This window comes from Bos grunniens, chromosome 11 (genome assembly GCF_055505025.1).
Source record: "Bos grunniens cultivar Pamir isolate PY7600 chromosome 11, Bosgru_T2T1.0, whole genome shotgun sequence".
Taxonomy (NCBI): Eukaryota; Metazoa; Chordata; class Mammalia; order Artiodactyla; family Bovidae; genus Bos; species Bos grunniens.
In genome coordinates this window covers 35,109,479-35,360,406 of record NC_141175.1, presented here as the reverse complement: position 1 = coordinate 35,360,406, position 250,928 = coordinate 35,109,479, and the positions used below count along the sequence as shown (strand labels likewise).

Here is a 250,928-nt window from a genome sequence, read left to right as displayed (position 1 = left end):
CTTAATCAAAATATAATCCAAATGTGAACATGAAATAAAGATACTTTTGGATATACAAGGAAACATAAAGTCGACAGGTGTCAACTGTTAGAACAATGACCTAATTAACCAATAACATTTATTGTTATGTCTGAATAAGCAGGGATTACTTTTCAAACAATCAATATAATCTGGAACTAAACTCCAAGAGCTAAGATTTTCTTTTCTCTTTTTTAGAGAACTGGATGTAGACTCACATTGGATAATTGAAAAATTACAGTATGAGGTAAACATTTAAAGATAGCTGCAAAGAGATCCAACCAGTTCATCCTATAGGAGATCAGTCCTGGGTGTTCATTGGTAGGACTGATGTTGAAGCTGAAACTCCAATATTTTGGCCACCTGATGCGAAGAGCTGACTCATTTGAAAAGACCCTGATGCTGGGAAAGATTGAGGGCAGGAGGAGAAGGGGACAACAGAGGATGAGATGATTGGATGGCATCACCGACTCAATGGACATGGGTTTGAGTGGACTCTGGGAGTTGGTGATGGACAGGGAGGCCTGGCGTGCTGCAGCTCATGGGGTCACAAAGAGTTGGACATGACTGAGCAACTGAACTGAATAGAATAATAGAAATATGATATATCACTCCCATACCATTAAAGAAAAAAATCAAATGGAGCAATGATGAAGGAAAAAAAACCCTGAATAATCAAGTGGAGTAAGAGTGTGTGTGTTGTGGGGGGGGGGGGGGGGGAGGGGGGAGGGTGTATTTTCTAAATAAAAATGCTGAATATTATGGTAAAAATAAGTTCAAGCATGTCACTCAATATTTATGAATATATAAAAGTAAAACGTAAAAGTCACAGACTTCTAGATTTGGCAATAATAAAAGAAAACCAGCTATTTGCTATTATAAAATATATACTTAAAAGGAAACAGCATGCTCTTTCGCTCAGGCCCGTGGCGCCGGCAGGATGGGCAAGTGTCGCGGTCTTCGTACTGCCAGGAAGCTCTGTAGCCACCGACGAGACCAGAAGTGGCATGATAAGCAGTACAAGAAAGCACATCTGGGCACAGCCCTGAAGGCCAACCCTTTTGGCGGCGCTTCTCACGCTAAGGGAATTGTGCTGGAAAAAGTAGGAGTTGAAGCCAAACAGCCAAATTCTGCCATCAGGAAGTGTGTCAGGGTTCAGCTAATCAAGAATGGCAAAAAGATCACTGCTTTTGTACCCAATGATGGTTGCTTGAATTTTATTGAGGAAAATGATGAAGTTCTGGTTGCTGGATTTGGTCGCAAAGGTCATGCTGTTGGTGACATTCCTGGAGTCCGCTTTAAGGTTGTCAAAGTAGCCAATGTCTCTCTTTTGGCTTTATATAAAGGCAAGAAGGAAAGACCAAGATCATAAATTTTGATGATGAAAGCACGATAGTAATAAATTTTCCTATACCAATAATACGTTCTGTGTCCTATTTTCTTACCCAAGAAAAACTGTTATTTCTAGAGTAAATGGGATTCATAAAATTTTTTTCTCTGTGGAATAAACCATATTAGTTAAAGCTGAAATAAATGTACAGTATGTTGAGAAAACTCAAAAAAAAAAAAAAAAAAGGAAACAGCATGAAATAATTGAAAGTAAAGATGTGGGAAAAAATTGGCCGTGCAAATGATAAAAGCAGAAGCAGTAGCAGTAATATCAGACATCAATAGAATTTAATAAAACATCGATAGCATGTCAATAGAATCAATGCAGAAAGCATTCAAACTGACCCAAAATGATATTTCACATTGTTTAAAAATAAGAGCATTACTGAATTTATGCAAATTTATGATGGTAAGTCTGGTTAAATATCTGGACCAATGTTCCTTTGAAAGTGATGATAATACTGAATAAAAATGTTTTTTAAAAATTCTTAAAATCATCATACAGCTATTAATAGTAAGGGTAAGACTTTATTGGGCTGGAGTCAAGTGAGGGCAGGAATCTGGAGAGCTGGGCAGAACCCTGAGATTGCTTTTGTCCCCAGTGGTATTTGCAGATTTGCGTGAATTTGAGCATTAGTTTTGACATCTTCAGCTTTGACAGACATCTAGCTCAGGGGATATCCAGCATGTGGGGGCTATAAGGATACATTCCCTCTCTAAAGCTGGGGTGCAAAACAGTGATACCCCCAAGGCCCAGGAATGCAAGAAAAACTGCTTTAGAGCCAAGCAGAGTGGTGAAAAAAATCTCTATAAAATCATATATCAATGCTTGTGGATTTGCAGTTCAGTTTCACACTGCTCAACAAGTCAAAATTTGGGACTTTGAAAAGAATGATAAAACTCACTAACTCTGGCAAATATGATCAAGACAGTTGAGAAGGTACAAATAATTTCAGAAATATAAAAAGGTACTACATATTACAGACATTGTAGCATTATTAATAAAATAATAGAAGCTATCATGAACAACTTTAGGCCAACAAATGTGAAACTTTAAATAAAATGGACAAATAACCAGAAAAATATCACTTACCACAGACTCATCTCACACGCTAGTAAAGTAATGCTCAAAATTCTCCAAGCCAGGCTTCAGCAATATGTGAACCATGAACTTCCAGATGTTCAAGCTGGTTTTAGAAAAGGCAGAGGAACCAGAGATCAAATTGCCAACATCTGCTGGATCATGGAAAAAGCAAGAGAGTTCCAGAAAAACATCTATTTCTGCTTTATTGACTATGCCAAAGCCTTTGACTATGGATCACAATAAACTGTGGAAAATTCTGAAAGAGATGGGAATACCAGACCACCTGATCCACCTCTTGAGAAATTTGTATGCAGGTCAGGAAGCAACAGTTAGAACTGGACATGGAACAACAGACTGGTTCCAAATAGGAAAAGGAGTACGTCAAGGCTGTATATTGTCACCCTGCTTATGTAACTTCTATGCAGAGTACATCATGAGAAACGCTGGGCTGGAAGAAACACAAGCTGGAATCAAGATTGCTGGGAGAAGTATCAATAACCTCAGAGATGCAGATGACACCACCCTTATGGCAGAAAGTGAAGAGGAACTAAAAAGCCTCTTGATGAAAGTGGAAGAGGAGAGTGAAAAAGTTGGCTTAAAGCTCAACATTCAGAAAACTAAGATGATGGCATCCAATTCCATCACTTCATGGCAAATAGATGGGGAAACAATGGAAACAGTGACAGACTTTATTTTGGGGGCTCCAAAATCACTGCAGATGGTGACTGCAGCCATGAAATTAAAAGACGCTTGTTCCTTGGAAGAAATGTTATGACCAACCTAGATAGCATATTAAAAAGCAGAGTCATTACTTTGCCAACAATGGTCTGTCTAGTCAAAGCTACGGTCTTTCCAATAGTCATGTGTGAATGTGAGAGTTGGGCTATAAAGAAAGCTGAGCTCTGAAGAGTTGATGCTTTTGAACTGTGGTGTTGGATAAGACTCTTGAGAGTCCCTTGGACTCCAAGAAGATCCAACCAGTCCATCCTAAAGGAAATCAGTCCTGAATATTCATTGGAAAGACTGATGCTGAAGCTGAAACTCCAGTACTTTAGCCACCTGATGTGAAGAACTGGCTCTTGAAAAGACACAGTGCTGGGAAAGATTGAAGGTGGGAGGAGAAGGGGACGACAGAGGATGAGATGGTTGGATGGCATCACTGACTCAATAGACATGAGCTTGAAAAAACTCTGGGAGTACCAACTCCCAGGTTGGACAGGGAGGCCTGGTGTGCTGCAGTCCATGCGGTTGCAAAGAGTTGGACACAAATGAAGGCGGCTACAGTTTTACTTATTAGTGCTTTTGTATCATAAATGTGAATGTCCACAGAGTGGAAAGGGCACATTATCTCTTTTCTTTTTTTTCAATTTTTAAAAAAATCTTAACAAAAATTTTAATTGCAGGATAATTGCTTTACAATGTTGTGTTGGTTTCTGCTATATAACAATGTGAATCAGCTATAGGTATATCTCCTCTATCTTGAGCTTCCCTCCTACCCCTCCCATCCTACCTTTCTAGGTCACCATGGAGCATCAGGCTGAGCTCCCTCTGCTATAAGCTGCTTCCTGCTGCTGCTGCTGCTGCTGCTGCTGCTTCTGCTACTAAGTTGCTTCAGTCGTGTCTGACTCTGTGCGACCCCATAGATGGCAGCCCACCAGGCTCCCCCGTCTCTAGGATTCTCCAGGCAAGAACACTGGAGTGGGTTGCCATTGCCTTCTCCAATGCAGGAAAGTGAAAAGTGAAAGTGAAGTCGCTCAGTCATGTCCGACTCTTCGCAACCCCATCGACTGCAGCCCACCAGGCTCCTCTGCCCATGGGATTTTCCAGGCAAGAGTACTGGAGTGGGGTGCCATTGCCTTCTCCTTCTTCCTGCTAGCTATCCCTTTTACACATGGTAGCATATAAATGTCAGTGCTACTCTCCCAATTCAGATCACTTTCTCCTTCCTCCACTGTGCCCACAAGTCTGTTCTCTATGTCTGCCTCTCTATTCCTGCCCTGCAAATAGACTCTCAGTATCATTTTTCTAGGCTCCATATATACACGTTAATGTATTTGTTTTTCTCTCTCTGACTTACTTCATTTTGTATAACAAACTCTAGGTTCATCCACTTCACTACAACTGACCCAAATGCATTCCTTTTTATGGGTGAGTAATATTTCATTGTATATATGTACCCCAATTTCTTTATCCTTTCATCTGTCGATAGACATCTAGGGTGCTTCCATGTTCTGGCTATTGTTAATTGTGCTGCTATGAACATCGGGGTACATATGACTTTTTGAATTATGGTTTTCTCAGGTACATGCCCAGTAGTGGATTGCTGGGTCATATGGTAGTTTTATTTCTAGTTTTTTAAGGAACTGCCATAGTGGCTGTATAAATTTACATTCCCGCCAACAGTACAAGAGGGTTCCCTTTTCTCCACATCTTCTCCAGCATTTTTTGTTTGTAGATTTTTTGATGATGACCATTCTGACTGGTATGAGGTGATACCTCATTGTAATTTTAATTTGCATTTCTGTAATAATGAGCAATGTTGAGCATCTTTTCATATGTTTGTTGACCATCTGTATGTCTTCTTTGGAGGAATATCTATTTAGATCTTCCAAGCATTTTTTGATTGGGTTGTTTGTTTTTCTGATATTGAGCTTCATGAACTGCTTGTATATTTTGGAGATTAATCCTTTGTCAGTTGCTTCATTTGAAATTATTTTCTCCCATTCTGAAGGTTGTTTTTCATCTTGTTTATAGTTTCCTTTGCTGAGCAAAAGCTTTTAAGTTTTTCTCTGACAAAGGAGGCGAGAATATACAATGGAGAAAAGACTGCATCTTCAATAAGCGGTGCTTTGAAATCTCGACAGCTACATTTAAAACAATGAAACTAGAACACTTCCTAACACCACATACAAAAATAAACTCAAAATGGATTAAAGACCTAAATATAAGGCCAGACAATATAAAACTCTTAGAAGAAAACCTAGGCAGAACACTCTTTGACATAAATCACAGCAAGATCCTCTTTGACCCACCTCCTAGAGTAACAGAAATAAAAGCAAAAATAAACAAATGGGAACTAATTAAACTTAAAAGCTTTTGCATAGCAAAGGAAGCTATAAATAAGATGAAAGGGCACATTACATCTTGGTATTATCATAGAAGAAAATAGCTTTAACTTCAGTGACTCCTTGATAAGGTTCCTGTGATCCCTAGGGGTTCATGGACCACACTTTGATAATTGTTGCTGTAAACCAGGAGACAAAAGAGAACTTTCACAGCAACACAATAACCTCAAACTGAAGGCTAAAAGTTCATAAAAACTGTGTTACATTCATACAGGAATGCTTTACAACAATGACAAAAAATTAACCACTGCTGCTACTGCTGCTAAGTCGCTTCAGTCGTGTCCGACTCTCTTCGACCCCATAGATGGCAGCCCACCAGGCTCCCCCGTCCCTGGGATTCTCCAGGCAAGAATACTGGAGTGGGTTCCCATTTCCTTCTCCAAAGCATGAAAGTGAAAAGTGAAAATGAAGTCGCTCAGTTGTGTCCGACTCTTAGTGACCCCGTGGACTGTAGCCCACCAGGCTCCTCCATCCATGGGATTTTCCAGGCAAGAGTACTGGAGTGGGGTGCCAAAATCGTAAAGAAAAGCAAGGAAATTATTAACCCCCAAAGCCAGGAGAGTGGTTACCTAGAGGGAAACGGGTGGATGATGTGATCAGGGAGTGGCTTTGCAGATACCAGCTGTATTCTAGTTCCTCACTGTGTGGGAATATCTTAAAGATTCACTCTAAACATTGCAAATATACCTTATATGCTCTAGGTACATTTCTCAATAATTAAAAACTCTGATGTATGATAGTCATAGACAGCTCTCATTTTCAATATATTCTTAAGAAAAACAAGATGCAGAATAATACATAATACATAATATGCCACCTTTTGTAGGATAAATGAGAAGGAAAAGAATACATTAATACTTGTCTTAATTAATTAATGCTTCTATTAATAGACACATGCTGGAAATGTATGGAGGCAACAACGATGAAGGCTGTAAGAGGGGCTGGATTGATAAGGAGACTGGGCCGGAAGGGGAGCCTTTTCTTTCATCTTTTGGCACCTTTTACACATTTTGCTTTTGAACAATTCATGCATTACCAATACTAAAATATTTTTTTAAAAACCTGTACATTTGGAAGTTTTTAAATACTTCTAAATAACACCTGCATTAAATATAAATCTTACTGGCAATTATAAACCATTTAGAAGCTTACTGCAACTTGAGCATTACAAGGCAAAAATTGGCTTTAAGCAAGCTTTTAAATCTTGGACAATCTGATGGGCAAATACATCTCATTTAATTTGCTTTTGTTGGTTGCTGTTGAGTTTGAGCTTCTTTTCTTCTTTCTCTTTCTTTTCTCTTCTCTTACTCCCCCTTGTTCTCCTTTTTTTCTTACTCCTCTTTCTTTTTCTTCTTTGATTTGTAATTTTCTATGAAATTTCTGGTCATATCCTCTGTTGGTTTAAATTATTGTTGTCAGAATTCTGTATATTTCTTGGATATTTATTCAATGCAATAATCTTTTTCTCCTACATTTTTCTCATTTCTTCCAACTTTTATTATAGCATTTCTTTTAACAGAAGTTTTATATTTTATGAGGACAAATCTTGAAGCTTTTTATGGCTTCTGAGTTTTGTATTGTGCTTAGGAAGTCTTTCTCCACCCCAATATTATTAAAAATATAGTTTAAAATCCTTTAAAATATTTTAACTCGCCCCCACCTCCACCACAGATGTTTAACTACTTGGACCATCTGTGTTTGATGTGATGGGCCAGGAGGTTCAATCTAAAATTATTTTTCCTTCAGTGGATAGCCAATTATGTCACATGATTTATTGAAAAAAAGCCACCCTTCCTTCATAGATTTTAAACATTGCCTGTATTGTTAGCTCCCTATGGATCTGTTTCTGCATTTTATTCTATTCCATTGATCTATTTTTATTCCTTTCATTTTATATTGCTAAACCTATTTCTAAAATATTAATCTAGCTTTATATATTTTAAAAAATAATTTTATTTTTTAATTTATTTTTGGCTGTGCTGGGACTTTGTTGCTGCACGGGCTTTTCTCTAGTTGTGGTGTGCAGGCTTCTCACTGTGGTGGCTTCTCTAGGGTGTGTGGGCTCCAGTACTTGTGACACGTGGGCTTAGTTGCTCTATGGCATGTGGGATCGTCCCAGACCAGAGATCAAACCGTGTCTCTTGCATTGGCAGGCAGATTCTTTACCACTGGGCCACCAGGGAAGCCCCAGCTTTATGTATTTTTATATTTATGTTGCAAATGTTTATATAAATATAAATATATAATTTTTATATTTATATTGCGAATTCCCATGCAATAATCTTTTTCAGATTTTTTTGACTGTTGTTAATACTTTATTTTTCAGAAGAGAATCAGAATTCTTAAATTCCAATTTAAAAGTCCTGTTAGGATTTGACTGGGGTTGCAATGAATTTATAGATTAATTTGATTATTCTGGATGACAATAGCATGAAAAGTCTTTTCCAGGGTGATGTAAGTACCAGATTCGAGTGGCTTTCCATGCAGTCTCCTTTGTGAATTTCTGTTGTTTGATTCTGACAGGCAGTTCCAAGGAGCCATCACTCTATCTAAGTTGTCCACAAGAGGTTCTTGATATCCAAAGTGTTGATGGTGCTTACAGTGGGCTCAGCACTGTCTTTGGGTAAATGCTATAACTTCAAAGTGGCAGGCCGGGTTAGATGCAAAGAGCCTATTTAACTTATAATATTTCCAAACAGAAGTGCGCTGGTAATCCTAACTAGTTTACTTAACTACCTCAATGACTGAGAAATACCCTCTATTTACTCTGCAAAACATACTGACCAGTGGCAGAAATGCATTAAAATTTCAGAGCTAGTAACCTACCTAGCTCCTGCTGGTGGGGTTATATAGTTACCAGTTATCAGCCTGATGTTCAAGCTGGTTTTAGAAAAGGCAGAGGAACCAGAGATCAAATTGCCAACATCTGCTGGATCATGGAAAAAGCAAGAGAATTCCAGAAAAACATCTATTTCTGCTTTATTGACTATGCCAAAGCCTTTGACTGTGTGGATCACAATAAACTGTGGAAAATTCTGAAAGAGATGGGAATACCAGACCACCTGATCTGCCTCTTGAGAAATTTGTATGCAGGTCAGGAAGCAAGAGTTAGAACTGGACATGGAACAACAGACTGGTTCCAAATAGGAAAAGGAGTACGTCAAGGCTGTATATTGTCACCCTGTTTATTTAACTTCTATGCAGAGTACATCATGAGAAACGCTGGACTGGGAGAAACACAAGTTGGAATCAAGATTGCCAGGAGAAATATCAATAACCTCAGAGATGCAGATGACACCACCCTTATGGCAGAAAGTGAAGAGGAACTAAAAAGCCTCTTGATGAAAGTGAAAGTGGAGAGTCAAAAAGTTGGCTTAAAGCTCAACATTCAGAAAACAAAGATCATGGCATCCGGTCCGACCACTTCATGGGAAATAGATGGGGAAACAGTGGAAACAGTGTCAGACTTTATTTTTCTGGGCTCCAAAATCACTACAGATGGTGACTGCAGCCATGAAAATAAAAGACGCTTACTCCTCGGAAGGAAAGTTATGACCAACCTAGATAGCATATTCAAAAGCAGAGACATTACTTTGCCAACAAAGGTTCGTCTAGTCAAGGCTATGGTTTTTCCTGTGGTCATGTATGGATGTGAGAGTTGGACTGTGAAGAAGGCTGAGTGCCGAAGAATGGATGCTTTTGAACTGTGGTGTTGAAGAAGACTCTTGAGAGTCCCTTGGACTGCAAGGATATCCAACCAGTCCGTTCTGAAGGAGATCAGCCCTGGGATTTCTTTGGAAGGAATGGTGCTAAAGCTGAAACTCCAGTACTTTGGTCACCTCATGCGAAGAGTTGACTCATTGGACAAGACTCTGATGCTGGGAGGGATTGGGGGCAGGAGGAGAAGGGGACAACAGAGGATGAGCTGGCTGGATGGCATCACTGACTCGATGGACGTGAGTCTCAGTGAACTCCGAGAGTTGGTGATGGCCAGGGAGGCCTGTTGTGCTGTGATTCATGGGGTCGAAAAGAGTCGGACACGACTGAGTGACTGATCTGATCTGATCTGAAACATTTCACATCAATGGAATCAACAAATATGTGGCCCTCTGTAACTGCCTTCTTTCACTTACCATGTTTTAAAGATTCATCCATATTATAGCATCTATCAGTACTTCATTACTTTTACTGTCGAATAATATTTCATTCTGGGGGAGGTAATGGCAACCCACTCCAGTATTCTTGCCGGGGAAGTCCTATAAACGGAAGACCCTGGCAAGCTATCGTCCACAGGGTTGCAAAGAGTCAAACACTACAAAGCTACTGAGCATGAACGTGAATATTTCATTGTGTGATTATACCACATTTTGTTTATCCATTCATCAGTTGGTAAACATTGGCATTGTTTCCTCTTTTTGGCTGCTATGAATAATGTTGCAATTAGTATCCACGTGCAAACTTTTATGTGGATAAATATTTCCATTTCTCTTGATTGTACACCTAGGAGTGGAATTGCTGAGTAATATGATCATTCTGTGTGTGACCTTTTAAATGATTACCAGACTGTTTCCCAAAGTGGCTGCAAATTTTACATTCCTACCAGAAATGTATGAGAGTTCCTATTTCTTACTATTCTCCCTCTTTTTTTAAATAAGTTTATCATTTTATATTGAAGTATAGCTGATTAACAATGTTGTGACGGTTTCAGGTGCACAGCAGAGCGACTTCAGCCATGCATACACATGTGTCCATTCTCCCTCAAACTCCCCTCTCAACCAGGCTGCCATTAACATTGAACAGAGTTCCCTGTGTTGTACAGTAGGTCTTTGTTGGTTATTCATTTTAAATATAGCAGTGTATATGTTGATCTTAAACTCCCTAAGTATCCTTTCTCTCATCCTTGACCCTCCCCCTCCCATCACAGTAGCAACCATAAATTCATTCTCTAATAAGTCTGTGAGTCTGTATTTTGTAAATAAATTCATTTGTATCATTTCTTTTTCGATTCTGCATATAAGTGATATTTCCCTTTGTCTGACTTATTTTACTCTGTATGACAATCTCTAGGTCCCTCTACATTGCCACAATGGCATTTCATCCTTCTCTACGACTCGGTTGTATTCCATTACATATATGTACCACATCTTCTTTATCCATTCCTCTGTCAATAGTATTGTCCATCTTTTTTATCCTAGTGTGTATAAACTGTTTTTCATTGTAGGGGGTTTTAATATTTTACTTAGACTATTTTCAGGTTTACAAAAAAATGTTTTTTGAAAACACAGAGATTTCCCACATACCCCTCTCCCTGAGCACACTGTATCCCCTACTATTTACTTCTTTTATTAGTGTGGTACATATGTTGTAATTGATGATTAACTAAAGTCCATAGCTAACATTGGGATTCACTCTGTGTGTTGTACATTCTATGGGCTTTGACAAATGTATGATGACTTGTGTCTACCATTACTGTATTGTATAGAATAGTTTCACCTCCCTAAAGATCCCCTGTGCTTCCCCTATTCATCCCTTCCTCCCCCAAGCCACTGGCAATCACTGATCTTTTTACTGTCTCTGTAATTTTATCTTTTCAACAATGTCATATAGTTGGAATCAGGCAGTATGTTGCCTTTTCAGATTGGTCTCTTTCACTTAGCAATATGCTTTGAAGGTTCCTTCATATCTTTTCATGGCTTGACACTTCATTTCTTTTTATCGCTCAATAATATTCCATTGGTTGAATGTACCAGAGTTTATTTCTCCGTCCGCTTACTGAAGGACACGTTGGTTGCTTCCAAGTTTCGGCAATTATGAATAAAGCTTCTATAAATATCCATGTACAGGTTTTTTGGGGGAGGGAGGAGAAGGGGACAACAGAGGATGAGATGGCTGGATGGCATCACTGACTCAATGGACGTGAGTCTGGGTGAGCTCCAGGAATTGGTGATGGACAGGGAGGCCTGGCGTGCTGCGATTCATGGGGTCGCAAAGAGTTGGACACAACTGAGCAACTGAACTGAACTGAACTGAACTTTACTGAAGTTTTCAGCCCAGTTGGTTACATACTAAGGCATGTAATTGCTAGATTGTATGGTAAGAGTATGTTTAGTTTTGTAAGAAACTGCTAACCTGTCTTCTAGCTGTACCATTTTGCGTTCCCACTAGCAATGAATGAGCTCCTGTTACTCTGTATTCTCATCAGCATTTGATGTTATCAGTGTTTTGGATTCTGGCCGTTCTAATAGGTGTGTAATGTTTTAATTCTCATTTCCTTGATGATATATTATGTGGAGCATCTTTTCATATGCTTATTGGCCATCTTCTTTGGTGAGGTGTATGAAGGTTTTTGGCTTATTTTTCTACCAGGTCATTTTCTTATTGTTGTGTTTTAACAGTTCTTTGTATATTTTGGTTAGCAGTCCTTTATCATATGTGTCTTTTGCAGATATTTTCTCTCAGACTAATGCCATTTTTAGAATGTTATGCCACAGATTTATCCCCACACAGGCACAAAGATGTATATGAAAGATTGTCATTAAAGTTTTCTTTCCCTAAAAAATAACAGATTAGAAGGAAAACGAAATGTCCCAAACTGGGTTCTTGGTCACAAGTAGAAGGGATTCTGGCTGATGAGCAGAAAGTCATTTATTATAAAAATAATTGCTGGGAGGGCTAGAGAATAGACTTGATGTTAAATCTCAAGAAATAAAGCCACAAACCACATTTAGAAATGGTCTGATGAGGAAAAGGTCCAGAACATCGTGCTATGACCAAGAACAAGGTGTTGTGATTTATGTTGCCACTCGGAACTAGGCTACAATTGCAACATCATTCATACCAGTGCCACCAATGCCTCTTCTGCATCAGGAATTTGCTCTGTTAACTCCTATTGCTGCCAAAGCTATAAGGCTATAAGGCTGCACCCTGGACACAACATGGATGTCCCACCCAAAGCACATTTGCTTCTGGCTTCACTTCTAATTTGGAATCTGCCCTGGGTGCAGCTGGTCATTAGAGCTTCCAAGGAGACAGGAGAGTGAGTTTCTCCTCCAACATGAGAAACGTTCCAAAGGAGCCGGCCAACCAGAAAACATGACAAATGTCCATTGTGACATCTATCAACAGGAGAGTCACTAATGTGTTATGGCACATCCATGCATTAGATTCCTCTGCAGCTCTTTTTGTTTGTTTATCCTCTGCATGTTTTGAACAGAATAATGTAGTTTCAAAAGTACTGACGCAGGAGGCTCTCCAAGATATAATTAATAGGTATTATATTCTACCATTTGTATTTAAAAAGTACATATTTGTATAATGATCCGTGTATACAAAACAGAGATATAATAATGGTTGCTTCCAGATAATGAAAAAAGACTAGTATGGGAGACTTATTGGTCTGAAGTCTATAGATGACATGTGCATTGTTTTTAATACAAACTATTTGCCATACATAAAAATGTGGCTTCTAAACATTTGAGAATTTTTCTTCATTTTAGAGTGTTTAGAACTAAAACCAACAAACAAGGCATAATATCCACATTGTGATCAAAAGCGATAGCACATCTCAGGATCACCCATCCCAACTTCTTTTGAGCTAAAGGTTGTCCGTTTCATACCTACAATTGTAGGTGTGAAATGTCCATCACACAATGTCTGTCTGTCTCATAAAATTGACCTGACTGGCTGGCACTTCCCCCTGCAGCCCATACAGCTCTGTGAAGCTGTCAGTGACATCAAGCATATGGAGAACTGTTAATAAGAATACTCCATCCAGGAGGTGACAATCGCTGTGTCCCATCCACTGTCTATAAAGTCTGTTGGGAGCTTTTCTGTGATTCTTGAAGGTGTGAGAATTTGAGAAAGACCCAGGCGATTCTACTAGGCCAGTAGATCTTACAATAAAATAACTTCACCCGGGTGGAATGCAGTTCTTTAGCTGAGTTCTGGATCTATCTAAGAACCACCATTTAACACCTGCTGAGTGAGATTCGAAACAATTTCAGCTGAATCATCCAGGATGCTGGCAGCAGCATAAACAGAGACGCCCAACTAAATGAGGCTCGAATAATGAGCACATTCATTATTTTACAAAACAAGAAGTCTGAAGAAAAGAATTCCAGAGCTGCCTGATTCAGAAGTTCAACAACATCAGAGCTCTGGCTCAGTCTTTCCGGCTTTCTCACGACTGTTCCTCCACAGGGACAAAATAACTACTGCTGTCCGCAACACATCTTCTTCACAGGAGATTACTGAAGGCAGGAAACATGAAGGACTTCCCACATTTCCTCTCTCTCTGTGTTTATAATCAGGGAGGAAAATCTTTCCCAGAAGTCCCCAGACTTCTCCTCAACGCCATTGGTCAAAGTCTCTTATTATGCCCATCCAGACCAATCACTGGGTGGGGAAAGGGACTGCCCTGTTTGGTTTAACCAATCACAGTTCATCTTCAAAACATGGGGATTGGATTGCTTATTGGTTGTTTGTCTGAAATTAACTTTTAACTGAATGTCCTATCTTTTTATTTGCTAAATCTGGCAACCGGACTGGGTGATAACCCCATCTTTCCTGAGCCTGTTGCCAGCCCAAGCTTAACAAAATCAGAGTTCTATTAGCAAGAAGAAAAGGCTAGTGCCCAAAAGTAGTGTTGACTAAAAATGAATCAGTAGTCAATCTAAGAAAGAAATGGAAAATTTTGAGCCAACTAAGGATTCTAACCTGGGAAACAATATTTCCTCCCCCTTTTTAATTATTAACCTTTTGATAGAAAGCATTAGCTGATCAAATATTTGATCCATTGGGTTCAAATGGTGGTTGCTTACCTATTCTGGGTTCATCATATCCCTTGACGTTGGGTCTTAAATCGTCCAGTTCTTTCTTTCCTTTTAGGGGGTTGTACTAGTAAGATATCTGGCAAGGACTAACAGTCAGTTCCAAATTGTCCAATAGGATTCATGCCAGCTTTGACGGGGGGGGGGGGGGGGGGGCGGGGGGGGGCGCTGGTGCTCTGCCGTCTGTGGGGTCGCACAGAGTCAGACACGACTGAAGCGACTTAGCAGCAGCACGTGCTGTGTGCTTGCTAAGTGGCTTCGGTCGTCGTGTCTGGCACTGCTACCCCATGAACTGTAGCCCCCCAGGCTCCTCTGTCCGTGGGATTCTCCAGGCAAGAATACTAGAGTGGTTTCCATGCCCTCCTCCAGGAGATTTTCCCTACCCAGGGATCCAACCCACGTTTCTTATGTCTCTTGCCATTGGCAGACAGGTTCTTTACCACTAGTGCTGCTTGGGAAGCCCATAGAGAACTACAGATGTGATTGATAGCTTCAAATTGTTTAGATATTATCTTAATAGGAGTAGATGATACAAAAGGCAGGAAACTATCACTTTTTAAGTTTTAATTACACAAATTATAATCAAAATTGTCAATAGGAGTGACAATGTCATCACTAAGGGTTAAAGCCAGGATCCTCCTAAACCAGACCATTTTCCTAGTATTTCCCTTAAACTGGGAAAAGGATCATTCGGAGCAGAAATCTGAGTTCTTCATATGTGTTGTTAGATGAGTTACAACAGAAGACACAGAAAACCCCAACGTTCAGTATGTATTATAGCTCAAGTTCCCCCTTGGGAAGCAGTTGAAGTATTAAGAGCCGCGTGATTCTGTCAGACCACTTTTGTCATCATGTGACTTGAAAGTCGCTCAGTCGTGTCCAACTCTTTGCAACCCCATGGACTATACAGTCCTTGGAATTCTCCAGGCCAGAATACTGGAGTGGGTAGCCTTTCCCTTCTCCAGGGGATCTTCCCAACCCAGGGATCAAACCCAGGTCTCCAGCATTACAGGCGGATTCTTTACCAGATGAACCGCAAGGGAACCCTTGTCATCATGGAGACTTCTACACTGAGCAAGCAACCAGCTTTATTTGTATCTTTCAAGGCTTGCTGAGTAAATTTTGTTAAACTCTCTATGTAATGACATCTTTTATTCCAACTGAAGGAACAAATATCACAGCCAAATGATCATACCGTTGGAAAACTGATAGAACCAGAATGCTTACATGAAAGGCAGATTGGCAGAGGCTGATTCCAAGGCTACCCGTAGGTGGCCTTGAACCCAAGGGAAAGCAATTGTGTGTTGTTTAGGAAACAACCTGAGAAGAACCAACATATCTATATTTATACAGCTACATATCTAATATGGGACTTCCCTGGTGGCTCAGCAGTAAAGAATCCACATGCAATGCAGGAGATTCATAGACCATAAATCCACTGTGGGCCAATATTTAGCATCTAGTCAAAAGCAGGTATTTATGGTCAGGTTCAGAACAGGTGTCCTTAATTGGCCAGGTAAGAGGTTTATCCACTTAATGATACTGGTGGTAGTTTGCACAGCACTAGAATTTCTTTCTTCTAAAATAAAATGTCTAAGGGCCATACAATTAGAGCCTCGAGGAGGAGAAAGCAACCTTGGCAATTGGATTGATTTTTTTTTTTTGGCTGTGCTGGGTCTTTGCTGCAGCAGGCAGGCTTCTCTAGTAGTGGTTTGGAGGTTCAGTAGTTGCAGCACACGGGCTTTGTTGCCCCGGGGCATATGGGATCTTAGTTCCCCAACCAGGGGTTGAACTTGTGTCCCCTGCATTGGAAAGCAGAGTCTTAACCACTGGACTGCCAGGGAAGTCCCTGGATTGATTTTTGAAACTAGCATATAATTGAGTCCAAGGAAGAAACATACATGGTTCATTAGGAAAAGTGTGGGTAATTGTCAAAGTAATTAGGCCTGGTTCGGCACCTTAGATCAGCTGTCTACTTCAGATGTCTCCTTCTTGTCCTGGTCTGTAGTGGTGGTCTTGAGGTAGGAGATAGATGGGTCTCAGGCTAGGCATTTATAACTGGCCTCCTGTTTTGAGGGGCAAGAAAAAGATGGGCTTAGGGCAAACACTTACAGCTAGCCTCCTGTTTTCATTTCCTGAAACACGGGATAGGTGAGTCCCAGGTTAGATATTTACAACCAGCCTCTTGTTTGTTCTCCAAAATGGAAGTAACAATGAAAAAAAGGTAAATAGCCAGGCTTTGTCTCCTGTGAACACCTTAAGACAACAGTCGTGGCAAGACCAGATAGGGGCTAAACCTCATCTAAGTAAAGGATCAGGAGGTCATATATTTCCCATCCTTTGGACAAGGGAGGTGTTTCACATGAGTGGAAAGTCTCCTTGGGGGTTGAAAAGGAGGAGGTGCCACCCCATAATTTGTGACACTAATATGTGATCCCACAGTCCTCTGGGCTGGAATCCTTCTTGGAAGAAAGTAGCACATGCATGTTGGAGAGGGCCCTAGGGTAGGTCAGGTGTGGAAAAAGAAACCAGATATTGTCCAAAGGGAAGAAACAGACCCAGAAGAACTGCCCTACGTAAAGGATTTAACTGCCTCTTTTCTGCGCTCCTCCTCACTAGAGGGGAAGCCCACACCCTTTCTCTCTGAGTATGCCCTTGCTTCTATCTTAGCTAAACAGTTTCTCTGTGTGCTCTCCCACTTGTTGTTGTGCTATTGTCTCTAATAATAAACTTTGTGCCTGCATTTACAGTTTTTGCCTCCATGAGAAATGCATTTTTCACTGGGGGCAAATAACTTATGAATAGTCATTGGAAGGAAAGGACTGATGATGAAGCTGAAGCTTCAGTACTTTGGCCACCTGATACAAAGAGCTGACTCATTAGAAAAGATCCTGATGCTGGGAAAGGTGGAAGGCAGGAAGAAAAGGGGATGACAGAGGATGAGATGGCTGGATGGCATCACCGACATGATGGATATGAGTTTGAGTAAGCTCCAGGAGTTGGTGGTGGACAGGGAAGCCCAGTGTGCTGCAGTCCATGGGGTCACAAAGAGTCAGACTTGACTGAGTGACTGAACTAAACCGAAAGATCCGGGGGAAAATAGCTTCTAACCTCTAGCCCTTGCTGGTCTGGTGGGCTAGGATTCCTGGTTTTCATCCAGGCTACCCAAGTTCAGTTCCTGGGCAGGGAATTAAAATCTCGCTTCACACCACCATTCACTGCTGCCTCCGTGAGATCAATCTTAGCTGTAGTCTGGTATAAGAAACAGGAGTTGCAGCTCACTTAGAAAGAGGAGAGTGAAAAAGTTGGCTTAAAGCTCAACATTCAGAAAACGAAGATCATGGCATCCGCTCCCATCATTTCATGGCAAATAGATGGGGAAACAGTGGAAACAATGTCAGACCTTATTTTGGGGGGCTTCAAAATCACTGCAGATGGTGACTGCAGCCATGAAATTAAAAGACACTTACTCCTTGGAAGGAAAGTAATGACCAACCTAGACAGCATATTAAAATGCAGAGACATTACTTTGCCAACAAAGGTCCGTCTAGTCAAGGCTATGGTTTATCTAGTAGTCATGTATGGATGTGAGAGTTGGACTATAAAGAAAGCTGAGCACTGAAGAATTGATGCTTTTAAACTGTGATGTTGAAGAAGACTCTTGAGAATCCCTTGGACTGCAAGGAGATACAACCAGTCCATCGTAAAGGAGATCAGTCTTGGGTGTTCATTGGAAGGACTGATGTTGAAGCTGAAGCTCCAATACTTTGGCCACCTGATGCAAAGAGCTAACTCATTTGAAAAGACCCTGATGCTGGGAAAGATTGAAGGCGGGAGGAGAAGGGGATGACAGAGGATGAGATGGTTGGATGGCATCACCGACTCAATGGACATGAGTTTGAGTAAACTCTGAGAGTTGGTGATGGACAGGGAGACCTGGCGTGCTGCAGTCCATGGGGTTGCAAAAAGTCAGACACGACTGAGTGACTGAACTGTACTGAACTGAACTAGGAGAGCAGAACTGATATGGCCCCTTCCAACCTGACTGTAAAGAGTCCTTTATCTGATGTGTTCTTATGCATAATCTCCTAGTTGTAGGTCATGGGATATTTGCTCTTCATCCAGAGATAGATTACTGTGATAAACTTCAGAGACAAAGTTAGAATGTCCTTTTAATAATCCAATTAAACTTTACAATAATGTAAGAGCAGGTCAGTAGGTGCCCAAAATGCTACTGGAGATCAGTGGAGAAATAACTCCAGAAAGAATGAAGGGATGGAGCCAAAGCAAAAAGAATATCCAGCTGTGGGTGTGACTGGTGATAGAAGCAAGGTCCACTGCTGTAAAGAGCAATATTGCATAGGAACCTGGAATGTCAGGTCCATGAATCAAGGCAAATTGGAAGTGGTCAAACAAGAGATGGCAAGAATGAATGTCGACATTCTAGGAATCAGCGAACTGAAATGGACTGGAATGGGTGAATTTAACTCAGATGACCATTATATCTACTACTGCGGGCAGGAATCCCTCAGAAGAAATGGAGTAGCCATCATGGTCAACAAAAGAGTCTGAAATGCAGTACTTGGATGCAATCTCAAAAACGACAGAATGATCTCTGTTCATTTCCAAGGCAAACCATTCAATATCACAGTAATCCAAGGCTATGCCCCAACCAGTAACGCTGAAGAAGCTGAAGTTGAATGGTTCTATGAAGACCTACAAGACCTTTTGGAACTACCACCCAAAAAAGATGTCCTTTTCATTATAGGGGACTGGAATGCAAAAGTAGGAAATCAAGAAACACCTGGAGTAACAGGCAAATTTGGCCTGGGAATACGGAATGAAGCAGGGCAAAGACTGCTAGAGTTTTGCCAAGAAAATGCACTGGTCATAACAAACACCTTCTTCCAACAACACAAGAGAAGACTCCATACATGGACATCACCAGATGGTCAACACCGAAATCAGATTGATTATATTCTTTGCAGCCAAAGATGGAGAAGCTCTATACAATCAGCAAAAACCAGACCAGGAGCTGACTGTGGCTCAGATCATGAACTCCTTATTGCCAAATTCAGACTTAAATTGAAGAAAGTAGGGAAAACCACTAGACCATTCAGGTATGACCTAAATCAAATCCCTTATGGTTATACAGTGGAAGAGAGAAATAGATTTAAGGGCCTAGATCTGATAGATAGAGTGCCTGAGGAACTATGGAATGAGGTTCATGACATTGTACAGGAGACAGTGATCAAGACCATCCCCATGGAAAGGAAATGCAACAAAGCAAAATGGCTGTCTGGAGAGGCCTTACAAATAGCTGTGAAAAGAAGAGAAGTGAACAGCAAAGGAGAAAAGGAAAGATATAAACATCTGAATGCAGAGTTCCAAAGAATAGCAAGAAGAGATAAGAAAGCCTTCTTCAGTGATCAATGCAAAGAAATAGAAGAAAACAACAGAATGGGAAAGACTAGAGATCTCTTCAAGAAAATCAGAGATACCAAAGGAACATTTCATGCAAAGATGGGCTCGATAAAGGACAGAAATGGTATGGACCTAACAGAAGCAGAAGATATTAAGAAGAGGTGGCAAGAATACACAGAAGAACTGTACAAAAAAGATCTTCACGACCCAGATAATCATGATGGTGTGATCACTGACCTAGAGCCAGACATCCTGGAATGTGAAGTCAAGTGGGCCTTAGAAAGCATCACTATGAACAAAGCTAGTGGAGGTGATAGAATTCCAGTTGAGCTATTCCAAATCCTGAAAGATGATGCTGTGAAAGTGCTGCACTCAATATGCCAGCAAATTTGGAAAACTCAGCAGTGGCCACAGGACTGGAAAAGGTCAGCTTTCATTCCAATTCCAAAGAAAGGCAATGCCAAAGAATGCTCAAACTACCGCACAATTGCACTCATCTCACATGCTAGTAAAGTAATGCTCAAAATTCTCCAAGCCAGGCTTCAGCAATATGTGAACCGTGCACTTCCTGATGTTCAAGGTGGTTTTAGAAAAGGCAGAAGAACCAGAGATCAAATTGCCAACATCCACTGGATTATGGAAAAAGCAAGGGAGTTCCAGAAAAACATCTATTTCTGCTTTATTGTCTATGCTAAAGCCTTAGACCATGTGGATTAAAACAAACTGTGGAAAATTCTGAAAGAGATGGGAATACCAGACCACCTGATCTGCCTCTTGAGAAATCTGTATGCAGGTCAGGAAGCAACAGTTAGAACTGGACATGGAACAACAGACTGGTTCCAAATAGGAAAAGGAGTATGTCAAGGCTGTATATTGTCACCCTGCTTATTTAACTTCTATGCAGAGTACATCATGAGAAACACTGGACTGGAAGAAGCACAAGCTGGAATCAAGATTGCTGGGAGAAATATCAATAACCTCAGATATGCAGATGATACCACCCTTATGGCAGAAAGTGAAGAGGAACTCAAAAGCCTCTTGATGAAAGTGAAAGTGGAGAGTCAAAAAGTTGGCTTAAAGCTCAACATTCAGAAAACAAAGATCATGGCATCCGGTCCCATCACTTCATGGGAAATAGATGGGGAAACAGTGGAAACAGTGTCAGACTTTATTTTTCTGGGCTCCAAAATCACTGCAGATGGTGACTGCAGCCATGAAATTAAAAGACGCTTACTCCTTGGAAGGAAAGTTATGACCAACCTAGAAGTCATATTCAAAAGCAGAGACGTTACTTTGCCAACAAAGGTTCGTCTAGTCAAGGCTATGGTTTTTCCTGTGGTCATGTATGGATGTGAGAGTTGGACTGTGAAGAAGGCTGAGCGCCAAAGAATGGATGCTTTTGAACTGTGGTGTTGGAGAAGACTCTTGAGAGTCCCTTGGACTGCAAGGAGATCCAACCAGTCCATTCTGAAGGAGATCAGCCCTGGGATTTCTTTGGAAGGAATGATGGTAAAGCTGAAACTCCAGTACTTTGGCCACCTCATGCGAAGAGTTGACTCATTGGAAAAGACTCTGATGCTGGGAGGGATTGGGGGTGAGAGAAGAAGGGGATGACTGAGGATGAGATGGCTGGATGGCATCTCTGACTCGATGGACATGAGTCTGTGTGAACTCCGGGGGTTGTGATGGCCAGGGAGGCCTGGCGTGCTACGATTCATGGGGTCGCAGAGTCGGACACGACTGAGCGACTGATCTGATCTGATTTGATCTGAAGAGCAATACGGAGTCATTGGGGAACTGAGCCTCAGGCAGTAAATTTTAAAAACCTCAAAGACAACACTAGAACTTTCAATTTTCATTGAAACATATGTCTTTCTCTTTAAAGCTACCCTCACTTCTGTCAAATATACCCAAATTAAGACTAATTTGTCTGAAAAAGAATTCTGACTTCAGTAAAGTTGGACTGATTATTTACATAAGTGTAATTGATTCAGTAAAGTTGGCCTGATTATTTACATAAGTGTAATTGATTCTTTAGGCTTTTAAAAATTGGCTATGCTGGGACCTTTTTATAAGGAATCTCAAATTGAACTTTCAGAAGATGTCTCAAGGTTGGGAAAGCCATACCAAAGGGCTGCCATCAGATTCTGCCTGAGATATCTATGGATTTGGATGGATTCCTCTCTTCTCAAGGTCCCAAAATATCTTGAAATTCTTGCAAGGGGCAGGAGGTGGCTTTCCTTGTTCATCTGGTAGTGTGAAAGTCGCTCAGTCGTGTCTGACTCTTTGAAACCCCTTGGACTATACAGTCCATGGAATTCTCCAAGCCAGAATACAGGGATGGAACGCAGGTCTCCCACGTTGCAGGCGGATTCTTTACCAGCTGAGCTACAAGGGAAGCCCATCCAACTGACAAGGTTTCTGCAAACCTGTGTCTCCAGTTCCTGGAGGGAGCAGGTAGAAAGAAAAGAAAAAAAGGTCTCAATTCTACTTACAAAGGTGTAGTTTACCAAATTGCTGTAAATCATAATTAGCTTGAGGGGGAGGGTTCTTTATATCTGGAAATCACAGATTAAAAACCAGCAATATTTCAACAACCCTTACACCACCCCAGATTACAACCATATTCAATAGTTCACTCAATCCTATGTGACTAATTCTTGATCTTATCTTCTGTTAAGTGTTATAAAGCCATCAGGTTTTCTTTAATTTTTTAATTTCTTACCCAGCTCAGTGGAAACTGGTTTTGAGTAGGCACACTATAAAGCATAATTATTCCTAAAGAGTTCACCTAAAAAATTCTTTATCACATTTACATCTAATTTAGTTAATTAATCCAGCAAACTTAAGCATGTTTTCATTAATTAAAAATTAATCCTAAATCATGTGATCCTGGAATTGATTTGGGTTAGTTTCTTTTATGTTTCTGAGTATTTATATAAGCACTTAATTTCCTTAAGTCAATTATGTAGAGCTTTTTTACAAACCAGTTTTGACAATGTCACACATCTACCACACACACATATATAGATGCATACAAACACAAAACAGAGACCCCACAGTTCCCATTTCAAAATTTCAGCTGTGATTCAGGTATGACAATACAAAACCCAGATGTTACAAAAGAGATGCAATTCAAACTGGGTTTCTGCCTGATGGAAAAAATCAAGGTCATCTGTCTCAATGACTAAATCCTTTTTACTAGTATTTATGGAGAAGATGTTTAAGATTTGTATTAGCCCTTGACAAGTCAAGTTCCAAATTACCTATCCCCTTTTTGTTTTTTCTTTCAATAAATTATAGTTCTGAAATCTGCATTTTTAAACAGATGGCCTAGATAAGGGGGCTTCCCAGGTGGCTCAGTGGTACAGAATCCACCTGCCAATGCAGGAGACTTGGGTTTGATCCCTGGGTCAGGAAGATCCCCTGGAGTAGAAAATGGCAACCTGCTCCAGTATTCTTGCCTGGAAAATTCCATGGACAGCAGAGCCTGGCGGGCTACAGTCCATGGGTTGCAAAGCGCGTACACAAAGAGATCTATGTAATTGACTTAAAGGAAATTAAGTGCTTATATAAATACTCAGAAATACAAGCAAAAAGAGGAGACAAGGGAATTCCTCCTTGGAGGAACTTTTGTTCCCTAAAGGCCAGAAGTTTTTACTTGCCTCCTAGATAAATAAGGGAGGTTTGGGGTGTGGTACAAAGATTGGCAGACTTGGAATTGTTTCTGGAGCCACACCTCTGATCCTGTAAAGATTAGACTTGTAAAACAACTGGCTTTAATTCCTCAAAGGACTGGGTGGCCACCACAAGGATATCAAAGGACTGATGTACTGGTATCTCCTTAATGGTTTCAGTGGGACTCCCCTGAAGGGCCACTGCAGTCCCAAGGGCTGATCCTCAGCTGCTGCTGCTGCTAAGTCACTTCAGTCGTGTCCAACTCTGTGCGACCCCAGAGATGGCAGCCCACCAGGCTCCCCCATCCCTGGGATTCTCCAGGCAAGAACACTGGAGTGGGTTGCCATTTCCTTCTCCAGTGCATGAAAGTGAAAAGTGAAAGTGAAGTGGCTCAGCCCTGTCCGACTCTTAGCGACCCCATGGACTGCAGCCCACCAGGCTCCTCCATCCATGGGATTTTCCAGGCAAGAGGACTGGAGTGGGGTGCCAGTGCCTACTTCTGCTAAATTCTCAGTCACCGAGGACACCTTGTGGCCAGAAGAAGCAAATGTCCCTTGCTCTTCAGAGCTGAAAATTTGTCTCTCATTTCACTAGCAAATGATTTGTTCAGACCAGATATTGACTTTTTTTAAAGTCACATTTAACAAAAATCCATCCACCTCTGTTTTCCCTAAGCCTACTGCTCAAATCCTCTAAGGACATGTACTGATGCCCATTAAGACTCCAAGTCATAAGTGAAAACAGCTTGAATAACGTTTTTTTAGGATCATCACTTAAAAACGGTGAGATCCAGATATCAGGAGAACTCACTGGAACACCTGAGGAGTACTGAGAGGTAGTGGGGCTCAATGGGCCCTGGAACTGAGCGCCAGTTTAGGGTGGACTCCAGGGGTCCCCATTTTCCATGTGGCGCTGGTGGTAAAGAACCTGCCTGCCAAAGCAGGAGACATAAGAGACACAGGTTTGATCCCTGGGTCGGGAAGATCCCCTGGAGGAGGGCATGGCAACCCACTCCAGTATTCTTGCCTGGAGAATCCCATGGACAGAGTAGATGGGCTGGCTACAGTCCATAGGCTCTCAAAGAGTTGGACACGACTGAAACAACTTTGCACGCACGCATGCCAGGGGTTCTTTGGTGGGTATCGCTGATAATCCTGCCCCTAGGCCATGCTAATGTCACCCCCAAAATTAATCTACAGTTGATCTAAGAAAGAAATGGAAAATTTTATGCAAACCAATGTGAGGATTATAACCTGGGAGATGGTCTTTCAGGAAATTCTGGAGGACTGTCCCTCCCACTGGAGGTGTAAGCCCAATTACATAAGTTTTTGATACAAGGGATATTAACAGTTTACAATCCAGATCTGCACGTACAAAGGGAGCAGTATGTCATGGTGACCCATTGGCTGTGCTGGAGACCAGGTTGTCTCTTGTGACTTTAACAGTTACACCCATGAGGTTGGTTGTTGTTTGTTTTGCTTTATTTATTTATTTTTTTTTGCAGCTCCATTTGGTCCGTGAGATCTAAGGTCCCAGACAAGAGATGGAACCAGTGGCCCCTGTAGTGGAAATGTGGAGTTCTAACCATTGAACCGCTAGGGAATTCCCAACAGCCACTATCAATGCTGGGGTTGGCATTGCCCTCAATGACCACGTGGTCAAGCTCATTTCCCGTTAGGACAGTGAATTTGCCTACAGCAACAGGGCGGTGGACCTGAGCCAGCATCCCCAGTGATAGAACAAGAGGGAGAGAGAGGGTCTCAGCTGCTGGGGAGCCCTTGGCCTGATCCTGTCCCCCAACATAATGTGAATCTCCCTGAACTGATACAGTTTCCACCCTAGACTCCCTGAAGAAGGGGGTGGGGGGGTCCCAGAGAGCTCTACTTTGTCACATGCCATCAATAAAATACATCCTCCCCCCAGCCAGAAGAAAATCCTGATTTATGCAGCCCAGGGTTTTTGTGTGTAGGGGGGTGGGGTGGGGGAATTGGGTGGGGCAGGGGAGCTCTAAAATTATAGCTTTATAATATTACAGAATAAACCCCCAAATTTCAGGGTCAGATGGCATGGTCAGACAAACTGACAGATTTGTTAAAGATAATATGTGTGCAGGACAAGTTACCATCTATAATTTACACTTGTATGAGCCAAAGTATTTTGGGGCTTTCCTGGTGGCTCAGCTGATAAAGAATCCACCTGCAATGTGGGAGACCTGGGTTTGATTCCTGGATTGGGAAGATCCCCTGGAGAAGGGAAAGGCTACCCACTCCAGTATTCTGGCCTAGAGAATTCCATGGACTATATAGTCCATGGGGTCGCAAAGAGTCAGACACGTCTGAGCGACTTTCAATACACTAGAGCCAAAGTTTTCAAAGTCACCAACCACCCAGTGCTCTTCAGTGTTGCTGTGATATCTAAAGAAGAGGACACAGAAGCCCCATTTCTTCCTGGAACCCTGGAGTTTAGTGTGTGGAAGATGAGTATCACTGCCTTTTCAAAGACCACTTGGGACTGAAGATTAAGGTGCCATAGAAATGATGTGAGAGAACAGGAATATTTCTTATGGGTGTCAGTGCCAATTCAACACTATTTTTATGCTTTTATGCCAGGGAGTGATTATGATGTCTGTAATGAAAAGGCATTTCTAGGTCCTGATTACAAGTGTGACTACTGGAAGGCTGCTCAAAGACATACACAGACCCACAACTCCTCTGCAAGTCACCAGCTTAACACTATTAGCAGCTGCCGGGCTTCCACAGCCTTTTGTGAGATCACTGGTTTGTCAGACTCCTGTGAACTCTGGCCCACAACCTGGGCAGCTCAGAAATTCTGGCTGTCAGACTGGAAAGCATGTGACAGTGCTTTTAAAGTGTCTCTCCTGGGAGACAAAAACCCAAAACGGGTGCCTGGAGATACATACTGGGAGCATGTCTGGTAAACACCTAAATTTTCTGAGGTTGGCCAGAAATAAACTTATGTGTATATATTTTTTTTTTTCATGAAAAAAGTAATATCCTTTTCCTAAACTACATGTATGTTGTAGACTTGATTAAAGGAGAGGTTGGGTAAACATGAAAGATTGAATATGTTTTATCTGTTTCTTCCTAAATCCCCACTGTAATAACAGTAACAACAACAACAAAAAAAAGACCATAAACCCGTAAGGTTAAAGAGAAAGGAGAAATGACGACAGGAGTTAAGAGGTGTCAACGTAATATTGCAAAATGAAAGCCAATGGATGATTGATAACTGAGGTAGCAAGATGGAGAGACTTAAAGGGAAGGGAGTTGGTGGAAGGAGGGCTGCAGGCACGGGGGGCGGGTAGTGGAGGGCAGCAATAACGAGAAATCAGCGAGCTCAGCAGAACACAGGAAACGGTCAGGAATCAAAGTGCAACCAATAGAGTGGTTCCTCATCTCTCTATTTTTGCCTTTTTCAGTTTTTTAAAAAATATTTATTCGGTTGCACTAGTCTTAGTTGGGACACAGGAGATCTTCCATCTTCATTATGGCATGCAGGATTTTTTTTTTTTAACTGTGGCATGTAACTCTTTTTTAGTTGTGTCATGTGGGATCTAGTTCCCTGACCAGGGATCAAACCTACCCCCCTGCGTTGGGAGTGCAGAGTCTTAGCCACTGGACCACCAGGGAATTCCTCCAGGGTTTTACTTAAAAGGAATTAGGTACTGTTTTGAACCTCGATTCTTTCATTCAGCACAATACATTTCAAAGTCCTCTGTGTTGTTGTAGTATCAATACTTCTTTCCTTTTAATTGCTAACTTGCCATCTGTTTGATAAATGTGCCACAGTTGGTCCCAGATTCTTGTGTAAACATTGGTGTAGAGGTTTTTCAGTTTTTTTTGTCAACAGAGGCTTTCATTTCACTTGGGTAAACACCTAGAAGTGAGGTTCTGGGTCCTAGTAAATCCTCTGAATAATGCTGATTATTCTGTTGTTGTTTTAACAAGCAACCGATCCAATGAGATTCAGACCACAAGTTCTGGCTCATCTCCTACAGAAAGCAATTCCACATCAGTTCAACTTTCAAAGACTTTGCTATACTGTGTGGATCTGTCTGTTCATGTCCTACTCTGGGGTTAGTCTGGGACTTGGATGTGTATCTATATATATATATATAGGTTATAGTTCCATTCTTAATGCTTTGCCTGCTTCTCTGGGTGTGTCTTGCTTATGAACAGCTTGAGGGTGAGCCTGAGTCTTGCGTCAGGTCATAGAAAAAATCAGAGCTACTTCTCCAGCTCTCTCTTCTGAGGGATTTCCACGTTACAAATTGATGGATCGTGTAACTTCTCTTGCCCGTCATAGCTCATTGTGAACAGTGAGAAGGATGCCAAATTCTGTTGCTATAAATGTCTAGTGACAGCATTTCATTTTAATCTCCACCCAGTGCTCTGCCTCTCGGGTCATACACAGCCACTGTGTTCACACATTTCTCATGAAACAAACTCACTGTCCTTCTGTGTTGCCAGGACAATTCCCACCAACAGAATGTTTGTGAAATGTGTTGTAACATCCTGTACAGGGGCTGCCCAATAGCCATTGCACCGTATTCTTTTTTTCTGGCACTTTAGAGACTCTTTAATCACCCTATTGATGTAAAAAAAAAAAAAACCTGCCAATCAGTTTTTCTCTAAAATAAGAGGTTATGAAAGGATTGTTCTTGTGTAGTTGCTAAGTTGTGTCTGGCTCTTTGCAACCCCATGGACTATAGCCCTCCAAGCTCTACTGTCCATGGGATTTCCCAGGCAAAAATACTGAAAGTGAAAGTGAAGTCGCTCAGTCGTGTCGGACTCTCTTCGACCCCATGAAGTGTAGCCTACCAGGCTTCTCTGTCCATGGGATTTTCAAGGCAAGAGTACCAGAATGGGTTGCCATTTCCTTCTCCAAGAATACTGAAGTGGGTTGCTATTTCCTTCTCCAGGTGATCTTCCAAACCAGGGATCAAACCCACATCTCCTGCATTGGCAGGTGGGATCTTTACCACTGAGCCACCAGGGAAGCCCCATGACAGGATACAGACACACAAAATATTTTTGCAATTGGCCATATAGAACTCAGTAGCCCATCGGAGAAGGCAATGGCACCCCACTCCAGTACTCTTGCTTGGAAAATCCCATGGATGGAGGAGCCTGTTAGGCTGCAATCCATGGGGTCACTAAGAGTCAGACACTACTGAGCGACTTCACTTTCACTTTTCACTTTCATGCATTGGAGAAGGAAATGGCAACCCATAAGGGTGCAGTTGAAAACTTTAAAAAAGTGGTATTCTGTCTTTATCATAAATAATAATTGGCCTGTTATCATAGCTGATGTTGCTCTATTGCATGACTATCTGCTTGATTCAGCTTCCCAAACTGAGCAGTACTTAAGCACAGAGTCTTTTAAGCTGACAAAATTTACCTTTGGTATCACATCCAACATTCAAATAAGAATTCTTATATCTTGATCACATTCTTACCACCTTTCCTTTCATAATTCTGTGACTAGGGGGAAACAGAAACAAATATGAAAGTGTTCCCCTGTTGAGAGTTTGTTCATGAGTCCCCTTCAAACAAATATTCAATACATCACAAGAAAATAAAAGTACAGATCAGCCCTAAGGACAGTCATTTTCTCATATACCAGGATTTCTAGGGGCTAGGTGGTCTAAGATCAGCTCAGAGCCTGAATGAGGTCATTACAGATCCCCAAAGACCAACCAGTCCATCTTTCTGCTTTGCCAGCCTCAGCATATTGGTGATGCTTCCACTTGGGGTTTCAAGATGGCTGCAGCAATTTGCAGACAATGCATGAAGACATGATTTCATGCAGCTAAGAGGAAAAGGTTCTTCCCATGCATTTCATTACACTACAATAGGAAAAACTCAACATACCATTTTAAGACAACAAATATGCTTTTTAGTGATTATATTAATCATTTTTTGGCAAGAGCAAATAAAACTACACACCTTTCTGGCAAACAACAAAATCCAGAAACTTATGTGGCTGAGGTATAGATCCAAGACCAAGTGGTGTTTTGTTTTGTTTTAGGGGAGGGGGGCACACTGTGAAGCTTGTAAAAGTGAGGAGCCCTAATCATTGGACTGCCAGGGAATTTCCCCTGTTATTTTATCAGACAATTTATATTGTCTTATGAAAAGTGCAACTTGAAAAGTTGCACTTTACAAGTGATATAGTACAAAATTTTGGGAGGCCTAATGTCTACAAGAAAGTTGTAACAAGTAACAGTGAAAGACATTTTTTATGATTACACGAAAAGAACAAGAGGCTACTGAACAGGAAAACAGGTAAAAATTTCACAACAGAATCTCTTTCTTGAACGTAGGTCTGCACAGCTCATCCAGTCAACATATAGTCAACATAGCTTCTGGATGATGAAGTGGTCTCTATTTTCTCTAAGATTTCTCAGTGATTAATGTCGTCAGTGCAAAAATGATATCATACAATATGTGGTTTTTGTGTTTGTCTTCTTTCACTTAAAGTTTTCAAGCTTCATGTGTGTTGTAGCACATACCTGTGCCTCATTCCTTCTTATTGCCAAAGAACATTCCACTGTGTAGATATACCACATTATGTTTATCCACTCATCATTTAGTGGATATGTGGGTTGTTTCCCTTTAGGGCTGATATGAATAGGGCTGCTATGAATGTTCCTGTATAAGCTTCTTTTAAAAACTAAGTTTATTTATGGATGGTTGTGCTGGGTCTTTGTTGCTGTGTGTGGGGTTTCTCTAGGTGGGGCGAGCCAGGGCCACTCTTCATCCCAGTGCAGGGGCTTCTCCCTGCGGTAGCTTCTCTTGGTGGAGAGCAGGGGCTCTAGAGGGCAGGTTCAGTAGCTGTGCTGCATGGGCTGTGTTGCTCTACAGCATGTGGAATCTTCCTGGACCGGGGATTGAACGCATGTCTCTTGCATTGCAAGGCAAATTCTTAACTACTGGACCACCAGGGAAGTCCCCTGGATAAGTTTTTATTTAAACACTTGTTTCAGGGACCTATCTGTTGACCCAGTAGCTAAGACTGTGCTTCCAAAGCAGGGGGTCCAGGGGGCCTGAGTTTCACCCTTGATCAGGGAATTAGATTCCATGTGCTACAACTGGAAAAAAAAAAAAAAAGATCCTGCCTGCCTCAACTAAGACCTGGTGCAGCCAAATAAATAACACTTGTTTCCAATTCTTTTGGGTACATACCAAGAGTGGAACTGTTGGGTTATTTTGTAATTCTGTTTAACTTTTTGAGGAATCCCCAATTTTTTTTTCACAGTGGCTATACCATTTTACATTCCCACCAGTAGCATATGAGGGTTTCAATTTCCCCACTTTCTTGCCAACATTAGTCATCTTCTGTGTTGCTTTTGTTTTTTTAATTATGGTCATCCTAAGTAGATGTGAAGTGAGTCAACTTGCATTTCCCTAATGACTAATGATATTAGTTATTATTGGGGTATTTGGTTTGGACACTTTCTTTCTAGCAACTAAACCATCCAAGGAATGCTGGTGCTTCTGGTGAAGGTAGTAATTGAAGCAGATAAAAGTTTAACTGGTGCCTGGGTAAAAATTTGAGTCTGTACCTAGGCAAGTCATAGATCCAATGTATTCAAATAGATTATCATAAGCCTGGTGATGCTCTTGCTTGTCATAGCAAATGTCATTTCAAGCCATTATGACCATTTTGGAAGGGTTATGGACTGAAGTACAACTCAGATCCACACAGCTTGCTTATAATAATGTCCTAACTCCCTGTGAAGATGAAAGACACGTGTTTGTGTTCCTTAAGCTAATGCATAGAATCACTCTGGACCACTGTTCTTTGTTTCTCTTTTTAAAAAATAAATGGGCTTCCCTGGTGGCTCAGACAGTAAAGAATCTGCCTGCAATGCAGGAAACCTAGCTTCGATCCCTGGGTTGTGAAGATCCCTTGGAAAAGGGAATGGCTACCCACTTCAGTATTCTTGCCTGGAGAATTCCATAGACAGAGGAGCCTGGCCAGATATAGTCCCTGGGATCCCAAAGAGTTGGACACCACTAAGTGACTAAGGCCAGAGAAGGCAATGGCACCCCACTCCAGTACTCTTGCCTGGAAAATCCCATGGATGGAGGAGCCTGGTGGGCTACAGTCCATGGGGTTGCTAAGAGTCGGACAAGACTCAGTGACTTCACTTTCACTTTTCACTTTCCTGCATTGGAGAAGGCAATGGCAACCCACTCCAGTGTTCTTGCCTGGAGAATCCCAGGGACGGGGGAGACTGGTGGGCTGCTGTCTATGGGGTCGCACAGAGTCGGACACGACTGAATCGACTTAGCAGCAGCAGCAGCAAGCGACTAAGGCAATGCCAAAGAATGCTCAAACTACCACACAATTGCACTCATCTCACATGCTAGTAAAGTAATGCTCAAAATTCTCCAAGCCAGGCTTCAGCAATATGTGAACCATGAACTTCCTGACGTTCAAGCTGGTTTTAGAAAAGGCAGAGGAACCAGAGATCAAATTGCCAACATCCGCTGGATCATGGAAAAAGCAAGAGAGTTCCAGAAAAACATCTATTTCTGCTTTATTGACTACACCAAAGCCTTTGATGTGTGGATCAAAACAAACTGTGGAAAATTCTGAAAGAGATGGGAATACCAGACCACCTGACCTGCCTCTTGAGAAATCGTATGCAGGTCAGGAAGCAACAGTTAGAACTGGACATGGAACAACAGACTGGTTCCAAATAGGAAAAGGAGTACATCAAGGCTGTATATTGTCACCCTGCTTATTTAACTTCTATGCAGAGTACATCATGAGAAACACTGGGCTGGAGGAAGCACAAGCTGGAATCAAGATTGCTAGGAGAAATATCAATAACCTCAGATACGCAGATGACACCACCCTTATGGCAGAAAGTGAAGAGGAACTAAAAAGCCTCTTGATGAAAGTGAAAGTGGAGAGTCAAAAAGTTGGCTTAAAGCTCAACATTCAGAAAACAAAGATCATGGCATCCGGTCCCATCACTTCATGGGAAATAGATGGGGAAACAGTGGAAACAGTGTCAGACTTTATTTTTGGGGGCTCCAAAATCACTGCAGATGGTGATTGCAGCCATGAAATTAAAAGATGCTTACTCCTTGGAAGGAAAGTTATGACCAACCTAGATAGCATATTCAAAATCAGAGACATTACTTTGTCAACAAAGGTCTGTCTAGTCAAGGCTATGGTTTTTCCAGTGGTCATGTATGGATGTGAGAGTTGGACCTGAAGAAGGCTGAGCGCCGAAGAATTGATGCTTTTGAACTGTGGTGTTGGAGAAGACTCTTGAGAGTCCCTTGGACTGCAAGGAGATCCAACCAGTCCATTCTGAAGGAGATCAGCCCTGGGATTTCTTTGGAAGGAATGATGCTAAGGCTGAAACTCCAGAACTTTGGCCACCTCATGCAAAGAGCTGACTCATTGGAAAAGACTCTGATGCTGGGAGGGAGTGGGGGCAGGAGGAGAAGGGGACGACAGAGGATGAGATGGCTGGATGGCATCACTGACTCGATGGACGTGAGTCTGAGTGAACTCCAGGAGTTGGCGATGGCCAGGGAGGCCTGGTGTGCTGCAATTCATGGGGTCGCAAAGAGTCAGGCACGACTGAGCGACTGAACTGAACTGAAGCGACTAACGCAATGCATAGAAAAATTGCACTAAGACACAGTTTGGACCACTGTTTTTATTTCTTTTTTTTTTTTTTAATAATACACTCAGATGATTCAAAAGCGAAATAACTTAAAAATGCATAGCCTTAAAAGACTTACTATTGGGAATTTCCTTGTGGTCCAGTAGTTAGGAATGTGTGATCCCTAGTCAGGGAACTACAACCTGCATGCTTCACAGTGCAGCACCCCCACCCCCCAAAAAAAGGACTCATTCCCACCTTATGCCCATCCATCCCAGTTCCCCCTTCAATAAGTATCTGCTTTCCTTTGGTGTCTGTGTGTGTTTCCTTATGTAAATACAAACAGAAACCATATATGTTCTGGGAGCATAAAATACATACTATTTTGTACTTTTTCTTCATTTATTTCTGTCTCAGAGATATTTTCACATTAATGTTACAATATACGATATATGTTTTTCCATAGAGCATATTATCAACCTTTGGGATTTTTATTAGTATGATGGTTGAAAATGGTATTTCACTGTAGCTTTAATCTTTATTTCTTTTTATTAGTAATGAATGTGTCTGTCTCTTTGTATATTAAAGGGTGCTTGATTCCCTTTTCAGAGATCTGTTTATATTTTTTCCATTTTTCTACTGGGTTGTTGGCCTTTTCTTAATAATTTCTAGGAGGTCTATGAATATTACTGATATTTTCACTATGCCCATGACCTGAACTGTTAAATACTCTTGTTCAGTTTGTCAATTGCCTTCTGACTTTACTTATAATGACTTTTGCCTTGCTAATTTTACCCATACTACTTTTTAAAAACCTTGTTATTTTGTGTTGGAGTATAGCCGATGACGGAGAAGGCAATGGCACCCCACTCCAGTACTCTTGCCTGGAAAATCCCATGGGCAGAGGAGCCTGGTAGGCTGCAGTCCATGGGGTTGCTAAGACACGACTGAGCGACTTCACTTTCACTTTTCACTTTCATGCATTGGAGAAGGAAATGGCAACCCACTCCAGTGTTCTTGCCTGGAGAATCCCAGGGACGGGGGAGCCTGGTGGGCTGCCGTCCATGGGGTCGCACAGAGTCAGACACGACTGAAGCCGCTTAGCAGCAGCACAGTCGATGAACAGCTTTGTCATAGTTGCAGGTGGCCAGTAAAGGAACTCAGTCATACATACACATGTATCCATTCTCCCCTACATCCATGCTACTTTTATATTTATAATTAGAATGCAGGAGGAGGAGCCAGGAAGAAGACTGAGAAGGAACAGCTGGTTAAGGAATCTAGAGAACCCTTCAAGAAGACAGGGTTTTCTAAAGGGTCAAATGATACTAAAAACAAAACAAAATCCAAGACAAGGCCATAGAAATGAACATCGCATTTGGCAAAAGGGGAGCAATTTTAGAAGTAGAGATGAACACTTCGATGGAGCAAGTGAGTGAGGAAGGACAACGGAGAGAACTTGGAAAAAGTGTTGTTCTGAGGTGGGGCAGAGAAATGTGGTAGCAGATGGGGATACAGGTTCAAGGAAGGATGTTTTAGTGGGAGATGCTATACTAGAGAGCATTTGTAGGCTGATAAAAATGGAAGAAATGATCCAGTGGTGAGAAAAAAAAAAAGCCAAGGATGCAGAGGAAACAGAGGGAATACTTTTAAGAGTGAGGCCCTTCAGAAGGGCAAGAAGGGGTGGGATTCAGGCCTATATAGAGGACATGCTTCATCCATCGTGAGCGTGGGCTCAGCTGGGAAAGTGGGAGGTGTGGTCGAGGGTATGATGATGGAGGAGTTCCTGCTTGACTGCTCTTGTTTTCTCATGAGTATGTCGTGAAGGCAAGCTGAGAGGCCTCTATAAAAAAAAAAGAAAAAGTGGGAAATCAATGTGTTAGGATGTGGGAAAGGAAACATATGTGGGAAGGTTGCTGCAGGGCTGAGTGCCCATTTGAAATTTATGGTGAGAATTTCAAGGGAGGCCAGGGAGCACGGTTGTAGTTTCATCTCCAGCCCCTTATTCAAGCAAGGCCTGGAGTGGGAAGTTAGTACGGGGTCAGGATGGTGTCAGGCAAAACCAGTGGAGGGGGAGGGAGCGAGGGAGAAGGGGAGCAGCAAAGGAGCAATTATAGTAATGAACACGGAATAGGAGATGAATGAAGAGGAAGTAAGGGTAGTAAAGGGAAGATGGTTAGTAAAACAGAAGGTGGTAAAAAAAAAATCAGAGGTCTCAATAAGACTGAAGAGATCAGTTCAGTTCAGTTGCTCAGTCACATCTGACTCTTTGCGACCCCATGGACTGCAACACTCCAGGCCTCCCTGTCCATCACCAACTCCCAGGGTTTACTCAAACTCATGTCCATTGAGTCGGTGATGCCATCCAACCATCTCGTCATTCCCTTTTCCTCCCACCCTCAATCTTTACCAGCATCAGGGTCTTTTCAAATGAGTCAGTTCTTCGAACCAGGCGGCCAAAGTATTGGAGTTTCAGCCTCAGCATCAGTCCTTCCAATGAATATTTAGGACAGATTTCCTTTAGGATGGACTGGTTGAATCTCCTTGTTGTCCAAGGGACTCTCAGGAGTCTTCTCCAATACCACAGGTCAAAAGCATCAATTCTTCGGCACTCAGCTTTCTTTATAGTCCAACTCTCACATCCACACATGACTACTGGAAAAACCATAGCTTTGACTAAACAGACCTTTGTTGGCAAAGTAATGTCTTTGCTTTTTAATATGCTGTCTAGGTTGGTCATAACTTTTCTTCCAAGGAGCAAGCATCTTTTAATTTCATGGCTGCAGTCACCATTCATCTGCAGTGATTTTGGAGCCCCCAAAATAAAGTCTGTCACTGTTTCCCCATCTATTTGCCATGAAGCGATGGGACCAGATGCCATGATCTTAGTTTCCTGAATGTTGAGTTTTAAGCCAACTTTTTCACTCTCCACTTTCACCTTCATCAAGAGGCTTTTTAGTTCCTCTTCACTTTCTGCCATAAGGGTGGTGTCATCTGCATATCTGAGGTTATTGATATTTCTCCCAGCAATCTTGATTCCAGCATGTGCTTCATCCAGCCCAGCATTTCTCATGATGTACTATGCATATAAGTTAAATAAGTAAGGTGACAATATACAGCCTTGACACATACTCCTTTTCCTATTTGGAAGCAGTCTGTTGTTCCATGTCCAGTTCTAACTGTTGCTTCCTGACCTGCATACAGATTTCTTAGGAGGCAGGTCAGGTGGTCTGGTATTCCCATCTCTTGAAGAATTTTCCACAGTTTGTTGTAATCTGCACAGTCAAAGGCTTTGGCATAGTCAATTAAGCAAAAGTAGATATATTTCTGGAACTGTTTTGCTTTTTCGATGATCCAATGGATGTTGGCAATTTGATCTCTGGTTCCTCTGCCTTTTCTAAAACCAGCTTGAACATCTGGAAGTTCACGGTTCACATACTGTTGAAGTTCCCCTACCAGGGATGGAAACTGTGCCCCCTGCAATGGAAGTGCAGAGGTGGGTTTTTTTTTTAGGGACTTTAATTTTATTTATTTTTGACTGTGCTGGATCTTCCTCGCTGTGTGAGGGCTTTCTCTAGTCATGGCGAAATGGGGCTACTCTTTGTTATGGTGTGTGGACTTCTCCACGTGGTGGCTTCTCCTGATGCCAATCACAATCTCTAGAACTCAGGCGAGGCAGTTGTGGCACATAAGCTTAGTTGCTCTCCAGTATGTGGAATCTTCCCAAACTAGGGATGGAATCTGTGTCCCCTGCATTAGAAGGCAGACTCTTTACCACTGGGCCACTAGGGAAGTCCCAGGAAATTGCACTTGAGGAGGTTAGGAGCTGAGATTCCAAGATGTTGGATAACACCTCTGGGCAGAACCAAAGGATTGGCATTTAGATTATATGCAATAGGAAAATCTTATGGGAATATTCTGGATGAAAGTGTAAATAAAAATAGATTTTTTGAATAAGCAACTTGTTTTACTTAGACACAGATTTAAATGGTGGGAACTATGGAGATGTGTACTTAAGTGGGTTAGGAAAATTATATACTATGAGGTTATTTTGGGGGGAACAGAGGGTGGAGTGACTTCATGATAATTCATGTTTGGTATAAGCCTGTTAGGGGAAAAACGCTGAAAGATCTTGGCCCGTCAAGGTCTCAACTCACATTATTTTGGTCACAAATTACACAACTTTCTTGTTTGTTTGCTGGGCAAGCTCTGCACACGTGTTTACAATCTGGTTAAAGAATCAGCCTTTACAATGACGTTATTAAACATGCGAGTACACAATGGTGGCCATAGTAACAGCAGGGAGGGTCTGGAGTCTGACGCTCTCAAACTCAGTTTCCTCAGCAACATCGGAGGAGGGTGGTGAAGACTTTGGGAAAGACCATTTTCTCATGCACGCTCACAGCAAATAAAAACACGCAGCTAGAGAATGTTCACAGCGTTGGTGTGACCTTCCCTGTCCTCCTGGCAGGCAGTCATACTGGTGGACATCCAAGACGCTCTGCTCTTTGGCTGAGTGATTTCTGTGACCACGTCAAGACGCCATCGACAACCAACAAGCGAGGCTCTGAGGATCTGTGAAACTTGTCAAGGCCCTCAGCTTCCCTATTTAAAAGAGGAATTCAATGCATTCCTGGTCAGGAGGAGAGTCGGAACTGAAACTTGCCAAAAAGAATTGAAACTTGGCTGTAGTATCATTCAGGGTCTAGTCAGAAACATAAAAACCATACCACTTTAAAAATAATATTTGTTTTTATTTATTTCTTTGACCGTGCTAGGTCTTAGTTGCAGCATGTGGGATCTACTTCCCTGACCAGGGATCGAACCCCTGGCCCCCTGCTTTGGGAGCATGGAGCCTTAGCCACTGGACCACCAGGGAAATCCCCCTACCAGTTCTTTTTAACAGAGGGAACTTGTTATAAGGACTGCAAAGGCCAAAGAAAGAATTTGGGAAACATAGATGTGGCAACAGGAGGAAGGTCTCAGATGGGTGGTGGTTAACAAAGGCAAGAGGTGGGAGTTCCAGGAATCCAGAAGCCTAGAGGAGGTGGAGGAACTCAGGAAGGAGAGGAAGGAGTCCAGTTAGAGTAAGAGGGGGGTGGGGGGTGGGGTGGGGGGTGGTGGCTGCAAACCCAAACTTCAGTTGCCGCCATGACACTCAGGGGAGGAAGCAAACTGTAAGAAGCAAATCCCTTTTTTCTCTTCCTGCCTCAAAGGTTTCCTCTAGCACTCCCTACTGGTAGAACCTAACAAGGTGACAGCTGGTTTGCAGGAGTGCAGCCTCAGCAGCTGTAAGAAAGGAATACAAGTTTCTATTGTGGGACTATCACAAACAATGCTGCTATGAGCATTATTATTATTTTTTTAATTTCCTTATTCATTTATTTTGCTGTGCCAGGTCTTAGTTGTAGCATGCAGGATCTTTAATCACAGCATGCAAACTCTTAGTTGCATTCCCCAACCAGGGACTGGACCTGGGCCCCCTGCATTGAGAGCATGACGTCTTAGCCACTGGACCACCAGGGAAACCCTGGCTATGAGCATTCTTATACAGCTTTGATGTCCTTTGTGCACTCATATTTTGGGGGTATATACCTAGATGTATACTTGCTGGACACAGGTATTAACCATTCTGGCAAATATGTAGTGGTATCTCATTATGATTTCAGTTTGCATGTTTCTAATTACTATTGGGAGGACTTCCCTGGTAGTCTAGTGGCTAAGACTCCTTGATCCCAAAGCAGGGGGCCAGGGTTCAATCCCTGGTGAGGGAACTAGATCTCACATGGTACAACAAAGACTTATATGCAGAATACATCATGAGAAACGCTGGGCTGGAAGAAGCACAAGCTGGAATCAAGATTGCCAGGAGATACATCAATAACCTCAGACATGCAGATGACACCACCCTTATGGCAGAAAGTGAAGAGGAACTAAAAAGCCTCTTGATGAAAGTGAAAGAGGAGAGTGAAAAAGTTGGCTTAAAGCTCAACATTTAGAAAACTAAGATCATGGCATCTGGTCCCATCAGTTCAATTCAGTCGAGTTGCTCAGTCGTGTCCGACTCTTTGCGACCCCATGAATCACAGCACGCCAGGCCTCCCTGTCCATCACCATCTCCCGGAGTTCACTCAAACTCACGTCCATTGAGTCGGTGATGCCATCCAGCCATCTCATCTTCTGTCGTCCCCTTCTCCTCCTGCCCCCAATCCTTCCCAGATCAGAGTCTTTTCCAATGAGTCAACTCTTCGCATGAGGTGGCCAAAGTACTGGAGTTTCAGCTTTAGCATCATTCCTTCCAAAGAACACCCAGGGCTGATCTCCTTCAGAATGGACTGGTTGGATCTCCTTGCAGTCCAAGGGACTCTCAAGAGTCTTCTCTAACACCACAGTTCAAAAGCATCCATTCTTCGGCGCTCAGCTTTCTTTACAGTCCAACTCTCGCATCATACATGACCACCGGAAAAACCATAGCCTTGACTAGATGGATGTTTGTTGGCAAAGTAATGTCTCTGCTTTTGAATATGCTATCTAGGTTGGTCATAACTTTTCTTCCAAGGAGTAAGCATCTTTTAATTTCATGGCTGGCTGCAGTCACCATCTGCAGTGATTTTGGAGCCCCCCAAAATAAAGTCTGACACTGTTTCCACTGTTTCCCCATCTATTTCCCATGAAGTGATGGGACCAGATGCCACGATCTTCATTTTCTGAATGTTGAGCTTTAAGCCAGCTTTTTCACTCTCCTCTTTCACTTTCATCAAGAGGCTTTTTAGTTCCTCTTCACTTTCTGCCATAAGGGTGGGGATGTACTCTGCATATAAGTTAAATAAGCAGGGTGACAATATACAGCCTTGACGGACTCCTTTTCCTGTTTGGAACCAGTCTGTTGTTCCTGGTCCCATCACTTCATGGGAAATAGATGGGGAAACAGTGTCAGACTTTATTTTTTGGGGCTCCAAAATCACTGCAGATGGTGATTGCAGCCATGAAATTAAAAGATGCTTACTCCTTGGAAGGAAAGTTATGACCAACCTAGATAGCATATTCAAAAGCAGAGACATTACTTTGCCAACAAAGGTTCGTCTAGTCAAGGCTATGGTTTTTCCAGTAGTCATGTATGGATGTGAGACTTGGACTGTGAAGAAAGCTGAGCGCCAAAGCACTGATGATTTTGAACTGTGGTGTTGGAGAAGACTCTTGAGAGTCCCTTGGACTGCAAGGAGATCCAACCAGTCCATTCTAAAGGAGATCAGCCCTGGGTGTTCTTTGGAAGGAATGATGCTAAAGCTGAAACTCCAGTACTTTGGCCACCTCATGCGAAGTGTTGATTCATTGGAAGAGACTCTGATGCTGGGAGGAATTGGGGGCAGGAGGAGAAGGGGACGACAGAAGATGAGATGGCTGGATGGCATCACTGACTCGATGGACGTGAGTCTGAGTGAACTCTGGGAGTTGGTGATGGACAGGGAGGCCTGGCGTGCTGCAATTCATGGGGTCGCAAAGAGTCAGACATACCTGAGCGACTGAACTGAGCTGAACTGAACTGAATTACTATTGAGGTTACACATCTTCAGTCACTTGGGTATCCTCTTTAGAAAGGTTTCTGATCATCTCTAGACCATTTACAATTGGGTGGTCAGTCTTTTTCTTATTGTACTAGAGGATTTTTCAGTAAAAGTTCTTGATACAATTCTTCTAATCCTATATATTGCAAATATTCTCTCCCAGTCTGTGAACTTGCCTTTTTCACTCTCAGAGGCATCTTAAGACAAACAGATGTTCCTAATTTCATGTAGCATAATGCATCAATTTTTCCTTTAGAGTTAGTGCTGTCTGTGTCTTTTTAAAGGACATTCTTATTCTAAGGTGATGAAAATGCTCTCTGATATTCTTCTTTTCTCTGTTTTCTGTCTCTTTGTCCATATATACTGAATTCTAGTTATTTCTTCAGATCTGTTCCTATTAGTTCCATTTTCAGCAGTTTTGAATCATCTACTGGATTTCTAATTAAAATATTATATTTTTAATTTATAGAAATTCTATATTTTCCTCCAGTTCTGCCTGGTCATGTTTGCCAGCCTCATGTTCCTGCTTTGTCTTTTCAAAATCCTCTTTATTTCTTTATACATAACGTAAACATGTCTAACGTGCATTCTGCACCTGAATATCACAGTAGCTGTGGCCACTGCAAGTGTGGTCCTACCACTTACAAGTTCAGGGCTTCTGCTCTCACTGCTTATGGCTCCGTGTTTCCTTCTGATTTTTATAATTGTTTGCTATGAGCTCACGTTTTTACCCATGGAACTCCTTCAGAGCCTGATTTAAAGTATGTTCTTCCAGAAAAGAATTGTACTTTCTTGTGCTTAGAAATACTTCTAAATTGAAATCACTTAAAATAGGGGTTTTTGGTTTCTCCCCCCAAATTTTAAGGGTTTGGAAATCTGTGGGAGACTCTCTCCCCCACTTCTACCCCAAGTCCAGTCCTATTTGGGCATGTATTCTTATCTCTCTTTTACTCACAAAGGATGTTGGCATTTGGGGATCCCAGGTTGATCACAGAGTCCTTGATCCAACTTCACACTTTGTATGGCCCCTGGGCTTTTGTCTCTCGTCCCTAGATTTGGCCTCTTAAAACCAGGAGCCTGCATATACCATCAGGGCTACCCTGGCTTCAGTGCTGGCCTACCAATTTTGGTTTTATACTTTGTTATTCCTTTCCCTCACTTTTCTGCCAGCCCAGCAATGCATTTTTAAACATTAAAAAATTTTTATCCATCATTCTGCGTGTTCTGTACCAGAAGGGATTTCCTGCACATTAGTCTACCATAATGTCAGCAATAGAAGCCCAATAATGTTTCTTAGAAAATATGGCACTCATGCAGGAGTCCCATAAAGCATATAATTTCTTTTCAGCAGTCAGTTAAGGATTTTTTACAAGCCCAAGTTTTCTCTCTCCTGATGTGTTTCTTCATATTCACTTAGGGTATCTCAGGAGAAATTCCTTCTGTAAATGCATGGTTGCCATAACTGAGAACAAATTGAATGAAAGCTCCCTAAGTATAGCAGTTATTGCACCAGGTAATGAGATGATCATCCAGGACCATATTAAGTTGGGAAAAACACTAAAAGCTATGGAAGAACTGATCAACCCAAATAATACCCTCCTGTCAAGATCAGAGCCATCTTCTTTCACAATTTTTCAATTTACAAAGAGCTTGGAGTTGTTTAAAATAGATGAGCTTCCTGTCTTGAGATGTAAATTTAAGTGGAGAAGTTCTGGTAAAGAAGCCAGCGGGTGGCTTCTGAACAATTCAAGTTCTGGCTTTATACAAAGATCATCCTTGAAATGCTTTAAAGAAAAAAAATTCTCTAGTAAAGGTGTGGTGGGCAGAAAGCCCAGCCAATCTTTGTGTCTCCTTAAGCCAGAAAAGACATTTTTCTCCTTCCTAAAAGAGCTTTAGGAGGACCAACTTAGGATTTTTACTGTTCCTGGGAGGCTGTGGATGGCTCTGGCTTCTTCTTCTTTTTTTTTTTTTTGGCTTCTTTTAATATGCAGGAGACTGGCTGCTTTTCATTCTAGGTCTTAAATAAGCTTGGTGTTAATAACATATCCCATCACTTCACTGGTAGTGTTTTTAACAGTTGGTTTCTTAAGAGGATTTGCAATATAAGGTTCTCTTCTAAAAGTGCCGCTGCCTTTCAAAAAGGGCTATCCAGTCTTCTCGCCCAACGCCCACCCCATGGCTCACATGTAACAGGAGCCCCATAAAAAGCTGTTAACTTTGGGCCCTGTTAGTCATCAAAATACAACCTAGGATTTCACAATTTTTTAGTAACACTTTTTAAAATCTCATGTGGAGCTCCACCTTTCAAAGGCGCCAGGAAATATTCATTTTTGTAGGAACATACGAGAGGCCTGCCTGTCTGGGTTACTGACATATTTTATGACAACTTTCTGAGAGCAAAACAGGTCTGCCTTGGTCTGTCCTGTCCAGGGAAATGATGTTGGCAGCGTGTTGTTGCCAACAGATACCTGGTAAGACTGGTCAAGAAAGAACCTCCTTGGCCCGTTGGTGAAGTATCACCACATGTTTGAAGCACATTAAACCAGCCCTGGTGGGTGAAGGAAGAGGAGCTTTGCTGATCAGCACTTGCCACATCTGGCTGCCTTCCCAGCGTCAGGGCCAATGGCCTTTTGTGATGAGACATAGCCCTTCTCTGCAGGCTTGGCATGAACCCACACTTTGGGGATTAGAGCTGAGCTTTACTTCAGTTTCTGCTTCATGCTACTACCCTCATTCTCAGAGCACAGCACACCTTGACAGTTTTATATTCACATGGCTCCCTCTCTAAGCCCTATTCAAAGTTTGCATTTGTAGAGAGAGTGTACCTGTATTTTCTCCAAGACTCTGCTTGCCACCATGCAGTCAGCGGTGGTTTCTGGGATGTGTGACACAGAACCTATTTTCATCCAACTTGGACCCAACCCAGAGGTTTTGACCCACTGAAACCTTGATAGACCTGCTGGTATTTAGGCCAACCTGATTTACTCAACTTATTTTTCTCCTTCCAGCCTCCTTAATGTGGAGGAGTGTTCCTAATCTGAAAATTTGTTATTTTCTTACAGGCTAAAAAACACCCAGCTTCTCATAGCTTCATAGCTTTTCCCCGTCATAGCTTCTCAGCTAATTCAATGGTCCTAGTTTCTGCTCTGTCCCCATGATCTCCCTGGTGGCTGCTGGCTTTTCCTCCATCTTTCCAGAGAAGATGAGCAGAGGGATGCTGAGGGGCAGCAGAGAAAAGGAGGCCATGGCTGTGCCTGAGGAAGGCCCGACCCAGCCGGGGATCAGCCCCACCTTCATCCTCCAGGAGACCTCACTGTGATCTTGACTCGGGACCCTCTGTCCACATTCTGCCAGGCACACCCTGCCCCCCATTACCTCAAGCCCCTTGTCTTGAAGGCCAGGACTGAATCACTGTGTCTGCCCCAGGCAGAAGGTAGAGTTGTCACATACAGGGTCAGGAGGATGAAGTGAGAGCTTTTCTTGACCATTGCCAATCTATTCTAGAGTAGAGATTCTAAGAATTTTTGGTCTTAGGATCCCATTACATTCTTTAAAACGTAGGACTCTGAGAAGCTTTTGCTGTGGGTAATTTCTATTGATATTTATCATATTAGAAATTAAAATAGACTTAAATATTTATTTAAAAATAACATCAATTAACCCACTATATGTGACTATACATACCATTTTTATGAAAAAGAATTATGTTCTGTATTGGAAAATATTTAATGAGAAGAGGGGCATTGTTTTACATTTTTGCAAATATCTTTAATGTCTATTGTAATTGAGAGCTGGATTCTCCTATCTGCTTCTACACTCCATCTGCTGTTGCAATATCCCATGTTGTTTGGCTTCTGGAAAATTCCATATACTCATGAGAGACTAGGAGTGAAAAAAGGCAAATCCCATCTTGTATTATGAAAATAATTTTGGCCACTTAGAGCATGGAATGGGTCTCAGGGACCCCCAGTGTTCCTAGACCAACACTTCACATATCTGTGATCAGGACCAAATTTTTTCTATAGAGGGCTAGAGTTCCTTCACAGGAACTCTAAATATTTTGGGCTTTTCTGTCTGTGGCAGCTATTCAACCCTGCCATTGTATCAGGAAAGTAGCCATAGATCGTATGTAAATAAATAGGTGTATCTGTTTTCCAATAACTTATTTACAAAATCTGGGCTTCCCAGATGGTGCCTGCCAATGCAGGAGACACAGGAGACTCAAGTTCAATCCCTGGGTTGGGAAGATCCCCTGAAGGAGGGCACGGCAACCCACTCCAGTATTCTTGCCTGGATAATCCCATGGACAGAGGAGTCTGACGGGCTACAGTCCATGGGGTCACAAAGAGTCAGACATGACTGAAGTGACTTAGCACAAAATCTGGGGCTGCATTTGGTTTGCAAGCCATAGATTGCCAACCTCTGCTCTCGAATACCAAAGTTGCAGGGGCCCTGGGTTTAGGGCTTGGGCCACACAAGGGAGAGGACATGCATCTTATCTATCAGGGCCATCTGACTCATCCTTGCCCGGCTCCGTCCAGAGGAAGAGAAAGGGAATTTCTCAGACAAGACTAGATTCTGTTTCTAATCACTTAGTTCTCAGTTCAGTGAAATCCGCAGTCTCCACCTTAATATTTAGGTATCCCTTGGCCAGCTCTGCTTTTCCCAAAGCTCATCTAAGCCACTGCCCTCTAACTTTGTTGCCCCTCAGAAAGCACAGGCATATCACACATCAGGCCCCAGGGAAGCCGTCCTGGCCATCAATGCCCCACCCCTACGGTGAGTGGGCACCTGGGGATGGGGCAGGAGGTAAAAGACCCCCCAGTGGACCAGCATCCTTCTCACTCCTGATCCAGGACACCTGAGTGTCATTTTGTTGTCTGGGCTCCTGTTTCCTTTTGGAGCTTCTTTCCCACATACCCTTTCCCCTAGGGTCTCCTAGTGAGAGGGTATTTTTCTTTCTCTGCTACAGAGGAAAAAGGGCCTACTCTTGGTTCTGGTTCATTTATGGGTCAAAGTTTCCAAGCTGACATCTCTTCTGGTTATTCCCATTCATCCCCTGGTCCTTTCCTTGGCAATGCCTGCCCTCTTGTACCCTTTTGCCTCCTGGTCTGGGCTGTGCTGGGTGCTGTCTGACTGGAGAAGGCTTTTGGAGCCCACAGGGCCTGTCTAGAGCACTAAGGAAAGCAGCTTTGCCTGGAAGGATCCCGAGACAGACTTAGCAACTCGTCATGATGGCACTTGCCCTCCCCAGCTCCCACCAGCTGCATCCCTCTCTGGCCCTCCTTGTCTTTTCTACCAGGGTAATGTGATCCTTCTGCCCACAAAAGATGTGACATTACAAGGCAAAGGCTGGATGTGAACTGGGTGGATGCAGCAAGCTCCAAACCCTGAGTTAGCAGAAGAAGCCCTATGCTATGGCAGATGGTGGGGGACAGGGACCCAACACACCCTCAAAGCCAGCTTTCCCAGCTTCATTCCCAGAGAGATGGTGTGCTACCAGCTCATGAAGAAATTCATCTGTTCCTCTTCCGATCATGCTCAAACTCAACAAGGAAGATACTGCTATTTGGCTTTAAAAATAGAACATTCAAGCTGGACTTTTATGGTCTTGTGAAGAACGCTGTGCTCGTGCCCACCCACACCTGGTCTCTGCCCTGCCTGGCCCCGTCCAGCTGCCCAAAGCGGCTCTGCACAAGCTCTCCGGGCCCCTCAGCGGAGACTCGGGAGATTTACGAGCCTGGCCTTGGCCGAGGCCTTCTCCCCATGGCTCCCAGCCCCGGTCCAGCTGCTCTCCCACGTCTCACGCTGCCTCGGCTGGGACGTTCTGTGTCTCCTTTCCTGCTTCCGCCCCAGTCTGCTGAGTCACTCCCTCAGCCCCCTTTCTCCCGCTGTTCTAGCCAGCCCTGTGGAGGAATAGCCACTCCGCACACCAGGGCTCAGGCTCCTGGATGCTCCCAGCCAGTCGGAATCTCATTTGCTCTCATGGTGGCAACAGCGGCTTCTGTCTAAGGCTATCCATCCCTTTTGGGACTCTAGTTGGCCTGGTCCCTGCCTTTCCACTCCAAGGCACTGAAGTTTAACAAAAAGGTGGTTCCTTCTCTGTCTGGGCTTTAGGTGTCTGATCTGAAGCCACACCTAATCTGGAAAGTTCCTTTCTGTATGTATAGACTCTGTGATCTTTCCTCAAACAACTTCTACAGGGCCAGAGATAAATTCCATCAGAGCACTATCTGATTTCTGGCACCCCATGGCAGGACAGGGAGAGAGCCTGGGAGGGCAGTGCCTGTGGGGAGGAGCTGGCCAGAGAGAGCTCATTCGAAGACAGACTGTGGAAATAACTCGTGAGCCAGTGAGGCCTTCAGCCAAAATCATGGAAGGAACCTAGTGAACCTGGGCCTATCTTGGAGGTTAGGTGTCTAATACAATGGCAGATTGTCATTATTATCCCCTGGAAAAGATACACATTCTCCTTCTAAGGTCCTTCAAGGATGTAATTGAGTCTTCATACATAAGGCTTTAAGGTGTTGGGATGAAATTTCAAACCAGGCAGCTAGGACCACGTACAGATTTCTCTGCATCCTGGAATGTGAGCAATGTAAGTTTTCTGGCTTAACCTGTAAATATAACTCATATCAAGAAAAGAGTGGAAGGCTGCAGGGCCCAGAGAGGGAGAAATAGTAGTGATGAGGGGCAGCTGGAGAGACCGTGATGCAGATACAAGACTCCTAAATTCCTCCCTGCCTCTGACATCAGGTGAGCATCTTGCAGTGCAAATAGCAAAGCACGTTCCCTTCTTCAGTGTCCCCTCTGTCTATATGACCCCGGCCCAGCTCTGTTTACACTCACAGCTGCCAAAAGCCAGTCTGGCCCCTGGTCTTCCCATCAGCCCCTGCAGCCTTTGCCAGCCTCGGCGGCTACCTCAGCCTCAGGTGCTACCTCTGTGCCATTGTCTTGCGATCTCCCAGGCTTTGTGGGAGGAACCTCAGGAGAGAAAAGCAAGGGACAATGCACGAATTCAACTTCCAACTCAATCAAACCCTTTCCTTGTAACTGCCACAAGGGAGCCCCTGGGGTGTCACCCGTGGGTGGCAAGCTGAGGCTCTATCTGCTCCTGGTCCTCCTGAGTACTCTCATCACAGAGGTGCCCACTGCTCTGCTGGGACCCAGAGCTGAGCCTGAATCAGATCCGATGGGTGAGAGACAGAATGAAGACAGGTGAGTCCTGGCAGAGAATCCAGGTCCCAAGGCTTGAGTCACAGTCCAGGAGAAGGGGGTGACTGTGACGATCACTTGTCACTGGGCGCTGGTGACAGTGGCCTGGTGGAAAGAAGGGCATCTGGCTCTCCAGAGACCTGGGGCCCAGCCTCTGCCTCCTTTGTTCTTTGGCCCGAGTTGGAGGCTGTGGTAGAGTCAAGGCCAGAGCACCCCAGGCCTCCAGCGTAGAGACGAGATCGCATTGGCCACTTCTGCAAGACACAGGGAGGGCACGAGAGTCAAGCTCACTAGCAAAGCCCCTTGTAGCCCTTGGCACCCAAAACTAGGCCTTCCCTAGCCTCCCTCCCTGGGACCACCCCCTCCCACCACCACAACTGCACTGTGACAGTGGTCCTGGGCTCACCACCACTCCTGGCCTCATGCCTTCTCCTGACCACCTGAGCCTGGCTGAGAGGCACAGGAGGAGCTGTCTGAGGAGAGCAATGGCCACAAGAGGAAACCACCCCCACCGTGGTGGGGAGGGAGGTGGGCAGCTGCCAAGGGCTGGGTTGTTGGGAGGGCGGCCGAGTGGGGCAGGGAGAGGCTCCTCCTGACACTGAACAGTCCTGGCTCCTTCTCTCGCCCCGCGCCCGCCCAAGTGCCTGTGGCCGCACACATCAGTGCTGCCCACTCTCTCTAAAAGCAGCAGGCCTCTCAGGCCTGTCAGTCCTTGCAGCAGGCACGTGGGCAGTCCCAGAAAATGCCAGGTTGACTCTGCCCTAAGATCTGCCCTCCTCTTGACAGCCCTCTAACCCAGTGGTTGAGGGCCCCTGCTCCTGGGTAGCTACCCCACCCCACCAAGCTGCCAGGGTTCGAGCCCTAGCCGGGCTCTCGTGTATTCATTTTTCAACATATGTATCCATCACTGACTTCATGCAATGGCCTCCCCTCAGCTAAGGAATGACAGTGCCACCCAGGGACTCTGCACCAGGTGCCACCACTGGCATTTCAGAGTGACCCCTTTTTGTTTCAAATTCTTGCATTTTAGCTGTATTTACATCAAAAAAAAAAAATATCTTAAGTCTCAAGACATTTCAGAACTAATGATGTTTAAGGGAGAGAGATGGTGACAAGTATCCTCCATAAAAATAAAGTTGCTATCCTCAGAGAGCAAAGATGACCCTTTATCACAGTTACACTCTGCAACTGGCAACTTACTCTGCACCCCCCACCCCACCTCCACCCCCGCAGCCTGCCTAGTGGCTATGAGCCCAGGGTCTAAAGTCAGACACTCTAGGGTTTAAACAGCATTCAGATACTTAACCTCCCTAAGCTTTGTTTTCCTTGTCTGTAAAGTAATTCTCAATTAAAAACAAACAAACAAACCTTCATATGGTTCCTGTGTGGATTAAAAGATGAAAATGCTCTAAAGCCCTTAGTCCAGCTCCTGGAATAACTTAACATAATGTTAACACAATGTTAACTGTTATTGCAATGATGATTATTATTAATCATACTTTTCCTTCATGATCTCATTTCATTCCCTGGAAGCGAAGTCAGACTCACATTATCTTCCTTTTTACGTATAATAAAATAGAAGTTCGGGAAAGGTAGGTGGCAGCCTGGTAAGTTCTGGATGCAGTATGCCCTCCTCCCTGATTTCCCAGCCCCTGCTGGTCCCCTGCCCAGCTGGGTGGCTTCCAAAGTGATGTTTTCTTAGGCCAACCCCTCCTGAGACAGAAGTCCAGAGGCCACCAAGGCCCTGTATGGTGGCATGAAGGCCCTGGAATCTAGGAATCTCCCTAAAGTGTGGTTTTCTTCCCCAGACCCCAGCCCTGGAAACTGCCCACTTCGCTCCTCGACCACTAAGTGCCCCAGAGTCTTGGGGCCTCTTAAGAATTTCCCTCCCCTTGGAGGAACCACATTCTCATGAAGTCATTTCTAATCATCATCCCCACTGCATCCCATGAGAAACACAGGGTCAGCCCAGTCCCAAGAGCCTGCCTCAGCTTCTTTCCCTCTGAGAGAGCAGGAAGCAGCTGGTCCCAATGTCAGCTCCGCCCAAGGGATGGGGGCTGAGTCCAGGGTTCCCCATCCCAAACCCCCTTCCCCAAGGCCCCGGGCCTGCGACCTACCTTGAGAGGGTGCAAATAGCGGAGTCCACGCAGGAAAGGCGGCCAGGAGGGGCCGGGCATCTCTTGTCCAAGCGTGCGGGTGAGGTGGGCTATGTAGCTGGTGGCCAGCACCAGCACGTCCAACTTGGACAACTTGGTGTCAGGTGGCACGGCCGGCAGGGTGGCCTGCAGGGCCAGGAAGGCCTGGCGCAGTGTCCTCACCCGGCTCCGCTCCCGCGCAGCGTTCTCAGGACTGGCCTCGCTCTGCACAGAGGACCCCCGTGAGTGGGTCTGACCGGACCCCCATCGCCCCGGGTGCTAAGTGTATCCTGGGGCAAGGTCTCCTGCCAGAGTAGTAGCAAGCCAATAGGCAGAGACTCAAGGGCCTCGTCCCCTCTTTGTCTGTTCTCTACCCAGCCCCACTTTACAGTGGAGGAAATGGAGAGAAGACCTTACCTGGGCTCAGAACTGTGAGTCCTGGCCTCTCCCATTCTCCACTGGGCCTCCCTTGGCTCTTGCTCCATTGACACCTAACTCTGAATCCTGCTTATCAGGATGCCCTGGGTCCACAGCAAGCACACAGCCCTGCCCTGCTCTGTAGGGCTGACCCTCGGCCCAGCCAGGTCCTGAGATGAGGACACGGCTGTGGTTAAGAGGAAAGGACAGCAAAGCCCGCTGGCCCTGCTGCTGATGGCTGCTCTGGGACCTTGGGAAGCACCTCACTCTTCTGGGTCTCAGTTTCCTCAAGAGAAGTCAGCTGGGCCAGCTCTCTGAGCCGCACTGTGGTGAAGGCTGTTCTGACTTGTCCCAACTACCCAAGCATGGAGCCCTGGAGCAGAAGTTGACCAGTGGCCCCTCTCTTGGGCAGGATATTAACCATGAATGAGACTCTGCCATCAGAGATGACATTGCAGCACCTCCCATGCCTGCCTCCCCCAGCTCCCTCTTCAGGCCCCGACTTTCTTACCCGACCCCGAGCCAGGCTCCTGGCCCTGGCTCCTCGAGGGTTCGGGGCTGTTCGGCTCCATCTTTGGTTGCTCCAGCTGGACTCTTCCCACAGGTCCTGCCCTCTCCTGCTCAGGCGGCTCCTCTTCCTCTCAGTGCCTGCTAACAACCTCGGTGTGGCCTTGGCCGGGCTCTGCCCCAGTCCTGGCATGGCCCGTGCCCCTCTGGCCTCCCTCTGTGACATGCCACACCCCTGAGGTGTGGTGGTGCAGCCTCCAGCTCCGGGATACAGTGCTCAAGGGAGCCCTTGGGCTCTCGCTAGCTGGGCAGGCTGGTCATCCAGCCAGCAACGTCTATATCTGAGGGAGCTGGCGCCAACTCAGTCCTGCTCGGTTCCTTGCTCTGGGAAAACCGCCCACCCGGCACAGCCCCCGCAAAAAGCCTCCTGACTGCCTCCCAACCGGCTGAGGGGTGGGGGTGCTGGGCGCGGGGAGTGGCCAAGCCCTGGGAGGAGGCCCCTGCCGAACAAGACAGGAGGACAGTGGGAAAGGAGCACCCTTCCCGAGCCCTGCCTGACGCCACCGGTGGTCCTGGGATAGACCTGCAGCTTCAGCTTTGGGGCTCAAGTCCATGCAAGGGCCCTGAACTCCCTTCCCAGTGCCAGAAGCCTGGTTGTGTACATCCCTTAAAGGACTTTCCCTCGCCTTTGCCTGTGAGCATGACCTTCTGGCCACAGGTCCTCCGCCCCCTACCCCAAGCTTGCCTCCTCTTTCCAACTCAGTACTGTAACTCTTACCTCTTTGTCCCCTGGAATACCCCCCTCCAGCTCTGCCAGGGGAAAAGCTACCCATCCTTTGGGTGTTGCCCAAAGGATTTCAACCCCACTGAACCCAAAGCCCACGTCTCCCTGTTTGATTGGTACCCCATTCTATGCACAGCCACACCCTGTTAGCTTCCTAAGGGTTCACTGTTCTAGATCAGTGCAGGCCAAGCACTGTGGTAAGTCCTTCACACGTATTATCTTATTTCTTAGATCAAGATCAACCTTTTAAGAAAAAAAGACTCTTACAACATCACTTTAAGAAGGGAACACTGAGGTATTCAGAAGTGAAATAACTTGTGCAATGTCAAACACTGAGCAAGTGATGGAGGTGATGAAAGCCCAGGAAGTCAAGTGGGACTTGGAATGCTGCCCCTCACCCTCTGCTGCTCTGCCTTGGGTGGATCACTCACATGTCTGTTTCCCTGTAAGACTTGAGGTCTTTGAAGGCAAGGACCAGGTTGTTTGCTGAGCTGCCTCAAATCCTTCATACAGCTGGTTAGGAGGGGACAAGCTAAAGGAACAGCCAGCCAGCCAGGGTCACCCCTGACCTTGAGTTACCACCCCTCCCTGCAGCAGAATCACTGCAAGTCCCTTATCCCCCAGTCTTAAATGCCAACAGAGACAGAATAAGTAGAGGGAAAGTATAGAGAGGACAGAGAAACAAAGGACTGACATTCAGCCAACCAGAGAAAGGAAAACAGAGGCGAAGTAGTACTGACTTGAATGTGCATCAGTAAAGAGGTGATGACATTGATTTAGGTATATTCATACTGTGGAATGATATGCAGTAATAAGAAGCAAACATGTGTATGCTGCTGCTGCTGCTAAGTTGCTTCAGTCGTGTCCGACTCTGTGCGACCCCATAGACGGCAGCCCACCAGGCTCCCCCATCCCTGGGATTCTCCAGGCAAGAACGCTGGAGTGGGTCGCCATTTGCTTCTCCAACGCATGAAAGTGAAAAGTGAAAGTGAAGCCGCTCAGTCATGTCCGACTCTTATCAACCCCATGGACTGCAGCCCACCAGGCTCCTCGGTCCATGGGATTTTCCAGGCAAGAGTACTGGAGTGGGGTGCCATGTGTATAGTGACCTGAAAAATCTCTCCACAATACACAGTGAAGTGTCAAAACCTAGCTGTAGATCACTATGTACAATAAGATCCCAACTAGGCAGTTTGACTGTCTAAGAGCAACATCTGGCTCAGAAAATGGGAAAAACCTAAAGCCTAAAGTTTCAACAACTCCAACAGGGTGACCATCCTGTTCAGGGCTTGCAAGATGAGACTGATATGAAACATTTCTGTGCTTTACCTGAGAAATATACACGTTCTCATGGGCATAAGAACCCTGCCTTATATAAGAACCTCTCTGCTATTGAAACTAAGGATCATCAGAAACTATTGTGGCAATCCTCTTTGGGGTCAAAGGTCATACCAATCTTGAAATACCTGTTCACTGTGCCCTCAGGACAGAAGAATGGCATTTGGATGGAAAAAGCAGTAACTGCATACTTTTCAGACATAACAGAACCATCTTGTGTTATACGTGTAGTTTCTCCAAAGTTATCAGATGCCAACCTTCAAGTGATGAACTAAGAATCAGTGGGACGCTCATCCCAAGACCCTCAGCCCTCAGTTTTGAAAAGCTCCCTACAGAGAACTCCACCACCATAAACAGATAAATTGGGCATTCCAAATCTAACCATCCTTGAGATGAGGAGTGGCCCATAGAATGAGTAGGAAGTATTTTCAGACTTTCAGTTCAATATTGTCTTTCTCAGAAGGCATTCGGGTGTGGCTAAGGCAGGCCTCTCCCAAAAGCTTCCATCCAGAGCCCATCTGAAATGTAATCAGGTCAATGCCAAAGCCAGACTTCTAAGGGAACTCATGAAAGCCCTTGGCAGATGGTAAATGGTATGATCTCTCTCCTTCTGGAGGAACTTACCTATCAGGGAAGGAAGGAGCTCTGGCTCCAGCTTTTCTGAGTCAGGACACAGATAGGAAGGAAGAAAAAAAATTAAAACTACACCTGCAGCCACACGGAAAGAGATCTCCTTGTGCCCAAGTGCATTCCTACACTCTCAAGGAGCTCTTCTACCCATATGCTCAGTCCTCAGGACTGCTAAGTCATGGCCAGCTTAACCTGGGACTTCTCAGACTTTCACTTTAGGACTCAAGACTTTCAACTCACCTCAAGACTTTCACTTCTCAGATTTGCATCCTCAGCAGAGATGTTAGAAAGAAAAGGAAAACTTAAACAATGAAAAACAGTGTCCACAAAGCCCCAGGAGGTGAACCTAGACAGGGTAAGCCTCATGTACAGGGGTGGTGTTTCCCAGGTCAAAAGTCCAGGGGACGTTTCTATTGCTCCAGTGTCTTGCACAAGTTTCCTATCAGGCTGCAGACTCATCTACAGGGCACAGCTCAGGTTCATGCCATGCCTGGCTATCTCTGCTGGTACGGGACTCCCTGTATGCACCTGTGTGGACAGTCCTGTCAAGTACAGCTTTGTCCCAGTCTTGGGCTTCGTCCCTAACAGCCAGGCCATGGATATGGCAGGGCAGGTTCTGGCACATTGGTCCAAATGGGCTTCATGGAGAACACAGACGATGGGTAAAGGCACAGCTTCTGCCATGCGTTCTCTCTCTTTTTTAAAGTATTTTGTAATTTAATTTACTTATTTATTCTTGCCTTGCTTGATCTTCATTGCTGCATTGGCTTTTCTCTTGTTGCCATGAGTGGGAGCTACTCCCTAGCTGCTGTGCATGAGCATCTCATTGTGCTGGCTTCTCTTATGGTGGAGCATAGGCTCCAGAGCACAGGCTCAATGGTTGTGGCGCAGGGCTTACTGGCTCCGTGGCACGTGGAATCTTCCTGGACCAGGGATTGAACTTGTGTCTCCTGTATTGGCAGGTGGATTCTTCATCACTGAACCACCAAGGAAGTCAGTATTCTCTTTTGAGTTGGTCCGGGACATCTGTTTCTTGAGTAGGAAACAGGTAGGGTCCCAGGACTGGTCTAACTAATGGAAGTCGGGCCTAACGGTTCCTATCTTGGCCTCTAGTACTGATGACGGATTCTCCTCTTCCTGGGCTTTGTTTCAGCACAGCACCACCAGCCTCCACTATTTCAGGCTGAGGATGAAGCCCCTTCACAGTCCACACTGGGACTGGCTCTGTCTACAGAGCTGTGGAGAGGAAGTGGATATAGATGGAGTAGGATCATTTTCAACCAAGAACTTGAGCTCCACCTCCCAGGAGTTGTCATCTACACCTGGAACAATGACCTCTTGCATACTATTCATATTTGAGGTCCCTTTGAGAAAGAAGTACTCAGTAAGCTCAGAATCTATCTGCATGGCCAGGGGACCAGTGTGAAAGGACAAGAAGAGTAGCCTTCTCCCTCTCTTTCTGGAACAGGCACTTATATTTCTCTCAGTGCCTCAAGTGCTATAGAAATGACCTGGAAGTGTGATTACTTCCACTCCAAAGGAAAAATGCACTTTTATTCTTTTTCAATCTTATGTCTCCAGATATATTCCCATTTATTTTTGTTTTGTATTTTATTTGCACCCAACTCTTTTTTCTCTTGGTGCCACTCAGCATTAGGGATCTTAGATCCCCCAACCAGGTATTGAACCCACGCCCCTGCAGTGGAAGTGTGGATTCCTAACCACTGGACTCCAGGGAATTCCCACACACAACTCTTTTTGTGTTCTTGATCAGTGTTGCTGGAAATATGCCTAGATTATCAACCTGCTCAAAGATCAGCCTTTGTTTTGTTTTTTAATATTCTGTATCTTTAAAAATTATTATAAAATGTACCACCTTAACTATTTTTAAGTATACAGTTCAGTGGCAATAAGTATATTCCCTTTCTTGTGCAAACATCACTGCCATCCATCCCCAGAGCATTTTGCATATTGCAAAACTGAAATTCCATACTTATTAAACAATAATTCTCCATTTTCCCTACTCCTAACACCTCTGAACTTTCTGTGTCTGAGAATCTGGCTACTCTGAGTCCCTCATATGAGTAGAATCATGCAATATTTGTCCTTTTGTGAAACAATATTCCATTGTATGCATTTATCACATTTTGTTTATCCATTTATGTGTCAATGGACATTGGGTTATTTACACCTTTGGGCTATTGTGAACAATGCTACTAAGAACATTAGTGTACAAGTATCTTTTTGAGATCCTGCTTTTGATTTTGGGGGTATTTACCCAGAAGTGAACTTGCTGGATCATATGATAATTTTATTTTTAATATTTTGTGGAACAACCATACTGTTTTTTATAGTAGCTGCATCATTTTACATTACCACCAGCAGTGCACAAGAGTTCTGATTTCTCCACATCCTCTGCAACACTTATTTTCTGTCTTGTTTTGTTTTATAATTGCCATCTTAATGAATGTGAATCCCTATTCTTTTAAAGTCTCCATTTCACTAATTTTTAGCCTTATTTTTATTTTCTTCTGTCTCATGTCTTCCATTTTGCCTTAGTGGTCATTTTCCAACTTCAGGAGAAGAAAGCTGGGTTGGTTTGTCTTTAAAGTTCACTGTGATTTGCTAAATGATAAGAGGAACAAAAGAACAAGACTTAATTATTGTAAACATAGCTTCGCACCTAATAACACAGCCTCAAAAAGACATAAAGCAACAACTGACAGAAATGCAAGGAGAAATATATAAATCAACAGTTATGGTTGATTTTAATACATCTCATGAGAAATCTGGGCTGGATGAAGCACAAGCTAGAATGAAGATTGCCGGGAGAAATATCAATAACCTCAGATATGCAGATAACACCACCCTTATGGCAGAAAGCGAAGAGAAACTAGAGTTTCTTGATAAAAGTGAAAGAGGAGAGTGAAAAAGCTGGTTTACAGTTCAACATTCAAAAAAAGAAGATCATGGCATCTGGTCCCATCACTTCACGGCAAATAGATAGGGAAACAAGGAAACCATGATAGACTTTCTTTTCTTGGGCTCCAAAATCACTGCAGATGGTGACTGCAGCCATGAAATTAAAAGACACTGCTCCTTGAAAGAAAAGCTATGACCAACCTAGACAGCATATTAAAAAGCAGAGACATTACTTTGCCAACAAAGGTCCATCTAGTCAAAGCTATGGTTTTTTCCAGTAGTCATGTATGGATGTGAGAATTGGACCATAAAGAAGGCTGAGCACTGAAGAACTGATGCTTTTGAACTGTGGTGTTGAAGAAGACTCTTGAGAGTCCCTTGGACTGCAAGGAGATCCAACCAGTCAATCCTAAAGGAAATCCGTCCTGAATATTCACTTGAAGGACTGTTGCTGAAGCTGAAGCTCCAATACTTTGGCCACCTGATGTGAAGAACAGACTCACTGGAAAAGATCCTGATGCTGGGGAAGATTGAGGGCAGGAGGAGAAGGGGATGACAGAGGTTGAGATGGTTGGATGGCATCACCGACTCAATGGACATGAGTTTGAGCAAGCTCCAGGAGTTGGTGATGGACAGGGAGGCCTGGTGTGCTGCAGTCCATGGGGTCACAAAGAGTTGGACACAACTGAGCAACTGAACTGAACTGAACCAAACTTAACACATCTCTTTTAGAAAATGATAGATTAGAGATACATAAGCAGAGACACTGAATTATAATTGGTAAACTCAAATATTAGATATATCAAAAAATAGAGGACAAACACTGGACATTCCTGGAGAGAGTAAAAATAGGGTATCAAGGCCAACTTATAAATTTTACTCTGTATATGTATGCATTGTTTGGATTTTTTAATAATGGAATTTATCTGTGCATTGTTTACTTCAAAGAACAAGAAGAGCTAAAAGGCAAACAAGCCTTTGGTTCAGCTGGCTGGTTCAGGTATTTCCACCACAGTACTGTCAAAGTCTTGTTGAAATCAATGTATAAGAGGATAATTATAATTCCTAGGCTAGAAAACTCATTTACAAAGTAGGAAATAAGAGCAATGTGCTATGTAGCACAGGGAACCCAGTCTGGTGCTCTGTGATGACCTGGGGGGATGGGATGAGGGGAGGGGAGGGAGGCTAGGATGGAAGGGATGAATGTATAATTATGGCTGATTTGCATTGTTGTGTGGCAAAAAACCAACATAACATTGTAAAAAAAATTTTTAATGTAAATAACTAAAATGAGCATACACAAAAAGAGTAATGTGGGAAATTTTATGTAAGTAACTAAAGACTATATATTTTTTTCGAACTCTAGAAGCTTACTCTTTGGAAGGAAAGTTATGACCAACCTAGATAGCATATTGCAAAGCAGAGACATTACTTTGCCAACAAAGGTCCGTCTAGTCAAGGCTATGGTTTTTCCAGTGGTCATGTATGGATGTGAGAGTTTGACTGTGAAGAAAGCTGAGCACCAAAGAATTGATGTTTTTGAACTGTGGTGTTGGAGAAGACCCTTGAGAGTCCCTTGGACTGCAAGGAGATCCAACCAGTCCATTCTGAAGGAGATCAGCCCTGGGATTTCTTTGGAAGGAATGATGGTAAAGCTGAAACTCCAGCACTTTGGCCACCTCATGCAAAGAGTTGACTCATTGGAAAAGACTCTGCTGCTGGGAGGGATTGGGGGCAGGAGGAGAAGGGGACGACAGAGGATGAAATGGCTGGATGGCATCACTGACTCGATGGACGTGAGTCTGAGTTGGTGATGGACAGGGAGGCTTGGCGTGCTGCGATTCATGGGGTCGCAAAGAGTCGGACACAACTGAGAGACTGAACTGAACTGAACTGAAAGACTATATTTAGATACAAACAAGCACTCGAGGATAAGGCAAATCACGTTGCTGAATTACAAGAGCAACTCACAGAGGGTCAGAACACAGGAGTGCAAATTATAGTTCCCACTTGCCAAGTCTCCACAGCCGCTAGTTTGAGAGAATATATCGATCAGCTTTGGAAGAGCAAGAAAAGAAGAATCATAGAGACAAATCTGATAATACTCATGCCAGCACTGGCCAGAAAAGATAATGCTTTGCTCAGCAGACTTTAAGTATTTCTGTTGAGATAAATGAAACTAACCTCTTAGCTTGGTGTTATCAGGCAATCAATTAATTAGTTTGCCCAACTTTCCTGGTTCTGAGACCATGCATCAAGCCTCTTCCTGACCACCAGGCAGTTCTGTCTGCATGATTTGAGAGAATCGGTGATGTTGAAAGCAGTATGTCAATCCCTGCAACTATGATTTCTCATGGTAAATTAATTATGTGGATTCTGATTACTTTTTGACTTCCCAAATAGACTATAAAGGGAGAATATGTGAATTATTTCCTGCCCATGTGAGCTATTTTTTTAGGGTAAATTTATAAATTGGCATTCTGGCACTTACCTCAGGCTGTGTGTTTCAGTTGGCAGGGTCAAGAGCTCATTTCTTATCCTGGAAAGTGAGAGTTCAGATATAACTGCCCTCCTTGATGACACAATATATATGCCACTTCTAGAAGGCAACTCTCTAAAGAAGGCTTGCTTCTGAGAGCGAGAGTCCTTAGAACCTCACTGAAGCCTGCAGTCCCTCCTTTCATGGGCAAATTCATGGAAAAGCTCATGCCTGGTCTATCAATCTATCTTAAATTTATAGTATTCAACAATTGAGCTTCCCAGGTGGCTCAGTGGTAAAGAATCCACCTGCCAAGCAGGAGATGCAAGTTCGATACCTGAGTCAGGAAGATCTCCTGGAGAAGGAAATGGCAACCCATTCCAGTATTCTTACCTGGGAAATCCCATGGACAGAGGACCCTGGCAGGCTATAGTCCATGGGGTCACAAAAGTGTCAGACACAACTCAGTGAGTAAACAGCAGCATTCAACAATTAGGCAGAAAAATCAATAAGGATATAGAAGACTCGAGCAACACAATAAACTAAATAAACCTAACAGGCAATAAAAAAAAAACTTAACAGGCATCAAAGAACACTCAACAACAACAGATAAACAGTATTCCAAAGTGTTCATGGAACATTCTCCAGAACAGAACATATGTTAGGGCATAAAACTAGCCTCGGTAGATTTAAAAAGATAAAAATCCGACAAAGTAGGCTGCTGCCAGTGCCCCGGTCCCCACAGAAAGCCACTGCCGACCCCACCTCCTCAGGAGACCCTCCGACACTAGCAGTGACAATCAGATCAGATCAGATCAGTCGCTCAGTCGTGTCCGACTCTTTGCAACCCCATGAATCGCAGCACGCCAGGCCTCCCTGGCCATCATCAACTCCCGGAGTTCACTCAGACTCACGTCCATTGAGTCAGTGATGCCATCCAGCCATCTCATCCTCTGTAGTCCCCTTCTCCTCCTGCCCCCAATCCCTCCCAGCATCAGAGTCTTTTCCAATGAGTCAACTCTTTGCATGAGGTAGCCAAAGTGCTGGAGTTTCAGCTTTAGCATCAGTCCTTCCAAAGAAATCCCAGGACTGATCTCCTTCAAAATGGACTGGTTGGATCTCCTTGCAGTCCAAGGGACTCTCAAGAGTCTTCTCCAACACCACAGTTCAAAAGCATCAATTCTTCGGTGCTATGGACACCTGTATTCTCCTGGGAGTGTTCCTGAATATCAGTATACCTACATTTTTTGAGCTTTTTGTGGAAACTGTCTACCCAGTTCCAGAAGGAATTACTTGTGGAGTTGTCACTTAAGTAATACATTCATGGGAGTATCTTGTTTTTTCTCACATTTTATCACACGGAGTTGTCTTGGTTCAACTGGTGCCTTCCCGTGTCCTGTTTGCTCAATCGCCTCTTCATTCTGTGCTTCAGGGAATGCTATGATAGACTCTATCTTGATACAGTTGTCTCAGTTTAATAGCACAGACTTGAAGGAGTTTAAAGAGACTAGAAATCAATACTGCACACTACACATTTGCTTGGAATTGCACAGGAGAAAAAAAAAGAAGAGAAAAACTTCATTCAGAGGTTTTGTTAGGTTACAGATGATCACATTAATTTAATTACTACTAGATAATAATAACATGGAACTTGAGTGATAATAGTGGATTTAAAACTAAAAAAAAAAATCCAAAAATAGATATGCAAAAAGCAACAAAGGTTTACTGTATAGCACAGGGAACTTGTAATAATCTATAATGGAAAATAATTTCAAAAATAATATATGTGTATATGTATAACTGAATCACATACACAAAAAAGAATTCTACTTTTTGAAATTTTGTAATGTTTATCTTTTGGCCAGCTTTTCTAAATGTCCTATGGACATCTAATAACAATGCATGAGATACAAAATTTTAAATAGATTTGTGTAGGATATAAGATGAATATATATTAATTAAATATAAATCTACTTAAATTATTAATGACATCATTCAAGATGCTATTCTTATTTTTTCTCCACTTTATAAAATATTCTCAGAGAAATATTAATATATCTATGCATGATTACATGTTTTTTCCTTATATTTCTTCTGATTTTTTGCTTTATGTATCTTTGTTTCTTTATTGTTAGGTGTCTAATGGTTTATGATGTCTATCTTCTTTGTGAATTATACCTTTTATCATTAAAAATATTCATCTTTGTTTCATTTAAAATAAATAAATAAATAAAATCCTACAAAGTATGTTCTCCAACCACAATGGAATATAAATCAATAATAGAATAAATCTAGCAAATTCACAAATATGTAGAAATTAAATAACATACTTCTAAATAATCAGTAAGTCAAAGAAGAAATTGCAAGCAAAAGTATAAATTATTTTGAGATTAATGAAAAAGAAAAAACAACACACTAAAACTTATGGGATGCAGCTAAAGCAGTGGGGAACAGGGAGAATTTATAGCTGTAAATGTCTACATTTTAAAAAGAAGAAAAATCTCAAACTAATGATCTAATCACATTTTAGGAAACCAGAAAGGGAAGAACAAACTAAGCTCAAAGCAAGTAGAAGAAAAGACATAATAAGGATCAGAACAAAAGCAAATGAAATAGACAGAAAAATAATGGAGAAAATGAAAAAAAAAACTGGTTCTTTAAAAAGAACAACAAAATCAGCAAAACTTTATCTAGACTGACCAAGAATAAAAAAGAGGGCTCTCCATAAGATCAGGGAGAAGAAAAGGATATCTGCTCTCATCAATTCTATTCAATGTCGTTCTGCAGATTCTAGCAAGGCAACTAGTCAAGATTTGGGCAGGCAGGGTAATGCCTTCCCCAAAGGTCCGTTTTTTAATCCCTGTAACCAGTGCAAATGCTAGGCTACCTGGGAAGGGGAAATTAAGATTGCTAATCTGCTGATTTTAAAATAGATTATCCTGGATTATCCAGCTGGGCCCAATGGAATCACACAGGTATTTATAAATTGAAAAGAGAGGCGGAGGAGTTCAGAGTCAGAAGAAGGGTCATGGAGGGCTTCCCTGGTGGCTCAGTAGCAAAGAATCTGCCAACCAACGCAGGAGACACAGGTTCCATCCCTGGTCCAGGAAGATCCCACATGCCATGGAGCAACTAAGCCTCTGCGCCACAACTATTGAGCTTGTGCTCCAGAGCCCAGGAAGCCACAACTACTGAGCCCACATGCCGCAGCTACTGAAACCCCCACTCCCTAGAACCTGTGCTCCCCAAAAGAAGCCACTGCAATGAGAAGCCCATACAACTAGAAAGTAGCCCCTGCTCACTGCAACTGGAGAAAAGCCCTTGCAGCCACAAAGACCCAGCACAGCCAAAAATAAATACATAAATTATATATATATATATATATATATATATAAATAAAGAATGGTCATGGAGATACGACAGTGCTGGCTTTGAAGAGGAGAGGGAATTTGGGCAACCTCTAGAAGCTGGAAGAAGAAACAAGAAAATGGGCTCCCCTGAGAGCCTCCAGAAAGGAATACAGCCCTGCCAACATCTTGACTTTAGCCCAGTTAGACTCACATTGGACTTCTAATCTGTAAGACTATGAGGTAATATATTTCTGTTGTTTGAAGAAGCTAAGTATGAGGTAACTTGTTACAGGAACAATAGGAAACTGGAACAATGGTCAACAGATTTTTGACAAGGATACTAAGACAATTCACTGGAGAAAGAATAGACTTTTCAACAGTGTTGGGACAATTCTTTGGCATAAGAATGAAGTTGGGCCCCTACCTTGAAACACATACAAAAATTAACTCAAAGTGGATCATAGATCTAAATTTAACAGGTAAATCTATAAACGTCTTGGAAGAAAACAATAAATTTTTATGACCCTGGGTTAGGCAATGTCTTAGGTAAGATACCTAAAGGAAGCAAGGAAAGAAAAAAATAGATAAATTGGACTCTAATTTAAAAGATTTCATGAATCAAAGGAGACCATCAAGAAATTAAAAAGATTATCCAGAGAATAGAAGAAAATATTTGCAAATCATGTATCTGATAAGAGACTTGTATACCCAGATAAGAGACTTCTTTATCCAAAATATATAAAGTGTTAGTTGCTCAGTCACGTCTGACTCTTTGTGACCCCTTGGACTGTAGCCCACCAGGCTCCTCTGACCATGGAATTCTCCAGGAAAGAATACTAGAATGGGTATCCATTCCCTTAAGAACACTAAAAATTCAACAATACGAACACAAAAAAACCTAATTAAAATAAGGGCCAAAGATTTGAATAGATATTTCTCCTAAGAAGATAAACAAATAGCCAATAAGCACATAAAAAATGCTCATCATCATTAGTCATTCAGTTCAGCTCAGTTCAGTCGCTCAGGTATGTCTGACTCTTTGCGACCCCATGAATTGCAGCACGCCAGGCCTCCTTGTCCATCACCAACTCCCGGAGTTCACTCAGACTCACATCCATCGAGTCAGTGATGCCATCCAGCCATCTCATCCTCTGTCGTCCCCTTCTCCTCTTTCCCCCAATCCCTCCCAGCATCAGAGTCTTTTCCAGTGAGTCAACTCTTTGCATGAGGTGGCCAAAGTACTGGAGTTGCAGCTTTACCATCGTTCCTTCCAAAGAAATCCCAGGGCTGATCTCCTTCAGAATGAACTGGTTGGATCTCCTTGCAGTCCAAGGGACTCTCAAGAATCTTCTCCAACACCACAGTTCAAAAGCATCAATTCTTCGGCTCTCAGCCTTCTTCACAGTCCAACTCTCACATCTATACATGACCACTGGAAAAACCATAGCCTTGACTAGACGGACCTTTGTTGGCAAAGTAATGTCTCTGCTTTGCAATATGCTATCTAGGTTGGTCATAACTTTCCTTCCAAGGAGTAAGCGTCTTTTAATTTCATGGCTGCAATCAACATCTGCAGTGATTTTGGAGCCCCTAAAAACAAAGTCTGACACTGTTTCCCCATCTATTTCCCATGAAGTGATGGGACCAGATGCCATGATCTTCATTTTCTGAATGTTGAGCTTTAAGCCAACTTTTTCACTCTTCTCTTTCACTTTCATCCAGAGGCTTTTACTTCCTCTTCACTTTCTGCCATAAGGGTGGTGTCATCTGCATATCTGAGGTTATTGATATTTCTCCTAGCAATCTTGATTCCAGCTTGTGCTTCTTCCAGCCCAGCGTTTCTCATGATGTACTCTGCATAGAAGTTAAATAAGCAGGGTGACAATATACAGCCTTGACGTACTCCTTTTCCTATTTGGAACCAGTCTGTTGTTCCATGTCCAGTTCTAACTGTTGCCTCCTGACCTGCATATAGGTTTCTCAAGAGGTAGGTCAGGTGGTCTGGTATTCCCATCTCTTTCAGAATTTTCCACAGTTTCTTGTGATCTACACAGTCAAAGGCTTTGACATAGTCAATAAGCAGAAATAGATGTTTTTCTGGAAATCTCTTGCTTTTTCCACGATCCAGTGGATGCTGGCAATTTGATCTCTGGTTCCTCTGCCTTTTCTAAAACCAGCTTGAACATCTGGAAGTTCACGGTTCATGTATTGCTGAAGCCTAGCTTGGAGAATTTTGAGCATTACTTTACTAGCGTGTGAAATGAGTGCAATTGTGCGGTAGTTTGAGCATTCTTTGGCATTGCCTTTCTTTGGGATTGGAATGAAAACTGACCTTTTCCTGTCCTGTGGTGAAACGTAAATCAAAGTCCTAATATTATACTACTTTACACCCACTTCTGCTGCTGCTGCTGCTAAGTCGCTTCAGTCGTGTCCAACTCTGTGCGACCCCAGAGACGGCAGCCCACCAGGCTCCCCCATCCCTGGGATTCTCCAGGCAAGAACACTGGAGTGGGTTGCCATTTCCTTCTCCAATGCATGAAAGTGAAAAGTGAAAGGAAAGTCGCTCAGTCGTGTCTGGCTCTTAGTGACCCCATGGACTGCAGCCTACCAGGCTCCTCTGCCCATGGGATTTTCAAGGCAAGAGTATTGGAGTGCGTTGCCGTTGTCTTCTCCGACTTCGTACCCACTAGGATTGCTAAAACAAAAGAGACAGACAACAGCATGTGTTGGTGAGGATAGGAAAACTTGGAAGCATTGTACCTTGCTGGTGGGATTCGAAAATGGTACAACTAATTTGGAAGACAGTTTGGCAGCTTCTCAAAATGTTAATAATAGACTTATCATGTGGTTCCGCAACTCCATCACTGGTATCTACTCAAGGTCAATGAAAACATGTGTCCTTACAAACTTGTACAAGAATTTCCACAGCAGCCTTGCTCGTAATTGACAAAAAAAGTAAAACCAACAAAACTGAATGGGAAAACAAAATGTGGTATTTCCATATAATAAAATATTATTTAGCGATGAAAAGGAATAAAGTAATGATACACGCTACATGTAGGAACCTTGAAAACGTAATGCCAAGTGAAAGCAGTCAGACACAAAAGGCCACATATTGTGTGATTCCACTCATATAAAATGTCTAAAATATGCAAATCCAAAGAAACAGAAAGTAGATTTAAGGAACTGGGGGGAAAGGGGAATGAGTGACTGTGGGTATGAAATTTCTTTGGGGGAATATAAAAATGGTCTAAAATTATATTGTGGTGATAGTTGCACAACCCTGTGAGTATAACAAAAAAACAGTAAATCACACACTTTAAATGAGTGAATTGTATGGTGTGTGAATTATATCTCAGTAAAGCCATTAAGAAAATAGATATAAAAGCATATAAGCAGGATGTCCCTGGCAGTCCAGTGGTTAAGACTTCATGCTTCCAATGCAGAGGACATGGGTTTGATCTCTGGTTGGGGAACTGAGATCCCACATGCCATGTGGCAGGGCCTAAAAATTTAACAACAAAAAAAGTGAATAAACAAACAAAAACCCATATAAGCATATCCAAAGAGAGTAGAACTTAACTGTTCTCATCTCCCCACCAAATATAGATGAAATATATGAAGTAAAGGATGTATTCATTAACAGTTGGGAAAATTCCTTTCCTGGTATATCAAATATCACTATATACACTTAAAATGTATTATAATTTTATTTATGAATTATACTGCGATAAAGCTAAAAATTATAAAATACAACTGATTTTATTTTATTTAAAAAAAAAAAAAAAACATATAAGCATATCCAAGGGGGGAAAGGTGTGGACCATGAACCACAGTCAGAAAGCAAAGGAAAACAAGAAGTTGAAGGGAGCACCCAGCCCAGACAGGCTGTACAGTTGGGGAGAACCCTGGCTGGAGGAGGTGTTGGGAGCTGTAAAGTACAAGCACAGAGAGCAGAGGTGGGGACCAGGCCCAGAAGGAGAGACTGAATGCCCCAAAGAATTGTGCTTGCTTCAGTTTCGCCAAGAGCCAGGCTTCGAATGATCTCTGAGAGAAGGTCCCAGAGCCTTGATGAGAAGAGCCTATGATGTCAGCACCCGGCCTTTGTGACATAGGCACTAGGTGCCAGGGAGAACTGCTCCAGGAAATGGGGCTCCCAGCTCCCAAGGGGGGCGGCAACGCCGCCCCTTAGACACAGTTTCTGTCTCCCAGAGGCTTTCACCAGCTGGCCCCACTGCTACTGCTGCTACTGAGTGTGAAAAGCCACCTGGGTTGGGGCCAGGCTGAGTCAGAGGACATCAGCATTAGGGAAGACAGGGATTAGGGCCACCAGAGTGCCACAAAACCAGGATGCTTGCAGAATCTGTGATTTGGATTTAAGAGAAAGAAAACCCGTAATAGAAGACCTCCTCCTGGCTGAACAAGGACTGAGGGCAAGACTCAGACCAAAATCTGAGTCAGAGTGAGTTTAGGGTAACAGACGCTGGGGGCAGAGAGGGGCATATCCACCATTTGTTGACTCTATTTCCCTCTCTCCAAGGTCCCCTCATTGCTGAAGTGCCTTGAGAAACAGCCCAGAGGAACCTTTATTGGTAAGAGTTCCCAGGACCAGAACACCCTCAATTCCTAGTTCCATCTCAGTCTCCATCTCCCAATTCCCCTCCTCTAACTCCATCCTCTCCACCCTACCCTCCCTTGCCTCTCCTCTCCTCCTCCATTCTCACCTTCTCTGGAGCTTTTTGCCAGCTCTTCTGACCCCAGGGGTGGTATGGATTTAGGATCGTGGTGAACCAGCCCATACACAGTACATAAACCAGAGCCAGAAATGGACCCAGTCTCCCCGTGTCATGGGCTCTGTTTCTTTCTCTACAGATCCTATGGGCTGTGTCTTCCTCCCTGGCCCACCCAGATAACTGTTGCTGCCCCTCAGCTCCCAAGAGGCAGTTCAGATCCTCCGTGCCCTCCACCCCTCATCAATGGCCGGCTGCAAAGAAGTGAGAGACCACATTTAGAGCCAAGCTCCTGCCTGAACACTCAGAGAACCTGCTGCTCCAGGGCTGGGTGGCTCCTTCGTATGCCACCAAGAGCCACACCAACAACCAGGCTGGAGCCACATTCTGTGCACAGAAGGTTTTGATTTCTCAGCCACTTCAGGCTTCAGAGATACTGGTCTTGCGTCTGCGAGGTCTCTCGTCTCTGGTCTTGAGGCCCCAGTCCCTTCCGGATTCAAGGCAATGTTGCCTCCAAACAAGGCCCAGGTGCTGCTACGGAACACAGCGTCCCCTGGGCGGCCCCCTCAGGGCCCCTCACAAACTGAAGACTCCCTTTTCTATAACCTACAACCTCAGCCTCGCCAACAATCACTCCGCTCCACCCAGCCATCTTGCTCTCCTCCCCCACGGTCCCACTCTGCGGGGTCCCATCTCTACTCTTCTGATTCAAATTCGGACTTTGTCCTACATCCCTACTCTTCTTCTCTCTCAAATTCCCCCACTTTCTTTCATCAGAATTGCCTCTCTCTCTCCCCTCCCTGTTCTTCCTCACCTTCCCGCCGGCTATACCCCTCTGCTACCCTCACTCACTCCTCGCCCTCTCAGCCACAGAATTCCTCTTTCCCCCACTCACCTTGCCAGTCACCTTTCCACCTCGAAGATCTACCTACCTCCACTCTCACGTCCCCGAGCCCCAGCCCACCTTCTCGTGGGGTCCACTCTAACAGCCAGGCATGGCACTCGCATCAGTACAGGAACACCAGGTCCCCTGGGGCGGAGGGGGTATGCGTGGCAAGCGGGAAGGACCCTGCAGAGTTCAAGGACCCAGGAGCCCTGGCCCAAGCCCTGGTGCTCCATCTGGGGCACCGTCGTATCGCCCACGACTTGCAGCTACTGCTTTTGCAGCGCCTGTGGCTAGGCCAAACCGACAAGGCCCCGGTCGTGGAATACCCTGTATGCCTGGTGTGTCTCCGGCTCCGCACCCCCTCTTGCCCCATCCCCAGGTACAGGACTGGACCCAGGCTGCTTGCTTTCCCCCAGCTGCTGCCCTGTGCCCAGGGCAAGGAATCTGGACCACTCCGCATGGGCATTGGCTTTGGCCTCCGCCTGCCTCAGGGCCAGGCCAAGGCTCTACATCTGCTGCCAAAAAGAAGGCCGGAGGAAGCAGGGCCTCAGGCCAAGGCTGCTCAGGCCAGTGGGTGTCAAGCCCAGGTAGCTCAAGCCCCAGCAGCTCCAGCCAAGGCAGATCTAGGGGCAGGCACCCTGTCCCAGAACGGGAGCTTCAGGTCTGTAGACCGCCAGTCACTAAACTCCACACGCCATTCAGAGTCTCTAACTCAGGCACCAAAGCAGGCTACGGTCCACTTGAAGCCCAGGCCTTCCTCTGCCCCAAAGAGACCTGCCTCTCTAGGGCCCATTCCCCAAAAGTCACCACTCTAGTTCCAGAGCCACGGAGGCCCCCTGGAGCACCTCTTCTGAATCCCACCAGCCCTGCTCGGCTCCAGACCTCAGGGAGCCCCCGAGACACTCTGAAGGGCTGGCTGGCTGGAGGTCAGGTGTGTTCTCCAGTCCTGAACCCTGGGAGCCCCTTGTGGAGTCTGCTTTCTCCTGGCTGAAGAGGACCAAGGGCATCTGAGGCCCCACTCAGCCTTCTGTGTAACCAATTAAAAAAAAAAAAAAAAAAAAGCCTGACCCTGCAAAACTTGTGTTTGCATCTTGCTGAGCAGATACTGTGGGTGGCTGTACCTGCAGGGTGACCAGAACCCAACAAGGGGTGCAGGAGAGTCAAAGTTAACAGAATGGTCAAGGATAGTGCATGCAGTATATCTGAAGAGGTCAAGGGACCCACAAGACCTGAGCAACTGAGAGGTGCAGAAGGCTCTGCCAGGCCCTTCAAACATTTAACTCAATTTGATGGGACAGTTAATGGCATCCCCAGAGATGAAGCCACTGGGCCCCTTCCTCTGGTTACACTTCAGATTAACAAAGACTCATGCTGATGTCGCCAGGGGAGCAGCAGAAGGTGTTTCCTTGAAGGGAAGGGCAGGCCTAGGGTTCACTGCAGAGAAAGAGGGAATCCCCACATTGGATGGAGATCAAAAACCCAAGGGCCCTCTCAGGAGGATGGGGGCTAGGCAGAGACCTTCAACTGCCTGGGGGTCAAGTTGCCTATCTACCCATGAACCCTGAGGTGCCTGGAGAGGGTGTGGGGCGTAGAGAATAGCCAGCTCCCACCTCTGCAAACTTTGTAGGACTGGTGTTCATTGTAAATAGTAGCTTCCTCATACTACGAAGCGGTGGCATCGGGATTTGAAGCCAAGTTTCTTTTCAAGTCCACGCTGCCTCCGTTTAAGAGGCAAGAAAGCCAGAAGTGTGACCTTGGATTAAATCACTTTGTCTCAGGGCGGGGCGGTAAACCTAAGGGCTACTGCTTGACGAGTCTGCATGTCACTCTTGAAGTGTGGACAGCCCTGATCCGAGGATTTATTAAAGGCTTATTAACCTCCTTTAATCTTTTAGCCTGCCCCCGCCCCGAGCCAGACGTTTCCGTGAAGCAGCCGCCCGCCTCCACCGCCCCAGAGAAAGATGGCGTAGTGTGCCATCATCTGAAAGCGGAGAACGGAATTCACACGCCCGGGTTCCGCCAGCCAGATGCCGGCTAGTGCTGACGCGTATCGGTGGCTCTGCGCCTGCGCGAAGAGAGCGGTCTGGGTGCGCCTGCGCGCTGCGCGTCTGCGAGACCGGGTTATACGGCCCCGGGCAGTGTTAGGGATACTTACAGTGTGATTAGAGTTTCGGCAGCTCGGGGGGTGTGAGAGGGTCTGGAGTCCTCTCGTCAGGGACCGGACCAAGGTCCACAGCGGCCGGGACAGCAGTCGAAGGCCGGGCGCGGCATGTCCCGGGGACCTTGGCGCCGACAGTGAAGCGCGCGGCGAGCGGGATGGGTCGGCGCCGGACGCCAGAGCTGTACCGGGCCCCGTTCCCGTTGTATGCGCTTCGGGTCGACCCCAGCGCGGGGCTGCTCATCGCTGCGGGCGGAGGAGGTGCCGCCAAGACCGGCATAAAGAATGGCGTGGTGAGTATATAGGCCCGCTGGGGCCGGGTCGCACAGCGGGCTGAGGGCGATTCCCGGAGGTCGGGGAGCGGGCCGCATCCCCGCTTCGGACCCTGCCCCTCCCGGGTGGGAACCGCGGCGTGCCGGGCGTCCCGGCGCGAATTTGTCTTGAACCACTCACTGGTGAATTGAGAGGCTCCTAAAGTAAAGTGAAAACTGCACACAGCGCTGCCTAGGCAGGAACGCTTCAATTCGATCTCAGGAATCAACTCCAGGGGTCGTAACCTGGCTTTTTTGTGGAGGCTGCATTAGACTTGTCTGTCTGCCCACTGGTAGCGGCGAGAGTGGAATATAAGGTAGGAGGATTCTTCACTCGTTTGAGAGTTACCATGTTGTTTTGCAGACTAGACATGATAATCCCAGCCTTGTTTGCTGTACGCAAGAAAGTGAAAAAAAAGTGAAAATAATAGTCGCTCAGTCGTGTCCGATTCTGCTACCCCATGGACTGTAGACCGACAGGCTTCTCTTTCCATGGAATTCTTCAGGCAAGAATACTGGAGTGGGTAGCCATTCCCTTCTCCAGGGGATCTTCCCAACCCAGGGGTCGAACCTGGGTCTCCTACACTGCAGTAGATTCTTTACCGTCTGAGCCACCAGCGAAGACCAGTACACATGAGTGAGGCTCAAAAAAGAAAAAAGTTTGGAAAAAGTCTTTAAACTAGAAAATGCAGGTAGCAGAGGGGTTGGGGCTTCTGACTACAGGATGTAAGTTTGCCCTTGAGGTGCTCTCTGAACCTTGCTTGTCCTGGTTCCCTCTCCCACAGCACTTTCTGCAGCTGGAGCAGATTAATGGGCGCCTCAGCGCCTCTTTACTACACTCTCATGACACAGAGACACGGGCCACCATGAACTTGGCGCTGGCTGGTAACATCCTTGCTGCAGGGCAGGATGCCCACTGTCAGCTCCTGCGCTTCCAGATCCATCAGCAGAAGGGCAAAAACAAGGCAGAGAAGGCAGGTGAGAGCCTCCCCGCTAGCTTTGGGCAAAGGGTTAAATTAGTGAATTCTTGCTCATCTTGGTCTCTGAAGAAGTGGGGCTGGAGGTGGGATTATGGTAGCAAGAGAGAAGCTGATGTTCACCACTGGAAAGGGCCAGTAGGACTTACTCTAGAAGCCTGGAACCTGGCAGGCTGTTTGTGTTGCAGGTTCCAAGGAGCAGGGGCCTCGGCAAAGGAAAGGGGCAGCCCCAGCAGAGAAGAAGTCTGGCGCTGAAACCCACCAGGAGGGGGTGGAATTCAGCGTAGAGAATTTGCACGAAGTGCAGACAGACTTCAGCCGTGATCCACTGCAGAAAGTTGTGTGCTTCAACCATGATAATACCTTGCTTGCCACTGGAGGGACAGATGGCTGCGTTCGTGTCTGGAAGGTGTGGTTTGGGGAGGTAGAGGATGAGTGTCAGTAACGGCAAGGCCAGAATTGTGAGAAACTGAACCTGGGTCCTGGGAAGCTTGTGAGTAAAGCCTGCACCGAGTGGCCATTAGTAGAGAAGAGGAGTGGGTATCATTTGCAGTCTTGCTGGGTGCCTAGGCTGACTGTGGTGGTGGTTTGGCTGCAGGTACCCACCTTAGAGAAGGTTCTGGAGTTCAAAGCCCACGAAGGGGAGATTGAAGACCTAGCTCTGGGGCCTGATGGCAAGGTGAGGAGGTAACAGGGTGGAGAAAGTAGGTGATTATGCTGCTTGTCCAGTAAGTGGATCCCCCTAACTGTCCATCCTTGGAATCTTGATCCCTGACTAGTTGGTAACTGTGGGCTGGGACCTTAAGGCTTCCGTGTGGCAGAAGGATCAGCTGGTGACACAGCTGCACTGGCAAGAGAACGGACCCACGTTTTCTAACACGCCTTATCGCTACCAGGCCTGCAGGTGTGAAGACCCCAGAGGGTGGCTGAAAGAGGCACAGCCTAGATGTGGTGGGGGAGTGGGAAAAGGCCGGGGGGAAGCTGGTGGGGAGGGGATCGGAGCCTTGTTGGGTGTTACCCCAGACCTGACCAGGGTACAGGAGGGCTGGGCAGGCCCCGGGAGCTGAACAGCCTCTCGCCCGGCCCCAAGGTTTGGGCAGGTTCCAGACCAGCCTGCCGGTCTGCGACTCTTCACGGTGCAGATTCCCCACAAGCGTCTGCGCCAGCCCCCGCCCTGCTACCTCACAGCCTGGGATGGCTCCACGTTCCTGCCCCTTCGGACCAGGCCCTGTGGCCATGAAGTCATCTCCTGCCTTAGTGTCAGGTATGAGACAGCGGTGGCTTGGCTGGGTGTGAGGGTGCCCGGGGCAGCTTAAGGAGACATGCTGCCCACATCCCTGGGGGCTGTTGCTGCTGCACAGGATTCCAGGACAGTGAGCGTTTTTTTGTTGCAGTGAATCGGGCACTTTTCTGGGCCTGGGCACGGTCACTGGCTCTGTTGCCATCTACATAGCTTTCTCGCTCCAGGTAATGGATGGACCTGGGCACAGCCCTGAGGGCTCTCTGGGGTAGAGATTCTAGGCCTCCTTCACTGAGTGTGCACGAAGGTGTCGGGCCCAGCCTGTAGAGGGAAAGTCTGGGGGCAGAGGGTGTGTTTTCCAGAAGGAATCTTCCCAACTGGTCTTTCCCTCACTAGCTTTCCTCTTGTCCCCAGCGTCTGTACTATGTGAAGGAGGCCCATGGCATTGTGGTGACAGATGTGGCCTTTCTGCCTGAGAAAGGTCGTGGTCCAGAGCTCCTTGGGTCCCACGAAACTGCTCTGTTCTCTGTGGCTGTGGATAGTCGTTGCCAGCTGCACCTGCTGCCCTCACGACGTGAGTCCTTGAGGTGGGGTAGGAGTACCACTCCCCCTTTAGCTGGAGCAGAAACTTGCCCCCCCGGAGAATAGGATGCTTGTCTATAGTCACCTGTCCCCTCCTTGAATGGTTCTGTTCTCTGGGCTGCAATGCCACTCCTTTGCCTTCTGAATCCTTCCCTTCTCCCTCCTGCAGGAAGTGCTCCTGTGTGGCTGCTGCTGCTGCTGTGTGTTGGGCTTATTGTTATGACTATCCTGCTGCTCCAGAGTGCCTTTCCAGGTTTTCTTTAGCCTCCCTGCTCCCAGGGAACCAGGGGCCTGGACACTGCCACCTTCTAGACCAGAACAGGGGCCTGGAGCCCACTGCTCACTCCACCTGGGTCCACAGCTGAGGTTGCCACGATGAGACTGATGGGCAGTGCCTGCCCTTCCCAGTTAAAGCCTGGCTCTGGCCCTGTGCAACCCTGAGTCCTGGGAACCTTGTGTTCATCATCTGTGGATCCGCCCAGGACAGTGGTGTCTGAGGGCCAGGCCATACCACTTGCCTCCTTCCCACTGTCTACCAGGGGCTCCAGAGTTGAGCTTGAACTTTTTCTCCAGAAATATGTGAAGATGCCCAAGAACTTGGAGGCACTGCTGTGCTGTCCTTCCTGCAGAAACAATCATTTTCTCCTCGTACCCCACAGCCTTATGGCCAGTTGCTCTTCACATGAGGCCCTGGGATTTGCTGGGGGCCTGCAGTGGCCTGGGACTTGCTATTAGGGAAGGAAGGAGCAGAATGAAGATGCAGGCAGTAATCTTTGGGTTCCACTGGGTAGCTCCAAGCCCACCAGGCCATATGCAGTAAGTTCCTGGAGAGTCTGCCCTAGCCTTGAGGAAAGGGAAAAGGAACTTCAGCCCATTTGGCATGAAAAGTTGATATTTAATAAACAAGGGAAGACTGAACTAAGACTCTTGTCAGCTCTTGCCTGCCTCTGAAGGGGTAGGTGACCTGGGGCCCGGCAACTCCGCCGGGTGCTGGAAGATGGCTTCGGCGTACTGATGCAGGAGGCGGCTCATGTAGCAATGCTGCCAGGGAAGCAGTCCTTCCAGGAAGCCGATGTGGCCGCCCCGGGCCGTGACTAGCAGTGCAACGTGGAGAGAGTGTTGGGCAGCCTGTAGGGGAAGAGCTGGGGCGAGAGGAGTCGGAAAGGAGGTTAGGAGCCCTGGCCTCTGCCAAGGGTCCAGGTGCTCTCCACTTGCACCTCACACACGGCCCATTTCCCCTGGGGCCTAAAGCATCTGGATCCCCGGTGCTCACCGTCAACGGGGGAGAAAGGGTCATCAGCTGCGTTGAGACAGAGCACAGGGATCTGGATGGCATTGACCTTGGTTCTTGGACTGGCTGCTTGGTAGTAGGCAGTACAGTCTTGATAGCCAAAGACCACAGCTGTGTAGCGCTCATCAAATTCGCGGATGGTGCGGGCCTGCAGGTGGTAGAAGGCGGGATAGGCTAGGATGAGGACAAGGGAATAAGATGTGGGAAGAACAATATGGGGCAAAGGGGAGAGCTGGAAGACCACACCTGTAGGACAAAGTTGACATTCACCACGTTATCCATCACCTTTCTGTTTCTACAAAAGAACAGAGGTTTGGCTCTGCACCCGGACCCGACCCAGAGCCACCCTCGGTCTTATCTCAATGGAGAAAAGTACACACACGGAGCTGACCCGAGCACTGGGAGGGCCTGGCATGTGCCATCCTTCCCTGTTCTCTGCCCTTTGCTGCTCATCAGGACCCTACCGGTTCACGACTTGACAGAGCCCAGCAGTGAGGCGGTGATTGAAGAGCAGGGAGTTCAGGGGGGTCTCCAGGGAGCGGGTGGTCTCAAAGGAGTCCCAGCACGCAGACAGAGTCAGTGCTGCTACCAGGCCTGCTGCCCGTCCCGTCCGAGCCAGGTGATTCAGCACTAATATCCTGCAGGGTTGGACCAGGCCGTGAGAGAAGGGTCTGCACTGGGGAGTCAGGACTGGAGATGGGGAGAGGATGTAGAGGAGGGAAGGGGGGAAGGAAGACTGGGCCTTTGGGTTAAGTGAGGCAATCTTTACCCTCCGAGAGAGATGCCCACAGCCAGCAGTGGGGCTTGGGGGTAGCGACTCTTTATGTGGTTGATGACTGTCACCAGATCTTCAGTGTTGCTGGCACAGAAGGCCCTATGGGTCTGAGGCAAACTGGATCATTGGGTAGAGAGGGGGGCCTTGGACAGAAGGCAGAAAAATGAAAGGACTCAAGAAATGGAAGACAGGTAGGTAGAGGTGCAGGACCCAGGATATCCGAAGGGAGCGGAGTGAAGGACCACTAGAGGAAGGAGGGTACTCACCAGTAGTTCTTCCCCGCGGCAGCCCCGGTTATTAAATACAACAGCCCTGTGGCACACACAGGTACATGTTAGCCAGACCCTCCCTACAGGCTCTTCTCCCCTCCTGGTACCTTTCAGTCATAAAGTGCCCTTCATATGGCACTTCCCCAGAGCTAGCAGGGTCTGAATTGACACTGCCCCCATCCCACCCCACCACACACACAATTACAAGTTATTAGACATCACCCAGTTCTCTGGGCTGCTCCTATCCTTACCTGTAGCCATCCTTCAAAGCTTGATCAACTAGGTGCAAGATATATGTCTCCTGACTACTGCCTGTGATGCCAGGAAGCAGTAATACAGTGGGCTGGGTGCTAGGGTCGGGGTACTGACTGTTAGATTGGCTGGCCCAGTCTAGGAGGATCTGGCCTCCATCTGGAGTTTCGAGAACTTCACTGTGGTTTTGGAGAACAGGGCACACAAAGATAGGATTAGGAAGTCCATGTACTTCAAAAGATTTTTTTACCTTCCTCTCCCTCCCCAATCAACTCCCACAATTTCTCATCATTTGAGGGCATGTATTGCACAAAACCTGAAGATCATAACAAGGTATAATGGGGACATAAAAGATTGAATATTAAATTACCTCATGGTTGTACATAAGCTCTTCCATATAGCCACCCTGGTTACCCTCAGCACACTGAGGTAGATGGAGTGAAGGTTACCTCCATTTTAAAAGAGGTAGATGAGGGACTAAGTTGGTGGTCCAGTGGTTAAGAATCCACCTTCCAGTGCAGAGGACGTGGATTCGAGCCCTGGTTGGGGAACTAAGATCCCACATATCATGAAGCAACTTAGCCTCCGTGCCACAACTACTGAAGCCCATGTACTCTGGAGCCTGCAGGCCACAACCTGAGCTTGCCTGGCACAACTGGAGAATTAGTGTGCCGCAACAAAAGATCCCGAGTGCCACAATTAAGACCTGACACAGCCAAATAATTTTATTCCCTATAAAGATTTCCTTATATTTGCAGCTTCCTATTCACTCCATCTGTTTCTCTTACCTCGAGTAAGGGACTACCGGCCGGGACTGCAGTAAGACTCTGAAGATGGTTTGTAGCCGCCCCTCAAAACACCAGAGTGTAGGATAGAAAGTCTCCAGAGTGACTGGACAGTGTTGCTCCAGGAAGGCCAGAAATCGAGACCCAGTCACCAGCTGTGGCCTCTGTAACCACACAAAACCATCGGCCTCACTCCCCTGATATTTGCACCAAGCCAGTGGTGCCCAACACCAGAGAGACCTCTTCCCAGAGGCCAGCCTGGAGGGCACTGCCTCATCTGGGGGTGAGAAATCTAGCATACCTCAATCTGGAGTCCCACTAGAGCTCTGGAAATTCCAGACCTAGAGTGCCACCTCTCCAGAACTGACCCTGAACCAGCTTCCACACTCAGCCTATCCATGCCCCAAACCCATTTTGGAGATAGCAAGTAATATAAGTTACCCAGCTGATCTCCTGCAGGAAAGGTTGGGGTCCTGAGCAGAGGCTGAAGAAATGCAGTACCATTCAACCTGTGACTTCTGCCTTGCAGTTGAATTACCCACACTATTATCTCAAAACCATCTCTGGCCACACTGGCTCCTGATTTTAGCACTCCATTGTCATATGTTCCCATCCCTTACTGTGCATGCTTGCAACTGAAGGGCTTCTTTTTACCACAACACCTCGTTTTCTTAACAGCCCCTGCTGTTGACTGTGCTTTAATGGAGGAATAGTCCCAGTGTAAACAGATTTTCTCTTCCTGCCAGCCAGGGGGAAGGTAACAGGGATAGGATGAGGGGGCAGATGAGGTCAGTGGGCGCTTAGCCCTAACTTTCAACCCCTCTGCTTGGTTCTTCTGGATATACATCAAGTAAATGAGAGGGCCTTGTCACATAGAAGGCTTGTAAATGGGGAGTATGCTGTACAAAGACAAAAGGTCTCAGAATCAAAAAACAGAAATGGCATTTCTGTTGCAGGCCTGAGGGGACCTGAGGACCAGACTCCTGTCTCTTCCTGTAGTCAAAAGGGGCTAAGTAAGTGATGAACTTGAGAGGCCAGGTTGGTAGTATGACTGTTGTGACTCATACCTTGGTTCTTAAGCCCTGGAATAATAACATCTGTGATTCACTATATGCTATTTGCTAGCACTAGGCTAAACCCAACCTTACTATAAATGAAGAAACTATGACAAAGGTTAAGTTGTTTGCCCAGAGTCACACAGCAAGCAAAAGGCAAAGTGGAATTAATAATGATATTAAGCAAAACATTCTCTGACATAAATCATACCAATATTTTCTCAGGTCAGTTACCCAAGGCAATAGAAATAAAAACAAAAATAAGCAAATAGGATTTGATCAAGCTTACACCCTTTTGCACAGCAAAGGAAACCATAAACAAAATGAAAAACCAACCTATAGAATGAGAAAAAATATTTGGTAAAGAACGCAACCAACAAGGGCTTAATTTCCAAAATATACAAACAGTTCATACAACTCAGCAACAACAAAAATAGACAACCCAATCAAAAAATGGACAGAAGACCTAAATAGACATGTCTCCAAAGAAGAAATGCAAACGGCTAATAGGCACATGAAAAGATGCTCAGCATGTCTAATAGAGAAATGCAGATCAAAACTACAGTGAGGTATAGTGAACTACTACCAATCAAAATGGCCATCATTAAATGCTCTATAAATAATAAATGCTGACAAGGATGTGGTAAAAAGAGAACCCTCCTACACTGTTGGTGGGAATGTAAGTTGGTACAGCCACTATAGAAAACAGTATGGAGGTTCCACAGAAAACTAAATCTCATGATCCAGCAATTCCACTCCTGGGCATACAGCCACAAAAAATTCTAATTCAAAAAGATATATTCTATGTTCATATGTTCACAATAGCACTATTTATAATAGCCAAGATATAGAAACAAACTAAATGTCCATTGACAGATGGATAAAAAAGATACGATACCTATATACAATGGAATACTACTAAGCCATAAAAACCCAGGAAATAATGCCATTTGCAGCAACAAGGATGCAACTACAGATTATCATACTGACTGAAGTATGTCAGAAAGAGAAAGACAAATACCATGTGATATCACTTATATGTGAAATCTAAAATATGACACAAACAAACCTACCTTCAAAAGAGAAACAGACTCATGGACATAAAGAACAGATTTGTGGTCACCAAGGGGGAGGGGCCTGAGGGAGGGTTGGAGTGGAGGTTGGGTTAGCAAATGTAAGCATTTATATATAGAATGGATACACAACAAGATCCTACTGTATAGCACAGAGAACTATATTCAATATCCTATGATAAACCATAATGGAAAAGAATATTTTAAAAAATAATATATATAATATAACTGAATCACTTTTCTGTACAGCAGAAACTAAGACAACAAAGTAAATCAACTATACTTCAATTTAAAAATGTAAAAAATATGTATTATCTCTAATACTAGTAAGATTTGTTGAGTGCTCCTTATGTGCCAGATACTGTGCTAAGCACTGTACATGATTATATCCTGTAACCTTCACAACAGCTGTTTGAGATATCTTTGAAAATCCACACCTCACAATACCCTATAAACCTTACCTATGATCCCCCTGTGGAAACGTGTATGAATATGTGTCACAGGGCACAAAATGTGCCAAAGCCAGTTAGTGGTAGAGCTGGGAATTGAAACCCAAGTCTGTACGACTCAAGAGCTTGTGCTTTTAATCATTATACTATATTATCTCCTAGTTGCCAAGATTTTGAGTCATCAATCTATTAAATATTTGGTCAATCACCTCAGAGGTGTAGAACAAGTGCTAATAAAATCACAGGTTTAATGTATGTGAGTTTCCTTTTAACTCTATTAAAGTGTTTCCTGACTTATCCCTGAGAATTAATGAATAAGGTGCCATTAATCACTGTTGGTGAATCAATACCAATCCATTGCCAAGCTGGACAATCTGAACAGCATGTCCTCAGAGCCTCCAGAATGACATTTGCCCTGGATTTTAACCAGGATTTGGAACTCACAGAAGGGCTTGTGGTATATAGTGGCAGAGGTCTGATTTCTCTGTGGCTGTTTGCAAACAAAGGAAAGTGTTTAGTTAAGGACAACTGTGTTCTAACTGACTTTTCAAATCAGACATGTAAGGTTTATAGGGTATTGTAAAGTTTTGATTTTTAAAATTGCTTTTATTAAGGCAGAAGTATTTTATAAACAATACATAGGATGTATAAAGCTCTGCAAATATAGGAAAATTTAGGTAACATTAAATTTCCCTATAGATCTTTTTAAAGGGCTTCAATCAAACTTCAGTCAAGCTGAGTTCTTGTTAGACTCAGCTGCTGCCGCTGCTAAGTCGCTTCATTCATGTCCGACTCTGTGCGATCCCATAGACGGCAGCCCACCAGGCTCACCCGTCCCTAGGATTCTCCAGGCAAGAACACTGGAGTTCTTGCCATTTCCTTCTCCAATGCATGAAAGTGAAAAGTGAAAGTAAAGTCGCTCAGTCGTGCCCGACTCTTCGCGACCCCATGGACTGCAGCCCACCAGGCTCCTCCGTCCATGGGATTTTCCAGGCAAGAGTACTGGAGTGGGTTGCCATTGCCTTCTCCGAGACTCAGCTACTGTGAGTTTAATGAAAATTAAAAGATTTTGATTGGGGGGATATGCAAATTTCAGTGAGAATAAACTCTCCAAGTTCATTAAAATCATCCTCTTCAGATTTTTCCACTGCACTATACATGGAGAGCCTAGAACTTAAAACAGGGCTCAATGAGCAAGGACAGTTAGGGTATTCCTGAGATAGGCAGGAACCTCTGCCAGTCCTTAAGAGAAGCAAGGTCCTACTGATGGGGTGATGTTGGGAGTTACCACCCCACAGACTGGTTTCTTCATTCAGTGCAACTAACGAGGAAGTCAGTAGACTGCCTAAAAAGAAAACCACAGTGTGTGTATCTCCCTGTCACCTCAGGATATCTTCCACCCCGCCTTTCCGCAAGCGTTGGTCCGCATAATAAGCAACAGCATCCTTCCGATACCTGAGAGGCCCAGCGAGTATAGGGAGTACGCGGAGAATGCAGAGAATCTAGGCAGACAAAGAATCAACTCTCTTTTCCGTGTTAATAGCAAAGCTGAGCCTGGTTGGAGCGCAGGGCAGGAGTAGTGGTGGGGTTGTGGCGTCAAAATTTCACCTGGACCTGGACAGCCAACCAAGCCAGCTCCCACAAAGGGCTCGAGCCCCGATTGGAAGTGGCCCCTGAACTCCAGTAACCTAAACCCGCCAGCGAGAGCTCTGGACCCGCACCCACCTGGGGTACCCATGTCCAGTAGTAGCCCAAGTAGAGGGCAGCGCCAAGTCCCAAAAGCAGAGAGAAGGACTCTGTCCAGGTGTCGTCCTGGGGGCTTTGAGAGGAGCTCAGCATCTTGTGTTGCCGAGTTTCGATTCCCAAGTTCTTGACTGGATCCGGAGCTTGAACTTCGATTAATAGACGCGCAGGTGCGCGCTGGGCCCCGCCCGTTACACGCCATTGGACGGCCTGTGCAAGTTCGGCCTCCACCGCCTGGCGGTTCGGGGATGTGGGCCCCGCCCACCGGCGGCGGGCGTGGCGAGGGGCGGTGCTAGGGCGCCGAGTAGGTGGTCGGGCTGCGCCGGCCACTCTGCGTGGAGCTGACCCGACTGACCTGCGAGTGGCTTTACTACTTGCGGCCCTGGTCTCGCGCCTCTGCGCCTCTTCCTTCCGCTTCACGGTCACCGGCCGTGCAGCCTCCTGTGAGGACTAGCGACCTGCAGTCGCCATCTTAGTGAGGGGCAGCTCCAGTTCCTTTTTCCTCAAACCCTGCCCTGGCGGCGCGGCGAGGCTGACAGCCTGGCTAGAGTCCCCCAGCCATTCATCAGTCACGCACAAAGGGCACAGCCACTCGTGTGGTAACATCCTTCCCGTCCCAGTGTTCAACCATACACAGTGTCCTAGGACACATTCACACTGTGACACACACGGTGTCACTTAGGGTTCCGCTACTGAATGAGTGGCGTTCCACACTGTCACATTCACATGGGTTAAAGCCACGCATAGTGTCACTCTATGCTGTCCACACGTAAAGTAGATATTTACCCATCACTCTACCAGCTTGGGATGCTGTTCCTGTCTTCACTGGGAGATGGAAACAAGTCAGTAATCTACTAGAGCAATAGCTCTCAATCCTGACTGAAGATTGGAATTGTGTGTGAGTTTCTAACACTGGAAGTGCCCAGGCCCCACCTCCTGATATGGTTGGTCTGGAGAGGAGCCTAGGTAGTAATATAACTCACAGGTTTTCTGGAAGACTCTAATGTGTAGTCAGGGTTGAACCCCTGCAATAGGGTATGGTGCTAGATAAGGGAAGTACTAGCTGCTGTGGGAGCCCTAGGGAAGGTACCCAGACTCCATGAATCTGAGAAAGCATACCCAGATGTTAAATGACAACACATTTAAGGTGAATTTTTTTTTTTTAAAGGAGTTTCCAAGGCAAGGTGAAAGAGGGGACAAAGTAGTTGTTCCAAAAGAGAGAACAGCACAAACCAAAGCCTGGATGTGAGGCTTCTGAAAGGAACCAAAATAAACTGGGTGTTGCTGGAGCATATGAGATGGTCAGGAATCTGGTGTGGGCAGCTGCATAAAGGATGCTAGAGCTTATCCCATGGGTGGAGGAAAGCCATCCAAGAGTTTTAGTGGGTGACTTGATTGGGCTTCCCATGTGCTGCTAGTGGTAAAGAACCTGCCTGCCAATGCAGGAGACATAAGAGATGCAGGTTCAATCCCTGGGTGGGGAAGATCCCCCGGAGAAGGAAATGGTAACCCCCTCCAGTATTCTAACCTGGAGAATCCCATGGACAGAGGAACCTGGCAGGCTACAGTCTAGGGTTATGAGCTGAAGCGACTTAGCATGCAGAGGTGACATGATCAGAGTTATGTTTTAGAAGAAACATTCAGGCTACTTGGAGAATGGACTGGAGGGGGATGAGAACAGAAGGTCAGTTAGAGGCTGTTAACAGAACTTTGGCATGGAGCGTGGCTGCCTGGCCTGGGGGAAGCTCAGGAGAAGCCTGAAGATTATTAAGATAGGAGGCAGAATTGATAGGACTTGGTAGTAGGTTGGAGGTGGGGGAAGAAGGAGGAATCATGAATGACCCCCAGTTTTCTGACTATGTAGATTCAGGGATGCATATCGGACTTGACCCTGGGATAGGGAAATGGGGGGAGGGGAAGTTTTGAAGAGGAAGATGGTGTATTCTGACTCAGACACATAGAGGCTGGGCTGCTGATAGGTGTTCTAATTGTGTTTTCTTAGATTCTGAATTTGTCTATTTGGCATCAATTAATCACAAGGCCAAACTAACAGCCAGAGTTGTTCACCTCCCTCCTGCAATCCAAAGGCTATCCTCTGGGATTTCCCTGGTGGCCCAGTGGTTAAGACTCCCAAGTTTGCATTGCAGGGGGTGAGAGGTTGATCCCTGGTTGGGGAACTAAGATCCCACATGCTACACGGTGCAACCAAAAGATTAAAAAAAAAAAAAATACCTAGAGGCCATACTCTGAACCACTTCCTTTATCCAACTCTCACACACCAAACCAATATTCTCCCTTTCCTAAACCAACCAACTTGTCAACTAGGGACGGCCTCTGTGCCCCCAAAGCCCTCTGAAGTTTTTCAAGCTGGTCAACCCTAAACTGTTCACCCTGCCCTGTCTCGCTTTTCTAGCATAATAAAGGCTGTGGCTTGTGCCTTCCCCTTGCTCCTTTCTGCCTCTGACCTACATTGGTGCTTCCCTCTGTGGTCCTGTTTGGTAAGCTGTGCCTCTTCTTCTTAAAGGAACTGTAACATTAAACTTCTCTTTCATTGGCATTGACCTCTCTGTGCTGTCATTCAGTCACCTTTAAAACTTAAAATCTGACACAAGTCAGTAGGCTGTTCAGCTCCAGAAGTGTTCTGGGGCTAAGAGATTGCATTTGAGATATGGTAGTTATCAGCATTCAGATGATACATTAACTTGTAGGATTGCCATAACAAAGTGCTGCAAACTGGTATCTTGAAAAACAAATTTATTGTCTCACAGTTCTGGAAACTGGAAATCCAAGATCAAAGTGCCAGAAGGATTGGTTCCTTCTGAGACCAATGAGGAAGACTCTGTTCCACACCTCTCTTCTAGCTTCTGGGGGTTCCCTGGAAATCTCCAGCATTCCTTGGCATGTAGAAGCTTCACTCTAATTTCTGCCCAAATCTTCACATGCTGTTCTTCCTGTGTGTGTTTGTGTGTGTGAGAGAGAGAGAGGGAGGGAGGGAGGAAAGAGAGAGTATGTGTGTGTGTGTGTGTATGCGCACATGCCTGTGTATGTGTGTCCAAATTTCCACTTTTTATTGGAAAAAAATATTGGATTAGGGACCCAACCTACTCCAGTATGACCCCATATTCACTAATTATATCTGCAACTACCCTATTTCCCAATACAGTTACCTTCTGAGGTACTAGGGGTTAGGACTCTAACATACGAATTTTTGAGGTACAGAATTCAACCCAGGAGAGATAGTGATGGAAGCTATGTGAATGGAAGAACACATGAGCAGATGGGGAATGAGGAAAGAGCCCAGAGGAACTCCATGACACAGAAGAAACTAAAAAGAAATGACTGGAGAGAGAGGAATAGTGTCGGCAAAACCAACGATACCATGACCAAAGGAGGTAGTGTCCAGCAGTGTCCACCACAGGAAGGAGGACCAGGTGACTTTGATGAGAGTGAGTTTGTTGTTGCAATGGACTCTGATGAGAAGGAGCTGATCCGGAGAGGGAGAAGTTGAAGATTCCAGGGAGATAAGTCATTCACTAAAAAGGTCCTGACCCAGTGAGTGAGAAAGTAGTCTGAAGCCTCATTGGAGGAACTGGCCACTGTGAGAAAACTGGGGATACTCCATTTAACCGCAAAGCTACAACCACACACTGCATCACTGTACAGGCAAACCATCGCCCTTAAGATGATGCTTTCCCAGGTCCCGTCCCCCCACCGTGGCTCAGATGGAGCGACCTCTCAGGGATGTGCAGTCACAGTCACACAATGATACCTTCACTGGAAGCCGACAGCTGCAAGTGTCACCTGAGCATCACAAACAGGAAGAGTTCACACAGATACCCTAACAGACACACTACTAACATCCTGTACTGTCACACACCCAGTCAGCCAGTCATGCACCGACCAAACTCTCTCAAGTACTGTCATACTGGATACACGGCCACACACAACACCCCTCCCTACGGTGTCACCAGCCCCTCATCCACACAGCTACATACACAGTCACAATCCCACAGGCTAACAGTAAGTTACCTTCTGTCTTGTCACACACATCTGGGTCCCAGCAGGGAGTGGGCCCCCCAGTTAAATATGCTTCTTATATACATCAACTTCATCATCTGTCTCTCTGCCTCTCTAGTTGTCTGTATCTGTCACGCGCGCACACCCACATACATATATATACACACACCACACACTCTCGCCGGGTGTGGGCCGGGGTCTGCGGGGCGGGGCAGGGATCCTGCCCACAGCGCTGGCGCTCGGGACTCTGCCCGGGCCAGGGCGGCGGCCGCAACCCGGACGGCGACGTGGAGCGGCCACGTGGAGCTGTCCGGGGGAGGGCCGGGCGGCGGGAGCCGAGGCGCGGCGGCGGCGGCGGCGCACAGCCTCCAGCGACGACCCAGACGGACCGGCGCCGCCGCAGGTGGGTGCGAACCCCGCCCGGTGCGTGGCCTGGGATCCCGCCGCGGGCAGCCGGGCGATGCTGCGCGCCGCGGGGCTGGACCGCGGGCGGGGGTGGCCTCCTGGCTCCGGGTCGGATGCTGAAGGCGCAGTCCCTCCGCATCCCTTGCGGCTCGGACGCAGCAGGAGCGCCGGCTCCAGCCTCTGGGCCCCTCTCCGAGGTTACCCCTGAGAGCAGGTAGAGGGAAGGCCTGGAAAGGGAGACCTGAGACCTGAGCTCCTTGGCGACGATGGGTCGGGGTGGGGGTGGGGAGGGTGAAGTTCATCATCCCCCCAAAGGCTTTTCCCTTCTGGTCTTATTCGTTGCTCTGACAATCCCGGGGGGAGGGGAGGCTGGCAGGAGTTTCATCCTCATTTGACAGAGGAGGAGAAGGAAGAACCGAGGGTTATCACCCTGATGGAAATGGCAGGGGAGCCCAGCTCTAAGGTGTGGGACTTCTCGGTCTGTATAGCCATTGCCTCTTCTCTTGCGAGGGGGTGGGGTTGTGCTAGAGTCACAGGCGGCTCTGGAGGGAAGAGTTAAGGGAGAAGATTGAGTTCCAAATAACTTCCAACAGTATTAGCTGGAAATGGAATGGATGCCCTGTGAGGTGCCAGGCTCCTGTCCTGGGAAGTCCAGTGGAGGCTGATGGCCATTGACAGGGGTGCTGTGCAAGTAGTTTTGCGCTAGATGGAAAGTCAAGCAATGAAAAGGCTCTCCCACATCCTAGAGTCTCTGAAATATTCAGGGAGCAATACTCACTGCCAATCACTCTACCTACATTTTCCAGTGCATCCTCCCTGAGCCCCTTCCAGATAGATACCGTTATCCTCATTTTTTGGGGGGGGAGGGGGGTTGTATTTTTTAGGCCTCACTATGGGGCATGATGGAAAAGGCGATGGCACCCCACTCCAGTACTCTTGCCTGGAGAATCCCATGGATGGAGGAGCCCGGTAGGCTGAAGTCCATGGGGTTGCTCAGAGTCGGACAGGACTGAACAACTTCTCTTTTACTTTTCACCTTCATGCATTGGAGAAGGAAATGGCAACCCACTCCAGTATTCTTGCCTGGAGAATCCGAGGGACAGGGGAGCCTGGTGGGCTGCTGTCTATGGGGTCGCACAGAGTTGGACACGACTGAAGCGACTTAGCAGTAGCAGTAGCAGTATGGGGCATGAGGGGCTTCCCAGGTGGTCAGTGGTAAAGAACCTGCCTGCCAATGCAGGAGAGGTAAGAGACACCAGTTCCATCCCTGGGTGGGGAAGATCCCCTGGAGGAGGGCATGGCAACCCACTCCAGTATTCTTGCCTGGGAAATCCCATGGACAGAGGAGCCTGGCGGCTACAGTCCATAGAGTCAGGCAGAGTCGGACACGACTGAAGCGACTTAGCATGCACATGGGGCATGAGGGATATTAGTTTCCCAACGAGGGATCAAATCTGAGTCCCCGGAAACCAAGGCCCCTGCACTGGGAGCACAAGGTCTTAACCACTGGACTGCAAGAGAAGTCCCTATCCTCATTTTTTAGAGTGGAGGCCCCACAACACCTGCCGAGATCACACTGTTAGTACTATGACAGACTGGATTTGATTGGAATTCCAACTCCAAGGCCAGGCTCTCCTCCTATGCACTGATGCAAAGGCTTGAAGAAATCAAATACTGGAGGGTCACTGTGAATGTGTGTGTGTGTGTGTGTGTGATGTAAATAACTTTATTGGATTATATAACAACTCTAATAATTGTGGTGGCTTTTCTGTGGTCATTAGGGTAAATTGTGTTTAACCACATTGTAGTTATAGAAAATTATTAGGAACATATTTATTTGACAGGCAGTTTTCAATAACTGCTTTATTTCTGTTGCTTACAAGGGCTTCCCGGGTAGCTCAAATGGTGAAGAATCTGCCCACAATGCAGGAGACCCAGGTTTGACCCCAGAGTCAGGAAGATCCCCTGGAGAAGGACATGGCAAACAACTCTTCAATAAATAGTTAGAAATGTGAAAGGGTGAAGAAATCACATTACACCAACCTCATTAAATGTTACTTGAGCTGCCTTAGCCTGGTGGTGCTGGTGGTTTAGTCACTCAGTTGTGTCCGACTCTTTGTGACGCCATGGACTGTAGCCCATCAGGCTCCTCTGTTTTTGAGATTTCCCAGGCAAGATACTGGAGTGGGTTGCCATACCTTCAACAGGGAATCTTCCCAATGCAGGGATCGAACCTGCATTACAAGTGTATTCTTTACCGACTGAGCCACCAGGGAAGCATGTCTTAGTCTGGCTTCCTTTAAATCATAGAGGTGAGTTATCTGGACTAAAAATGTCCCATTTGGAAGCATGACTTAGGAGAATATTACTGAGATGACACTGAAAGCCCATATGCAGTTATTTGCTTCTGCAGTGGACTGCAACCAGAGTGTTAAGGTTGTTAGGAAGGCCCAAGATATTTCAGGTAAGGGATGAAACAGCTTGGGCAAAAGAACTGCAAGGTGAAAGTGAAAAGTATTTCCACATACTCCTGAACCCATCTGTTTGAAGCAAAATGTTAGGATGATGGAAATTTGGAAGATGAGTCTAAAAATGGTAACATGATATCTGATCAGAGAAGGCCTTGAATGTTCAGGTGAAGACTGAACTATAATAGAAATAGGGACCCACTGAAAGTTTTGGAGCAGTGGAGTTCCAGCAAAAGATTACTCTGATGTGGGTGTGGTGGTGGTTTGGTCACTAATTCGAATCTGACTCTTGCCACCTCATGGACTGTAGCCCACCAGGCTCCTTTGTCCATGGAATATTCAAGCAAGAATATTGGAGTGGGTTGCCATTTCCTTCTCCAGGGGATCTTCCCGACCCAGGGACGGAACCTGGGTCTCCTACATTGTAGGCAGATGCTTTACTGACTGAGCCACCAGGGAAGCGGATGTGGCTGTGGAGGGTTCTTTAAAACAAGAAGCTATCAGAGACAGGGACAAGAATAAGACTCCTTGTGCAAGGAGTAATTCGTTATCCACTTAGTATTCACTGGAACTCTGTGAAGTAAGTATTATTATTATCTCCATCCTGCAGATAAGTTTACTGAGGGATAATTAACCTACTCAAGGTCACAGGGACAGTCTGTGGTGCAGCTGGGATCTGAACTTAGGTCTGGCTGGTTCCATAGCCCTGTCCACTGCACATGCTGAATAGTTGCCTGCATGTGACAAATACATAGGACCAAGAGGAGGAAAATAAGAGTAATTCATGTGGGCAGGGTTCAGGACCAGGTCATCCTTTTCAGGGCCCAATATAAGAAAATATTGAGAATTTCAAGACAGAGACAGCAGAACCTTAGTCTAAGCCCAGGGCCCTTCTGAGAGCAGAGCCCTGTGTGACTTCCAAGAAGCCAATCTATCATTATGACAACTGACAAATCACCTCAAAGCTTAGTGGCCGAAAACAATAGCATTGACTATACCTGTGAGTGTACATTCTGTGCAGGACTGTGAAGACAAGCTCAGTTCTGCTCCGGCAGTGTTGGCTGGGATAGCTGGAAGGCTGGGGCTTGGAATCATCTGCAGTTTTGCTCTCTCACCTGCCTGGCCCTTGGGTGGGAAGTGAGCAGCTGGGAGCTGCAGGAATCACAACCAGGACCTCTCAAGCATCCCTCTCCTTATGTGCTTCCTCCGCGTGGTCTTTTCAGCACAGCAGACTTCTTCCACAGTGGTTCAAGGTGTAACTGCATGTCAAGAGAGGGAGAGAGAGAGAGCCAGAACCAGGCACAAACCCTGTTGCCTTTTATGACTCAGACTTGGAGGTCACGTGGCATCATTTCCGCTGTTCATTATAAGTGAGTTCCTAGGTCCGGATCACATACAAGGAAAGGCAAATTTGACTTCAGCTATTTCTCACAAGAAAGACTTGGTAAAAAAAAAAAAAAAAAGAAAGAAAGACTTGGTAGATATGTTTTTCTTTTTTTTCCCTTTCCTTTTTTTCTGTATTTTATTTGATTTTTATTGGGGTATAATGGCTTTACAATGTTGTGTTAGTTTCTGCAGTACAATGAAGTAAATCAGCTATTTGTTGTTTAGTTGCTAAGTTGTGACTGACAGTTTTGTGACCCCATGGACTATAGCCCTCCAGGCTCTACTATCCATGGGATTTTCCAGGCAAGAATACTGGAGTGGGTTGCCATTTCCTTCTCTAGGGGGTCTTCTCGACCCAGGGATCGAAACTGCATCTCCTACATTGTCAGGCAGGTTCTTTGCCACAGTGCCATACATATACATGTATCCCCTCCCTCTTGAACCTCCCTTCTACCCCCTCATCCCACCTCTCTAGGTCATCACGGAGCATCGAGCTGCGAGCTCCCTGTGCTGTACAGCAGCCTCCCACTAGCTAGCTATGGTAGTGTATATACGCCAAGGCTACTCTTCCAACTCATCCCACCCTCCCCTTCCCTCACTGAGGATAGACAGGTTTTTCAAACCAGCACCGTTGACCTAATGAGTGACTGGATCTGATGGGTGCTTCTCCTTTATGCCTGAACGGCTCCCACCAGTCATTCTTTGTAGTTTCCAAAAGGCAACTCCTAGTGGTGATAATGCATTAAGCCTGGATAATAGGTTTTGGCAGCTCTGGGGGATTTAAATTATTCCTGTGCCTCCTGTTGGCCCAGGTCCCGACAGTAAACAGATGGGGAGGAGAAAACAATTTGAAGATATCCAGGTGGGGAGACCAGAATGGTAGGTATGTGTGAAGCCCCTGCAGAGCAGTCCAGAAAAACTTCTGGGAGGAAAATTGCCTTATTGTATAATATCACCAGGTGCCGCGTTTTACACATCTTGTCTTATCGAACCTTCACCACACCCTGAGAGATGCTCTCATCATCCTCATGTTACAGATCAAGGTTCCAAAACACAGAAGTCACACAGTTGGTGAGTTTCAGAGTCTGCATTTGAACTTAGGCCAGCCTGAGGTTAGGGCCCATACCGTTAAACTTTGGGCTACATCCCCTATTCCTTAGCAATTCTGTGTTTCTGTTTTTCTCTTAAATTGTCGTTTTAACATTTGTATCTTTTCCTATTTACATAAATATGTAGTGTTATGGAGAAAAAAGAATGAGTAATTTTACCTAATATTATCATCTTACTTACAAGTTAGTGCCTACCATATAGTAGTGTGCTCATTAAATATAAGAATTGAATAGAACTAGCCCTTATTCTATAGACTTATATTGACACTTGCCTTCCCTACGAAGGCTCACCTCCTTTGTCCTTGTCACCAAAGGTCTTGACTTGGGCTGCTGCTTCCCATGGCGTCCTCTGCCTCATCCAGACCAGAGTCTATGCCTACTGTCGTTCTCCTTTTGGCCTCTTCTGGCCAGCTGGCCTATTCAACCATTTTGTGCCCCTATTTCTACCCTAGAGCCTGGAGCCCTCAGCCTCCTATCTTCAAACCCGTAGCACACTGGGTACCAAGAATTGGGTGAGGCAGCCCTCCTGTCCACTCACCTAGACCCTTGCTAAGCCATTGCTTCCTAACCAGAAACCCACTGTGGGCAGGGCCTTTTCTCTGATCCTCACCCTCACATAATGCTGCAGTTCTTGGATTTTCACTCAGTCTCCATGGGGTTTCCATGGAGATTTCTATCTCAAAGCTCCTGCTGGGAGTGGTGGAGAACAGCACATCCTGAAAACCCTAATAGCTTTGAACGCTGTTCCCTCCAGTCCTTCATCACTTGTCTTCTGAACTTGATTCATGATCTCTTTCATAATACAGAAGTTCATACTTTTAATATACTCAAATCTGTCCATTTTTTTCCTTTAAAACAAATTTAGAAATATTTATCATTTTTAATGGCTCTGTCACATAGTATGATTTGCTTAGCCTGTCTAAATGTTACACATTCAGGTTGTTTACAGTTCTTTGACTGCTATTAATAGCACAGCTATAAATATCTTTATAATTTCTTTTCTATTTGTGTTCTTCCTTATGTAATCCTCAGGATGACACTGTTAGATCAGAGTTTTATGGTAATTAATTGGCAGGTTGCTCTACTGCCGGGGTCCAGCCCCGGCTGATCCAGGGAGTTCGAAGCGGGGACGGCGTCAGCGAGGATCAGGATACAATAGCTTCAATTAGATATTAATTAAAGATGTAAAGAGTAATAGAATGAGGATAGCTCAGTAGGAAAAATCAGTGGAGAAAAGAGGCTGAGTAGCTTGGTTTACGCGGGAGACCAATAAAACTTCAAGACAAGAAGCTTGCACCACTTACGTAGGTCGCAGGCGTCCTTCCGTTCTCCCGAAGGAGAGGAGACACTGAGGCCTCCCCGGTCAGATCTTAGAAGCCTAGACAAACTTAGTAAGCTTGGTGGGTTCCGCACTCCAGATGGAGACTCAGCCAGAGTGTAAGAGAGACAGCGACATGGGGAGACCAGTATTTTGAGAAACTGATCCCAATTCTTTATTTTCCATGGTCTACTTTTATACACTGAGATGTTATGCAAAAGTCACGTGGGGTCAGCAGTCCTGACTTTTATCAAAGTCAGGTGCTTCATACAAATGTATACAGAGGTCTTAGGGGTGTTACATCATCTTCTGGCCAGGGGGCCTGCTGACAATTTATGACCCTCTCCTTGTGACAGCAGTCAGTCAACCATGACACTTATTTCTCCAGGGGTGATTATTCTTAAAACAGACGCCACCCAAATAAAGTTACATTCCTATAGGGTGAGGGTATAGTAGGTTTTAGTTAAGGAAAGAGTTTACTTAGCCTAAGGTCTAACGTGATTTATATCAAAGGTTAATACTTATTTCTTCTATATATTCATTAATGTGTGTAAGGGCAGGGGATGTGGAGACTTAGCAACAAACATTGGCTCAACAAATGAAAAACCCTTCACCAATACAGTTTCTAATCAGCCCACTATACGTATACTAATGGTTTTCTAACTTTTCTAAGGAACCTGTTTTTAGAAGGTTTAAAGCCTCTCGTGCCTCTCACAGTTGGGAGGCTGTGAGCAATCACATGTGGCCGGACAAGCCTGTCAGGCAGGCTAGAGAACCTTCAGAGGAGTTTGTAGGTTAAAACACTCTTGTCACGCCCAGGAGTTTTTATTAACTGGAGCTCTAAGTTAACTCCTTCTCCGAAAGAGGTGGTGGGGGACAGCCCCCCGTAAAGTCAGAGGTGTAGGTGAGAGCACAAAGTAGTAAAGTAGGCAGGCTCTGGTTTTGGGGGTGGATGCTCGAGAATTTCCAGGGGGACTCCAGAGGCTCGATCCCACCTTTGCGTATGTCGAGCCTCCTTCCTCATGACCTTTGCCACGGGCCGAGTGCCTCACTCTGGCCCCCAACACTCTAGAAATAGTTCAGGTTTATAGCTTTAGTTTATAGTTTATAGCTCCTAAAACAATATAGGTTAATACTCATAATTCAATTTCTTCAAGGGTTGTAAGACTTTTAGAATTTGAAAAAAAAAGCAAAATTTGCTATTTCTTTTGATGTCAGTTTTGATGTTAAGTTTTTCTAGGAAAATGGCTATATCTGCTAAGTTTACAACTGTCTTCTATTTCTACAGTTATGTCTGCTTTTAATTCCTAATGTTGTTTATTTGTGCCTTTTCTCTTTGTTCTTAATGAAAATTGTTGGACGTTTTCTAACTTATTACTCCTTTTGAAGAAACACAGCTGTTTAGCTTTGGACGATCCTCTGTAGAAGGAAATGGCAATCCACTCCAGTACTCTTGCCTGAAAAATCCCATGAACAGAAGAGCCTGGTGGGCTACGTATAGTCCAGTCCATGGAGTTGCAAAGTCAAACATGACTGGAGTGACTGAGCACACACAGATAGATGCATACTCCTTTCTATTGTATTTTAAATTTATTCTATCTTTTGTTATTTCATTTCTTTTAATTTCTTTAGGTTTATTCTCTTTTACTAGCTTCTTGAGTTGGAAACTTAACTCATTAGCTTTTAGCCTTCCTTTTAAGTTTTTAAGTCAATTCATTTCCCCTCTGTTTTAGCTATGTATCTTGCTTTGATGTAAATGTTTCCAGTATTATTCAATTTTAAGTACTGAAAAATTTCCATTATGATATTTTTCTCTGATGTATATTTAAATGTGCCTTTTACAGTTTTTATATAACTTACAATTTTTTTTTTTTTTTGGCTGTACTATGCAGCTTGTGGAATCTTAGTTCCCCAACCAGAGACCCAGACCCTCATCAGTGAAAGCCCAGAGTTCTAACCACTGTACTGCCAGAGAATTCCCTAAATGAGATTTTTTACATCATTTTTGTTACTGATTCCTAATGTAATTGCTTTTAATCTCATAACAGTATGAGACTGATTCTTTAATACTTGTTGAGTCACATTCTTTGGCCTTCTGCTTTTCAGTTTTTATAAATAATCCACATGTGTTGAGAATATGCATTTGCTAAGTGACTGGAGTTGGGTTTTCTATTTGTCCATTAGCTCAAGTTTAGTAAATGTTTTATCCAATCATCTGTCTACGTTTTTACTAATTTGTAGTCTATTTAATCTTTCAGATACTGTTTGATATATGTTAAATTCTCCCCCATAATAGCAGATTAGATTTTTCTGATTGAGTTTATGCCAGCTTTTTTTCTAAAGACTTTGTTTTAGAGCAGTTCTAAGTTTGCAGCAAAACTGAGAAGTTTCCCATATAATTCCCTATATACGCACAGCCTTGTCCATTATCACTACGCCCACCAGAATGGTACATGATGAATTGAGAACCTAAACTGACACAGCATAATCATCCAAAGTCCACAGTCAACCACAGGGTTCATCCTTGGTGTTGTACATTCTATGGGTTTGAACAAATTCCCTGGAGGAGGAAATGGCAACCCACTCCAGTATACTTGCTTGGGAAATCCCATGGACAGAGGAGCCTGGCAGGCTACAGTCCATGGGGTCACAAAGAGTTGGGCATGAGTTAGCAACTAAATAACAATAGGTGTGTAGTGTTATGCCATTTATCATTTTAGATGTTTTTAGGCTATGTTATTAGGTATCTACAGGTTCAGAATTATTATACCTTCCTAGGGGATTAAATTTTCATGCATTTTATAATGACATGCTTTTATCTATAATAATGCTTTTCACCTTAAGGTCCATTTATTCTAATATTGATAAAGCTATGTTGGTTTTCTTTTCTCTAGTATTGCTTTATGTATCCTTTTCCCACCATTTTGCTTTCAACTTTTCTGTGTTAATCTCTTAATCTCTTGAAAATTGCATGTGATTTGTATGTTGTTTTATGTAATTTTGATAATCTCTATTTCTTAACTGATGAGTTTATACAATTTATGTTTATTATGATTACTGATACACTTGGATCTATTTTACTATCTTATTTTATGCTTTCTACTTGTCTTCCTTTTTAATCATTTAATTCATTTTTAGCTTCTCTTTTTTCTGTTTTCCTGCCTTCCTTTGGAATGATTTTAAAAAATTTCCATTCCTTTTTTTTCTGCTTGTTTGAGGTCAAACATTTCATTTCTATCTTTTAGCGGTTATTAGAAAAATTTTACATGCATAGTTAACAGTTGATCATTATGTCCACTGTCTTCCCAAAAAACTGTCCTCACCTTATATCTTAATGTTGTCCAATAATGTAGCTCCCACCATCTTTTTTTGCCCCATATAGTAATATAATTATAATTGTTTAACAATCTTTGTTAGATTTCCCCACATTCTGATTTGTGTGTGTGTGTGTGTGGTTGCGCTGGGTCTATTTTTGCGAGCAGGCTTTCTCTAGTTGCGCAAGCTAGGGCTACTCTTCATGGGAGTGCACTGGCTTCCTGATGTGATGGTTTCTCTGTGGAACACAGGCTCCAGGTGCATGAGCTGCAGTAGTTGCTGCACGCTGGCTCAATAGTTATGGTTCACAGGCTTAGTTACTCTGCTCAGTGTGGAATCTTCCCAGGCCAGGGATTGAACCTGTGTCCCCTGCATTGGTAGTCAAATTCCTATCCACTGTACCACCAGAGAAGTCCCATTCTGATTTCTTCTTTCACCCTTTTCCCATGCATTCCAAATGTTCCTTCTGGGATCATTTTCCTTCTTCCTGAGTTATACCTCTTAGAATTTCCTTTAATAGAGAATTGTTGGTGGTAAATTCTGTTATCTAAAATTTGTCAAACATTTTTTGTTTAATCTCATTCTTAAAAGATAATTTTGCTGAGAATAAAAATCTAAAATGGCAATCTCCCCCACCTCTTTTGACACATTGAAATATTATACTACTGTGTTCTGGCATCACTGTTGCTGTTGTGAAATCAGCTGGCCATCTAATTATTCTTCCTTTCAGGTGATTTGTCTTTTCAGTTTGAGTACTTTTGAGATCTTCTCTTTTTCTTGGTTTTCTGTTTTTTCAGAACAGCAATTCTAGATGTGTATTTCTGTTTATTTCATCTGCCTGGGCTTGTTGGGCTTCCTGGATTGGAGTTAGTGTTTTGCAACATAGTAGAATAATCTCAGCTACTATTTCTTCAAATTCTGTTTTTAATCCAATTTTCTCTATTATCTCCTCCATGCTACTTTGTTTTATATTTTATATGTCTTTGACTCAATTAACTGTACTCTGGACCATTTATTTAGATCTATTCTCCAGTTCACTAATTCTTACATCATCTGTGTCTAATTTATTTAACTCACTCATTGCACTTAAAAGAGAATCAATCTTTTCTTTGTATAAGTTACATTTTGAGAGGATAGCTATTTGAATCCCAAAGATATGTAAGGAATCTCCTGTTAGTCTCTTCACATTGAATGGGCCCAAGCATTCTTTATCTCTGGTCTTTGCTATTGCATGAAGCATTCAGCTGATAATTCATGTTCAGTTGGCTTGGTTTGGCAGATACCCTAGGCAAAAGTTGACTTCAAGCACAGTTTTCCCCCAGGGATTACTGTTTCCACTGTGCCTTTATGCTCTGGGTATTTCTTACTTTCTTGCCAACTAAATGCATTTAAAAATATACTTTCTACTTTTATCTAACTTTGTAGTTACTTTCATTGGAATGTTTATTCTCATACTCCCAGACATGGAAGCCTGGATATTTTTCTAGTCCATCCTTTCATTGAGGTGTGTTCCCTGTGGCGGGACCGCTAAAGGTCCCCAAGCAGTATAGAGAGCTCAGTTCTGTCTCCCTTGGATGGGTCCAAGACCTATCTTCTCTCCTGGCTACAACAACTAAAGCCCAAGGATCTACGTTGCCAGCCAAAGTTCATGAACATTCTTATTTTTTTTTAAATCTATATATTTACTTATTTTTGGTTACATTGGGTCTTGGCTGCAGCACAAAGGAACTTCTGTTGTGCTTGGTCTCAGTAGTTGAGGCATGTGAGCTTAGTTGCCCCGCAGCATGTGGGATCTTAGTTCCTGGACCAGGGATTAAAACCACGTCCTCTGCATTGGAAGATGGATTCTTTACTGGATCACGAGGGGAGTCCCCATGAACAGCCTTAAGGCAGCTGTGCATCTACTTGACCACACCAACAAACCATGTAGATTTACTGTATCTTTTCGGGCCAACTTATGCATAGAAAAATGGGGACAGTGTCTATGACTCTCTGTAGCTTCACTTACTTGTGGTCTTCCATGCTCAAGACAGCTCTATTTGTGTAATAGCTACACAAGCATCTACCTGTTGGCCAGATGCTCACCAGCTTTAGGAAGATCTCTTAGGAAGATGATATCTTCCTTTACAGTGGTTCTGAACCTTGTCAGGGTCATGGAACTCCTTGAGAATTGGCTGAAAGCTATGCTCCTTTCTCCAGGAAAATTCAATGCCAGTCAGAGTATAGGGCACTATTTCAGAGGGTTCCTAATTGTCTGCTGTAGATGATCAAGGACCTGTTGATTTATCTTCCTAGAAAGGAGTTTGAGGTTTCAGGCCTCAGCTCTGGAGGGCTTCTGCTTCCTCAGAAACTCACATGATATGTACACGATCCTGGAACTAATGAGAAAGCTTCTTGCTGTGTGCTTTGGTTGATCCTCTATTTGACTGTTTTTATTTAATCAATTGATTGTGCTGCCAATGGACCTACACAATGTAGGCCTAAAAGAACATTTTTGTTTTTTTCCTTTATACTGAGATCTGGTTTCCCCAATTGCGTTTAGTAAATAGCAGTTCTTGGGACCACTGTTATATTGACCCTGATTTGTTGTGTTTTCAAACCCTACCTGAGCGTTGACCTATTTCAAAGAGTCTGAGTTTCTTTTGATTTGTTCTTCAGTGAGTTTTTAATAAATGCAAACCAACAATTTGTTTCCCTTCCTATTTAAGGCTTTTTGTGACTCTCTGCACTTCTTTTTAAAAGATATTTATTTAACTGGCTACACCAGGTCTTCATTGCGGCATGTGGGATCTTTTAGTTTCAGGATGCAAACTCTTAGTTGTGGCCTGGTGGGATCTAGTTCCCCACCAGGGATTGAACCTAGGCCCCCTGCATTGGGAGCGTAGAGTCTTAGCCACGGGACGACCAGGGAAGTCCCACTCTTGGCATGTCTAGTTCGGCCTTTTTCTTAACCTCTCTGAACTAGTTTCCACCTGTCAAATAATTGGACTGAACTAAATCAGACATGCTTAAACTTCACTTCTCTGAGCACTCCTCCTGCCACACATTAATGTTACCTGTGAAATAGAGATTATTAGCATATCGTTTGTTTTATTTGGGTATCTTCCTCGAGGTTTTGTGCATTAATACTCTGCAGGGGTATGCAGGATGGAGTGGGGGATGATTATAGGAGCGGCAGTGAGGGCTAGTAGCTGTGACAAAAGTTGCTGTAACAGCTCCTGACAGCTCTCTGACATCACATGTCTGGAGTGACTTGGGCATGCACTTCTCTGGGGGGAACAGGAGTGGGGTGCAGGGAGAGGCTCCTGTCTGCAGCTCAGCTTCACCCAGCACAGGTCTGCAGTATGCCCTTTACATGCTGGATCTGAAATAAGATGTATTGGGGATCGCTGATGTCCTGTGTGGCTCCTCCCTGTGCAGGAGTCCTGTCCCTTGGATGGCAGGCAGAGGCAGAGGGAGGTGTTGCTGTCTAATCCATCGATCCCCACTCTGTGGCAGACCCCTTCCCTCTGCTTCCCTACTCCTGTTCCTACTTCCAGTTACAGGAAGGATGTTACCTGTGAAGATGAGAACGTTACTGCTGCTGCTCCTGCCCCTGAGTCAGGCTGCTCCCAAAGATGGCACCATGAGGTAATGGCATTCAGAGGGCAGGGCCATGGGCCCAGAGCAGGGGGAGTCTCAGGAGGGTGTGGTGTGGGCCCCTCTGGGAGCTGGGAGAGTGGGCATACACTCCTTGATTTCTGTGTCATCCCCACCACCTCAACCACTGCATTGTGCTTGTCAGAGTGTCCTCTCCAAAGTGGGCATCGACACCTGTTTTCTAGACTCACTTGGAAGTGGGAGCTCATTTCCAATGAGGTGTGAGGTTATGCGCTTCAGAAGGGGCTGCTTTTATCAGGAGCTTCTTACAGTGGAAGCTCCAAAGAAATAGAGATCCTTAGCATATCATGTGTTTTATTTGAGTATCTTCTTCGAGGTTTTGTGTATTAATACTATGCAGGGGGTATGCGGGCTGTGGTCAGGGGATGGATACACGAGTAGCAGCGAGGGCTGGCAGCAGTGACAAAAGTTGCTGTAACAGCTCCTGACAGTTCTCTGACATCACACGTCTGGAGTGACTTGAGCAAACAGGGATCCCTGTCCAGAACTATGAGAAAATCTTGAGCGTTATAAAAACCCTTGAGCAGATTGAAACTCTAAAACCAATGTCTACACCTCAACGTGGTGGGTGAAAAGGGTCCATTTTATGTTATAGAGCACATTGGGTCTATATAAAACTGGGCAGTACCAGGGCTCAGCTAGAGACCTGTCCCTTAGCAACCAACATCACAGGAGAAGAGTTGCCACAATCCACATCGTCCTGCCACCCACTGTGTTGGTTTCCTGGGGCTCCACCTTGTGTCTACTGGGTGTGGCCTCCTCCAGCCACCACCTAACCAGATATTTTATTGGGATTTTCACTTAACATCTAAGCTAGGAATCTGCAAAGGTAGAATCTGGGGAGTAAGGTCATGCTCCTGAGGTTCCCCACAAGGCTTTTGGGGACCTGGAGAAGCAGCTCCTTTTGGGCCTGGGAGGTGATCTCTATCAGGAGCTTGGGAGTAGAAGGCTATGAGGCTGGGCCCTCGGGGAGGCTTTTTGCAAGGCCAGTCCTTCCCTCCCTCTCCAGGTTAGACCCTGAAGCACAGCATCTGCCTCTGCCCAACCCCTTTGAGCCAGGCCAGGAGCAACTTCGGTGAGTAGGCTGGGGTGAAGCCAGGCCTGGGGCTGCAGACTGGTGTCTAGTGGGCTGATTTTCCATTTTTTTGCCAGACTTCTACAGAGCTACCTAAAGGGACTAGAGAGGATGGAAGAGGAGCCAGAGCACATGAGCCGAGAGCAGGGTAAGGGGCTGGGCCGATGGGACCAGTGGACGGGAGGCTCAGGGCAACCAGAGCTGGGACTGACATCAGGCGATCCCGTGACTCCTGCCTGATCCAGCTGTCCCCTGATGCCTCTTCTGATCCAGTTTCTCTTCCTTAGTTCTCCTCTACCTCTTTGCTCTCCACGACTACGACCAGAGTGGACAGCTGGATGGCCTGGAGCTGCTGTCCATGTTGACAGCCGCTCTGGCCCCTGGAGCTTCTGACTCTCCCACCACCAACCCGGTAAGCCCTTCTTCTTCTCCATGAAGAAGACCCAGCTCCTTGGGGGTTTGGGTTTGTTTTTTTTTAATTTATTTTTGGCTTCACTGGGTCTTCATTGCTGCAGGCGAGCTTTCTCTAGTTGTGGCAAGTAGGAGCTACTCTCCAGTTGTGGTCTTTGGGTTTCTCATTGTGGTGGCTTCTCTTGTCGCAGAGCACTGCCTAGGGTGCACAGGCTTCAGTAGTTGTGGTGTGTGGGCTTAGTTACCCCCAGGCACGTGGAATCTTCCTGGACCAGGGCTTGAACCCATGTCCCCTTCATTGGCAGGGGGATTCTTAACCACTGACCACCAGGGAAGACCACCAGGGAAGTCTGCTTTTGTTTTTGTCATCATGACTTTTTTTTTAGTGAATCCCCTGTAAAAGGAGGGCTTAGAGCCCACATGGCAGGGATGTAGGGTGTAGGGGGAGGGTCAGGGTTCCTGGGAGCATCCCGTCACTACAGACTCTTCCACAGGTGATCCTGGTAGTGGACAAGGTGCTGGAGACTCAGGACCTGAATGGGGATGGGCTTATGACCCCTGCAGAGCTTGTCAATTTCCCTGGAGAGGCTCCGAGGCACACAGAGCCCAGAGAGCCTCCGGAGCCACAAGATGTTGAGATGCAGCCTCTGTTGGCTAAAAGCCCATCGAGACAAGAAGAACATGACGCTCTGAGTCCTGGAGAAGCAGCTGGAGGACAGGCAGAGGCCAGAAGGGAGTTCTTGGAGCCTGTACAGGAGGCTGGGGGACAGGCTGATGCTGTAAGAGAAGCCCCAGGCCCTGGAGGGGAGGTTGGGGGACAGGTAGAGACTGGGGACGCTGGAGAGAGAGCAGAAGAACTTCTAGGAGAAACACTGGGGTCTAAGAACTCCCCAAATGAGCTTGAGGTTCATGCTATTCAGCTGGAGAATAGTGAGATGTAAACCTTGAGGGTACAGGTTTGCACCACTAGAAGTCTCAGTGTTGGAACATAAGCTCTAAGGGTAGGGTGTGTATATTAGGATGACGACCACCTCTGTGCCCCCTCCTTGGCCCCAGTAGGTGGTAGGTCTTTCTGTGCAGTTCAGTTCAGTCTGTGCAGTTCAGGGAGACCCTAAGTTGAAGGGCAGCTTTAGGGCCCAGATGACCAATAAAGAACTGAATGAACCCATCCCCCTGGGCCATTGATCCTCTGGCCCAGCGTGCCCTGGCCTCAGACTGCAGGGGTCAGGGACCGGACAGGCCTCTTGGGAGGGCAGGAATTCAGTTTACCCAGTGTTCCTAGATGAGACACAGAAGAGTTCAGCACTAGGCCACAGCCAGCTGCAGACAACCGGGGAAGGGAGCTCAGCCTCTCCCCAGGGCCCAACCGCTGATGCACCCTCCTGTATTCAGGGCAGGTCTGCTCCATCACCCTGTATCGCTCCCCACACCTGAAAATATTAATAATAACTGCCACTTAGAGTGCCTAGTGCACACCAGGCATCATGCTGGGCATTTTATAGATTGTGATTTCATCCTCACCATAATTGTATGACCAGGTGCAATGATCTCTATTTGATGATAAAGAAATTGGGGAAGATGGAATTCAGTAACATACCCAAGGTGAAAGTGAAAGTCACTCAGTCGTGTCCTGCTCTTTGCAACCCCATACAGTTCATGGAATTCTCCAGGCCAGAATACTGGAGTGGGTAGCCTTTCCCTTCTCCAGGGGATCTTCCCAACCCAGGGACTGAACCCAGGTCTCCTGCATTGCGGGCGGATTCTTTACCAGCTGAGCCACAAGGGAAGCCCAAGAATACTGGAGTGGGTAGCCTATTCCTTTTCCAGGGGATCTTCCCAACCCAGGAATCGAACCAGGGTCTCCTGCATTGCAGGCAGATTCTTTACCAACTGAGCTATCAGGGAAACCCGTACCTAAGGTGACATAGCTAATTAGTGGCCGATTTGAATTCAGGTCTGTCTGACCCTAAAACCCATACCTTTGATCACATTCTATGGCCTCACCCTGCTGCCCCAACTCCCACATGGACATTTGCTAATTCCCACATGCCTTCAGTCTGGGTCTCTCCCAGGGAAGGCACCACTGTATCCTGGGTCACATTTGTGGCCGAGGCACCTTCTTGACTCCAAGGCAACTTCCAGGGTGGGGCTTGGGGGAAGTTACTGGGGAGATATTTTTGGATTGTAGAGGCTCCACCAGACCACAGAGTAGGCTCCCTGCCTGCTGGCCTGTCAGGTTGCCTCAGCCACGTGGACATGCTTGTGGCCACTGGAGTCTTGTGACAGCACCAGCACCCAGAGGAGCTTGTCTCATAGCTTGTGGTTATTGGGAAGGCTCCCTGGGGTGGAAGGGGTTAAGTCTCCCCTCCCACTAGGAAGGCTCCAAGTCAGGCCCTCTATCCCTGCCTCCTGGGCACTGACACCCACACTGGTGGCTGCTCTGCACCAGGAAGACCTGGGCCTCCAGCAAGGGCACAGCTCATGGCAAGCCTGGGTCGCTTCCTGCTGCTCTGGTCTCCGCAGGCCCTCCTCTGGGCTTGGACAAGAGGTGAATTTGGGGAAATAGAGAAAAAGAGGGCAAAGGATTGTTGGATCAAAACCTCTGGAATCCCCAGCCAGAGCAGCTCAGTCATTGAAAACCCACAGACTGCCAGGAAGAAGCTGGCTCTGGGAAGATTTATTTGCTCTGCGACTCTGCCAAGTGAGATGCCAGGTCACAGGTGGAGCCCTCCCGCAACCCGGATCAGCCCAGGGAGAAGGGTAGCCCGATGCCAGGCTGGCCGCAGAGAAGGCAACAGGAGCCAGTGATGCCAGCCTGGGGCGGGGTGTGAGCTGGTGCCCGCTGCCACAGGGCACTCATACAATGCCATCAAAACCCTGCAGACCGCACTTCTTGCCGGCCACCTGGCAGCCGAACCTCAGTGCCTCCTGCATGCTCTTCCCTGGAGAGAGGGACAAGTGGCCAGGTCAGCCGGGTCTTCGGGGCAGGGGCAGGCCCCAGCCCTGTGCCTCCTGCTGGGGTACTCACCCTGGGACAGGCTGAAGATGACCGCCGCGTTGAAGGTGTCTCCGGCCCCCAGAGTGTCCACTACGCGGGGCGGTGGGAAAGCATCGGAGTGGAGCAGCCGTCCATCAGGCCCCAGCGCGTCGGCGCCCTCCTCCGCCCAGGCACAGACCAGCGTGGCCCTGCGACACCCTCCTCTCAGCGAGCTGTTAGCCCAGCCCTGGCCCCAGCCTTGTCCCCCTCCCAGGGCAGACCCTGGATGCCAGGCTCCCTCACTGCTCACACCCGCACCGGGGCACAGCCTGGCTTCTGCGAGCTCGCTCACCCCTTCCTCACGCGGCTATACAGGCCCCTCAGGGCCTCCTTTGCTGACCGGAACCCGAAGTGCTTGGCCACATCTTTGCTGACAAACACCTGTGGGCAGTGGAAGAGAGGCTGATGGTTATCTGAGCTCTAGCCCCAGCTGTCCCATACCACCAGCCGCCTGGCATTGATATTATAACGCTGTTCCTCCAACATGGCCGCCTAAGCCCTCAGGTAGTACCCTGCCGTACCTCACGAAAGGTTTTCTCACTCGCTCAAGACATGCTGGAAAGCAGCCATGTAAGCTGTGACACAAAGTCCCAGCCTATTTGTTCTAAGATCAACGAATCTCCTCACAATTGAAAACCCAGGGTGGGTCTTGAGCGCCATCTTGGGGTGCAGTCTACCATAAGCGGGTTAAATCACGGCTCTCAGGAGGGTTTTGGTTTTGTTTGGCTTTCCTCATACAACTATGCCCTCTAAGTCTGATTTCTTCATCTTTAAAACAAAGGGCTGGGGGGTTCTAGAGCTTTCTTAACACCAGCTATGCATTAGAATCACCAAGGAGTTTTATTAAAAAATACTTCAGGCTCCACCTCTATCAACCAAATTGAAAAAAAAAAAAATGAAGGTGGGGTTCAGGCATCCACATTTTTTTAATGTGCAGCCAAGAGCCCAACCTGCTTCACAATGGTGCTAGGATTATCACCCAGATTCCATTTATGTTCCAAGCTTATATGGGCAAGTCCCCTTCCCACCCTCCCTCACCCCCTAGTGGCTCCCACCCCATAGTTGGAGGGCACCTTGGAGAATGGTGCCATCCTGTCATTTGACAAGAGGAAAAGACAGGAGGCCCATTGAGGAGAGGCTGGCCCTGTGGCTGGCTGTCCTGGCCTTGTCCAATCCCTCTGGACATACCCATGAGCCCCCTGGGGTGGAGAAATTCTACTTCTTGGCTACTCTGGAGGTCTGTGCAAGAGCCCAAAGCACAGACCTCTGTCTCTTTGCTTTGCCCCCACCTGCCAACATCACCATGTGTGAAAGGCAGGACAAGGGAATACTCAGACTCCATTTAAGAACCAGATTAAGCTGGATGTGGCTGGGAGCTGGGGGGAGTGTGTGAGGTAGGGGGTGGGTGCTGCAGGGGACACTTACCACATCTCCATAACCAAACAGCTGGTACAGCTCCTCACGTGGCTTCTCCACCTCCACAGACACCTGGATCTTGCTTTCTGGAGGCTGCCTGGCATTGTGCTGTTCTATCCGCTGTAGCATCTTCACCTGCTCTGATGCGTTCCGGCCCTGGAGCAGAGCAGGGCAGGGCAGGAAGCTCAGGACCAGCCGGGCTCATTCTTCCCTTCCCGCTGGAACTATGGGTGGTGGGGGGAGAGGAGCCAGGGCTGCTGAGCGGGAACTCATCCTAAGTCTCAGAATTCCAATGCTGTTATGGACCTTGGAGACCTTATCAACCAGCCCTCCCATTTCACAGATGAGAAGACTAAAGAATAAAAGAGACTTTCCTGGGACTTCCCTGGCAGTCTAGTGGTTAAGACTTAGCACCCCCAATGCAAGGGGCATGGGTTCAATCCCTAGTCAGGGAACTAAGGTCCCATATGCTACACAGTGTGACCAAAAAAAGAGAGAGACTTTCCTAAGGACTACAATAAATTAAATGACAAAGCTAGGACTAGAACTCAGGACTTCTCAAGATCTCCTTCCATCTAGATTCTAAGAGTTCTCTTGGAATGAAGACTCTAGTTTCCTTTATTTGGGAGCTGGGTTGGGGCCTCTCATTCCTGCCTTCCCCAGAGTTAACAGATCAGGTCTCCCACAGCCTGGCTCCTGCTGTGGGAGAGGAGGTGGGGCAGCCTGTAACACAGAAAGCACCGGACTTTGCCTAGAGCCAGCCTCCTGCTTCTGGTGCCTATATCCTGCTGTGTGATCTTGAGTACATCACTGAATCTTTCTGGGCCTCAGTTGCCCACCTGAAAACATAAATGAGGACAGAGAGGGGATGGGTTGGGTGGTGCTGGGCTCATTTATCTCTAAGGAACTCCATGGTTCGAAAACTAAGGAGGCAGAACATGCGGAGGGGCTGGAAGGTCGAGGCCCTCAAAACCCAGGTAGGGCAGGGCTTGCCTCAATGTGGATCCACTTGAACCGGGTCAGCTCAACCTTCTCAAAGTCTTTAGCGGACACATCTGGCAGGTTCCTGAGTCACAGAACAGAGAAGGCACAAGGTGAAGTCAGCCAGAGCCAGGATCTCTAACTTGTTGCTAGGGCCCCTATGCCTGGCACTGCCTGCAGCATGGCAGGAAGCTGGATCTACAGCACATGCTTCCGAGGCTCAGCCCTACCCTGTTCCAGGCTAAACTTGAGACCACTCCTTACTCCACTGAGCTCCATCCAGACAGGGAATTGGAGGCAGTTTCCTAGGGTGCCCCTTCCTGTGTTTGAGGCTGTGATATTATCTAAAGGCAAATTCATCCACTGCATGTGTTAAGTAAGCGGCCAATCCCACATGCTTTGGAGACCACATCTCCCAAAATGCTCTAAGAGCACCAGGGACTACAATTCCCAGAATTCCTCTTGCCAGCAGCCCACACAGCTCCCAGCATGCAGTGTCCCGGGAAACTACAAAGGCCACCGCCATTCTTCCCAGAGCTCGGGTCTGGTTCTACTCACTTCTGGCTGCCCCAGCAGTGTCAGCACTACTGTCCTGAGTTTGGCAGCTCCATGTTATGATCCTGAGATCAAGGTTGGTGATTGAGGATAAATTGATTTTTGGCTGACTTACGTGTGGAAACCTGGGAAGGGTCTGCCTTGATCTTCCTTAGCCAGAGACCTACACACAGCCAGTGGCCTCCCCTCCCTGTTCTGCACTGAATCCTCCCTCGATTTAACTAGCTGCCTAACTGTGTCCCTTCTGAGGTGCTTCCCCATTGGTAAACGGGGCTGACCCCTAGCCTAACAGGCCTGCTGCAGCTAGAGATAACGTGTGTGGTTATGCCTGGACCGAGGCCAGTAGGCAATAGACAGTTCTCCTTGGAGCTTCTCTCCATCCCTTCCTGTGAACAGCCATATTGTGTCCCTGATCAAAGTTGCTACAGAGTGTTGCTCAATGGGCAGATGACTAAGCATTGCCCAATATGAAGATTGCCTCTAGGATGTATGCCTACCCACTCATTCGTTGGGACACAAAGAGCCCAGGGCCACTGGTTACAAATCTTGTCCTAGAATGACTGCCCCTCCCCCAGGCCCAGTGGTTATGCTGGGCAATAGGGTCAGCCGGAACCCCAGGGCAGTTGGGCTTGGGCCATCTCAGCCCTAACAGAGTACCTGGCACACACACACACACTAGGTTCTCAGGAAACTAAACCTCTGAGATTCTTCAGGAGGGAATCTGGGAGAGATAAGTCTCTCCCTGGCAGCCTGTGACCCTAAAATGACCTCCCCCCCCGCCCCGCGCCACCAGGTAAGCAAATCATCAGATGGCCCTTATCTGCTGACCCAATGTCCCTCTTCCCTCTTTCAGCAATGGCTGTGGATGGTATGTGGCATTTGGTCTAGCCTTATTATGCTGGACCCTTGGGAGTGGCTCATCTTTTTTGAATACCCAAACCCCAGCTCCTGGTGCCATGCTGCAGGCTGGCAACCCTGGAAACTCCAGTGTGCCCCCTTCAGGGATCAAGATGGTTTGAATCACATCTCCCATCCCCCTGCCCTCAGAACGACTTACCCACCCCCACACCCAGGCTTCTGATTGGCTAATTATGGAGGAATCACATCATAAATTACGTTTTGTATAGGTCTGCCTGCCTCTCCTTGGTGTTGACCAAAGCTAAGTCACCAGGCAGAGCAAAGCTCACCCCTTCCCACCTCACTTGTCCCCTAATTGAAAACAATTCAAAAATCACTGAACAGTATGGCATAGGGACAATTTTTGGTACAAAGAGGGAGGCCACGAAGGGCAGGCAACTGGGATGCCTGCGTGGCAGGTGAGGAGGCTGATTGGTGGGCTATGGCGGGCCAGGCCAGGGGGCCTTACGTGTCGTAGAGTACAATGGTACGGGAGCCATTGGAGTTGTTGATGATGCAACAAGAGCACGGGGTCTCCCCTCTGCTCTGCCAGGCCACCTGAGACACGTCCACGCCCCGCTGCCTGAAGTCAGCCACCAGGAAGCTTGGTGGGGGGAGCCCGAGCCAAGGGAAGGGCAAGGAGACACAGATTAGAGACTCCAAGTGGCCCGGGCCTTCCAGACCTTCCAGTGGGGAGCGGCGCTTCCACTAGGGAGCACACAGGCCTTGGAGAGGAGGGTCCTGCTCTGGGGGCTGAGTGATGGTGGCGGCAGCAGCTGGCAGGGTGCAGACAGGTGTACAAACCTGTAGGCATGTAGGATGGTGCGGCTACCGCTGGCCTCGCTGATGATGACTGTGGAGATGGGGACGGAGCCCGTGGTCTGAAAGACCATGTAGCGGAGGTCCACAGAATAGCGGCGAAGGTCGTCCAGGACAAAACTGCCAGGGCGGAGTAACCCGGGGAGGCGCAGTTCGGCGGGGGGTTGGGGATTAGAGGGTAGGTGGTGGGGCCACCAGGGGCCCTGGGGTGCAAGTGGAGAGGCTAGGAAGGGACTGGGGTTCGTCACAGGCTTAGGGGGGTAGGAGAGGTGGGAGAGCATGGCCAGAGCTCAGGGAGGAAAACCCTCACGGACATTCTTTTAGATCCTGACTGACCCTGGCCTTCAGTCTGATTCAAGCAGGAAAGATTTCGCTAGATGGGGTGGATTTTGGGACTGAGGATATGTACCCTGTTTGAACCAAGCAGGTGAGGGCACTGTGGCCTGCACCGTGCAAGACAAGGCAGTATTAATAATTACAAGGTGATACTTTGTCCCCCAGAATTCCAATTAAGCTATTTCAAATCCTAAAAGATGATGCTGTGAAAGTGCTGCACTCAATATGCCAGGAAATCTGGAAAACTCAGCAGTGGCCACAGGACTGGAAAAGGTCAGTTTTCATTCCAATCCCAAAGAAAGGCAATGCCAAAGAATGCTCAAACTACCACATGATTGCACTCATCTCACACGGTAGCAAAGTAATGCTCAAAATTCTCCAAGCCAGGCTTCAACAGTATGTGAACCGTGAAATTCCAGATGTTTAAGCTGAATTTAGAAAAGGCAGAGGAACCAGAATTGCCAACATCCGCTGGATCATGGAAAAAGCAAGAGAGTTCCAGAAAAACATCTATTTCTGCTTTATTGACTATGCCAAAGCCTTTGACTGTGTGGATCAAAATAAACTGTGGAAAATTCTGAAAGAGATGGGAATACCAGACCACCTGACCTGCCTCTTGAGAAATCTGTATGCAGGTCAGGAAGCAACAGTTAGAACTGGACATGGAACAACAGACTGGTTCCAAACAAGAAAAGGAGTATGTCAAGGCTGTATATTGTCACCCTGCTTATTTAACTTCTATGCAGAGTACATCATGAGAAACGCTGGACTGGAAGAAACACAAGCTGGAATCAAGATTGCCAGAAGGAATATCAGTAACCTCAGATACACAGATGACACCACACTTACGGCAGAAAGTGAAGAACTCTTGATGAAAGTGAAAGAGGAGGAGAGTGAAAAAGTTGGCTTAAAACTCAACATTCAGAAAACAAAGATCACAGCGTCCAGTCCCATCACTTTATGGCAAATAGACAAGAAACAATGGAAACAGTGAGAGACTTTATTTTTGGGGGCACCAAAATCACTGCAGATGGTGACTGCAGCCATGAAATGAAGAGACACTTGCTCCTTGGAAGAAAAACTATGACCAACCTCCTGCTGCTACTGCTGCTAAGTCGCTTCAGTTGTGTCCAACTCTGTGCGACTCCATAGACGGCAGCCCACCAGGCTCCCCCGTCCCTGGGAGTCTCCAGGCAAGAACACTGGAGTGGGTTGCCATTTCCTTCTCCAATGCATGAAAGTGAAAAGTGAAAGTGAAGTCGCTCAGCCGTGTCCGACTCTTAGCGACCCCATGGACTGTAGCCCACCAGGCTCCTCCATCCATGGGATTTTCCAGGCAAGAGTACTCAGTGGGGTGCCATTGCCTTCTCCTATGACCAACCTAGACAGCATATTAAAAAGCAGAGACATTACTTTATCAACAAAGGACTGTCTAGTCAAAGCTATGATTTTTCCAGTAGTCACGTATGGATGTGAGAGTTGGACTATAAAGAAAGCTGAGTGCCAAAGAATGGATGCTTCTGAACTGTGGTGTGGGAGAAGACTCTTTCGAGTCCCTTGGACTTCAAGGAGATCCAACCAGTCCATCCTAAAGGAAATCAGTCATGAATATTCACTGGAAGGACTGATGCTGAAGCTAAAACTCCAATACTTTGGCCACATAATGTGAAGAACCAACTCATTTGAAAAGACCCTGATGCTGGGAAAGATTGAAGGTGGGAGGAGAAGGGGACGACAGAGGATGAGATGGTTGGATGGCATCACCAACACAATGGACATGAGCTCGAGTAGGCTCCGGGGGTTGGTGATGGAGAGGGAGGCCTGGCATGCTTCAGTCCGTGGGTCACAAAGAGTCAGACACGACTGAGCAACTGAACTGAACTTTGTCCCCTGGTTCCCTCTGCCTGCCCATCCCCCGGTACTCCTCTCTTGGAAGTCCTTCCTGTCCTCATGTGATTCCTCTCATTCCACACCTGCCTTCATGATGCCCAGCCAGGAGGTGGTGCTGCCTTGGTGGGGGCCGGGGGGCCCACTCACTGCCCTCACCTTCCACGATGGTGAGCCCACCCAGTGCCTGAGGTCCCTCAGTATGGGTCCAGAACTCCTGCTCAGAATCCCCTCTGATCAGAACGAGGTGTGGGGGCAGTCCCTCAGGAAGACTGCACCAGCAAAACAAGGAGACCACCCCGCCCCTCCCAGCTCTTTGGAAATGCAGAGTCCTGTCACCAGGAGCTGGCAACTACACCCAGTGGTGCAGCCACCATCCTGGCCTTTCTCACTATGACTGGACCCCACTTTCAGCAACACCCAAGCTGGAAAATACAGATTGGTATAAAGGTACCACATCAGGGCATCATTCTTTGTCTTACACCTTAAGGATCCTTTAAACAGTAGCTTTCCCAGGTGGCTTAGATGGTAAAGAATCTGCCTGCCATGCAGGAGACCCAGGTTTGATCCCTGGGTGGGGAAGATCCCCTGGAGAAGGGCATGGCAACTCACTCCAGTATTCTTGCCTGGAGAATCCCATGGACAGAGGAGCCTGGGGGACTACCATCTGTGGGATTGCAGAATTGAACGTGACTGAGTGACTGACACTTTTCTACTGCATGGATGGAATATAGGATTTGGTTTGCCACATACCTTTTAGTCCCCACAGTGCCAGGGACACGGGAGGTGCTCACACAGTGTTTGCTGAGCATGTGGGGAGAATTTGGAATGGCACACTTATCAGCATGACTGCTACTCAAAGTAGGGCTGGTCTCGCTCTAGCTGGGAGGAAAGGCAGCTGCTGAAGAGGGTTGGCAAGTGAGCAGCTGTTGGCTCTGGGTCCCTCTGTCCCACCCCAGAGGGCAGGCTCTAGCCCCATTATTTGCTCCATGCCGGTTCCTAGGGAAGGGAACCTGGCTGCAACTTGGGGCTGGGCTCTAACAGCGTTCAAAGGGCTGTGCTTTCCAGGCCAACAACCTGGCAGCCTGCCCCTGTGCCCACAGTGGGCAAAGTGTGGGCCTCACCTCCTGATAAGCGCTTGCTGAGTTGGCAGTGCCAGGGGTCAAAGAGCTCTTGGGTCCCTACAGCAGCCAACACAGAGCAAGTGCATGGGCCACTATGGGTGGCAGCCTTCTGGCCAATGGAAGCATGGGTCTGGGCCCATTTTTAGCACGTGGCATCAGGGTGTCCTTGGGCAGGGAGCTCTCGCTGCTTCAGTGAACATCAGGGACACAAACACTGGCCCTGCCCCCTCAGTTAAGAAAGAAACCGTGGGCCTGGACCCTGGGACCACGGATGCAGGACATCCTGGAGGGAGGGTGGGTACAGCACATCCCTAACCGCCTTCTGCCACAAGCACAGGCAGGACAAGGGACGTGAGAAGGGCAAAGTCATATCCACCGCAGAGAGTCTGTTGGAAGCAAGGAAGGAGAAGGTGGGAAGCTGAAGCAGGCTCCAGGGAGTGGCCAAGGAAACAGGCTGTGAAAATGAAACCTTGACAAGAGCAACATTAATGACTGAGCAGCAGATAAGCCACACCAGGGAAAGTCTGGGATGCTGGTCCTCCACTCCCCACCGCCCCCCGCACCACCACCCATTTCTAGAGGTCACAAACCATTTCTCAGAGACTGCCCAAGGCTGTCCAAAACTAGCCAAGGCTTCCTTCTGCCCCCACCCTGAGGGCCGCCCTTCCCTGCTCCCACCACTCACTCAGCAACGTGGCCCCGGGCCAGCGAGCCCATGAAGGCGCAGGGGGCTCCAAGCAGGGAGAGGACAGTGCAGGAGTTGGATGCATTGCCTCCGCGTTGCCATCTCTGGGACAAGCACCTGCAAAACACAAGGAGGGTCCCTGCAGCTCCAGCAGACTGAGCCCTGGGTAGGGCCCCCAGAATGAAAAAGCCAGGAGGTCCCCCTCAGAAAGCATCCGGGCCAGCCTTAGGCTCAGCGAAGGGAAGAGGCTCAGGTGAGGACGAGATCTGTTCCCCAGCCCAGGCTAAATTCAAGCTCACAGTGATTAATATCTGTCTCCCAATATTCTTATGACATCAGGAAAGCACTCCCTCGGTGTCACCACAGTTTGAGGGTTCCACTGACTCTAGGTTACCTCCTCCTCTGTAACAGTGACCCAGTTCCCCACCTTCCCCCTCCTCCCATCAAGCCTCCTCCTTGAGAGCTGCCTCTTCCCAAAGGTGGCAAATCTACTGCTGCTCCTATCTTAGGAGAGGCCATTTCAGTAACAATTTAGACTAAAATGATTAAGACAAGAAGCAAACCTGGACACTGTGATCATTTAAGAAGGTGGGGTGGGGGCGTTGCATGGTAACTTTTACTTGTCAAAAGTTAAACAGACTGTTGAGTGAAGACAAGTGTTTCTCCATCTTTGTTTTTCTTTTTTTCAGCTTTATTGTGATGTTATTAATATATAACATTCTGTACATTTAAGGTGAAGAGAGGGATGATTTGATGTATGTATATACTGTGAAATGATTACTACAATAAGGTTAGTTAACACATCCATGCCAGCACATAGTTGCCTTTTATTTTCCTTTGTTTTTCTCCATCTTTACTGAAAATCTAGCAAAAGGAAACGAAGTCAGGATACACCTGATGGGGCTGTCATCATCAACAAAAATGATAACACACATATACAGTCAAATCACTGGAACAATTTTTCATTTGTGTTCCAATAATACTGTGAGGTAAACAGTGCAGGCTGTTGTTTCTATTCTTCCAGTTTCAAAAAGGATAACAATAATAACTCGGTAGCTTACCATAAGGGGGACAAGCACCAAAGAACCACTGATTAAGAGAAATAAATGAAGGAGAATTTTTAGACTAAGGTATATTTGTACACAAAACTTAACACTGAAGTTCCCTTTAGCCTTTGGAAAAGGGGGCCATGATCCCATGAGAAAAGGATACTAATCTGTAAAGGATCCAACATTTCTCAAGCTATGAGCTTTAGAGAAATTTTCATGCTGCGAAGAGAGGAGAAGCCTGGAGGGACTGAACTTGCTCAGAATCACACCAACAGTTAAGGACAATGCTGATACCAGAATGCAGGTCTCCTGATCCCAAACCACTCCAAATGCTTTGTATTTTTGACTGGGTCCCAGCCTGAGAAGGTTTCAGAGAAAGGGGCTATAGCTTTACTCTGTGGAAACCCTTCAAAGTCACACGGACGCCCAACTTTCTGTGCAGAAACGCTCTGCTGAGCGTGAAGATGCTTTCTGGAAGGGCCTTTATGCTTGGACTCTGAGAGGCCAGGCCATTCCTCAGGGCCCTGGCCGAGTTCCAGGTAGCACCTCCTGAGAGTTCTCCACTGCCCAGGGAGAGAGCCTGGGACAGGAGGGGCTGAGACGCTAGGAAGGCCTGGGTTCCCACTCAGGTCTGCCCATCTGGGAGGCACAACAGAGTCCAGGAGCTGGGCTGGGTGGGATGGGCGCATGGGAGAGAGGCCCTGAAGACAAGCAGACTGCTCCACAAAGGAGCAGAACCATGGGTCTGGGGGATGGGGAGGCACCCCCTGAAGGGCAGGGGGCGTGGAGGACATGGGAAGGGTCTCTTCAGAGAGGCACCTTGCTTAGTGCCCATCTTCGGAACCGGCCCCCATCAGGGGGACTAGTAGGTTCTGGTCCCAGCCTCCTGACAAGCAAGCTCGAAGGGACTGGGACTCAGCTCTAGTGAAGCAGGCACTCTAGGTTCCCCTGAGGTCCCCCACAGTTCATGGAGAACCTGTAGCCCTAGAATTCACTGTTCTCCTGAGAGTAAGCCTATCCCTCACTGTGAACCAAGTCCTGGGGCCGACTTGACCTTGGCAGGTGGGTGAGGTACATATAGCAGCACACCCTTGTGCCCAGCCCCCACTGTGCCTTCACCCTTTGCTGGAGGCTCTAACGTCTGGCAAACAAACAGCCCAAAGCAAAGGGTCACCTCCATGAGATGGGCAGCAACAAAGGAACAGGGAGCACCTGAGAGGGTAGAGGGCTGGAGACCTAGAATTAGGACACGTGGGTTTTACTACTGTCCTGCCACTCATTAGCTATGTGGCCCCTTACAAAAACTGTCTCATTTCTCCAAATCCTTAGCTTCCTCATCTATAAAGACAGAACAGGACCGATCCTTACATGTTTCCCATGGGCTGCTGTGAGGAAAGCATGTAATAATGCCTGTGATAGTGCTGTATGGATCCAAGGCCTGAAGAACTCCCGGCGCTCTCCCTCAGTGAGCCTCATGGTTACTGGCACTGCAGCATCTTCCCAAGCTCAGTCTTGAACTCGCCTTTTATCCAGTTCTTGGCTCTGACAACTGAGAGCCAAGAAGCAATTCTTCTCTGTATTCTAAGCACTAGACTACCCCAAGAGAAAGTCACAGATTCCACTGCACTGGAGTGTCTTGGGATGACGTGTAATGGTGCAGTTCTTATCAAGAGTAAATACAGAAACCAACAAATGACTCTTCAACTTCCACCAGACAACCATGAAGGATGTTTTCCATTATGTTGTTCACTGAGTACTGTAAAAAGGACTTCTGGTAAGCTCCTTTTGGAATTCAGCACAAGGAAAAAGTCTGTATGGCTTATGAACCAGCTGGACCATAACTCATAGCATCTCCAAATTTGCCTGCAGCGCCAGCAAGCCCTGAGATACGATGAAGCTCAAAGACCATGGTTTTCAATGTTTTTGAACAGTCTAACTGCACGTACTTCTTATTGTAAGCTACCTCAAAAACACTTTAAAAGAAACAGATGAGATCTATAAGTGGTAAATAAATTAGAAGTAAATGCTGGTGATAGGCACGTGCACAGGTCTTGTTAAAAAGGAAGGCACTGCTTTTGCACCTTCCTAGCTGTGTGCCCTTCAGTTAAGTCACTGTGTCTCTCAGGGTCTCTACTTGCTTAGTCTACTTGGTAAAATGGGGATAATGATGTCTGACAGGTCCCAGGGTTGGAAATGGGAAGTGGAGAACACAATGCTATCCAAAGCCTGGAACTTAATACTAAAGGCCTCAATTCTTTCCCCAGGTCCCGGGCAGAGGGCATGAGACACGGGCTCCCAAGGCGACTTTCACAACCTCGCTGCGGGGCCCCGGCTTTGCATCCCTGCAGTCTTGGCCGCATGGCACAACGCGGGGCTGCAGCGGCCCCTGGGGTTACCAAGGGGCCCGGGCGCCCCTACCTGCTGTCCGTGTCCTCCTCTGGGTATTTGTCCATCACATTGATGATGTCCAGCACCACTAGCCCCACGCACAGAATCTGTTTCTCTTCCATGAAGCTGCTCCCGGAGCTTTCTGCCTGGCTGACGGGGTTCCTCCCTGGTTCTGCCTCCTATCCGGGTGAATGGTGTCCCGGCTCCCAGAGTCTGGCTCCTCCTCCGCGTTCGGAACTCCTCCTCCAGGGAGCCTCCGGCGGCGGCGAGGGGTGCCGTGGGGTGCAGGGGACGGAGCCGGGCCCTTGCTCCCCACGACCACCCACTCCAGAGGACCTGGGAGCGCAGACCCCAAGGTCTCGGTACCCGGCCTCTCCTTGGCAGTCTGCGTGGCCCAGGAGATGGCTACGTCTTCCACTTCTTGCCCTCAGTTTCCTCACTTGTCAGATGGACTCGGAGCTGATGCAAAGCTCTCTAAAGCGTAGCTAGGCAACCTCCTGAACGCCAAGAGAAAGTACAGCAGAAAAGCATCCCGTGAGCCGCCCGCTCCCGCACCAGCCAATCTCTCTCCGGACTCCAAGCCCGCGGGGTTGAGTCGGGCCTCGCAGCTGCGGCCTGACCCGCAAGCATCCCCAGCCGCGGCTCGCGCTGTCCCGGCTGCCCCGCCCCGCCCCCGAGGTCGGGCCAATCCCAGGCCGAGGCCTCGCCTCTGCCGCGGAGCAGCCGGGGCACGCAAGGTGGGCCGCGGCGGTCACGTGACGGGAGACCCCGCCCAGCGGCGCCGAGGTCGCGGGTCCCGGCGCCCTCTGGCGGACTCGGGTGGAAAGGGCGTGAGCAGGCGGAGGGCCTGGCTGGGGCTCTAAGCGGAGGAGTTGCTTCGCGCTCGCGCGTCTAGAGCAGGTGCGGGCAGAGCTACTCCGGCCTGAGCTGAGGGCGCGAATCTGGTCGGGGGCTCCCTCACTCCGTCCCCTGTGTACTCCTGTCGACCCATGAACACATAGTAGAGCAGACGGCTTGTTTAGTTTTTTTTTTTTTTTTAGAAAAACCAAGTGTCTTTATTCCTGAATAGTTTAGTATGGCGGTGGGGGCCGGATCCCCCTCGACAGAGCCCTGGAGCCGAGGGACTCGGCCTGGAGGCCAGTTGGGGGAGCAGAGGGTGCCAGGATGGGCCCCTCCGCAGTCTGGGTCCTGCAGGGACGGCGATCAGGCCAACGGTCTGGACGAGGGGACCCCAGAGTCCCCGACCCGGTGCACTCCAACCATGGGGAGGACGCCGCTCGGCTCGGGGCGCCTCTGCTGCGGCTCCCCGGGGGTCGACACCGCGTCCCAGGCGCGACCCCGGGGAGCCCGCCCCCTGGCTGGCTGTTTGGTCGCGTAGACACTTCGAGCGGGTGGGACCCGATCCCCCCAGCTTCCCCACCCCGCCGTCTACGCCTGTTCGAGCTCCAGGTCTCCGTAGAGCAGGGCTCCGCTGAAAATGGTGAGCGGTTCCTCCGAGTGCGCCAGCTGCCCCATGACCAGGTCGATGCAGACCGTGTCCCCGACCTGCAGCGGCAGGATGAGGCTGAACACACCTAGGGCGCCTGGGCTGGGCTGGCTCTCGGCCACCGGCTTATTCTCCAGGCCCTCCGGCTCGTAGCCACCGGAGTCTATGCGAGCCACGCCCAGGTTGGAGCGGGACAGCACGGCCTCCACCTTCTCGTGCCGGTGCCCCGTGAGCACCGCGCTCAGCAAGTAGCGCCCGGCCAGTGGCGCCGTGAACACGCCTGGGGACAAGAGTGACAGTGAGGAGGGGGACAGGTGGCAGGGGCTGGGAAGGCGTCCGGGAGCCCTTCCAGAACTGTACTACGGAGGGACCCTCTGGGTCTTTTCTACCTCTCTTCTACCAGGACCTGAGCTCCACAGACGGCAGGGAAGTCGGTGTTTTTGTTCATTTCCGCATCCCCAGCACTTGAGGAGTGCCTGGGCAATAGCAGGTCCCCAGAAAGAGCTGTGGAAGGATAGGCTCTTCCCCTCCCCACCCACCCCTCAATCCAAGTTATGGTGTGAAGGGATAAATGAAGGAGAGAACAGGGTCTCCCCAAACCAGAGAATGAAAGAATCCAGCTTGTCTGAAAGGGCAAGAATGTGGACATGTCACCACACAGCCTCCCCGATCCCCCCAGTGCCCAGCTCCCCGCTTCTAGGCTCACCAGTCTCTGGATCATAGTAGCCCCCATCGTTGAGCAGGACTCTGTCAAAGGGCACCGTGCCTGGTTCAGACCGGGGCAAGCTCAGGGCAGCTGAAAAGGCTACCCGGGGCACAGAGGCTGCTGGTGCCCCCTCGGGTCCTGGGGTGGGGGGAAGGTGTCAGAGTGGATGCTCAGTGCAGCCCCCTTCTACTCCTCGGTCTCCACCCTACCCAGGGCTGCCTGAGGCCCTCCATCCTCCAAATCCTGGTTCGGGTCCCCTCCCTCCAGCGCTGAATGAGGGGAACTTACCCTGTTCACCTTGGGGACCTGTGGGGAGAGAAAAGGGAGCAGTGAGAACTAGGGCAGCTCTCGCTGAGTCACTCAGCAAACACCTGCTTTCCCACTGTGCCAGGTGCTATGCAGTCCCCCAAAGCAGAAATGGGGAGACAGATGGGATCTATTCTCTTCAACCTTGTAGGCTCAGCCACAGCCTTCAACACAGCAGGGAGGCCACCCACAGTCAACTGGCCAGCATGCTGACTATCCTATCTCCTAGTTACTTTCCTAGTTAATGTGAGCCACGTAGGAGCCCCAGTTCCTCACCCTTTTCCCTCTTCTCTGTCAAGTTCAGAGTAGAATGTCAAGCCCAGGGCTGCCAAGGGGGGTGGCAGCCCTGGCTGCACCAAGGATCTCAGCCCGCTCACCTGGTGGCCCCATGGGCCCCTTTTGTCCATCCTTGCCTGGAGGTCCTGGAGGCCCAGCGGGGCCAGGGGGTCCCTGCATCCCAGGAGGCCCTGGTGGCCCAGCTTCACCTGCAGGCCCTACAGTGACAAAACTGGGTTGAAGGGGAGCCATAAAAACGAGTTTCCAAAAGACAAGGAAGGTGGTAGATCCAGGGACAGGGTGATGGGCCCCCTTGCTGCCCACACTGGGTACCTAGGCGGCAGAGCAGCACCCCACCTCCACCCACAGGCCTGTCTGAGCCATCAAGGAGGGTGGGGAGCTGGGACCTTGGGTCATCTCTTGTGGACAAGCCTAGCCCTGGGACAGCGGTGGGTATGCAATTCATGCAGAGCAGGGCAAAGAGCAAGTAAACGAGGTTAAGGCTAGGCTGTTGTTAGGGTCAGGGGAGGAGAAAGAGAAGACTTGAAAAAGGTCCTCCCCCCGCTCCCCCCAGTGCCTCCTCTTGTCCACTCACCGGTGAGGTCCTTCAGGCTGAACTGGTGAAGCTGGTCCTCCAGCAGCAGCAGGGAGCTATTAAGGGCACCCAGCCGCTTGCCCAAGCCGGCCTGCCCCTCCAGCAGCTTCTCCAGCAAGGCTGCCTGTGTCTGGCTGGTGCTGTTGGTTTCCCGTAGTCCAGCCCAGAGCCCAGCCACATGTCTGGAAAGGCCTTCACGCAGGCCCTGCAGTCCCCCGGCCACCGTGTCCAGCCGCTCACAGACTCCCTCCAGGCGGCCCAATCGGCCCTCTAGGCTGGGGCACTGGCCGGCCTGTGCCTGTCCCTCCTCCAGGCCTCGGAAGCGCTCCTCACTTTCTGTGGCGTGCTCTGTGGCCTCCTGTTGCAGTCTATTGATCTCAGAGATGATGCGGTCCTTGGTGGCTCCCAGGTCAGCCAGATCAGCACCCTGGCCCTCCACGGTGGTCTGCAGCTCATGCAGCGAGTCATTGAGGGAGCTGAAGGTGAGAATGACCTCAGAGAGCTCTCCTTGCAGGGCTTGGAGGGCTGAGCCTGAGCTGCCCCCGAACACACTGAAGCCATCCAGCGGCCCACGGCTCGGTCCCCCAACCCCAGGGCCGGCCCCAGGGCCCCGGGGGGGTAACAGCGGGCAGGAGCAGCGCTCCACACCATCCCGCAGGCGGCCGAGTTCCTCTTGTACACCTCCGCAGGCACCGCAACCCTCCTCCCCACGGGCCTGCAGCAGCCCCTCCAGTTGGCCCAGCCGTGCAGCTGTGAGATTCAGCTGCAGTGCGAACTCTGCAGCTGTTTCACCCAATGCATCGACGCGACCATGGAGCAGGCCCACCGCCCCTTGCAGTTGCTCCAGCGCGGCCTGCTGGGCCTCCCCAGCTGCTCCCAGCTTGTGCAGGTCTGAACCCACCAGCCTCAGCTGCCCCTCACTGTCCAGCACCCTGCGCTCCAAGGCACTGAGGATCTCCCTGACCTGGGAGTCCTGCTCCCCAGGGGCCCCAGAGCAGAGCTGCCCACATGCCTGCACTGCCCCTGCCACCTGCTCTTCCAGCTGATTCAGCCGCCCCCCTAGCTCCCCGCTCACATTGGTCAGCCGCCCCTCCAGCTTCTCTAGTTTTCCTCGGGCAGCAGGCAGCCAGTGGCCCAGCCCCCCAGGACGCCCCGGCCAGCCCTCCTCCTGTTCCTCCGAGGGGCCCAAGGTAGAGTTGAATCGGTCCTCCAGGCGGGACAGGCGGGATGCTAAGCTGGTGTAGCCTGGTGGGTGGCCACCCTGCCCAGATGCTCCTCCCAGGTGGGTGCCTCGCCGCCCACTCAGCACTGTCACCGAGCCAGCCACAACATCCAGCCTCCGCTCCAGCTCGGCCAGTCGCCGGCCCAGCTCTGGAGGGCAGCATTCCTGAGGGGCCCAGCGGCCCAGGGCTTGCCCCGTGAGGTGACGCTGCCGCTCCTCCACAGAGGCCAGCAGCTTCTCCAGCGCTCGAAGCCGCTCCCTGTCTTGCTGCTGCTGTCGTCGAAAGCCATCCAGCCCCGCCAGGCACACGGAGCACGACTCCTGCAGCCGCTGCTCCAGCTCCCGCAGCAGCTCCTCACTGTGGCCAGGAGGGGCCGGGGTGGGATCCGGAGCCCTGCTGCTGCCGCCACCGCTGTGATGGTTGTTCAGATGGCCCAGCTCCTGGTCATGGGTGGAGACACGGTTGTCCAGGAGTTGCAGCTGCTGCTGGATCTCATTGAGGGTTTCGTGCACACCCGGGCGGGCCGCTGCATCTGCCGGCTGTTGCCTCCCGTTAAAGGCCGTCTCCACAGCCCTCTGGACGTCTTCGGTCAGGCGCCCGCTCAGTCCCTGCAGGACACCCCGAAGGCCCTGAAGCTCCTTTGTCAGGCTCTGCACCTGCTCTTCCAGCTGCTGGACTTTCTCGGACTCCCCAGGACCTGGCAGAGAAGGGGAGGGATAAGGCTGAGGGGCTGGACCACAGAGTTCAGTGCCTACCTCCTAGGGACCTTCTCTCCCCAGCTCCAGCGAAAGAGCAGAGTCCCAGTTGATTTGGCCATTCCTTAGCTGGATGACCTGGGCAAGAAAAGATGGAAGGAAAGGGAAAGCAAAACAAAACCCCAAAAAAGAAAAGATGCAAAGAAACTCCATTCACTGAATGCCTCTAAGTCAAATATTCACCATGGCTCCTTCCCCTTTACAACAACTGCATTGCACAAATACGACTGTGTGTTTTAGTCGCTCAGTCATGTCTAACTCTTTGTGACCCCATGGACTGTAGCTCGCCAGGCTACTCTGTGCATGGGATTCTCTAGGCAAGAATACTGGAGTGGGTTGCCATTTCCTCCTCCTCATTCCTTCCTTCCCAAACCAGGAATCAAACCCAGGTCTCCCTTGTTGCAGGCAGATTCTTTACCATCTGAGCCACCAGGGAAACCCATTAGCTCTTCCCATTTGGTAGACTGGGAGATAGAGGACCAGAGAGGTTAATTAACTGGGCCATGGATTACAAATTTAATATGGTTCTATCATCCGGAATGCCTTCTAACTTTATGTAAACTGTTTCTGCAGCTGAAAAAAAGGAACTGACAATCCATCACTTCAGCAGGGTGAGTGAAATGTGAATGTGGGAGACCCCTCTTCACACCACCACAGGGACAAACACAACTCTGAAGCAAGCTGCAGGGGATCTGGCTGGGTGTTGGAAGAGTCAGCCAGCAGTTCCTGTTTCCATAATTACAGCACAGCTATCTCCCTGGCAGGCAACACAACACATCTGCAGTGCTGGGCAACGGGGACTGCTGCATTCTGGGACCTACAGTCTCTAGAGGCCATTGGGGCGCCTGGGACCTGTAGTCAGCTGCAGTGCATGCTAGGACTTGTAGTCCCAAGTGTCTATCCCCTTGGACCAAGCTTGTCCGAGGAATTCCCCCTTCCTCCCGCAGCTGTTCCCAACTAGGAAGTATCTTGGCCACACGTGGGCGTGTGCGAGCACATTCTCTTTCTCTGCCTTCCTTTTCTCTGGGTCTCACTCAATCTCTCTTTCTCACACACACACACATACACACAACCCACACACAGACATTCTCTCTGTCTCTTGCTCTCAAGTATGGAAAGGAACCTCAGGGATCTCATTAACTATATTCTGTTCTGCGCACTCCTCCACCCCCCAGCCCCCAGCCCTAACCTGGAGCAGGGGTCTCCCTGTAGCAGCCTGGCCCCGTGCTTTTCCCCAGCATTGTCCCCATTCTTCTCCCCAGCGACTCCCATACTCACCTTCCCCTCCCAGCCCACTCAGGTGGCTGCCTGCACTGGAGCCGGAGAGGTTGGGGCGGGCGGGCTGGGGCCGGGGCCGCGGGGTGGTGGGTGCAGGGCCCAGCGCCGGGGCAGGGCCCTCTGCACAGTCATCGCCCCCGTACCCCTGGCAGCACCTCCATTCCATATCTGTCACCGTTTTGTAGGCCACGCGGTAGCGAGGGCGGAGGAAGCTGCGGTACCTGGGAGACGCAGAGGGAGGCCCCTTACTCCTCCTGCAGTCAGTGATGCTGGCCCCTGTCCTCAGAGATGGGCCGCTGTTCGTGGGCTAGGTCTGTCCCTCAGGCTAGGTCCCCCTTACATGCCAGCATGTGGCCTTGCTCAGTTGACAGTTGTCAGCCGGTTGGCCAAAGGCCAAATCCCTATTCTTCCTCCCCTTGTCCTGTGCTGGAGCTTTGAACTCCTCTCCTTGAATGTGGCCAGGCCCAGAAGATGCATTCCCAAGGCTGGCAGGGTGGTCCAAATGAGTTTGCCCTCAGTATCCCACCAGCCAAAGAGTTGCCTCAGCATCACAAATGGCTCTCAGCGGAGCCCCTGGTCCTGCCCCTGGCTACCTGCTTTGTACAAATCCCCCAGGTTGGTGGCCCTAGCCCAGGCCCCACCAAGGACCCATCCTCACATGATGCTGCGGGAACACTGGGGCTGGCCCCAGCCACAGGGCTGGTAGTCAGGCTTGATGAAGGTCTCCACTCCATCCTCAAGGACACAGCTCACTGTCCGGGTCACCACATAGGCACACCAGTTCCTGCAGGGACAACCCCACCTGGGTCTCAGAGCCAGAGACACACATTCCGTGGGGAGGTCTAGGGGCTACCAGAGGGGCTGAGGGAGGGTCACAAGATGAAAGGCCTCTGGGGACCAGGGGGAGCTAGGGCTTGGGCAGGGACAGCTCCTCACCCCACCCCACCCCCCACGCCTTCCCATGTAGTAGGAGGCAATAAAGACTTTTCAAGATGGGAACAGGAGGCCCAGAAGGCAAAACCACAACTACGGGGATGTTGATCTTCATGGCTGGGGCGCCTGGGGAGCGTCTGAATTCACGCATTCATTCATGTCCCTTTCTGTCTCAACCCCCAGCTTGGCGTGGCCTGCGTGAGCTCGCTGGCCAGGTTCCCTGGTGATCCCCTGGCTTCTCCTCACCCCTCAGGGGAGTGGTCAGAGCAGGCAGGGGTCCAGCTCAGGGTTAAGGAGAGAATAAGCCATTGATGAGCCCTGCCCACCCTGGGGCTTTCAGTTCTACACTCTTGGCCCCCCTCCTCCCCCCACCAGCCTCCAGTCCATGTCCGCTGGAGAAAGGAAAGGAGCAGAGAAGTGGTGTGGGAAGCGTGGGTTACTGCATGGGGCTGAGGGGGCCCTAGCATGGGATGAGAGGTCTGCCGAGACTCCCAGGCTGGTGTGGGCTGGCAGTGACAGGAAGGCCTAGCCCGTGGCTCTCAGGATAGTTTCCCTGGGCACCTAACGTGGAAGTGATTCCCCCTGAGGTTAGATGGGGTGGGGGGGTACCTGGGCTCCACGGGGCCCTGAAGGAAGGCGGGCATGCGAAGAGCCACCTGGTGGCTTGGTTTCCTCTTCCCCCTTCCTTTGCCTTAGTGTGGACAGTCCAGAAGAATGTACCCAGGGCAGGGGCCAGAACACCCACCCTCCCACCTACCTCCAGCCTTGGGCTGAGACCCAGACTCCTACCTGTGGCGGCTGGCAGGTCGGGGGGCACTCTGGGCCTGGGTGCCCCCAGAGCTGAGGGCCCCGCCACTCCCAGTGTAGAGGCTGTAGCCGCGAGGAGGGTAGCTTGCTGCCCCCACGGCGGTGGCTAGCAGGCAGCAGAGGTAGCAGCTCCAGAGGGTTCCGGGGGCCATGGTGGGGGCGCTCCGCGGCGGCCCTCAGAGGCACATCCTGGCCTGACCACTGGCGCCTCTGCCTGGAGCGAGGGGTGGGGGGGATGCCGCTGCTCTGAGGGACAGCAGGTCCTGTCCCCAGCTTCCTGCCGGCAGCCCCCAGCCACACGCCTCCTCCTTGGCTGCCTGGCCTGACCCCTCTCCCCCTCCTCTTTCCTCCTCAGGCTCCTGTCTGTCCCTCCTTCGATTCCTTCCGCTCTCCTCTTCTCCACTTCTGAGGGGAGTTTGTTCTCTGTGCCCCCCCTACACACACCCTGGCCTCCTGCGCCTGGTCCCTGGCTCTCTCAGATGCTGCCTCCTGGGCCTCCACCCCCTCGCTCCATCTGGCCCTCCTCTGGTCTCTGCTGTCGGTTTTCCCCAGTGACCAGATCCTGGGGGTGACAGGGCTTTGCCCCTGTGGCTGCTCAGAGGCGCAAGAGTGGCTGTGGGGCGGGCCCTGGCCTCCTGCCTCTCTCTCCCTCACTCCCCTCCCTTCCCCCCCTGTCTGGCTGGCGGTCCAGCCTCCCTCTTCCTCCCCCCACCTCTCCAACCATCGTGCGCCACATCTGCTTCTTGTTAACTCCGGGAAAGAGAGAGAAAAAAAAAAAGGAAAAACAGAGAAATGTGGAGTTGCCGCCGGGCTTGGGGCCAGCCTCTCAGACAGGCCACATGGAGCAGAGCCGGGGCCAGAGCTGGGGAGGAGGCCCAGGGCTGGTCGCTTAGACAGGGAACGGGAGCTGGAACCACAGCTCTCCTGGGGCCAGGGCAGGGCCCCCCCTAGGAGAGGAGCCCTAGGAGAGGTGGAGAGGAGCGCCGTAAAAGGGAGCATGAACTTGCAGGGGCTCAGCAGAACCGCCACTCTCCATCTAGTACAGCTGCCTCCTTTTATAGATGTGACAATTGAGGCCCAGAGTGGGAAAGTAACTTGTCCAAGGTAACACCACAAATCAAGAGCATGGCTCAGATTAGAATCTAAATAGTACCCAGGCTTGGGAGGAAAGAGGAGGAGAGAAGCAAAAGCTACTGGACCAGGGAGCAAAAGGAGAAGGACTCCACTGAGGCCGGCAGGAAATTCAGAGAAGCCAGAGGAAGAAAGGAGTCCGGCAATGGAGAGCAGCTTCTGTCAGACATGGAGAGGACATGGGCAAGAGGAGAAAGACTTCATTCTCCAAAGGCCAAGAGATCATGGGTGTCAGGCTTGTCCTGGTGAAAGCCATGAGTGGGGGAGGGGAGGCAGGGAGATGAGTTGGGCCCTATCTGTTTAGCCTAAAGGAAGTCACTCCCTACTCTGGAGCCAAGTCTGATAGCCTCTGAGGCAGGCAAGGAAGTTGACTCAACCACCAGCCTGTGCGGTAGGCTCCTCGTGAGATGTCCGAATCTGTCAGCTGGCCCCCCTCACCATCTGGCCCTCTGCACTGTGTTCTGTCCAGGTCTCCCTGCACGGTGGGCCACTTGGGAGACAGAGGCAGAAGTACTAAACTGAAATCAGGAGACTGCGGGGTGTGGGCGCTGACGAGGTACCCAGGGAGCAAAGGCCCACGAAGGACTCAGTAAGGAGCTGGTCCTGTTGGTGGACAGGACACAAGAGAGAATGAACACAGGCTGGACGGACAGAAGGCCAGGGGGCCAGACGGATGGGTACTGCGCTCCGGTTAAGAGGAGGAGAAAGACAGCTGACTGCTTCGGGGAGTCAGAGAAGAGCTGTTTGAAGAAAGAGAACCTGATCCATGTTGGAGGGAAAAGTGAACCACAGAGAAAAGGGGAGGGGAGAGATTTCAGGTTGGCAAAAGCGGTCTGTCTCAGTTTCCTCATCTGTAACATGGGAATATAGTACTCTCCTCCTTCCTAGTTTTGTGAGGATTCAGTTAATCCATGTAAAGCATTTGGAATAGTGCCTGACACATGGTAAATGCTACATAAGTGTTAGCTCTTCTCTGTGTCAGAAAGTCAATTGTGAAAAAAATCAGAGAGAGCCTCAGAAGACTGGTTAAGAGCTTGGGTTACAAGTTTTTAGTATGGGGGTGAACACACACACAGAAGATATTCTCGGCAAGAGCAATGGACTGAGTGTTAGAGCACAAGAATGCTGGTTCCGGCTTCTCCTCCAAATAGTGTTATCACTTTGAACAAATCCCCTGACTCCACTGTGGGTCTGCTATCCGTCTGTCATCTCAGGTCCCTTCCAAATTCTATATTGCAAAGTGATGCCAACCTGGGAGAGCAGGTTGTGGCTGCTTGGTGAGTGCCTGGGGAATGAGGGACCAGATGAAGGAAGAAGATTCCAGGGTTTGAGCCAGGATGGGAAAGTTGAGAAGAGGAGCTGGTTTGAAGGGAAGAAAGATGATCTTAGTTTGGGCATTCCAAGTTTAAGAGGAGAGTGACCAGGCTGTGATCTTCCCAGTGGTCACGTATGGTTGTGAGAGCTGGACTGTAATGAAGGCAGAACACCAAAGAACTGATGCCTTTGAACTGTGGTGCTGGCACCCCACTCCAGTACTGTTGCCTGGAAAATCCATGGACAGAGGAGCCTGGTAGGCTGAGGTCCATGGGGACACTGAGTGACTTCACTTTCACTTTTCACTTTCATGCGCTGGAGAAGGAAATGGCAACCCACTCCATTGTTCTTGCCTGGAGAATCCCAGGTACGGGGGAGCCTGGTGGGTTGACGTCTATGGGGTCGCACAGAGTTGGACACAACTGAAGTGACTTAGCAGCAGCAGCAACTGTGGTGCTGAAGACTCCTGAAAGTATCTTGGAGAGCAAGGAGATCAAACCAGTCGACCTTAAGGGAGATCAACCCTGAATAGTCAATGGAAGGACTGATGCTGAAGCTGAAGCTCCAGTATTTTGGTCATCTGATGTGAACAGACAACCCATTGGAAAAGTCCCTGATGCTGGGAAAGATCGAGGGCAGGAGGACAAGAAGGCTTCAGAGGATGAGATGGCTGGACAGCATCACCAATGCAATGAACATGAACTTGAGCAAACTCCGGGGGTGAAGGACAGGGAGGCCTGGCATGCTGCAGTCCATGGGGTCGCAAAGAGTTGGACATGACTGGGCAACTGAACAACAACAACACATCTTGATGGAAATAAACATCCAAAGGAGATGGTTAGCAAAGTGGGTCTTCATTCTGAGAATCATTTGTAGGGCAATAGTTGGAAACTATGAGGATGGGTAGGGCTTCCCAGGTGGTGCTGGTGGTAGAGAACCTATCTGCCAATGCAAGAGACATGAGACATGGTTCAATCCCTGGGTGGGGAAGATCCCCTAGAGGAGGGCATGGCAACCCTCCAATATTCTTGCCTGGAGAATCTCATGGACAGAGGAGCCTGGTGTACTACAGTCCGAAAGGTTGCAAAGAGTTGGACAGGACTGAAGAGACTTAGCACATACATGAGAATGGGTGCCACCGTGCCAATGTGACTCTTCATGATGCACCCCTGGGGTCCTATGGCCCAGAATATGATCCTGATGACTGGCAGAAATGTTGCCATAAAGACGTGATGGTGAAAGCAAACACTGGAACCATTAGAAATGGAAATCTGTGGATGTTCCTTAGAGGTGAGGGGCCCAAACCTAGGGAGACTTGAAGGAAATGATCTTGGAAGGTCCTGATTTCAAAGTCGCTTTCACTGGAAGGCTGCGGCTTTGTCCCTGGTCTCCACATAAGTTCTAGGCCTGGCCTCTGGCCCCGGTAGGAAGCCAACTTGCTTCCCCTCCAGCAGCCTCTGGCAACCTGAAGTCATCCCAGCCATCTTGTCACCACCCAGTTGTCACCCATTCCTTTGCCTGTCCCCTCAAGTTAAAAAATCTGTTGTATCTTAAGTGTGTCAAGTTAAAAATGCGGGCTTTGAGATATAATGGCCGTAGGTTGCATTTTGTTTAGTCCTGTAATTAGGAGCCAAAATCTAGGGACTGACATGAATGTTTATGAGATCTCAGAGAAATCAGTGGCTCTGGGTTCACTGCCGGGTGTTGGGGGGGAGACAATTCCTGGATTCACTGGGGAGGCCTGAGGTGTTGGACAAGCAGGCTGCACTGGAGACTAAGTTTTCAGGGAAGGCAGTGGCGGCAGTGGTGGTATTGATAGGCAGCCATAAATTTCCAGAGACTGGCAAGAGAATTCTTGAGACCAAAAAAGGCTAAGCGTCCCTGGGGCAGTAGGACAAGGTCTATTTTATAACCACTCCAAGATAGGAAATTGCCAAAGATCTAGTGCCAATAGGAAATCTTGGCTACAGCAGGGGACTAACTCATTCAGTCAACCATCACTGACAGCGGTGAGCTTCTACATCGGGGCCAGGACAAACAGGGGCATGGGCAGTAAGGAACGTTTTATGGCTACCACCCTCTGTCTGAAGGCTGAATAGTGGGAGGAAAAAAGGGGGAATAATATGAACTGGGCCTTGGGTCATACAAATTCAGAGAGGAATTCCAGCTTGTGGGGACTCTTAGGCAAAGGTCCACTCCGGCACAAATACACACATATACCTTTTCCTTCCAATCCTTCCCACAGGTGTCATATTTAGGAGCCAACCTCCCTGGACTCAGAACCCAGTCCCCTTTTCCAGGTCTTGTTGCTTTTTCACTCCTGAGCCTAATCCTGACCATGACTTCTTGAAAATGTCACCTTAATCACAGAGACTAAGCTCCACATTTCCCCACTCTTTGTCCCCCCTATCCTCTCTCTCCCCTAATGCCCCCCAGGATAAGGCTTTACCTGACTCACTTCCCTCATGCTTTTTCACCCAAGATTTTTTTGATTTGTTAGTTCCTAGCTTAGTCCTCTTGCATGGAAAATCCCATGGACGGAGGAGCCTGGTCGGCTGCAGTCCATGGGGTCGCTAAGAGTCGGACATGACTGAGGGACTTCACTTTCACTTTTCACTTTCATGTATTAGAGAAGGAAATGGCAACCCACTCCAGTGTTCTTGCCTGGAGAATCCCAGGGACGGGGGAGCCTGGTGGGCTGCTGTCTATGGGGTTGCACAGAGTCGGACACGACTGAAGCGACTTAGCAGCAGCAGCAGCAGCTTAGTCCTGGGCTTCCCAGGTGGTGCTAGCAGTAGAGAACCCGCCTGTCAATGTAGGAGACATAAGAGATGTGGGTTTGATCCCTGGGTCAGGAAGATCTCCTGGAGGAGGGCATGGCAACCCACTCCAGTATTCTGGCCTGGAGAATCCCATGGACAGAGGAGCCTGGTGGGCTACTGTCCACAGCATCTCAAAGAGTTGGACACAACTAAAGTGACTTAGCACGCATGCACAGCTTAGTCCTAGAGACCATTCTGATTTTATTTATGTATTTTTGGCTGCACTGGATCTTTGTTACTGCACTTGGGCTTTCTCTAGTTGCATTGAGCAGGGGCTACTCTTTGTTGTGGTGTGAGGGTTTCTCGTTGTGGTGGCTTCTGAAGGTGGCGGAGCCCGGGTTCTAGGTGTGCGGGCTTCAGTAGTTGCAGCACATGGGCTCTGTAACTGCAGCACACAGGCTTAGTTGCCCTGCAGCATGTGAAATGTTACCAGACCAGGGATTGAACCCGTGTCCCCTGCACTGGCAGGCAGATTCTTAACCACTGGACCACCAGGGGAAGTCCCTGGAGACCAGTTTTAACTTGGTTAAAAAGTTCCTCCAGGCACTAGGCCAAGTGACCCATTCAAGGCTGATTAAGACTCGCTGAACCAGGCACAGGAAGTTCTGGGAGGTGAAGGACATTTCTGGATGATTCTAAAAAACAAATCCTATTCCGCTTGTCCCTGACCCTAGGCCAATCTATTGAGTCCTCTATCTGACAGGCAGTACGGAACAGGAGCAGGAATCAGGGGACACTGTCTTTAGCCATTTGTAGAAATTTGGTCAAATCAATTACCTTCTGGGCTCCAGTTTCCTGCCTCATAAAATGACCTTGAAGGCCCCCTTCAGCTCTGAGAGTCTAGTTTACTTTGCACCCGGGTCAGCTGGTTTTTAGGACAGCCTTGAGAAGCTGAAGCACTTCCAAGGTCTTCCCTCATGTTCTTTATATTCTAGAAAGTGTACTTTCTAGGATCTAGTTCTGTTTCAACACTAGATCTAAATGTTTGGCTGCACTTGGATCTGCTTTAAATTTCTAGGAGATGCAAAGCATAACATGTGTAATCCCTTAAGACCCAGACCCGAATTCTCCCAGAGCAGAGCTGGGAACAGACTGCTCACTGAGGGACATGTGAGGGAGTGAGTACACGGCTGAGGTTTCACTTTGTTATGTGCAGGGAACACGGGCTTGGGATTCTAAATAGGAAACTTCTGGGAAATACTGGGTGGGGGCTGGGTGATGAGGTAGGGGAGGCCGGGGAACTACAGACCGCTAAAGGCAGAGAGGGAGTTTAGGAGTCACTGGGCTGGAGTGTGGAGGATAAACTGCTGATGGTCCCAAGTCAGGGAAGCCCACTCCCAGCTAGTGAGTGCACCCTTAGCTCATCGTGCACTCAGGGAGCGAGTCAGCCCCCTCACCCAGCTGTTCCAGCCCCATAGCGGCTCCTGTAGTTTTCTTTGGCTCAGGGAACCAGAGGCGTCCCCTGAGCCCTGGCCCCCCTCTACCGCAAAGCAACTGGCTTCCATTACCCCTGACAGCTCCAGAGCAACAGCCCAGCCCCCGGCCCCAGCCTGGCTTAGTGCCGTTCCCTTTTATGGTGAAGCTGAGGGAAAGCAAGAAGTGAGGGGGAGTAGGTTTGGGCTGGGCAGAGGGTTGTAAAGCCCCGGGCTGCCTCTCCCTCAGGAGAGACCCTCGGACATCTACCCACTGTCATCTTTTTTCTCCTCGGAGGCCCACTCTGCTTACCACCCACACGACCCCTTTTGCCGCTCCCAGCCCTTCCTCCTTTCCCCACTCCCTGACATCCGGGGGGTGATTTCCCACTTGGCCGAAGTCCCACGGTTTGGGTTTTGATTCCAGGAGGGTCCGCCCCATTTCCGACGCCCACCTCTTGGGGTGGGATGGAGGGAGGGAGTCCGACTAAGGGAGGCATCGGTCAGATCACAGGCAGGATCGTTCTTTTTGGCGTATGTGGGGCAGAAAGGCTGGGGCGCCAAGGAGAGGGACCCGGCCGCCCCACTCCAGTCCCCATTCTACACCGCCTCTCATCCCTCTCCCCGCCGCCCGGGCCAGGGAGGGGACCCTGAGGGCAGGGCGCAAAGGAAGCACCTGGCCGGGCCGGGAAGCGAAGGATGAGCAGCAGCGCGGGGGCCCGGGACAGGAGAGGAGGGGGGCACCGACTAGACTCAAGCCAAGCTCCTCGCCCGGCCCGGCCGCCGCACCCTCACTCTAGCCCACTCCTTAGCTCCAGCGAGGTTGCCCTAAGGCCGCTAACCGCGTTCCGGGAAGCGCCAGCTGCAGTCAGCTGCGCCGCACTGAGTCTGGAGGGCGCGTCCGTCCAGCGACCCACACGACGGCCCCTCCCTCTTCGGCCAGACCCAAGACCCCGCCCCTCGCGAGAGCGCCACGGGAGCAGGCGAGACGCTGAGGCTAGAGAGGCCTTACCGACCGAGCCTCACAACCGGAAATGCCTGGTTTGGAGCCTAATTGGCTCCGCAAACTTCCGGTCCAGGTTTACTACCTCAAGCTCGTCCACAGACCGCGTCGGAGCCGAGCCCAGCTGATCAGGTAAGAGGAACGCAGGCGCGATCCCCGACCCATAGGCTGTGACTGGACCAGCGGGGGCAAGGACGGGTCCTGGTTTGGGCGAGGAGTCCGCTGGCCCGCGTCTCAGGCCCTCCTCTTCTCCTCAGCATGATCACGGACGTGCAGCTCGCCATCTTCGCCAACATGCTGGGCGTGTCGCTCTTCCTACTTGTCGTTCTCTATCACTACGTGGCCGTCAACAATCCCAAGAAGCAGGAATGAGAGTGGCGCTTTTTCTGCCCCAGGTAACGGTCCGGGGCTGTAGCGCCTAGACCCTGGAGAGTGAGCGGGAAGGCCGCGCCAGGACCTGCAGGGTTCGAGACTTCAAATCAGAACGTGTTGGGCCAAGCGTGATACAATCCAGAACTGGGCCCCTTTATCCGCACAAAGTAGCGAGTGCCCAGCCCCCTTAAACTGCTCCCTGCTAGAACGGGGTGGGTACCGTCAACTCACTCAGTCCCCATCTTTATGTGGTTCCCGATTTCCAAGTTGATAGTATGGGTGCAAGGAGGTACTGACACCCTAAGTAATAAAGGTAATGATGCCATCCAAGTATGAGGATTTGGGCTCTTCACTTAAAATAGTCCTTTTCCAAGGTTGTGAGGTCTTTAGGCATAATTTTTTTGTGAGGGGTTGCAGAAATAGAGAATTCTATTTCAGGGGCACAGGGTGCTTATGCAGGGGGTGGCTACTATAGACCTAAGTCATAGATAAGAGTGGGATGGGGGTAGGTTGTATGAAGGGCTTGTAAACCAACCTGTAACAGTGGGTGAGGACTGTAAGGGGGAACAGGCTGGATGGGAGTTGATTCTTAAAGATAGCGCCAGAGGAAAGCTGCAGCATTTTCCTTACCTCAGGTCTTTCCCCCTCTTTTCTAGGGTTCCAGGACATAGTCTGAGGCAAGATGGAGGGTGTGAGGGGCCTTCACACTTCACTTCATCCCTTCTACCCATCACAGCATACAAAGCAACTACACCTGGATTTTTCCAAACAACTTTTATTTCCTCAAAGTCTTCCTTAACCCTATGGAACAAGAAGCTGCCACTGAATAGGGCCCAGTATAGGGGCTACTTTCTTTTCTACTCCCTCCCCCCAATATAAAAAAATATATATGTTTTTGTGGTCCCAAAATCTTGTGCTGTGGAGGGAGGGAAGGGGTGGCAGGTCCCTGCTTTGTCCTGTCTCAAGGTGATGCTTTGCAATGTCTCAGAACAGTGTGGTGGGTGTTCTAAGAAGTTACATAGAGTTGTCACGTGGAATCAGCAGCTGAAAAGGGGGACTAGCACATTTGTCACTGTGTTCCCCATTGTGCGGTCATATCCTGGGCTTGAAGGCATCAGACCCGGGGAGAAACAGTGAATGGAGGAGATTTAGGGACAAAACAAACCTCGGTTTGGCCCAAGGGCCCCCCACTATAACAAATCCGAGACTGGGAGTCAGACAGACTACAGGAAATAGGAGAAAAGGCGGGGGCGGAGCGGGGCCGTGGGGGCCCGGCCTGAGGCAGCCTGCAACAGAGAAAAGAGAGGAATCAGGGTTGCAAACTCAGCCCTTCTTCTGGTCTTTTAGCCAGGGGCCGGGACATGAGACAGACAAGATGGGGGAGGCTAGGTAGGTTGGGCACTGCACAGTGGTCTGATAGGGGTGCCTGAGGCCCTGACTGGAAGTTGTTCTCTTGTCTGCTGGAGTGAAGAATGAGAGCATGATGGAAAAAAAGTCAGCGACTGGATTCTTACTGGAGGTACATTTAGTCCTTAAGGGGTCAAAGGGAGAAGGGGAGGAAGAAAATGGTCCTGAATGGCAGAAATGGGAATAAGAGGTGGAATGAGGGGCTGGACACTGGTGCTCACCGTGGTGTGCAGCGGGGTCCCAGCTCCGGCTCACTGCTCTTCTTGGTCTGGGGGATAGGGGATGTGGGGCCCGGAGAGCCTCTCATCCCTCTGCGAGTCGGCGGTGAGCCCTGGGCCAACCTGGGCCTAGCCTGTGTGGACAGGGGGAGGCTAAGAGGCTGGATTCTTCCATGGACGTTCTTGCTTCTAAGTTTCCACATGCACGAGTGTAGTATATGGGTCAGCATGGGTACTAGGACCTTGAGTTCTTGGGCACTATGCCTAGCTGAGAGGGTCAGGCAGGATAATAGCTAAAAAACTCGGGTTCAGTCTATGATTATACAGTCCAAGCTTTACTTAACTAGGGGAGGCGAAAGGACCCAGCATTTAACCTTCATGGCTATACCACAGCCAAGATCTGGAAGAGTAGAAAAGCACGATGTGGAAAGATGTTGGAGTATTAGTAGGTCTACTTCAGAGCCTTCACTGCCTCAGCCCCTGCCAGAGCAGCTTAAGCTTCACCCATCCAGGCAGCTTCTGCCTATACCCAACTTCAGTCAGCCTAGTATGGGGATCTGGACTGAATCGGAGTGGGTGGCACAGCTGGTCCTAGGAGCAGCAACCAGATGTGTTACCTGGGGAATCCGGGACCCCTCCTGGCGGGAAGTCTCCTCGGGCAGGTCTGGGCAGAAAGAGAGGAGAAGCTAAGGGCAGGGGCAGGCAAAGCCAAAGCTAGCAGGCTGAGGTGAGGGTATGTCTGGCAGGGATGCTGGGATTGGAAGCAAGCAAGAGACCTGGCTGAAGGGGACAGGGGGCACTCGACAGACAGGCATTCAGGCATCAGAGCAGCTCTCTGCTGTGGTTGTGGGGCAAGGATGTAAAGCAGGGCTGGGCATCTTCCCTCCCGTTCCCCAGGTGAACAGCGCCTTGCTGGGCTCTGCCAAGTGTTGTTAGCCGGGGGCTGGGGAAGACCCCAGAATGTTACCTGCAGTCGGGTCCTAATACAGGGGATCCGAGGTCCAGCCCCCAGCAGACCTTTCCCAATCACCATGACGGCCTCTGTCTTGTCTCCTGAAGACAGGAATGAGCAGCTGCTCCCTAGGGAACAAAGGAAGCTGGGATCAGGACGGGGCCATGGAGAAGAGGTAACTTCCTTTCCATCCGGGTTTCTCAATACTGGCACTGTTGACATGTTGGACTGGATTATTCTTTGTTGTGGGGGGCTGCCTTGTATGTTTCAGGATGTTTAGCAGCCATCTCTGGCTTCGACCCAGCAGATGGCATTTCTTCTCCTCCCTCCTCATCACTGTTAACAACCAAAAAATTCTCCAGACATTGGCAAATGTCCACTGTTGTGCAAAACTGTCCCTCGTTCAGAAGCACTGCATGCTCTCGTCTGGTCCAAGGGGTGGAATGGCAACTTGGGGCTTGACTCAGAACCCACTTAAGCTGAACTGCTTTGAATTTGTTAGTGTTACCCCAGTTGTGTGTGTAAGCATTTAAGGATCAAGCAGCACCAAGACCGGTGGATTCAGGGCTACCCACCGAAGAGAGTTAACAGGTTGGGAGTAGCAGGCTCTGAGGGAGGCAGAAGATGTCAGACTGGAGTCTTAGAAATCATTCCCATCCAGTCCGTTACATGGCTGGATCTAGAACTTAAAAGGAAAGCAGATGGTCTAGGCTCTCTATGTGAATGACACGATCCCATAATATGTGTGGTGATGATGGGTGAAAAGGTCTATGCTGTTTTCATTCTTCAATTTCGTCTAATGTTGCCCAGCTCCTGGAGTCGGGGAGTATGAATAAATAGCAGGTAGGAAAAGTCCTCAGGTTCAACTGTAAAAATAAGATTAAATGAGATGATGTGCTTAGAGCAGTACCTGCCACATAGTAAACGCTCAGTACGTGGTAACTTATTTTATTATACAAAGACATTCATAGAATTCCAGCTTCCTGTACAAGGACATGGATGTTAGTTTAGGGATTTAGGATAATCCAGGAGAATAACTGACGGCCCTGGTCTGGAGTGGCCTGCATAACATGAAGTCAAGAAGGAGGTGCAGGTCATATGGCAGCAGAGCTGGAGGGGTTTCTTCAAGCCTAGTCAGGACTCTGGCCTACACCCTGGGAGGTAGAGAAGGAAGGAGGTCGACCAACCCAGATTTCAGTGGCAGTGAGTACAGACCTGATATGCTGAGTGAGTTGGGCAGTAGGCAGGAGCCCATGTGTGAAGAGGCTAGGTTAGAACTAGCAGGAGTTGGGGATGGGGCCAGGCTGCTTGAAGTAGGGCGATGGGTCACTGGCTGCTGCCGCCGTCTCCTATCCTGGCTTCGGGGCTCTGAGTGGAAGGGACACAAGCAGATAAAAGGGCAAATAAGTGAGGTATTGTCATTCCACTGCCCCACTGGCTTTCCCTTGTCAGCAGATGCCTGTTTTCCAGCTTGTTATCACACCAGCATCCCTCTTCTGAAGTAAATCTAAGATGGGTAGAAAGACCTCATCACTTACTCCAGCTCTCCTTGTTCATCCAGCCCTCGTCCTGCTTTACCTCTGTAGCTAACTAGCCTACTCACACCAGTTCATTCTTAAGTTACTGAGCTTGGCTTTTTCTCCTCCCTCTAAATGCACCTCTTCAACTACTTGTCCTGTCCCTAAATGCCAGTATCCGTCACCATTTTATCCTCTTCTGCTCTATGTGGTCAAAACTCCTAAGTCTCCCTCTCGCCTTTTTTTCCTGAGCTGCAGTTCTGTCTACTGGTTGTTTCTACCTGGCAGTGTCTCATGACCCAGTGTCTCATGATCCCTTGCTTCCTTTCCTTCTCCCTATCTTGGTGAAAAATCTGCTAGAAACTTTTGTTTGATCTTTCGACTCCTTCACATTTAGATTTGTATTTAACCCAAAACTGGACAGTTCATCCACTGCCTTCTCTTGAATTCCCTCTTTATTCACCTTTGCCATTACCAGTGTCCAGATACAATCTTTATCTCTCATCCAGGCTTTTAAAAAAATATTCTCCACTGGCCTCCCTAGCTTGAGTCTATTCCCTTTTATAATCCATCCTTCACACAGGTGCCAGAAATTATTATTCTAAAATACAGACCTGATCAAAAATCATTTTGGCTCAGACAAGGGGGAGATATTGAAGGTCTTTTACAGGATAAAGTTCAAATGTTTGAACATGGCATTCAAAGCCCCACCTACTAAAGGTCCAGTTTACACACCCCCAGTAGGATGCTGACTTGATCCTCTGCTATAGCCTCTGTGGCTACTGGCTGTGCTGTTCCTCTGCAATGCCTGTTTCTTCTTCCAGTGAACTCTGGACATCTTACATGTCTCATCTCAAATGTCACCTCTATGAAAGCCTCCCTGACCATTAAGAGTAAAATTAACTGTTCTCTTTTCTTTAATTATTCTTTGTTCCCTCGGGTGAAGGAAACAGCAACCCACTCCAGTATTGCCTGGAAAATCCCATAGATGGAGGAGCTAGTAGGCTACAGTCCATGGGGTCGCAAAAAGTCGGACACGACTGAGTGACTTCACTTTCACTTTTCTTTCTTTCCCTTGGCGAGTAACTGTTTATGGTTTCTGTCTCCTTAACTAAATGTTAGTATATGTAAAGTACTTATAACAGTGCCTGGCACATAGTAAGCGCTCAATAAATGTTAGCTAATATTCTAATCGAAACTTTGAGTTTCTTGAGGGTAGGGACCTGGTCTTTTCCAACACTATGTTTCCAACACTATATCTCAGGGCCTGTAAAGTACTGCCTGGAAAAACAAAGACTTTAAACATTTTGTTTGCCTGGATAACAGACACCCACTGCAGACCATGAACTGACTCAACAATCCCTGTCTAAGGGCATATGGTTATACTCTTATGGGGCAGCTCTCTTGGTCCCTTCTTTGTGGCTAGAGCCTTACTGCTACAGATTCTGAAAGGTGGGATCCCAGTTGGGTAGATGGTGATGAGAAGGGGCAGGGAGGTGCTCAGGCATGGCAGGTCCCTCCTCATCATAGGGTAACAGCAGGTACCAAATGTTCTCAAACCAAATGAGCCATTAACTTCTATGGAGCTGAATTTGATGCTGATTACAGGATGCCAGCTGACTTCTAACGAAGCAACATGTGTTACATGTAAAAAGTCTCATGTAAAAAGTAAGTAGGTAACAGGAATTTTATCTTGTCTACGCTAGCAGTGACAAGGGTACTTCTGGAACATTCCCAAACCAAATTTTAAAAAACTGATACTTGTATGAAAAAGGACAAGAAGAAAGGGAGAGATCTCAGCAGGAAGCTACTCTAGCTTTGAGGAGGTTGCCAAGATGCTGGGTTCCAATTAGAGTATAAGACCACAGACAGGAGTCAAAACCACCAGACCTTAGGGAGCTAGAAAGAGTTGGCACAGCAATACCAACAAAACAACCGAAGTCAGGAACTCAAGGCCACAGTTAAATAACTTGAAACATTATCCACCACCAAAGACTCAGAGATGCTGCAGAGCCTAGACCTTGGTAATGGCTTCAGTTAAAACATGGACGTCAAGTGACAGTGCACTTGGGTCACTTCAGATAACGAACTTCATGACAGAGGGAGAAACAGCAGGAGATAGATGATCTGACACAGAAGGATGCTGGAACCGTGTTAGGGGATGAAGTTTCACCCTACCCCAAGAAAGGATAAAAGAGTGCAAGCGAGAGAGTGAAGGCCTCTGGGATGTTTGTAGGTTCCAGTAAGGAACCAAGTGACACTCAAGAAGATACAAAGCAAAATGAGCAAACAATATAAAAAATGCCAAGTGAAATGTAGGGATCAAGGGAAAGATATTAAGGATACATCCCTGGAATCCTGCTGCTAAAGAGAGTTTCAGGATAGGAGACAAGTTTGGTTTAGGAGAGAGGCCTGATCTGAAAAATGGGAGGCATTTAAAGGTAGCGCTTAAAAGCCTGTCTTAAGATGTGGCAGGGCCTGCTTGTAAATTTGGCAGTGTAAGCACACAGCCCAGCTTCTCGTGTTTTGACTTCTGGGCCCTGGTGTCATCCATGCTTATCCAGTCTCATTGTGACAAGAATTACAGGGAGGACCTCCAACTCTTCTTGGTTCTAAACTATAGAAACGGCAGCTTAAGGCTGAGCGCAAGTGGTGATGGGACCAGCTGTGCATCTGTGACTAGTTTCAAGAGGGTGCAGCATGGTCATCAGCCCCAAGGTTCCATCTGGGAGCAGCAGGTCAGTCCTGGGCAGAGGCCCGAGACGCAGAGCTAGACTGCATCTCACCACCGTGTGAGTCAGAATGGATATTCTGAGGGCTCACAATTCTGGAGCAGTTGTGTACCCTTTGCCTAGGTCCGGCATCATCCCCACTTTCCCCAGACATCTTTACAACTGTCCCTCCAAGTAGCACTCAGGTCTCACTGGATCCCTAGGACGATCACAGACCTGAATAATGCCCTTTGAGGGGTGGATAGGCAGGGAATCCTCCATTCACCTCCCAGCTTCTTGCCTTTTATTTGTTCAACAAATATTTGGAAATCATTTAATAAGTGCCAAGCGTGTTGCTAGGTGATAAGGGAATAAACAGATGTGTTAGGAAACATTTCCTGCCATCAGATAAGTTTTAGTCTGAGGGCATATGGCTATTTAACATGAAACTTTTGTTTTCATGGGAAAAGGTAAAAGTGGTGATGGAGCTGGAGGCCTGGAGGCTTCCTGTGTCCTTTGACTCAGTTCTCAAAGGAACCTCTACTCTTCATTGGCCTTGAGGTGCTCCACCAGAAGCTGCCAGCCAGCTGAGACAAGGCATCTCGGAGGCCAGGAAAGAGTTCTGGTAATCTCAGCTTTAAGTGCCAGAGCTGGGATGGATTAGAGTGGCCGTGGTAGGCTGATGGCTGAAGGCTCCCTGCTTTACTCTTAAGCCCCTGCCTGGTCTTTCACCAGTAGCCTGCTGTGTAGGCCGGAAGGGGAGTGCCTTGGGTGCAGTTTAGGGAGGTCCAGGTCTTTGCCTGATCCTGAGAGCAAGTGCCTTCTTCAGTCATGTGTCCTAGGCACCTCACTGGTGTCTCTCTCCACCCCCAGCCCCCCCAGCCTTGTTTTCATGAATGCATAGCCAACAGGAGGGGGAGCTCGTTTATTCTCCGCCCTCTACCCAGCAGGTCCTCTGAACTGCCTGCGTCTGCTTTCACACCACTAAACTACCCACTTTAGCAATGACATTAGCTATTCCCCAGTGATTCTGGCACTGTAGCCAGGGGGGTGCTGGGAGGCAAGGCCTACTCGGGCTCTTTCAGCCTTCTGTCCCCGCAACATTTCTATTCACCCCAAGTTGGCTACTTTTGGGCTTCTAAAATGTCATCCCCCAGCCTCTGAGGACAGGCCCAGCCAGAGTAGTTAGCTCCCTGAGGCCCTGCCTTAAGCTGCTGGCTGGGATACCTAAATCTTGTCTGAAGTTTTCTAGATAGCCCAACCTCATGTTCTGTTCTAGCCAATAAAGGACTGCCACTAACTAACCTACAGTTACATGGGATATTTTTTATGCATTAGTGGGAATTTTCTTAAAAATAAGTTCGTAAGTAAAAACAAAAACAAAAACCTTCAGCAATCCCAGTTTGGGGATTTGGAAGGTGTATTCACAGATGCTTTTTAGTTAGATCTCAGAGAGATGAGGATCATGATTTTCTTATCCTGGAAGACAAAAGATGCCTAGATGTGGTGAGGGCCCAGAGCCAGGTGTGTGGAACCAGGAGATGTCACAAAGCTACAGCACAGGACAAAATGAAGAAGTTTTCCCAAGGTGAGTTGAAGATGCCATGTCCAGTACCACAGTATGCATCAGAGGTCCCTATCCCAAGCCAAGACCAGTCTCCCATCCTAGAGTCTTATCAGGGACTTTGAGATGGAAGTGGCAAAAACTGGAGCACCAGCAAATGCTCAGGAGAACACAGGAGTCAAGATCTCTGGGTCTGCTCTTTCAGCTCCTTACAGTAGTCCTGTCTGGCGTTATGAGGAATCTTCCTGACCTCCTGAATTCAGAGATAGTTTCTTGTTCCTACAAATATTTATGCAAGTCCACAGGGTGTCCTGATTCTCAAACCAGCTCTCTTTCTGCTTCTAAGCTCATTTGCTGCTGCTGCTGCTAATTTACCTGGGGGAATATAGCTTCTCACTTGGTTTCACCTGCACCTGAATGTGGAGGACTCTTAGATACAACCCTGATGCCACCTCTCTGCATTTTGGCCCTTTTTCTGCCTGTGAAAGACACTCAATTGTGTCCGACTCTGCGACCCCATGGACTATATATAGCCCATGGAATTCTGCAGGCCAGAATACTGGAGTGGGTAGCCATTCCCTTCTCCAGGGATCTTCCAAACCCAGGTCTCCTGCATTGTGGGCAGATTCTTTACCAGCTGAGCCACTAGGGAAGCCTTTTTCTGCCTGTAGGACATCTCCATATAGCTAGCTCGTGACATCCAAGCATGTCTAAAATAGATAAACAGCACTCTTCAGACAATGTCTTAATGTCATGACATACTCCTTTAGCTTGTAACCATGAAGCTCTTAAGTCTTTCTCTTCCACCACCAGTGAATCCCTCCACTTGTTTCTATTAAATACCTTCACAGACCCTGGTACAGGCACTCGTCTCAGGTATAAACCACTGCAAGGACCCCTTCTCCCATCCCTGCCTGATTTCTATAGAGAGTTCACAGACAGCTCGCTTAAGCAGATCTTTTGTTCCCATCATGAGAGAGACAGTCACTGCCATAGGTCTTTGTTAACACATAATCTTTTGTTCTCAAGACATTTCAGCTTCTTCCTCCCACCTTTCTTCCTGATTCCATAGGGAAGGGTTTGCTCTTCGAATCAGCTAGTGTGCCTGCTTGTCGTCCTCTCTACACATAGCACTGGTCCTGGCTATCACTCTCATCTCTGGATGTTCTTATTAAACCATAAACCACACCCATTCCTCAAAACCACTTCTCAACTGATCATCCTTTGGGTGATTACTCTTGTGTTTATCCATAACAGTGGCTCCCCTCGTTCCTTGCTTACAGTGCGCTTTTCTGCTGTGTTTACAGCCCTGTGTCCCTTATGAAGTTTCGAGTCAGTCCACCAGAGCAGTTACTTTGTACTGACTGTGCCTATTTTCTATTAGTTATTTGGGGGAAGTAACAAAGAAGCAGAGTATGTTTCTCACTCAAGGAGCTAAATACAGCACTCTACATTGGGATGGGGGTGGGGTGGGTGGAGTAGGGAAGATGTTAATAAAATATTGACTAAAAACTGCCTAGAATCCTCCAGTGATGATCTAGAAAAGGCTCTTTACTGTTTGCCTTTTGTAGTCAGGGAAGAAGATTTAGGGTTCATATTCCTTCTATGAGTTAAGAACAAAAGAAATTAAAAGAAGAAAAAGTATCCAAATTTAAGATAGGAAACTCAAGTATGCCAGAATGCAAAAAGACATAAGTTTGAATAACTGCCACTTAATAGCTGTGCAACCTTGGACCAGTTAACCTTCAGCACCCTCAGCTTCCTCATTAGAAAAATGGAAATACCACCTATCTTCAGGGTCCTTGTAAGGATTAAATGAAATAAATACACGGTACTATTTTGTTCACTGTTTAACGCTATTTAAACATAAGGCATTATTACTGCTTTAATACTCAAACAGTGTACAAAAGTGTCCTTTCTCAATGAAGACAGACTCTGAGTGGGGCTTGGAACCTAAGCAGAGGTAACTATGGGGTCTGCCAGGGACAACATCTTATTGGTCAAAGCTGGTGAGGACCACTGCTCTCTCTCCTGTGGCTGCTCTAATCAGTGGTCATCTCCACAGCCACTGACGCCAGGGCATGTTTCTGCTCTGCACCAAAAGTTTTGTTGCAAGCTGAGCAGCTGTGAAGTGCTGACAAGGACAAGTGCAGCTTGAAGACGAGCAAAGCTCAGTTTCTAGTGTATAAACCTCTATACTCTGGCCAGACTGCTGTAGCCCAGAAGCCACATACAATGTTGATTTCTGATCTACTGCTTTTTCCAGGAATAGCAGTGTAACAGTCGCCCTACTCCAGTCCAGGTCACTCCCAAGGAACAGCTCTGAAGTCCCTTCCTCTTCTTTTTCCTTAAAGGCCCACCTGTTTCTGGTCAAGCAGGGTCTTATTGGCCAAACCTAGAGGCACAGTTGAGGGACTGTGGCCACCGCTGGAAGGGACTGGATTGTGAGCCTAGTACAGAAGCTGTCTGTAGTTCCATTTTCTTTGGAAAAGCTGGCATCCTTCCAACACTTTCTGGAAAGGCTCTGAAGCCAGGAACAAGTTCAGCCATAGAGATCCTGGGTAGGATTCACCATCTCTGCATGGTGCTGTGACTGATTGTGAGGAAACCTTATCCTTCCTGCTCCCAAGACAGACCAACACTGTCCTTGACGTGGAGGCTCCATGTCTCAGTGTGACCCTGCTCTAGCCAGTGATTCTTCCTTGGGCACTTCCTGCCTCCCAGCAGTTGCTGAAACCCAAGACCCCGGGCTCCCGTCTCTGCCACACAGTACCGTCTGGAGCTTGTGCCGCAGGGAACACCAAGGTCGCAGAAGAGGCTGCAGATTCTGCTACAAACTAATTTTATTGATTCACCCCTTGGTCCCAGGCCGAGTGTGCATCTTCAAGCTCTCACTTCCCCCAGCAATGCCCCAAACAACCGAACACCTGTTGCAGGGGCTCCCAGACTAGCTTACCTCTGACGGGGCCCAGCACCCGGTGGCTGACCTTTTGGGTGCTAGATCCCAGGCCTGGCAGCCCCGCAGGCCGGCTGCCATGAAAAGGAAAGCTGGGGGAGTTCTTCATCTGTGGAGAATTTTGTTGGCTGCTGCTGCTACCACCAGCACTTGTGCCAGTACTAAAACTTCGCGCACGGCTCAAGGTGTTTTCAGAGCAGGAAACAGGCAGTCCGCTGCAAGAAGCAGACACCAGTTAATCCTGGGTCAGGAGGTTGTCTTGCATCGTCCTCCCTGGTCTGATGCCCAGTACAGCGTCACCTCTGTGGTGAAAAGTCTCAGGGACTCATTCCGAGGTGGCAGGGAGGAATCTGTGTCCACAGATAAGGAACCTAATGTGGGGCATCTCAGGCTGCCTGGGGGCCCTTGTTCACACGTGCACACTCCTGCTGAGAATATACTAAGAGCCATGTGGGCTGGCCCTGGGCAGTTTTAACTCCCAGTGAGGTCCCCATTGTCACCCTGGTGCTGCCCTGGGCCCCTCAGACATTCACAACTACAGGAAGGTGAGACCCACCCCTGGGGACCCCCACCCTAGTTCTACTTGATTTTGTGCAGGGCTCTGGAGCAGGGAATCCCCTAAGCTGCTTTTCCAACATCTTGGAAGTATGTAGTGCTACATAAATGGGAAGAGGATCCCATTCTCCGAAAAATGCAGTAACCTTCCTAATCTGCATTCACCCTGGAAACATTCACCACATGGTTCTTTTGGTTGGGAATCACAAATTCCTTGGAGCTCTTTGCTCTAGAGCCCTGTTCCAGTGCCCCAGCCTCTCGCTCCCCGCTGCTTGTCTTACTTGTTACTTCTGGGTGGAGTTCGAGAGCCTCTCTTCTTGCTGATGCTCATGTTCACAGTGGTGCTCAGGCCTCGGCTGCTGCGCACGTGTTTCAGCATCCAGGCCCGGAGGTTTGTTAGGCTGCTATGCTCTGACAGCACGATTCGGGGCCACGGGTTGCACTCCGCCATGTCCAGAGCTGCAATGGCCATAGCTCGTCCCACCTGTGGGGAGTCCAATTTGGCTCAGTGTCTTGGTCTTCCAACCCAGGAAGCTGTTTCCATACATGGGTGCTGTGTTGGCTTGAGATGCACAGCCCACTGGAAGGGAAGGAGAGGCCGGCCTCACATTTGCTCAATGACTATGTCAACTGTGGTGCTCAGGCTATTTACTGCAAAGTGGATTTAGGGCGGTCCCCTAAATTGCTGCCCATCTGGGGCCCTCGTCATTATGAGCAGGGGCAGGTGGGCTTTCAGGATAGCCCCAGGCAGGAGTTCTACCAGCAGGAGAAGGCAATGGGATTTCTTCTGTAACCCACAGTTCTTTCTGTTCCTGTCATGTGCCCCAGGACACCGGGATCATCAGGACCTCTGTAGAGGGGGTGCTTTGAACTCATAAGGGAACTAATCCAATAGAAGGGGGAAGATAAACTCACAGGCAAAGAATGTGACTCAGCACAAAATCATAGGAGAGTCTCTATGGCAGGGCTGAGGATCAGAGTAGTGCCCATTCATCCCCTTGATACCTTTACAGTCAGAGGCCTGGTGCCTATTAACTGAGGAAAACCACGACCATGGTTGAGAGTTGAGACGGCGACAGTGGTGAGCCTTGCCTCAGAGGACCTGAGAGTCAGGTGGCAGAGGTGAAGGCCTTTCCAGACTTTGAGGTTTCCCTTTCCCCATTCATCCCCTGCATTCGTACCTGCTCAAACAGTTCCACAGTGTATCTGGAAGGGAAGGCCGGCGGGGGAGGGGGGCTGGCACGCCCGTTGTCATGGCAGGCGGCAGGGATGCTGTTTACTGAGCGTCCAGTGTTGTAGTTGCATTCAAGTGTGTAGCTAAGACATGGAGACCTTTATCAGACAGAATCTGGACAGAACCATGGGGGACAGACTAGGTGGTCTACGAGATAATCAGCTGGGGTAGAGTGTGCACAAGTAGAAAGGGCTGATCCCCAGCAACTAGCAACTGACTCTGGCACTTCACAGAAGAAAGGTCCCCCAAAAGGTAGTGTCCCAGACTAAAGACAACCACACAAACTGTGAATCTGTCCTTTGGGAAGACTTCATCCATCCCCTGCCCCTCACACACCCTACACTGGGTTATTGTTTTCTTTGGGCAGCTATTTCATCCACTGTATCTCAGTTTCCATCCAACCTGTGGATTATCCCTGAGGCTTTGTAGATTGCAACCCGGCCGCTTCCCTCTTTAGACTGGCCATCTCTGCGGTCTCGGGCATACATATTCTTCTCTGAGAAATTGCAGCCCTGGAAGTCAAAGTGGGCTGAGTTCAAGGAGATGAGCTTTGGATACAGCATATTTTCCACCTGTTTGGGTGAGGAAAAAGGCAACTCAGAAGGAGAGACAGAGAGAAAGAAAGGATGGGGCAAGGAAGAGATGCCTAGTGTGGGGTCATGTGCCTTCACACAGCACACAGACACCTTCAGAACCATCAGCAGTAGTCAGCATTGCTTACATCCTCACTGAATGTTTGACAATATTTCTAGGTGTTGGGAAGGTATGAGTCTACCTCTTTTTAAGCCCTTCTCTCCGAAAATATAAAATTCTCCTTCTCCCCTGGTGTTCCAAACTCTAGAAAAACTATGATGCTAGTAGCTTGACCTTTCAGAGGTCATGATGTAACACAATGAGGTGCTGCCCCTTCTTGGCCCCTGCAGCTCGTTCAGAATAAGCTGCCTCTTGCCAGCCCCAGGGCTTCCTGCCAGAAGGCCCTACTCCCTCCGCGCATGGCCTGAACTTCATCTCCTGACTTGCAAAACTCCCCACACTCACATGACATTCTGCAGATTCCCACCTGGGTGTTCTCGTCACTAAAGCTGTTTCCATACATGAAGCAGCCCCTTTTGGAAGCATGTCCGTGCAGGTCCACGTAGTAAGCAACACCGCTCTCTCTGGGGGGGATGGCATCGGGGGCCAGCTGCTCCACCTCAGCTGACTCCTGTGGTGTAATCCACACGCTGTTGGGCTTCTGCTCGGCTACCTCAGTCTGTGTCCACGCCTCAGGTTTATCCCCGCTGGATGAGCGCCCAAGGTGAGCTCTGTTTTGGAGACTGTCGGCTTTCTCAGGGTCAGAGAGGGGAGCATCAGGAGGGAGATGGGAACTGTGCTGGTGCTCAGAGGGACTCTGGGAGTTCAGCCGGGAATGCACGTGGTGGTAGAGAAGCACAGCTTTAGCCCCATAGATGGCTGGGTGCAGGACTGCATCAGGCTTCAGGTACTGGCGGTTCAGATTCACTCCACGCGAGTCTGTGCTGTAGGGAGACAAGGACCAAAGCAGGGGCTTGAGGGCTGGGCCAGCGAAGGAGACACGTGGCAGATGGAAAGGAAACTGACTTATGAAACGAGAGGCTGAAGCTGCAACAGGAAAGACAACTGACGCTGGCCCTCTCCCTGGTCAGCTGTTATCCTTCCTACAGAAATCTAAAAGACAGCTCCCTCTACCAGATGCACCTATGGATATGCTGGCTTTACTCCCCTAGAAAGTGCCACTGGATGGGATCGTATTTGTTCTCGGCTCACTGGATGATCACAGGGACTTGCCTGTGTTAGGGTGCAAGAGGACTGGGAACACAGACACTACATATGAGGCTAACAGCTGCCACTGAGATGCAGGTTATAACGGGACTGGGAACAATCCACGTGGCTGGGCACGCCTCTTACCGGTAGTGACCCCGGACAACCCCATCAGGGTTCAACATGGGAATCAGCTTAAAGACAAACAGGCGACGTAGGGTTTGGGCCCGGGGATCATCAGGTCGAAGAATGAAGTCCAGAAAACCGTTGAAGACAAAGCTAGATGGAGTCTCCCCGGGATGTACCCTACTGCTTAAGAAGAATATCTGAGGTGAAGAGGAGAGCAGTTATTAGGTCATTTGCTCTATATTCCAGGGTAACCACGTGGGGATGGTGGTGGGACGAGGTGGAAACAGCCATTGGATTTCCAGCTGGTTGAGTATGCAAACTGGAATAGGAGCTGTCACACCTGCCTCAGAACGTAGGCTGAGGTCGTGTCCACGGGGCCGAGGGATAATACGGCCTCAACCTACCAGTGGTGCCTGGGGCTGGGCCAAGGCCAGGGTACTACCTTTATGCTATTTCTACTCACTCTCTTGCCTGTGAAACGGAATGGTCGGGGGGTGCTGGCATCAGGAAATAGCTGCTCTAGACGGGGCTCTCGATCTTCTCGAAGCCCATGGCAGGAACTGATCGTCAGTAGATCTACACGAAGTCCATCCAGAGAATAGCAGAGGGTCTCCCGGTGGTAATAGATGGTATCCAGGGGGCTGTAGGTGTGAAAGTTATTAAGCCAGAAGTCCCCGAAGTCCTACCAACCAGTGGACATGGTCACCAGCCCAGGATTTGTAGGATCTGGTCCTTCACCCTAACCTTTGGGGCCTTCTAGTCCCTCACAGTGTTAAATGAGCCTGAGGATTTGGGTTGGGTCTACATTGTCAGTGGAGAAGAAAATGGCAACCCACTCCAGTATTCTTGCCTGGAGGATCCCAGGGACAGGGCAGCCTGGTGGGCTGCCGTCTATGGGGTTGCACAGTCAGATACGACTGAAGAAACTTAGCAGCAGCTACATTGTCAGAATGCAGGGAATACGACAGGATGAAGTTAAAGTTTTATTCCCCAGTTTATGGTGCCCTAAGGTAGACTACTTTGCATAGACACAGAGAGGTGGCCTCTCTTGGGGCAGGAAAAAACAAATGTGTGCTGCGCAGTGGCAGTGCTGGCTAAATTCTGGGTGACTGATGGGACCTGGGATATTAAGAGACTTGAAGTAGGCAGGTGATGAGTGGATGGTGGGATGTCAAGGTCACACAGAAACATCTGTCAGGGGTACCTGAAGTCCCACATGCTGTACAGAGGAAAGAACAGATGAGGTTTGGGGTCAGGGTTCTGAGGGCAAACTCCAGGAGTAGCAGAGGTGCTCTGCGGTCCAGGACTACGTGACAGGAAAAGAATGGGGTTGGCACCTGCTGTGGGTAGGGCTGTTCTCCAGAAAGCGCTGGTCTAGCTGGCTTAGCAAATCCTGGCAGTCACTGTAGGAGAATGGGTAGCAGAAGGCGAAGAAGGTGGTAGCCCCACGGCCTTCCACAAAACGATGAATGAAGGATAACACAAACTGCGTCTCTGTCATCTGAGGAGCAGAGGAGGAAGAGGGAGGGGCAACACGCCATTGGTGTCAGAACTAAGAACCTACTGGGTCGACCATCAGGAGCTGACCTCACACCCCCATCACTTTTACCAACACCCCTCCCTCTGCGACACCCCATGACAACCAGCTCCTTCTGGGCTTCCCGAGGCAGGGGCTTATCATGGACTCCAGCTGGCACCAGAGGGACCCAAGTCTGTCCTTCCTCCTCATGGAAAATTTACCTCAAAGGTGGGCCGGTCTCGAATTCGTTCCCAGCGTGGCCGAGTGGGCAGTGTACGCACAAAGGGAGCCATGCCCTGGGAATACAGCTTGCTTTGCTTGTTCATGTTCATGATATTGATCTTGATGAGTTTCCCTGGAGTTCCTCCTCGGACGCTGAAGTAGAACCATGACCTAAGGGCCAGAGTAGGAGAGACACATCATTCTACACAGGAGGGTTGGAGAGGGGCTATGTGGGGGGGTTGGGGGTGGAGAGGGGGACTGGAGCAAGCCAAACTGGGAAAGGGCTACTGGGTAGAGAATGAGGAGGGGGATGGGGTGGGAGAGGAGGGGTGGTGTGCTGGCATGAACTCTCAAAAGGCTAACAGAAGACGCAGGACCCCCTCTCTTCCTTCTTCCACCCTCCATTACTTTCTTCTTACCTGTTCCCATTCTCAAATTCCGTTTCAGCACAGTCTGGTCGGGTCCACACATTGAATTCATAGTCAGGGGAAGAGGCAATGCTGCTGGTGGAGGCTGATGCCCCACCCGCTACTCCTTCCCCATCATTAGACACAGATTCTACCTTCTCCACATGGGCTAGGTTCCCTGAATCAAAGCGAGAACTGAACAGCAATCCCCCACAGCGCAGCTCCATGGTGGGGCTGGGAAAGCATCCTCCTGCACCACTCAGGCCCTGAGAGCTGGGAAAAACGTGGGGTAGGGAGGAGAGGGAAGAAAAATGAAAACGTGTTCTTTGGGTATCGCTGGGTAAATGAGAGCTCCTCTAAGGGAGTACCATAAGAAGAGGCTCTCTTCCCCTTTAAAAAAGGTACATGTGGACCTCCAGCAAAGGCCAAGAATAAGCAATATTCTGTCCCCACACTAAGGGTTATAACTGACTTCAAAGGACCCTATTTTACCACAGTGTGGCTATTCCAAAATGAAATACTCAATGACTTAAGTATGTCGAGAAACACTATAGACTCTAAGCTTCTTTGCAGCCCAAAGATGAGAGAAAATAGGTCCAACTGCCCAAATCTAGCCATGATACACCAACTACAACATAACGCCAGCTTGAAAGATGGGTCATTCTGGACCTCCAGTTCCTAGACTGGCTCCCTGCTCTGGAGAAGAGCAGAAGGGAGAGAACCAAGGTTCTAACTTGAGATAGACAGCTCTCTCTCTCCACTCCTCTGCTTTCACAAGTACTGACCCGGCATTTTTCTGCTGCTTCCTGAGCCCTGGAAGGGCTGGTTCTTTTTTTTATTACCCCATGCCTATTAATTATGAAAGAAAACTAGACATGTGGCCTTTGCCAAGCCAAAGTTAACTGGGCAGAAGCTACCTGCTCACATGGAGACTGCAGCTTAATCCCCCTAAGGGTACGAGTCTATTCCACACCGCCCCTCTAAGCACCGAGGCCCCTGAAAAAGATACCCTAGTAGCTGTGGGTCAGTAATGGGTATTCTGAGTATCTCTAGACAAGTGGCCCATAGAGACCTACTTGGGGACGGGGGATGGCTTCTCGACCCACGACTCCGAAGGACCCTCACACCAGGACCGAGCTTGCCCCAGCTTGTTGGCTTGGGATGGGTAGGGGCGGACTCACACTCGAGGGAGGCTAACAAGGAAGGGCGTAGGGGTCATAAGTGAGGCCACAGGAGTGGGGGCGGGGCGGGACCAGCCTGGGCGAGGGGCGGGGTGGCCCAGCCGGGTGGGCTTTCAGAGGGGCTGCGGGCCGCTGAGCGCTGAGAAGGGGGCGGGGCCGGGGCCCGCACTCCACGCAGAGCCCCTCACCTCTCTCCGGGCCGGTGATCCCGCTCCCTCTCCCGCTAGCAAGGCGCCACCTGGGCCCCGGCACCCGGGCCCTCCACCCAGGACCCAAACAAAACCCGAGCGCCGCGGTGCCGGGACCCCGCTCTGCCAGGAAACAAGAAGTCTCACGCCTATTGGCCGCGGGCACAGCTGGCTACCCGCCCAGTAAGGCACGCTGCCATTGGTCAGTACACCGGGGTTCCCTCGCACGTTTAGCGGGTACCTGAGCCGGTGCTGTTTGCGGGCTCGACCTGCAGGCGCGGCTGGAGGATTCCACCCGTGTCTTCTCGGAAGACGGTTAACGGCCTTGCTACCGGGAGGAGAAAAAGGCAGTGATCAAAAAGGAACCTGAAAAAGACTCACCTGCAAAATAAAAGGACCCCGTGTGAAGCTGATCATTGCCTACCGTACTCCTTTGTGTATTACAAAACACCCACAAGGTTCAGCCACTCGCGGTTGGGGAAGTCTTCCAACGCATGGGGCAAAAACCGAGTGGAGGATGCGGGCATCGATCCCGCTACCTCTCGCATGCTAAGCGAGCGCTCTACCATTTGAGCTAATCCCCCAGCTGCTTTTGGCTGCTTTCCTTTTGCCTTACAGGTTGTTCTGCGGTGTCCGCTGACCAGTGGACCCGCCGTGGTTGGGGAAATTCATTTGGCTTAGCACTGAGTGCAGTGGGACCGCGGACCGGATTTTTTAAAAGCAGGCATATAATAATTATACATAAGCAATAATAAACCTTATTTAAAAGCACAGATTAGCACTCCTTTGCATGTAACCCACAAGATAGCATAACCGTACCTCGAGTGTTTACCGCACACATCTTTCAAGGAACACCAACAGTGCGCAAACTCAGTGGGTTTCTAGGTAAGCTTTTCTCTTGCGAGGAAGAGAAGGTTAAAAAGATCGTACGAAGTCCTTCGAGCCGGAATCGAACCAGCGACCTAAGGATTGCCACAGCTCACTCACTACAGTCCTCCGCTCTACCAACTGAGCTATCGAAGGCCCCGCTGTTAGTGGCGCCTGCTGCTGTCCCTCTAATACTTACCAAGGCCACACTCCAGGGTCTCAAAAGCTTTGAGGAGGCCTAGCGCCCACCTTCTAAAGAAGCTCCTCCAGGCTGCACAGAACAGAGGAACCCGGAAGCAGAAATGCGAGCAAAGGACGCTGCCAAAAGACCTGCTTTCCAACCTGGACCAAGGCAACACGGACCACACAGGTCCCTTCCGTTTCCGTGCTTTTTACAAAACGATAGCCCCCGACACTCCACCCGCGGTGGCTTCTACAGGACTGCGGACGCTTAGAGACCCGGCCCACGACCCTGACTTCTGATTTCTCCAGCCTGGCCAGCATGCCCACTTGCTCTACTCTCGCCAGGCGCCTGCGGGGTTTGCAATTCCGAAGGCTTACGTTCGCTATTTCCGCTCCTCGTTTCCCTCCGCTGTCTCCGCGGGCGCCAATATAGTCCTACTTTCCTCCTGATAGGAAGGACATTCATTCAGTCAATTAACCCATGTTTGTCGGGATCCAGTCTATGAGCAAGAAAGATACAAACCACGGAGCTGCTGGAGGCGAGCGGGGCGGCCCAGGGGCGGACGGCGCGAGACGCCGTGGGCTTAGCGACGCCGGACGCGGCCCGGAGCCCGGGGGGCAGTCGGGCCGCTTGCCTCCCCTAGACCCCCGCCCCTGCCCTCCTCACACCTGCGTCTCCTTCCAGGGGCCTGGCTTGCCAGCCCACAATCCTTTGCCCACCAGAAGCTCCCGGGGTTTTAAAACAAAGAAACGCACCTAGAACCCATTTCGTGTGTGCTGCTCGGCTTTCTGTATGCCGGGGTGGGTGTGCGGGGAGACCCGATCTCCACTGCCTGCTCTGCGACCACCGCCTGAGCTACCCCAGCTCACAGTCGCCCCAGGCGAATGTAGGTCAGACGACGGTTTCAAGCCCCTGGCGACTCCGACATTTTGTGGGGTCCCTCAGCTCAGTTCAGTTGAGTCGCTCAGTAGTGACCGACTCTTTGCGACCCCATGAACCGCAGCACGCCAGGCTTCCCTGTCCATCAATTCAACTCCCGGAGTCCACCCAAACCCACGTCCATTGAGTCGGTGATGCCGTCCAACCATCTCATCCTCTGTCGTCCCCTTCTCCTCCTGCCCTCAAACTTTACCAGTATCAGTGTCTTTTCTAATTAGTCAGCTCTTCGCATCAGATGGCCAAAGGATTGGGGTTTCAGCTTCAATATCAGTCCTTCCAATGAACACCCAGGACTGATCTCCTTTAGGATGGACTGGTTGGATCTCCTTGCAGTCCAAGGAACTCTCAAGAGTCTTCTCCAACACCACAGTTCAAAAGCACCAATTCTTTGGCGCTCAGCTTTCTTTATAGTCCAATTCTCACATCCATACATGACCACTGGAAAAACCATAGCCTTGACTAATCGGACCTTTGTTGGCAAAGTAATGTCTCTGCTTTTTAATACGCTGTCTAGGTTGGTCATAAATTTCCTTCAAAGGAGTAAGCATCTTTTAATTTCATGGCTGCAATCATCATCTGCAGTGATTTTGGAGCCCAGAAAAATAAAGTCAGCCACTGTTTCCACTGTTTGCCCATCTATTTGCCATGAAATGATGCGACTGGATGCCATGATCTTAGTTTTCTGAATGTTGAGCTTTAGGCCAACTTTTTCACTCTCCTCTTTCACTTTCATCAAGAGGCTTTTTAGTTCCTCTTCACTTTCTGCCATAAGGGTGGTGTCATCTGCATATCTGAGGTTATTGATATTTCTCCCGGCAATCTTGATTCCAGCTTGTGCTTTATCCAGCCCAGCATTTCTCATGATGTACTCTGCATAGAAGTTAAATAAGCAGGGTGACAATATACAGCCTTGACGTACTCCTTTTCCTATTTGGAACCAGTCTGTTGTTCCATGTCCAGTTCTAACTGTTGCTTTCTGACCTGCATACAGGTTTCTCAAGAGGCAGATCAGGTGGTCTGGTATTCCCATCTCTTTCAGAATTTTCCAGTTTGTTGTGATCCACACAGTCAAAGGCTTTGGCATAGTCAATAGAGCAGAAATAGATGTTTTTCTGGAATTCTCTTGCCTTTTCCATGATCCAGCAAATGTTGGCAGTTTGATCTCTGGTTCCTGTGCCTTTTCTAAAACCAGCTTGAACATCAGGAAGTTCACGGTTCACATATTGCTGAAGCCTGGCTTGGAGAATTTTGAGCATTACTTTACCAGCATGTGAGATGAGTGCAATTGTGCGGTAGTTTGAACATTCTTTGGCATTGCCTTTCTTTGGGATTGGAATGAAAACTGACCTTTTCCAGTCCTGTGGCCACTGCTGAGTTTTCCAAATTTGCTGGCATGTTGAGTGCAGCACTTTCACAGCATCATCTTTCAGGATTTGAAATAGCTCCACTGGAATTCCATCACCTCCACTAGCTTTGTTCATAGTGATGCTTTCTAAGGCCCACTTGACTTCACATTCCAGGATGTCTGGCTCTAGGTGAGTAATCACACCATTGTGATTATCTGGGTCATGAAGATCTTTTTTGTACAGTTCTTCTGTGTATTCTTGCCACCTGTTCTTAATATCTTCTGCTTCTGTTAGGTCCATACCATTTTTGTCCTTTATTGAGCCCATCTTTGCATAAAATGTTCCCTTGATATCTCTAATTTTCTTGAAGAGATCTATAGTCTTTCCCATTCTGTTGTTTTCCTCTATTTCTTTGCATTGATCGCTGAGGAAGGCTTTCTTATTTCTCCTTGCTATTATTTGGAACTCTGCTTTCAAATGGGTATATCTTTCCTTTTCCCCTTTGCCTTTTGCTTCCCTTCTTTCCAGAGCTATTTGTAAGGCCTCCTCAAACAGCCATTTTGCTTTTTTGCATTTCTTTTTCTTGGGGATGGTCTTGATTCCTGTCTCCTGTACAATGTTACAAACCTCCATCCACAGTTCATCAGATTCTCTATCGGATCTAGTCCCTTATATTTCTCACTTCCACTGTATAGTATAAGGGATTTGATTTAGGTCATACCTGAATGGTCTAGTGGTTTTCTCCACTTTCTTCAATTTCAGTCTGAATTTGGCAATAAGGAGTTCATGATCTGAGCCACAGTCAGCTCCTGGTCTTGTTTTTGCTGACTGTATAGAGCCTCTCCATCTGTGGCTGCAAAGAATAAAATCAATCTGATTTTGGTGTTGACCATCTGGTGATGTCCATGTGTAGTCTTCTCTTGTGTTGTTGGAAGAGGGTGTTTGCTATGACTAGTGTGTTCTCTTGGAAGAACTCATTGGCCTTTGCCCTGCTTCATTCTGTACTCCAAGGCCAAATATGCCTGTTACTCCAGGTGTTTCTTGACTTCCTACTTTTGTATTCCAGTCCTCTATGATGAAAAGGACATCTTTTTTGGGTGTTAGTCCTAGAAGGTCTTGTAGGTCTTCATAGAACTGTTCAACTTCAGCTTCTTCAGCATTACTGGTCGAGACATAGACTTGGATTACCGTTGACATTGCATGGTTTGCCTTGGAAACGAACAGGCTAAACTTTAAATCTGAGGTTTGTGTTGTTACCGAATGCATACCAGGGTTCACGCCTGTGGGCATCCACAAAGCAGGTTAACATCTTCCCTTTGATTTAACTTCATTCTGCAGCTGCAAAGGCTACCTCCCATTGTGTTGGAGAGCATCAGCTTGGGGTGGTTTTCTTGGAGAGGTGTTTACCACGCTCTCTCTTTCTTGTGAGAAGGTGGGGTCAGAAAGCAGAAAGTGTTTAATTACGTTGCTTGGGGCTTTTGTTTTGTTTTTGAGGGAAATTCACATAACATACAATTAACTATTTTAAAATATGAACAATTCACAGTCTTATGGACTCTATGGGAGAGGGAGAGGGTGGGAAGATTTGGGAGAATGGCATTGAAACATGTAAAATATCATGTATGAAACGAGATGCCAGTCCAGGTTCGATGCACGATACTGGATGCTTGGGGCTAGTGCACTGGGACGACTCAGAGGGATGGTATGGGGAGAGGAGGGAGGAGGGTTCAGGATGGGGAACACATGTATACCTGTGGTGGATTCATTTTGATATTTGGCAAAACTAATACAATTATGTAATTATGTAAAGTTTAAAAATAAAATAAAATTTAAAAAAATAAAAATTATCTGAAAAGGAAAAAAAAATATGAACAATTCAGTGTTATTTAGTACATTCATAGTGTTGTGCAAATGATCACCTCTCTCTGGTTGAAAAACTTTTTCTCACTCTGCAAGAACAGCTGTTAACCCTGAAAGTAAGCACTCCCATCGCATTTCACCCAGCCCCTGGCAACGACTAATTGGCTGTCTCCACGGATTTACCTTATTCTGGAGATTTCCTATAAAACAATAAAATATGTGACCTTTCATGCTTGATTTCTTTCACTTATGTTTTGAGACTCGTGGACACTGTAGCATGTACCGGTACTTTGTCCCTTTTATGGCTGAATAATACTCCATTCGGTGTCCATTCTTCTGTCTTTTCCCACCTTTTGGCTTTCATGAATAATAGTGCTACAAACATTCGTCTACAAGTTTCTGTGTGGATGTATGTTTTCATTTGTCTTGGGTACACTCAGGAATGGAATTGCTGAGTTTTATGGTATTTGTATGTTTAACTCTTTGAGGAACTGCCAAACTGTTTTCCACAACTGTTGAACAATTTTACATTCCCACCACCAATGTAAGAGGGTGCCATTTCTCCACATCCTTGTCAACATTTATTTTCTGTATTTTTTATTGTAGGCCACGTTTCAATAAGTTGAGCTCAATTAGTAATAAGCAATTTTCTGTCATTAAAGTTTTTTAAATCATCATTTGACTAGCCATTTCTCATCTGCTTTGTACCAAAATTTACTGAAATATTCATCTTATTGTTGGACAATTTACATCCAAAATTTTCATGATTAATACTGCTACAATAAAAAAAATACTGCTACAATAAATGTTGTTATATGTAAATCTTTGTTCACATTTCTGTTTACTTCTGTATCTTCTAGAATATATTCATAGGAGTGGAACTACTTGGTAAAGTAATATGAAACTTTCTAGGCTTTTGACAAATGTTACTAAATTACTTCCTAGAAACATTATACCAGTTTCTATCATAGCATTCACTGAGTAAATCACTTAAAAAATTTTTTTGTCAACATGATAGGCAAAAATAAGTGGTATCTTATTTTAAATTTGCATCTCTTTGGCAGTGAAATGGACTTTTCCTCCCAAGTCTATTGTTCATCTGCATTTCTTTTATAAAGCATCTTTCATCTATATTTTTATTGTTGCTTAGTGATTTTCTTACTGATTTGTAATTCTTCAATAATGTGTTTATGATAAGCCCAACAAGGCAACAGAGGCCTTGACCAGCCTACCAACCAGACCATTCCATCCAACAACAGCAGAATACATATGCTTCTCAAGAGTACATGGAATATTCTCTAGGATACCCCACGTATTAGGTAATGTCTCAATAAATTTAAAAAGATGTAAATCATGCAAAGTATGATTAAGGTAAACCACAGACTTCAGATGACAGTGCTGGGTGATAGTGGCGTGTCGGTACAGGCTCACTGAATTTGACAGTGGGGGAACCTCAAGTGCAGGCGTAATGACATGGTGCTTTTTGCTGAATTTTGACATGAACTTAAAACTGCTATAAAAAAATCCATTAAAAATAACTTGTGTACTTAAATAGTTAAAGTATATACTGAGGCATAGTCAACATTTCAACTCCTAATTCTAATAGGTAAAATATTCAATAGGTATTTGCTCATACACTGAATGGTGAAAATTCTTATACCTCAGGTCTGGGCAATGAAACCACTGGTTAAGAATGGAACACCACATAGAGAAAAGCAAGGTCCTTTGCACCCTCAAGTCCTTTGGGGAGCAGAACCAGGAAGGTGATTAGAAAACCAATTCATCACTTTAAGTGTTCACTTAAATCCAAATTCCTTCAGGAGAGATAAGACATATTAAATGCTCAGAGGTCATTCAACCATTGAAATTTCTGTATAATTGACAACTGGGTGACTCTGGAATAGGGCAGAGCAGGTATGCCTGTCTCTGTGGGAAATGCTCCATTCTGAGAGTGGTGGCATTTGGGAACAGGCTGGCAACGCCACAGGCATGAGTCCAGCAACATTATCTGTCCATAGTAAGTCAGGCTCCCCTTCCACCCACCCTGTTCTAAAGCTGAAGCTGTAGACAGGGTACAAGTAGCCAAAGGAAACCAAAAATATGCATTGAGACTTAGAAAAACGGAAAGAAGTGTTGAGATAATATCCAAGAATAATATGTATTCTGCTGTTGTTGGACGGAATGGTCTGGTTGGTAGGCTGGTCAAACTAGTAACTAAAGCTTGTAAGAGATAACAATACTCAAACTGCCCTTCAGTTACATGATGTGTTATCTGTAGAACTCCAGCTGTGTGTGAAAAGTAAAGTTAAAATGTCTAGAAGTGATCTTCAAGATGTCAGTCGACTTCCAGTAACACCAGTTGTCAGTGTGACTGCCTGCCTGTCATCATCAGTGTACTCCACCAGTCTATACTGGTTCAGCTAACTGGCTTGGCTTGGATTCCTGTAGAGTTGTGCTAAAGTGAAATATCTACATTGTCTGATCTAGCTTTAATGGATAGCAGGTGCAGTGGATAGAGAAAACGTTCTGACCACTCCAGTATCAGGTATCTATCAAATAATGCCGATTGAGGTGTCAGTAGTGTCCCTGTGAGAGGCTGTGGAGACCCCAGTTAACCTGAGTTAAAGAAAAATGTTGCATCCCAGGATTACATGTTAGAAATTAGATGAATCCAATAAGGTAGTAGTGTACACATTAGACACCAAGGAAGCACTTGCAAGTGGGATTCTCTGAGTTGCTGGATTCAAAGTCCGGTCCAGCAGCCTTGGTTGGACTTGATGTCATTGTAGGGCATGGTCCTGCACTGGTGCCAATAACCCAAGCTCACACTGGCTCATTTTCTTTGTCTTGAATTCAGGCCAGTTACTAGGATTCACTCCTCTTAAGAATTGAACCCATCTGTAACTGACTTTAGGTAAAGAACTGAAGCAATGGAACATGTCTGGGGACCTGTGGACAGTTCTGCCAGCAGGCCTACACTTTGGTCCTTTGTGGGGTGGGGTTTCTTCTTCTGGGAAAAAATCGTCAGGGCTGACTGCCACTACAAAAGCAGGCTTCTGCCCAGCGTGGTAAGTTACATCCTAACAAGGAAAGGAAGATGTTCCAGTCCTCAAGACTTCGTGTCAAGATTTTGCTACGCTTGCTACTTGATAATCCCGTGGCTGAAAAATGGAGGCAGCACGTCAGGGCCGCCTGTGAAAGGAAAAGCGGCAGCTGGCCATCACCCCTGCTAGTCAGCTCAGGTGCTCGTGATGGAAACAGAACTCAGCCCATGGACGCTAAAGTGGGCAGTGCACCTCTAGTACTGCTTACATTCTTTAAACACTCAAGGAAAGAAACTTCAGGTGAGAACTGAAAAACGTGTGCTGTTAGCTGACTTGTTATAGTCTCAAGTCAAATTAAAAGGGACATGGGTGATAAACCCTTGACTCATGTGTCTCTTGGAGTTCTGAATCTTTCACTCACTGCCTATAAAATGGATCAATTAATAAATGAAGGTCCTGGCAAGGAAGGAGGCATCCTCTGATTGCTGGCCAAGAATTCCTCTAGGACACTCTCCCCGACTTTTCCAGGCATATAATCCTCAAGCTCCCAAGGCAATCTTGGGACACGAATCACAAGGACAAGTGAGATGATAAGTGAGCAAGTAGGGCGTCTAGAACCCTCGACAGGCCAAACTTTAGAATGATGGAAGCAGGCTTTCCTTGCCAGAAGCTCAACTATGGCCAGAGGCTACAACCTTTGGGAGGGCAGAGGGCTAAAGAATGTGCAGGAGCTCACATTTTGTCGTCCTGTCCACAACTGTAGGAATTTCTGTATGAAGAGGCACAGAGGAAAACTAGAAATCAAATCTGTGTCCTTTATTCCATCAAGTAGGCATATCCACAAGCCCATGCTGTGTCCTGTCTCAACAGGTTGCTGGATGATTTCCTGGGCCTGAGGCACATGATGACCTGGGCTCTGCTCTCCAGACAGATGGCAGGGGTGGGCAGTGGAGAAGGGCTGAACTCGGAGGCTGAGACCGCCCCCAGCACTGAAGGGGGACAGAGAGCAAGGATGTAGGACCATGATGACAGGAGCAGTAGAAGCCTTGAAGGACCTAAGTTGAACATTTTGAGGTGAGAGGCCTCTCCATCCAGGCCTACATGTCCACGGACAGCCACACCCAGACTGTGGGCAGAGACAAAGCTGCTACCATCCACTGTGGTGCTACATTCTTCTAGATTCTTCTAGAAGTCCCTTTTTTTTTCCTGCCGTGGTTAAGGTCTGGGAGCAGGAATCGTTTGTCAGAAGAATGCAGAAGCCATTTCCTGGAGTCCACCTTTTCAAGATGAGCTGTTTGAGGCTTCAAGAATGAGAGAGAAGGAAGTGGAGAGCAGAGACAAGAGAGGCTACCAGGCCCAAGGATAAAGGCTGGGAGCCATGTACAGTCAGTCGGGCAGAGCAGTGGTCAGTGGAGTCGTGGGTTGGAGGCTGAGATACCTCTGGGCTCGCTGCCACCAAACCGGAAGAACTGAGGCAGAGGCAGCCTACCACTTGCTGAGGAGACAGAACTTAGGCACCAAGTAACAAAGACTCCCCTGCAGAATTGCCACTCTCTGCCCCAACAGTCTCCAGGGGTCTGCTCCAGACAGAGCCCAGCAGCCAGGGAGGCAGGGCCTACTGCTGGGATATCATGGCAAGTGCCCAGTCCAAGAAAGCCACTGTGGTGTCCTGTAGTCTGAGCCAGGTCCAGTGAGCGGCCTCACTGAGCTGTGTCTTCATGCAGTCCCAAGTCACCTCGCCTCTGGGAGGAAAGCAGACATTTCGGGGGTTGGGAAATTGTGATGTGCAGCTGTGTTAAGTCAAAGAGCTGTAGCTAATACTCACAACCCCGATCCCAAAGTGCCCAAGGGATGCGCAGGAGGCAGGGCAGAGCGAGAAAAACAAAAGGGGAGCTGTGTCCCTGGAGAAAGGGCCTGGGGTCACAGGCCTCCTGCTGGAGCCCTGGGGTAGGGTCTCACCTGCATGCCTCGTGGCAGTGCTCCTGGATCTGGGCCAGGGCCTCAAGCAGCATGTGCCACGTAGGCAGCAGGATGCTGTGATAAAGAAACAGGAGCAGCTCCCTCAGAGAACGGAGCAGCTGGTTCAGGGTGTCAGGGAGCTGGGTCTGTAGCTGGACCATGGAGAATGGATGGGTTAGAACGACAGGAAAGGCAGTCCACGTGGGGCTGCACCTTCCCAAGAACACAGCCATCCGGCAAGAGGTCAGAGCCTTCTCTGACCTCTCTGTCTCTGGCTTACCCTCTGGAAGAGGTTGGCGAGGCTGTCACCGAACCAGGCAAGGTGTGAGGCACAGTGGGCAGAAAGGAAGCCGACGGTGGCATTGGTGTGGGCCCAGGCCAGCTGCAAGCCAGGCCTCACCACAGTCAGCAGGTGGGAGCCCCAGGCTGGCAATGTCTTCTCCAGCCAGCTGTAGGGGAGACACAGAGGGAGGAAGAAGGTGTCTGGAGTCTCCCAAGCAGGCTGGCCTAAGAACAGCTGGGGCAAGGTAGGCCTTGGGAGGGGAAAACCACAGCGGCTTCCCATTGACTGTCAATGCTGTCACCACCCTGAACAGGCAAGCCCTCTCTCTCCCACGCCTCCCTCTCCCCTCTAGGTACCCCCCATCCCACTCCCGGAGGTCTCACCTGTAGCCCTGCAAGCTATAGGAGTAGATCTTGGTGCATGCTTGTTGGCCAGCAGGCAAGACACCAGATGACTGAAGCAGCTGGCCAGAAAGGGAGGCTGCGGAGAGGGGGCCTTGGGTGAGTGAGGAGGTGAGCGGGGCAGGGACTGGGACTGGGGAGGCAGGCACTACAGGCCCCAGAGCAGACTCAGTGAGGGATGGGGCAGAACTGGACATGCTCACGGGGTTGCAGAGCTGGCTCCATTCTGCTCTGGAGCACGTGTGGAGGGAGGGTTGCAGGCCAGGAGAGCAAGAAGGGTGCAGCCAGGTGGAGCTGTGGACTTGGGCATCAGGAAACCTCGAGTCTGAGGGTCAGCCTTTCTACTTCCTAGCTGTGATGTTATGCTAATTGGTAAATCTTTCTGAGCCTCAATTTCCTCAAAAATTAAAAACAAGGTAACACTACTCAAATAAGACCATGAATATGAAGCATTTCTACAATGCAAAGCACAGACACATCTGTCAGAAAAATGTCTGTTCTGGAGTGTGTGCAGGGGCGGGGAGTGGTACATCCAGCTCTGTGTCCCCACAAAAAGCCCCTGGCTATCTCCTTTGCCAGCCAATCCCTGCTTACCCTGGAAAGAGCTGTGTGACCGGAAGTCATGGCACAGGAAACCTATGGCAAAGACCAGCACCAACAGAAGTAGCCGTGTCCAGGGCAGCTGGAAGCCCCGAGCCTGCTGCAACAGACTCTAGAAGGAGAAGGGGCAGGGAGCAGTGGTCAGAAGGGAGTGGGGCTGGCCCTGGCCTCCTAAGGCAGGCCTCAAGCTCAGCCTTCCACAGAGAGGATCCAGCCCTCTCACTACTCCAGAGGTGGTGGGAGTTCCAGCGGCAGGTGGGGCAGGAATGTCATACAGGTCCAACCCAGGGTGTGCAGAGACTGCGAGGAGAAAAGTCTATGGGTGGTGGTGGGAGGCGAGGGCAGTGGGCTGGGCGCTGGCACCTTGCAGGCCGAGTCGCAGGTGACGACATCTTGATTGCTGCCGCCGCCCTTCCTCAGCAGATCCTGGTTGGTAAGCTTGAAGGACTGAATGGTTTCTTGCAATGACTTCTGTGTCTGTAGAGTAAGAGAAGTCTAGGCTGAGAATGTTAAGATTTAGCCCACAAGTGAACCCTGAGCTTCCATTCTGCTTCGTATTCCACACCAGAAGTGCTAATGGAGCACCTTCCCAGAAAGCGGGGCCAGTGGCGGGGGTACGAACTCAGAACCCAGACGAGGCTCAGCCTGCCATGTCTTCCCAGCTCACCTTCTTGGGAATACGCTCCCAGGACCTGAGCAGGTGTTCCAGCAGCAGGCTGTGGGGAAAGCACAATCCTTTCCCATCAGGAGGCCCACCTGGCCCCTCCCATCCTCCATGGGCCCCAGCTCCTTCAGGCTGAAAGACCCTCCATGCCCTGTCCCCCACCCCCACAGAGGAGCAGCTTCGTGGAAGCCTCCCTGCAAAGCCCCCACAGGTATGAGCCTGAACAACAGTGACAAACATCCCCCTTCTGCTTTTGGACAGGACACACCATGAAGAGTAAATTAAGGTTTCTCTGTGTGGATCAGAGGCAGGTGACCCCCACCCCGCCACCTGCCTGGACTGTGACAGGTGCTTGGGGTAGAGCTGCCGCCAGACGCTGGTGCTGAGGGGGTCCACCATCAGGCACTCAGTCAGGCTTCTCAGGAGCTGCACAGGAGATAGAAGGGAGAGACTGCTGGGCCCCGGGCAATGGTGGGGAGTGCTAAGAGCTAACTCCCCCTCTTAGTTAGTGCCAAGTGGGGCCCCCCAGGCAGCACTCCACCCTGAAGGGCAGAGAAATTGTGCCCATACCCTCAAAATCTCCAAGAGGCTATAAAGGGGAAGAAGGGGCTCCTGAGATAAAAATTAGCTTGTCTGCAAGGGACCATGAGAGACTGGTCAGATCTGAACAAGCTGCCTTTTCAGCTCCATTCTTCTGAGAGTGAAGCATAAAGGAGCCAGCAGTTGGCTGTTGGGACCAAGCTGGGGAGGGCGGGGCAAAGAGGGGAGAAAACAGGCTCCCAGTGGCAGGGCCTGTCAGCAGATAGGGACCTTACCCCACCCCAAGAAGGAGAAAGGCACCTCCCACCAGCTCCTCACCTCTTTCTTCATCTCCGGAGGGCAGCCAGGGGTGGCTCTGGACAGGAAGGAGGGGAAGTAGGTATGCAGCGTGGATTCCGGCTTTGCCCCAAATGCCAGCACCTTCAGTCGTGGGTACAGCTGACATAGCTGCTCCTGCAGGCTGTGGAGGGGGTTGAGAAGAGAGCTGAGCATAGACTCTGATTGGCTTTGTGTGCTTGTGCCCCTTGCGTCTGCAGCAAAGTCCATACCCTGCCCAAGGTGGTGGTCATGAAGGGCCTTTTAATGGTTCTGCATCTTTCTAGACTCAGAGACTTCTTGGAAAATCTGCTCAGTCATGGGTCCCCTCCCCAGAAAATGCCCACAGGCCAATCACCATGGAGGGCCCATGTAATTCCAAGGGTTCAATGATCCCATGTACATGCAGGTTGATAATCTCAAATTGAGAGTGGCCGGAGGTGAAGGGACAGATATAGTGTCCTAATCCTCTGCTGGGGTCCTTCACAGAAGGTTGTGCCCTGGGACAGCCCTACCTGGGAGTCAAGGAGTTGTTGGGCATATAGGCAAAGTCCAGAAGTGGGAAGAGGTCCTTGGGGCCAATCATGCCAAAGCCCTTGGTGAGGTTGGGGTGCATCCTGTGGGGGAGGAAAGAAACAGGCTTGTTGGGGAACACGGGCCCTGGCCACGGTCCCAGCTAAGAACATCTAAGAAAAAGGGCATAAACTCCACTCCATCCCCCCAACTTCCTGGCTCCCTCCGTTTCCTTCACCACCCCCACATTCTGACTTGGGAGGAGCTGGTCCTGATGCTTCTTCACATCTATGGAAACCAGGATCACAGCATCCATTTTGCTGAAATAGCTACCTGAAAACACCCTGGGCCTGCTCTTCCCCTTCACCTCCAATTACTCACAGGAGCAGCCGATCCAGGTATGCAATGGCGAAGGGAGACAGAGACTTGATGCCCAGCACAGGTAGCATAATCCCCAGCCACACTGTGGAGACAAAGATCAGGGAGGAAGCCTCAAGCCTGGATCCACTGGGGACATTAAAGAGGAACTTCCAGCTCCAAAACCTTTCTTTTACCTCTCAGTCCCTCGGTGAGGTTGGTAAAACCTGCTTGACCCAGGGCCCACATGATAGTCAGACACTTGGCTGGTCGGCTCTGGTGGGACCTCAGCAGTTCCAGGAACTGGGGAGACCAGTGAGGGAGGCAGGTTGGGAAAGGGCAAAGCACCAGGAGCACCCTCAAAGCCAAGGAAGAAGACAGAATTCAACTGGGAGAGGACAATGGGGCAGTGTGGTAATGTGGTGGAGTGACTCAGAGCACAGGCTCTGGCACCAGGCTATGGTCTTCACTCACGTTTATCACTTACTACTTGACCAACTTTACAAAGTAACTGACCCCTGTTGCGGCTCAATCTTCTCATCTACAAAATGGGAATAATAGCAGTACCTACCTCATATATGTACATAGTGCTAACGCTGTTAGCTAACTACTTGTCTTACGGGACCTCCTGCATCCCTTAACTGGGTTCAACAGAGTTGATTCTGCCCAGTCTCCCCAGTCCTGGCCTCCCAATGGCCCCATCACAACCCTGAGCTCACCTTGCCTAGGTTTGTGGTGACAATCTTGGGCTTGTCTTGCAGAATGGCCTGGATACAGATGCGGTAACCGTGCAGTGACTCCCCTGGAGATACACATTCTCAGACCCACATATACTAATCAGCACCCCAAACCTGTAATCTCTCTTTCAACAGCTGAGAGCCCAGAACCCAGGCCCAGGGAGTCCTAGCATCCTCCTTCTTTTCCAAAAGTGCTGGAATTAGCATATTTCTCTGCTAAAAGAGAACCTCTTCAGTTACTCTAGAAGCAGAAAAAAGGGGATTAGGTTCCCAAGATAGGACTGGCCTAATTCTCACGGGACCCTCTCACCTGGAGTCTTATCCAGTTCTTGTAGCATGGTGAATAGACAATGGTCGAAAAAGAGCTCCAGGGATCCCGCAGCCTTCGCCAATAGCCCTCGGATGATGCCACGCAGCTCCCGGCTCACCAGGCTGTAGGGATAATCTGGGGTCGATAGGCCTCATATGAGAGCTAGCACCAGAAGCCTCTGCTACCTCTGAGGCCTCTGCTTTGCTCCTTGAGAACTGTAAGTGAAGGCAGAGGTCACTGCACTGTGGCTGGCATCCTCCCTATTTCAACGAGGCCCAGGAACTTTGAAGCCATGCTAATCTGAGGACAGCTCAAATCACCAGGTAAGTCAGGGCAGTGGGGGCATGGGGCTCAGTTACTAAGTAATGCGCTTACATACAGCCCTTTCAGAATTTTCTTCAACTCGTCTGGAGAACTAACCGTGAGGATGCTGGCTAAGTGTGGGTTCACTCGGAGGTACTTGGAGCTTGTAGTTGAGATAGCTGGCCAGGTCCTTCAACCACACGGATGGGTTTCCAGAGAACACACTCTGGCTCTTGTCCAGTTCCTTCTGCAGATCTGCCAGGTCCAGCTGCCAGGAACACAGTCCCCTCATGGTGAGTTTCGGGTGTAGAGTAATGGGGTAGAGGTGGGGAAATGGTTGAGGTGGCAGGAAAAACAAAGGGTTTCTGCTTTTCAATGCAAGTATATGGAATGCCATACTTTTGTTGCATCCAGATCTTCAGGAACTAGAGAACAAGACAATTGTAACTGCTGATCTCAAGAACTAATACTCTTGGGTCCCTCACATGTTCAAGGAGAGAAACAGAAGACAAGATGGAAAGTGAAAGATCATTTCTTCCTTGGTGGGAGGAACCACAAGCAGTTTTTCTAAACCCTCTGTGTATCTCTGGATTTTCAAGGTTTTCCCCTCACTAATCTATGGTTCTCTATAAACTCATTCCCTTTCTAGCCTAAGTGCAGACACTGCATCCCATTGGATTTCCATCCTTTCCTGAAGGCCTCCTCTTAGTCAGCAGTGTCCCTCATCCCACAGGTCCCTCAGGAGCCCGTCCCTGTCCCACTTCTTTCATCCTCTCTACTCCTCGGGTCCTCATTCTTCCCCTGCCTAAAGTCTCGCCACACTCACAGCTTTCAGTGCCTCCTCCAGGCTGCGAAAGCGTCCCTGCTTCTGGTTCTGGTTGGTGAGGGTCGCCACCTTCTTAGCCTGCTTCTTGTTCCCCGGTTTCTTAGGCTCCACAGCAGGAGGTGGAACCTGCTCCTTATTCTGCCGCTTCATGATTTTCTCAAAGCCCCGCTCATACAGGGTGCTTGTCGTCTGGATTGGAGCTGGGGTAATGACAGGCAGAGAAAGGGGGGCAGCCCTGAATCAGGAGGGCCTCACAGAAACAGTGGTCCCTCCCCACACACTGGCACTTAATTAATCTCCAGGGAGGAGCCTGCCTCAAAGCCCCTTCTTGCATCCTGCTTAAGGACCCCTCCTGGTGGTTTCTTTCAGTTACCACAGCTCTTGAGTTCATGGGCTCTTTCAGAGATAAGGCATTTCTTTATTAGGAAATCAGAGTATGGGAAAATTGGGCAGGTGGGTGGTGTCCAACACAGAGGGCTGGCTTCTTTATTGAGTGGCTACCAGTTTGGGAAATCACGGTTTTCCATTCTTGGTTCTACCCCAGTTCCTCTTGGTTCTGATGTGACAACTCTATAATCAACAAGTGGCAAGCTTCCTCTGCTCCTTCAGGAGGCTTTGAGGAAACAGGCACCGCTTGGAATAATACTTGATGGGTGTGGAGATGTGTGTGGTGGATCATTTTCTCCCACTGCCGGGCCTCATGAGCGTCCAAGTCCCCACGCCAACCCCCTACCTGCAGATTACTTAAGGCGGGGGCCCAGTCTATGAGGAACCAGACTGCCTCTCCGCAGCTCCCGGACACTTGTCCGGCAAGGCCAGGCTATCGGGCCCGGGAACAGCTGGCAGGGAGCGTGTGCTGTCTGCTGAGCGTCCGAAGACGAGAATCCCGGTCCCCTCTAATAAGTGATCCTGGGGAAGTCGTCTAACTTCGTTGGGCCTCAGTTTACTCATGTGAGTGGCAAGGACGGCGACCTCCCTCGCTCTGTCTACCTCTTTTGAGGGTCGAGAAACGCCAGGGGAGCGCCGGCTGAACTGGGAGGTACCAATCCGCAGGAGGCTCGCGACTCCAGGAGCCCAGGGGTGTTTGGACCCTCTGGGCCCCGGTAGCTGCTCGCTACCACCCGGGGTGGGGAGGTGGGGTGCAGACCCGGGGCGGGGCGAGGGCTACAGGGGGCGGCGGGCCGGGTGGGTACTCACGGGTCAGGTCGTACTTCCACACTCCGTTCGCCTCCCCCAGCGCCCGGCGGTCCCCTCCGCCGCCTTTACCACTGCCGCCGGCCCCAGGCCGCCGCCCCTTCTTCACCACCTCCCAGCGCCCCCCACCCGCAGTCTTCGCCGCCATGGCTCCGACCCTCCCGCCACGGCCGCCTCCCCAAGCTTTCCGGTCCGGTGCGGACGCGCCGCGCTCTGCCACGTCTCCTCGCAGGGCTTCGCGGCGCGTGACGCCACCCGCTAGGCAGCTTGGGACTTGTAGTCGTTGGTGTTTGCCGGGTTCTTCCGCTCTAGGGGTCGGCGCGGCGTCAGGAGCCTTTCTCAGCAAAAAAAAAAAAAACAACAACAGCCAAGCAAAAGATGTTGAGATGAGAGGCTACTGCTTTCGGACAACTTTTATTGAGCCAACCAGTCCATCCTAAAGGAGATCAGTCCTGGGTCTGATCAGTCCTTGGAAGGACTGATGTTGAAGCTGAAACTCCAATACTTTGGCCACCTGATGCGAAGAGCTAACTCATTTGAAAAGACCCTGATACTGGGAAAGATTGAAGGCAGGAGGAGAAGGGGACGACAGAGGATGAGATGGTTGGACGGCATCACCGACTCAATGGACATGAGTTTGGGTGAACTCCGGGAGTTGGTGATGGACAGGGTGGCCTGGTGTGCTGCGGTTCATGGGGTCGCAGAGTCGGACACGACTGAGCGACTTAACTGAACTGAACGTGGAAGTATTGGGTGACTTGGTGAAAATTTAACTGTTTCTGGTTTTCTTTCCGTTCTAGTTGTGCACGAAGGATGAAATGAAAGTTCTCCTCAGCTCCTGGGGGAGTTTGTAGATGAAATGCTCCCTTCCTTACAGGAAAGTGCTAGTTTTTCTGTTGCTAATGATTAAACTTTGAGTTTAACGAGCTATTAAAAAAAAAAAAAAGCTATTGTGAAGGAACAGGGAAGAGAGACGGAGCTTGAGGATTCCTCGCCTTGAGGCAGCGTTTGGGGTCGGGTGGGGCAGGAAGTAGAGAGTGGAGTGTCCCTCGAAGGGAGGCAGAGAAAAGTTTTTGGCCCTGGGACAGCCAGCACTGGGTTTCCCCTTGCAGGCAGTGGGAAAGAAAAGGCTCTGACTCCCTCCACAGCTGTCAGTCCCAAGTCCCAGGTGTGGCAGGGAAGCAATCAAGAACGAAGACCTGAGGAACTACTTAAGCAGGTTACCTGGTCAGACATCCCCTATCTCTGGAGGTCCCTTGGGCCATGCTTGTTGTATCATGTGAGACCTCAAAACTGGAAGCATGCTGGCAGGGGAGTATGAGTGAAGGTGAACTAGAAGTGATTTATCATGATTAAGGAAATGTGCTATTTCATATGCCCTGCCATGCCAACTTTTTTTCAGTCCTATCCGACTTCATGCGACCCTATGGACTGTAACCTGCCAGGCTCCTCTGTCCATGGGATTTTCCAGGCAAGAATACTGGAGTGAATTGCCCTCCTCCAGGGGATCTTCCCAACCTAGGGATCAAACCTGCATCTTTTAGGTCTCCAGCATTGACATGATGGTTCTTTTTACCACTAGTGCCACATGGGAAGCTTACTATTTAATGCACACTCCCTCATTTGACTATGAGATTCATACCTGCCATACTAAGGAACAGGCCAGGCAAGCGTTTATAGTAAGAACTAGAGTCCAACTGAAATGGACTGGAATGGGTGAATTTAACTCAGATGACCATTATATCTACTACTGAGGGCAGGAATCCCTCAGAAGAAATGGAGTGGCCATCATGGTCAACAAAAGAGTCCTAAATGCAGTACTTGGATGCAATCTCAAAAACGACAGAATGATCTCTGTTCGTTTCCAAGGCAAACCATTCAATATCACAGTAATCCAAGTCTATGCCCCAACCAGTAACGCTGAAGAAGCTGAAGTTGAACGGTTCTATGAAGACCTACAAGACCTTTTGGAACTAACACCCCAAAAAGATGTCCTTTTCATTATAGGGGACTGGAATGCAAAAGTAGGAAGTCAAGAAACACCTGGAGTAACAGGCAAATTTGGCCTTGGAATAGGGAATGAAGCAGGGCGAAGACTAATAGAGTTTTGCCAAGAAAATGCAGTGGTCATAACAAACACCCTCTTCAAACAACACAAGAGAAGACTCTATACATGGACATTATCAGATGGTCAACACCGAAATCAGATTGATTATATTCTTTGCAGCCAAAGATGGAGAAGCTCTATACAATCAGCAAAAACAAGACCAGGAGCTGACTGGGGCTCAGACCATGAACTTATTGCCAAATTCAGACTTATATTGAAGAAAGTAGGGAAAACCACTAGACCATTCAGGTATGACCTAAATGAAATCCCTTATGATTATACAGTGGAAGTGAGAAATAGATTTAAGGGCCTAGATCTGATAGATAGAGTGCCTGAGGAACTATGGAATGAGGTTCGTGACATTGTACAAGAGACAGGGATCAAGACCATCCCCATGGAAAAGAAATGCAAAAAAGCAAAATGGCTGTTTGAGGAGGCCTTACAAATAGCTGTGAAAAGAAGAGAAGCGAAAAGCAAAGGAGAAAAGGAAAGATATAAACATCTGAACGCAGACTTCCAAAGAATAGCAAGAAGAGATAAGAAAGCCTTCCTTAGCTATCAATGCAAAGAAATAGAGGAAAACAACAGAATGGGAAAGACTACAGATCTCTTCAAGAAAATCAGAGATACCAAAGGAACATTTCATACAAAGATGGGCTTGATAAAGGACAGAAATGGTATGGACCTAAGCAGAAGATATTAAGAAGAGGTGGCAAGAATACACAGAAGAACTACAAAAAAGATCTTCACGACCCAGATAATCACGATGGTGTGATCACTGACCTAGAGCCAGACATCCTGGAATGTGAAGTCAAGTGGGCCTTAGAAAGCATCACTATGAACAAAGCTAGTGGAGGTGATGGAATTCCAGTTGAGCTATTCCAAATCCTGAAAGATGATGCTGTGAAAGTGCTGCACTTAATATGCCAGCAAATTTGGAAAACTCAGCAGTGGCCACAGGACTGGAAAAGGTCAGTTTTCATTCCAATCCCAAAGAAAGGCAATGCCAAAGAATGTTCAAACTACCGCATAATTGCACTCATCTCACATGCTAGTAAAGTAATGCTCAAAATTCTCCAAGCCAGGCTTCAGCAATATGTGAACTGTGAACTTCCAGATGTTCAAGCTGGTTTTAGAAAAGGCAGAGGAACCAGAGATCAAATTGCCAACATCCGCTGGATCATCGAAAAAGCTAGAGAGTTCCAGAAAAGCATCTATTTCTGCTCTATTGACTATGCCAAAGCCTTTGACTGTGTGGATCACAATAAACTGTGGAAAATTCTGAAAGAGGTGGGAATACCAGACCACCTGATCTACCTCTTGAGAAATTTGTATGCAGGTCAGGAAGCAACAGTTAGAACTGGACATGGAACAACAGACTGGTTCCAAATAGGAATAGGAGTTCGTCAAGGCTGTATATTGTCACCCTGTTTATTTAACTTATATGCAGAGTACATCATGAGAAACGCTGGACTGGAAGAAATACAAGCTGGAATCAAGATTTCTGGGAGAAATCTCAATCACCTCAGATATGCAGATGACACCACCCTTATGGCAGAAAGTGAAAAGGAACTAAAAAGCCTCTTGATGAAGGTGAAAGTGGAGAGTGAAAAAGTTGGCTTAAAGCTTAACATTCAGAAAACAAAGATCATGGCATCCGGTCCCATCACTTCATGGGAAATAGATGGGGAAACAGTGGAAACAGTGTCAGACTTTATTTTTCTGGGCTCCAAAATCACTACAGATGGTGACTGCAGCCATGAAATTGAAAGACACTTACTCCTTGGAAGGAAAGTTATGACCAACCTAGATAGCATATTCAAAAGCAGAGACATTACTTTGCCAACAAAGGTTCATCTAGTCAAGGCTATGGTTTTTCCTGTGGTCATGTATGGATGTGAGAGTTGGACTGTGAAGAAGGCTGAGTGCCAAAGAATTGATGCTTTTGAACTGTGGTGTTGGAGAAGACTCTTGAGGGTCCCTTGGACTGCAAGGAGATCCAACCAGTCCATTCTGAAGGAGATCAGCCCTGGGATTTCTTTGGAAGGAATGATGGTAAAGCTGAAACTCCAGTACTTTGGCCACCTCATGCGAAGAGTTGACTCATTGGAAAAGACTCTGCTGCTGGGAGGGATTAGGGGCAAGAGGAGAAGGGGACGACAGAGGATGAAATGGCTGGATGGCATCACTGGCTCGATGGACGTGAGTCTGAGTGAAGTCCGGGAGTTGGTGATGGACAGGGAGGCCTGGCGTGCTGCAATTCATGGGATCGCAAAGAGTCGGACACGACTGAGTGACTGATCTGATCTAAGAGTCCAACTTCCCACAGGATGAATAGTTTAGGGAGTGATGAATTCCTTTAGGAAGGAGATTAGAGAAGGCTTCCTAAAGGCGATGACACTGGAAGTGTGTCCTGAGGAATGGGTAAATAGTCGATGGTTGGGGATTAGGGCAAGTGGGGAGAACAGGCCAGGTGTGTGGACTTGATGTAAGCAAAGGCCTACAAAGGTGGGACACAGCGGGGCAAGTCTGGGAGACTGGAAGTAGTTCAATGTGACAGTGCTTCATGGATATTGGAGGTTATGTGGTTGGAAAGGGACCTCAGCCCATATGCCAAGGTCCTTGCCTGTCAAATTTTTACTTCGTCCTGCAGATTGTGGGAAGCCAGTAGGAAAATAGCATACCTACTTTGGAAAGGTAAGTGGGGACAGGTAAAGGATGGGGTGGGCTGGAGGCAGAAAGTAGGAGATAACCAACCTCTTGCTGCTTCCTTCTGCCTGCCCTCCAGCCCCTGCAGACCTGACCATCGCTGACTTTGCCTCAGGTCAAAGGGTCTGAAATGAAGTGCTTTTGCCCAGGACCATATTTGAGATAATCATTAATCAATTCATTTTTTTCACATAGTTGGTTTAGCTCTCTTCAGACACTGTCTTCTCTTTGTTCTACCTTTTCTGTGTTACATGTATGGTCACAAAAGCGATACTGATTTTGGAAGAGAAACAGAAAGGCTTTCCATAGAAGCAAACAAGGGGGTGTTCCATGGTGGAAATATAGAGAAGGGTGGGGAGGGGCTTTATTTCCTGTCTTAGAATAGTCCAGCAGGTCATCAGTTGTACCTTGGCACCTACGGGACAGAAGTCATTCACTTACTTATCCAGTAGCATTTCCTAAGCCCTTTCTGTACCTAATAAGCACTTAGCACAGTGGTAGGTGGGAGCTAGAGGACACATGTCACTTGATTGAGAGGAACTTGAGAAACCTGTATGGGAGACAGACGAAGCAGAAAAATTGTAATTCACCGTCTTAAATGTTCCAGAGTTTGGGGAGGAGGCAGTGGCTTTACATCGTGGAGCTCTAGGTCTTCAAAGAGCAACCTTAGACACTAGCCATGAAGGGTGGGCTTGGGCAGGTACCCATGGGGTAAGAGGGAAGAATCAAAAGACTGGGTCAAGTTTGGGATGGACATGTACTGCTATATTTAAAATGGATAACCAACAAGAACCTACTGTATAGCACATGGAACTCTGCTCAATGTTATGTGGCAGGCTGAATGGGAGGAAGTTTGGGGGAGAATGGATACATGTATATGTATGGCTGAGTTTCTTCGCTGTTCACCTGAAACTATCACAACATTGTTAATTGGCTATACCCCAATACAACATTTTTAAAAGTTAAAAAAAAAAGACTGGGTCAAAGAGGATGGGTGGCTGTCTGGTGTGGGGACAAGAACAGTGAGCTCATTGAAGCAGGCTGACCTACTATATTGGTTTCCTATTGCTTCTATAAGAAATTGCCACAAACTTACTGGCTTAATACAACACAAACTTCTTGTCTTATAGCTCTGGAAGGCAAAAGTCTGTCAGGGTCTCACTGGGGTAAAATATGGTATCCATAGGGCAGTGGTCCCTTGTGGAGACTCTAGGAGAGAACCTGTTTCCTTACCTCTCCCAGCCTCTGGAGGCTGACCAAATTTCTTTGCTCATATCCCCCATCTTTAAAGCCAGCAGCAATGGGTCAAGTCCTCCTCATATTGCATCACTCTGACCTCTTGCCCCGCCCATCCCAATTTTATGGACTCTTGGCAATTACACTGGGCCCTTCTGGATAATCCAGGATACCCTCATTTTAGTCAGCAGATTAGCGATTTAATTCCATCTGCACCTTAATTCCCCTTTGCCATGTATTAATAACCTAACATATCCACAGGTTCTGAGGATTATAATGTGGACATCTTTGGAGGGAGGCGTTATTCTGCCCACCACACCCACTTAACCATCAGGGTGAGGTTCCAGCCTGAAGATGAATGCTGGGCATCACAGGGAAACTACCTTCTCCTTTTACTGTATCTACCTGGAATAGCCTTTAAAATTAGGCAGAAGAATTAAAAATGGTAAGATTTAAAAATCACTAAGATAAAATCATAATTTTAATCATAAAAATAAAAGCAGGCTAGGAACTTGGAGGAGAAAATCAGGAGAATAAGGAGAATAAATTCAAAAGTCTGTATGTGGGAGTATGAGTCAAATGGAGAAGGTGAAGTGAATGAGGGATGAACAGACACGGTTTGCTTATTTCAGGTTTCTAACGAGTCAACTGGAGAAATGCTGGTGGTCTGGAAGGAGGGTCTTGGAGCAGGGCCGCGGAAGAAACAACATCCCAGCAGTGTCTTGGGCACACTCAGGACGGTGAGGAAACATCTACCACGGCTGGTCAGAAGCTAGAGGAAAAGTTCTGGAGGTCACACCTGTGTGGTCTTTGGGGATGAGCACAGAACAATGACTCAGGAGGTCTCAATTCTAGTCCAGGTTTTAACCACCTTGAGCAAATCATGTCACATGTAGGTCTCAGTCCTTTCCCCAGTAAATAAGGGGCTGTTCTAAAGGGCAACTAAGGCTCTGTTTAAATGGGCCTGGTACCCACATTCAGCTAAGTGCCCTTGGTCCCTGTTGGACCTTCAGGACACTGGTTATCATGGCCCTTGGCCTGCACGCACCAGGAATGCAGGGCTGTGCAAATATGATGGGACCGAGTTTCCAGCTCCCGGCTCCCATGAGAGCCTGTTCTGTGGGAGGAACCCCTTGGACATTGCTTTCCTCCTGGGCTTCAGTGCTTAGAGCCCTTGCTCTTTGTCACCCACTCAGCTCTGTCACGTGAGCCCTTGTCCCCATATGGATTACTGACATTGGGTGTGTGGACTTTGACAAGGGTGGCGGACAGTATGCGGTCATACTGGCCCAAAGGGGACAGAAACGAGGCACCTCTCAGCCAGGCCCCCCCGCCACCCGACAGCTGCTTGGCTGGGTTGCCCATTATCACAGCCGTGGTCCTGAATTCTGTTCCTCTTCAGGGAATGGGAGTTCAGGCCTCCGTGCCTCCCCTTAAAGCCCTGGTACCAGCGTTGAGAGATGGGGGCTGGGTCAAGCCAGTGAAGCTTTCTGGGCCTGGGGGAGGATGGCAGTGGTGTTGTACCCCATGGCTATCACCTCCAGGGAGGGGGTCACTCAGAGAAAAGCACTGAGACCCAGGCTGTGGCTCAGCTGAGGGAGACATAGTATGGACTTTTACCACACAAGTTTATTTAAATAAAAGTGAACACATATGCAGGCTGGGTGGCCCGAAGGGCTGGGGTTGGGGAGGCGGGCAGAGAAAAGGCAGACGTACAAGAGGTCCGGGCAGAGTCTGTGTGGTATGAACCAAGCTGCAGGGGAGTGGCTGGGAGCCGCAGCGCAGTGCCGGGCTGTGGTGCTGGGCGCAGGGGGCCAAGGGTGGGCGAGCCTGGTGCCAGGAGGTCGTTTTCATCCCTCACATGCTCCCCTCCCTCTCCCTGACCACCAGGGCCTTAGGTAACCCCCCTCCTCAGTCCCCTATCCCTCTCCTGACATCAGCCTTTCCCTCAACTACTGGGAAGTCAAAAGACAAAATAAATAAGAATCGGTGAGTCCAGTCACGGCCCTGGCAACGGGGGAAGGGAAGCCAAGCCAGGCACGCTGCCCCGGAGCCCGTGCTGCCAGCCCTGGGAAAAGAACAGGTAAAGTGCAAGGAAAATCCAGTAAGTAAAAATATACCAATGACTTTGTCAAATATACAGCTGCTGGCTGTCAGGGGAGCGGGTGGCTGGCTGGGGCGGGTGGCCACAGCACCCTGGGGGAGTGTTGGCCGACACAGCATAGAGACAACGGAAATAAATAGGGGTGGGGTGGGCAGGGGTCCCGCGCACTGGGCCTGTGCCACAGGAAGAGGGGCCTCCGCCTGCTCACCTGCCCCGTCCCCCCAAGCCCTGCTCGCCAGGCTCCCCAATGCCGCGGCACTGACACAAAGCACCGGCCGACTGGCTGTCAGGAAAGGATTATAATGTGGGGGTGGGAGCGGGGTGGGGAGGCACGGAAGCCGTGCAGTCATCCAGGGCTGGGGCCGCCCTCAGTACTCGTCCTGGTCTTCCTGTTGGTGTTCCTCAATCTCATCGTCCTCAGGGGGTGCAAATCCTTCCTGGAGGGTGGAAGGGAGAGAGATGCTGAGCCAGGCAGGCAGGCCGAAGCTGCAGACTCCTGCAGGTGGCTTGGAGCCGGCCTGGGTTCAGGCCCCCTGCCCACTGCACATGCTCTGTGGGACCTTGGGCTGGTGCCTTCAGCCGGCTGCCCTCACTGGCCCATGCTCCCCAAGGCTCCTTCTGGTCTCAGGGTCTGATAGGAATGGGGGAGGCCCATCAGGTGCCCGGCAGGACTCACCTCGGTGGCATAGAGGATGCCAATGATGCCCGAGATGACAGGGCTGTTCTCACTTTCGTGTTCCTGGCAGATGAGCTCAATGTCTCGAAGTTTGCTGAAGTAGAAGTCACGCTCCTTCTCCAGCCCATCCACCGTTAGCTTCAAATCCAGTAGCTGCTCGAGTGGGGGAGAAAGTGGTGTTCAAGCAGAGACCCTGGCGCCAGCCTCCCTTCCCGGCCTGATGCCCCAGGGGCCTGGCTTTCTCAGCTGCCCATGCGCACGCCACTCACCTGCTGGTTGAGCTCAAGAATCTGGGCATCGGTCTCGTGGCCACCATTTCGGGCTGACGGAGGATTCTTCCGGAGGATACAGGGAGGAGCCACGTTGCTCAGCCGGCCGGAGGTCTGCATATTTTTGGGGCCTGTGGGTGACGTCCTCTGTGGAACTGTCCAGAGGAGGAAAGTCAGATGGGGCTGCATGAACCCACAGCCCACAGATGTGGCACGAGACAGCCTGGTGTGATGGCGGGGCAGGCCCATGCGAAAGGCAGGCACTTTTGCCCTCCCCTCCTCTCCCACTCTACATCTAGACCTCAAGCCACGGCCACACGCGACACCACAGCAGCTGGGCAGCCCTCTGGCAAGCCTGGGACAGCAGGGATGACAAGGAGCTGAAGAAAGTGTAAGGTGTGGGGAGGGAGGGGAACTGGGACAGCGAATTTGGGGAGTGGGGCTGGAGGGGTGAGGGCCCTCCTGTACTGACAGCTGGGGCCTGAGGAAAAGCAGCGGGCACAGGGCCTCAAGTCTGGCTCTTGCTGGGTCTTTCCTAACAGAAGCCCCAGCCCATAGCCACCCTCCCTGGGGGTGACTTCAGAGTCTCAAGACTGCAGGAGACCACAGAAACCTTCCCTTGGCCCTTTGGGTTGCCCGGGCCTCAGGATGGGCTTGGTGCCCTCTGCTGGGCCTGACTCGGGCACCCCAGCTCCTCCCCCGCACACCGTCATGCTTTGGCCGCTTATTTTCCAGCTAAAGGCAGCTCCCAGGACAGAGCCTCTAATGCAAAGCAAGCAGGAGAGTGGGGGCAGGCCCAGGGGGCAGCAGCGCACACAGAGGAGCCACTCTGCTATGACGGGTTCAGATGCGGGTGGCCAATCTTCCTGGCCAATCCTCCTGTCTCCCTGAGGCCCTGTTGCTTTTCCCCCTTCTCTTCTAGAACCCAGACAAAGCCTCGTTTCCAGAGATTGTCTCTTGAGGACTTGGGGCTGTGAGATTCTGGAAACGCAGGAAGATTTGGTCCATCTGGACAAACTCCCATCCCCAGGGAATCAGGTGGGCAGAGGGCAGAAGGAGTCCTTTGTGCCAGTCCCAGGCCCTTGGCTGGGATGACCTGGACACAGGAACCGTGCCAAGGGCTGCCCCGTCACCTCAAGGTCAGCAAGTTAGCTTGGGCGGCAGGAAGAAGTGGCTTGGGCCTCCCACCACCGGCGGCCACCTGAGCTGGCACCAGGGGCTCTCCTCCCACTGCAACTCCCCCTGGTCTAAGTGGGCAGCAGGCGGCATCATCTGAACTCCGTGATAACAGTCTCCTTTAGGCTGGCCGGGGGCCGGGCGGGCCAGTGGCCCAGGGGGCGCTGCTGGCTGCAGAGCCCCGCCGGCCTGGCCCCCCACACCCTTTCCCCAGCTCGGGCACGTTACCTGCTGTGCCAATGAGTTTCTTGGATTTGTTGAAGATCTGATCACCTGGGTTAGGAGGTGGTGCTACGTCCTGGCCCTGCCGCGCCAGCAGAGGGTTGTAATCCTTTCCATCATAGTTTGCGTCAAAGAATTTCTTAAACCACTGAATAAACTCAAAATTATCTTGGAATTTTCCTTTCACTAATTTCTCTACAGGAATGATCTGAAATAGACCACAGAAGCAGAGAACTTTAACCTCCGGCTGCTGCACAGCTGCCGTCCTTTGAGGGAGGGCTGCTGCTGTCAGGAAGCCCTGGGGCTGCAGTGGCCCCACCTTCCAGAGTCCCCGCCCGGGGTCCAGAGACAGCCCTTTCCTCCAGGCACAGGAGGAAGTGCGTGGGGAGACGTCCCTTGGTGCTGCTCCCTGCACGTGGGGTGGGGGTTGCTGGAACCGGGGTCCTGGGCCATCGAGGCAGCAGTGAGCCAAGAGACTTCATGGGCCCTACAGAGGAGGAACTTAACAGGAGCAGTACACCGAGAGTCTCAAGTGTAGGGTCCAGAGAGGAGGAAGGAATGGGAATGCGGTCAGGATGGGGTGTCAAATGTTGTGGGGTTTTCCACTGAGACTTGAGCCGGGGGAGCACTCCCCCTGGAGAGGCAGTGGGTGGAGAGTGGCATCAGAGCTGGAAGGACCCCAGCAGCCCCTGCTGCGGGCCATCTTCCCTGGGGTCACAGAGCTCCTCGGGGGCCCCTCAGAGCTCAGGCACCTACTTTGTCAACACCCATCTTCTTGAAAGCTGCTTGCAGCACCTTGAAGTTGTGGATGTATTCGTGCTCTAGCTTGGCCTGGAACTTCACCTTCCTCAAGTGCACACAGCCAGGGAAGAGCATATCCATGAACTGGCAGTAGGCTGCCCCTGCGGAGCAACATGGGCAGCTTGCTTTCACCTTCCTGGGCCCCCTGGGGCTACTCCCCTGAACGTCCCCATCTCCTCTCCTCTTTCTTTGGGGCCAGGGCCAGTCATACTTGTGGAATAGTGAAGTGAAAGTCACTCAGTCATGTCGAACTCTCTGTGACCCCATGGACTGAAGCCCACCAGGCTCCTCTGTTCATGGAATTCTCCAGGCAAGAAGACTGGAGTGGGTTGCCATTTCCTTCTCCAATACTTGAAGGATAGGCACAACCAGAATTCCCAAGAATAGGAGCAATTACTATATAATGATACAATGAGGTACCAGCACCATATCAAACACCGGCTTCCCCTGGTGGTTCAGGGGTTAAAGGAATACACCTGCAGTGCAGGAGCCGCAGGAGATGTAGGTTTGATCCCTGGGTTGGAAAGATCCTCTGGAAGAGGGCATGGCAACCCACTCCAGTATTCTTGCCTGGAAAACCCCATGGACAGAGGAGCCTGGTGGGCTACAGTCCACAGCGTTGCAAAGAGTAGTACACGACTGAATCGACTTAGCATGCACACACCATATCAAACACTGCATGTATGGCATTCGGTCCTAACAGCAACCCTGCTTATACAGCTGCTGTCATCTCCGTTTATGGACCGGAAAACTGAGACCTAGAAAGAGGGGTGCTGACTTGCCCAGGGCTGCACTACAGGAAGAGCTGAGACTGGGACCTCCTGAGTGGCTGGGCTGGACCTGGTGCCGGTGACCTCTGGTTCACTGTTTGCCTCTCCTGCAGCCCTGCACTGTACTTCTGCACTTTGGACTTTTTCCACCCCACTGAGACCCCCATTTCCTTCCTTCAACTCCAGAACTGTGGCTGGTTGAGGGCTCTGCAGGTCTCCTTAATCTCCTTAATCCTCAATGTCCGCTGAGGCTGTTCTGCCTCCTGCCTTCGCTGCCCTCCCCTCCGCACTCCCCCTTCCCCATTCCCAGCCTCCAACCTGAGCAGAGCTGTTCTATCTTGGTATAGTTGAGGTGCAGGGAGTCGTTGACCCATGCAAGCATATCATGGCGACTCAGATTCTCACTGGTCACAGATGTGGAGTACACATTGACGGCCATGCCCCAGCTGCAAAGAAAGGAAAGACAAGGTCAGCTCCTGGGGGCCTTGTGCTGTTCTTGGGCCCAAAGGAGAGAAGGGGCTGGGGGTCCCTGGAAAAACGAGAAGCATCTTCCTCCAGACTAGCAGCTTATCTCCTGGGGAAGGGGTACTTACTCACCCTTGAACATCTGGTGATTACCTACTATAAGATCTCCTGGAGAAGGGAATGGCAACCCATTCTAGTATTCTTGTGTGGAGAATCCTACAAACAGAGGAGCCTGGCAGGCTATAGTCCATGGGGCCACAGAGTCAGACACGACGGAGCACACACACATACTATACAGGGTGCGTGTGTGTGCTCCGCTGTGTCTGACTGTCCATGGAATTTTCCAGGCAAGAATACTGGAGTGGGGTGCCACTCCCTCCTCTACGAGATCTTTCGGACCCAGGAATTGAACTTGCGTCTCTCGTGTCTCCTGCATTGGCAGGCAGATTCTTTACCACTTTGCTGTTACTCAGTTGCTCAGCTGTGTCCAACTCTTTGCAACCCCGTAAGTTCCAATATTTTGGGCACCTGATGCAAAGAGCCAACTCACCAGGAAAGCCCCTGATGCTGGGAAAGATTGAGGGCAACAGGAGAAGGGGGTGGCAGAGGATGAGATGGTTAGATAGCATCACTGACTCAATGGACATGAGTTTGAGCAAACTCTGGGAGATACTGAAGGACAGGGAAGCCTGGTGTGCTGCAGTCCATGGAGTTGCAAAGAGTTGGACATGACTGAGCGCACGCATGCACGCACGCATGCACACACACACACACACACACACACACACACACTATACGATGGACCCGTGCTAAGAAGTGGTGAAGTCAGAAGTGGTCTCTGCCTCCAAAGAATTTACAGACAGGCAGATGTCCAGAGCAGGGAGTGATGGGGCAGGAAGAGCAGGACAAGCAGAGTTCAGGGGTGGCACAAGGAAAGGAGTGACCTTTTCTGCTTGACAGGGTCAGCGAAGACTTTAGAGCAGTCTGAAAGGGGTAGGAATTTTCTGAATGTATGGGGGGACAGGGTGGAAGAGCTGTGCAGGCCCCAGGACTAGCAAGAACAAAGTTATGGCTTATTGCTGGGACTCTGAGTTGTTCAGCAGGCAGGGGAAACCGTGTTCATGTTGGGGTGTGGTACAAAGAGGCTGGAAGGGGCTGGTTGCGCAGGGCTTTGTTTACCATGAGGAAGAGTCTGTTTAAACAAGAGAAGCCATTAGAGGATTTTAAGCAGATAGTACTTGACCACATTTGGGTTCTAGAAAGCTGACTCATCTTCACATCTGCTCTGACTTCAAACTCTATATCCCTGTGGCTTGCTGATGGATCCACAGACACCTGAATTTCGCTTATACAGAAACTTCCCTTAGTACATGCTCTGCTTCTGCATTTGTTATCCCAGTGAATGCACCACCCATCACCCCATCACCCATGCTTGAAACCTGTGGGGTCAGTCCAGATAGCTCCTCCCCCTCATCCTCAAAGTCCATCATTCAGCAAGGCAGCACTGCCCTCCAATGTGCCTGCTCTTCTCGGCCTCCTGCTGCCCTGGGGTTTCTGCATATCCATTCTCTCTGGCCAAGACGAGCAAGAGCCTCCTGGGGGCCCATCAGCCTCCAGGCTCTCCCTTGCTCTACTCCATCACTGACACTGCTGCACTCAGACTCTTCGAAAGCAGCCCTGGTCTCTCCAACCCCTAGCTCACAAATGAGCTAGAGACACAAATGAGCGGTCACAAACGAGACACCCAGTGGCCGGACTTGCCCTGCAGACTTGAATGGTTTAGCACTCACAGTGTTGGAAACATTTTTGAGTTAGTACTCAAGATTTTTCTGGAACAGAACTGAACTCAAGATTTTAAAGTTGGGATGTTCCACACAGGCAAATTGGGATTTCTGGCTTCTTTTGGCAACCCCGAGTCCGTGTTCCCACGCAGCAACCTACAGCTGGAGCTGAGCAGAGGCGGCCCTCTTGGGCCAGTGGGTGTGAGCGTGTTCTTACTCTCCCCTCATCCCCCCCACAGAGGTCAAGTGTCGGTTGCTGTTTATTACTGACTTGCACTGTTACAAGGGAAAACTTTCTTGTAACTAGATCTTTTATCAGAAATGGAGAAACAGGACTGCATATTCCCAGAATTGGGAGAGTACATATTTCTGGAGTGAAGAGTATTTTTTAGGTTTAATATGCAAAGTGTCTCCCTGAAGGAAGAATACACCCACCCCACTTCCCCATCCAGAGGGCATCTGTTCTTGTAACGTGACCTGCTTCCCACCACTTGTCAAGCTCATCAATGGGCCCTCCCTCTCTAGCCCTGTGGTCTTCTTTGATCCTCTGGTGGGAGTCATGGGCAGCTCTCTACTCACCTTCTGCTGGAATGCAGTCCCACCCCCACAGTTCATTCATTCTCTGCTCTGCTGCTGCTGCTAAGTCGCTTCAGTCGTGTCCGACTCTGTGCAACGACACAGATGGCAGCCCACGAGGGTCCCCCGTCCGTGGGGTTCTCCAAGCAAGAACACTGGAGTGTGTTGCCACTTCTTTCTCCAGTGCATGAAAGTGAAAGGCTCTCAAACTGTGGTCCCTGGTGCACCATTGGTGCTCTGTGGGCATCAGCTTGTTAGAGATTTCAAGTTAGAAATTCCTATTTTTGAGCTTTGCCCCCGACCTACTGAGTCAGAATCTGCACTTGACCAAGAGGGTCTACAGGCACAGTCAAATTAGAGAAGCTGTTTTAGAGAGGAGGCTCAGCTGGCATCTGCTAGGCTCTGCTCCCCCACAGCCCCACCCAAGTACAGACAATGGAACCTCACTAGATGCACATTTAATTTCAATACATTTTTTGAAAAAAAAAATCAGGACACCCTCCTGTATACTCCTAGTCTTTCCTCCTTTTAAAAATAGACTTTGTCCTTCATTGCCTAAAGGAAGGAAGGCCAAGATAGGGCTGGAAAGCCAAGGGAAACAAAAATTATTGTCTTGGGAGCTTCCAAGGACTCAGGAGCTAACAATTGCGGGGATTTCCAAGGGTAATTTTGACTGCACTTGAGTATCCTCTTACACAGTGGTTCTGAACCACTACCCTGTAATCTGACCATTGCACTAACCACTGGACTTGTTGAAATGCCTGCCTCTCGCATCAGGAAGCACCTCAAAGCCAGGAGTGGTGTTTCTAGGCCTGTCACAGGGAAGGTATTGAGCAAATTTGTTGAATGATTGAGTGACACCTTCTCTCTTCTTTCTGAATCCTCTTATATCAGCTTCTGGCCTGGACCCTCCCTCCCCAACTCAACCTTCAGGACTTAGCTGGGGCTCTAGCTCCTCTAGAAAATGTTCTCTGAGCTGCTGCGCAGGGAGGCATGGCCCTGCTCTGTGTCTGTCACCCTGAGCATACTCAATCATGGCATTGATTCCACTCTCTTGAAACCACTTGTGTGTCTGTCCCTTCCACCTGACTGTAAACTCCTCAGTGACCAGGCTGTTTCATTCACTTTGGGGTTCTAGATCAATTCTCAATGAACAATAATCACAGAGATTGGAGTTGGGAGAGTGCCTCTTGGTTTCCAGGGAGCTCACCTAAAGTACAGAGAAGGAAATGGCAACACACTCCACTGTTCTTGCGTGGAGAATCCCAGGGATGGGGGAGCCTGGTGGCCTGCCATCTATGGGGTCACACAGAGTCGGACACGACTGAAGCAACTTAACAGCAGCAGCAGCAGCACCTAAAGTAACCTCAGCAGGCAAGGCAGGAGTGTGTGGACACCAGACTTGATTAGGGAGGCATGTGGGGAGGGTCCCAGACTTGACTGGGGAGGCAGGTGGGGAGTGTCAAGGCAAGTGTATTGTATTTTGATGAGTATTTAATTAGGAACTCTGAGAAATTGACAGATTTGCCCCATCCTCAAAGAGTTTACAGTCTTACTGGGAGACCAACATACACCAGAACAATACAACCAAATGCCCCAAAGTGTGGTGGAAACAGTAGGTGCTCCAGGAAGACAGGAAGGAGAGAGTATGCAGAGCTGGAGAGTGGATTTGAATGACCCTAATATGAAAGGTCAGGCCCTACCAGGCCTTCGGGGGGAGGAGGTGTGCAGAGGCCTGCGGGACCTGAATGCAGAGGGGACAAGGCTTCTCACAGGCTTGGGGACTCATTTCTCCATGAGGCCCTGGGGGCTCTTTTGGACCTGGGCTCCTGAGGCAAGAGTCTGAACTGGTCAGGGGTGGTTCCGGGAGGCATAGGGTGGTCTGAGGTTGGTCCTGGGAGCTCCTGAGCCACTTTAAGAATTTCTTTTCCTGTTTACTGTGTATGGTTTTCAAGTGCTGATTATTGAAAGAAAGCAGAGGCACTGGTCCCCCTCTAAACTGGTCCTCCAGTTTCTGACTGAAATCATTTGAGCTTCAAAGATCTTCCAACCCACAGGCAGCCTTCCTGTGGTTTCTCAACATCTCTATATTATATATAGCCATGTCATGTGTATTATTATATAATATATATAGTACACTATATAAATATACATTAATTATATTTATACATAGGTGCCTAAAATGGTAAAGAATCTCCCTGCAATGCAGGAGACCCAGGTTCTATCCTTGGGTTGGGAAGATCCCCTGGAGAAAGGAATGGTTACCTACTCCAGTTAATATATAAGTTAAATAAATCACCCTGCTTATTTAACTTACATGCAGAGTACATCATGCGAAATGCCAGGCTGGATGAAGCACAAGCTGGAATCAAGATTGCTGGGAGAAATATCAATAACCTCAGATATGCAGATGATACCACCCTTATGGCAGAAAGCGAAGAAGAACTAAAGAGCCTCCTGATGAAAGTGAAAGAGAAGACAGAAAAGGCTGGCTTAAAACTCAACATTCAAAAAACAAAGATCACGGTATCTGGTCCCATCACTTCATGGCAAATAGACGGGGAAACAATGGAAACAGTGACAAACTTTATTTTCTTGGGCTCCAAAATCACTGCAGATGGTGACTGCAGCCATGAAATTAAAAGACGCTTGCTCCTTGGAAGAAAAGCTATGACCAACCTAGATAGCATATAAAAGGCAGAGACATTACTTTGCTGACAAAGGTCCATCTACTCAAAGCTATGGTTTTTCCAGTAGTCATGTATGGATGTGAGAGTTGGACTATAAAGAAAGCTGAGTGCCAAAGAATTGATGCTTTTCAGTGGTGGTGTTGGAGAAGACTCTTGAGAGTCCCTTCGACTGCAAGATCAAACCAGTCAATCCTGAAGGAACTCAGTCCTGAATATTCACTGGAAGGACTGATGCTGAAGGTGAGACTCCAATACTTTGGCCACCTGATGTGAAGAACTGACTCACTGGGAAATACCCTAATGCTGAGAAAGATTAAAGGCAGGAGGAGAAGGGGATGACAGAGGATAAGATGGTTGGATGGCATTACCAACTCAATAGACATGAGTTTGAGCAAGTTCCGGGAGTTGGTGATGGACAGGAAAGCCTGGTGTGCTACAGTCCATGGGGCTGCAGAGTCAGACATGGCTGATTGAGCTGAACTGAACTGACCTACTCCAGTTTTCTTGCCTGGAGAATCTTATGGACAGAGGAGTCTGGCAGGCTACAGTCCATGGGGTCTCAAAGAGTCAGACATGACTCAGCGACTGAACAACAACAATACATAATGTAGTACATATTCATATATAGTACGTATATATGGTATATATGAATATATTTATATATGATATAGTTGGCTCTCAGTATCCATGGGAGATCTGCTCCAGGACCACTGTGGATACCAAAATCTATGGGTGCTCAAGTCCCTTATGCAAAATGACATGGTATTTGCAAATAACCTCTGTACATCCTACTGTATACTTTAAATCATCTCTAGATTACATATAATACCTCATACAAGTAGTATGAGGTAAGTAGTCACTGTTTCATGGCAAATTCAAGTTTTACTTTTTGGAACTTCCTGAAATTTTTTTCAAATTGTGGTTGTTGAATCCGTGGGTATGGAACCAACAAATATGGAGAATTGACTGTGCAATATATTTGACGATACACACACACACACAGCTTTTATGTCTATATAATTTAAAACATACTCCTGATATACAACCCGGTATTGGAACCACAGTCCTCATCTGATGCATTGTGTGGCCCGCACTGCAATAGCACGGGCTATATACTGGGGGGTAGGTCACATGAAGCAGGGTGGCAGGGTGGGGTCGGTATGGGTGGGCAGCTGATACATGGAACAGAGCCTTGTCTCCACTCAGGACTGCCTCTGGTTCTTTCAGGTGATGCTACCCTCTGGCCCAGCTGGGCTTCATTTTGGCTCAGGACAACTCATCCAAGGCACTCAGGGCTCTTTGCAAGGATCTCCAGTCACACTTGCTGGGGGTCATGAAGAAACCCATCTCCTAGTTCTCTTATTCCTTGTCAGGATGGGGTGGAGGGGCAGGATGCCCTTCTTTTAATGCTCCTCTCCTAGATTTGGCCCTATAAATACAGCTAAATTGTGACCAGCAGGTGGCACCAGGTCCTGGGCAAAGACTCCTTTAGAAGTTTCTCCCATCCCTAAATTCCCCTCTCCCTAGCTCAATTCAGACAAGGAAGAGCTCCTGACTTTGACCCTATCCCTCAAAGAGGAAGCCTGGTTGGGTCAAACCTGGTGGTATCAGGGCAGCAGCTTGAGTGGAATCCTTGTTCTTGATCCAAGTGCCCTCTAAGAACTGAACGAACTATAATTGGCTAGGGCATTGGGTCAACTCTAAGATTCTGGACTCAACTAAACCAACCCCCCAATTCCCCAGAATCATAAGTTAAATGCATCAGTGGATCCAACTTCCAATGACTTTTTGTACTGGGGGTTGACTCAGGCCTAGACTCAAGCCAGACCAGCTTCTTGGGGTGAAGGTATATAAAGCATCCGCCCAGGTATCTTGCCCTAAGTGAACCAGTTACCCACCACTGCAGCCGAGACAAAATCTGAGACAACTCTTAAAGTGAATGCACCTGTAACCAAGGGCTGGGTCACCTCCCCTGAGAGAACGGTAGGCAACACCTAGAGGAGGCAGGCTGTGTTCCAAGGGCTACAGTAGCCAGGTCTTGCTCCACCCCCATCCCTGTGTTTCCACCCTGGCCTCTGCCACATGGTGACTGTCAGGAGAAACAGCTGCCCGGGTTGTAGCATGTCACCGTCCAGCCTGAAACCCCATCCAAGAATCAGACTGAGGACACGGCCTTGGGAACAATCTGCTCTGCAGGGTCTTGACTCCTGCTACCAGGACGGGGGTCAAGGGAAAGAAAAGTTGAGAGGGTTTAGTCTGGTGATACGCAAAATCATTTCCTATGCGAGGACCGTCAGGTTCACGATGCAGTCACTGGTAATGGGAAAGACAGTTATCACTCATCAGGGGAGGCGGAGCTGTCAGCCATTCTGCAGCCGGAGGCTTCCAACATGGTCATCAAGACCAAATCTGAACATCCCGTGGCTGGAAAGAGTTTCCAGAGACCATCCAGTTCCTTCCCAGATCTCTAGGGCTGTACTGAGAGCTAGGCATTTATATTCCTAAATCATAAATAAGGCTGAATAACTCTGAAAGCTCACATTCTAATGTTTAATAACCTTATCACTGGCCTACCTCTAACTTTTTAAGTCTTCAGTGGAGCTCTACCTTGCACAAATATGTCTTGAAGATAACCCAGGGGTTATCTACTCAGTCTTCTCTAATTCTTTGGTCCCTAGAACTCCTTGCAGTTCCCAGTTCCCTTGCAGTTCCTTCTGCTCCCCACAGCTGTGAGGGACACACTGGGTCTTTCAGCCCTGTAGTGGGTGTTGGACCTGCCTCCAGAAGGCTCCAAAATGGTTAAGAATACCAGATCTCCAGTCACACAACTTGAGCTTAAATCCTGGCTCTAACATTTCCTAGCTGCTTGACTTTGGGCCTCAGTTTCCTCATCAATAAAATGGGGACAATCAAGAGTCCCCACTTCACAGAGCTGTTTCAAGAACTAATTGAGTCATGTGTATAAAGTGCTGGACACAGCCTGGCACCTGGTAAGCACTTGGTCAGTATTATCGGCATTATTAGGGCAGACACTGAGATCCAAGGTCACATTCCTGAGAAGCAGGCGCCCAGCACACATCCAGGTTCAGGCCTCCAAGATCCTGGAATGCCAGTCTAGGAGGGAGACAGACCACAGAATTGTGCCTTTCTCTGCCCTTTCTGCCTGGGAATAACCGTCTGGGCTACCTGAAGCTGGGGCTTCTAACCATGATCCCTCCCCAACTCCAGATTTCCCATACATTCTGCTTTGTAGATGCCATCCTACCGGTCAGGAAAACTGGAACAGATGCTGTGGGATCAGAGGAGAGAGAACTCTGAGGAGCTTGCCAAAATGTTTCCCACTCCTGACATGGGGCAATGCCCATTGTCATTGGCCCCCTTCCTGCCTGGGCCCAGGGGGCTGAAGTCACCTGTTTGGAAAGTCTGCAAAATTGTTACCCCGTGCCCCCTGGGTTACACACCCAAGTTATCCTGGGATTGCATGGAGGCAATAAGTGCAGGCAGGGAGGCAGGGTTCTGAGGGACTGGAGGAGCCCTGCCAGCGGGTCACAAAGCCCTGGCAGACCCAGCCAATCACCTTCTTCTCATGGTTGACCCAGGACCTGACTCATGGGGAGGCTCAGCCTCCTGAAGCTGAATTTAAAAAGGAGAGATGGGCAGGAGTGGTAGTTCCAGGGCTGCTGGGGAACACGCCCACTCCAGCAGATCCAGGACAGGGATTTGGACCATGCAGGCTCAGGTAGGAACTGGAGCTTCTCCAGGATTCTGTTCTCATTGCACTTTTAGGTCATGTAGCTCTTCCCCAAGATCCTGAACCCTGCTGAGGTCCCAGCCACTGGAGTTCTGAACACGCCCTGCTGACTGTGATCTGAATTCTAAACAGGCAGGTCCACATAATGGGGCTCTGCCCTTGCAGCTGCTGTCCCAGGGAAGGTGTCCTTTGGGGAGTCCTAGCCAGATTGCTCTATCTGGTCATTACTTAAAGGGTTAATGGGAATCCAGGAGGGGAGTACACAGAACTCCTCACTTGCTAAAATTAATCATTATTAGTAGGGCCCGTGTCGGTGGGCAGGTAGAAAGGCAAACCTTTCTTTCCAGTGGCTCTCTACTGAAGATCTTTAAGTTTCACAAACACTTAACTTTTTAAGCCAACAAACTTTCATGATAGGATCCACCATCAGAGCAAGATTACCAGCAGCAGACTCCTGGAGCTGTGGGGTGTGGGGAAGCCAGGTTGAATGGGAGATGTGGCTCGGCTCTGGGCTCTGCCACTCACTGCCCTTGAGACTTTGAGCAAGTATCGAGTTGGCCAAAAAAGTTCATACTGGTTTTCTGTAACATGTTGCGGAAAACCCAAATGAATTCTTTGGCCAACACGATAGTTTGAAGTATCCAAGCCTCAGTTTTCAGGTCTGAAGGGTCAGGATGATTCTCTTGAGTATGGCGTTGCTGTGGGCTTAATGAGATACCCTGTCTTTGGGAACCAGAGGTTCATCATCTCCCCACTTTGGGGGTTGAGCAACCTTAATGACAGGCAGAGGATGATCAATGTGTCTGACTTATGGTCTTCTTCCCAGGACCCTGGCAAACTCCCCACAGAGCTCCGATCGGGTGCCTGAGCAGGGGCAGGTGTGGCTTCAGGTTGTGGTTCTTCGGCAGCTATGCTGGCGCTCTGGTGCCCATTTCTTTCCTTCACTAGTACTAGCCTGGGGCCCTGGGCACAACAGCTGCTCAATAAACACTGCTGGATGAATGAATGAATGGGAGCGGCTGAACTGCAGTGTGGGGTTTCCGGTGGCAGGTGGGTTCAGAAAGGGTGGTTTTCTGGCCATATTTCCTTTCTGTTGACCACAAGGAGCAGGATAGGAGAAAACAGGCTGTACCTGCTGGCCACATACAACCAAATGCAGCCTGAAGCCCCTGTATGCTCAGCAAGAGATTGAAAAAGACCTCTTCCTCTGATACAAGGAAAAGAGAAATGAGGTAAAGTGAGAGTCCCTCAGTCGTGTCCGACTCTTTGTGACCCCATGGACTATGGCCCGCCAGGCTCCTCTGTCCATGGAATTCTCCAGGCAAGAATACTGGAGTGGGTTGCCATTCCCTTCTCCAGGGGATCTTCCCGACCCAGGGATCAAACCTGGGTCTCTCGCATTGCAGGCAGATTCTTTACCATCTGAGCCACAGGGGAAGAAGCCCATATAGCTGCCAGACTCCCCAGAGCAGGGCTCTGGGATGGTTCTGAGAACAGAACTTGGTACCTGTTTGGAGGACGCCCCAGTTGGGACTGGCTCTCAGTCCAGCTCTGTGCACACCTCAGGGGAGGCATATGCTAGCCCACCTGTGGCCTGAACATCGAGAGGGAGGGGGCTGCAGCAGCAGCTGGGATGCGTAGGGTAGAGAACACTTGCGTCTGCAGCCCTAGTAGGCTTGCTATCTCCTTCCTGATCTTTCATGCTTCTTTGGGGGCACATTCAAATCATGTCACTTAATCTTTTCACAGGCTGTTTCTTCAGTCAGCCCGTATGGCTGACAGTTGTCATCTGGCCAAGCGGCATGCTCTCCCTTCCTCTGAAACTGGACTCTATGAATCATTCAGTCTACTCTCCCTCCAGCCTGGGCCCGGGCCTTTCTCTGCTCTCAGAGCCCCGCTCCTCTTCCCCCACCACAGCCAAACCACCAGTTTTATTTCCTGGCCTTTTATTAAAAAAAAATACTTTTGTAGCAAGTATTATTATCAAACTCCACTCATTGGGCCAGCCACCCTTGTGGTGGTAGAGAAAAACTTGCCCCTCACGTAGCACACCACCTATACTTGTGAGTTCATTAGCCAGCAGCCTCAGCTCCAAGCTCTAACAATGTGCATCTCCTCGCCTTTTGGCTTTTTGCTTATTTCACTGACCTGCTTATTACACTCTGACCTTTCCACCAGCAGGTCTACCTGACGATGTCCAGAACAAACCTGGCAACGTTCAACATCTGAGTCTCTTCCTCTCGTGGAGACTGTCATTCATCCCCAAGACTTTATCTGCCCCACTGCAGGCAACAGCCATTCCCCCTCAGCAAGGATGTGCAGTGAGGGGCACATTCAGGCCTGTCTGCCTTTAAACAGCTTCTCTCCTGAGCTACCATGGTGCTTGATGTTCCCACCACGAATGCCACTCTTGTGAATTATATAGCATTTGTCTCCAAAAAACCTTAGTTATTATCTCAATTTTAAATAGGAGGAGATGAAGACTCTGGGTTCAAGCGACATACTAAGAATTAAGATCAACCACTGGCGAGGCCAGACCATGGACCCAGGCCATCTGCACCCAAATCCTGTGCTCCTCCCACACCATGGCCCTTAGGCGGGAAGACTGACTTGGTTCTGCACAGTGCTAGTGCAGGATGGGGCTGCTCTGGTCGGTAAAGAATCCGCCTAAAATGTGGGAGACCTGGGTTCGATCCCTGGGTTGGGAAGATCCCCTGGAGTAGGGCATGGCAACCCATTCCAGTATTCTTGCCTGGAGAATCCTATGGACAAAGGAGCCTGGAGGGCTACAGTCCACGGGGTCGCAAAGAGTCGGACACGACTGAGTGACTAAGCACAGCACAGCACAGTGCAGGATGACTTGCCCCGATTTCGGCTCCTGAGCATTAGGAGAAAGGAAAGGAAATGTCAACGGTTTTCTACTTTATATTTCTCTTTCCAAGCTACTGCAGCATTGCTCACTCAGCAAGGGTTTATTGACCATTTCTGTAATGTGCTAATCCCTCCACGAGGCACCATGAGGACATAGGATGATTTTAAATCTTGGGTCTTCTCTTCAAGGAGCCTTTGTTTGGTTGAAAAAACAAGAGTAACTCATAAAACAGCACAAGATTCCACAAACCAGAATATATGAAGCACTAACTTGTGCGAGTGCATTTGGCTTTTAAGTGCTCCAGGAGAGTGTGGAGGCTGAGAGGGGCCTTAGTAGTTAAACGGCTTCTGGGGGAAAGTGGCACCAAATTTAAGACTTTAAAGATGGTAGGATGTTAGAGAGAAGTGAAGAGAAAATGGAAAATTTGGGACACGGGAAACATGTTTGTGATTACTTTCCTTTGAAAAATGAGCATGAGACCAATGATCAAATCTTAGAGGAATGTTACAGGATGCGATCAAGAGAGGAAATGGGAGAGGCAGGCGGTGTCCCTGGTGCCAAGGGAGCGACAGTTTTGATGAGGAGGTTACCTGCCCTGTTTAATGAAGTTACCAGACCTTGGATGGAGAAGTGCTCATTAGATTGTGCAAGGAGAAATGATGAAACTCTGAGTCGTCGTGCTGGAGTGTGAGGACTGAATCTCAACCTGAAGACAATTATGGAGCCCCAGATTATTTGCCTGAGAGGATGCGGAGGAGAGAAATCAGGGGTTTGTCACCAAGGCCAGTGGGTCTGCTGTGGCACGGCAGGTGGACTTGATAGAGAGTGACAGCTTGCGAGGTGAATACCTTGCTTCTTTCAGTAAAATCTGGAAAAATCATATCCTATCCTTAAATTCTAGGTCGTATCTAAGGGGGATCATGAGTGCAATCTCATGGTCTTTCTAAAGTTTTACAACATGGTATCATGAAAGAATGGAGAAGGCAATGGCACCCCACTCCAGTACTCTTGCCTGAAAAACCCCATGGACGGAGGAGCCTGGTGGGCTGCAGTCCATGGGGTTATAAAGAGTCGGACACAATTGAGCGACTTCACTTTCACTTTTCACTTTCATGCCTTGGAGAAGGAAATGGCAACCCACTTCAGTGTTCTTTCCTGGAGAATCCCAGGGACGGGGGAGCTTGGTGGGCTGCTGTTTATGGAGTCGCACAGAGTTGGATACGACTGAAGTGACTTAGCAGCAGCAGCAGCAGCATGAAAGAAATGAAGGAATGAACAAGAAATTCAACATAATAATGTCTTAACTAAGTTGAACGTTTGGAGAATGTTTTAAATATGAATATACTGTTCTGTTTAAGTGTGGTTAACCAAACCCCCTTTTGGGCTTTAGTTTTGAAAATTATTAAAGTAAATTATTTCAGAGCCTCCAATTCACTTACTCACTGATCACTGTGTGTGGAGTGTGTGTTCCAGGCACTGAGCCTGGCATGAGGCCTATAGGAAGGAAGGGGACCTACTCTGTGTCCTTGAGGATTTCATAGACTAGTCTGGGAGCTAGACAAGTGGACGAAATAAGCAAAGGGTGACACATTACACTACAACCCCAGATGCAGGAAAGGCATGCTGCTGGAGTAACTCTGCTGTCTGGGTCAGGGCTTCTAGAAAAAGAATAGTTTGAATGGGGTCTTGAAGAAGCTTATCAAGCAAACAAAAGTCAAGACAATAGAGGAATAGACTGGGAGGAGGGAGGAGATTTTGAATAGTTTACCCCAAAATGCATGCTGGAGGCAGAAGAGGATGTGGTTAGTGGTAGAAGCTACAAGCAAGAGCTCCATAAGAGAACTGGGAGTTATTCCATCCTGGGAGAAGCTCATCAAGGGATTTTTTTTCCCCCCACAAATACAAGATATTTGCAACAATGCAAAAATATCCCTAACACTACTATAGTTAAAATAGTTGAGCATCATTTCCAAATCAAAAATACAGCAAATGAAATTATAGTGCTTAGAAACTGCATTAAATGTATAATTCTTGGGGCATTAGCTTATATTATATTTTCTGGCAAAAACTGAAGAGATTTCCAAGTGCTCCTTGTAGAAATCAAGTGTCCCTCCAAATTTTTGTCAACTCATTATTTTGAAATGATTTTAGACTCACAGCTGCAAAATAGGACAAATAATTCCCACGTATCCTCGTCCAGCTTCCCCAATAACATCTTACATAACAATTGTTAAGGCCAGGAAATTGACGTTGGTACATTATTTGCTGAGTTACAGACCTTATTTGGATTTCATAAGTTTTTACACACCCTCTTATTTTGCTGCTGCTGTGGTACAGTCTAAGATATGTTATCACATGTATAGATTCATGTCCCGAGGACACAGACTGTTCTATAACCTCAAAGAAACTCCCTCATGCTACCCCCTCATAGCCATGCCCTCCTCCTACTCTGATCCCTGGCAACCAGAGATGTGTTTTCTATCACTATAATTCTGTAATTTTAAGAATGTTATAGAAATGGGGGCTCCCCTGGTATCTCAACTGGTAAAGAATCCACCTGCAATGCAAGAGACCTTGGTTCGATTCCTGGGTCGGGAAGATCCACTGGAGAAGCAACGAGCTACCCACTCCAGTATTCTTGGGCTTCCCTGGTGGCTCAGCTGGTAAAGAATCTGTCTGTAATGTGGGAGACCTAGGTTTGATCCCTGGGTTGGGAAGAAGTCCTGGAGAAGGGAGTGCTTCTGGAGTACTTCTGGTAGCACCAGTGTTCTGGCCTGGAGAATTCCATGGACTGTATAGTCCATGGGATCACAAAGTATGGTCCAAGTACATTGATCCCTGGGTTGGGAAGAACCCCCAGAGAAGGGAGTGCTTCTGGAGTACTTCTGGTAGCACTGGAGTGGCTACCCACTCAGTACTCCAGTGTTCTGGCCTGGAGAATTCCATGGGCTGTATAGTCCATGGGATCGCAAAGTATGGTCCAGTACATTACACAATAATGGTGCAAGTGTGGACATACCACGGTTTATCCATTCACCCACTGAAGGACATCTGGGTTGTTCCCAGTTTTGGATGATTATAAAAAACCCTATGAGAACCTTCCTCAGCCTTCTCTTGCTTTGCTCATGACAGTCTAGCTTTGGCAGTTCAGTTCAGTTCAGTCGCTCAGTAGTGTCTGACTCTTTGCGACTCCATGAACCACAGCACGCCAGGCCTCCCTATCCATTACCAACTGCCGGAGTCTACACCCAAACCCATGTCTATTGAGTTGGTGATGCCATCCAACCATCTCATCCTCTGTCGTCCCCTTCTCCTCCTGCCCTCAATCTTTCCCAGCATCAGGGTCTTTTCAGATGAGTCAACTCTTTGCATCAGGTGGCCAAAGCACTGGAGTTTCAGCTTCAACATCAGTCCTTCCAATGAACACCCAGGACCGATCTCCTTTAGGATGCACTGGTTGGATCTTCTTGTAGTCCAAGGGACTCTCAAGAGCCTTCTCCAGCACCACAGTTCAAAAGCATCCATTCTTCAGCACTCAGCTTTCTTTATAGTCCAACTTTCACATCCATACATGACCACTGGAAAAACCATAGCCTTGACTAGACAGACCTTTGTTGGCAAAGTAATGTCTCTGCTTTTTAATATGCTGTCTAGGTTAGTCATAACTTTCCTTCCAAGGAGTAAGTGTCTTTTAATTTCATGGCTGCAATCACCATCTGCAGTGATTTTGAAGCCCAGAAAAATGAAGTCAGCCACAGTTTCTACTGTTTCACCATCTATTTGCCATGAAGTGATGGGACTGGATGCCATGATCTTAGTTTTCTGAATGTTGAGCTTTAAGCCAATTTTTTCACTCTTCTCTTTCACTTTCATCAAGAGGCTCTTTAGTTCTTCTTCACTTTCTGCCATAAGGGTGGTGTCATCTGCATATCTTGCTTTGTTCATGATATTTGAACTTGCTTTTGTTATTGATATTTCTTCCAGCAATCTTGATTCCAGCTTGTGCTTCTTCCAGCCTAGCGTTTCTCACGAAGTACTCTGCGTATAAGTTAAATAAGCAGGATGACAATATACAGCCTTGACGTACTCCTTTTCCTATTTGGAACCAGTCTGTTGTTCCATGTCTAGTTCTAACAGTTGCTTTCTGACCTGCAAACAGGTTTCTGCTTTGGCAGAGATTGTTCCAAACTTTTCTGTCCTCTGGAACAACAAATCTGACTGGGTTTTGTAGGTGGGAGACCTAGGCTATAGGTTGGGGAGGAGCTGAGAAGACACAAGTATACAAGCAACTCTTTGGACCATTCCAAAAATTATGGGTTTGTCTCAGTTTAAACCTAAGTTTGTGTCCCTCAAGGCCAGGCTCCTACTTCTTACATGCATTTATACCATAACCCAAGCCTGTGAACTCATCTTTCTAGATGTATGATTTCAGCAAGGATACTTGGGGATCACAGTGGCAGTTCAGGCAGCCTTTGAGCAAAATTGAGAGGAGCTTTAAAACAACAGGGGACAAAGCTTCAAACAAAACTGATTGCAGGATCATTGGAGCTGAATCCATTAAGGTTCAGAAAGACCTGTCTAAATTTCTATCCAACTTGCACAAAATCTTCTTAAATCAGAAGCCAAGGAAAGACTAAAATAGTCAAAAGCATAACAGAGAAAGGACTCATCGTATCTCGAACAAGAAAGTCTTCACAATACCCAGTGTGTGGGGATACAGATTTACTCATGACCCTGGGGTCATAAATAGGATAGTAATTTCCTGACCAGAACCAAATACTCTTTTCTTTTATCTCTAGTGCCTCCTGAGGTTGCATATTTTACAGTCACAGATTCATGTTCTGCTTTCTTTAGTGTTCCTTTAGGTCAAAACAGTCAATATTTGTTTGCCTCTTTGGGGGAAAATCAACAATGTACCTGGACTGTTATACCTAAAAGATTTACTGAGGCGATTCCTACTTTTCACAAGTCCCCAAACATAACCTCAAGGATCTTAAATTTCCCTGTGATTCTTTATGTGGTTGACCTTTTATTGTATCCTAATGATGAGAAAAGCTCTAAGACTGATTTTAGCTAGCTACTGTTTTCTTTCAGAAAGGGCGAAACGTGTTTTGTGTGTCTGTGTGTGGCCCCATGCGATATGCGGGATCTTAGTTCTCTGACCAGGGATTGAACCCATGCCCCCTGCAGTGGAAGCACAGAGTCTTAACCTGCCAGGGAAGTCTCAAAGTGCATTAGGTTTTTTAAGAGAAGTTACAATTTTGTCAAAGTAAAGTTCATTATGCAGGCATGATTTATCCCAGGAAGGTAAATTCTTTACTTCTGATTATAGGCCATTTAGAATGTTCCAACTTTTCTGAAATTATGACACTTACAATTTAACCACGTCCTTGGTATGCAAGTCCCTCCCTTGGGAATCTCAATATGAAGAGGCCTTTTGTGAGTTAAATTAGCCCTTCAGCAGCCTCCCACTCTGGGCTCACCTAATTATCATAAACATTTCTGTCTGTGTTTGTGAGATCTGGACAAACTGTTGGTGTTATGAGTCACTTTCATGGGACTCATCAGACATCAAGTCTACCGCAGACTCTCTTGACTGTGGCAAGGCCTGCCTGCCTACTCAGCTCTCTTAAGGGAATTAGCCCTAGTGGCTAAGCTAGTGGGGGCTTCTGTCCACTTGGTTTCAGGGTGTCCTTTAAATCTGACGGTCCTTCATGCTGTACAGTGTTTGTAGCTCACTGAAAACACACGTGTCTCAGTAGGCAGGCTTATCCCCAGTGAAATCCTATTATGTTCTCTGCCACAGACTTCAGTTCACTGTAGTATTTCTTCGAATTTTGCTGCTCTACTTTTACATGTCTTATTCTCAACGAGGTCATTTTGGTCTACTGGTTTCTGCTCTAGGAAAAAGAGACTGCTGGATAATTCGAGAAGGAGAAAAACTGGATCTTGATTTAAGATCCAAAACTTTGGCCACTCAAGGGGAGGCAGGGTTGCTTTCTATTCTTGTAACGCCAAAGGTCTTTTTTAGACCTCACATGTACATAAACATACTCTTCCTTTCTTTTTCCTCATGGTGGTAATAACTGAAGGTAGCTTGCCCTCAGAGGGACTCAGAGAACTCAGTGTCCTTAGGACAGTGCTTCTCACACTCTGCGTGCCACCTCTCTGGAGGTCAAGGTAAGGTCGTGATGGGACCATCTAAATAGAATCCTTATCATTTCCTTCCTGGAATCACGATTCTGGAGTTTTCTTTCTCTTAGTCTAGATGGCGGTAGTGTGGTGGTGGGCCCTGGTCCCACTGAGCACAGACTCACTTGGGTTCATCAGTCATTTATTTGTTCACACATGAATCTCTGCTTCCATGTATGAGTACTGAAGCACCTACTGTCTGCACAGACATGACCTGGCCAGAGGAATCCTTCTTTCAGCCCTAGATGACTTCTCATTTGAGGAGGAGGGCTGTACGCAGTGGTTAACTGCTGACTAGTTAATAACTATCTCGAAGGGATGTGCAGGGATAGGTCACTTTTCTGGCTGCCTCCCCAGGAAACTGCAGCATGTCCTGAAAGCAACTTCATATGATTAAAATCCCCCCTCCACCACCAACAGGCAGAATCTACCAATTCTGTCTTCTCAGCCTTCTCTCTGTTACAGATGATGAAATAGGTCTGGAAGGCCACCTCACCTGAGGTACCTCACGATGTGGGGGTGTGGGGAGGGCTGTTTCAAAAAGGGCCAGACCCCAGAAGCACCTCAGTCCCATGCAAGCCAGGATGGCCTTGACTTAGAACTAAGATGGGACAAATGACGACTCTGCAGTGGCAGAAAGGACTTTCAAAATAAAGGTAGATGAATGAGGCATGTGCCGAACATCACAAGTCCTCTGCAGGATTCGTCAGGACACGGGCCTGCATCCACCTGGAAGCACAGGAAGCCCTGCAGACCCGCACGTCCGGGCAGGGGCTGGCTGAGGTTCTCAGCGTCCCTGCTCTGGGCTCCCAGAGGCTGTGGGCGCTTCAGTCTGGTCAGGGCTAGTGCAAAGTTAAATCCACGTGATGGTCCTAGGATAACAGCTCAGTGACAAACAAAAACCTGCTGTTGTGAGTGCAGGGGACTGTACTCCATTAAACATGGTTGGTGAGAGTAGAATTCAGTACAATCTCTTTGAAGGGCAATTTGGCCAAAAAATGGTATTAAAAGCCTTCACATTTTTTTGTATACTTTTCCACCTTAATTCTACTTACAGAATTAAGGAATTTTACACTCAAGCAGTAATTATGGGTATACATAAAGCTTTTATGGTCTTCTCTGGTGGCTTAGTCAGTAAAGAATCCGCCTGCAATGCAGGAGACCTGGATTCAATCCCTGGGTTGGGAAGATCCCCTGGAGGAGGGCATGGCAACCCACTCCAGTATTCTTGCCTAGAGAATCCCCATGGACAGAGGAGCCTGGTGGGGCATGGTCCACGGGGTTGCAAAAACAGTCGGACATGACAGAGTGATTAAGCACAGTACATAAAACTTTTATAATAAAGAAAAACTGGAAACAAGTGAAATGATCAATAACAATGAATTGTTAAACAAATCATGGTACATCTACACTATGCAGCTGCTTAGGACAATGATGCTGTAAAAGAATATGTAGTGACTCTTTGGCATTGCTCGCTGGCTGGCTGACTTAGCACCCACTTCCAACACCCTTTCCCCTCGCCTTTCTCCACTAGAGAGGCCAGAAAAATGAAACACTTGTTTTCCAGCCTCTCCTACAACTAAGAGCCACCTTGAGACGTGAGGTAACAGCCAACAGGCTGCTGAGCTGGGCTGTCCTTGATGACATCCTTGAATTGTTCTCCCAGCCTGGATCTCCTACTTTCAGACTCTTGTCATATGAGGAACATATTCCTATTATTTGTTTAAGCCACTGCTGGTTTATTTTAGGGTTTGCCATTACCTGTACCCAAACATAATCCCAACTGAAAGACATGGAGAGATGTTTACAATATATTAAATCAGGGGAAAGTGTTACAGAGCAGAAGTATACCCACAGGCATAGAAGAATAACGAGGGGGTGTATTCTAAAATAATAATTGTGATTTTGTCTGATTGTGGGGTTATAGGGGATTTTGAGTTCCTTCTTTGGGTTTATCTGGATTTTCTAAATTTTTTACAACAAACATGGATAACTCCTGTGGCAAGGAAAAAGCCTGATAAATATATATATATATTAAAAAAAAACAACAGGGTAGAGAAGTAATGGAAGAAACCTGTGGTCAGGCAGCAAGAAGTTTTTGACAATAGCTGCCAAAATAACCATTTTACAGCTTCCATTGCTGTCTGGGTGGTTCCGGCTCCCTGGAGTGGTGTTTCTTACCCTTTCTTGCTGGTTTCTCCGGTTTTGAAAGGTCCCCACTGGGTTCTAACGAGGCTTGCTGAGGCCCACCTCCACCAGCAGGGCACCATCCTCAGGGACACCCCATGAGGCCACATGGGCTCTGAGCACTTTCAACGCATCTTTCTCTCCTCTTCACTGAGGGGCTTGCTTCCCATCCCCTAACTCCATCTCATTGCTTGCTCTCCCCTAAGCTTCTTGGCAGAATCAAATGAGACAACTTATCTAAAAGTGCTTTGTACACTATAAAGTGTAACAGAGTGTACGTTGGTTTTACCTCTGTCCCTTCTGCCTCTTCTCCCTGCCTGCTTTCACTCTTCCCTTTCTCTCCTTCCCTTGCTCCTTTTCCCATCCCTCCCCCTGCCATGGTATAACAAGGACACGAGGAGCCTGCGTGGCCTTGAACCTGGACTTCTGTCGTATTTCACATGACCCTGTCCTGTACTTATTTGCTTACAGGCTTCTTGCCCTTGCTCAGCGGTGAGCTCCTTGAGCAGGAACCATGTATTTCGACCCCCAGAAACTTCTAACACCTGACTCACAGTACACTCCTGGAAAACGTTTGCCTGATATCACTGAAGTACATTTTTAAGATTGTTTTGTTATCTGGATAAAGCACAAACACTCACTCAGTAATGTCAGTGTAAAATCAGTCTTCCATCTAAGTAAGTAGAAATGTGTTACGTGCATCTAAAAAATTAAAGTCTCACAGAGTATTTTTAAGAACTGAGAATTGACAAGATTAGCAGGTTGGAAAAACTAATTTTTTTTCTTCCAAACTGCAATATTGATAAATGTATTTACAACTGAAATGGGAACATAATGATAAAGTGGAAACAAATATTTCATGGTAAAATATTATAATTTATAGTTTATATCTGTTATATACTAAAATGACAAAAAAAAAAAATTTGCAAGGATCCATGAAATGCCACATTAAAAAAACATGTATTTGAATCCAGTCCAACGTCTCCCATTCTGGCCAAATTGTCAAACCATTTATTTTTTTCTCATCCATCTCATCCTTTCCAATCCCTCTGGCATCATCGTTGTCCAAACTGGGACTTTGTGACTTGATGGTATTCCTGCCTTTAGTCTCCTTTAAACTTTTTCACCCCTCATTGCAGGACAAACTTTCTAAAAACATCGCTTTAATCACCCCCTGAGCCATGTGTGCTGTCTTTTCAGTCATGTCCGACTCTTTCTGACCCTACGGACTGTAGCCCAGCAGGCTCCTCTGTCTATGGGAGTCTCCGGGTAAGAATCCTGGAGTGGGTTGCCATGCCCTCCTCCAGGGGACCTTGCCCACCCAGAGATTGAACCCACATCTCTTATGTATCCTGCACTAGCAGGCAGGTTCTTGACCACTAGCGCCACCTGGGAAGCCCTTTAATCCTCCCACCCCCTGCTAAACCTCCAGGGGCCCTTCACACCTATGCGTATTCTATAGCATAAAAATCAGACTTCTTGGGCTGGTGCTCACAATTCCACTTCACTCCTTCCCCCCCATTCTTTCCTTTGGATTCTCCATCCCTTAGACTCTCAGCCTCAGACTGGTGCTCTCTTCCCACCAATCTCCCTCATACTGAAGCCCTGTTAGCCCTGATTGTACCCAGATGCCTTCTTCCTTTTAAGGTGAGGCTCATTCACGTTCTGCCACTTCCTTGACCACGGGTGACAGAGTCAGGATCCCAGATTGCTGTGATGGGATAATGGCCAAGAGGCTAAACCATTCAAAATACACGTGAGGTTCTGCATTTGGATCTTAAAAAACCAAATGGAAAGAAATGTTGTGGCAGGGGACATAAGGATCTGCAAGCAGAGTGTGCACACATGTAAGGGGTTTGAACTGATGGCAGCTCCGTGTGAGGTGCCACCGTGCTGGGACTGACAAAAGGCAATGGTGGCAGAGGCTGGGAAGAGGACCCCACTGACTGAGTCCATCATGGCCCTGACCCTACTGTGTATATTATTCACCTCACTTACTCCTCACAACATGGAGAGTACCCTGGGCTGAGGGTACCATCAGCTCCATTTTCTGGGCTTCATATCCACTACTTTGCAGACTACTATTGAAGTAACCCCTGATTCGATGTCTTCCATTGCCCTCTAGAACATTTCCCATGATGGACACCCGTCTGTCTCTCCAGCCTCCCACGACCACACCCCCTTCCCACACCACGTTCCAGCTCTAAGGCACTGTACCAGGCCGAGTCAGACTTCAGTGCTATTCGTTCACACTTCTGTTGGAAATGCCTTCCCTTCCTTGCCACTGATCTTCACTTGGAAAGTGTCAGCCTAACCTCCAGATTCACTCAAGTGTCAGTTCCCTGATTCTCACCCTCTTCTGCTGGGCTGAGTTAGGTTGGCCTTCTAGGAGTTTCTCTAATACATGTTGGTGCACTTCTAACACAGACAGTATTTATCTTTTCCTTTCACTTCACCATGACCTTTTTGAGGGCTGGGATTAAGTCTCCATATCCCTATTGTCTCGTGTGGCATCCACCACACGGTATGTTCTTAGATGTTAGCAGAACTACACCGAGGCTCAGAGAGCTTAAGTAACTTGCCCAAGGTAACAGAGCTGGTAAGAACAGAACTGGTTTGAAGCCAGATACCTGATTATAAAGTCCTTCTTCTAGGATGAAAAAAGTGATAATATTTTTCCCCTTTGGGCTTATCAGACCACATCTGGAATACCGAATTCAGTTTCAGGAAGCAAACTTTTAGAATAACATTCACGAGCAGGGGTAGGTTTGAAGGAGAGTGACCATCATAGTGGAGGCAGTGAATATACTCAAATCCAGGTTACGTGAAGATCTGATGGAGAAACTAGGGGTTTGGTTTACATGGAAGTAAAACTCAGACTGACCCGAGAACCTTCCGTAATGACCTGAAGAGCTACCAGGGGAAGATTAAGAATTAGACTTCTCTGTGGGCACAAGGGATGTAATTCTGACCAAAGTGTTGGAGGTACAAAAAGATAGATTTTGACCAACTGAAAAAAAAAAAAAATTCCAGCAGAGCTAAAGGCAGCATAGCTTTTCCAGGAAGGGGTAAAGTCCCATCATGGCAAGTTCTGAAGCTGGATAATACCCTCTGGGGATGTCCTAGTGGGGCCAAGAACCAGACTGAAGGGTGGACTAGGTGAGTTTTACTTTCAGGTGACCTCTTAAGATCCTTTCCAATAGATGCTGACTGTATTACTCTGCCTTCTCTGACCTCTGCAGCCTTTGGCAAGCCCTTTATCCCTCTATATTGAAGGAATTTTATGGGTTTACGTAGTTTACTTGGTGATTAAGTATATATGTGGCCTGCCACACAGCATCTAAGGTATCAATCTATCCTTTATATTGTCATTTAGCTTATCCACAATATCTTTCCCAATAGATATGTGCCTTGAAGTCAGGGATCACATATCATGTAATATACAGCTTGGGCCCCACATATCTATACTTGTTCAAAAAAGAATAAAAATGTTTTAAATGCTCACTTTACAACTTTATCTGCCAAAGGGTTTGAACTTTTTTCCTGAAAATTCACTGGAAAGTAAGAACTAATTCTTCACTACTTTTTTTCCAGGTATTTAAAAAAAAATAATTATTCATTTTGGCCATGCTGGGTCTTTGTTGCTGCATGGGCTTTTCTCCAGCTGTGGGGAGCAGGGGCTGCTCTCTACTTGCAGTGCCGGGGCTTCTCATTGCTGTGGCTTCTCCTGTTGAGGAGCAGGGACTCTAGGGTGTCAGGCTTCAGCAGTTGTGGCTGCTGGGCTCCATAGTGCAGGCTCAATAGCTGTGCTACAGGGGTTCACTGCCGTGCAGCATGTGCTATTTTCCCAGACCAGGGATCGAACCTGAGTCTCCTGCATTGACAGGTGGATTCTTTCCCACTGAACCACCAGGGAAGCCCCTCTTCCAGGTATTAATATTTTCTGTTCCTCAGGTGAAGAGCTTAAAATGGAAACATTATAGGAAGTGGTCTCTGCTAGTTAGGGAAACTTCAGTCTCTATTTCTTATGGTTGCCCAAGGACCCCAGAGGCAAGAGCTCCACTTTTGAACCCACCAGTTGCCAAGAAGACCAAACACTCTGATAAGGATAACTGAAGGACTAGACATGATGGGCAGGCATGAGTGAGCCAAGCACACTGAAGACACAACCCTTCCATCTGCTGTCTTTCCATTGTCCTATACAGCCCACACATCAGTGGTCTCCAAACAGGGAAGGCTCAGCAGTGTCTCACAGAAAGAACTTTTCCAACACACACACAGCCCTCTCTAGAAAGAGGTTTGTATTTCCAACACACACACAGCCCTCTCTAGAAAGAGGTTTGTATGTGGAAAAGCTCCCCAAGTGATTCTTATTTGCCCCTCAACCTGTGTGAGAACCACGTTTTCCTCCTAACACCATCATTAACCCCATCATTCCTCCTCCATTTATTTTTCATTTATCTCTTTAGATCAGTACAAACTCATAGATTGTTTTATTCAATGGGCTATGATACATTACTATCATTTATTCTGATGCTCAAACTGTGCCAGTATTAGCCACTGGGAGCCCCAGAGTATTGGCCACTGGGAGCGCCCTTCAGCTGGCTTCTCTGTCTTCTATGACACACCCCCATCATTCCTGGAGAAGCTCCTTAGTTCCTGGTGGTAAAAAATGCTCAAGGCTCAACTTGCACTTCTCATGCCTCCATCTGGGAAGAAGTCATTTTTCTAAGGATTTCTGGTCCTCTAAGGGGAGAGTAAAAATCTCTTTTGAAGACTTAAGCATCATATTAATACTTATGATAAAAGAGGACTGAAGTAAAGTCAAGAAAGGACAAGAAAGAGCCCCCTCTGTGATTATGACTAATAAACAGGGGTCAGCACTTAAGAGCTAGAGCTTCTTTTTTTTTTTTTTTCAAACAAAGCTTTATTGGAAGACAACCACGCTCACTCAACTGTACACCCTACAAAGTGTAAAATATGTACTCTCTGGCCCTTACAGAAACTATCTATTGATCCCTGGTAACACGTATCTGCACGTTACAGATAGGATTACCTAGCATGAGGAACAGTGTGGTTTGGAAATATGTAAATAAGACATTTCCTTAGAGGTCACAAGGCAGCACTTTTAACAATGCAAAAGAAGTTACAAACTTAGAAAAACTGCCACATGTCATCATGTAGAATCTGGTTGAAAAGGTAATTATAAACTGAGGGCTGGTTATTGCGGAATCTGAAAAAAAGATGACTGGAAAACAAAACTGCTGCTGCTGCTGCTAAGTTGCTTCAGTCGTGTCCAACTCTGTGCGACCCCACAGACGGCAGCCCACCAGGCTCCCCCGTCCCTGGGATTCTCCAGGCTGTTACTGCAATTTCAACATTATCCAAGGAGTAGAACTCTGTTTAGTTGGCATTGGCATTCTGGTCACTAGGACAGTGTCTCTTCTGGCAGAGAGGGGACAGTTAATCAAGCTTGACCACAGTGTGGATGATACATCTTTTCTTAACATTGTGCAACTGTACTTGCTCTGATTTCACATTCACAAAGCAAGCTCTGATTATTTTTCTGATTTTCAAGGTATCATGATATAGGGAAGAAGTGTATCCCTTGCTATATTAAATTTACTTTCTGGTACAAATGTGTCTGAGCAAGTAAATATAAATCACTTTTCTTGGGACTCAGTGACCTTAAGGAGAGCTGATCTTTATTTGTTTTAATAATCGGAGGACAATTGCTTTACAATGTTGTGTTGGGTTTCTCCCATACAACAATGCAAATCAGCCATATCTTCCCTCTTGAGCCTTCCTCCCACCCTTCCCCCCATCCCACCTCTCTAGGTCATCACAGAGCACTGGGCTGGGCTGCCTTTGTCATATAGCAAGGGAGAGCTGATCTTTAAAGTATCAGATATAAGGACCTGAGAAGCTAGATCCCAAACTGTGTCAGTTCCCTTAGAACAGGGCATAAAACAAAACAGTCAAAACAGATTGTCACTACATTTCTTTCAAAGTGGGCAGATGCAGGGAATTTCCTGGTGGTCCAGTGGTTAGGATGCTGAGCTTTCACTGCTGAGGGCCTGGGTTCAATCCCTAGCCAGGGAACTATGATCCCACAAGTTGTGTGGTACAGCAAAAACAAAAAACAAAAAACGAAGTGAGCAGATGCAAAAGTCTGCTGAAATGTTGGACAGCTCCTACCTGTAAAGACTGGGGCTCAAGCCAAATTCTGGGTTATCTTGGAAGTCAGTTAAAGTCAGCATTCTCAATAAGTCTCTGTCTTGTGGGAGAAGCTCACCCTCTACTTGGGAGAACATGGTTCTTAAGGTGTCCATTATAGTTCTGGCTTTCCTGCTAAGTATGAACTTTCAGACCCAACCTGTGGCCAAGACCATGTTGGGCCTACACTAGTAGGATAGAAGACTGGAACTGCCTCATTTCCTAAACCTAGCAAGCATCAGTGTTAGTAAGGCTGAGAAGGGAGCAGAGGGCTCAGCAGCTGATACTCAACCTGCCATGTCCCTGGGCAGGGAATCATACCCATATGCACCAAGTGATTATAGCAGAGTGTGTTAAAACTACAACATGAATTGGGGGGCAAGGGCAGTGGCTCACATTTGTATTTTTAATTCTAAAGCCTGGCTCAAAATAAGTGCCACTGTCTTTTGAGTGACCTGTTTTCTCTTCCCCTCAAACAATCCATCCATAACTTCTAGAATAGGTTAATATTTTAAAAAAAATCTGAGAACATTACTCAGTGAGAATGAGTGTCCTGCTTTCCATAAAACAGGACTTTAAAATCACTTTCTGGACAAAATGTATTGCTGTAGTTTTTAGATATAAATATGGACATGTCTCATTTATTCTTCTCCCTTAATTATAAAACTAATAACAGCTTCTGATTTCCACAAATCATGAGATTAAACAACTACACACATCCAATTTCTTATAGGAAGCTGGCACAAAGGAAGGATGTGTGGGGTGGTGGTGGTGGTGAAAGACAGGACATCAAGTCTCACTTGTGTGGTCCTGGGGCTGATCAACTAAGCCTTCCCAGACTCTGTTTTCGATCTTTTAAATTCAGTAAGTACAACCTGTGCACCCACCATGTGTCAGGGCCAGTGCGGGGCACTGCTGACAGGCAGATGAATAGGATGAGGCCCCTGCACCAAGGAGCTCACATCTGAGCTGTGGAGAGAGACCCTGCAGAATGATGACATGCACAAGGGTTATAACATCAACCCATTCTTCCCTGCTGATCCTTTGAGCAATTACTCTCTTGGCAATCACTTTAATCATTAATGAATTTGAAAAAGTAAAAAAAGTGCTATTGAAATTAAAATAATATACATGGGTGTAAAATAAAAAGGTAAAGTTGCTGGTATCAGGTATGTGTATTCTTCAGATCTTTTAATATAGATACTGAAGTTAGGTATACACATATTTGTTCCATTGTTTAAAGAAAATATAAATATCCTGGGACTCCTTTTCCCTTGAAACATATCATGGTTACTTTTCTATGCTCTCATGGTTACACAGTCTTTTGTACCTAAGAATCATTCATTTCTCTCAAAAGGTTAGGAAAAGTTTTGGGCAAATAATGATCTGGCCTTGAAAGGTGAGCTGGAGTTCATTTCATGGTAAGAAAAGCCAAGAGACGACTCTTGTGATGCAGGAAGTGGGTGGGGACAGCCTGAGCATGCCTCAGAGGTGTGGGATATGCAGCATCTTTGAGAACCCTCAGCAGTCTGGTGCAGAGAAGGCAATGGCACCTACTCCAGTACTCTTGCCTGGAAAATCCCATGGACAGAGGAGCCTGGTAGGCTGCAGGCCATGGGGTCACTAAGAGTTGGGCACAACTTCACTTTCATGCACTGGAGAAGGAAATGGCAACCCACTCCAGTGTTCTTGCCTGGAGAATCCCAGGGACAGAGGAGCCTGGTGGGCTGCCGTCTATGGGGTCGCACAGAGTCGGACACAACTGAAGCGACTTAGCAGCAGCAGCAGCAGCAGCCTGGTGAGGACATGGTATTCTCTGAACTTTGGTTGGCATCATAATCATCTTGAGAATTTCTTAAAATTGAAGCTATGTTGTCTCCTACATTGAGACTCAATAGGTTCATGACCCCTTAGTCTTTGCTCTTGCCAGGATGCTAGTCTGCCTTCCCTTCTACAACAGTGTGTATTCACACCATCCTTCATAAGATAAGCGAGGCAGATAATGGCCCAGAAAGGCTCCATGGTTGCCTAGTGGGAAAATCCTGGCATCCTTACACTTTGCTCTCACTTGGCCATTTCAATCTCAGTCTTCTCACATCTTCTACCTCACCAACTTTTCGCTTTGTAGTTTTATATCATCTTTCATCTGAGACGTTCAAAGTATTCCCAGTGTTGACCTCATGGTTGGGCAATGGGAACAGGTAATAACCTAATTTTATAGAAGGATAAACAGAGGCACTAGGAACCTCACTTTTCTACCACGGTGAGTCAACACTGAAGCTGAGAACAGAATTCAAACCTGCCTTTCATTCTGCTCACGATATTATTGTCCTTTCCCCTGAATTATGGATTTTGGATCACTTTTTTCATTAATCGAGGCAGGGAGGTGGAAAGCATCCTGCATAGCACCCAGCTCACGGCAGAGACAAGCCATTTCTCTCCTCACAGCAACCAAGTGGAGGCTGCCCAGAGCCTCCAGAGCTTAGTGGGCAGTGTTTCTTTATGTGCTGCTCAGTCCAATAGACCAAGAGACATACCAGGAACAACGGCACTGGCGGTCACAGCCTGGCCCCCAGCAGGTCTGCCTGCTTCGGAGGTGAGAGTAGAGTGGTCTACAGAGAGGTGGCCCTAAGTGATGGATTCCTTTTTGTCCCTTATCTTGAGCTTCACGTGCTAAACTACAGCATGGATCCAACAAGCTACTTCTTTTTAAAGTGAAATTTTCATTAACTGGAGTCTCAGACCTTTGTGTTGTGAAGAGAGGAGCTGAAGCAGAATTAAGCCCGTTTAATTATTTGGCGAGGTTCCGAGGCACTCACCATAACTTCTCATCGAGTTTCACCAGCATGTAGGGCACCTCTGTTTAATGCTTTGTCCTAGAAATGAGTGGTTAGGAACACAAACATTGCTGTCCTAACAGACTCTTCTCTGATCTCTTTACTGGTTGTCAAATCTCCTTTTAAGATTCTCCAACTTTATATTCAACCCTGAAAACCTTTTTCAAAATGGGCCTTGAGTGTTTTTTTAGTAGACAATGTTAACATTGAGAATTATCTTCCCTCACCCTAAGTGTACTTCTTTGAAGTCAGCCTTTCATTTGTAGATATGAAAGTAAACATTAATAATTAATGATTTGTCATCCTCTCCAAGTAGGAAGTTTTATTTACTTCTGAGGAAGAAGTAAGTATTTCTCAGAGTCAGAGAGACAGGTAGGAGCAGAATGGGAACTCGGCTTTCGATGGTCTTGATGTGGATTCAAGCTGACTCAATTAATTCCATCTGCCTTCAGGAGCAACTGGGTCACTCTGGAATTCCGACACATCTAGATGGAAATATGCTTCAAATGGTAGATCTGCAGCTTCTCACTCTCCCTTCTGACCAACACCCCTCAGACCACTTCCTTCTTTTCTGGGAGCATCTCCCACACGCCCTGTACGCTGAACTCCCCAAGCCGGCACAATGCACTTGCCCCATTACCTCTAGACCCAGTACCATGTATACTTCTGGTGACTCATCCTTTGGCTCATCTCCAAGAGGCTGTCTCCATAGCAACAGTTCTATGACTGATGGCTGCATGAAATGCCCTTACAGACCCATTCAGCTAGCTGGCTGGATAAGCATCAAACGCAAATGTTGTAGGAGACCCTCCTCCCCACCACACATACATTATCATTACCTCAAAAGCTTAAAGGGAGAACTTCACCTTGCCTACGGAGAAGGAAATGGCAAACCACTCCAGTATCCTTGCCTGGAGAATCCCAGGGACAGAGGAGCCTGGTGGGCTGCCGTCTATGGGGTCGCACAGTCAGATACGACTGAAGTGACTTAGCAGCACCTTGTCTAGCTCACCTTCATACTCCAGCTTAAAAAAAAACTATTTATTTATCTATTTATTACCATCATATGCCTGGAAGAATCACTTCTGTAAATGTGAGGGTAACACATTCCATGTTTACCTCTGCAAAAGAAGTGTTTCCTTTGATACTGCATTTCTCACTTCAGGAAATAGCATCCAAATTGAACACTCAGGGATGTGGTAAACAGTTCCACCATTCCTATCCACACCCCTTAGGATTTGCAGATGCCCCCCACCCCCGCACCCCGGCCTAACGTCCCTGTCCTAATCCCTGGAATTTGTGAATATGTTGTCTTAAATGGCAAAAGGGGCTTTGCAGGTATCATTAAGTTAAGGATTCTGTGATGGAAAGATCAGCCTGCATTATCCAGGTGGCCCTAACATTATCACAAGGGTCTTTATAAGGGGGAAGGGAGGGGTCAGAGAGAAGATGTGATGCTGGCAGCCAAGGTCAGAGTGATGCAGGGCTACAAGCCATGGAATGCAGGCAGCCCCAAGAAGCTGGAAAGGCAAAGACAGGATCTTTCTCCTGGAGCCTCCAAGAAGGAACAGAGCCTTGCCAACACCTCGATTTTAACCCATGACTTTAGCTTCCTGTGGCTGCTGTCACAACTGTCACACACGGGAGAGCTTAAAAGAACAGAAATTTATTTTCTTACTGTTCTAGAGGCCAGCAGTCCAAAATCAAGATGTCAGCAGGGCTGCACTCCCTCTGAAGGCCCTAGGGGGAACCTGTCTTTGCTTGTTCTAGTTTCTGGTGGCTCCAGGCATTCCTTGGCTTGTGACCACATCACTCCACCAGGGCCCACCCAGATAATCAAGGGTAAGCACCCCTTCCCAAGATTCTTTTTTAAAAAAATTAATTTTTGGCTGTGCTATATCTTTGCTGCTGCACGTGGGCTCTTCTCCAGTTGCACGAGTTGGGGCTGCTCTCTAGTTGCAGTACTTGGGCTTCTCATTGTGGTGGCTTCTCTTGTTGCAGAGCATGAGGTCTGGGCGGGGTGGGGAGGGGGCTTCAGTAGTTGTAGCTCCCGGCTTCAGAGCACAGGCTCGTTAGTTGTGGTGCATGGGCTCAGCTGCCCTGCAGCATATGGGACATTCTCAGACCAGGGATCTAACCGGCGTCCCTGACATTGCAAGGTGGATTCTTAACCACTGTACCACCAGGCAAGTGCCCCAAGATTCTTAATCACACCTTTGGTCATATAAGGTAATATTCATAAGTTCTGAGGATTAGGACTTTTGGGGAGTCAGCATTCTGCCCACTATATCTACTTCAGATCCCTAGAACTGTAAGATAACAGATTTACATTGTTCTAAGTAACTACCTTTACGGTAATTGTTACAGCAGCGATAGAAAATAAATACGCAGACCGACTGTATTTCCTCCCACTTGGACTCTCTAAGCTAAAGAGTCCCTCTGGTTCTCCCACTCTGTGGAGATTGCTCTGGCCTATGGTGGTGGACTGGGCCTCTTTAGAGCCTTCTTCTGGCACCTTACTTCTATAAGGCAGGCCTCACCCGCTCAGATCCACACCGTCAGAACATGGAGAAACGAGATGTACAGAAGAGAACTCAGAACTAGAATACTGTGAAACATCGCAGCTGGAGGAGGGTCCACGTGGAATTCCGACTGACTGAGGAAGAGCCATCATCCTTTCCCACAGGAAAGAAAAGAGTTCCAACAGCACATATCTTAACCCCTCTTGGGGCGGAAGCACATCTATCTAAACGGTACTGAGCAGCTGACAAGCAGGCTGGGGAAGGAAGAATGCAGAATCTGGGAATGTCCCTTCTACTCCTTTCCAAGTGTTTCAAGTGCATTTAGGCAATTGAACCAGTAACCCTGACACATTTAGACATCTGTAGGTCCAGCTCAGGCAGAGTTTTATTCTGATCTTAAACAAGTCATTGGCCCTGTGTTTCATCTCCTCCACTAGCGCAGTGAAAGCATCTTCCAGAGATGGATTCAAAACAAAGTTCCCTGACATGTTATTTCAGTGTCTTGGAAACAGCGCTACTGGGGACAAAACTAAATACAACGTTAGCTGGGACAATGGAAAGTGCTTCCCACGCATGTCTTGCACTGGTTCTTGAACATGACTACCGGAAACCTTGTAAGTGGACACGATTTTAATGTAGCTGAAAACTGGAAGAAAGGTGGCAACACATTCACCATAGTAAACAGCCATAGTGGCAACAGGTTTCGTGAGTGGAATGGCTTAAGGGCTGGTAATCTGGTGGGAAGAGGGAGACAGAAGAGGGTCTTGAAACTGTCTTTGCGGAACCAGCATATGGTTGTATTTGGATGACAGGTCCACCTGGGGCAGCTCTGCAAGGGGGCAGTACTTAAAGCCCACCTTGGCCACTCCTTGATGCCACTACTGTTTGAGTGGTAGAATTACAGCACTTTTAATGACCACATTTAATTTTTTCAATATTTTTCCATTTTTAAAAATAAATTAAAAATAGTAGAATCCCAAGTTTTTAGAAAGAAGTAATACATTAGTATGTGTGTAGGAAAAAAAAAAAGTTGGAATATTCAACAAAATTGTGCCACCAGTTTCTTCTCTGGGGACAAGGTTATGGAAGACTTCCACTTTCTATTTATGCATTTCGTAATGTTTTAATTTTAAAATATTTTAAAGGCTATTTTGATTTACATTTATTATACAAGAAAGGATTTTTTTCATGACTACTATACACTAAAGGCATTAAATGTACATTATTCTTAGAAATTTTGCTGAAAATATGGGCTAGAGTTTTTAGAATTTTTTTTTTTAATTCATGGAAAAGCTAATGCATGGATAAAAATTAGGATATACAGATCATTAGGGTGAGAGTGAGATAAGTGATATAAAAAGTCTCAAGAGTGTTTTTCAGAGAAATGCCAGGATTTGGTAGCTGTTTGAAGAATACTTTTCCAAGCCCTAAATCCCCAATAGGGGGAAAGGACCAGAGGTGAGAGGTGGCTGCTGCCCAGGGACAACCTGCAGTCAAAGGCTTCTTGATGATTTCTCTTAACTCACCACCTGCCCTCAACTACCAAGTGCTGTTCAAGTACCTGAGAAATCTTCCTGAAGAAGCCAATAGGCAGTCTCTTTGGAGAGGCTGTTAGAAGGGGCTGACAATTCCAGAAAACCAAGCTGAAGGCAGTGTATACATGAAGATGCTTTGGGACTTCCCTGGCTGTCCAGTGGTTAAGACTCCATGCTTCCCACTGCAGGAGGCATGGGTTCAAACCCTGGTTGGGGAACTAAGATCCCACATGCTGTACGGTGTGGTCAAAACAAAATTAAGATGCTTTAGCTAAGAGTTCTGAGAACTCTAAAATAACTAGTTATTATTCCCTCATCCCTCCCAAAGAGGTCATCTGCTCCAGGCAGGAAGTAACATAATTTCCTCACAGCTAGATGCTGCCAGAACCATCTGAGTTCAGATGATGAACTCTGAAGATAAAGCAGCAAATCGGACTTTCTTAAACACTCCAGACAGGGCCTGTGTTATCACTGGGTTTCCAACGCCCTCAAGCGGGCCTCAGAAGCAAAGTCCTCTTGAGTTATGACCTTTGGCACATCCTGGAACAGCTCTGGGCTGAAGCAGTGCCTGGCTAGGTCTTGCTAACGGAGGCTTCCAAGCCATGGGAAGTCCTCTGGGCTACAACCAGAGGCTTGTCACATCTGGGAAGGTGCAGGGTACTCATTCTACCTGTTGTGAGAATGGCCAGGTGCAAAAAGATGCCTCAAGAAGATCAGTTCTCCGAAGTGCCCGTGGGTGGGGTGGGGGTGCTGCAGGGAGAAAAGGAGTTCTGGAGTCTACCCTGAGGGCACTAGGCACTCCCAGGTCGGGGCTTGTCTCCTGTACCCAGGAGAGTGGGAAATGGGCCCCCGGGAGAGTTTATTATACTAGGCAAGTGGCCATTGTCTTTATGTGAGCACAGATTATGCAGTTGTTTCAGTCTCTGAAGATCCTCTCTGTGTCACTGGAAGGAGATCTCTGCCTGAGTGAGGCTTTGCTGCCGAAGGAGCTGGTATCTGTTCTCCTCTTCCCTTTTCTCTCTCAGGGGAGCTAGCTTGGCCTTCCTGGTTTCCGGTGTCCCTCCTTCTCAACATGGAGACTGAGAGACCCAAGAACCACTCTTTCTGTCATTCTTGTCCAGCAGTGATGAAGGTAATTGGTTTATTACTGCAGTCACGATCCTCCACTTCTAAGAAATGCCTCATAGAACTGAGGACTGACAGCAACAAAGTACTCCTCAGAAATCCACTCACTCAGCAACTATTTGTTGGGTCTCAACAATTTCCAGTTCTTACAAGGATGAATCAGTCAGTCTTGATCCTGGACTCATGGAGCTTGTTATCTAGTGAAATAGCCCAGCAGTAATGAAATCACACAAATAACTATGTAATTATGATCATAATAAGTGCTGCAGAAAAAAACATACATGATTAGGGTGTTTTCAAAGCAGAGTTTCCACCTCTTATAAAAAATACATTTTACATTCAATCTAATATATTGATATATACAAACACACACATAGACACAGATAATAAAATATAAGTTCCATCCAACAATTCTTACTACGAGTGATACCCTCTGATATTTTCTGGTCTTTTCATTTGGAAAATGCTGGTTACAACCCAATAAATTGATTTCACAACCAGTCAGTGGTTGAAATCCACCACTGGAAAAACCCTGTCATGGGGCTCCCAAACTGGAGTGGAGATGGGCTGGAGGTCACAGAACATTACCTTGAGGGATTGCCATTTAGGCCAAGGCATGGTGAGGTTACGGAGACTCAGCCTAAAAAGGCCAGGAAAGAATGTTCTGGACAGAGGGAACAGCATATGCAAAGACTCCTCACTTAACAGAAAAGGAAAGTGGGGGTCAAGGAAGAGATGTGCCTTGTTCAAGGTCACATAACTCTAAGTCCTGGTCTCCTGATTCCGAGCTCACGGTTCTCAAGAGTACAGCCACCTCTCAGTCATAACAAGTCTTCCTCTTCATTTTACTAATGACGAGCCAAGAGCGAATTACTCAGACCCAGGCTGGCTAGGAGGAAAGAGAGAAGACCAACAGCGGGGGGTCAGGTTTACAAAAAGCCTGTTTAATTCTCCACACAAAACAATGCGCCTCGGTGCCTGCCCCACCTGGCTTGGGGCCTGCACTGCGTGTTCCTTCCTGGAAGGGACGGGCTGGGAACCATACTCTTGCTTAGTCCTGGCTTTAAGGAAACATCACTTATTGATATATCAGAATGTTCAGGCAAGGTTTAGACTCAGCTGAAGGCCCTGGAAAGGATACAAGGTACTGGCCTAGGCTTTTCGCATCCCTGTGCTGATGCTGGCACTCACTTTCCATGTGTTTCCACCTTGCTCAGGCCCCTGCTTGGCCCTTGTGATCGCTGTGCATGATTAGCTGTGTAAGGGGCTTCTGGTGAAGCATGAAGGTAATGTGTGTCTGGCAAGTGACAGACAGGCCACAACCAACGGTGTCAGTCAGAGTCAGGGTCAAAGTGGATGGCTGAGGAGGACATGAGAAGGAAGAGGGGTCAGATGAGGCAAGGGCCTTAGGCCAGGTTTCAAAACAGGCAAGAGAGAAACAGGGCCGCGTTATACAGGTGTACAGTTTGCACACTGCACAAAGCACCCTGGGAGGGGATGAGTGAGGCTGAGGTGGAACCCACAGCCTGCTCACAAAACTGCGTTCTTGGCACGTTGCCTTCTGCCTGGAGGAAGCGTCTTCATGGACAGAGGTCAGAGAGGAATGGCAGAGTAGGACACTTGGGCAGAGTGGGAAAACAGCCAGGCCCACGCAACAGGACATCAAGAATATGGCTGCCAAACCTAGGGAAGGTTGGCCTGCTCAGGTTTTAAATGCTAAAACTGTGTGGGTGGGTACGGACTGGTGGTTGGGCGCTGCTCCACTCTGTAGTGACAAGCTGTGACCATGAGAGCAACAGCTGACAAGCAGAGACACCTCATGGTGCTAGCACCTTATCTAGTCAAACTCTGTGATGCTCTTCCATCTTCACTTCTCCTTCATCAACCTCAGCATAATCCTGCCACACCTTGGAGGCACAGCTCCACTCCAGAGATTTCAATTAGTTAAAAAAATGTTGTTGGTAATACATGCCCATGTTAAGGAAAAAAAAACAAAAACATTCTACAAAAAAAAGAGAGAGAGAAACCAAACATTCTACAAAGGTGAATAAGTAAAAGTAAAAACAGGGACTTCCCCAGCAGTCCAGTGGTTAAGACTCTGCCTTTCAATGCAGGGGGCATGGGTTTGATCCCTAACTGGAGAACTAGGATCCCATATGGGATGGTGAGGAACTACAAATGGTGCTGGAAAACTTGAATCAGTTCAGTTCAGTCGCTCAGTCGTGTCCGACTCTTTGCGACCCCATGAATCACAGCACGCCAGGCCTCCCTGTCCATCACTAACTCCCGGAGTTCACTCAAACTCATGTCCAGAAACTTGAATACTTTTATGCAAAACACAGCAACAGCAACTGATCATACATTGCATCGTATACAAAGATTAACTCAAAATTGATCATAGATCTAAATGTAAAACCTAAGAGACTAAAACTTAAAACTTACATAAAAGTAAAAACAGCCTTTGCCAAAGTTTAAAATTAAAATCTCCTTCTGTCAGTAACCTCCTTCCTGCTCATCCCTCACTTTCCACACCCCCTTTCTGTTCTCACTGGAGCCTGTAATGACTCTCCCCCTCATTCCTTTGACAACCAGCGCCTGTCTTCGATTTGCAGTGCTTCCCTCCACCTCTGACCTCAGGGCCAGCTCCTCCACTGCCATCTCAAACTCTGCCTCCCCAGAAACCTTGCCCTGAGAATGCCAAGTCGCCCCCTTCCTGGTGCCCCCCTAGTTACTGTTGCTTCTCTAGAGTACAAGACTTCAGAGACTTAGCCCATTAGGAATTCATGGGTCCAACTCAGCCCCCGCCCTTGCACAACAAGACTTTCATCTCTCAAACGCCCAGGCTCATTTCTCACAGTGGTTAATTCAGACCTCCAGGACCTCACCCCACCTCAGCAACTGGCCTTGGCTCTATCTCACTAAGGAAAAGGTCTTTTATTAGCGGGAACTCCAGCCATTTCCCCTGGACTTCACTCTGCAAGTCAGGGATAGAAAGAGCCCCACTCTCTCCTCCTACCAGTCTCAGAGGAAGGCAGCCCTTCCCTCTCCTACAAAGTTACCCCTACCCTGGTGTCCTCAAGATTACTCCTGTTTCCTCCCTTCTCTCTTGGGTTTTGTTTTTTTACGTTAAAATGTTTTTATTGCATCTGAAGCCATTTTCAATAAATATCTTGAGTTTGGGGCCTTGGCTAGGTAATCATTTTGCAGTAGAAATCAGACTTTTTCCCTCAGATAACCCCTTTTCCTTCCCACTATCAAACACGCTGAGGTCTTCTTATTATCAGAAATCATTCTAAGTTGATACCAAATTCTTACTCGGATTGTAAGTTAGTGGGATCACCATGGAGAACAATGTATAATAAGCCTACTGAAACAACAACACAGAAGCAACCTAAGTACCCATCAGTAGATGAATGGGCAATGAAAATGTATACGTACACAACGGGGATATTATTCACCCATGAAAAGGAAAAGGAATCTTGTCATTTACAACACGGATCGACCTTGAGGGCTTAACACTAGGAGAAATAAGCTGCACACAGAAAGACATACTGTGCTATCTCGCTTACATGTGAGATCGAAAAGCACTGAACTCATAGATACAGAGAACAGATTGGTGGTTGCCAGATTGGGAGTGGGGGTGGGGGAACTGGGTGAAGGTGGTCAAAGGGTACAAACTTCCAGTTATAAAATAAGTAAGTGCTGGGGAAGATAATGGACAGCATGGTGACTATAGTTAATCATACTGTACTGTATATTTGAAAGTTGCCAAGAGAGCACATCTTAAAAGAGCACAAGAAAAAGTCTGTAACTATGTGTGGTGATGGATGCTAACTAGATTTATTGTGATCATTTTGAGGTATATACAAATATTGAGTCATCAATATTAAGTCATCAAAGCCAATATAACGTTGCTATGTCAACTATATCTGTTAAAAAAACAACAACATTGTTTGTGCATTTTGCCTCAGTAATTCTACTTTATAGGATATACCCCTGAAGAAATAGCCCACAAAAGAAAAAGAGTAAATCTGTAAAGTGATGCTCAGAGCAGAGATATTTACATTTGCAAAATGATGGAAACACCCCAACTGCTCAGTAATAGATTGATGGTTAAGCACATTTTGGTATCAGTGTAATGGAATACCACAGAAGGAATGGCATATTTGAAGTGATAAATATATGGCTTATGTTGATACAGAGAAATCTATATATGAAGCATACTTTAATACAGAAAAATTATATAAACAAAAAATACCTGCTAACTAAAATTTTATATCTGTTTGCTGATCAAGAATACAGTTACAACAAAACAAAGTTTGATCCTGCTGCTTCTGGTCACTGCTTTCCTCCCCTTCTCTGCTGCTCTATGGTGACCACCCATCGCCTCTACTTTCTCTACACCCAGGTCCTGCTTCACCCTACCCAACTTGGCTTCCAACTCCAGGGTTTTACTGGAACAACACTCTTGCCATGATCTTCATCTGGATAAAGCCTTGAGTCTAGTTGAAGCAGCAGCCCTGGAGTGCTCTGCTCTTGCTGCTGAAGCCTCCTACTTCCCACAGTGCTTCACTTTTTCCCTCATTATGGGCAATTCTCAAAGCTTACTACCAGGAGCTCTGGTCTTTGTGCTCTGTACCCAAGACCCCTGGAGAGACCCCCCAACTCTTTCAGGGAAGCCAGTGTTTCTGTGTTGTTGACTCTCACACCCACGGCTCCATCCAACCTCACCCTCAGCTTCTGGGCCTTTGGGATCACTCCACTTGGATGTCACCAATTGTCACCTTTAGCTCTCTGTGCCTAAGCCAAAACTTATCTTCAAACCATCTCTCCAACTTCCTAATTTCTGACTGTTACCAATGTTGTCCAAATTCTCAGACTCAATCTGATAAGGGTGACCTGTTTTAGAAAAGGCAGAGGAACAAGAGATCAAATTGCCAACATCTGCTGGATCATCGAAAAAACAAGAGAGTTCCAGAAAAACATCTATTTCTGCTTTATCGACTATGCCAAAGCCTTTGAGTGTGTGGATCACAATAAACTGTGGAAAATTCTGAAAGAGATGGGAATACCAGACCACCTGACCTGCCTCTTGAGAAACCTATATGCAGGTCAGGAAGCACCAGTTAGAACTGGACATGGAACAACAGACTGGTTCCAAATAGGAAAAGGAGTATGTCGAGGCTGCATATTGTCACCCTGCTTATTTAACTTCTATGCAGAGTACATCATGAGAAATGCTGGGCTGGATAAAGCACAAGCTGGAATCAAGATTGCCGGGAGAAATATCAATAACCTCAGATATGCAGATGACACCACCCTTATGGCAGAAAGTGAAGAGGAACTAAAAAGCCTCTTGATGAAAGAGGAGAGTGAAAAAGTTGGCCTAAAGCTCAACATTCAGAAAACGAAGATCATGGCATCTGGTCCCATCACTTCATGGGGAATAGATGGGCAAACAGTGGAAACAGTGTCAGACTTTATTTTCTTGGGCTCCAAAATCACTGCAGATGGTGATTGCAGCCATGAAATTAAAAGATGGTTTACTCCTTGGAAGGAAAGTTACGACCAACCTAGATAGCATACTGAAAAGCATTACTTTGCCAACAAAGGTCCGTCTAGTCAAGGCTATGGTTTTTCCAGTGGTCATGTATGGATGCGAGAGTTGGACTGTGAAGAAAGCTTAGCACCAAAGAATTGATGTTCTTGAACTGTGGTGTTGGAGAAGACTCTTGAGAGTCCCTTGGACTGCAAGGAGATCCAACCAGTCCATTCTGAAGGAGATCAGCCCTGGGTGTTCTTTGGAAGGAATGATGCTAAAGCTGAAACTCCAGTACTTTGGCCACCTCATGCGAAGAGTTGACTCATTGGAAAAGACTCTGATGCTGGGAGGCATTGGGGGCAGGAGGAAAAGGGGACAACAGAGGATGAGATGGCTGGATGGCATCACTGACTCGATGGACGTGAGTTTTAGTGAACTCCGGGAGTTGGTGATGGACAGGGAGGCCTGGCGTGCTGCGATTCATGGGGTTGCTAAGAATTGGACACGACTGAGCGACTGAACTGAACTGAACTGAACTTATGCTCCTCAGCCAGCCAGTCCTTCCAGGACATGGCCCCTTATCTCGTGGAAGGCCCTTTCTGGTGTCCTGCTCATCTTAAAGATGAGCTCAGGTTCTGCTTCCTCTGTGAAGTCTTTTCTGATTTCTCTGGTTCACAATGATTGTTTTCCTCTCGGAGTCCTTTTTGAGTTTAGACTCTACAGCGCTCGTGACATAACACAATACTCTGTTTTTTTCATTTCTTTTGCCTGAACTGTTTTACTCATCTGTCCTCTGGTGGGTGGGACCCTCTGTCAACCCCGCCCAGCAGCGGTGATGTGCCTCCCTCTCTGAAGCCTTCCAGGGGTCTTACAGGCTCAGAATCACTCTTGCACCCGGGGTTCCCAAAGCACCCCTTCCCATCACTGCTGGAGTTTCCATCCCCTGGTATTATGGTGATCTATATAAATTTGTGTCCAATTCTCTCGCCAGAATGTTAGCTGAGTTCCTTAAGGGCAAAGACCATGTCTTGCACAACGAAGCAGCACAGATGTATTACCGATGTCCAGCGTTGTCATGCACACTGGTCATTCCACACATCCACCTTATCTTCCAAACCAGACTGCAGTCTCTCATGGATAGGGGCTGAATCTCATTTCTCTTACACCCCATAATGACTCAGAATGCAAAACAGAAAGTATACTTGTTGAGAGGACACTTCGAATAAGCCCTTGAGATGACAACATGCAAATTTATATGAATAACCTATAAACCTGGAAACTATACCTCCCGGGGAATACAAGTCTTATCAAGTCTCAAAACACTGCAACTTGCTATTTTAAGGCCAGCACAACACGTCTCTTCACTTAGCAGTGGTCCTGTCACTTAAAGGTGTTAATAGGATGCCCAAACTGGGAGCTTTCAGCTGTGAACTCTACCATCTAAAATCAGAACAGATCAGAGACTAAACCTGAGTCCCTGATAAATGGCAATAATCTGCAGGGACGGGAGAGGGGCCTGATGGCCATCTGCCAAGAGTGTGGTGCTACAGAAAGGTCTAGCTACACAGTACGTATTACCCTAACTGGAGATACTCCTCATACAGGAAGGGATATTTAATTTTATCCAGTGGTTCAAAGCCTGCCCCTTTCACATGGCACAACACACATTAGTTCAGCTAGGATCCTGCTGACTCAAAGGAGCTAAGATTTTATTTCTTACCAGTTAGGAAACAACATTGAAATTAGAAGGTGACCAGGACAATAACACCCTCAAGAGAAGATGAATGCTTCTTCCTCAATCACTCTTTCCAGGTGGTGGAGCGTCTCCAGCGAGCCATACCCAAAGACTTGCTCATTAACAATTCCTGAGGGCAGGAGAGGCCTCCACCCCGTCTGGGGCGGTGTTTTGGGAGTCAGAACCACTTGGAAGAAGCAGCAGATCCTGCTTAAGAAAACATTTTATATCACAGCACAGGCTGAGCTGTGTGACAGGCCACACAGTTCCTCAAGTCTACATCCGGGCTCCCCAGTGCTCAGAGGTGGGCAGACACCACCTCGGGTGGAGGACAGCGATCGGCCCATTGGACGGGCCATCGAGATGATGCACAGCGTGTTCGGGGATGGGAAAATGAGCGAGAGGACAGCTGCCGGGCCAGCCTGTCCCTTCACAGCCACCAGCTCCAGGGACTTGCCCAGCTCATTCCCTTGAGGGCTTCTGTCATCAGGTGGCCATTGGCGGGCACCCAAAATTTCCACGCCTGGAAGAAAAAGGGCCATGGCAGAACAGAATATGGCCAAGGGCAAAGGGAGAGAGGAGGCTGCCAGAGGCCTGGGCACAGTCTTTCAAAACAGGTAGTTCAGATAGGTACACAACCACCAAAACAAGAGTGGTGGTGGTGGTGGTGTAATCGCTGTCATGTCCAACTCTTGCAAGAGAGAAAGCCTCAAATTAGGTGCCTGAGCCATGGGGGAACCGCAACACCAGAGAATCTGCAAAGACTGGGGGAGAAAAAGCCCCCCTAAAATGGAGCCCTGTGCCATACAGGGTTTTACGGAAACCTGATAAGCTTAAAAAGGAAAAGTTAAGAGGTAAAGAAGACTATTTTGTAAGACATTCTCTTAAAAAAATTTTTTTTTTTTACATCTCATTTGAGTCAAGAGGAACTATTTCATTTGGGTGGTTGGACTTGGGAGTTTCTAGGCTGTGTTTTTAGTCACACACCCACACTGTCATACTCACTGGCATGCTCTTTCTCAAAGAAGAAATGAAGCAGCATCCAAAGGAACACCTTTGAGAAGTGTTTATCTTTAATCAAAACCACAGTGAAACAAAATTGTAAAAAATTAAATACCTTGGGGTTTTCTTAAGAGATTGCTCTACTACATGGAATCTATACATCATTGGTTTAAAAATTTTGTAATAAAAGTTATAGTTGCTTAATGCAGAAAAGTTTGGAAAACACTGAAAAGCACTCAGCAAACAAAGTATTCCTGTTACTTAAAGATAATCACTGATGGTTCTGGCATACCCCCTTCTAGTATCTTTTCATATCGTTTAAAGTAAAATTGGTATCATTCTGGACACACAATTTTGCATCCTTTTTTAATTGATTATATCAAAAGTTTCTGATATCAATAAATATTCCAGGAGATTTTTAATGCCTGTGCAGTATTCTATCTGGGTGAACTAACCAAATGCCTAATTGTGGATCTTTTTGGTTGTTTTAACTATTTGATTATGTTAATAATGATTATAATAAATAATGTTGCATTAATAAAAATCATTGTATAGGTACTTTTATATACAACTCTGATTTTCTCGATATTCCTAGAACAGCAATTTCTGATCTAAATGTATGTTCCTTTTAAGGCTTTTGATACATACTGTCAAAATGACAGGGCAGATTTGAAGACATGCTCTTGCTCAGTTATTTTAAACATATCCCACAACTGGTATGTATCTCCTATACACAGGAAATAGTTTCAGGAAAAAAATCATTTTACATTGAGTCAAAACATTTAGATAGACCAAATCTTTATTTACTTCAGGCAAATGACATGTCCAAAGCTCAAGACACCAGTGTTATGTTACTCCCATTTAACAAAGTTGGCAGGGCATGACGCTAGTAAGAACAAGATATTAGACTGAAGCCGGTATTGGCCAGTCAGCTCTACACAGAGGAAAAACCATCCTTGGCCAACTGTCACACGAATTTGTACTCTTGGCCAAAGGGAAGGTTGGGTGATGGAATGTGGATTACTCAGCACAACCCATGCTAGCTCTGGGTTAAGTAAGTCAAAGCACGTGTCCAGTGATAGGTGTGTCATCTTCCTATAATAAACAGGACATCTGGCTAGAAAACAGGACTGAAACTTATGAGAAAATTAAAGCTCAACAATATTTAATAATTCTGTCAGTTATCAGTGATTCCTAGGGGAAGTGGTTAAAAAATTGCTCTGGAAAGTTGTACTCTGTTGGCCAGATCTGATCTGAAATGCAGCTACCGTAATAGAGGGTGTCAGCATTTCAGCTGCACACCTTTATACTTCAAGCCCTCTTGATGCTAAGTAAGGGGCATGGATCTTTCTTTTTAAAAATTAAAAAAAAAAACACCTTTATTTTGTATTGAAGTATAGCCAATTAACGAGGTTGTGATAGCTTCAGGTGAACAGCAAGGGGACTCAGCCGTATATATACATGTATCCACCCTCCTCCAAATTCCCCTCCCATCCAGGCTGCCAGATAACATTGAGCAGAATTCCATGTGTCATGCAGTAGGTCCTTGTTGGTTGTCCATCTTAAATATAGCAGTGTGTACAGGCAACCATAAGTTAAAGATATTAAGTCTGTGAGTCTCTTTCTGTTTTGTAAGTTAAGTTCATTTGTATCATTTTTTAGATTCTGCATATAAAAGATGTCATACAATATTCCTCCTTCTCTATCTGATTTACTTCATTCAGTATGACAGTCTCTAGGTCTATCCATGTTGTGGCAAGTGGTATTATTTCATTCTTTTTAACAGCTGAGTAATACTCTATTGCAGAAATGTACCACATCTTTATCCATTCCTCTGTCGATGGACATTTAGGTTGCTTCCATGTCTTGGCTATTGTAAACAGTGCTGCAGTGAACATTGGGGTACATGTATCCTTTCAGATCTGGAGAAGGCAATGGCACCCTACTCCAGTACTCTTGCCTGGAAAATCTCATGGACGGAGGAGCCTGGTGGGCTGCAGTCCATGGGGTCACTGGGAGTCGGACACAACTGAGCGACTTCACTTTCCCTTTTCACTTTCATGCATTGGAGAAGGAAATGGCAATCCACTCCAGTGTTCTTGCCTGGAGAATCCCAGGGACGGGGGAGCCTAGTGGGCTGCCGTCTATGGGGTCACAGAGTCGGACACGACTGAAGTGACTTAGCAGCAGTAGCAGCAGAAGCATCCTTTCAGATCATGTTTTTCTCCGGATATAAGGGGCCTGGATTTATCATAAAGGTCATCTAGTTAGATGCCATTTTCATCAATAGTTGAAAGTTAAATCAGCATATTAGAATAGCAATGATTATGTCAACCATTCAAGAGAAGGAAGGGATCATTCTCAAGAAGGGAATGAAAAGACTAGGAAAAGGCAGTGAGGTAGGAGGTTAGTGATGAACACTGGGCTGCCAGGAAGCAGCCACTTTGGAAGGTCCTGAGTTCTCTTACAAGCCTGAAAGTGAAAGTCACTCAGTCATGCCTGACTTTATGCGACCCCATGGCCTATACAGTCCATGGAATTCCCCAGGCCCTAAAACTGGAGTGGGTAGCCTTTCCCTTCTCCAGGGGATCTTCCCAACTCAAGGATCGAACCCAGGTTTCCTGCATTGCAGGCAGATTTTTTAGCAGCTGAGCCTCCAGGTAAGCCCAAGAACACTGGTGTGGGTAGCCTATCCTTTCTCCAGTGGATCTTCCTGACCCTGGTTTGGTACAAACAGCTCAGCCTGTTGGAACGAAGTAGTCTAACCCTATCTGCCCCAAGCAGTGCTGGCTCCAAGTAAAGGCATCTGGTTCTTGCGCACCAAAATGTGATTACTGGAAAACAACCACTACCAACCCTATTGGTCTTCATTAAATCACAAAAGCATTTTGTTGTTCATTGTTCAATCACTAAGTCGCGTCCGACTCTTTGCAACCCCATGGACTGCAGTATGCCAGGCTTCCTTCCCTGTCCTTCACTATCTCCCAGTTTGCTCAAACTCATGTCCATTGAGTCGGTGATGCCACCCAACCATCTCATCCTCTGTCACCCCCTTCTCCTCCCAACCTCAATACAAAAGCGCACCTGCTTCTTGTAACAATTCACATGTAGAATTATACATGAAAAAAGGAGAAATCACATATACATAGAATTCACATATAGAATTGTATATGAAAAAAGGAGAAGTTCTCCCTTGAGTCTCCTTTTCACTCCTCCACTCTCAAATTCCACTTTCTGGAGGTAAAAACTATTGTGTTTTAATTTTCAGTCTTTACATGCCTATTTAGGAGTATTTTCTTTCCAAATGAGATTTTTTAGGAATTTAAGTTCATTTGTGCTCCACCTGAATGGCTTGTCCTGGCTCCCTAATTATGTGGTTGACTCTACCTGGAACTGGTGCCACCCCAAATGATCTCTCTTTACTCTCCTCACTAGCAAGGAGGTCTCCCTCTGAAGATGGATTGTTCCTCTCCCTGGCTCTCCATGTCTCCCAGATGCAGAGCTGATCAGAGCACAGTCACTGATGAAAGCAACGCCTCTAAGAGCAGAGGAACTGAATGAAGGCCACTGCGAGCTTTACTCACGAGGGACAGCTCAGCAGCTTTTCCATTTCAAATTAAGATCCCTCCCCAGACTGGCCTCCCCAAGGGAGGACTAACCGCCCCCACAACACACACAAACACACCAAGTCTGTGCTCTCCTCCTCAACTGCTCCCACCCTGCCAGCCTTTCAGATAACCAGGTCAGCTGGATACATGGAGACAAAGGGGCAGTTCATATACTCCTATTTTGGCAGTTGAAATAACACTGCAAGTGCCAGGTCTTCACAGGATAAAGCCCTCTGTGCATGTCAAACAAACCGAAAGGGCTGCTGGGAGATGGGGGGTTGCTCAATTGAGGGTCCAAGATGGATTTGGGTCCTGATAAAATTTTGAAACCATTATTTTTTATTTTATACTTTAGTAATATAAACAGATGGTTGCTATCCTTTACTAAGCAGGTACTCTACATACTTCCTTTCATTTAATCCTCACAACCACCCTGTAAAACAGATGGTTATCATTTCAGGCTTGCAGATGAGAACACTGGCACTCAGGTTCCGTAAGTCACCCAAGGCCACGCGGCCAGGAAGTGGTGGGACTGGGACTTGAACTCAGGTTTGTCTGCTTCCAGAGGCCAGACCATCTCCCTTTCTCAAGAATGGTGTTGTTTAATCACTAAGTCATGTCTAAGTCTTTCTGACCTCATGGACTGTAGCCTTCCAGGCTCCTCTGTGCATGGGATTTTCCAGGCAAGAATACTGGAGTGGGTTGCCATTTCCTTCTCTGGAGGATATTCCAGACCCAGGGATTGAACCAGAATCTCCTGTATTGGGAGGTGGGTTTTTTTTTTACCACTGAGCCACTAGGGAAGCCAGGGACTAGAAATTTCTATGGCTTCCGGGAACCGCAGAAGGTTACATTCTGGGAGCTGGAAGATAATCCAGTTTGTGCCTCCTCTCTGCCCCCTTTCAGCCCTCTCCACCTTGTTTCCTGGAAGACAGCAGTAGCCTCATGGATAAGAAGCTGAGATGACTTCAGATACCCACCTTTGCATTTGCTTTATGTTAAATGATTCAAATTTAAGGAAGGAAAAACTTTCTTGAAGTGGAAATGCATGAGGGAAAATGATTATTTTCAAGGTGGCAAGAATAAATATTTAATTAAACAGTGTGACACTCAATTTCACCTGGCTCTGCAACGTCTCAGACAATAAAACAAGCCCTTGTCAACAGGGCTAATTACAGACTACTAAATTACTTTTATTAAAACCCTCTGGAAAATTAAAAATGAGGGATGAGGTAACACGGCATTGAAGAATAGCCCTAGACTGGCAATCTGGGTGTTAATCCTGACTCAGCCACTAGTAACTACTAATGTTAATTTGCACGCTGTATACAGTTGACAAAGTGTTTTCACATACTTTCTACATTAGTTGGGTGACCTCAGGCAAGTCACTAACTCTTGGTGTCCCATGTCAAAATCTGGAAATGAGAATACTGAATCATCTGAAGTCCTCTCTACTTCTAATGTCCTATGGGAGAAGGACATGTTTCTTAGGATCTTTACAAATGTGTCGGTAAACAAATCAGGTGATTCTGGCTCAGAAAAATTACGCTTTCTGTTCAGCTCCTGAGAGATGTTACTTGGCTATTTCAGGTATAGCTCATAAGATGTTTGCTGCCAGCTAGTTGGCTCAGCTTCTGGAGGGTACTATATGAAGGCCTTGCATTAGATTCCTACACAGTAACTTTCTTCTGTTCAACAGCTAACTGTCATGCCTAACTCCAGTCAATCATCTTACACACATAACTCCAAAAAGTAGGTGGGCTTACAGAAAGGACTTAAGGAAATCCTTCCTCACAATGCATGTGTTCTCAGGATGATCACGTACCCAGGAATATTATAAATACCATTCTCAGTTCTAAGACATGCAAATCCCTCCTTCAAGTCTTGCCACTTCCCAGATATTTTAATGTTCCTGAAATTAGGATGTGCCTTAAATTCAACATATACATTTTGATCTGGTAGTGTTAAATGAATTTACCTAAAAGCTGCTGGTAAACTGCTGGTGTGTCTTAGAATCAAGGAAATGTAGTGCTGTAAAACTACAACACAGATCACATAGACGCAGGTCTAATTTGGTTCAAATCACGTTCCTCTCCTTGATCCTAACAATTACACTCAGTGACAACTGAATAAGCAACATATAAGACACAGGTATTAGTTTCCCAACAGCAGCAGTTTAAAAGGCATTCCATCATTATCTCATAAAATGCTGGTATGGATTTCAAAGGCAAATTAACCCATATAAAAACCACTGGGATGCTCTGAAAATGTCCTATCCCATGGCAAACTGCAAAGGGAACATTTTACTCACACCCTCCTGATCTATCTAGCCTTGACACATTTTCTTGCTTCTTAGTTCACCACCCTCCACCCCAGTAAATATCACTGATTCCCAAAATACACTCAACCCAGGAGGAGCAGCTCTCCAGCACAGCTGTCTGCTCCGGCCCTGCCTGGGTATTTCGGTGAGCTATGCGACAGAGAGAGGACCACACAGAAGGAATGTAACGCTCAGGCCCCATGGTTCCCATCAGCCCACAGGCAGGTGCATCCCGGCAAACCCCAGACTGGCATTTGAAACAGAAGAAACTGCACTGCTACATGGGGGCAGTAGTCTTCCTGAACTTCATCTCTATGTTTAAAACTAGGGCGACAGCCGTCCTTGCTACTGTAAACTAATCTGATGGGCATGGGGGTAGGGAGTGGCTCTGAGGAGGCTGCCAATAGGCCATGATTGAGCAAAGTCAAGGAGCTAAATTGTTATTCCTCACTGTTTGCAAGCCAGAAACTCCAAATCTGTGTGTCCTTCGGCATGATTTTTTAAAACCGAACCATCTACTCTTTTTGAGCCTGAAGTCAATAAAACCTGAGCTGCTTCTACAATTTAACTGGCTGATATTTACACATAGTTTCTGACAGTACACTAAAATCTAAAGCCAAAAAAAAAAAAAAAAAAGAATCAAAGGAAGTTGGCAATGAGGTACACACAGTAAGTAGTTAGGAGCCTTCGAGTTGAGGCACGTTGTTTAAGAGCTTTTGGCTATGGGCACCAACTCTGACTTCAGCCTTATTTCTCCGGGAAAAAGAAAACAATTTGGGCTCCTCCTCTGTTCCAAGATCAGGGAATGCACGATGGGCAGGTGGATGGGCAGCAAACATAACCCTGGGGAATTGTTCACATATGCTAGAACCCCTATCAGGTGACAGCCCCCAGAGAGACTCACAGCTGCAGCAAGCAGCGGGTGCAAGCCTCAGACCTATACCAGCGAGAAACCTCAGTTCTGTTCCTCCTTGTCGACTCTGCATGTTACCTGAAAACTCACGCTCACCCAGTTGGTTACCCCTTGGAAGTTATAGGTATCAAAGATCAAGTCCTGCCACAACCCTTCAACATACAAACAGTTAAGCACTTGCTATGGATATCAGGCCTGTTTCCAAACCTCCCATTATTACACCAGGTTGTACTGCGGGGGCGTGGGGGCCGGTGAAGTGGGGGAACGCATTTTAAAGAGTACTGCAAGATGCTTATTCACAACGCCACACTGGAAGCGCAGGAACTTCAGCTCCCAAACGCAACCTTTCTCCCCCCTCCCTCCAGTCCCTCTCCACCGCGCCCGCCAAAGCCAGAGCTCAGCCCACTAGAAAGCCACCGCGCACCGGCGGGTGTTCACTGAACAGTAGCTGATCACGGTGATGGGGCCGTAAAGCCCCACACGCTCTCAGCAGCCAGTGAGAACTGTCCAGACCTGCCTCCCCACGCCAGCCGGGGCAGGAGCGTGTGGGTAGGAAGCCTGAGGCCCCAAGGTTTGGGCAGGCACAACGTCCCCCCCTCCCCCAAGTCTGCCCTCGCTCTCTCCCTTGTCACTCTTTTTCTGGCATATCACTGGGGAAAACCGGGGAGGCCGGAGATGTCAGGCCCAAGAAGAGTAAGGAGAAGGGACAAGGGCGAACGGGAGGCAGTTTTTTTTTGGTGGGGGGGAAATCTGTCCAGAGCGGAGGTGCGGTAGCGCCGCATGTCGCGGGGAAGAACCCCCCAGGTGGATCTGGAGGGAGAAAAGGCAGGCCTGACCGCCGAGGCCGCGGGGAGCCCGGGAGAGGGGGATGGAGGAAGGGAGGCGCGGGCGTGGGGGAGATGCGGTTGGGGGACGCGGGGGCGCGGTTGGGGAGGCCAAGGGGGCAGCTCGGTTCCCCTCCCCCAGCCCGGGCCCGGGCCTCCCGCTGACTCAGCCCCACGGCGTCGGTCGCCTCGGCCCGGACTCACAGTGCGCGAGGTGGCTCCGGCAGAGGCGGCGGGGGAGGGGGGCAGGCGGTGGGGAGGGGAGCGCTGCGGCTGAGGCTGCGGCTCCGGCCGGCGGCTCCGGGGCGGAGGGTCCTAGTAGAGGCCGCCGCGGTCTCCGGCTTCAACGCACAGAGACTGCGGGGGAAGAGAGCACTGCGCAGGCGCGATGCGGCCGCCGCTGTCAGTCCGAGAGGGGCGGGGCCAGGGCACCCGCCGTCTCCAAGGTAACTGGTTGGCGAGGGAAGGAGCGCCCGTACCTTCACCTTGTCTTAGCAACGGCGACGGGAGATGGGGTGGGGGGTGGGGGGCGACGAAAACAGTCCTTCTAAGTTGCCACAGTAACAAGGAGAGGCCACCGTCTCATAAATTTACGGCGGTATCGAGGGAACGCGCTCACCTTGTCACCATGGCAACTGGGAACAGCCCCTTCCTTTTCCCTTAGCAACAGGGTAACAATTCCTCCGCCTTAACTGAGGACAGAAGGAACAAGCACTTAAACCTGATTCCATAGTAGCCCGATGACGGATCTGTCTCACGGCTACTGCAAAGGAGAAAGAGAATATTTATTTTTCAGCGACACGAGAGTGCTAAGGCTGGGTTTTCTTTCCTCTCTTGGTTTATGCTTTTCAATAGCAGTGTGTTACTCTAATATTAAAATTCAATTTTCCTTTACTTGTGTTAAACATTCCTTTCCGTCTCTTACCAGAAGAAAATCAACACTTTTACCCCCAAATGGAGCTAACAAAATCGTCTATACACACACTTTTTTTTTTTTTTAAACCAAGCTTATTGTCTCTCTACCAATGCATTTGTAAAAACAACTCCTGCTTGCCTACTAGCTGGCTTAGATTCTACCCCCTCATAACTAGCTCCCTCTTTGACATATTCATTGGTGTTCCTGAATTCCCTGTTCTAGGTCAGTTTTTGTGGATCTCTCCAGTTCTTCTAGATCCTTCTTCCTGTCCACACCTACTATCCTTGTCCTCCAGTGCTCTGCCCCAGGCTCCCTATGCTCACCAGTTTGTGATTTCCTAAGCTTGGTTCTCTTTGGGCAGATTATTTCTGGGTCTCCCTCCCTCAGCCCTGACTCCCATGGATATCTTAAGGTCACCTCTGTGCCTATTTTGTACATGCCTCCTTTTATGACACACATCTTATAGTGTTGACCTTCATTTGCGTGTGTCTCTTCAATCAGACTATGTGCCCCTTGTGGGCAGGAGTTCTGTCTTATTCACCTGCTCCCTCAGCATCTAGCGCTGAATGTGAAACAAACAGTAAGTGTTTATGGAATTGGATCAAGTGAAGACAAAGGTTTTCTTCAAAGTTTCTTCAAAGATTTTCTTTGACCCCAAATAAATGGGTGAAAGGAATCAAAAGATTATAAAACTTAAAAAAAATATATTTTCTTACTTTCTCTGACCTAACTGCCTCAGAGTCTCCATCAACATTTTCCTTATCTTTACACATATTTAGTCTTTTTTTTTGGCCACACCATGTGGCATGCAGAACTTACCTAACTAGGACTCAAACCCATGCCCCCTCCAGTGAAAGGGTGGAATCTTAACCACTGGACCACCAGGGAAGTCCTACACATATTTAATCTTTAAGTTCTACTGCTACTGTTACACTGCTATCTCACTCCCTTCGCTCTCCATCTTTGCACCAAAACTCTAGTCATCTATTAATTGAAACTCTGGCATTCTCTATTTCCTGCCTTCTCACCTGTAGGTAGTCTCCCTTCTACACTCTCCCTATTGTTTCCACTAAATAACTTTTCTCACATGGTACTGACCTTCTCAATGTACTCTCATTACCCTCTATAATCAGTGCAAGCTCTTCATGCCTTACTATTCTGCCATTCCTAACCCTGCTGAAATTGAGCACTCTTGGTGAACATCACTGGATTCTGCTGGGCTTGTTGACATGCTGCATTCTCTTCGAATGACTCAAAAGTAAGAATTCATAGGCAAGCATTCTTTTCTGAGTCTCCCTGTATAATTCCCAGAGATTCTACCCCAGGACTATGGGTGTCAAAGCACTCTGACTAAGTCCATTTTCTCAGGGGAGAAGGAGAAGGCAGCTGACTACAAACAAAGTGAGTAGTAAAAGAGAGAGACACAACCTATGGTGAGTCAAGACTGTCTCCGCCCATCCAAGGCAATTCTCAGAAAGGAGAGGGTTTCTTGTAGAGGGTAATTCCCAGGACAAATCAGGGCATTAGGACAGGAAAATGTTCTAGAAAGAGAAAACTTTTTCCTAGCCACAGAATTGCAGACTTGAAGCCATTCCTAGCTGTATCTATGGGGTGTCTGGGTACCACAAAGACAAAGTGGAAATTTTCAGACTCAGTTTGTTTCTCCATTCTGAAGTTCCAGCTCATCTCTATGGTTGTAGGTGTGGACTTGGGTGGTACAGATGGTCCTGAGTAATCCTGAGAAGAGACTGTGATTCTAGTAACCCCACCCATTCATCACACATGGGATAAAGGACCATTCTACAATTTCTGCATACCCTTCACCCAGATTCTCCACATTTTTACCATGTGCCAGTTATCCATTGCTGAAAAACAGATCACTTTAATTTAGCAGTTTAAAACAACAACCATTTCGTTATCTCTGTGTGGGGTGGGAATTCAGGAAGGGCTCAGTTGGGTGGTTCTGGCTCAGGGTTTCTCATGTGGTTACAGTCCAGATGGCGGCTGGAACTTGGGGGACTGGCTAGACAACCCTCCCCATACTGTCTCGGAGCTAGCTTTCTCATTACATATTTGGTAGCTGTAGGTTTCGTGGGTGAATATTATAGTGAGAGAAAAGCTGCATCCCTTTTTATAACCTAGCCTCAGACATCACTTCTACCATATCTATCTAATAATAAAGAAAGGGAACATAAACCCTGCCTCTCAATGGAAGCCATGTTCAAGTCACATGATAAGAGCATGCGGATGAGAGATATTGTTGAATCATCTTTGGAAAATGCAATCTGCCACACCCTACCATCTGATGACAAGAATTAACACCCCGCTCAATGCAAAATACACTCATCGCTTGCCTCGTCTCATTCCATGACAGCACCAACTTGAAGTCTAGGATCTCATCATCTAACTCAGGGTTCAGTGTGGGTATGGCTCTTCAGGTCCAGTTCTTGGTACCACTCCTTGAGTACCAGTCCCCTTGATTTGAAAACCTGTGAAGTAAAGAGAAACATCATTTGCCTTAATGTCCCCAGCATACACTAGTGGCACAGACATAGGATAATTGCTATGGACATTATCATTTCAAAAAGCAGAAAAACAGACTGCACACACAGCGTTACTCGTCCCTAGCTATCCTGAAATCCAGTGGACACACGTTGCCAGTTTCTGGTTTAGGGCTCAGATCCACTCCCATTTATTTATTTATATCAGCGTTGACAGGGACTTGTTTCCCCCTGTGGATTACAATCCTTCCTTCTTATGTGTTTTGATGTTGAATTTATCACAGATTTGTCTAATGGAAGAAACTGCAAGTTGGCTCCTGTATGCTTTGGATTTGTCCCCAGCATTCTTTGAACATTCCCTTGCTTTCGGGCACAAGATGTTCCAGGCTCATCTTGTACTCTCCCTCCCTCAGCCCTGGAATTGGCCATTCACCAGGGCGTCATGAGTCCTCTTGACTTTTTGACGTTTCTTTTCTTTTTCCATTCTTCCTTGCTCCCTAAATCTGCCCTTAACCATCCTTGTAATTCCCATCTCATTTCCTTTTCTCCTTCCTCTATACATACTTCCTGAGTGGCTTCAGCTATTCCCGTGACTTCTGAATTTGTATCTCCATCCCCATCAGCCCTTCCAGCTGTGAGAACTGTATATGTAATTGCCTTCTGCTGCTGCTGCTGCTGCTAAGTCGCTTCAGTCGTGTCCGACTCTGTGTGACCCCATAGACAGCAGCCCTAGACACCTCCAACCCTGTGTCCCACAGGCATCTCAAACTCAGTGGGCTTAAGTTACTCTTATTTACCCTCCCTCCCTCAAAAACCCAACTTTCATATATTCCCTATTATTGTTAATGACATCACTATCCAAGAAAAACCTGAGGGTGGTCTTAACCCACATCTTCTCCCTGACTCCCTACACCAGGACCATTTTCCAATACTATTAATTCTATTATATATATGTATATATCAGTTCAGTTCAGTTCAGTCACTCAGTCGTGTCCGACTCTTGCAACCCCATGAATCACAGCACGCCAGGCCTCCCTGTCCATCACCAACTCCCGGAGTTTACCCAAACTCATGTCCATTGAGTTGGTGATACCATCCAACCATCTCATCCTCTGTCATCCCCTTCTCCTCCTGCCCTCAATCTATCCCAGCATCAGGGTCTGTTCAAATGAGTCAGCTCTTCCCATCAGGTGGCCAAAGGATTTGAGTTTCAGCTTCAACATCAGTCCTTCCAATGAATAACAAGGACTGATCTCCTTTAGGATGGACTAGTTGGATCTCCTTGCAGTCCAAGGGACCCTCAAGAGTCTTCTCTAACACCACGGTTCAAAAGCATCCATTCTTCTGCGCTCAGCTTTCTTTAGAGTCCAACTCTCACATCCATACATGATTACTGGAAAAACCATAGCCTTGACTAGACGGACCTTTGTTGGCAAAGTAATGTCTCTGCTTTTTAATATGCTGTCTAGGTTAGTCATAACTTTTCTTTCAAGGAGTAAGTGTCTTTTAATTTCATGGCTGCAATCACCATCTGCAGTGATTTTGGAGCCCAGAAAAGTAAAGTCAGCCACTGTTTCCACTGTTTGCCCATCTGTTTGCCATGAAGTGATGGGACTGGATGCCATGATCTTAGTTTTCTGAATGTTGAGCTTTAGGCCAACTTTTTCACTCTCCTCTTTCACTTTCATCAAGAGGCTCTTTAGTTCTTCCTCACTTTCTGCCATAAGGGTGGTGTCATCTGCATATCTGAAGTTATTGATATTTCTTCCAGCAATCTTGATTCCAGCATGTGCTTCATCCAGCCCAACATTTCTCATGATGTACTATGCATATAAGGTAAATAAGCAGGGTGACAATATACAGCCTTGACATACTCCTTTTCCTATTTGGAACCAGTCTGTTGTTCCATGTCCAGTTCTAACTGTTGCTTCCTGACCTGCATATAGGTTTCTCAAGAGGCAGGTCAGGTGGTCTGGTATTCCCATCTCTTTCAGAATTTTCCACAGTTTATTGTGATCCACACCGTCAAAGACTTTGGCATAGTCAATAAAGCAGAAATAGAGGTTTTTCTGGAACTCTCTTGCTTTTTTGATGATCCAGCCGATGTTGGCAATTTGATCTCTGGTTCCTCTGCCTTTTCTAAAACCAGCTTGAACATCTGAAGTTCACGGTTCATGTACTGTTGAAGCCTGGCTTGGAGAATTTTGAGCATTACTTTACTAGTGTGTAAGATGAGTGCAATTGTGTGGTACTTTGAACATTTTTTGGCATTGCCTTTCTTTGGAATCGGAATGAAAACTGACCTTTTCCAGTCCTGTGGCCACTGCTGAGTTTTCCAAGTTTGCTGACATATTGAGTGCAGCACTTTCACAGGTACATATATGTATATATATATACACTGCACTGCATGTGGGATCTTAGTTTCTGACCAGGTATCGAACCTGTGCCCCTACAATGGAAGTATGAAGTCTTAACTTCTGAACCACAAGGGCAGCCCTGATTTCGTTTAAAAATGACTCATTTCTGTTCCCCTTATTAATCTCCATCACCTTTACCATCTCTTGCTTGGGTTACTGCAGAGCCTCCACCTGGTCTTTATGCCTCTAGTGTCTCCCACTTCGATCCATCCTCAACACCACTGCTGGAAGTCTCTTTCTAGAAGAGAAATCTTATCAGTATAACTCCTCTGCTTAAATCCCTATGGCTGCCCTTCTCAAACTGGCTGAACAACTCCTGGGCATGGGGGAGTCTTGTAAAGAAACAGAATGAGGAGCTGTAGAATAGTTATGTCTTCCTCAAGCTTAAATTTTATTTACAGATTTGGGACAAAATTTTAAAATATTTTAAAACAGACATACAATGAAGTAGAATGCAAGAATCACATACTTTTATTTATTTATTTTTTGAATTTGATAGTATATTTATTAGAGTAAGAGATTAGGCTTGTTAAACATCTGGATTAAAATGGTAAAAGGATTTTCACACAGTTGTTAGGCACTATACACACTGTTGTTTACAATAGCATCAGTACTTGGGTTTGGTGAAAGGTAGATCTCATTTATTTTAATGCCTTGATCCATTTGTAACATTCAGAGTAACTCCACCATTTTAGAAACACTAATCCAAACTTAAAGAGACATAGCACTAAATATTCACACGGTAGATTTAAAAATAAATACAGAAATACAACCAGAAGTCTACAAATCATCACAGTAGACAGACTGGTGAAGCCCCAGCTATCATGGCAGTGAAGGGCTCTGGCTAGATTTTGATGAAAATTTGCTGAATTCTACACCAAAAGCAAGAACATAATAAAATAACATGATACACACTTTCTGATGCTCATTTTTATAGCAGCAAAGCATGCTTCACATGCACTGCCTGTGAAGGATCTTACAAGGCTCCTTCCTACTCAGTTAGAAGGTATGCCTGGCAAGAATGAAGTACCACCAAGTGTCAAAGAATCCCGAAAATAGAGGCGACCAGCCAGTTCATGGTGTGGGAAAGCAGTGCAGTTTTCAGTAAGAATGACTACCCACAGTCACCAGAGTTTCACTGTAATTCTACATTGCACATGTTTTCATCATCAATATGCACAAAAATAGCCCCAAGCACAAAGCCAATCCACTTAGGGGAATAACATACTTTTAAAGATAAGACGTTTAAAGAGAGTTTGAACTCAAGACACCTCTAAGCCCGAACTCTCCAATCTGCCTTATGGGGTGGTATGGTAGTGGAAAGTTTGAGAAACACTGGCTTGAAGGATAAAAGTTCAGACTTTTTCACATGGTATAAGCTCTATTATAATCTGGCCCCTACTAACCATTTCCACTTCATTGTCCACGCCTCTGGTGCCCTCAACCTCATTACTTCCCACCATACATGTCAGCCCCAAAGATCAAGGACTTGTAGTTGTTCAAGAAAGCAGTTCGGTTTCACAGCCAAGCCAGTGTTGTGGGGGCCATCCTACTTGGAATCTCCCTTGCCCTTCATTCTGTGAAGTCCCACTCATTCTCCAAGACCAGCTGTAGTGTCATCTCCTCTGTGACACTGTCAGGGACCTCGTCCAGACAACTGATACGTTCTTTTTGCTGCTAGGTACTTTCTTTGTCATGGCCCCTCATCACCTTATGTTATCAGGCTCGTTCACAAATCTCCTTGCTGGAGGTCCTCACTCTCAGAGACCATATCTTATTTACTTTCGTATTCTCAACACTTCACATGGGACTGAAAACAGCCAAGCAAGTGAAAAACATCTTGACCTTTTGTGCTTTGACCAGGGTGACTGGGGAAGCCAGGTGGTAGAGGGAGTCTGAGAGAGTGGGTCGACTCTGGCTGGTGGGGGAGCTAGATTTTAGATTGGCACTTGCAGGCCTGCCCTGGTTGTGAAGTAGGGACAGAGAGGAGTGGTGATGCTGGTCATGGTTTCCAACAGTGCTCATTATTCTTCTGATACTTCCCAGGTATACTATGCAGTCCATGGGGGTCACAAAGAGTATGACACGACTAAGCCACTTTCACTTTCACTCCCCAGGCTGCTCTAGTGGTAAAGAACCCACCTGCCAATGCAGGAGATGTTAAGAGATGCAGTTCTGATCTCTGGGTCAGGAAGACCCCCTGAAGAAGGAAATGGCAACCCACTCCAGCGTTCTTGCCTGGAGAATCCCAGGGACAGAGGAGTCTGGTGGGCTACAGTCCATGGGGTCGCAAAGAGTCAGACATGACTGAAGTGACTTAGCACACAAAAGAGGAATAGGGCATTCAAATAGGACTGATGGCCAGATATAGGAAACCCTTGATATGGCTTTAAAATGTACAAGGTGCTCATGGAAGCAATGTGTAATTTTGTTAAGGAATGCATTTTAATCTCGAGACTTGAAGCAGGTGGTCTTGTGACCTTATCTAGAGAGCAAATCTAACCCTTCTCCCTACTGGAGCTGCACAAACCTTGGGTCCAATAATTCCTTTTTGATATGACCTTGGGCCATGGTTTTTCTCATTTGTAGTTACGATGGTTAAATGAGATAACATATGAAAAATGCCCAGCAGTACTCAAAACACAGTAAATACCCAATAAATGGTAACTATCAATAGTAACCAAACTCTTATTCTGTTCAAGAGGTCATTTGATTCTCCCCCTCAATTATATCCTGTTACATTAAGGTCAAATATACAAATTTAGAATTTGCAAAGGTCTTAAGACAAACCTCTTGTGAACATTAATAACCCACCGTATCCAGAATAAATACCACTTTTAGAGCAGTGGCTTAGATTGCAAGATGTCACCCTGCTTTTGTGCCACCATGATGATCAGGTGGGTGATAAAGGCTTGGATTAACTTGGATGAGTTTGAGGTGGCCTCCAGGCCCCAACAGTTTTTTTTTCTTAATTTTTTTTATTGGAGTGTAGTTGATTCACGACATTGTGTTACTTTCAAGTGTACAGCAAAGTGAATCAGTTATACATATACATATGTCCACTCTTTTCCCATATAGACCATTCTTTTCCCATATAGACCATTACAGAATAGTGAGTAGAGGACCCTATGCTGTACAGTAGATCCTTACTAGTTATCCGTTTTGTATGTAGTAGTGTGTATATGTCAATCCCAACCTCCCAATTTATCCCTCCCTCACTACCCCCTGGTTACAATAAGTTCGTTGTCTATGTCTGTAACTCTATTTCTGTGTTGTAGATAAGCTCATTTGTGTCATATTTTAGGCTCCACGTATAACCAATATCATATGATATTTCTCTTTCTCCGTCCGACTTACTTCACTCAGTACGATAATCTCTAGGTCCATCCATGTTGCTGCAAATGGCATTACTTCATTCTTTTCTGTGGCTGAGTGATATACTGTGTGTGTGTGTGTGTGTGCACTCAGTTGTGTCTGACTCTTTGCAATCCCTTGGACTATAACCCGCCAGTGTTCTCTGTCCGTGGAATTGTCCAGGCAAGAATAGTGGGGTGGGTTGCCATTTCCTATTCAATATGTGTGTGTGTATATATATATATAGCAACAGAGGAATGGATAAAGAAGACGTAACACATATGTGTGTATACATATGTACATATGTATATATATGTATACATACATATGTATATATACACACACATATGTGTTACATCTTCTTTATCCATTCCTCTGTTGATGGACATTTATTAGTAGGTTGCTTCCATGTCCTGGCTATTATAAACAGTGCTGCAATGAACATAGAACTGCATGTGTCTCCCAGGACTCACTCTTTTGTCTGCCCCAGCATTTGTATCTGCATCCCCTGTTTCTGCAGCTCGATGGACACAAATCGGGCTTCTCCTTGTAGAGATCCCCTCCTCAAATGTCAAAGGCCCAGTTGTGGAAAGGAAGCATTAGACAGAGATTAGGGCATGCTTTGGAAGCTACAAGAACTTGAGTTGATGAAATACTAAATCTAACACTCACTAACTCTATGGCAAGCTATTTAACTCAGTTTTTTCATCTGTAGAGATAATAATAGTAAAAACCTCTGAGACTTAACATAAGGATTAGATGGGATCTTGTTTATCAGGTGCTTGGTACAGTGCTTGCCATGTTGTGGGCATTCAATAAACATATCTGTTATTATTTTTATATAAAAAGTGAAGTGTGGACTTCCCTGGTAGTCCAGTGGTTGAAAATCTGCCTGCCAATACAGGGGACACCAGTTTGATCCCTGGTCTGGCAGGATTCCACATGCCTCTGAGCAGCTAAGCCCCTGTGCCACATCTACTGAAGCCCGCACACCCTAGAGACCTTGCTCTGCAACAAAAGAAGCCACCGCAATAAGAAGTCCATACACCGTAACTAGAGAGTAGCCCCTGTTCACCCGCAGCTAGAGAAAGCCTGCACGCAGCAACGAAGACTCAGCGCAGCCAAAAAAAAAAAAAAGAAGTGTTATATTCTTTGTAAGTTCAGTTCAGTTCAGTTCAGTCGCTCAGTCGTGTCTGACTCTTTGCAACCCCATGAATTGCAGCACGCCAGGCCTCCCTGTCCATCACCAACTCCCGGAGTTTACCCAAACTCATGTCCATTGAGTTGGTGATGCCATCCAACCATCTCATCCTCTGTATCCCCTTCTCCTCCTGCCCTCAATCTTTCCCAGCATCAAGGTCTTTTCAAATGAGTCAGCTCTTCCCATCAGGTAGCCAAATGATTTGAGTTTCAGCTTCAACATCAGTCCTTCCAATGAATAACCAGGACTGATCTCCTTTAGGATGGACTAGTTGGATCTCCTTGCAGTCCAAGGGACCCTCAAGAGTCTTCTCCAACACCACAGTTCAAAAGCATCCATTCTTCTGCTCTCAGATTTCTTTATAGTCCAACTCTCACATCCACATATGACTACTGGAAAAACCATAGCCTTGACTAGATGGACCTTTGTTGGAAAAGTAATGTCTTTGTAAAGACCTTCCCAAAACAAGCAAAGCTCTTTGCTGGTACTTTTATTTGTCTCTCTCTCACACACAGCATTTCTTTTTTAAAAAGGGGAAATTAACATTTATTTAGCTGCTACTATAGCCTGGCATGAGATGTGTACCATTTCCTATAACTGCCCTGGTCATCCCCTGAGGTTGGTATCATTTCCATTTTTACAATAAACAGTAGAGACCCAGAGAAGTTAACTAACTTGCCTAAGATCACACAGCTAGTGAACATCAGAAGCAGAGCTTGAACTAAAGCCAGCACTAAAACCCAAATGTCTATTATCCCATGGTTCCTAAGTCTACTGTACTATAATTATTTATCAATATATATTTTCCTCAAATTAATCTCTAAATGCAGAAGCTGCACTTGATTCATTTTTGTATCTAACACATGCCTGGCAGATACCCCATAAGCCTGCATTACATAAAAAATCTAAAACTCATGAAAGTAAACATAGACTGGCCAGATGAATATAAGATGCCTAGTTAAACTGGAATTTCAGACAAACAACAAATAATTTTTCAGTATAAGTATGCCACAGACACTATATGAGACATATCTATATGCAAAATTTCTAAAAATGATTCGCTATCTTAAATTCAGATTTAACTGAGCATCCTGTATTTTTGTTTGTTAAAACTTGCAACTTTAACCTAAATCTTGAGATTGGTTTTGAAAAGGACAACTTCCCCAGGGGTTCTCATGGTAGCAGAAGGGCTGCTGTGGCCCCTCACTCACACTCAAGGTTGACCTAGTCCTGGGCTGCTCTGGGGGCTGGGGTTGAGGCCACAGTGATGTGGACATATTGGCCTTTCTTAGGTCTCTCGTTGTTCAATTGCTAAGTCTTGTTCGACCCTTTGAGACCCCATAGACTGCAGCAATCCAGGTTCCCCTGCCTTTCATAATCTCCCAGAGCTCAAATTCATGTCCATTGAATTGGTAATGCTATCTAACCATCTCATCCTCTTCTGCCCCTTTCTCCTTTCTCCTTCTGTCTTTCCCAGCATCAGGGTCTTTTCCAATAAGTTGGCTCTTTTCATTAGGTGGCTTAAGTATTGGAGCTTCAGCTTCAGCATCAGTCCTTTCAATGAATATTCAGGGTTCATTTCCTTCAGGAATGACTGTTTTTTTTCTCCCTGCAGTCCAAGGGACTCTCAAGAGTCTTCTCCAGCACCACAATTCAAAAGTATCAATTCTTCGGTGCTCAGCCTTCTTTATAATCCAACTCTTACACCCATACTTGACTACTGGAAAAACCACAGCTTTGACTACACAGACCTTTGTCAGCAAAGTGATATCTCTACTTTTTAATATGCTGTCTAGTTTTGTCATAGCTTTCCTTCCAAGGAGCAAACATCTTTTAATTTCATAGCTGTCACCATCTGCAGATTTTGGAGCCCAAGAAAATAAAATCTGTCACTGCTTGTACTTTCCCCCCTTCTATTTGCCGTGAAGTGATGGGACGAAATGCCATGATCTTAGCTTTTTGAATGTTGAGTTTTAAGCCAGCTTTTTCACTCTCCTCTTTCCCCCTCATCAAGAGTCTCTTTAGCTCCTCTTCACTTTCTGCCATTAGAGTGGTATCATCTGCATATCTGAGGTTGTTGATATTTTTCCTGGCAATCTTGATTCCAGTTTGTGATTCATTTAGCCCAGCATTTTGCATGATGTACAGACTCTCTGCATATTAGGTTAGGTCAACCTTGGCACCGTAAACCAAAGAAGCAGGCACTGATAAGCTTAGAGCGCCACCTGGAGGCCTTTATGGGTAGTACTGTGGCCAGGGGCCATCTCTTGGATCCAGAACCTTGGGAAGCAGAGAAAGGCCAAACAAGGCAGAGACAGCGCAGAAGAGGAGGCTAGTACAGCAGGAAGGGGCAGGGTAAGGGGCAGGGTAAGAAATACCTTCCTGGCATTTTCAGTGGATGGCTGCTGCTCTGGCCCCCCAGGAACTGAAGGCACTCATTCTCCAAAGGAGATCACTTCTTAGGGCTGTACTTCTCCAGGGCCCTCTGCCTCCCAAGTTGTTCCTTGCAGTCTCAAGGGAGTCTTTGTCTTATAAGACAAATTCTTTGTCCCCACAGCAGACCTACTGAGTCAGAAGCTGTGGGGGTGGGGTCCAGTGGCTTGCATTTAAAGAAGTCCTCCAGGTGATTCTTTCTTTTTTAAAAATTTTATTAGTTTAAAAAAAGTATTTATCTGTCTGTGGTGGGTCTTAATTGTGGCACATGGGATCTTAGACCTTTGTTTCAGCATGCGAACTCTTAGGTGCAGCATGAGGGATCTAATTTCCCCACCAAGAATCAAACCTGGGCCTCCTGCTTTGGAAACATGAAGTCTTAGCCTCTGAACCTCCAGGAAGTCCCCATTTAGGTGACTTTGATGCAAAGCTGAAGTTGGAGAACTATCGGCTTAGAGGAAACATGAGTGGGTGAGCAGGGTGGAGCCCATGTTGAAGTGCACACAGAGAAAGATCTGGTACATGAATGAGGCGGCTATTCATTCTTTGTGCCTCCAGAGGCAAGAGCTGGGGTAAAAGGCGTGAGTTGCCAAGAGACAGAATTCAGTTTCGATTAAGGAAGTCATACTGAACAAACAGAGCTCTGGGGGACTAGGAGAGGATGCCTGGGGAAGGTAGGTCTCTGTCCCTGAACTAAATGTCCTGGTTTCTGGGCTAGACGATCTGTCATGGATGTGGTAGAAATTTCTGCAGAGGTTAAATTAGATGTGTGTAAAGAATCCCTAAACTCAGAGAATCCATAATTCATTCATTTTTGCAAATCATCTTTCCTTCTTCAGTTCTCTTTTATCAAGAGTAAGGCAATATTTCTGGTTGTTTTAAGAACCTCTTTCAGCTAAGTATTTATAGCATATTATTACAAAAGAGCAAATAAAGGACTAACTGGCTTTTCTTTTTAAAAAAATATTTATTTTGTTGGGCTGCACTGGATCTTGGTTGTGGCATGTGAGATATAGTTCCCTGGCCAGTCATAAAACCCTGGGCTTCCTGCCCTGGGAGCATGTAGCCTGAGCCACTGGACCACCAGGGAAGTCTCCCCAGTGGCTTTTCTAGCTTCCTGGTCAGGATTTATTCAGGACTGCGTCCTCAGGTCCAACTGTCCTCCAGGCTGCTGCCCAGCTGTCTTCCAGAGGTTTCCCTCTACACCATTCCTGATCCTCTTACTTATGCTGAATCTCCTACTCCCTTTATCCCATGTCTTTCTGGTTTTTTTTTTTTTAACTGCAGTTTAGTATGTTGGGACGCACCCTCAAATAGATTCCCGAAAAAGGGGTACGAAGAAAGTCAAAATTTTCAATCTTGCATGTCTGAAAATGTCTAAGAAAGGCAATGCCAAAGAATGCTCAAACTACTGCACAATTGCACTCATCTCACACACTAGCAAAGTAATGCTCAAAATTCTCCAAGCCAGGCTTCAGCAATACGTGAACCGTGAACTTCCAAATGTTCAAGCTGGTTTTAGAAAAGGCAGAGGAACCAGAGATCAAATTGCCAACATCCGCTGGATCATCGAAAAAGCAAGAGAGTTCCAGAAAAACATCTATTTTTGCTTTATCGACTATGCCAAAGCCTTTGACTGTGTGGATCACAATAAGCTGTGGAAAATTCTGAAAGAGATGGGAATACCAGACCACCTGACCTGCCTCTTGAGAAATCTGTATGCAGGTCAGGAAGCAACAGTTAGAACTGGAACAACAGACTGGTTCCAAATAGGAAAAGGAATACGTCAAGGCTGTATATCGTCACCGTCCTTATTTAACTTACATGCAGAGTACATCATGAGAAATGCTGGGCTGGATGAAGCACAATTTGGAATCAAGATTGCTGGGAGAAATATCAATAATTTCAGATATGCAGATGACACCACCCTTATGGCAGAAGCTGAAGAACTAAAGAGCCTCTTGATGAAAGTGAAAGAGGAGAGTGAAAAAGTTGGCCTAAAGCTCAACATTCAGAAAACTAAGATCACGGCATCTGGTCCCATCACTTCATGACAAATAGATGGAGAAACAGTGGAAACAGTGGCAGACTTTATTTTTTGGGGCTCCAAAATCACTGCAGATGGTGACTGCAGCCATGAAATAAAAAGACGCTTACTCCTTGGAAGGAAGGTTATGACCAACCTAGACAGCATATTAAAAAGCAGAGACATTACTTTGCCAACAAAGGTCTGTCTAGTCAAGGCTATGGTTTTTCCAGTAATCATGTATGGATGTGAGGGTTGGACTATAAAGAAAGCTGAGCACCAAAGAATTGATGCTTTTGAACTGTGGTGTTGAAGATTCCTGAGAGTCCCTTGGACTGCCAGGAGATTCAACCAGCCCATCCTAAAGGAGATCAGTCCTGGTTATTCATTGGAAGGACTGATGTTGAAGCTGAAACTCCAATATTTTGGCCACCTGATATGAAGAGCTGACTCATTTGAGCAGACCCTGATGCTGGGAAAGATTGAAGGCAGGAGGAGAAAGGGATGACAGAGGATGAGATGGTTGGATGGTATCACCAACTCAATGGACATGAGTTTGAGTAAACTCTGGGAGTTGGTGATGGGCAGGGAGGCCTGGCGTGCTACAGTCCATGGGGTTGCAAAGAGTCAGACATGACTGAGCAACTGAACTGAAAATGACTTTTCACAGATACTTGGTTGACAGATTGACTGTGTGCAGAATTCTAGGTTGGAAATTATTTTCCCTCAAAAGTTAGAAAACATACTCCATGATCGTCCATCTTCTAGCATTTTGTTGACAAACCAGGTGACGGACATTTGATGTCTAATTCTTTGTGTGCAGCTAGTGCCTTTCTCCTGCTAGCTCCTGAAGCATTAGTTCCATTCATTAGAAATGTCTTGATGAGATCTGGACGCTCACACATCACTGTGCTGTGCACCTGAAACTTAAACAGCATTGTAAATCAACTGTATTTCAATTAAAATAAAAGAGCGGATCTGCACATATTTGGTAGTTTATGTACTTGTAAGAGAAATTTTGGCTTATTAGAGTGAGCGCCCCAGAACTAACTTGAAATGTGTAACTTAAGACTTAGGAGTTATGTTGAAATCTTACTATGTTTATGCTTGGCAGAGAAATATCTAATAAACCTCTAAGCTCACTATATTTATCAGTATATTAAATTGGTAATAATCATTTAATACTTGGGAAAGGTACTTAGAAAGGAAGTAGAATTTTAAATGTAGTTTGAAATATTGTAAAGTATTTAAGTTTATGAATTGAATCAAAGCCCCCTTAAAAGTAAATGATAAAATTTGGTAGGCTTACAGCCTTTAATAGAATAATAAAGTCTATAAGCTAAACTGAAAAGCTTAGGAAGGTGCCCCCAAGGCTTCACCCTCTGCTATAGCCACAGCCACTGAGGTCTCATGAGGTCTCCAAGGCTGTGTGGAGCCTCAGGGCTTGTCATAGGAAACCCTGGTCCTCACTCATGAAAAAGGACCCATTTTCCTTGCCCTATCCCCCATCTTTCGGTGATGGAAAAACATTTGACTCATGACAAGCATTTTAATAGCCTAATGTATAGGTATATGTAAGGTGACCATACAATTTATTGTCCAAACCAAGACATATTTGAAAGTGAAAGAGGGCGCTGTTAAGAATTATTCTGGGGGCAACAGACTTAAAACAGAATTGTTTGGGCAAACCCTGGACAAGATCCCCTAGGTATAAATGTGTGGTTTGTAAATATATGAAGGCAAGCAAGTGAAGAACTCAGCTTCCATCTTTGTAAGATGTATCAAGTATCAACACATGTTAGATCCTTTAATGTTTCACTGGAAAAACACTAAGAACCCTTTCAAACGTGTTATTAGCAGCTATCAAATAACCTTTTATTAACTTAGGACAATGAGGTTACACTCCTGGTGTATTGTGAGGTTTCTTCTTTGCCTCGGGTGTCATGAGACTTCCTCCTTCACTAACTGCAAGGCAGTGCTTAGTGTTAGGTGTACCTGTATCTAAAAGTCAATCTGTACTTGGAGTTAAGAATTTGAGGGTGACTGTTGCTTGACTGCTGGCTGGTTCAGGTTTCAAGTGCAGATTCTTATAAAGGATCAAGACTTATTTTAAAGTCTGAATCTGTGGTCTTTTGTTTTTCCACAACTGCATACAAAGGAGACCAGTGTCTTCCTGGTGTCTTGTTTTATTTTTTTCCTCTATGAACTACCTGATACCATGCACATGGTCTGCCAAATGAGCGGCCATGCCATTTTTCATTCACTTACACAAGGGATTTTTGGCATTTAATCACGTTCTGGTGTGCTCCCATGGTATGAGGAAACAGACGTTTTGGCTTAGAACCATCCCAGCAACTCAGCTTCCTTCACAAATCAGACAATGGTGTTTCCATCTGGCTTAGAAGCCCCAGTAGAACTTTTACGCACAGATCACTTCATTATTAACTGTAGTGCTCTGGGTGTTTCTTTAGGTCATGGGCTACCTTATTTGCAGGAAAGCTGTGAAAGTTCCCCTGCAGACAACTGTTTCCCCATTCTACCTAAAATTCCCTCATTAAGGCTTCATTTTGGAGGCTAAGAAATAAGTACAAGCAACCCCATAGTGGGCTTCCCAGGTGGCGCTAGTGGTAAAGAACCCACCTGCCAATGCAGGAGATTTGAGACATGGGTTTGATCCCTGGGTTGGGAAGGTCCCCTGGAGGAGGGCATGGCAACCCACTCCAGTATTCTTGCCTGGAGACTCCCATGGTCAGAGGAGCCTGGCGGGCTACAGCCCATAGGGTCGCAATGAGTCAGGCATGACTGAAGAAGTGACTTAGCACGCACCCATGACCCCATGGTATTGGTAGCAATAATTTCACTCACTCTTTAGTGTGAAAGCGTTTGATCAGTAACCCCCCCAATCTCTGCCCGAGTTAGCCTTGATGCAGATGGAAGGGTTTGAAGGCACAGTGGGCTCTCAGTGGAGCCGGAGAGCAGCCTGAGAACTCCTCAAAGATACATTGGCCTTGAATAGTCCTTTGAAATGTGATTTTGTGAGTCCATGGTTCCAACAGCCAAGGGTTCCAACGTGGAGAGTAGGCTATGGTGTTCCAAAATGGTAGCCAAGAAAATAAGCGACCAATGGTGGGTGGGAAAAGCCTAGTCCAACCCCATCTCCCGCCCTCTTTTTGTATCTAATGTCTTCCTCTAACTATTCCTGTTTCAGATAATTCACCCCAACCTTGTCTTAGAAATTTGGCACCAAAAAACTTGGTTTTGTTCCCACCAGGAGAAAGGACCGACTATTAGCTGTTGGGTCACCGAGGCTCCTGTCTCTCAACACTTTTTTTTTTTGACCAGACCGCAAGGCATGTGGAACTTCCCTGACCAGGGATCAAACCTGTGACTCTTGCAGCTGACATGCACAGTCTTAACCACTGGACCACCAGGGAAGCATTCAGCATTTTTTTAATCTTCAAACTCTGTTCAGGCTTCCCAGTGAACTGCCACCTGCCACACAACACAAGTGAAGAACCAAAGCTGAGTTTTTTGGCCGTTTTTTAGTGGCTAAAGCCTCACCCCAGCCACTATGGAAGAAAAGGTCCCCCCACCAAACTCCCTCTTCTTTGAAGAAACACAACTGAGACCAAGCGAGAAGTAGCTATAGTTTAATACAAACCTGCACCAGAACACAATGAGTCGGGCTGTTTTGTGTTTGCCTCAATCGGGTGGCCAAAGCACAAGACCATGTGCCGTCCTGGGGTTGACACAATCTTAGCACCATGACGTTTACAGAGGAGTGAGGAAGTCACTTGGGTGCTGGGGTGTTCGAGGCTCCATCCCGACCCCAGGCTGTGCTCGCCGCCTGGGTAGCTGGAAGGGGTTTGGGTTTCCGAGTGGTTTCTGTGGTTTCTGGGTCAGTATTGGAAAAGCCCTCATCTCGGCATTGGCTTGACCAAGACCTACTGTGGACTCCTAGCACTACACACACGCACACATACACACGCACACACGGTAGCACAATTTTCTGGTAACTTAACCCCACAAACCTAGAGAGCAGCTAAGGCAAGAACAACAGTATTTATTCAGCAAGTACAAGACCAAGTTTGAGAGCTGCATTCAGTGCAACCAGAGACCCTTTTCATTCCAACCAGGAGCCGGTGGGGCTGGTGATGGGGCTGGCTGGAGCTCAGCACAGGGGCAGGGAATGGGTGACAGGGCTGACCTTTCATTCGGTTCCTTGAACCTCCTTCTGATTCTCATCTAGATGCTCCTGGGCAAGGGTGGGTCTATGTAAGGGTCGGGGGTGAATGAAGTGGAAGGCCTTCGACGGACCACACCAACAGGTGGTCTCCCAGAGCCACGGACCACGCATCTCTCGGGCGGAGGCACTCAGAGAAGGTAAAGCTTTCCTGGCCCAAGCAGGGATGCTCTGCCCGCTGGCTACCACCACTGCTTGGCTCTTTGGCATCTGCCCAAGGCCCATGACCCAGCAAGGGCTGAAAGGGATAAAGATGATGTGCATTGTACCAAGGGATCAGTGTCACGGTTTCCCAGGCTTAGATCCCTACTGACTGTCCCCATAGCTACCACTCTCCATGAGTGCCTTTGCTGCCTCTGCTTCCTGGGTTACCTTCTGGGTCCTCTCAGCCCCTAAGTGAGGAAGGGGAGCGTGAAGGGAGGGGTGAGGATGAGGAGGCAGCTCAAACCACATGGCAAGCCTCCAGCTAGTAACTAGTTCTGGCTCAAATAGTGAATATGCATTAGTTTGTTTACAAGAAAAATCTATCTACCTGTGCAAAACAAAGCAGAATGCCTACTGGGGAGTAAGTCATCTAGCTAGTTAAACTCTCAGCGGGGGATCTGCAAGAGATGTCACTCCACTCCTTCCGTCCACAGCTGGGGTAGACAACCAAGTTCTAAAAAGGGCAGTCTGGACCTTTCTGGAGTCAGAGGGCCTGAGCTTTCTGGGCCACATCTGAGAAATGGGGAGAATAATTCACGCTTTGTGGTTGTGAGGAGCAACTGAGAGCTCATATGTGAAAGAGCTTTGAAAACATGAAAAGCACTGCAGAAATGTGCAGGGTATGACCACTGGCCCAAGAGTCCAGGAGCCGCGTGTCAGCCCAGGTGCGATGTGACGTCACTCCCCAGGGGGGAACAAGGCTTAGCAAGGGCAGCCTCTAGTGTTTCCATGGAAACCTCCTAGAGTTTTGGAGGCAGGGGAGGCCCAGCTGAGAGGAGATGGAGACCACAAGCAGGTGAGGGCGAGGTGCTGACCACAGGAGACCGCAGACCCTGTGTAGCACTGTTGGCTATAGCCAGGTCCTACTGGCCTGGCCTCCTACCTGGCATACAGCCAGCCTGCTCCCCCTATCATGCCCCTCCCACCTCTTCCCCAGCAGGCATGAGGCCTCTTGCCAATCACACAGGAGGAGCAACTGGGCCTCTGTCCAGCAGGGGGATACCTACAGGCAATTGGGTGTGTGTGTGTTGGGGGGGGTGGCTAGTGCTGGGAGTGACCAGGACCACACATGGGAAAGGCCACCTTGCTTCCTGAAGGTCTCTAGGGCCAGCATTCCCGGCACCCTCTCAGGATGCAGGAAACCAGGAGGGGAGGGGGCACCGGAAGACTCCAGATAGGCAGAGGAAGGGCCCCGAGAGTCCAGTATGCCCCT

The 250,928-nt window shown here is 47.3% G+C and overlaps 11 protein-coding genes, 2 long non-coding RNA genes, 3 other non-coding genes and 2 pseudogenes across 60 annotated transcripts; 7 read left to right on the top strand and 11 right to left on the bottom strand.

Annotated features, from left to right (window-relative positions):
• The first annotated feature begins 931 nt into the window (after nucleotides 1–931).
• LOC147362887 (small ribosomal subunit protein uS12 pseudogene) lies at nucleotides 932–1,435 on the top strand (annotated as a pseudogene). Its single transcript, XR_015136571.1, has one exon. The product of XR_015136571.1 is annotated as a small ribosomal subunit protein uS12 pseudogene (transcript).
• A 45,804-nt stretch (nucleotides 1,436–47,239) lies between these two features.
• TCF23 (transcription factor 23) lies at nucleotides 47,240–51,383 on the bottom strand. 2 transcript variants are annotated; one of them, XM_086326007.1, is made up of 4 exons: nucleotides 51,045–51,383; nucleotides 50,099–50,341; nucleotides 48,217–48,235; nucleotides 47,240–48,121 (listed from the first exon to the last, which is right to left on the bottom strand). In XM_086326007.1, exons 1-4 carry the CDS (start codon nucleotides 51,264–51,266, stop codon nucleotides 48,063–48,065), a joined length of 543 nt encoding a protein of 180 aa, XP_086182133.1. In that variant the 5' UTR covers nucleotides 51,267–51,383; the 3' UTR covers nucleotides 47,240–48,062. The 2 variants fall into 2 exon arrangements, with proteins under 2 accessions (XP_086182133.1, XP_086182131.1); XM_086326005.1 differs by having other exon boundaries at nucleotides 47,240–48,235.
• A 15,302-nt stretch (nucleotides 51,384–66,685) lies between these two features.
• On the top strand, nucleotides 66,686–70,046 carry PRR30 (proline rich 30). Its single transcript, XM_086325987.1, has 2 exons — nucleotides 66,686–67,135; nucleotides 67,416–70,046. The coding sequence occupies exon 2, from the start codon at nucleotides 67,778–67,780 to the stop codon at nucleotides 68,972–68,974; it is 1,197 nt and encodes a 398-aa protein (XP_086182113.1). The 5' UTR covers nucleotides 66,686–67,135; nucleotides 67,416–67,777; the 3' UTR covers nucleotides 68,975–70,046.
• Nucleotides 70,047–70,269: 223 nt separating this feature from the next.
• PREB (prolactin regulatory element binding) lies at nucleotides 70,270–74,345 on the top strand. Of its 5 annotated transcripts, none has more exons than XM_086325976.1 (9): nucleotides 70,270–70,610; nucleotides 71,414–71,606; nucleotides 71,794–72,014; nucleotides 72,204–72,284; nucleotides 72,385–72,509; nucleotides 72,696–72,869; nucleotides 73,000–73,072; nucleotides 73,260–73,419; nucleotides 73,597–74,345. In XM_086325976.1, the coding sequence occupies exons 1-9, from the start codon at nucleotides 70,476–70,478 to the stop codon at nucleotides 73,689–73,691; spliced, it is 1,257 nt and encodes a 418-aa protein (XP_086182102.1). In that variant the 5' UTR covers nucleotides 70,270–70,475; the 3' UTR covers nucleotides 73,692–74,345. The 5 variants fall into 5 exon arrangements, with proteins under 5 accessions (XP_086182102.1, XP_086182100.1, XP_086182103.1 ...); XM_086325974.1 differs by having other exon boundaries at nucleotides 73,260–73,432; XM_086325977.1 differs by lacking the exon at nucleotides 72,204–72,284.
• ABHD1 (abhydrolase domain containing 1) lies at nucleotides 74,302–81,509 on the bottom strand. 8 transcript variants are annotated; one of them, XM_086325979.1, is made up of 9 exons: nucleotides 81,102–81,252; nucleotides 76,803–76,963; nucleotides 76,014–76,193; nucleotides 75,760–75,805; nucleotides 75,488–75,600; nucleotides 75,183–75,356; nucleotides 74,965–75,013; nucleotides 74,701–74,866; nucleotides 74,302–74,569 (listed from the first exon to the last, which is right to left on the bottom strand). In XM_086325979.1, exons 1-9 carry the CDS (start codon nucleotides 81,213–81,215, stop codon nucleotides 74,358–74,360), a joined length of 1,215 nt encoding a protein of 404 aa, XP_086182105.1. In that variant the 5' UTR covers nucleotides 81,216–81,252; the 3' UTR covers nucleotides 74,302–74,357. The 8 variants fall into 8 exon arrangements, with proteins under 8 accessions (XP_086182105.1, XP_086182107.1, XP_086182112.1 ...); XM_086325981.1 differs by lacking the exon at nucleotides 74,965–75,013; XM_086325986.1 differs by lacking the exon at nucleotides 75,488–75,600.
• A 3,935-nt stretch (nucleotides 81,510–85,444) lies between these two features.
• Nucleotides 85,445–101,901, top strand: CGREF1 (cell growth regulator with EF-hand domain 1). 2 transcript variants are annotated; one of them, XM_086325972.1, is made up of 6 exons: nucleotides 85,445–85,539; nucleotides 98,677–98,767; nucleotides 99,807–99,872; nucleotides 99,950–100,020; nucleotides 100,160–100,284; nucleotides 100,778–101,901. In XM_086325972.1, exons 2-6 carry the CDS (start codon nucleotides 98,688–98,690, stop codon nucleotides 101,222–101,224), a joined length of 789 nt encoding a protein of 262 aa, XP_086182098.1. In that variant the 5' UTR covers nucleotides 85,445–85,539; nucleotides 98,677–98,687; the 3' UTR covers nucleotides 101,225–101,901. The 2 variants fall into 2 exon arrangements, with proteins under 2 accessions (XP_086182098.1, XP_086182099.1); XM_086325973.1 differs by lacking the exon at nucleotides 85,445–85,539 and adding an exon at nucleotides 85,684–85,755.
• Nucleotides 99,075–116,112, bottom strand: KHK (ketohexokinase). Of its 13 annotated transcripts, none has more exons than XM_086325991.1 (9): nucleotides 115,488–116,112; nucleotides 112,021–112,137; nucleotides 107,974–108,108; nucleotides 107,639–107,773; nucleotides 105,730–105,802; nucleotides 104,746–104,892; nucleotides 103,613–103,701; nucleotides 103,312–103,469; nucleotides 99,075–101,713 (listed from the first exon to the last, which is right to left on the bottom strand). In XM_086325991.1, the coding sequence occupies exons 1-9, from the start codon at nucleotides 115,577–115,579 to the stop codon at nucleotides 101,691–101,693; spliced, it is 969 nt and encodes a 322-aa protein (XP_086182117.1). In that variant the 5' UTR covers nucleotides 115,580–116,112; the 3' UTR covers nucleotides 99,075–101,690. The 13 variants fall into 13 exon arrangements, 12 of the variants coding, with proteins under 12 accessions (XP_086182117.1, XP_086182122.1, XP_086182121.1 ...); XR_015136565.1 differs by lacking the exon at nucleotides 99,075–101,713 and adding an exon at nucleotides 102,946–103,225 and having other exon boundaries at nucleotides 104,746–104,960; XM_086325989.1 differs by lacking the exon at nucleotides 99,075–101,713 and adding an exon at nucleotides 102,946–103,225 and having other exon boundaries at nucleotides 114,438–116,112.
• LOC147362881 (uncharacterized) lies at nucleotides 106,211–115,104 on the top strand. The gene is made up of 2 exons (XR_015136567.1): nucleotides 106,211–106,348; nucleotides 114,399–115,104. It is a non-coding gene; the product is annotated as an uncharacterized LOC147362881 (long non-coding RNA).
• Nucleotides 116,113–116,511: 399 nt separating the features above from the next.
• On the bottom strand, nucleotides 116,512–124,427 carry EMILIN1 (elastin microfibril interfacer 1). 2 transcript variants are annotated; one of them, XM_086325958.1, is made up of 9 exons: nucleotides 124,267–124,427; nucleotides 123,805–124,036; nucleotides 122,741–122,866; nucleotides 122,083–122,303; nucleotides 118,827–120,746; nucleotides 118,333–118,449; nucleotides 117,938–117,955; nucleotides 117,650–117,787; nucleotides 116,512–117,223 (listed from the first exon to the last, which is right to left on the bottom strand). In XM_086325958.1, the coding sequence occupies exons 2-9, from the start codon at nucleotides 123,972–123,974 to the stop codon at nucleotides 116,886–116,888; spliced, it is 3,048 nt and encodes a 1,015-aa protein (XP_086182084.1). In that variant the 5' UTR covers nucleotides 123,975–124,036; nucleotides 124,267–124,427; the 3' UTR covers nucleotides 116,512–116,885. The 2 variants fall into 2 exon arrangements, with proteins under 2 accessions (XP_086182084.1, XP_086182083.1); XM_086325957.1 differs by having other exon boundaries at nucleotides 123,805–124,427.
• A 5,902-nt stretch (nucleotides 124,428–130,329) lies between these two features.
• On the bottom strand, nucleotides 130,330–131,117 carry LOC147362878 (uncharacterized; annotated as a pseudogene).
• On the top strand, nucleotides 130,739–132,785 carry OST4 (oligosaccharyltransferase complex subunit 4, non-catalytic). Its single transcript, XM_086326004.1, has 3 exons — nucleotides 130,739–131,636; nucleotides 131,762–131,899; nucleotides 132,533–132,785. Exons 1-2 carry the CDS (start codon nucleotides 131,536–131,538, stop codon nucleotides 131,874–131,876), a joined length of 216 nt encoding a protein of 71 aa, XP_086182130.1. The 5' UTR covers nucleotides 130,739–131,535; the 3' UTR covers nucleotides 131,877–131,899; nucleotides 132,533–132,785.
• AGBL5 (AGBL carboxypeptidase 5) lies at nucleotides 132,636–151,946 on the bottom strand. Of its 16 annotated transcripts, none has more exons than XR_015136556.1 (17): nucleotides 151,482–151,612; nucleotides 150,657–150,743; nucleotides 149,059–149,319; nucleotides 148,639–148,810; nucleotides 148,236–148,399; nucleotides 147,362–147,539; nucleotides 146,917–147,095; nucleotides 146,051–146,507; nucleotides 145,393–145,562; nucleotides 144,938–145,073; nucleotides 144,038–144,240; nucleotides 143,202–143,416; nucleotides 135,669–135,821; nucleotides 134,469–134,581; nucleotides 134,119–134,165; nucleotides 133,505–133,635; nucleotides 132,636–133,162 (listed from the first exon to the last, which is right to left on the bottom strand). XR_015136556.1 is itself a non-coding variant. In XM_086325961.1 (16 exons), exons 3-16 carry the CDS (start codon nucleotides 149,271–149,273, stop codon nucleotides 132,991–132,993), a joined length of 2,658 nt encoding a protein of 885 aa, XP_086182087.1. In that variant the 5' UTR covers nucleotides 149,274–149,319; nucleotides 150,123–150,239; nucleotides 150,416–150,540; the 3' UTR covers nucleotides 132,636–132,990. The 16 variants fall into 16 exon arrangements, 8 of the variants coding, with proteins under 8 accessions (XP_086182087.1, XP_086182091.1, XP_086182089.1 ...); XR_015136558.1 differs by lacking the exons at nucleotides 150,657–150,743; nucleotides 151,482–151,612 and adding exons at nucleotides 150,123–150,239; nucleotides 150,416–150,540; XR_015136559.1 differs by lacking the exons at nucleotides 150,657–150,743; nucleotides 151,482–151,612 and adding exons at nucleotides 135,029–135,319; nucleotides 150,416–150,540.
• Nucleotides 150,927–150,999, bottom strand: TRNAA-AGC (transfer RNA alanine (anticodon AGC)). Its single transcript has one exon. It is a non-coding gene; the product is annotated as a tRNA-Ala (tRNA).
• TRNAY-GUA (transfer RNA tyrosine (anticodon GUA)) lies at nucleotides 151,350–151,438 on the bottom strand. The gene is given in 2 exon segments: nucleotides 151,350–151,385; nucleotides 151,402–151,438. It is a non-coding gene; the product is annotated as a tRNA-Tyr (tRNA).
• A 7,510-nt stretch (nucleotides 151,947–159,456) lies between the features above and the next one.
• TMEM214 (transmembrane protein 214) lies at nucleotides 159,457–167,872 on the bottom strand. Of its 2 annotated transcripts, XM_086325969.1 has the most exons (17): nucleotides 167,661–167,872; nucleotides 166,464–166,663; nucleotides 165,755–165,905; nucleotides 165,335–165,469; nucleotides 165,007–165,089; nucleotides 164,485–164,590; nucleotides 164,312–164,393; nucleotides 163,933–164,034; nucleotides 163,421–163,562; nucleotides 162,897–162,988; nucleotides 162,566–162,614; nucleotides 162,262–162,375; nucleotides 161,893–162,010; nucleotides 161,281–161,377; nucleotides 160,895–161,063; nucleotides 160,615–160,766; nucleotides 159,457–160,397 (listed from the first exon to the last, which is right to left on the bottom strand). In XM_086325969.1, exons 1-17 carry the CDS (start codon nucleotides 167,803–167,805, stop codon nucleotides 160,271–160,273), a joined length of 2,064 nt encoding a protein of 687 aa, XP_086182095.1. In that variant the 5' UTR covers nucleotides 167,806–167,872; the 3' UTR covers nucleotides 159,457–160,270. The 2 variants fall into 2 exon arrangements, with proteins under 2 accessions (XP_086182095.1, XP_086182096.1); XM_086325970.1 differs by lacking the exon at nucleotides 166,464–166,663.
• Nucleotides 167,873–167,949: 77 nt separating this feature from the next.
• LOC147362872 (uncharacterized) lies at nucleotides 167,950–175,758 on the top strand. Its single transcript, XR_015136566.1, has 3 exons — nucleotides 167,950–172,461; nucleotides 173,971–174,154; nucleotides 174,342–175,758. It is a non-coding gene; the product is annotated as an uncharacterized LOC147362872 (long non-coding RNA).
• Nucleotides 175,319–230,794, bottom strand: MAPRE3 (microtubule associated protein RP/EB family member 3). Of its 2 annotated transcripts, none has more exons than XM_086326002.1 (7): nucleotides 230,625–230,794; nucleotides 180,046–180,173; nucleotides 178,913–179,058; nucleotides 178,163–178,364; nucleotides 176,759–176,913; nucleotides 176,490–176,642; nucleotides 175,319–176,250 (listed from the first exon to the last, which is right to left on the bottom strand). In XM_086326002.1, the coding sequence occupies exons 2-7, from the start codon at nucleotides 180,164–180,166 to the stop codon at nucleotides 176,182–176,184; spliced, it is 846 nt and encodes a 281-aa protein (XP_086182128.1). In that variant the 5' UTR covers nucleotides 180,167–180,173; nucleotides 230,625–230,794; the 3' UTR covers nucleotides 175,319–176,181. The 2 variants fall into 2 exon arrangements, with proteins under 2 accessions (XP_086182128.1, XP_086182129.1); XM_086326003.1 differs by having other exon boundaries at nucleotides 178,208–178,364.
• On the bottom strand, nucleotides 190,954–191,103 carry LOC147362871 (small nucleolar RNA SNORA62/SNORA6 family). Its single transcript, XR_015137479.1, has one exon. It is a non-coding gene; the product is annotated as a small nucleolar RNA SNORA62/SNORA6 family (small nucleolar RNA).
• Nucleotides 230,795–250,928: the final 20,134 nt, after the last annotated feature.

Bases quoted from the DNA above. Each gene is read 5' to 3' on its own strand.
- TCF23 (XM_086326005.1), bottom strand. From the start codon at position 51,266: ATGTCACAGAGGGAGGCCAGAGGGGCACGGGCCATGCCAGGACTGGGG. The intron at 50,342-51,044 runs GTAAGAAAGTCG...TCCTCTGTGCAG, and splicing joins GGAGCCTGGCTCGGGGTCGG to AGCGAGGCCAGTCCTGAGAA. The intron at 48,236-50,098 runs GTAGGTCGCAGG...TGTGTCTTGCAG, and splicing joins GCTATTTGCACCCTCTCAAG to AAGTGGCCAATGCGATCTCG.
- PRR30 (XM_086325987.1), top strand. From the start codon at position 67,778: ATGTTGCCTCCAAACAAGGCCCAGGTGCTGCTACGGAACACAGCGTCC.
- PREB (XM_086325974.1), top strand. From the start codon at position 70,476: ATGGGTCGGCGCCGGACGCCAGAGCTGTACCGGGCCCCGTTCCCGTTG. The intron at 72,870-72,999 runs GTATGAGACAGC...TTTTTGTTGCAG, and splicing joins ATCTCCTGCCTTAGTGTCAG to TGAATCGGGCACTTTTCTGG. The intron at 73,433-73,596 runs GTGGGGTAGGAG...TCCCTCCTGCAG, and splicing joins TCACGACGTGAGTCCTTGAG to GAAGTGCTCCTGTGTGGCTG.
- ABHD1 (XM_086325979.1), bottom strand. From the start codon at position 81,215: ATGCTGAGCTCCTCTCAAAGCCCCCAGGACGACACCTGGACAGAGTCC. The intron at 75,357-75,487 runs GTAAAGATTGCC...CCAACCCTGCAG, and splicing joins GTGGGCATCTCTCTCGGAGG to GATATTAGTGCTGAATCACC. The intron at 75,014-75,182 runs GTAGGGTCCTGA...GTTCTTTTGTAG, and splicing joins CTCTGTCAAGTCGTGAACCG to AAACAGAAAGGTGATGGATA.
- CGREF1 (XM_086325972.1), top strand. From the start codon at position 98,688: ATGTTACCTGTGAAGATGAGAACGTTACTGCTGCTGCTCCTGCCCCTG. The intron at 98,768-99,806 runs GTAATGGCATTC...CTCCCTCTCCAG, and splicing joins CCCAAAGATGGCACCATGAG to GTTAGACCCTGAAGCACAGC. The intron at 100,021-100,159 runs GTAAGGGGCTGG...TCTCTTCCTTAG, and splicing joins GCACATGAGCCGAGAGCAGG to TTCTCCTCTACCTCTTTGCT.
- KHK (XM_086325988.1), bottom strand. From the start codon at position 115,579: ATGGAAGAGAAACAGATTCTGTGCGTGGGGCTAGTGGTGCTGGACATC. The intron at 108,109-112,020 runs GTGAGTGGTGGG...CCGCCCTGGCAG, and splicing joins GCCCGGGGCCACGTTGCTGA to TTTTGTCCTGGACGACCTTC. The intron at 103,226-103,311 runs GTGAGTACCCCA...CCCTCTCTCCAG, and splicing joins CATCTTCAGCCTGTCCCAGG to GGAAGAGCATGCAGGAGGCA.
- EMILIN1 (XM_086325957.1), bottom strand. From the start codon at position 123,974: ATGGCCCCCGGAACCCTCTGGAGCTGCTACCTCTGCTGCCTGCTAGCC. The intron at 122,867-123,804 runs GTAGGAGTCTGG...TTGTCCCTGCAG, and splicing joins CGACCTGCCAGCCGCCACAG to GAACTGGTGTGCCTATGTGG. The intron at 120,747-122,082 runs GTGAGTATGGGA...CTTCTCTGCCAG, and splicing joins GAGTGGGCTGGGAGGGGAAG to GTCCTGGGGAGTCCGAGAAA.
- OST4 (XM_086326004.1), top strand. From the start codon at position 131,536: ATGCCTGGTTTGGAGCCTAATTGGCTCCGCAAACTTCCGGTCCAGGTT. The intron at 131,637-131,761 runs GTAAGAGGAACG...TCTTCTCCTCAG, and splicing joins AGCCGAGCCCAGCTGATCAG to CATGATCACGGACGTGCAGC.
- AGBL5 (XM_086325968.1), bottom strand. From the start codon at position 151,931: ATGAATGTCCTTCCTATCAGGAGGAAAGTAGGACTATATTGGCGCCCG. The intron at 147,096-147,361 runs GTGAGTAGAAAT...TCTTCACCTCAG, and splicing joins TCCGTTTCACAGGCAAGAGA to ATATTCTTCTTAAGCAGTAG. The intron at 143,417-144,037 runs GTAAGACAAGCA...TGCTTCTTGCAG, and splicing joins ACTCCACCCAGAAGTAACAA to CGGACTGCCTGTTTCCTGCT.
- TMEM214 (XM_086325969.1), bottom strand. From the start codon at position 167,805: ATGGCGGCGAAGACTGCGGGTGGGGGGCGCTGGGAGGTGGTGAAGAAG. The intron at 165,090-165,334 runs GTGAGAGGGTCC...GTGTATCTCCAG, and splicing joins AGAACTGGATAAGACTCCAG to GGGAGTCACTGCACGGTTAC. The intron at 163,563-163,932 runs GTAGGGCTGTCC...CCCCCTCCACAG, and splicing joins AACAACTCCTTGACTCCCAG to CCTGCAGGAGCAGCTATGTC.
- MAPRE3 (XM_086326002.1), bottom strand. From the start codon at position 180,166: ATGGCCGTCAATGTGTACTCCACATCTGTGACCAGTGAGAATCTGAGT. The intron at 179,059-180,045 runs GTTGGAGGCTGG...GTTGCTCCGCAG, and splicing joins GATAGAACAGCTCTGCTCAG to GGGCAGCCTACTGCCAGTTC. The intron at 178,365-178,912 runs GTAGGTGCCTGA...GGTCTATTTCAG, and splicing joins AGAAGATGGGTGTTGACAAA to ATCATTCCTGTAGAGAAATT.